We start from the raw sequence: 288358 nt of genomic DNA on the forward strand, positions 1-288358 counted from the left end.
ATCAGAGAGCACCACTCTGTTGGGCCCCTGCTCCCCTTTTCCAGCTGGGTGATCCAGGCGGGTTTCCTGCCTGCTCTGTGCCTTACCTGCTCCATCTGCAACGGGAACCTCAGGGAAGCAGACAGATGGGCTGGCCCCGTGATGAGTGCAGGGGACTGCAGGTCTCCTGTTCTCTGGTGCCACACGCCTGGTGCCTCTGTGGCCACTACCAGCCCCAGACAGGACATGACCTGGAAGGAGGCCATGACTTTGGGCATTGGAAAGCCCAGTGACCTTCACATCCTCATTGGAAGCAAGCCCCTGGCAGAGAGGAATGCTAGATCCCCTGTGAAGCTCTCGCTTGAGCTACAGGCCTCAGGGATCTGAACGGCAACTTCTCGCGGGAAACGCCCTATTGAGGCTCCGGGGGAGTCGGAAGGGGAGCCGACGGCCCGCAGCCCAGGGTCTGGCCTCGGGCAGAGTTCCCTCCCGCGACCCAGCTGGGAGGGCTCGGGGCTGCCGTCTCCACCCGAGGCCGGGACTTTGGAGGAGGCGGCTCCGGAGCTCCGCGCGGCAGAGGAGCACAAGTGCGTCTGGGCACGCGGGCCAGAGGAGGCCCTGCCCGCCGCCGGGGAGCTGCAAGCCTCGAGGCGCTGGGAGCGGCGCGGCTGTTGCCAGCCCCCGCGGCCCGCGCAAACTGCGCACAACTACTTCTCCCGCGCCGCTCGGGGGATCGGGGGCTGGGCGGCTGCCCCGCGGGGCGGCAGTGCCAGAGCCCCGCCGCCGGTTGCCCGCCCCCGGGCGCGGCCAAGTGCGCCCCGCCGGGCTCGCACGCTCCGCCGCGCGGGCCGCTAAGGCCCCCGGCAGGCACGCGCGCCCCCCGCGCGCCCCCCCGCGCCCCGCCCCCGTCCCCGCCGCCGCGCTCCCATTGGCCGGCCGGCGAGTGACTCGCGGCGCCGGCCCCGCCCCTCGTCAGTCACTCGGCGGAGGCGGCGCTGGCTGGGACTGGTCTCGTCCGGAGACTGGCGGCGGCGGCGGCGGCCGAGCTCGAACTCAGGCGGCTGAGGGCGGGCGGGCGGCCGGTCCGCGACGACTCCCGGGCGGCGTTTCTCCTGCGGGCGGCGGCGGCGGCGGCGGCGGGGCTGGGCGCAGCCCGTCCATGACCATGGGCGACAAGAAGAGCCCGACCAGGTACCTGCTCGGCGCCGCGGGCGGAAGGGAGGCCGGGGTGGCGGGGGCCGGCGGCGACTAGGCCCGAGCGGCGCGCGCGGGGAGGCGCGGCTAAGATGGAGACCGGCGGGCGGCGGCGGGCGGCGGCGGGCGGCGGCGGGCGGCGGCGGGCGGCGGCGGGCGGCGGCGGGCGGCGGCGGGCGGCGGCGGGCGGCGGCGGGCGGCGGCGGGCGGCGGCGGGCGGCGGCGGGCGGCGGCGGGCGGCGGCGGGCGGCGGCGGGCGGCGGCGGGCGGCGGCGGGCGGCGGCGGGCGGCGGCGGGCGGCGGCGGGCGGCGGCGGGCGGCGGCGGGCGGCGGCGGGCGGCGGCGGGCGGCGGCGGCGCTCCGCGCGGGCCGGGGCCGTGCGCGCCGCAGCCATGGCGGCTCCTCCTCAGCCGCCCTCCGCCGCCGCCGCTCCTCCCAGACAAAGGAGATTTGCACAGGTGGGGAGGAGGCGGCGCCCCCCGGACGCGCCACCCGCCCGCCGCGGCCTCCGGTCGGCCGCGGGTGCGCGAGGCCCCCGGCCGGGCCGGCGGCCGCGCGGGGTGGGCGTGGGGCGCCGCGAAGTTTGCCGCGCCGGATTCCTGCGGCACCGCGCCGCTCACGCGCGCCTGTGTTTTGCTGTGCCCTGTCCCCGCTCGCGCAGGCCTAAGAGGCAAGCCAAGCCCGCCGCGGACGAGGGCTTCTGGGACTGCAGCGTGTGCACCTTCAGGAATAGCGCCGAAGCCTTCAAATGCAGTATCTGCGACGTGCGGAAAGGCACCTCCACCAGGTACGCGGGGCCCGGCCCCCTTGGTCGGGCACTGGGCTTTAAAAAAATTTTTTTTGGGGGGTGGTGGGGGGAGGGCGGCGAGCTGTACTTTTCTGCCCTGGCTCCAACTTGTTGATCGCGGCTTTTCCTTCGCCCTGGGGGTGGGCGACGGGTTTGGGGTCGTGTGTCTTCGGCGTTGGGTGCAGTGCCTCATGTTCGCGGGATGATTTATGGGAAGGAATTTTCCCAGGTTTTCGTATTATTTCATACAGACGCCGGGTTTGACACTTGTATCCTTTTGGCTTATTGGTGTTGGCTCGGAAAGAGAGGAAGCAGTGCTCTTGCTATGGATTGTAGGACACGAGACCTTTTTTAAAAAATTTATTTTTATTTTTATTTTTTAAATTTCTGCCATGTGCAGAATGGTTTTAATTTGCCTGTCCTGAGTTATTTTCCTCCTCTTTGGGGAATTTAATGGTGGTAGTACAGAAAGGCTGGTTACGTTTTTCTTGTTGGAGCTGTAAATGTCTGTTATTTTCTTGCACTTGAAAATAGACGTTGGGGGGTATGATAAAGAAAGTGCATGTTTTGGAAGGCCGAGTTGTCAGGTTTTTTTTTTTTTTTTTTCTCTTTCCCCTGCATGATTAGCTTATGCAGAGTGGTGATGGGGTTTTGCAAAATGTGAAGTGAATGGGATGACTATTTTGAAGTTTGTGTTTTAAGCTTCATTGTGATGAAAATAATGTTGGTTGAAAGAATTCCTTTTCATGTAAATGAAGGTGGTATACTCTAGGTATGTAAGGGTATGTAATGGTAGGTAACGGAGTTGAACTACTTTAGATCCCCTGGGAGGAAATGTCAAGACTGATTTTCTGGTCTTCAGGTCATCCTTAAACTTTTATCTGGAATTTCAGTCCTGTTTGAAGTGAAACTGTTCTTGGTATCATTTAATGGACAGGCATTGGGGTGTGTGTCAAAGGAAGACATTGAGTTTTTGGTGTATGCTTTAGAACTTAAAGCGGTGGCCAGGAGTCTCATTGCACTAGCTACTTGTTTTTGATTGGTGGTGTTCCAATGTGTCTGTGTAGTAGTGCTCTAACTGGATGTACTTGTTTGAATGTGTCCTGTTGAGGGTTCCTTGCTGTGTTTATACCTGGGATTAAATAGGATACTGGACAACCTAAAAGCATGTAAGTGGGGTTATTTGGTCCAATCACCGGTAGAACTATTCTGTGATTTCCACTAACTCCTAAGTAATGAAACCACTCAATAAAAATAGTATAGAACTTGAGGAAGATATTTCCCCATAAGTAGCTTTCCTAAAAGTAAGTTCATGTCACCTTTTTGTATCATCATAGATTTACTTAAAATTTATCATAGGCTTACTTAAAATTAAAAAACAAAACCTTTATTCGTGGTTTCATGGATTTTGTTTTGCTATCTAAAATAGGGGATTCCATCAGATGGCATGAAACTTTAGAAACATATTTGTTACTTAAAGCAATAGTGATTGTGTATTATTTATGAGTAATGTTTTTTACATGTAGAATCCCTCAGAGGCCAAACCTCTTTATTGTGGTTTTGCTTTGAGTGTTACTGTAGATGGTGTTCAAGTAAATGACTAGGAAACTCCTAAGAACTTGAGAATCTCACTGGTGAATAGAAACTTAAGCCAAACTCAAAAGTTTACATCTGATTTATTGCTGGGAATAATTATCTCATAATGAAATGCATTTCAGTTTCTACAGAAAAGTTTTTTAAAAACCTGACTCATCAAGTTTTTGGAAGCACGTGGAAGGTTTTGACTTTAAAGAATAAAGATTTTTTAGGGCCACAGATGATAACAGTGAAATTCATTTTTTAACAAATCCTGTGAAATATTTCAGAGTAAGTTCAGGAAAAGTGGCTTGTGTAGTACCTTTATGGATCCTCAGGCAGTTTTTTTGATGTCTGTCATTGAGTAGTATTTGAACATACATTTCACAAGTCTGAGAACTTGAACTCTCACCAAGTTGTGATACTCTTATTTGACTGAGATTTCTTTGACTTTGGTTATTATCACTATTTTAGTGTTTTAGATCTTTGCAGAAGGCATTAATCAGAATTCAGTTAACACCTTGGCTTTCCTCAATTACGGATGGGCGTCATGTGGGCAGTGAGTTTTTGACAGGTTTCGTCTTGTCCTTCTGTGCATTAGCTTGGTCAATTTCTCTGTGATACTTGCCACTGCGCTGTTTTTTCTTGGGTCTTTTTTTTTGGTACCTCACAGGTTTGATATGAACTTGACATTTTCTGTCTTGTTTGGTATTAATCAGACTTGGTATTGACGGCCGTACAAAACTTTTTTTTTCTTTTCCAGTCTGGGGGGGATTGAAGCCAGGACCTTGCACATACTAGACCAGTGCCCTACCCCTAAGCTACAACCCAGCCCTGTTGTTCGGTTTTGGAACTGGGTAATAGGCAAAAATCAGGGATTTTAGAACAGTTTGTTGACTGACATAGAAATTGTTTTAGCTGTATTTTAACAGCCTAGTCAAGTAAATGACTAGGAAACTCCTAAGAACTTGAGAATCTCACTGGTGAATAGAAACTTAAGCCAAACTCAAAAGTTTACATGGTTATTTTGAAGTTTTTGGTCATTCTTTTCTTTATTGTCACTGTCATCTACCAGTCAGTCCGGGAGAACAGCTTTGAATTAGTGGCAGCCCAGCAGGGAACAGAACTCTATTTGCCCTATGAAGACAGAGTTGATGTTCCTAAATATGATTAGGAAAATACTGCCACTCTTCCTAGGCTGTGGAAGATACTCTTGAAGGCATTGGGTAGGAGAGGGACATGTGTAAAGGATGGCAAGACATGTATCCAGATGACTGTAATTCAAGTTGTAAAGACTCTGAGAGGCAATAAAAAATGGGATTGAAGCAGTCTGGCTTGGGGAATCAATCACATGGTTCCCTTCCCCCCACTTCTTTTGGACAACTAGAATTGATTTCTCTAGAATCACCTGCCAGCTTTACACTGTTATTGCCATGTGCATCAGATGTTTTTAATTCTGCAGGTATAATCATGAAGGTGATTCAGAGTGAGGGCTTCTTTTCTTTTTTCTGGGGAGCAGAATGAAAGGGAGATAAAAAGGTCGTAAGGAATGTGCTAAGGTCCTAAGGAATTTGTAATAGTCCCCTTGGAAGGCTCAGGGGCAATGGAGATACATGTTTTAGATGTATTATTAATTACGTGTTGGGTCTCTGGTTCTTTTATGCAATTCTTTCCCAAGCATGCTATCCCACTCTCTAGCCCTGGGTCATTATTTGTTTTAAAATCTTTTTTGAGGTTCTGCTTGGTGATGCACACCCGTCATCAGTAACTCTGTAGGCTGAGGCAGAAGGGACCAAGTTGGAGGCTAACTTCAGCAACTTTGCTGGATGCTGCCTCATGATAAAAGGACTGAGAATGTGGTTCAGTGGTAAAGCACCCTTGAGTTCAATCCCCAATATAGAACAACAGCAGCGAACCCATAAACTTTTGTTAAGGTGTAATTTACATATAGCATTCGTCCATTGCTAATGCTGCAATTAATTTTTTTTTTGTCATTTTAAAGAGCTGTGATGTCATCACCACAGTGTAGTTTAGAACCTTTCATCACCTAAGCTGGTTACCTTATGCCTGTTCTCTGATAGAAAGTCTCTGACCCTGGAGCATGGAGGAGTCAGGGGCTGCCAGAGAGTTGCTTCGCGGTGCTGCTGGATGGAAAATAAAGAGGGGGGTTCAGTGTTAAGAGAGGTGGCAGGTGGGTAGGAAGAGAATCCTATCCCTTCCTAAGTGATCGCTGTAGTAGTGCTCCTCTTCCTGCTTTGACAGACACACAAAAAGAAGATGCTGCCTTAAGAGAGGAAGGGAAGCAAAGCTGAATGTTGGGAACTGCCTAACTGTTCTCTTAAGTTGCACTTGCAGGTGTCTGGTAGGCACTTCCTAGACTGGTGAAGAAGCATTTTGCTTTTGTGGTCTTATGACTGTGAGTGCAACGTTGTCTTTAAAATAAAAATTACCAAAACATTGCTCCATGCTCTTATTAATGAATGTTTCTTTGCTAGTAGGGCTGTAATTTTTGTTTTCAACTGCTGTTTACGTTGCATTCACTTGAAAAATTAGAAAAGTTTTGTTTTGGCTAATTGCCACAGATTTAGAACTTTGCTCTTATAATGTTGAATTGAAATCACACTTTATTTAATTCCTGATTATTTGACTACTGCACCTCTGAAAAGTTCACTGTTTTGGGAGCCTTTATAGACAAGTAGAAGCGAGGAAATGACTTTGGCTTGTGCTGTGGTGTGGGAATAAATAATTTGCTTTAGAAAAAGCTGGTACTCAGGATATTGGAGTGCAGGGAGAGGCAGCAGCAGTGTTGTGTGTGGTTTTTCTTGTTCTAGACTCCCTGATTCTTTGCATTTGTACCTTTGGAATCTTCCCCCCTTAAATGCAGATACCTTGCCAACTCAAAACACCTTAGGTGATTATGAACTGTTGCAGACTTTTTGTGGGAAAACACAACTTAGTTATGACTTTTGCTGGAAGCTTTGTAAGGGTGTCACCTGGTGATGCTTTTTAGAAAGGAAAACCCCCGAAAGAGGAGGAGGTACCTGCACTGGGACAGAGGAAGGCCAGGCTAACAGTGCTTCCTGAGGATCCAAACCATGGCTTTACACTTTAGGTACTTGGTTTTGTTGTGTTTGTCTTTTACAGAAATACTCCATAAAATACATGGAAAAATTGCCTCTGTCTTCCAAATCATCAAACCTTATCAAACCTTTCAACCTCAGAGCTGGTACAAAAGCTGGTACAGTTTCAAAGATTACCTTACCCAGGAGTGGAGTGATAATTTATTTTGTGTTTGCTGTTGCATTGGACTTAACTGATTTATTGGTACTGACTTGATCCTGTGTGTACTTGATGACCTTAAAGTAAATTACCTGGGTAGTTGTGGTCATTTGACATGTTTTTATTGAGCATACCGCCATCTGGGCTCTGGGTATACAGTGGTATAAAGACAGACAAGGTCTCTATCCTCATGGGATTTGAAATACTGTGGAGAGGAAGAGAAGAAAAGCAAGTGGACAGAAAAATGAGATAACTTCAGCTGGCCACAAGTGCCGTGAAGAAATTGGTAGGATTAGGAACTGTGGAGTGAGGAAGATCAGGCAGAGACCTCCTTTGGACCAGTGTTGAGGTATGCATTTTCACTGTTAGGAAATGGGCTACTTTTATTTTGATGCTTGAGGATAATTAAGGTGTAGTTTTACCTGTGCAGGTTAGCTCATTTCGTAGAGCTGCAGTATTGGTGCAGAACCTACTAAAGTGAGTTGCATGCTGTAGACTAGGCTCAGACTAACCAGTTTCTATTAGTCATTGAGTTGGGAAGGTGTGAACGGATTCATTTATGTATTATTTACATGGCATACATTGGTTGTGTACTTCAGTAGGTGTGAAGAAACTCTAAGATTTAGAAAATTGTCAAGCAACCGAAGTTATTTTTTTTTAAGTTGTAGATGGACACAATATCTTTGTTTTTATTTGTTTATTTTTATGTGGTGCCAAGATCGAATCCAGGGCCTCACATGTGTGAGGCAAGTGCTCTACCATAGAGCTACAACCCCTGCCCCATAGTTTATTTTTTATTTTTTTAAAGAGTTGTTTGAATTGAACGTGCATGTATCATGAGTTTAAAGATTTGCTGCTCTTTCACAAGGTGATTGTGTGTTTATAACTGGGACCAGATTCTGCATCAGATTCTTAAAGAGAACATTCCCAGAAGCCCTTGTACTCTGCCACCTGCCCCTGCTCTCCTGACTTGTAGCACAGGAGATAAGGCTTTGCTTGTTTTTGAATTCTCTTTGAATGGAATCTTAAGAGTATACACAGTGTGGTTCTGGCTTCTTTCAGTCATAGTGGTGTTTGCAAGACTCCTATCTGTTGTGTGCAGTTCTGATTTTCCCAGTTTTATCCCTAAGAATCTCTTAAAGCTCACTCTTGGCATGCAGACCCTTGTTTACACATTGTAGAGGGAGGACCCCTCCCGCCCTCTTCTCTAACCTACCTCCTGGCAGCACAGCACCCAGTGTGAGAGGAGCGGGGCCTGGTGTGTAAGACTTTGCAGTGGTCATAAAGGGAGTCAATCATGGCCTCTCATCAGTAGTATGTTCATCAGTCACTTCAGTTTTAAGGCATTGGTTAAATAAGTAGGAAACTCCTGCTTTCAGGGAACTTAACAAACTTGTTGGAAAGTTAGTGTGTAAGAAGATGGCCAGTGGTGGATAGCACCCTGGATGAGAGTGGAGCAAGTTGAGTCCAATGTAGAGACAGAGAGTGCTTTTTTTTTTTTTTTTTTTTTTTTTTAAAGTAAGTGCTTTTTGAAAGAGGGCAGAGAGAAACTTTGGGCCTCCCTGATTCTTGCATGTCAGATTTGTTCCGTAGGCAGATACAAGTTACATAGTTCTTTTTTTAAAAAAAAAAAAATTTAATATATTTTTTTTAAGATAGAGTGAGAGAGAGAGAGAGAGAGAGAGAGAGAGAGAGAGAGAGAGAGAATTTTAATATTTATTTTTTTTTTAGTTTTTGGCGGACACAACATCTTTGTTTGTATGTGGTGCTGAAGATAGAACCCGGGCCGCACGCATGCCAGGCGAGCGTGCTACCGCTTGAGCCACATCTCCAGCCCCTAATATTTATTTTTTAGTTTTCGGCGGACACAACATCTTTGTTTGTATGTGGTGCTGAGGATCGAAGCCAGGCGAGCGTGCTACCGCTTGAGCCACATCCCCAGCCCCCTTACATAGTTCTTTGCCCACTCCTCTCCTGTACCTTCATCACTCTATTCAGATGACATCATCCACACTTTTTACTTCTCCCGTGTCTGCCCAGGTACTACTTACCATCCACCCATCACTACCTCCGCCTGTGTACATAGGGTTAGAAAAGCCACTGCGTCTTGGGTTTCTTACTTGGGCCACTTAAAGACAGTTCTTACCCCACAGGTTGAAAAGCTGAATTAATGTAAAAGTGTTTTCTCAAATGCCAACCAGAACATTCCAGTTCCTGGTTAAAATTATGACCTGGTTCTCATTGTTTTTAGGATAGAATTCAAATCCTGAGTATCACGAAGAGCCTTGGGATTGGGTTCCTTTCCTCTGTCTTTGTTTAGAATTTCTGTGAGCAGCCCACCACTACCTCATTTGCCCTCCACATACCTAGTATGGTGTGTTCTGAGTGTGGACTGTGGGGTCTCACTTGCATGCCTTCATGCTCTTCTGTGGTTTCTTTTGAAATGAATGCATGCACTCCCTCCCTTCCTTCCTTCCTGGATTGAACTCAGGGGCACTCGATCACTGAGCCACATCCCAAGCCCTATTCTGTATTTTATTTAGAGACGGGGTATCACTGAGTTGCTTAGGGCCTCGCCTCTGCCGAGGCTGGCTTTGAACTTGAGATCCTCCTGCTTCAGCCTCCCTAGCTCCTGGGATTTCAGGCATGCGCCTCCACGCCTGGCCTTTTCCTTTCTTCTTGTGTTCTGACTAGATGTCTCTCTGTCCTCTCTCAGGCCTCAGGAAGCCTTTCTTTCCCCTGCAGTCATGCATACCTCTGTCATAACACTTGAACTATATTTATGGGATCTTCAGTGTGCTTCTGTTGTGTTGTCTCATCTTGAGGGCAGGACTTTTCTTTTGTGTCTTTATTTTCCTATGTTTATTACAATGCCTGGCACTTGGTAGGGGTTCAGTAAATACATACTGTACAGAATAAATGAGGACTGGAAGAAAAGAGTTCCAGAAAGAAATCTAATGCTGTGGGGGGATGTACCGCCGATCCCAACTTTTGGGGAGGCTGGGGTAGGAGGACACATTGAGCTCACAAATTGGAGCCCTGCTTGGGCAATATAGTGAGACCCTGTGTCTCTCACCTCCCATTCCCCCAAAAGTTCTATTAAACGTTCTTATATATCATATATTAGGGCTGTCATCTTGTGTGTTTGTTTAATGTGACTGGGTTAGGCACAGGTGGTCTTTATGAAGTCTGGGTAGTATTCCTGTTTTTCTGATTTTGTTTTCTAAACAAGTTCTTGAAATTAAAACAGGATTACAGATGTGGGGGCTGTAGACAGTGCATTTAACTCACTTCCTGGAGTGGGGTTTTTGAACTTCAGATCATTGGTGTGTTTACCTAAGTAACATTAATTGTGAAAAGCCTTATTTCTGGTTGTCCAGTTCATGGTGTCAGTAGCCAGAAATCACGTTGGAAAGTCTGGTTGGTAATAATGAAGCAAGGGATTGATCCTGTGGTACAAAACCTATTTTGGCGGGTACTAAGGAACTGAAGTTGTATATTTGTTTTTTTTTTTTTTTTAAAGAACTTCTGTTTAAAATTTTTTTTTAAGAGAGAGAGAGAGAATTTTAATATTTATTCTTTTTTTAGTTTTCAACGGACACAACATCTTTGTTTGTATGTGGTGCTGAGGATCGAACCCGGGCCGCACGCATGCCAGGCGAGCGCGCTACCACTTGAGCCACATCCCCAGCCCTGAAGTTGTATGTTTGTAAACTGTCACCTTAAGGGGACTTAATAATGTTTACAAAACATACTAAGTAGTGTTGGAAATGTTATGCTCTTGTTCTGCCCTAATAACTTCACTTGATGCTGGACCCTTTGTGCTTGATAGTTGGACCTTGGACACTGTGGACATCTGTCAAGTAATTTGGATTATTTCTGTTAAGTTGAAGTCTTGACTTGTGCAATTCATTCATTTATTTAGCTGTATTTTCATTTCCGTATACTTAATTGACAAAAACAGTCAAATGTTGCCAAAATGAATTCTGAGTAAAGGTAATGCAGATGTACCACTGTACTACTCAGAAATCATGAGAATTTGATGCTACTATCTCCTCTGCTTTCCTCCCTCTGTTTAAATTATCCTTTGGTTGGGAAGAGAAACTAGCAGAAGGGATATGTTTTAAAAAAAAGTGTCTTAAAACTTTCCAAAATATTTCTCTCTACAATTTAAGAGCACTAGCAATACAGACGAAGAGTCGCTTTGGCAGATTTTAGAGGGGGCAAGAAATGAAGAGTGGCATCCTCCAGTTTCAGCAGCATATTGGGTCTTCCACCAGGCATGGTGGTTAGTCATGGGCTACAGTGAACCTGGTGACTGCTTTCTTCTAAGAACAGATGAGATGTCACATGAGGGTTTATAGCTACCCTTTTCATGCTTTTACAAAACTAAACCTGATTTAATATCATAAATGCTGCAAGAGTGGTCAAAGTCATAAGAAGTAGGAATCCAACTTCTTTCAGCCAAAAGACAAGACAGTTTATGGTGCACATGGCCAGTAATGAGGAGGTCCATATCCATTTGGACTCAGGGACTATCAAAGGAAGAACTACAAGAATCAGGTCTGCTGTCACTCGCCTAGTCCCTGGGCCACTCTTTGTTGCCTAGAGGTGGGGATTCTGTGACCAAACCACCTTACTTGTCTTCAGGGTGAGGGAGCTGGGACACTTGCTAGGTGGATGGACATTCCCACCACAGCTGAGCGCAGGTCCTCCAGGGTGGGAGCTGGATTCCATTTATCTTGTATCAGCTCGGCATCTTTGTGAACTATTTGTATATTTTTATTGTATGGGTAAAGGAAGAAGAAATATCAGTGAAGGCTGGTTAGAACCCAAAGAAGGTAATGTTCCATAGGTCATTTTATTTTGTAGTTACATTTGGTAAATGATTCCTTGTCATTTGTTTTGGTTATGAAGGTAACACATTTATTTTAGGAAGTATAGGGACAAAACAAAAAAAAATAAACATCACTCATAATCCTGCCATTGATAAATATTTTCGTTTATTGAGTAATTTATTTATTCACACGACTACAAATATCTGAGTGATGGCAGTTGAGTTTCTAAAGCAGTAGGTATTCCATGTGGGAATGGACGTGTCAGGCTATGTGTGATGTGAAACAAATTAAGTCTGATTTGAAGACTTCTGATCTGGTTCAGTCTGGATTCTTTAAGGAAGAAGAAGTTTGTGAACATTTTACAATTTTAGGATTTCTTTATTTGTAGAGAGCAAAGCAGGAATTAATTTTTTTTCAAGATTGTTTCATTTTGGGGGGAAAACTGAATAGTAAATTCTTAATTCAAAGGCATAATAATTTTGTCCAAACCCTTCACTAAAGAACAATTTTGGGTATGCGGATTTAATGTTTTCATTCTAGATGTGTTTAGAGTGCTAGTTCTGGGACCTTCATGTGCACCACAATCACCTGAAAGCTTTGGGCTTCGTTGTTATGTGTTTGTACATGTGCAGTTGGGCAGTTTCCTTCTCTACACCTCTCTGTTCTCTTCCTCCTTCTTCCCCGCTCCTTTCTTCTATTGGTCCTCCTTCTGTTTTCAGGAGGACCCCCCCACCTTTTTTTCCTCGCTCTCTTCCACATTGGAGAAAAAACATCCACAGCTTGACCTTCTGAGTTTGGCTTATTTCTCATAACATAATGCTTTTAGTTTTCCATCCATTTCCTCGTGAATGACATAATTTCATTCTGTATGGCTAAATAAAACTCCATTCTGAATACCGAATTTTCTTTACCCATTCCTCCATTGACAGACACCTAGACTGGTTCTGTATTCGGTTGTTGTTGTAAATTGTGCTGCTATAAACATGGATATTCGTGTATTGCTATAATAGTATGATGGCTTTAATTCTTTAGGATTAAATATGGAGGAGTGGTGTAGCTGGGTCATATGGTGGTTCCATTCATAGTCTTTTGAGGAACCTCTATACTGATTTTCATAGTGGTTGTACTAATTTATGGTCCCGCCAACAGTTGAGTATTCTTTTTGCCCACATCCTCTCCAGTATTATTCTCTGTGTTCTCCATTCTAACTAGACTGAGATGAAATCTCAGTGTTTTGATTTGCATTTCTCTGATTGCTTTGAACATTTTTTCATATTTTTGTTGGCAATTTGTATTTTCTTCTTATGAGAGGTCTGTTTAATTCATTTGGCCATTTATTGATTGGGTTTTTCTTCCCTTGGTGTGGTAAGTTTTAGAATTCTTTATATATTCTGAGTATTCTCTGTTGGAAGAGGAGCTGGCAAATATTTTCTCCCTTGTTTCGCTCATTTTCTTTGCTGTCAGAAGCTTTTTAATTTGATGCCATCCCATTTATCAATTATTGTATTAATTCCTGAATTTTAGGAGTTCTGTTGAGGAAATTGATACCTGTGCCTATGTCAGAGTTGACCCTCTGGTTTCTTCTAGCAGTTGCAAAGTTGCAAAGTTTCTAGTCTAATTCTTAGGTCTTTGACCATTTTGAGTTGACTTTTGTGCAGAATGTGAGGGATCTAGTTCATTCTTCTGCATATGAGCATCCAGTTTTGCCAGTATCATTTGCTGTCTTTTCAGAGTCTTGTTGAACAGACATTGCTGAATGTCACCTTGGAATTTACTGGTGTAGGGTCTGAGAATTTGCATTTCTAGTAAGTTTGCAGGTAGTGTTGATTCTGCACTTTGGGAAACTACTGGTTTACATGACCTTAGGCTCTCCTAAAGAGCAGCCGGTTTTTCCGGGCAAGTTTGTTTATTTACTTGTTTATTTTTTTGGTACTGGGGATTGAACCCAGGGGAACTTAACCACTGAGCCACATCCCCAGCCCTTTTGTCCTCAGCGGCTGAGCTGTGGGCGGCCACGGAGAGCAAGTGACTCACTGCCAGGTACTGAGGGTGACGGCCCCGTCCCAGGGTCGTCTGCCTGGTCCCTGAAGCTGCGTGGCTTCTCTGGACTCGGGTTTTCCGCCGTGACCGTCTGTGCTCTGACCACTGCGAGTCCAGACCTTGCAGGCTCCGACAGTGAGCCCCGGCTGGCGTGCCGTGCGGGGACTCGTCCCCACCCTCGTGGCCCTGAGGGCCTCTTCCTTGCCCCCCACTTTGGCCCCGTCTGGTCCTGGCTGAGCGGCTCGTTCCTGTTTCTCCCACTGAACCGGATCTCAGTCACCCCAGCCACCGTCCCCCGTGCAGTGTCCCCGATTCCTCCTGAGACCTGGCTCCACCGGCGGGGACGGGAGCAGGCCATGACTGTGACGGAGTGTCCCGGGGCTCCCTGGGCAGCTGGAGCAGAGCCCTGAGCGCTGCAGCTGGGGTCCCTGGAGCTTCAGGCCAGGGCCACACCTGCCCCTGCCGGCAGTGACCAGGTGTGGAGGGCGAGGGCCGTGGCCGCCCGAGGGCAGCGTCCCCTTGGCACCACCAGCTGAGGGGCAGGTAGAGGCTGCCCAGGGCCACCAGGGCCTGAGCTCGGTGGAGAGCTGGGGCACCTGGAGCTGCTGCCCGTGGCACGTAACACTGCCCAGCAGGGGTCTGCTCCAGCCCGGGCCTCTCCTGCCTCCTGCTCTCCCGGTGGGAGGAGGCGTCCTTAGGACTCACAGGTGGCTTCTCCTCTGTCCCCCTGGCCACCAGCCCCCAAGGCTGCAGCGTCTTGGACCCGCGGCCCGGGCCACAGGAGTCACATCAGAAACACGTGCGTGTCCCCTGCCCAGAAGCCAGTCAGCTTCGGGGCCGGCCGCTGCGGTTCTGGGTCTTCCTGGCCCCGACGGCTCTTGCTTCTTTTCCGTTTTTCATTTTTCTTAAGCGGTGTGTGGAGGGGTACCAGCGCCTCAGCATCTGTGCCCTGCTGTCCTGGGGATGGCAGGAGGGGACCCAGACTGTGAGTCCTGGAGAGTGTCAGCCTCCCTGAGCTTGGAGGGTGGACCCTGGGCAGAGCAGGGGGTGAGGGACCAGAGGCAGCCGGGCCTCCCGGAGATGGCCTTGGTGTCCCCAGGTGTTACTCCAAATGGTCCAGACCCCGGGTGACACCCCTCTCTGTGGAGGGGACAGTGTGTCTTTCCCACCCGAGTCCCCTTTTGGGCCCCCACCAGCCTCAAGTCACAGGGAATAGTGGCCATTGTCACATCTTCCAGGGACAAACCCAGCTTCGTTTTCACGGGTCTGTCCTGTGCTTCTGCTGCCAGCGGCTGAGAACTTAATTGTTTTATGACCTTGAAAAATATAGACTTTGAAAACCAAAAGTCAACTTGCTGATTCAAATAGGAGAGGAAATGCTGGGCCCAGTGGCGCAGGCCTGTGATCCCCGAGACTCGGCGGCTGAGGCAGGAGGATCCCAAGTTTGAGGCCAGTCTCAGCAGCTGAGTGAGGCCCTGTCTCAAAGCAAAGGGGACGTGGTTCAGTGATAGAGCCGCCCTGGTTCAGCACTGGGGGCGAAACGGAGGAAAAAATAAAAAAACAGAATGAAGCATACAGAGTGGCAGGGAGCGAAGACCCGGGCAGCCTGCGGCCAGCCAGCTGCTCCCGCGGCTCTTGAGGCTGCCAGGCCAGCTTTCGGCCTCCCTGGGCTGTTTCCTTGGACGGCTTTTTCAGGTGGCCTCCTGAGTCCCCAGGACAAGAGCCGGCTTCGGCCTCACCAGGACCCCGCCTGCAGGAGGCCTGGGCAGGAGCAGCAGGGACACCGCCCCCCAGCCCCTGGCTGGTCACGCTTCCTCTGAGCCCTTGGGTTCCCCTGCCCCTGGGCCTGGCTCAGCAGGTGGCCGAGCTCCCAGGGCCGGGTTGGCTGCCCGTCCGCCAGGACAGTTTGTCCTGGAGCTGGAGGCCCTGTCCTGATGGTCCTGTGGACTTGACGCGGTGGGAGACATAAGCCCACGAGTTTGAGACCAGCCTGGGCAACACAGTGAGCCGCTGTCCCCAAAATCACGTAAATAATCAATAAAAGAACTTGGAAGCTGCTGCCCTTTCGTCCCCCAGCAGGTCAGAGGCCTGTTTCCTGCCCTGTCACTGTTCTTCTCCTGGTTGTGTCTGTTCTAGTGGGTGTGAAAGGGGATCTCACGTGGCTTCATTTTGCATTTCTCCAAAGATGAGTGACCCTGGGCTCCTTTTCATCTGCTCGGTGTCCATTTGCACGTCTACTGTGGAGAAAAGCTTGTTCAAACCTGTTGCCCGTTTTTAAGTAGCATTATTTGTGTTTTTTTGTTCAGTTGCAAATGTTCTTTACATATGCTAGACACCAGTCCGTCTCAGGTTCGTAATGTGCATCATTCTCTTGCCCCCTAGAGGTTGTCTTCCCGCTTTCTTGACAATACCCTTGGAAACACTCAAGTCTATAATTTTGATGAAGTCTAGGGTGACACTTTTTTAGTTGTATTTGACGTCCTGTCTGAGGACACTTTGCCTAACCTGAGGTCACAAACATCTACTCCTGCGTTTTCCTAACAGACTCTACTTCCAGCTCCTGTGCTGAGGCTTGGGCTGCGTTTGAGTAGGCTGTTGGGTGACCTGCTGGCCCTGGTGTCTAGTGGTCCTGGCACTATTTGTTGGAAGACGGTTCTCTCTAACCGACTCCACACGTAAGGTCTTGTGAGGTCTTGTTCTGGATCCCAGTTCTCCAGGCCTGTCCATCTACGGCACCGTGTGCCTCTTACGAGCTTGAAAAGGGAGGACTGTGGGGGAGGAAGTGGCACGTGCAAAGCCGAGACACGGATATGCTCCCCTGCGAATGGAGGCCACACAGCCGGCGTCCCCCACAGCTCTGGCCAGCCTCGGGCCTGGCCACATCTTGCTTGGTTTCTCCCCCAGCCCAGTGCTGACCGGGGCAGGAGCAGAGGCGGGGGCAGCCAGACAAAAAGGGGAAGTGGCGTTTTTCTCATTTTTACTAACAGCCAGTGTTGGCCCCTGGAGGGGGCCCGTCGGCGGAGGGTCACTGCAGCGTCCCCTTCTGGGGTCTGGGATGGGTGTGGTGGCAGTGGCTGCCACCGTCCTGCAGCCCACCCCCACTCACCCGGAGCTGGCCGGCCTCTTGGGCCTCAGGTCCAGACGCTCAGAGCTGCTCATCTGCAGACGTGTGATGGGGTGGCTTTGGGGACGTGGACAGGTGACAGGTGATGACCACCAGGTCCTGGCCTTCTGGTGTGCCTGATCGTGGACATACCTGCAGCGGGCTATGGGCTCCACAGGGCCTTGGGCAGAGGGGCTCCCTCCCAGGCCACCTCTGTCTCTTGCTGGACACCTGCCGTGGCCACCAACCGTCTCCTGCCCTCTGTGCACTCTGCACCTGTGTTCTCTCAGCCACCAGAGGGTCCCTGAAGGGGACAGGTGGATGGTGTGGCCTCATTCACAGCCCTGTAGCCCTGTCACCTCCCATGCTCCTGGACGGAACTGGGTGCCCCTGGCCTCCGAGGCTCGTCCGACTTCATCGTCCACCTCCCTCCTTCCCTACCCTGCAGCCTCGTGGCCTCCGCTTCAAGTCCTCCCCTTCCGAGTGCTTTCCCGCAGAGTCCAGCTCCGCTGCCAGGCCTGTCCTCAGAGGCCCTGCGCCCCGACACGTCCCTCCTCTGCGCCCCTGCGCCCCGACACGTCCCTCCTCTGCGCCCCCCCACGTCCCTCCCCCCATGCACTCCCACACGTCCCTCCCCGTTGTACCCCCGGCACGCTCCTCCCCCCCCTCCCCTGTACCCCCGGCACATCCCTCCCCCTTCCCCTGCACCCCCGCACGTCCCTCCCCCCTTCCCTGTACCCCCGGCACATCCCTCCCCCCCTCCCCTGCACCCTGCACCCTGCACCCCTGCATGTCCCTCCCCCCCGTACCCCCCCGCACATCCCCCCCCCGCGTTCTGCAGCCCCCCCCCACTCTCACCAACCACATAAATGATTCATTACTCATGTCAATAGGTGCTAGTCGCCCTCCGTGCCGTGAGGCAGGCGTTGATTTGAGAGCAAGGCATTTCTAGGAAACGTTTAAAAGGTCATAAACAGCACAGGGACTCAAAATGCCAACTCTGGGGCCAGACTGGTTGGACTCATGATCTGCTGTGTGACCTTGGACAGCTGACCCCACCTGGAGGGGTCGATGTGAGGGTCGGCTGGGGGCAGGAGTTTGTGTGCTCCCCTGTGGGTGCCTCCGCCTCCCCTCCCGTGGACACAGCCCTGGGCCTGGGCAGGAGCTCAGTGGACCCCGGGGTCCTGGGCACAGGCGTCTGGGCCTGGGGAAGGGGCCGGTCCTCAGGGAAGCAGGGCTCATTTCTGGGCGGCCCAGGGGCGGCAAGTGGCCGGGGCTTTGCAGTGCGTGTTCCGCAGGAGCCCTGCGGGGCGACAGGGGCTCATGGTGCAGGTCTCCTCACAGACACCAGGGGTGCTGAGAGCTGCATGTGTTGAGCACTTGCTGTATGCGTACGGTGCTTTCCGTAGTGTCTGGTTCGCCTCTGCCGATGTCCCAGTCCCAGTCCACACACCCCCGTCTTTCTCCTCGGAGGCCCTGTCCACTCGCTGGGCCTGCGCTCTGCGGCTGCTGGGGGAGGTCACAGCAGAACCTGCCTCGAGCCCCGAGCGAAGCCTTCGCCACCGTCATCGCCAGCGTCCGTCCGTGTTGCTGGTGTGCGATGGGGAAGCTGAGGCTCAGGAGGGCCATGGCTAGCCCCAGCTCCCAGGGGCTCCCCCAGGAGCAGGGCAGACCCGACCCGAGAGAGCTGGTGTGCAGGGATGGCGCCTGGCCTTCCAGAGACAGAGGGGGGCAGTGGACAGGCTGGGCACGCGTCTGGGCACTTGCTGAAGGGAACTTCCTGTGCTGGTGCTGTCCAGAGGCGGGTGGGCGGGCTGGCCCGGAGGAGGGGCCTGAAGCTCTTGCCCCGTATCTGAGGCCTGGCACGTTCCTGCCCCTGAGTCCCCCACCATGCCCAGCAGTGCCCGCCTGTGATCAAGGCTGGCCTAGCATCCCGCGCGTCCCAGCCTGTGCCTGATGTGGGGGCTGAGCTGACAGAAGGGGCGGGTGGCTGGGGTGAGCCTCACATGCCCATCTTGAGTCCCCTAGGCCAGGGGTGTCTTGCGGTGCTGGGGATGGAACCCAGGGCCTCGTGCATGCTGGGCTAACCCTGCGCCACCGAGCTGCATCCCCAGCCCCAAGACATGTTTTATGCCCATTTCACTAAGAAAACTGGGGCTGGGGCAGGATCCATGGCCACCTCCGTGACCTGCCCTTCTCCTGTCTCTGCGTCTGTCTTTCCTCCTCCAGAGGCACTGGCTCCTCGCTGTGCTTGTTTTATACCACTCGTGCCCATGCCCCAGGTCCCTTGCACGTGCTGGTCCCTCTGCCCTGACACTCCTCCCTCATATTATTACAGGTCCCCCTCACTTCAGCCCGTGGCTGCTCGGATGTGAGCTCCTTGAGGGTCTCCCCGACCTCCCTGTTTGAAGTCACCTGCCCCAAACCCTGGTCTGCTTGGTCTTGTGTGTGTCCCTGCTTGGAGCTGGTTCTGTCCGTGACTCTGCTCCACTAGGACGTGCCGTCCACCAGGCGAGGAGGTTCATCTCCAGACCCTAGCTCTCTGCCTGCCATCGAGGAGGTGCTTGGGTGGCCTTTATAGGAGTGCACGAGTGACGTTCCCAGCCCAGGTCACACCGGCCCCGCTAGGCCCCCACTGACGTCTCCCTCCTGCCTCTGCCCTGCCCAGGAGCTGGCCAAGAGGACCCCAGGCAAGCACCCCGACCACCCGGCGGTGCAGAGCGCCCTGCAGGTCATGAAGACCGTTTGCTCCAACATCAACGAGACCAAGCGGCAGATGGAGAAGCTGGAAGCCCTGGAGCAGCTGCAGTCCCACATCGAGGGCTGGGAGGTGCGTGCGGTGGCGGGGTCCTGCCTGGAGGGGCCGGGTGGGCACAGCTGCAGGGTGAACTGGAGCCCGGGCAGGCTGGGCCCCGTGTTCTGCTTCTCTTTTATAATGTTTATAAGAAAACCGCTTAGCTTTTCCCCAATTAAATCCAAGTAATTCAGATCAGAAGTTTCTCTTGAAAAACTGGTGACGCTGGGTGTGAGTGTCCCATGGCAGCAGCTGCTGAGCCTCTGATCCTTCGCAGCCCCCAGCTCCCCACTTACCTGTGGGCCTGGAGCCAGGGTCCACTGCAGGACAGAGCTCTGGCTGGCCACTTCCTGCTGGTGACTCCAGAGCCTCGTCTTCAGCTGCCATGTGGCGGTGCTCGGTGGTGCTGTCCCGCGGTTCCCAGGACCTCCCCCCGGCCTTCCTCGCGTGATGGGAAGTTCCCAGAGGCTGTGGGGGACTGGACTGGTCAGCCCAGTCGAGTGGGGGTCAGGCGCGGGTCAGGCTCTGGGCGAGGCCTTCTGGCTCTGCAGGCCGTGGGGTCCCCGGCCGGTGGCTCTTGCTGTGTGAGGGCCCTAGTGTTCCTCCCTGCGCTGGGGCAGCCGGGCGCTACGGCATGGCGAGGGTCGGCCGTGTTCGGGGCAGCGGGTTCCGCCCTGGCACCTGCATGGCCCTGCCCTCCTGCGGGTCTTCTGCCGGGGAGGGTGGAGGACAGAGCCCCTTTCCCAGACTCCCTTGCAGCTTGGGTTTGGGGTGTGGTTTGGGGTTCGGCTGAGATCTGACCCAGCTGCTTGAGCTCTGGAGGGTGGAGGCCACCGCTGCTCTTTGTGTGACCACGCGGCCAAGGCTGCTGGGGCGGCGCCAGCGAGGGCCCAGGTCCCAGCTCCTGGAGTCGGGGTGGCAGTGGGCACCCCAGGCCTGGGACAGCTTTGCAGGTGGCCCTGCCGGGTGTCCAGACGCGCCTGGGCAGCGTCCCTGTGAGTGCCACACGGACAGGCGGGGCTCTGATTGCTTCACACCCTGCGGGGGGGGGGGGGGGACTACTGTCCCCCCCACCCTCCAGCCGTGCCCTTGGGACCTGGGTGCCCTGCGGGTCTCCTGCATTCGGCTCTCTGGCCCTTCAGTGACTGACCCTCCGCCCTCCCTGCCCACGATGCCTCCCTCTGCTCTGCTCCCTGCCGCTGACCTGCCGCTGCTCAGGTTAGCCATCAGCGCACCTTTCTGAGGATTCCGCCTCGGCCTCGTGGTGTCATAGCCCGAGCTCTGAGAGCGCCCTGGTCTTTCCCGTGTGGCTCCGTGAAGGTTGTGGGTTCAAAGCTGGAGGAGGTGGCCTGGCCTGGGCAGCGAGAGGCCCCCGTGGGAGAAAGTATTTTTCAAAAGACACAGAAAAAAATTTTCCTTTCATCTCATTGGCCAAGAGTGGGTCACATGGCCACTTTCAAGAACAAATAGAGTTGTTTCATGTAAGATGCTGTCTGTTTGGGCTTTGAGCTTCCTGACAGCCAAGGTGAAAAGAGCAGCACACCTCACTTACCGAACACTGATGTCAAAAAGGGGGGAAGTGACGGTCTTTCTGGAAGATCAAGAGTCTCCTGGCCACTTTCTCAGTGGGCCCCAGTGCAGGGACATTGGGCGGGCTCCTTGGAAGCCAGGGCAAGGTGATTTCCAGAAGCATCACGGGAACCTGAGGAGACAGGAGAGAAAGCCTCAAGCCCTTCCTCCCCTGAAAATCCACCCTCGGGGGCTCGGGCCCTTGTGTGGTCACTGCTTCTGGGTCCAGTTAGGAAGGCACTTGACCTCAGTGAGAACTGCTCCAGTATTGAGCACCTACTGCATGCTCCCAATGCTACAGGGACGGTACTGTTACTGTCCTGGTCTTCCGGATGTGGACAGCGAGGCCAGGGACTTGGTTCTGAGGCCCAGATCTGTGACCTACAGACCGCCCTGGGCCCCTTCCTCCTGGGTGTTCCTCTGAGTGGTGTCTCTGAGGTGACTCTCGTATCGTTCTGAGGGGGGCGAGGGGGGCGAGGGGGCCGAGTGCTCCTTGGAGACGTGGAGGGGCTTTCTGCAGGTGGGAGGGTTCCTCAGGTGAGTCGCGAAGGCTCAGGTTCGTGTGGACGGGTCCTCCTGGCTGGCGAAGCTGCGCGCAGTGGTGCCTGCCGGTACCTGGTCCTGCCTGGGGACAGCCTGGCTGGCCGTAGCTCACGTGACGCCCTGCCGCCTGCCGTCTGCCGCCTGCCCTGGTGCTGCTCTGATTAGATGGGTGGGTGCTCCTGGGATCTGGCCGGCTGGAGCCCAGGGTCCCCTCCCGGCCACCATCCTCTGGTTGGTGTGGGCTGGGTCGGTTTGCTCTCCGTCACTGATCCACTGGCCCCTTCCTGAGCCGCTGCCCCTTTTAGTCGTGAGACTGGCCTCATTGAAACCAGCTGCCTGTCCCCCGTCCCCGGTACTGACCGGTGAGGAAGTGGAAGCGGGTTGTGGTCCCTGCAGGAGCGGCAGGCCCCGCCCGGCGCTCCCCACCTGGCTTCCTCCTCTGGAGGCCCTGGGCAGCGGGGGCCTCCCTTACAGGTGGCCGGGGCTGAGCTGGGTGTGGGGAGCGCGCGCCCTGGCTCGGCTGGGTGTGGGGCTGGTGCCCCGGGCCACCCCTGCAGAAGGGCCCCCAGATGCAGGCCCCGGGGAGGGACCTTTGCAGGAGGCTCACGGTGACCAAGGGGACACATGTGTTCTCAGTGAGAGGGAAGCGTCCTTGCTGGCCCTGGACGCCCCGGGCAGGGGGCAGTCAGCTGTCCAGCTTGGGATGGGGAGGAGGGAACCAGGGTGCAGGACGAGGCTGGTGAGGGCTGGGGACAGCTGCTCATGCTCGTCTCCACTTCACCATGGGCCACGCTGGCCTCCGCCTGGGCCTCTGACGTCCGCTTGCTCATCACCGAACGTGGCGGTGCAGCTCGGTTGGGGCCGTGTGTCCGGGGGAGGCCTCTGGGATGGCTGTTGCCCTGACCGGTGGGCACCTTGGCGCTGGGCCCCACCTGCGTATTGGACCCTCAGGAGCAGCTGTGCCTGGGCTCAGCCTCCCAGGGGGACTGCAGGGCTGGCGGGGCACCCGGCCGGGAGGGCGCTGTGCTGATGCCCTTGGCCAGGCCGCAAGGCAGCTTCCTGAGCCGAGCGTTCTTCTCTCAGGCCCCGAGGTGGCCTTGGCCACAGGGGCAGGTCCAGGGCTGCGTGACCCTGGGGCTCTGTGTGGGCCAGGTACCAGGCCCTCTGGAGCCTGGAAGGGACCCAGCAGGGTGAGTGGGGCAGGGCAGGGCAAGGAGGAGGCCGCTGGCTGCCCTGTGCTGGCCGCGGCCGTTGACAGAGCCTAGTCCCTTCCTGTTGGTGAGGACGGGTCCCAGGGCCTCCGCAGCAGCTCTGAGTCTGCAGCAGGCGCCTCCCTCGCTGGGGACCATCAGAGACCTGCCTGCAGGCCCCGTGCGACGAGGCCTATGATTCCCGTGACCGGGGGGCTGAGGCAGGACAGTGGCAAGTTCAAGGCTGGCCTGGGCAGACCTTGTCTTGAAATAAAAGATTAAAAGGGCTGGGGACATAAATCAGGGGTCTGCCCCTGGGCTCAATCCCCGGTACTGCAAGTTAATTAAAAAATCAAAATAAAAACTCAGGGAAACAGACCCGGCTGCAGGGTGCCTGTGTCCAGGTCCGTGTGCCACCCCCCAAGGGTAGGAGCCCACCGGCCCTGTCCTGGACCCACAGCCTGGACCACAAGCCAGTGGTGTCCCAGGACAGTGGTCTCTGGCACCCCTGTGAGTGGGTTTGCTGCACCTGGCTGGCCCCGGGCATGGGGAGCCTGACCACCCAGTTGGGGGGAGCCTGTGGCTGGCCATGTAGAGCCCGTTCCCCGAGTGGGTCTCAGAGTCCCGGGTCAGCAGGTCTCCCTGACGCCAGCTCCCGTCGGTTCCTGGTTCAGCGCGTGCCCAGGGAGTCTGAGTGGTCCTCCCTCCCCGGCTCGTCTCCAGGCAGGGACGGTGAGGTCTCTCGTCCCTCCCTTGGTGGAGCCTGCTGGTCTGCCGCAGGACCTTTGCAGCGTATTCCCGAGCCTCGACGTCAGGGGCCCTGCTGTCCACCTGGTGACAGCTGGAGGACGGGTGCTGGCTCCAGGGAGCTGCAGAGGTTGGTGGGCGGGTCCCTCCAGCCCCACTGCCACCGCCTTCCTGCCCTGGCACCATCACGTGACCATGCCTGGTGCCAGGGAGGCTGCGGTGGGCATCCCCAGGGGGCAGGAGGAGGGCCAGGACCCGGGCCCTCAGCTGGCCTCCTGTGTCCACGGGCCTTTCCAGCTGCCCCACACAGCACGCGGCTCTCTGCTCTGGCCGCTCTTCTCGGGGCTCCACAAGCCCCGCGGTCCCGCTTAGGACTCCTCCCAGCGACGCCTCCCCCTCAGCCTGTCCAAGGCCAGCTCGCTCCCCCCGCCGTCCCCAGCCACGCCACCTGGGCCTCCCGATGTGCAGGAAGCTTCACGCTCCCGTCACTCAGCAGGGAGGGCTGGCAGGGTCCAGCGTCCATGCCCGTCCCCACGCACAGCTGTGGCTAGAGTGACTGCCCACACCACGCTGGGCCCGGTGGTGTCCGTGCCGTGTTCATCTGCTCTGCAAGCCCTTACTGAGCACCTACTGTGTACTGGGGAGTTGTGGGTGCTGGGCATACAGTGGCATATGCTTATGCAGGTGGCACTCCTGTGGGGAGACAGGACGAGCTGTCGGTGAGCAGGCGCCCAGCCCAGCGCCCCAGTGGGCCCCCTTGAGCACTGAGCTCCCTCAGTCTCCCAGCCCCTCCCGGCTGTGCTGCTCGCCCGCAGGTGGGAGCTCCCCCCACAGGGTGCTGGTGTCCGTCTGCTGTGGGATGCAGTAGGCTCTTTTGGGGTTCAGGGGAGGTGGGAAGGAAAGTCTGTGCCCGCTGCTTTCCTGGATCGGCCTGCTCATGCTCTGCCTGCCCTTCCTCTCCCAGGGCTCCAACCTCACGGACATCTGCACCCAGCTCCTCCTGCAGGGGACTTTGTTGAAAATCTCTGCGGGTAACATCCAGGAAAGGGCCTTCTTCCTGTTCGACAACCTCCTGGTCTACTGCAAGCGGAAGTCCAGGTGACTTGCTGGGGAGGCTGGTGCCTTGGCTGCCCCCGTGGGCCAGGAGGCGGGGCAGGGCCAACCTGCTGCTTCCCTGAGGTGATGTCTTGGACTTCTTCCATGACTTGAGGGGTTTGTTCTAAATCCATAGTGAGCGCCACATACACTATTATAAAATGAATTTAAATAGTGCCTTTATTTAACCTAACGTAGCCACAAATATAATGTGATATTTAGTTGTAACTATATATATATATATACGTACATATACATGTGCACATATATGCATACGTATACATAAAACAGTAAGTCGGTTTGAAAACTTGGGGTGCAGGTCACCCTCAGCACCCCTCAGTTTTTATATTTTATTTAGAGACAGCGTCTCGCTGAGTTGCTTGGGGCCTTAAGTTGCAGAGGCTGGCCTTAAACTTGTGATTCTCCTGCCTCAGCCTCCGGAGCCACTGGGATTACAGGTGTGCCCCCTGGGCCTGGTTGAGCCTCTGATTCTGAAGGAGCTCAGAGCACTGTGTCGGAGACCTCCCCCACCCACGTCCCAGACAGGCAGTGTCCCGCGAGTCCCCGCAGGGACCAAAGTCAGCAGGCACCTGGCTGCTTCTCCAGGTTGGAGGGCTGTGCACACCTGCCTGCTGAGAGCCTGGCACCAGGCAGCGAGCCGCCTCTGATTGGGAGTAGAGAGTGGAGCCCGGGGGCCTGGGGATTGGGCAGTGGTGAGGGGAGCCCCAGCCCCCCTGGTGTGGCCACAGGAAGCGCCTGAAGCAGCCGTTTCCCACCCGCTCCATCCAGCCACCCGCAGACCTCCAGCCACCCACCCTCCTCCACCGGCCTGGCACACCTCACCCTGCACCCGCTACCCTCCCTCTACCCACCGGCTCACCCCAGCCCCGAGCATGCACACCACCCCTCACAAACACTGTGCTGTGCGTCCCCTCCCTCTGGGCTCCAGGAAGAGCAGGGCGCTCCGAGGGCGGGGCAGAGGGAACGGCGGCATGTTCAGACCATCCTCAGAAACTCAGCGAGGCCCTGAGCAGCTCGGGAGGGCTGGGCTGGAGCTCAGTGGTCAGTACCCCTGGGTTCAATCCCCAGCACCCAGCACCCCAAAAAAGCAGGAGGCTTTTAAAAGCCCACCCTGCGAGTTGCCCAGGGCGAAATACGGCCCAGAGGGCTCACGGCTCCATGCCAGCTGCCTGCTTAGTGTGTCGCAGTCAGGAGCGTGGAGAGTCCGTCACTGTCCGCCGCTGGCCTCGTTTCACAGGGTTGGTGAGCAACACGTGCACAGTGCAGGTGTACACGGTGTGCATGGCCCGTGGCTGGTGCGTGGAGTGGAATGTGTGTCGTCTCTTGGGTGTGCACATCCCTGTAGGTGACACTAAGACCTATAGCAGGTTCTCTATAGAGACGTAGACCCCGAGCGCGTCCCATTTGGGTGCGTGTGCACATACCCACCTCACACACCCACCTCACACACACCTGCCACACACACCCACCTCACACACCTGCCACACACACCCACCTCACACACCCACCACACACACCCACCTCACACACCCGCCACACACACCCACCTCACACACCCACCACACACACACCTCACACACACCTGCCACACACACCTGTTTATACACACCCATCTCACACACCCACCACACACACCCACCTCACACACCCACCACACACACACACCTCACACACACCTGTCACACACACCCACCACATACACACACCTCACACACACCTGCCACACACACCTGTTTACACACACACCCATCACACACACCCACCACACACACCCATCTCACACATACCAGCCATCCTCAGGAACCCCTGAGGGCCAGGCCTGCAGCTCGTGGCCTGAGGACCTAGGGGTTTCCTGCCCTGAGAGCAGCAGGCTCAGACCCAGGAGCCGTGTGTCTGTCTGAGCCTGAGGGCGGGAAGGAAGCACCCTGGAGCCCCAGCCTGGCTCTGAGCCCCCTCCCTCCACACCTGCTCACCAGCCGTCCTTCTGGCTCCGACCTTGTCTGATCAGAGTGCTGGGTGGGGGTGTGAGTGGCCAGCGGGTGGTGAGTGCACACTGGAGGCAGAGACACAAACAGGTCAGGGCTGGGGAGGCTCGTGCAGAGCACCAGGTCTGCCCCACAGGACTTGCTGTCTGCCACCCACATGGTGCCTTCTTGTGTCCTCGGAGGGTGGACGGCCGAGACAGCTGTCCTACAAAGGAGTGAGGCCTCTTTTACAGTCACTGATCCCAGTCATGAGAGCCCGGCCTCCATCCTGAGACCACCCAACGGCCCCACCTCCTAACACCAAGCTTCAGTGGTCAGGGCTCAGCACAGGAGTTTGGAGGGACACCAACTGTCAGGTTGCATCAGGATTGAGCCCCTGAGGAGCGGAATTCACCCAAGTGAATGAATGAGTTGTGGGTGGGCAGACGGACTGCTAGGTAGATGGTGGGTGGGTAAGATGGGTGGGCCAATGGACGGATGGGTGGGTGGATGGACGGACGAACAGGTAGGTAGGTGGGTGGGTGGATGGATGGATGGATGGACTGGCGGGTAGGAAGATGGGTGGATGGATGGATAGGTAGGTGGGTGGATAGATGGGAGGGTGGGTGGATGGATGGGTGGATGGATGAACTGATAGGTGGTTAGATGAGTGGGAGGGTGGATGGGGGATGGATGGACTGGTAGATGGATGGATGGGTGGGTGGATGAACTGATAGGTGGGTGGATGGGTGGGAGAGTGGATGGGTGGATGGTGGGTGGATGGGGGATGGTTGGTGGGTGGGCGGGCGGGCGTGCGGGTAGACGATCACCTACCCCAAGCTCTCCTCCTTTCTGGCCTTTTTTCAGGAAGTGCTTGTTGGGAGCCCCGTGGGCCTCTTCCCACTTGCTGGTCAAGGAGATTGGGTTTCTGTCGCTTCTTGCTGGCCTCTCATGTCGTCTCCTATTATCTGCCTGCTTCTCTGATGAGAAAACTGTGATGGAGAGAGACGGCTGGCTTAAGCCACCGCCCACCGGCTGACCATCCTAGCCTGACCCAGCTCTGTCCTGCGTGTCCTTCTGTGTTGCTGTCTCCCTCAGGGGACGGTGATTTCCCAACTTTTTCAGGGTCACTGGGAGCAAGAAGTCCACCAAGAGGACCAAATCCATGAATGGCTCCCTGTACATCTTCAGGGGCCGAATCAACACCGAGGTCATGGAGGTGGAGAACGTGGAAGACGGGACAGGTAGGCCTGCTGCTCAGCCCGGCCCGTCCCGCCTGCCCAGACGACTCCTTTTACTGTGATGTGTAACCTGCCTACAGACAGTGCCTGGTGGGCAGGTACCCGAGTGAGCCCCCGGGGCGTGAGGCGTCCACCTGAGAGAAGGCAGCGCCCTGTCCTTCGTCCTTCCTGTGGGGCGCTGCCGGCCCAGGAGGGGCCTCAGCTGGACTCTGTGATGACCGTTTCTTTGCTGTTAAACATATTTCCCCCACTGAGTCTTCCTTACTGAGCATTTTAAGTAAAATCCCTGTGCTCTCGAGCTCACTAAGTGGATGTGCCTGTTGAAGAGGCTCTGGACACACTCAGTCACGTGCAGTGCCACAGCTGTCTAGCCACAGGTTGTGCCACTGCCTGTGGTGGGTCCCCGCTGCCCCTGCCGCGGGTCTTGGCACACGTTGCCCTCCGTGGCTGGGTGGTGTCCACTGTAGGAGTGTCCTGGCTCACCTCAAGGCCCTGCCCTTGTCCTTGGGGCTGTACTAGTGCCCGAGTGGCACAGGGAAAGGCTGGGAGGCCCCCTGGGCTCCTGACAGGTGTCCCCTGCCACTCCGTCTGCGTGCCTACACGAGGCCCCGTGTCATTGAGGACCTGAGGGGTCTTTGAGGAAGGTCTTCCTTTCCCCCAGAGAGCAGCCAGGAAGGGGTGGTTCCAACAGTGAATGTCCAGCTCTGGGTCCTGCCCCTGCTGCTGGCCCTGCCCCTCCGTGCTGGAGCGAAGGGCGGTCCCCACCTGGCCTTGGTGGGACGTCCGGAGTCACATGACCCACCCCTGCCACCTGTCCCTGCCAGCCGACTACCACAGCAACGGCTACATGGTCACCAATGGCTGGAAGATCCACAACACCGCCAAGAACAAGTGGTTCGTGTGCATGGCCAAGACGGCCGAGGAGAAGCAGAAGTGGCTGGATGCCATCATCCGCGAGCGGGAGCAGCGCGAGAGTGAGTGCGGGGCCCTCCTGGCGGCTCTGGGCTCCGGGTGCCTGGGCCGCGCAGGGCTCTGCAGGCCAGGGTGGCCGACGAGGGGCCGAGGGTTCTCTCCAGAAAGCTCCGAGCTCCGAGACGAGGAGCTGGCGGGAGCCATGGGACTGTGCAGGGACTTGGTGCCTGGGGTGGAGGTGATGGGGCTGCCCCGTCCCCCCAGGACACTCCCTCCCCTGCCGCTCACTGGGCCTGTGCTTCTTGTTGGTGTCCGCTGGCTGAGGGTCTGGGAGAGGCCCTTCGGGGCTTCCCCTTGAGCATGGTCGGGAACCCCCTGGGCACAGGGACTCCGAGGCAGGTCAGGTCACAAAAGGGACCCCAGGGCTGGCAGTGATGGGGTGTGGGGTGTGTGCTCTGAACTGGGGGGCACTGGGCTGTGGGCAGAGGCCCCCGGGCTGGGAAGGGCCCCCGTGTCCTCATCTGTGGAAGGCAGACGTTCCTGGGCAGGGTTGTGACCCTGCTGCGTGAGACCTGGCACTTGAGGACCTGGGGAGTCCGACGCGTGGCCCCAGACCTCCCACTGCCAGGTGTGCAGAGCAGGGGCCGGCCTCTGTCCCCTCCTGTTTCCTGCTGTTGCCGTGGCGTGGTGGACAGCTGTCCCTTGACTCTCTTCCTAGCTGGTCTTCCCCGGGACCCAGGAGCAGCCGGGGGCCCTCCACTTGCCCCGGCTCAGAGTCTGACTGGCCCAACCCTGACCCCTGCGTCCCACTCCCCAGTGTTAGTCGATGGGCAAGGAAGGCCATTGGGTCTGCGTTCCGCATGGCGCCAGGTTCAGGCTCCACCGCCCTCCACCTACAGCCAGGCACTGGTCACTGTCACCTCTGGGGAGGGGGCAGCACGGCCACTGCCGTGGGCGCCTCTTCTCCAGGAGACTCCTGCACCGTCGGGAGGTATTTCCAACGTTGATTTGGTTCTTTGGTATACATCTGAAGTAGGAAATTGTTTTTGATGAATAAATATGAAGGCCTAAGTTAGACCTAAAAAGTTGAGGTATTAAAAAGTGATCCAGTTCATAATGTAAAATCATTGAAAGAATTTTGAGCAGAGTTTGACATGATGAAAGTCGTTTTACAGATTGGTTAGGCAGAGTGTAAAATGACTTGTATAGACTAGTTAGCTGAAAGGTTATTGAAGGGTGGAAGTATGAAGACCTGGACAAGGGTAGTTGCAGTAGCAGAAATAAAGAGAGAAGAGGATTGAGCTGACGTAGCATAAATGGCTAAAAGAGGGAAAGGAGGAGGGAAATGAACAGTTAACAATCATGTGCGAAGCATTTATTGCATGATAGTAAAACTGGCCAGGACTATCTACTCTTAGAAAATATGTATGCTCTTCTGCTCAGGCAAGGGGCTTGTTGTTGTAGAACAACCTGGATGAAGAATCTTGGTTAGAGCAAGCTAATTGGGGGTCTTGGGTGGTGTTAGGACTTTTGAACTGACAAATGAGAAATTGGTCGTCACCAGTATGTACTGGATTTGGTGGCTGTGTCCACAGACATATATTGGACATGTGGTTCTCAAACTTCCATGTCTTGGCACACTGGTAAACTGCAAACCCTGTGAAATCTTGAGTTTGTGTAAGCTTTTGTGTTGCTGGTGGTGGGTATTTGTGTTGTATAGCAGTGCCTGAAAGACAATCTAGCAGAGCAGGTTATTCACAGTGGTACTGGAGCAGGGAATGGTGCTGTTACTGAGCAAGAGGCTTCATCTCTCAAGCCAGTGTTCAGGACTGTCTGATGCTGGCAGAGTCAGGAAGCCTTTCTATAGAACTCAGTAGCAGTGCAGGGGTGTGGGACTAATGCAGCCACAGGGGCACCCAGACAGTACAAGCACCCCATGATGTATATAGGTGAACATAAGATCATTTCTGATTTTTCTGGACTTGGTTGACTTAATTCATTCAAGTCTATCCTCACAAACAAACAAACAAACCTGTCTGGAAACATTAGTTTTCATTCAATAATCCAAACATATTTAACTTTCTGCTTCATGAATGTGATAATTTCTTATTTTTCCTGTAAATATTTCTTTAATACACCAGTATCACTGTGAATGAAGGTGAAAAAAGACTTAATAAATTACTTATGCACTAAATTTAAAAAAAAAGTCCTCTTTTTGTATATGTCCTGTAAGTAGCTGGAAAAAGCCTGGTCCAGCCAGCTCATTCATAACCGCTGAGACAAATATCAGGAGGGATGAAGTCAGGGTGAAAAGAGAATTGAGTTTGGAATAAGAAATCTTAGCTTTGATTCTTTGCTTTGCCTCTGGCAGGGAGACCTTAGGCAAGTTATTTAAACTCAGTTTTCTCAGTTTCTTTGTAAAATGAAGGTGATATTTACCTCTCAGACCTGCTCTGATGACTTGAGTTAAACTTAAGTTAATGATTAAAGTATAGGCACTGTACTTTGTGAATAAAAATAATTTATTCCTCACCTCTACTCTGAGAGGGTTTGCTCTCCCTCTGTATTAAGTAACCTCATCCTGGCTTTAGTAAAGCATGCGTTTTTTCTGAACTATGGACTCCTGGAGTTTGATCTTTAAAGATTAAACAGGCTTAGAGTAGTCAGTGCATGAAAGCAAGTATTGGTCACTTGCGAGTTATTTAAAAGGGGAAAAATTAATTTGCTGTAAGCATCATAATTTGTGTTAAAGTTTGTTTAAACTGAAATATATACTATACACATTCATAATATTGTAAAGTGTCTTAAAAAAAAAAAAAGCTCCATCTTCCCCCAAAAAACATCATCTGCAAAATTCATGACTAAAATAGCCAGAGGGGATTTTGGCAGAATTTCTTATCAACTTCCACAGAAGAGGAACAGTTTTTCTATTTAGCATGAGGAATAAGTTGGGACAACGTTTTAGTGAGACCAACATTCTTTAGACTCAGAAATATGATCATATTGTAATTTTGTGGAATGTATTCAAGTGTAGGTGTTTTTCTTTTAATGATTAAGCATAGTTTTAAACCTACTTACAAATGTAGCCATTTTAATTCACTGTGGGCTAAACTTGGCACAGATATTCTCTGCTCAAACACAAATGTAGTTGTTTTTTAACTGAAAAAAAAATTGACTTGCCTTTTTTTTTTAAATTCCTAGATTTAAAAAGTTTAGAATGAATATTTACTGTTCTGTTTTAGCTATGAGCGATTGTGTTGGCATCTTCTGCAATCCCTTTAGATTCTAGTTAGGTTTACTATGTACTTGTGTTTTTAGTAAAATAGTTGATTTACAGGTCTTAAAATGGCTTCTTTCATCACATAGTGACTGCTTTTCGTAAGTATTGTTTTTGAAACCTTAATAAAGAAGTCCATGTAACATGAATATAAAAGAAAATCCTGTTGCCCTTAAGGGGACTTTGCATTCTGACATTTTCACCTTCTCTGTTCATGTCATCATGTAAGTCATGGCTTATTGTTTACAACTGTAGCTTGTCTCTTTATGAAAACTGCATTTAGTCATACTGTCTTTGCTGGTACTACACCATCTTAATGCTTTTACTATGTTCACAATATATTTGATTGCTGCTTAACTGAGTATGAGATTTTACTTTAGAAGATTTAAGTATAAGCATTTAAAGATAAAACTTAAATGAAAATTAAAACTTAGCTTAAAATGAATTTGGCTAAAGCCCTTTACTTTGATTCCTCTGATACTGAGCAGTTTAATGCCCTGGAAAATATAGATCTAAAATAACATCAGAATGTGACTTCACACTTTTGAAAAATTTGGTACAAATTAATATATAGTATTATTTTTAGACAGTTTAGCAGAAGGAAGGACCATCCCAGTTACTTTTAGCCATGAATTTTTAGTGAATTAAAAAAATTGTAAAAACAAAATACCTTTGCATAATTTATATAAGGTGGTTTTTCAAATTAGTTAAAACTTTTAGTAGGATTTTATATTTGAGAACCTGGAATCTTGAATTAGAATAAATTCAAAGACTAATAAAAAATTGGAGTTAAAAAAACCCAAAGATTAAAATGACCTTTTGTGATTATTTATATGCTTTACTGTATTATGTTAGGCAATTTTAAGCTTTTTTTAAGCTAATGTTCTGGCATTATTTAATCAGTAAAATTAGATTCTATTTTCTGTTTTTTTTTTGTTTTTTTTTTTTGCCCAATAAGAAAGTTTGTTTATGCAGTTGTTTCTTTGTGAAGAAATGATTAAAAGGGCTGGGGACATAGCTCAGTTGGCAGAGTGATTGCCTCACAAGCACAAGGCCATGGGTTCAATCTCCAGCACGACCAAAAAAAAGAAGAAAGATATTAAAGACAATAATTTTATTTTTGACCATTAATTATAAAAGAAAATTCAGTAAATAATATGATATACATAGAACACACTTACTTAAATTGTAATATAAGTTTAGAGTTGCTTTTTAGTTAAAAACTTTGTGTTAGAACTGTTTTCTATGGTGACTATCCAACGTAAATGAGATGTGAGAGGCTTTAAAACAAATTAGTTAATTGAAAGTTTTTATTTAAGAAAAAAATCACTATATCAATTTTTTATCTATTTACTGTGTGTAACTGTCTTTTCCAGATAATTGAAGATAACTCTTGGTTGTTTAGAATTATTTTACTTAATTTCCCATTTTAATGGAAATCCTTTCTAAGTGTATTGTACACATTCATACCTTTTAAGATCATGTCAGTCTAATGTATCATTTTCTTGTGACTTGGTAGTGAAGTCAGACTTTTCCAAATTTTAATTTCTTACATTTATTTTCTTCCATGCAGTTGCTATTTACTACTAGCGTTCACAAATCTTTGACCATAGTCCTTATGTGATGAAAATAAGAAATCAGGTAAAAATAATTTGCATTTTGGTGTGTTTCACAGTCTTAATATCAACCCAGTGCTAAAGGCATTATTGCCGTTAGTAGCAGAAAAAAAGTCAGGTTTATGCGTTTCTCTGAGTAGCTTGCTGAAGATCAGGAAGCGAGTACATGGTAAGACGGGATGTGACTCAGATGAATTTTTCCATGTTTACAAATATATACATTAATTTATATGTATATATTACAATATATACATATAGATTTTATACAGGAATATATATAAGATATATATAATCTTTTTTTTAAGAGAGAGTGAGAGAGGAGAGAGAGAGAGAGAATTTTTTTTTTTTTTAATATTTATTTTTTAGTTCTCGGCGGCGGACACAACATCTTCGTTGGTATGTGGTGCTGAGGATCGAACCCGGGCCGCACGCATGCCAGGCGAGCGCGCTACCGCTTGAGCCACATCCCCAGCCCAGCCACATCCCCAGCCCAAATCTTTTAAATACTACCCAAATACATAGGGTATTTACAGTACCCCAGAAGGTTCTGTCTTGTGTCCCTATTAATATCTCCCTAAAGTTAATCTCTATTGTGCTTTGATCCCCATAAATAATTTCTATCCCCCCAGATTAGTTTTACCTGTTCTTGAACTTCATAAAATTTGAATCATACAAAATGTAATCTCTTTGTGTCAGGATTCTTTTATTGAACATTATATTTGTGAGATTCATTCATGTTGTAGCATACTATAGATCCTTTTCATTGCTGTATATGGTTCCATTTTATGAATATATTAACATTTATCCTGTTGAACATTTGATTAATACCCAGTATTGGCTCTTATGGATAAAACTGCTATGAACATTACTATACATGTTGTTAGTGAGCATTAACTCTATAAAACTGTTAGGTTTGGGAAATAATGTATATTGAGTGATAGTAGGTGCAGCCAGCATTCTTACCTATGGATTCCACCAACTCTGGGTCAGAAATATTTGAAACAAAAAAATGGCATCTGTCCTGAATGTGTACAGATTTTCTTTGTCCTTATTCTATAAATAATATAGTATAACTATTTACATAGCATTTATATTATATTAGGTTTATATGTAATCTAGAGATGATTTAAAATATATGAGAATTAAGATTATATGCAAATGCTACAACATTTTATATAAGGGACCTGAGCATCTGCAGACTTTGGTATTCACAGAAATCTTAAAAACAGCCCTTTTCAGATATTGAAGGACAATTGTATTATCAGTGTTCCAGGTAGGTGGTTACACCAGTTTACCATCAACAAAGTATTATTAGAGGCTCTAGTTGCTCCACAATACTATTATTTGTTGTTATTGCTAGTCCTAGTTTTTTTCTCTTTTAAATTCTAATTATTCTGGTGGTAGGGTGTCTAGTTTGATGTCAGGGATATGCATATTAGAAGTTACATTTTTATAATTAAAAATATTTAATTTGAAGGGTATATTCTTGTTTATGTATACAGATTGATAGATATATTCATAGTCTTGAATATTGATTTTTTTTCCATCTATTGCTGTTTTTATAGGCCAGTCTGGGTTACTTGTTTGGTCACTGATATTAGCAAAGTTCTTCCTAAAATATCCTAAAGGAATGGAATATATTCCTCAGTATTCTAGAAACCACTTGTTTAGAATTTTACTTAAGGAAATTAAGATGGTAAAGATCTTTTGTATTCAGTGCTAGGGATTGAACCTAGTTCCTTACTTAGGGAACCCATGCGTACTACTACTACTACTACTACTACTACTACTACTACTGAGCTATGTCCCCAGCTCTGAGATGGCAAGAATCTTCATTTAAGGAATCAAGTTTATCAATGCCTACAGAGGTGACTCAGAGAAATAGAAAAATTTTATACAGGAATGTCACAAAGGTACTGTATAGGAACATACAAATTGTCTTGTTAGAAGAAACCAGTAAAGACTTTTATAACTGAAAAATCAAGAGTGGGTTTTCCCCCCATTGAAATACAGCAGTTACATATAATCTATAGAGTTTTATGTAGAATTTTATTCATCAAATAGTTTACATAATCTCATAATGATTCTGCTAAAAATGGGTTGAATTGATTAGTTCTTGTTTTCCCAAGTTCAGTGCAAGTTACGCGTGTTCAACTTCCCTGTATGTGCTTCAGGTATGCCGATTAGTCAGGCGGTCTCATCTGAAACTCATGTATAATAGTGCAAAGTTGTATAACTTGCCATACCAGTTTAACAGTGTTTTTGTTTTGCTCAAAGTAGATGAGAGGTTTATTTAAGTGTGGCCACACTGGTACTGCATTCCTGGTGATCTTGGTAGGTTAATGACAATCTTTGTCATAGAAATCAGGAAATGTGGGTTGAGCCTCTGGGATGCATGAAACTGGTTCATTAAAATGCTGCTTCCCAAAGGACTGGGGATTGTTGGAAGCACTTGGTAAGTAATACAGCTTTAAGAACCTATCTGTCTGTCTTTTTGTCCATCCGTACATCCATCCATCCATCCATCCATCCATCCATCCATCCATTCTTCCTATCTGTTTAGATCTTCATTCTGTTCTTTCAACTCTATTAATGTGTCAGTATTTAGTTGTATTATCCACTTTGTGATTGCTTTTTTCTAGTAAGGATAAAAGCTGGAAATCCAGATAAATTTATTCACACAATTGAGCAGGCTATGTTTTAGTTGGAGTGTTGTATTTAGTTGTGAAGACAGTCATAGGTGATGTTGTATTGCTGCTTTGTTTAACTGGTTGGCTTTCAACTGAATTAACTTTGTCCATCAGTGTTATGATTTATTCTACCATCTTTTTTAATTGTAAAGGATGTGTTGAAGAGTTACTTAAATATCTATGAAATGCAATCAGTTAAAGTAGTTTTGGGACTTTGCAAGCTTTATGATATTCTTTGGATAGTGTTTAAGTAGATTATAGTATATTACGGATTTTACAGAAATGCCAGGGCTCACACATGTGTAAATGTTTGTAAGCATTTTTGAGGAGAGGAGACATACTGTAGTCTTGCTTTCTGTTGAATATTCTATTACAAGGTGTACTTAATTTATTTCAGGAGTATTCCTTAAATAATACCATCATTCTATGCAAATGAATATAAGGCAAGATTGTTTCTCATTTAAAGATTGTTTATTTGAAGACTGCTCATGTGTGCCTGTTTTGTAAGGAAAGAGATGACACAAGCACATTGTATTCATTTCCTTGAGCATACTTCAAGAATGTATACATACCTTGCATTAGGAATGGAGAACCTTGAAGTTAGACAAGGAAAGCTTAAGCAAAAGCAACAAGGTGGGTTAGTTGTTGGTAAAGGACTATTGGGACAGGAATGAGTGAACTACTGATTGCCCTATCTAAGAGGAATTTCTAGAGAAACCCCACCCCCCCAATACATTATTTATTAGAACCAGAGTAAAGTAACTGAGAGTTTTTCTTTCTTTAAGGTTAATTACTGCTTTTTCTAAGTTAATGTTCAGGGACCATAAACTTACTTTAAAGTCTAAAACTAGTGAAAGCTAAGTAGTCTCTCATCTTTCCTATTTCATCTTTTATGTTTCTGGATGATTATGAGAGTTAGGAAAGAGCTTAGAGCTGCCAGTGTGTTTAGGGATGAATCTGCACTATGGACAAGCACATTTCACTTTGGTGCTTACAGTCTTTGACATTGGCTCATTGAAGCTATCATCAACAATCTTCATGATTCTTCATTTATAAGAAACTAAAAATTTGCTAAACATAAGAAATTGAAAATATGCTATTATTTTTCTTCTTGTGAACGTTCCTTTTAACATATTTTATAAAAAGACACATCCTCCAAATTTAAGTGCAGCTGTGTGCAAGTGCGCCTGTGTGCATACCCGGGAAAGAGAGATATGGAAGGGTCCTTTTCTATGGCTTTATTTTTTATTAATTTTATTGATGTCACTATTTTGAACCAATAGCAATGGAAAGCTGTATTTTTTCACATGTATGTGAAAGAACTTAATAAGGATCAGAGTATGTGTACTTTATATGTGTATGTACACAGAGTCACATTATACTATATATAGTACTTATATATGTATAGTACTTATATACTTGTGATATAAGTACTAGGCTTCTTTCAAAATAGTACTGCGCTGAACTGTATTATAGGTACTAGGAGGAATTGAGAAAAGTATCATTAAGATCGTAGGAGTTTCGGTGGAAGTCTGTTAAACCTTAACCTGGTGTTAGGCTCGTCTTGCCAGTTGTGGGGAGGTGAGTAGTAATATGGACTGGTTTCCTGGTGGCTCCATTTGGACTGTCTCTGCTACTGGAATGGTAGGTGTGTCCCAGGGAGAGTAATCATTGCTTAGAATGTGGTGGTAATGGCCTCTGTTTATGAGATGATGAGGTAAAGGTGACGAAGCTTTGTCCAGAAAGACCAGAATGCCAAGCCATGTTAATAGGCCATTCATATCCCTCATTCACTCATGCTGGGGAAATGAAGATCCATTTTAGCCTCTATAAAGAATAAAGTCTTTAATAATAGAAATGAAAACTGTAGCTAAGTACCATGTTTTAAATCAAATTAATACAATGTTTAATTGAATGAGAGATTTCCTTTTTTTTGATTGGTTGCTCAAGACAATACAATGATCTTGACATATTATACATTTGATTCAAATGGGGTATGAATTCTTATTTTTCCACGTGTACGGATTTCAGGATCATATTGGTTATACAGCCACATTTATACATATAGCAATACTAGTGTCTGTTGTATTCTGCTGCCCTTCCTATCCCCCCTCCCCTCACATCCCCTCCCACACAACTCAATTAATAAAGATTTCCCTTTATTGAGTTGTGATTAAAAGCATTTTCAGAAACCACTCTCATGTAAATTGTTATTATTTTCTGAAAATAATTTGGGCTTTACATATCATAAAACTTACAGTTGATTCTATGTTAACCTAGGAAAGCCTGGAGATTAATCATATCTTCATGTGAAGATTTATATGCAAAGATTTCTATAATATAGTTTCTTTAAATAGTGAAACAATGGAAGTAGTACCGTGTAACTGAGAAGAAAGTCATGGTTAGATTATGATGCCATATTCTTATGGTAGCAACAACAGTAGTGGTAAGGTAGAATAATTGAGTAGTGAATTGTTATACTTAGTCATCTTTAACAATAAGGGAGAAAAACATGGAAGAAAGTAAACAAAAAATACAAAATACAAATACAAAATACAATACAAAAATACAAGTAACTACTTCATTAGGTAAGCATGGTGAACATTCCCATCTTTTTCTTTTTTTTTTAAGTTTTCTTTATTTTCCAAGTTTTCTACAGTGAACATTTATTTATTTTATAATCTTAAAAAGTAAACTTTGAAAATAACAGTGAATGAGATCTTCATTAAATGGAGAAAGACAGTATTGACTGTTTGAAAGAGCTGCTTCAGATATGAGGCCTAATTTGGAAGCAGAAGACTCAACATCTCTGGAGCAAATTCCAGGGACAGCAATATCTACTTGGAGTGACTAAGAAAGGGTGTTAATTTTCTTTTCAAGGTTGTTGATCTCTAGAGTACATCTTGTATATGGGTAAGGATAATATTAATACGACTATTTTATACCGTCTGGCACATGGTACTTGATGAATTTATAGAGACTGAGTGAATGAACCAAAGTTTTCAGTAGATTTTGAACAAAATCGATAAATCAAACCTTACCATATCCTTTTGGATTTAGATAGCATAAGTTGATACTATAGAGAAAATAGTTTTTGTGCTGGAATAATCACCAGCTTACTTGATATTTTGTCCTAAGAATATGTATTTAGGCATGTGCATGTCAGGCTTGACAAATAGATTCCTCTAAAACTTAAGGCAGATTTGGGGAGGGAGAGAAGAGTAGAGATAGGTGGCGTGGAATGTGGGACCAGCCAAGGTTGTGGGGAGGGGCAGGGTCTAGGAAGCAGAACTCCAAACTGTTGAGGGAAGCATATTCATCCCCACTGAAGATCAGGATTATCAGAATTATCACTGTGTTAATTTATTATATAGTATTGAATAGTAGTATGTGTACATATTAAATTTTGGACCCTTTTGGGGTCTGAATTTTGCTATTTTTGTTTCCTTAAAAACTCAGAAATTAAGCACACAGGTTCATGGCAAGTGACAGAAAGGTTAAAGATAGTTTGGTATACAGTATTTATTGAGTGAGGCAGTATTATAAACATATAATCAGCAATATAATTTACCCATTGTTTGTAGAAACAGTGATTTTCCCTGTGAATAATTAGGAAAGATCTTAATATATCAGGTAATCATTTAATTTTTTTTTTGCTGAATTTCCAGATAAGTATATCACCCTTAATATCAATAACTTTTTTGCTAATTTTGTTCTTTTCCTACCCCCAGATAATTTTGCTTTTCACAGTGAAACTGACTTATGTTTCATCCAACATACAGGCTTTCTCACTGTTCTAAATAAACTCCTTCTCATCTATTAGTCACCCATTATATTCCTTTATTTTAATTTTATTCTTTCCTGAAAAAAAAAATTTCATCCTGTTGGGAATTGAACCCAGGGCTTTGTACATGATGAACATGCATTCTACCACTGTTACACCCCTAGCCCCACTCTCCCATTTTTAAAACAGCAAAACTCAGTGACCCAAAGAAGCTTTACTAATTAACATCATTTGTTCACAATCATCCTGCATAATCATGTTTAGAAAACCACCATACTAAAATATACTACATTCTCCTTCAATTTCTCTTTTGTTTATTTGTTTCCTTTGGGGGACAAATGCTTTGGGGTTGAGGATTGTGTTTGATCATTGATATGTGTGCCAAGTTTTTCCAGTACACAGTTGGACACTCAGTGGACTCAATAAATACTGACTGACTAGCTGTTGAAAAATTTGATGCAGCCTCCCAGGGTGTTTAGCATAGCCTGAGTAGTTTATGTATTAGCTAAATCTGATTCAGTAATTGGCAGTCCTAGTGTTTTAAGTAGTGATGGAATACCTACTTGCCTCTTAAAATGTCAAGTAACTACTTGATAGGATAGAAGATAACCTAATTCATTTATGACAGAAGATGCTATCTGGACTTTTGGAACCTGGAAGGACAAAACTAAAAAACACCTTTATTTTCTTACTTTCTAATTTTAGTGCTGGGGATTGAACCCAGGGCCTTATGAATGCTAAGTACACACTCTATCACTTAAGCTATGCCCAGCTCCTAAAAACATTTTTAAAACAGATGCTGTGAAATATTTGAAAGTCCTGAGTATTTCATTTTTCTGGATAACTTAGTAAAAGTTGCTTGATCCCTGCAACTTTAACAATTATTACAGTAATTGCTATGAGCTACAGTCATTCCATAGGTATTTTATAATTTTCTTATTTATTCTCTTAAAAACTCCATAAGATATGTGTTGTTCGTATTTTATAAATGAAGCAGCTAAGGTCAAGGGAAGTTAATTAACTTGCCCAGGATCACACATGTGGTAAATAGCAGAAGTTAATATTTGAGCTGTGGTTTGTTGGGTACCAAAATTTATGGGTCTTAAAATTCCTAATATGTCTCAGGAATGGGCATACTGGAGAAAGGTCTGAACTGAAACCCAAATATTGATACTAGACATTAACATTTTGAGTAATACTACTGCACATTCATAATGCTCTTACAGTATTGCATATCATAATACAATAATTAGTGTCTTGCTTATGTAGAAATCTTCAGTTTCCTGTATTTGGATGAATACTGCTTTCTTAGTGAAAAGGAAGCTCATAACATTTATCTATGTCATGTGTGTTACAGTAATCACTACTGTTTATCTTAAACATCAGTAAATCTTTATAAAAGGAATGAACTCATATTAATAATCTTGACTAAGACCTAGAGACATATGAAGCAGATTTCAGTAAGAACAATGCCAGAAATATTGAGCTGTAGTATCAGTCTACCTAGATTTAATGGCAAACATGATGATTTTGCTGGTGCTAAATTTAGGTGATGTGGTGATGGAATAACTTCCTGGCAGTTTGTAGATAGTTTTATTTACAAAGAAAGAGAGAGAATAAGAAGCTACATATTGTATAACTTATGGAAACACCATCTAGGTTTTCACATTTATAAAATATAATCTAGCTGAAAAAGAAAGCATTCCTGGTACAAGAACAGAATCCTTCAAAGCTCATAGGAAAGGACATGGGTTTGCTTCCTGTTTGGTGAAGAGTGTCTTAGGAAGGTACTTCCTCTGCAAGGAAGGAAATGGATGTCGCCTCACCCACTCTTCAGGTATCTATTCAGATCTCCTTTGGATGAGTAGTTTTCTTTCTTCCTGACTTAATTTTATTGTAAATTGACAGTTTATAATTTTATATATTTGTAGGTGGTTGTGGTTTATGAATACAATGTAGAATGATGAGTCAACATATCCATTACCTCAGAAACATCCTTTTTTGATATGTGGTGAGAACATGTAAGATTTATTCTCAATAATTTTGAAAGGTACAATATAATATTAACTATATTTACCACACTATGCTGTAGAGCTCAAAAACAAACCCACAAAACGTTCCTTCTGTTTGAGAATGTACTTTGATGATTATCCCCTACCCCAGCCTCTATGATCCTATTTGTTGGGTTGTTTTAGATTCCATATTTAAGTGATAACTTGTGATATTTAGATCTTTTTAAAGGCTGAGTAGTATTCTATTGTGCAGATGTATCACAGTATCTCAATCCATTCATCTGTTGATGGACACTTATGTGTCCATTTGAGTAATGCTTCTGTGAATGTGGGAATGCACACATCTCTTTGACAACCTGATTTCAAATCCTTTGGGTAAACACCTAGAAGTGAGATTGCAGGGTCTGGATGAGTAATTTTTTAAGTCACCTGGAAACAAAACCAGAGTGCTGCATTAGAGTTCTGTGGGGATTGAGATACAGCATTTGGGATTTATGAGGGAAGGTGTCTGCCTTCCTGGAGATGGTCCAGGTTGTTTCATGGGAGTGGGGTGGGGTGGGACTCCCAGAACTGGGTAGAAACATGGTGCCTTTAAAGCAGCTTTAAAGCACCTTGAGACCTGGTTAGCCACATTTGATCTCCAAATCTAATAAGACTTTCTTTTCAACCATATGTTCCTTTGACTTTGAGAGGAAACTATATTCTCATGGTTCTCACACAGTCCACCAAGATCATTTCTGAAGGTAAGATGCTGCCGTGTTCTCCCTGTGTCATGTGTCATGGGGATGACTCTCCCTAGAAAGAATGTAGCATATTCAAAGCAATGCTTCTTTAGGATTTTCCTATAAAAGTTAAAGTCCTCTGTTTAACTTAGTTTCTGATCATCATGTCATACCCCAGCAGGTCAGTGTGTCGTCATAATCATGTTAGGGCTCGAATCAGTCCTGAGCCCATTTCCCTTACTGTCCAGGCTTTTGTTTGGAGAGTGTTCAAGGCTGCCGGCTGTGTGGCCCGGTGGAAACCACTAGATTTTGAATGAGGCTTGTGGCAGGCGTGTGGGTTTGCCCTACTGGTATTGCAAAATCAGTTTTTATGTCCAGAATCACACTTTCCTCCTGCCTCCTATAGTCTGGTTTTAGATTATTTTTCTTGTGGTTTTGGTTAGTGAGTATGTACTCATGCCTTTCTTTTCCTTTACTCCTTTCCCTTTCTTCCCACAGGGAGAAAGGGAATAATCACAAGATGTTTTTGTAGTTATTTACAGGATCAAGTTTTGTAGGCAACTTCCCTTTTTATTAAATATAGAACTAAGATATTTAAAATATTTGATATTCATTCTTACTTTCCCAACAATTATTTTATTCTTTTGTACATATAACTACTAATCTTGTTATAGTTCAGAAGACGTGGACATTGAAAGACTTACTCGTGATGGCACCATTCTTACACATCCATTTTTAGTGTAGTACATTTTCTTTTGTATCTCTAAGATTTCTCATTTTGTTTCTCTTCTGCTTTGACTAGTAAAGAAACTCAAAGAATGGAATGTTACATTGTTTTCACAGCACCTTCTTTCATCAAAGGTATTAAATGTCCAATGAGATAGCCCAAAGACAAAAAGGGGCTGGGGGGTGGGAATTGGAGGGAAGGACTTTTCTACAATTGACAAACTAGATTATTAGGCCTGCATAAAGCCAAATATCTCTCAAACCATAAGAGTCAAGAAGTGATTGTTAAACAATGCGTCACCCTCCTCAGCACTCCAAAGCTTCTTTACATTACAATATTTTATCAAACACACTGGAGATTTAGGACTTTGAATGGAAAAGCACAGGTATGCAGAAGTGATGGGTGTCAGTCCATGTCAGAATTTATCATTTCTTTCCTTCTGTTAGTTAAAATGAAAAGTAGAAGGAAATGCCTGCTGGAAAGCATTGCTTTCAGACCAGGATTGCATTTTTGTTGTTGGCCTTAAGAGAACATCAACAGGAAGTGATATAATTCTCAAAGTTTAATAGGCATATCCTTCCTTGTACAACTAAAAAAGGCCAGTCTTCTTCACATGTACAGTAATGCAATTTTAATATTATTTACAAAAAAGCTTAACTGTTGATGAAAAATACTTTGAGAATGTTTAAATGTCAATCTTTTCCATTAGATTTATTTTTTAAATTTTTTTTTATACATTGATGGGCCTTTATTTTGTTCATTTATTTATATGTGGTGCTGAGAATCAAACCTGGTGCCTCATACATGCTAGGCAAGCGCTCTATTACTGAGCCACAAACCTAGCTCCAGTTTTATTTTTTAAATTATATTTTACATTTAGGAAATGAATGATGTTTGTTTTCTTACTTAAAGAACAATTTCAAAATTTTCAGTTCACAGAGTTTTATTTGAAATGAACCATAGATAAAGAAATGTTTCAACTTTTTTGTTCCAGTTTTAGCAATCTGCAAGGTATAGATTTCTTTAGTTATTTCTTAGAGGCCTATTATAAAGTTTAGGTAGTTTCATCTTTCCAGTGTGAACTTCTAGAAAATGCTGTTCATTAGTATTTTCTTTAGTGGGTTTAGACTTGTATTATTCCTTAATCTAGCACTTAATCTATCCTTAGTTTAAATGAGTCTAAACTCCTTTGTAGAGAGGTCACTTTATAATTTTACTCTGTAGCCAGAAATAGAATAACTATAGGTTGGTGAAGCACACTGAACTTTGATAGCCTGCTGTGAGTCTTTTTTAGTCATTCTATACTTTAAAATATGACTTGTTTATATATTTGTGGACAGGAAGTTGATTTTGAAATTTACTTCTTATCTCAGAACTATTCATGGCCTGATTAACAGAATTACCTTCTAAATTCTAAAATGGCTATAATGGGGGAGGAGGCTGACTTATGTAAGCATTTGAGGATTAGGAAGGAACTGAAATATTTAAAATCTTTTGGCTAACTAACATTGACTGATTCTAAATAATTTCATATACCTTTGAAAACTAACATATAACGTATTCTGTTTAATCCCATCACTTTTAAACAGAAACTTGATTTGTGTATTATATAAGCCTTAAATTTCATATATGTGAGAGGAAAGGGAAAGTTTGAGACCAGAACCCAGACTCTCTTATTTTCTTAAAATAGCTCTTTTCAGCTTCCCAAGTTACCCCTATTACCAGTGACAAGTCATACCTCTTCGCCTGAAGTGGTAAGCTATATACCACTTCTAAAATACCCTTACCAAAAACAACTCAAGTTTCTAAGCTGCCTTACATTTTCAAAAGCACTTGAAAGTATTTTTGGACTTGCCAAACATTATTAGATGGAAGTAGAAAAGAAAGTGTGTTCGGTTAGTTTGTGTTAGGGAGCTAGCTCATGGTTTTCTGGAGGAGTGTTGGAAATGTCTAATTCCTTTTGGACTTGAAGAGATTAAGTAATTTGACTTACCCCATTACCTGCAAATGTTCACTCCCAGTTTTAGACTCAAATCCCTATAATAGCTTAAGATTGTTTCAAATGTTATTTCTCTGATGAACATGTCCCCCTAATTACCTGTTTTTGCCAATACATGTTCAGAGTATATACTTCATCTGAATTGAGGGCTCTCAGATTTCTCAGTGTCAGTTTGGGTTTGTGATTTAGCATGGGTGTTGTAGGAGATCTTTTACTATGCCATCATTTCTGTCACCAAGATTAAGAGAAGTTTTCTTACCATTGTGTCTGTATTCCAAGCTGCTCTTGATAGTAAAGTACAACATTAGATTAACAACTATTCAGAAGAAACAAGAAGCACTGCTGTATTAAAGTACAGATTGTAAGTATCTCAACTTTTACATAAAATCTGAAAATGTATGTTTGGGAAGTAAGGAAAAACAAATTTTTTTTTATTTTAGAAATGAATACCTTTAAAAAATCTAAAGAAGTATTTTTCAAGGTGATTTTGTTCATTGGAATAAAAAGGCTTTAGAATGATAATTAGTATTTTTTAAAAGTCTGAAATGTATATGATCAACAGATTTGTAAACTGCTACATTAAACTAAAACACTTATGTGCTTTGTTTATCTACAAATATTCCCAAACTTTCTGCACCAAAAAACCATTTTTTTCCACCCAGGAGCAGTCATCAATTTAGGAAAACTTGATAAAATTTTGATAACATATTAAGTCACTGGGATTTTCTTGTTTTAGTACTCGTGAAAATAATCTTGAAACATAAAGTCCTAAAATTGTGTTATCTTAGAAAAATTAAGACATATGGCATTGTGGTTTAAAGAAACAAATATATCCATTTAAAAATAATACCACTTTTTCCTCATTTTTTTTTCTTACTGGTATATAATTTATTTTGTAGCTCTTCTAGCTTTTTCTGGAAATTTCTTGTGAGCACTAAGCTGGGAGTCAGAAAATCTGATTTCTAGGGTTTTGTTGGCTGAGGGACTTTCATCAAATCATGTGACCTCACCAGCCTTCCTTTTGGCATTGCTGAATGCATGTCATAATTACAGGCTCCCAGAATTGTTATAAAGATAAAATAAGAGAAAGGAAGTCTGTCTGGAGTTTGAAACTTGTCAAGAGTTCAGTATAAGATTAGGGAAATAATTGTACCTGCAATTAAGCAAATAGAGCTCATGCTTTAAATCCCTGTGGCTCTTTGAGGACTCTGGAATTTTTAGACCTAATCAGGGCCTAGTCTCTCCTTTGGTCACTGAGCAAACTGAGGCCTAGAGTTGTTACATATTGTCCTTGAGTCTCAGGGAGATCCAGGAAGATGGTCAAGTTTCCTAATTCAGGCTCTGATGCTACACTGGCTTCTAGACCATGTAGAAGAAAGGAACAATGAGCTGTCTGTTAAGTCAGTTATTCTTGTATATCTTCTTCCCTGATATTGTTACTTTGTATAATGGGAGGTTAGTATTATCAGTTTGAAGTTATTATGTTCTTGTTTGGAACTCTGACTTTTACAGTATATTTTATTTAAAATATGAATAGGTTGGTATTTAGTGATGAGAATTTTTTTCTTTATTTGTGTCATGTTTTAAAAAGGAAATTTGAAAATTTGACATATAATATGTGCTAAAATTAAAATTATGAGACAAAAGAAAATTGCAATTTAATCTATAATTTAGGTTATTGTTTTATTCTCACTATTTGGCACTTATAGAATACAGAATTTAACACATCGCCATCTTTTTCCATCTTTTCAAAAGAAAATGAGAAGGATAGTTTTTGTTGTTACTGCTTTTGAAAACATTGTTCTTTTTGCTGCAGTTATAGAAAGACAGAAAGTAGCCTTGATTATTTTTATTGGCTATACTTAAAAAATGACTGTGAAATAAGTATGTTATCAGTTAGCAAACAACTTGCTGAGTACCTTGTGTACAAAGCCGGGCACAGTGGCTTGTGTCTGTGGTCTCAGCTACTCAGGAGACTGAAACAGGAGAATATATCAGGCCCAGAAGTTCAAGGTCAGCCTGGGGCAATATAGCAAGACCATGTTGCTTGAATGAATGAATGAAGACATACTGTGATCTTTTGCTCAAAAGACCATGAACTCCCCTATTTTCTGTTTTATTCTGTTACAATGTAAGATCAAACATTTCCCTGTATTTAAAAATACTTTGTAGAATATTTTTCTCTATTTGTATTCTTTTTTGGAATCATAGGAAATTTGAATAGAAAAATGCTGCAAATAGAAAAGTGTGAATAATTTTAGAACCCTGAGAATAATATTATGAAAGGTTAAATTGACTATGCTTTAATAAAAGAAGCAGTTAAAATTATTTTAGTCACTGGGATAGTGTGTTTGTTTAAACTGAAGCACACCTAGACAGAAATAAATCTTGTTAAAACAACAGCTTACTAGTGACCTTACTTGTTTTGTCAATTCTGAGACCCAGAATCTTAACTTTAGTGAAGAAAAAAAGATCTACTAAACATATTTGTAATGGTATCTTTAAAAGGTTCTTTAACCTGACCCTTTATGAAGAAAAAAACAAAGAAGACTAGTTACGCATGCCTTGAATTTATAGTCTGAAATGAGAACCCCAAAATCTTACTGTGTGCTGTAGTTAACTAAAGCATGTTTAACACTACAGATTGCACATGGCCTTTGTGGGATTTTGATTTGGTCTTTGCTTTCTTTTTATAGAAGAACACAGCCCTGGGTACTGTGAGATGGGTCTGTCTTTTGATGTGATCTGAATTGTTGGTTATGTCCATGAAAGGCTAGCTGTTTTGTGGGGAAAAAATTTAAAAGCATATAGGAAGACAATGTGATACATCTAATCTGTAAGTTCCAAGAAATTAAACTGTTGTAGAAGGTCCCTGATTTATGAAGATTGGACTTACGGTTTTTAATTTTATGACGATATGAAAGTGGAACAGGCTCAATTGAAACTGTACTTTGAAGTTTGACTTTGGGTCTTTTCCTGGGCTGGTATGATCCTTTCTTGTGATGCTGGACAAGAAAGCAAGCCCCAGCTCTCAGGTAGCTGTGTGATCACAAGCCGAAACAACTGGTTCTGTTCCTGTGCTAATGATGAGGTTTGGGAGATTAGGTATATTAAATGCATTTTCAATTCAGGATACTTTCAGCTTGGGTTGGGTTTATATGGATGTAGCCCCATTGTAAGTTGGGTAGCATCTGTATATCTCCAGAGCGTGTGTGTGTGTGTTTGTGTGTGTATCTGTTTACAGATCCTGCTGCTATAAATATTTTTAGATAAATAATTGATGGATTTATATTTATCCTTATGCATCAGAATCATTTTGTGAGTTGATGCCATTCTGGTTTCTAGGTAGTCTTCCTGAGATGTTTCTCTTTTGCTTTAAAGCTCTTATTACTATGTGAAAAGCTATTAGTTTTTATTCTGGTTATGTATTGCTTAAAATATCAATTTAGGGGGTAGTGGCAGCTGTTACTGGGGGTTGAACTCAGGGGCACTCCACTGAGCCACATCCACAGCCCTATTTTGTATTTTATTTAGAGACAGGGTCTCGCTGAGTTGCTTGGCATCTCACAGTTCCTGAGGTTGACCTTAAACTCCCTATCCTCCTGCCTCAGCCTACTAAACTGCTGTCATTACAGGTGTGTGCCCAGCAAAACATCAGTTTTATATTAGTATATTTCAAAATTCATTGCATCAGGAATTTGGACAGGGTATGGCAAGAGATGGCTCATCTCTGTCCCATATCTGTAGTCTCAAATAGAACCAACAGTTATGGCCTTAATTTGATTTGTCAGTGAAGTTTTTGAAAAACAAAAACCTGTACATGAATGATTTTTTAAGTTCACATTTTATAGCCATATTTATTATGTAAGTAATGGGGAAAATTAACTTGAGTAAATAGCCCCTATGAAAAGCAGTCAGTTTAGTATGTTACTGGATTCCTTTTCAATGCAGGAAGATTTGTTTCATTAGGACCTATAAAACTAAAAGATTTATTAACTAAATATAAACAAAATTACAAAATCAATAAGATTTAAATTAACACCACCATGTGACATTGTCTGGCTGTAAGAAAGTTGACTATCTATAGTCTGCCCAGCTCAAGTTCTCCTGAATTCACCAAGACTACTTTCAGTTATACAAAGGCATTTCAAGTGTTTCCCTGCACTTTTTCTTTAAAGTTACAGAAAACCTTGTCTCTGAAGACTTGATACCAAAGAAATTAAAATAAGTCTAGTCTCTAAGACAGTGGTAAGAACAAAAGCAAAGTACTAAAATTAAATGGCAGTGAGTTATCAGCAATATAATGGCCATCCATATGATCCAGTATATTCATATGTTGGTAATTTTAGATTTGCATCAGTACAAAAACATGGAATAAGAAAATTTTCACAAGCATTTTGTGGATCTTTATATTCATCCTTTATCCTTGGAACCCCTGGTTGGAGCCAGGAAAGGTGGTTTGGTAACTTTTTCTCAACTGAGGTTTTAGAATTGATTTGTTTCTTTTTAACAGGTAAAATTTTCATTTTGTCACAGCCCTTACATTTTTTTCCTTCACCCCAATCTTTTATCCTGTGGTGTCATGTTATTTTTTCCATTTCCTTTGCTTATGTAGGCGTAAGTCAATAATCTTGTTAGTGAAATAATTTGGGGTAATTAAATTGGTGCTTGTGACTATGTAAAGGCTTGGTTGTTGGAAAGCATCTTCTTGATATTAAGCTGCTTTTTTTTAAGAGGGGGGTGGGGATAAAGAGATAGGAAGATAAAGTGCCCAGAGGCAGAATGAAAATGAAGCAACAAGGGGAAAGTAGAGGACTTGAAGTCAGAGATACCTGGATTCAACTGATGGTTATTTATTTATTTATTTTTTTTCAATATTTATACTTTTACTTGATCTGATCACACCAATTTGTTAACTATCAGTACAAACTATCAGGTTTGTACTTTTCATTTGATTTTTTTTTAAAGAGAGAGAGAGAGAGAGAGAGAGAGAGAGAGAGAGAGAGAGAGAATTTTTAATATTTATTTTTTAGTTCTCGGCGGACACAACATCTTTGTTGGTATGTGGTGCTGAGGATCGAACCCGGGCAGCACGCATGCCAGGCGAGCGCGCTACCGCTTGAGCCACATCCCCAGCCCCTGATGGTTAGTTATTTTTGCTTTAACTTGAGTAAATTACCTAATTGCAATTAGTTTCCTCATCTGCAAAATAGATTCAATATCTCCTATGAGGAATACTAAATATAATGCATGTAAAATACAGAGTATGTGTTATCTGTTCCTTAACAAAAGTTTCTTTTGTGGCTAAATAATATTCCTCCATGTGTATATACCACATTTTCTTATCCATTTATTTGCTGTTGGACACCTCCATTGATCCCATGTCCTGGCTGTTGTGAACATGGGAGGGCAGATCTCTCTCCTAAACATACTGATTTCTTTCCTTTGGCTGTGTACCCAGGATTTGTGACAACATGAATGAGCCTGGAGGACATTATGTTATGTAAAATAAGCCAGGCACAGAAAGACAAATGCCATAGGTTCTCACTTATGTGTGGAAATTAAAAGCTTGATCTCATGGAAGTAGAGAGTAGGTTAGTGGTTACCAGAAGCTGGGGAGGGCAGAAGGGAGAGAGAGATGGAGAAAGGATGACTAGCAGGTACTGGGGTGCAGTTGTATAGGAAGAATATATTTGAATGTTCTGTGGCCCAGTTGGGTAACTGTGGTTGACAACAATTAATCATACATTTCAATATAGATAAATGTTTGAAGTAATGGATATGCCTAATTTGATCATTGTACACTGAATACATTTGTTGAAATATCATACACCATAAATATATACAAAACATACAATTATTATATCAATTAAAATTTAAAAACATATTAAGGAGAAAATAGTTCTTATGACTATACTTAGGCTTGGAGGTTGGTATTCATCTCCAGATGTTTACAGTTTTTATGTTTTGTATTGTAGATATTTTATCCGTTATTTTTAGATTAACAACAAGCCCCCCTCTCCATATATTTTTGTGCACATGGTACCTTTCCATGGTTGGAAGGTTTGAATAGTAGTTGGTTAAGATATGATGATGGTAAGGCCAAAGTTTTTAGGATTTATTTGCAACTAATTGTGCTTTCTGAAGGATTTTATTAATTTGAATTAAAATAACAAAAAGCCTTAAGATTGACTTTCAACTAATTTAAAACACCAATTTTAATAATGATTTCTCTGAATGAATTAAGTTACATGTATTAATAGGAAATAGTTCGAAAGAATATTGGAAAGTTAGTTAAAATAAGCCAGGCACAGAAAGACAAGTACCACACGTTTTACTCAGGTGGAAGCTAAAAATGTTGGTGTCACAGAAGTAGAGGTGATTAGTGATAACTATAGGTTGGGAAGGATAGGGAAGAGGGGAGATGGATAACCAGTATCGAAATACAGTTACACAGGAGGAATAAGTTGTAATGTTTTATAGCATAGTAGGCTGATTATAGCTTACAACCATTTATTATACCTTTTATAGAGGAAAAGAGTTTGGGTGTTTTAAGAGATGGAAATATTAATTACCCTGACTTAATCATTGTATGTGTCAAATTTTCATACTGTATTCCATAAATATATAGAATTATTATATGTCAAGATTATTATTAATTATTATATCAAAGTTTTCTTAACCCCATACCCTTCCCCCCATAAAAAGAAAATATAAGGCCCTAGAGTTAGGTGGACCTGGGTTCAACATCCAGGTTCATTGTAAGTTCTTTGACTTTAGAAAAAAAATTATCTCTTCTTAGTTATAAAATTGATGATATATAACATTTGCCTTTTAAATATATAATTTTTTCCCTATTAAAGGATATACCCCCTCTCCTACCTCCTTCATATTTTGGATGTGTGTGTTTTTAAAATGTTCCTTAATTATATTGAAATAATGATTATATTTTCACATGGTCATAAACTGTTGATAGATGTGACCCTCTTGTAAAAGATAGTATTGGTAGTGACAGGCACTTAGGGAAGGGGCCTTTGGTGGACAGAAAGTTTATGTTGATCCTTCTCAAGTGGGTCTTTGGAGCTGCTTATAGGTGTTGGAGTTAAAGATTGCCCCTGTTCGGTGTAGACAGATTTTATAGTTCTCATGTTACTTTTGGTCCAAAAGACAGCACTTTTGGTACCCTACAGTTTAAGACATTGTACAGTCTTGAAGTATTTACAGGCTTGCCTGCCTTGTGCTTGGGGATATAAAAGCAAGGGTTATCAGTTTGTTTTGTGTCTGAGTGGTCATTTCGACTGTTAGGGAGGAAAACCTAAGGAGAAGGTAAATTTCTGAGGGGAGTTTATAATTCAAAACTATCCACATTGTTGAGATAAAAACAGTAAAAATTCTACTAATCCTGCATTGGGTTTTTTTATTTGGGGGATGGGTTGGGTTGATTGTCAGGGGGGCTTGCTCCAGTCATGGTGAAGAGTCATCCCTGTAAGCCTTTTACTTCTGTTTCAGTGCGATTTTTACCTAATAACTCCCCCCAACCCCGCTTTGTAATTCTGTTAAAGACTGTAGGTTAATGTTTTGGCTAAGCACCCTAACTAAAGCCCCGACTTCTGCAGTAGAATTGTTAAAACCCTTAAGTCCAGCAACAGGTTTTAAACTTGAAGACAGTTAGATACTTGTCCCTGCCCTTAAGGAGCTTTTAGCCTACAGGGGAAGATAAATTTTAGCATAAGGTAATGATAGCCATCATTTTCACATGCTGTATCTAAAACCCTCGTGGATTCTATAGTACTGGCTTTTGCTGATCTTCGACCTTTTAGCTAGTTTTCTTTGCATTCTGTTTGCTAATTTCTTTTATACATAGTTTTCTGTGTTGGTGGTCCTTCAGGGCTTAGTTCCGGGCTTCCAGATCTTTTCTCTTTTATATCTTCTAAGAGATCTTAATCATTTCTATGGACTTAAGTGCTATTTCTAGATTATTTAGTATTAAAGGTATTTTAGAAGCCTTGTACATTCAACTACAGCTGTGAGATTAATTTTTTTTCTAGATACATCAGCTAAAATATCAGACTGTACAATTTGTTATATTGGCACTGACTCTGTTAGGTGAGAGATAAGATTGAAAGGAATGGTTGTAATGAGATCTGTGAATGTGATACATATATTTTTCACTATATCATACATAGAAATTCTGGATGTGTACTTAACTGTAGCCTAAGAAATTTTGAGCCCCACCCCCAAATCCGTTCACACGTGGGGGACTCATGCCAGGTTATATTAGTCCTGGCTGTCTGCCTGATATATCTTTTCAATATATCTATTTTTTAAAGATGGACACAATATCTTTATTTATTAATTTTTTATGTGGTGCTGAGGATTGAACCCAGTGCCTCACATATGTGTGGCAAGCTCTCTACCACTGAGCTATAACCCCAGCCCCCAATATATCTATCTTAATTATGGCAAATGACCTTTTTTACATATAATATAGATGAAAAGTTACTAAATTATGAACTTAAATGGTTACTTGTTTAACTTGCAACTAATTGTACTTTCTGAAGCATTTTATTAATTTGAATTAAAATAACAAAAAACCCACTTAATATTGACTTTCAATTAATCTTAATCACCAATTTTAGTAATGATTTCTCTGAGTGAATTAAGTTATATATGGGGAATAGTTAGAAGGGATAATAGCTGGAAAAAATAATTAAAAGGCTGGTAAATTAATGTATGTTTATAAGTTATAAGGCCTAAATGTTATCTTACGGCTGTTTTGGCATGATACTGATGACCCTTTTACAAAATACTTTAAAAAAGAAAATTACTTGTTAAACATTTTCATCAGTTAAGAGTCTGTTGCAGTGGTGGTATAGCCCTTTAAGCAAAGAAAACATGGGCTTGTCTGCTACAGATAGAAGGGAGTCAGTTATTTTATAAATTATTCTTCTGTGGTCTAGATGCTTAATTTGAGTATCATCAGTTTAAAAATTGGGGAATAATTTTACTTTGCACCTTTAGTCCACGTTCTTTTTAACTTTTTAATATTTTTAACTTATGTTCTAGTTTATTTTGCAGTGCTGGGGGATTGAACCCAGGGCCTCATGCATACCACCGGGCTATACCCCCAGCCCTCTTGGCATTAGGAAGTCTTTTGCAGTGCAGCCTTGTATTTTACTATTACTTTATAAAAATTTATATGAAAGCCCTATTTTAGTAGATATTTGCATTACATATATAATTATGTAATCTACATGTAAAGTAATATATCCTGTTTAGCAATCTGAAATAGTTCATAGTTAAGTCTTGAAAGTATGTCTTTCCTCTTGAGGTTATATGATTTGAAACATGCTGAATTAAAGGCATATTTTTATGATTGGGAGTTTTTGTTTTTAACAACAACAACAAAAAAAGGAAAATAAATTATCATGCGAATCATATGAGTATAGGCTGTGGGTTTATGTTTATGAGTATAGTCTGTGGGTTTATGTTTATGTGTATGGCTGGAACTGTTGAAAATTTTCAGGTAATTTGGGAAGTAATTCCTTAACTTTTTCTTGCATCCTGCATGTGTCTTCTGCCTTTCTGCCACCTATCCAGTTGTCTTGATGACTGTGATGATCCTGCCTAAAAAAGAGGCCAATCATTGGTCCTGTGATGGAATGTTAAGTGTGGTAGTCATGGGGTTCCCTTTTGGTTAACCATCTCTTTGCAGTAGTTAGTGTCATATTTTCAGTTTTCTACCAGAAATCAAGTTGATTGTTTCAGATTGATAAACATATTTTCATTCATGTGCCAACTCCTGTGTGTTAGGAGTGGTTTTCTTTGATTGGCAGCAACTTTGATCCAGAAAATTGGGAGTCTACATGGAAATAGGCTCAGGAAAAAAATCATAATGCCAAGATGCATTAACAGTGTCTTCCAGGGGTGCAGGATGTAGGAAATGTACTTATGCTATTCTTGTTAGTACTATGCCAGAAAGCATAATAAAGCCATTTTCGGGTTGATCATATTTCTACCATCTTTTTCAAATCAAGCTGGCAAAAATGATAACATTATCAAAGCAGCGACCTTTCATAACCAATTGGTGCATGAGAGCATACTGACTTCAAGAATCAGACTGTATGAGTTAGATGAAGTATCTCATTTCCCAGAGATGCAGCAACAGTGCGTGCCTCGTAGTGTTGTAGTGAAGATTGATTTTGGAACACATAAAAATACCTGATCACAGTGTTCTTTTTATTTTTTGGATGCTGTGAATTGAACCTAGGGCCTCACACATGTTAGGCAAGTGCTCTACCACTGAGTTACACCCCCAGCCCTTAGCCCAGTGTTCTCTTAGAATAAGTACTCAAAAAACGATAGATGTTGATGATGTTGTGATGTTGTGACACCAAAAAGTAAAGTATGGTGCTTTTTTAATCTAGTAGTCATAAACTAGAATGTTCTTTTGCTAGTATTACAGGTGTTACTTCATTTTCTTCCCAGCTCACTTTGCTTTCTCTCTCTCTCTCTTTTTAAATATCTTTAGTTGTAGTTGGACACAATACCTTTATTTTATTTATTTTTATGTGTTGCTGAGGATCGAACCCAGGGCCTCACACATGCTAGGTGAGTGCTCTACTACTGAGCCACAACCCCAGGCCCACTTTGCTTCCTCTTGATCTGTTTGTAACCATTCATTAAAAAATAAATAAGGGCTGGGGTTGTGGCTCCGAAGTGGAGCGCTTGCCTAGCACATGCGGGGCCCTGGGTTCGATTCTCAGCACCACATGAAAACAAATAAACAAAATAAAGGTATTGTACAACTAAAAAATAAGTATAAAAAATGCCTGATTCGCACTATAAAAATAAATAAATAAATAAATAAATGAATAAATAAATAAGATATTGAGATCAACTCCTTCTAACCCCCTTCCCATCAGCTCTAATGTTGTCATAAGTTTTAATGTGTAATGAAGGCTCATTCCTGATTTTTTTCTTTTTTTTTGCCTGAAAGCGTTGATGTAAACTCAACCTGCTAGCTAATGTTTTTATGGTATTGGTTTCATACCAACCAGGTGCTCTTAGAACTACCTTTACCCTTAGCTGTTTCCACTGACAAAATAACTTTAGCTATCACATAGGAAAAAATAACTGGGACACAGAAGTGCACTTGTAAAAAAAAAATAGAATTTTTTTTAGCATTTAAAAACTTATTAGCATTTAAAAAATTGATAATTTGCATACCAAAAAATATTTCCACTTCGAGTGTACTGCTTTGTTAAGTTTTGTGCAGTTGTACGTACATTGTATCTCATAACTGGTCTTTCTTTAGAACACCATCTATTTGGGGATTAATGCTATTCCCCTAAAAGTTCTCTTGTGCCCATTTTCAGTCCAGGAAACCATTGGTTTGTTTGTTTATTAGGGAGGGTACTGAGGTTTGAACTCAGGGACACTTACCACTGAGCCACATTACCAGCCCTATTTTGTATTTTATTTGGAGACAGGATCCCACTGAGTTACTTAGTATCTTGATGTTGCTGAGGCTGGCTTTGAACTTGTGATCCTCCTGCCTCAGCCTCCTGAGCCTCTGGAATTACAGGCATGCACCACTGCACCCAGCTGGTATATTTTTTGGTCTCTATACTTTTACATTTTCTAGAAATTTCAAATAAATGTAATTGTACAATGTTGTCTTCATATCTAACTTCATTTAATCACCTTTTCTGAGACTCACATATATTGTTATATATTTGTAATTAATTCCTTTTTATTATTGTATTCCATTATATAGAATTCATTCTTCAGTTTTCCAGTTGTTAAACATTTTTTATTGTTTCTAGTTTGGGGTTCTTGTGAACAATTATGAACATTCACATACAAGGCTTTGTGTGGACGTCTCCAAGAGAGATGAAAATGTACAAAGAGTGAAATTATTGGATTGTATAGTAACCTTCCAAGCTGTTTTCCAAAATGGCATGCCATTGTATTTTCCCACCAGCAGTGGATGTGAGAGTTCGAGTTTGTGCCAGTCCTTGTTAACAATTACTGTTAACATCCAGTAATTGTACTGGATGCGTGGGATATTTTATTGTTCTTATTTCAGTTTTCCTAATGACTACTGAAATCAATATTTTGTGTGTATTTTTCCCATTGTGTATCTCCTATAGTATGTTAGTCAGATTTCCATCTCTGTGACAGAACACCTTAGGTGTTCATATTTGAGTTCACAGTTGCATAATCCTGAATCACATACCTAACCTGATGGTAATAATAATGATATCAATAGTGACAGTCTTTATGTGATAAAGCCAGAATTTGAAACCTGGTCTATCTGAGGATGCTAAACCCTGAGTTCTTTCAACTGTTTCACCATGCATTCTAACAGTAACCTGTTGCTTTGTGGAAAGGAGGGGATCTTCTCAGCCCCCCCCCCCCCCATGGAAATGGTCATGGTAGTTAAGAGAAAAGGTCAATATATCTCCTCTACACTGCTAGGAAGGTTCCTATCTTTCCTTCCATCCTTCTACCAATCCTGGCAGTCTGTTCCTCCTCTCTTTTCCTTGAAGGAAGCACCCTAAAGGGGTGATAAGAAAACAACCAGGGCTGGTAGAAGAGTACTTGGATGTTTATTTATTATAGAGCTTTTATTACCTGTCTTGTTACTTTAAATGACTACTATTTTAAGTAACGTATAAACTTATAAAACAGTTTGTAATTCTGTTTGTTTATTAATTCTTCTTGTTTAAAACTTATGCTGAAATACAATGTGGATGTTTGGAAATATCTTTGTCTACTATACACCTTTCTTTAGCATAGGTGCATTGACACTTTTGCCATATGTTATGTTAGCATGTTAACTTTCTGAATAGAACAGAAGAAGCAGTAACAGTTTAAAAGCATTGTTCCTACTAATATCACAAGTTTAAGCTTACAGTTATTACATGTGTTATGTCCTTGGGCAAATTAATTATTGGTGTGGAATTATAATTGTCTTACATAGGCCAACATAATGAATATATTTACTCCAGTACTGCTAGAAAGAATTGATGTCTTCTATTACATAACAGTGTGTTATGTACTACTTATGGACTGCCATTCGAACAGAATCTAGTTGTTTTTACTTACTGTGGTAATTTCTTGTTTGCATCTAGATTTCTTTTATTTTTTTTAACGAATTATCTCATAGCCTAATTGCATTTTATTGAATATGATTTCAAGACTGGTCAGGTCCTGCTAAAAATTAGAATTTCTTTTTATTAATTTCTCCTCTTTATACCTCTTAGATTATGAAACCAAAAAAATTATAATTTGGATATCAAATAAACTTTTAACATATTAGGTTCTGTTTACTTTGCTAAAGAATAAAGCACTCTAAAAAGTCATTAACACTGCTTTAAGTTTGATAAAGAATCCAAAGCATAAATTATTACCTATTGATGTCCTTTAAAGGAAAAGAAACTCAGTTGCAAAAACATTCCTTGAAGCTAAATCTAGTAGTATTAATTTATTTTAAAGCCACATTTTCAGTACCACCACTAGTAGTAATCAGGTTTTTTTCTTTTTTATATCCATAAAATATACAAAAGCAGTAAACATTAATATAGATAAAATATTAGCAATATTTCTTGTCTTCATATTCTCACTGTGCATCTTAGAAATTAAATTCTTTGGTGTGGTGCAAGGATCAGAGAGAAAGCTGTAGGCTCACTCACAGGTCAGCTTTTGTTCTCAGAAGCACTCTCTGAAGAAATGTGCAGTTGCCTTCATTATTGAAGATGTTCAGTTCTTTCTTTTCTTATGTGCCCTTTTTCTTGCAAATTATTATGGTTGTCATATATAATCATTTTTACTCCCATGAAGATACTTCTTGATATACCAAATTATTCCTTTTTGTATTTCCTTTAAACAGTTACCATATAGATTTTTATTTTAGTAATTCCAGACCTTTCTGTTTCATATAGGTAAACTGTACATCTTGGCAAATTAAGATCATTATGTGAATTTTATTTATTTACCCCATAAACATTTGCTGCCTGTTTCCATGTGTTAGGTACTGGACTGGTCCTAAGCATGGCAGTGTGGAAATGGGTAGTTGAAGCTGCCTCTTGCTTTTACTTAGCTTTCACTCTGGTGATGAAGGCTAATGATTAGACAAGCAGTTTTAATAAAGTATGATGATGGCAAACAAAAACCTGTAGAAACCTCACAATTCACAATGAAATGTTACTCTATACTTTTTCTAACTATTTTGTACAAATAGAAGTAATGCACAAGACTACCTTTTGATTTACCGTCCAATTTAATGGAGAACTCTTACTAATGAATATTGCTTGAGTTACTTCTGGCAGTTAACAAATATTACTTGTGTATTTGTTATAAAATTCACATCTATTCTAAGGAGTCCAACAGGATCCTGCAGATTTTATTCATGTATTTTTTTGTTTATATTGCAGATTTCTCTTGGATTTGGCTACAGTTTTATAGATCTTCTGCACTGTGTACAGGCACAGGTGAGTTAAAGTTTGAATCCTTTATGTTGGAATATGTTTATTTTTAAGCAAAATTAAATGTTTTTAATTGACTTAAAAATTAATAGGAAAATAAAATGAATACGAATAAAAACAAAATGTACATTTTTCTACATTTTTCTTTTATGATGAACGTTCTTTATGAATGTGTTGGAAATGATATTTAAAGGTAAGCTGGCCATATCTGTTTATTAGTGGTTATTATATATTTTCTGAAAGAGTTTATACCTATTGGATGAGTCGATTATAATTTAAATTTTAATTTTCTATCCTGGAAAAATGTTTGTATGTATTTATTTTTTCACAATGCCTTTATTTATTTTTTATTTTTGTGTGATGCTGAGAATCAAACCTAGTGCCTCACACATGCTATATAAGCACTCTACCACTGAGATACAACCCTAGCCCTATATTTATTTTTATTTATAAAATATTTGAGTAGTAGTGTTTTTCACTTCTTACCAAAGTAGTATAAATGAATAGAAATGTTAATATAAATTTTGGCTATAAAACATAGAGTCAGAATTTTTTGTACAATCAATCAGAAATATCTCCTTAGTCACTCCTTATCACACAATCTAGATTTATTTTTATCATAATATTTATTCATACTTGACACATTCATCATTACTTATTTCTTTACTTATAGCTTGGACTCCTAGAATATAAGCACTACAAACATTTGGACCATTTCCTCTTGTTCAAAGCAGCTTCCCTAAGTCCTTAGGACAGTTCCTGATTTATAGTAAAGATAGAATGAATGTCTGTTAAAATAATTATGTGGTAATAAATATCAAGAATTTATTTATATTCAGAGTCTTTGAAATCTGCATCTGTAAATACAAATTAGAAATAGCTCCTTGTGTTTGTTTCTAGTTCGGAAATTAGCTTACACAGTATATTTAAGACTCTGAAATTTTATGAAAAATTAGCTGTGTTAGATATTTTATTTATTCAAATATGCTTAATCAGGGAAGAATTAAAGGCTAACTCTTCCAGTTTTACATTTATTTTGTTACTATCATGAGAAAGTTACATAGTCAAGGAAAGGAAAACCCCGAAGGTGTGACAATTTCACACCATCTTAATCGGTTGGCTATGTTTTGTGTATCTATATAGAACAAAGTAGATTTGAAAGGTATCTACTCAAGCATTCCAAGATATTAGTTGCTGTTTCTAATTTTCTTGTCTCTAGTTTTCTGATCTCTCTAATCTTGTTTAGGCATTTACCTCTCCTTCTACTTCCATGATTTTTCATTTATAAAAAGAACTAAGTATGACCTTAACAGTTTTTTTCAATGTAAAATTTTAAAAATGTATAACCATTTCATTTTTTAATTCACATCTCTTTTACAAGTACACTTGGTAGATATTCTACTGTTGATACTAATAACAACAACTATTATTTATTGCTCTCTTACTGTGTGCCAGGCATTATGTAAATGCTTTTCAGTTATCTTCAGAATAGCAGATAAGGAAATTGAAGCTATGAGAGGTTAAGTGACTTTTCCAAGGTCACATCAAGTAAGTGGCTGTTTGCGACTCCAAAGACCTTGATTTTAACTACTGAGCTTCATTTCCTGCCTAAATATAGCCCTGATTACAGGTGTATTTGTGGCAGTAAGTGTAATATATAAAAATTATATTCACATTGAAAACTTTGAAATCAATTTAGAAATCAAACATTATTTTATTTATACTCCATTAGCAGGTCTTAACTTTTAACCTTTATTTCAAACTGTGAAACATGGTAACATTTTCAATATCTACCTCAAAAATATAAAGTTCCACTCAGGAACTTTTTTAGACTCACCTTTTAGGGTCAGTAGTATGGGGTTTACATTCCTTTTTTCATTGTAATCATGCTATATTTTGAACCATCATTCTTTCTCTTTTGTAATATTAGAAATTTTAGGTTACAGGTGGTATCTGTGGTTCACTGGATGAATCATCTTCACTGCAAAGAATAGATTGTTGGAAAATAATGACTATAGAACCTGTATCTTAAAAATTATGATAATTTATACCTCTGGGGAAATATTTTTCAATTATTTAAGAAAAGAAGTGGTATAGTCTTGAGATTAGAGCAGACTTGGTTCGAATAGAACTTTAGCTTCTCTGATTTAGTTCATTTTCCAGACTGAGTAGGACACATTTTATAAAAATATTGTGGGTCTTAAATGTGTATGGTGTTTTGGATAAAATGTTCTTGAGGGCAACTTTGTTGAATACACCTTCAGAATTTTATTCAGAAGCATGATTAATTATATTTTTGCAGACTTTCCAAAGGAGTTGTATCTGTGAGCATAAATGCAAATTCCAGAGTTGAATATATGGAAAAGGGAATTCTGTAGTTTGAATTAAAAAGGCAAAATTCATTTAACAAACAAAACTATGCTTTTTAATCTATAGCTAGGTCAATATTTCCATTCCAGCTTCACATTTTAAGCATTCTTAAAGGCAGCCAATAAAATTTACTTGGCATTGATAATCAAAACAGGAATAAGAGTTAGATAAATCTGCCTGACAATATAGCCTTGAAATGTAATTTTCCCTTCACTATGGAAAGTTGAGCTCACTGTGAATTTATATGGATTTTAGATTTATTTATAAGTTTATTTTCTTTATACTGGAAGATTTGAGGTAGAAGGATAGGGTAAAGGTGGGCAGGTGAAGAATTATTCACACATACTTAGGTATAACCCAGTTCTTCAGTACTAACATGGAGAGAAGTTCTCTATGATATGGTAAAGCATAATATATTTCACAGGGTGCTAATACACTCAGTTGTTACATACTAAATGCAGAGTACTAAAACTTAAATTAAGCACATCAAAGCATAAAAGAAAATCTGTACATATTGGATATGACATTGTTGAAAGTACATTTCAAATGAGTATTTGTTGACTTTTGAATCCTTTCTTCAAAGGTATAAGAAGAGGTATACCTGCTTTTAACTGAGAGATGGACAGCTTGATTTGAACTATAGCTATCAGGCTTTGAACACTATCTACTGAAAATCAACACTAATTTAAATTAAATGTAGAATATTTAAATATGTGTTATATATGTGTGTGTATGTGTGTGTGCATATATATACATACACACGTATTTGTTTGTTTACACACACACACATTTGCTTTAGGCAAAATCTGCCCATGTTGGATTGTATCACTACTTTTGTGGTATTTCCTTCAGATGACAACATGTTAGGCATGACGATCTACAGGATAGGTTTTTTGACAACTGACAAAAAGCCCCAATCATTTCACTATTCAGAATATAATCCCAGTCCAGTCTTACAGGGTAGACATCTCTGCATTTAATATGTAGAATGGATTGCTGAACTCACTGTTAGGTGGAAATTACTTTCTGATGGATGTTATTGACACAAAGCTATCAATCGAAAACCATTTGACAGTTCAGTTTTTAAAGCAGTTTTGCCATGTTCCTCTGCTTTTCTTTCTTCTTCTTTTTCCCCCCAACACCTACAGTAGTATGAACAATTTGGCTTAGTTTCCCTGTTAAACTAAGTTCATTCAACACCATAATCCTCCTTACTGTCTTTCCATTCCTTTTCCCTTTGGCCATTCCTCGATTAGCTATCCCTCCTTCCTTCCAGTCCTCTTTTCAGAGACGCCCATTATTTTATTCTTGTAGCCTAAGTGCTGTGGGAACCATAAAGAAGAATTACCAAAAATTATTAGACAGGAATATCAGTATTAAGTTTGTATGTTTATTTCCTTATTTCCTTGTTAATGTTTCTGTGTTGAATTTGGGTTTTCTGATTGCGTGCATGTGTGAGTGTGTGTGTGTGTGTGTGTGTGTGTAAGAGAAAGAGACAGAGAAAGACATGCTGCCGATTTAGTGCTAATAAGCATGCACTCTACCGCTGCATGTTCAATTTTTTATTTGTTTTGTGGTTTCAGAACTATCCATCAAATCCTATTCATAGCCTTATTCCAGCCATATGAGTAAAGGATATAGCAATAACAACAACAGAATTCAGTCTGTAATAAGTAAGTGTGTGTTTATGTAGTACACAGTGCTTTCAGAATGTGCCCTTGGGAAGGCCCATACTTCTTAAGGTAGGTGTGTTATGCTTAGTGAGATTGAGCCATCACAAAATCTAGGCGGTCTTCATTTAGAATGACTTTGGTATTATCATATGGACAGACAAGCAAAAACGGAATTAGTATGCATATATCCATTGTTGAAAAATACACTAGAAACATGGGAAACCCTGATTTTTTCTAGTTAATTTAAATTCTGGAATAACAAATTTTATAGTCAGTAATATAAAAACTCATTTTTTAAATAAAATGCATAAGGTTGTCATTTTTGGAGTGTAAGAGAATAGTCACTTTTGATCTACTTTAAAAAGTGAGAGCAGCTTTTTTTATATTGGTATTTTGAAAGTATGACTTGTGTTGGCATAGCTGGTATTTGAAAGCAATCAACAAGGAAAGTATAAACACTTTATATCTTATGGATCTTTTGAGTTACCATGTCTCTGAGGGTACAGCCTTTGTGTCTATCTCCTCTGAGTAATTTAGGGTGGGCCCTAATTCTCAGTTGTGCTTTAATGCACTAGAGAACAAGAGCATTTATGCTTGAGAATGCAAGAATAGTTTGCAAATTGTTGATAAAAGGTGTATTCAGACTTGTGTATTCTATTTATCAAGATGGTAGAATGTGTTTGTAGCTTTGGGAGAAGGTCTGTGATGAGTAGAATTTCACATAAATGTTACCCCAGTAACTTTCAAAACACTTGGCATTTGGTTTGGGTCAGTTAGTAGGCCTTTTAGCTATGCTGTTCACTTCCCCTTGGAAGGAAAGTGACAGATATATGTTATTCTAGGCAGGTGCAGAATTTGAGTCAGCAGACCTTGGCAGAATCCCCATAAAGGTAAAATGGCAAATAAAATAAGGCTGCTACCTTATTTTTGAAGATCAAATCTGTATATGTCATTCCCAAATGTTTACAACATTTAGATATAAGGAATAAATTAAGAATTAAACATTTATTTATAAAATTAAGTCGATTTTTTTGTTTTTGCTGTGATTCTTTTGGGCATCAAGATATAGGTATTTCCATTGTGACTTTTGTTGCTAGCTTGAGATTTGGTATAACTGAAGAAGACCAGCAAAGTTAACAGTAAGTTTTACAAATTGTGATTTTAACTTAATTTCCTGTAGCAAGTTGTCTAAGCATCATCTGCTGTTTCATGAATGATTCATGGGTGTCTGCAATCAATGGAAATGGATTTTTTGGCCTCATCACAACTACATCTCTGCCCCCCCCCCCGCCAAAAAAAAAAAAAGGCAAGGAATGAATAAAAGAGGTATATAGCATTGACTAAGTGTATGCTATAACTAAGCGGGGAGTCAGTCACATACTGCAAATGTATGTAGAACAATTTTGTTTCCCATCCAAGTACTAACCAGGACCGACCCTGCTTATCTTCCGAGATCAGACGAGATAAGGCGTGTTCAGGGTCAGGGTGGTATGGCCGTATACTGTAGAAAAATTTTGGAGGACTTTTTAACTACCTGTTTCCATGTAGGTTTGCTTTTGTGGTGCCATAGTTACAGAATTGTTTGCTTTCCCTGGTTTTTTTAGAAAAGCAGAGCTAATGAATTTGAGGACTGTCTTTGCTTTAAACCAACAGTTTGGGCCTTTTTGGTGTCATTATATAAATTTCATAAGCAAAAGTTATACTTAAAGTTCGTAGTTTTTAACCTAAAGGACTGATAATTTGTTACCTATAAGCATCATACATTCCTCAGGGCCTGGGATGAGGCAGAACATCATGGCAGAAGTATGTGGTCGTGGAAAGCTGCTGAGAACATGGCATTAGAAAGCAGAAAGGAGGGGCTGGGGATGTGGCTCAAGCGGTAGCACGCTCGCCTGGCATGCGTGCGGCCCGGGTTCGATCCTCAGCACCACATACCAACAAAGATGTTGTGTCCACCGAGAACTAAAAAATAAATATTAAAAATTCTCTCTCTCTTCTCTCTCTCTCTTTAAAAAAAAGAAAACAGAAAGGAAGCTCTGCTAAATAAGGACAAAATATGTACCCCAAAGGCACAGCCCCAGGGACCCACCTTCTTCAACCACATTCTACCTGCCTATAGTTACCCCTCAGTTAATCCCTACCAGGAATTAATTCACTGATTGGGTTAAGACTCTCATAACCCAATCGTTACACCTCTAAATTTTCTTTCATTGTCTCACACATGAGTTTTTGGGGACATGTCACATCTAAACCATAACAATGTAAGTTGCAAATTCATTTTAACATATTCTAGATGCAAAGCATTATTACTAAACCATAATGTGTATGTATTATGTCAAAAATTATGTCTTAATTTTCTTCCTTGATTGATTGATACTGGTAATTGAACTGAGGGGTGCTCTACCACTGAGCTACATTTCCAGATCTTTTTATTATTTATTTGGACACAGGACCTTAGGGCCTTGAAAAGTTTCTGAGATGGGCCTTGAGCATGTGAATCTCCTGCCTCCTCCTGAATCTGTGCCTGGCTTCCTCCTTATTTTTAAAGAAAGAAAAATAAAATCCCTTACCCTCTTAGGTGACAGTGGCTTATCACCAGAGCTGTTCAATTGCCGAGCCAAACGTTGGCTACAGTGCAGACCATAGTCCTCATAGATGCTCTGCCCAGAGTGGTTGTCTGCAGGACCCTGTCAGGAATAGGACCTCCACATCAAGAGCCACCCTTACTTTTTGGTCCTTTGCATTTTAGGGGTAGCAAATACCAGTAAATCTGGTATCTTTGGTTTATTTTTGTACTTCAGTTTCCTTGAATTAAGTCTTTATTTTGGTTTAAGTCTTGTTGATTAAGGATCCTTTTTCCCACTAAAATTCAAGGACTGATTATGAAAATAACATACCTGATCATTTTTTTATATATTGCATCAAGGTTTCATGAGGTAGTTAAAATGTTCACAAATGTTTTGAAGCAGAGATAAATATAGGTTAACGAGAAAAGCAGAGAAAGAAAAAAAGACAAACATTTACTATTACTTTTGGCAAGGTGCCATCCTTTGCTTTAAACTGGATAAATTCCTAGTGTTAGAGAGTGAAGTATGTTCATATTGTGTCTAAATTTTCTTTGAAGTTGAAACTGAACCCCTTTATTTTGAAGACTTTGCCATTTATATACTGGTCTATAGTGAATATGATATAGCAACATAGAACTTTGTCTTATAACTTTTCTGCTTGTAGTTGAATCCTGATACAATTATAAAGTCATGTTGTGCGTTCTTCTATGTTAGTTAAGTGGGAAAAGGGATTCTGATTTCTGAAAAGGAAAGTTTTGATTGGATGATCCCATCAGATATTGCAAAATGATCTTTAGCAGAACAACATGCTGCCAAGAAAGAAATCAGGGATGTGAAGGAAACTAAGTGGAAACAAATTACTTGCTTAAAATGATTTTCCCTATATAGAGCAACTCATCATTTAATGATTTTTTCATTATTTACAGAACATTGTTATACATTATAGCTATCCATAATACATATAAAACTAACTCCTTGGTATTCTTTAAAATAACATTACTGTGTTACCAAAGATTAATAATGATGATGAAACCACAAATGGGTAGAAAGTAGGACACAAATACAACATTAACATGCTTAAGTCATCTTATAAAAGGTACAATGTACTTAACTTTGACTAAAATTGGTAGGCTAATCAACAATGTAGTTTTAGTTTGGAAACCTGAATAGAAAGCAAGTATTATCAGTCCTCTTATTATATTGTTAGTACAACAGTGTGATTGCATTATTTCAATCAGAACACAAATGGAATAGAAAATTCTTAGCATTGAAAGATCTCTTATAGTTGCTAGCATGCATATTGTGCTTATCTCTAACCAGGTAGTAGTCTCAGCCCTTTTCATATTAATTCAGATAATCCCCTAAAGATGCCCACTTTGAAGTTGAGGAAACGAACTGAGATGTTAAGTCACCCATCCAATGATGCACATCTAATTTAGTTAGCTAGTTAGAGAATGAATGGGGATTCAAATGTAGTCCATCATTTGTAGTTTGGCTTTTGAAACTTTCTCTTAAACAACAAACAAACAAACAACAACAAAAAACCCAGACTAACAAAGTTTACCCCAAAGGACAACTAATTTCCAAACAAAGTGTGTGTGTGTGTGTGTGTGTGTGTGTGTGTATTTTTCCGGTTGTAGTTGGACACAATACCTTTATTTTATTTATTTATTTTTATGTGGCACTGAGGATCGAACCCAGAGCTTTGCGCATGCTAGGAGAGTGCTCTACTGCTGAGCCACAACCCCAGCCCTCAAAATAAAGTTTTAAGTTGACTTTCTAAGTGTAGGTAAGAATATGACAAAATTTATCATTGTGTATGCTCTTCCTTCTCCTCTAGTTCATAAGCCCATGTCATTGTGGCTGCTAGCAAGTAAGAAAGTCTATGAACCCAATACGTTGCAGTTTAGAACAGAAATTATAATCTGCCATTAATTAATAAAGGGTAATGCAGGTCACAGAACTATTAAGTTATTCCTTGGCTTCAAATGAAGCCACCCAAATAATGCATTCAGTGGAATTTATGCTTAGCTTTTCTATTAACACAGTAATTTTGTTTTGAAAGATGGAAAAGGAAGCTATTCCACTTTCTTTTTCACATTCCTTTCTTTAAAAATAACATTAAATTTTACACAATTACAAAAAAATTCACAGATGAATGTTCTGGATTCCTATAATCAGAAACCTAAATAGGACCTTTTCACACAATGAGAAGAGAATTAATTCAAGAGCAAATTTCAGTATTTATTTAGAAAATATTACATTCTAAGAGTGACCAGAGAACCCTTTCAATTACTTCACTTTAGAAAAATTTAATGTATCTTCAACTGTTTTTATTGCATTTTGATTATATTACAGATAATCATGTCTTAACGGACATAGGTTTTACATTTTTATAAAACGTAAAAAAAAAAAATAATCAGGCTACCCTCAACTGGGTGTGGTGACACATACCTCTAATCCTAGTGATTTGGAAGGCTGAGTCAGGAGGACCTCAAGTATGAGGCCAGTCTCAGCATGTTGGTGAGACCCTCAGCAACCTATCAAGAACTTGTTTCAAAATTATAAAGTAAATAAAATTATAAAGTAAATAAAATAATACAGACTAGGGATATAGCTCAATGTTAAAGGGCTCCTGGATTCAAATCCCCAGTATAAATAAATAAATAAGGCCACCTTTCCTTTGAGGTTTCCTCAATTTTAGTTTTTATTTCTTGATATACATGAGAAATTACTGCTGTTATATGGAATAAATGCAAATTTATTCTGGTTGCTTATGACTTTTGTGTTATAATTAATAGTATTTGTCACGAATGCAAAAAGGTTTGTTTAATGTAGGTCCAACACTCTAACTTGTTGGCACAGGAAACAACTTCTTTAACAAGACTCCTAAAGTGCAAGAAATAAAAAAAAATCAATAAGTATGATGGCATCAAATTAGAAAGCTTCTCTATAGCAAAGAAAACAATTAAAAACATGAATAGAGTGCCTGTAGAATGGGAGACGATTTTTGCCACCTGCTCCTCAGGTAGGGCATTAATATCCACAATATACAAAGAACTCAAAAAACTTAACACTAAAACCCCCAAATAACCCAATTAATAAATGGGCAAAAGAACTAAACAAACACTTCTCAAAAAAGGAAACATAAATGGTCAATGAATACATGAAAAAAATGTTCAATATCTCTAGCAATTAGGGAATGTAAATCAAAACTACAATGAGATTTCATCTCACTTCAGTCAAAATGGCAATTATCAAGAACATAAATAATAAATGTGGGAAAAAAGATACATTCATATATTGTTGGTGGGACTGCAAATTAGTGCAACCATTCTGGAAGGTAGTATAGAGATTGCTCAAAAACTTAAGAATGGAACCACCATTTGACCCAGTTATTCCACTCCTCCCTCTCTCTCTCTCTCTCTCTCTCTCTCTCTCTCTCTCTCTATATATATATATATATATATATATATATACATATATATACACACATACACATACACGTACATATATACACACACACACTCTCACACACAAAGGATTTAAAATCAGCGCACTCCAGTGATGCAGCTACATCAATGTTTATAGCAACTCAATTCACAATAGCCAAGCTGTGGAACCAACCTAGGTGCTTTTCAACAGATGATAAAGAAAAGAGGTATGTGTACATGGAGTATTACTCAGTGATTAAAAAAAAAAGAAATTATGTCATTTATCAGTAAATAGAAGGAACTGGAGACAATTTTGCTAAGTGAAATAAGCTGTCCCCAGAAGCCAAGGTGGAATGTTTTCTCTCATATGTAAAAGCTAATCCAAAATAAGGGCAGGGTTTCATCAAAAGGGGGGGAAGATCAGTAGAGTGAAAAAAGAGATTGAGGGAGAGGAAGAAGAGACAGGAAAAGGGAAGTACAGTGGAATAAATCTGACCAAACTTTCATGTGTACATACATGAGTATAGCATAGTGAATTCCAATGACAAATATAGTCACAAGATACTAATTAAAAACAAAACTATAAAGAAATTGCCAAAAGATGAGTAGAGGGAGGGAGCTAGGGGTAGGAGGCAAGTGCTGAGAACTGAATTAGAGCAAATTATGTTCCATGCTTTTGTGATTATGTCGAAATGTATCCTAGATTCCTCTGAAAACTTGGAATGGAACCACTATTATGACTCATCATCCTACTCCTCAGTATATACCCAAAGGACTTAAAGTCATCATACTACAGTGATGCAGCCCCATCAATATTTATAGCAGCTCAATTTGCAATAGCTAAGCTATGGAACCAACCTAGGTGCCCTTAAATAGATGAATGGATAAGGAAAATGTGGTGTATATACACAGTGGAATATTACTTGCCCATAAAAAACAATGATTTTATGACTTTTGCTGGTAAATGAATGAATCTGAAGACTATCATGCTAAGTGAAATAAGCCAATCCCCCAAAACCAAAGACCAGATGTTCTATCTGATATGCAGATGCTAACACACAATAAAGGGGAATAGAGAGGGAAGAATAGAAGTTCATTGAATTAGACCAAGGGGAATGAGGAAAGGGAGGAGAGGTGGGAATAGGAAGACAGTGGAATGAATTGGACACAACTTTCCTATATTCATAGATGAATATACGACCAGTGAAACTCCACATCGCGTACAACCCCAAGAATGGAATCCTAATTAGAATAAGTTAAACTCCATGTATGTATAACATGTCAAAATATACTCTATTGTCCTATATATCTAAAAAGAACAAATAAAAAATGTGTCGTAATGTTCTATGTAACTAAAAAGAATCAATACAAAGAGTGTCCTTTCTCTCTTAAAGCAATTTTGAAAACATTTATGCAGTAAAGTTATAATTTAATCAATACTGTGAAGTAGGCTCCCAGTGTTTCATTAATTCATACTCTTTCTAAAATAACTGGTTAAGTCTAGCTTTAAATTTTTGATTTTTGAATCCTTATATTGTAACTCAGGGTTGCACAATCACTAGGAATGTTTATTTCGTATACATTCTGTTAAGAGCTTGACTATATTCTTCTAAACAAAGTATGAAAAAGTGTTTTATAAGTTAGAATACAGAGCTTCATAAATGCATTTCATATAGTCTCCATTTGAAGAACACCTTTAGTAAGTTGGTTAGGCACAAAGCACTAAAAATCATTACAAAGGTAAGGTTGGTATAAGAGCATGTCCTTTTTGCAAGTCGTCAGTGCAGGTGCATGAGATGGAACAGTTGAGAAGACCCAGTTGGAGCATCTGATGTGACGCCTACCTTGAGGCCCCCCTCTGATCACCAGCTTCAGTCTGGTTCACACTTTCTGCTTAGATTCCTCTTCCCTAGACATCTGTTCTCGCTTCTAGTACATGGTCTTGTTGTCTTGAGATAATTCACATAAAGCACTTAGAACAACACACAGAACTGTTTAAAAATCCGTTTTACCTTTCTCGTTCTCCTCCCTCTCCTCCTCTGTTTCCCATCTCCGATTCCTGTCCCTCCTCCAAGTCGTGTCACATCCTGAGAATCCCAGATGACCCCTCAGCAGCAGGAGCAGTTCCCAGTTGGCTCTTCAGCCCTTCAAGCACTCCGCTCTACCTGACCTCCCTGCCTCCTTTCTCTCTCGTCTGTCTCTTCTTTTCTTCTTTCTCTTTCTCTTTTCCTTCCTTCCTTCTTCCTCCTTCCTTCCCTCCATTTCTTCCTTCTTTCCTTTCTTCCTTCCTTCTTCTATGTTGTACCTTAAATGTCTTAACTTGTGCTGCCAGTGGATTGAAGCAAGGATTCTCTCCTGAGTACCAACCTGATAGTCTGTTGAAACTCTTTCAGTGAAACACGCACTCCTACCACACACCTGTAATGACTCAGAAAAGGTCACTCACAACTTAGCTACAGAGTGATCTTCAACTATCTGATTATGCAGTTTGGTAGCAGACACAGGGAGATGGGAGATAGTGACTTTAATAAGAGTCTTGAGGTTCCTCTCCCATTATATTCTTTCTTTTCCAGATCTCTAAAGCCAAATGAATGAGATCTAAATACCTTCCAAGAGTGATGTTCTACACCTAAAAAATAAATTTTCTCCATCTCTCTCTTAAAAATCGCCAATTATTTCTACTTAGTTTTCTTTTATTGTATGTTTCCTTTGTGATTACTTTCTCACCCCTTTCTGTTTACACTCGGTCAATCTTCTTTTTTACGGCATGAAAGAGATAAGAAAGAAAATTGCACCTAACTAGGGCTGTGCACAAATCCTTCTATGGGAGCACAGTCCAGAGATTCTGAGGGTAAGAGCATAAAAAGAACTTAAGAAGTGGTTACTACTATCACTTTATAGACTACCACAGATTACCCTTTGGATCGTAAGCCCCTGTCATTGACTCTCTGGTGCACCTTTCTGTTTCCCAGAGGTGTCGTCATTGTCAGCAGTCAGCTGGTTGAGAGGAGAGGGTGATTTTTTTTTTTTTAATTGAAGGGACACCAATAAAAAATACAGAAAAAAATAAAATCGAGGAGACTGTCATTCATTTATTCAAGAGGAGTGCTTTCCAACATTTCTAAATTTATCATAGTAACCTTGGAAGAAAGGGAAAGAAAAACTACTTGGGCAGTCACCAGATAAATAAAGCTAATATTATTGTTTTGACCTATTATCAGTAAATGCTATTTGAGCAGTATAGTTTTTAATTTAGAATGTTTGCCAGGTAGACAACATAAAATACCTCTTTTACTAGTTGTGTTACCAGTTACTATAGTAAATGAAAATTAAAGCCCCAGTTCCTCAGATCTTTGTGTTTTACATTAGAAAAGCACACAGGAACCAGATAGTCATAAGGCTAGTGGGAAGTTCACTGATTTGGTCCTAGACCTGGAGCTATGTGACCTTGTGTAAGTTGTCTTCTTCCTGCAATTGATATCAAAATTTGAAAGATTGCATATAGAAGTCCATTGTGTCTCTGCACTAAAAAAAAAAAAAAGTCCATTGTGACTCAGCACTCTGATCTAAAAACTCATCAGTGGCCATTTATTTTTATTTTTTTCATTTATTTTATTTTTATTTTGTAATTTTTTTTAGTTGTAGATGGACACTTTTATTTATTTTTATGGGTTGCTGAGGATCAAACCCAGTGCCTCATTCATGTGAGGCAAGTGTTCCACCCCGAGCTACAACCCCAGCCAATCAGTGACCATTTTAAATGATTCCTTTTATTAGTACAAATAAACATGTCCACTTTGAAAGCTGAGGGAAAAAAGATAGTGTGGTTTAGCTGGGCACTGTGGCGTACCCCTGTAATCCCAGTGGCTCTGGAGGCTGAGGCAGGAGGATTATGAATTCAAAGCCAGCCTCAGCAATGGCCAGGCGCTAAGCAACTCAGTGAGACCATGTGTCTAAATAAAATAAGAAATAGTGGTCGAGTGCTCCTGGGTTCAATCCCCTTAGCACACCCCCCACCACACACACACAAAAGATGATATGGTTTAACTGGTATGCTCCTAAAAACAACTAAGCTCAGACAGATGTACATGGGGGAGATTGAATTTCCTGCTAGTTTTCTGTCCTTTGCCTAGAGTGACTGGGAGGACTCTTCCTCAGTTTCATGGGTAAATTCTGTAAGATAACACTGTTGACACTGAATTACAAAATGTTCCTTAGAGAAAAAGCTGGTAGATCCTGCACTGATCAGCATGGACCAGGGTCCTTCCTTTCCCCAATTTTATGCCCAGTGCCTACCCCTTCTTGTGGAGCTGTCAATGCTCAAAAGGTTTCAGATTTCAGATTAGGGATGCTCAAACCTATAAAGTCTTAGCAAATACTCCAAAATACAAGAAACCTCTAAAACTGGAAATCTTGTCTCAACCATTTTACATAGGGAATACTCAACCTATATCTGATAGGTGCATAATAATATATTTTTATAATCTACCTGCATTCATCTAGTTGAATCAAGAACTTGGATTAACCATGAACCCTATACTTGGGCAATTAGTTAAAAATATTTTTCCTTTACATTGCTGTTCAACAGGATCTCATGAAAGGAAGTTAAAATACAATGCAGACATGTAGTCACTTAATAATTTGTTGGGGTTTGTAGATAAGCTGTATTATCTCCCACCCATTTTAGTGTTCCTTATTTTGTATCAGTAGCTCATATTTAAAATGATAGTCCCCCAGTCCTGGGAATTGGACTCAAGGGTGCTTTGACACCAAGCTACACCTCAAAGCCCTTTTACAATTTTATATTTTGAGACAGGGTCTCACTAAGTTTCTCAGAGCCTCACTAAATTGCTGAGGCTGGTCCCTAACTTGTGATCCTCATGTTTCAGCCTCCTGAGTTATTGGGATTACAGACATGAGCCACCAGGCCCAGCTGATAATCGTAAAGATTATAAGATCTAAGTCACAGAGAAAGATAAAATTATCTTTATGATACTACATTTACTAAAATAGGAGATGATGGCCATGTATATTTAGGAGTGCTTTGAAAATAAATTATGACCCAGATTTGGTGCTAATAGGTAACATGTCATTTATGAGTGTTCTAATAGTGTTTTTGTTGTAGAATCTCGATTTTGTTGGTATGACCAATTTGAAATTCTAAAGCGAAATGTTTTTTCAAAACATACAGTAAGTAGCTGTTGAACACTGGCCTTTAGCGGTGGATTGCTGCCTAGTTTTAGCACAGGACACAGGGAGAGATGAGTACATTTTTCTTGGAGGCCTCTGATTCTGTTCAGTGGTTATTTTGCTGCTGCCTTCTATGAAACTCATTGGGATGATCAATCGGTTTCCTAGGTTAAAGGCTTTTTGGGGGAACATTCCCTAACCACTCACACTTACCTTAACTTTTCCCTGAGGAGGCCAAAGCAAAATCTTTTCTCTATTGCCTGCTGTTCATGCCTCCTGAGTAGGAAAGGGATTGACTTACTACACATACAAAAGTCTTTCTTTCCGAGGATTTCTAATATACTTTTTCTCAACTTTAAAGACTGGCTTGCAATGCCTAGTGAGTCAGAAACTTCCACAGCCAGGATACTGAATACTTACGCCACATCTACCCACCCTTTTTGTCCCCCCTGCATATATGTACATCCTGTGTTCTGTTTTACACAGAGCTCTCGCTTGCCTCTTGTTGTTAATAGTCCATGTGTAATAGGGAGCCAACGGTGGTGCTAAGCAAAACCATTCTTCAGGAAAAAGAGTCTGGTCTGTGGGATAGAGTAAGTTTTTGTGACAAATAACTGGTCCCCGCCCCCCAAAACCCCAAGTCTGCACAGTATGGATGCTGCATTTCTAATCCAATTTTCTGATTATTCTTAATTGTATCATTCATTCCACTATAAGGTACCAGTTACTAAGGAAGCAGATAGAGTCTCAATTTTACTTTCTCTTTATTTCCAAGAAATGAAATCTAGCTTAGATGAACCACCTAATTTTGTGACATTAATAAACACTTTATACAGAAAAACTGATTCTATCCTGTTTTTTTCACCTGTAGGAAAGTATTTGGTATATTGTCAGTCAATACTCCTGTATCTTGCATGTGATTAGGAAGAATTCTTTACAACAAAACCTGACCCTTGAATTTCATCAGATTGTATCCCTAGAAAACGAATGACCTTTTATTGACCTGTAGTTGAGTAGGTATATTAAAAAAAAAGTATCCCAGAGAAAGCAAATTATAGAATATTAGAGTCATGGTATTTCCTCAGTTGGTCTAATTCTGATGTCAGCTTTTATTGTTTTTTTCCCTGTTAAGGACTGAAAGCTTCAGATGTCTGAGGTCTTAGGATTCTATTCTGGCTTTGTTGATTTGCTAACAAAAGGAAATAGGAGTGGGTCTCTGGTATTAGAAGTCGTGCTTTGTACTCTAAGGTATCCCTAAGAATAGGGCATGGTCTTTGCATGCTCTTTGTGCTTCTATCTGTAGAAATGATGATGCAAAATTGCAGATGCTTGAAAGACAGGCATTATTATAGATACCTAATCAAAGGCTAACACAAATGGATAAACCTTTTTTTTTTGGTACCATGCCTGGCAGGTGGATAGATCCTTGATGTGTACTCCTAAATCTTTTTGGCTGCAAATGTTAGAAATCCAACTTGAGGGGCTGGGGCTGTAGTTCAGTGGTACAGCACTTGCCTTGCAGGTGTGAGGTCCTGGGTTCCATCCTCAGCACCACATATAAATAAATAGATAGATAGATAGATAGATAGATAGATAGATAGATAGATAGTGTTTATCTACACCAAAAAAAGAGAAGAAACCCAACTTGACCAGTATAAGCAAAACTAGGATTTATGTACCTCATGTAAGTGGGAAGTCCAAGGCTACAACTAGCTCGATATATCTGGATGAAAGAAGTTACTTGGTGTCATCAGGACCTCTCGTTCTTTTATCTGTACTCTTTTCCATGCTGACTTATTTTTCCATTTAGGTCCTTAATGTGATGGTAAAGTAGGTCATTAGCAGCTCTGGCTTACATCATTTTTGTAACCAATGGTCCCCTTTAAAGGGGAACTTTCCTGATAGCTTCAACAGAAATCAGAGAATGACTCTCCCTGGCTTGGGTTGGATACCTGTTTCTATCTCTGAGCCAGCCTTTTCTGGATACTGGGAATAAATCAAGCCTTTTTGTTAGTGGATCACACCCGTGACTATGTGGAAGGTGAATGTCGTCCCGTTGTGAGTTATATGAGTTGATAGCGAAGGGTTGCTCAGCTGTTTACAAATAGGTGTAGCCAAGTTTAAGGTTTGTGTTTCCCCACCAGCTACCTTTCTAATCCCAAAGTCTAGAAAAGTCCTACTTACTCAACATGGATTATTCAGGTATATTAACATATAACATTCCCTCATCAAAGCCACAGCACGTGTTGTGAATCTACTCCATGCTGTTTGTTGTACTAGATCCTGTAGTGATGAGAAAAGAAATTTTGCTCACTTGGAACATTTATTATTGTGGGGATGATAGCATATTTTTAAAAGGTAGGGTACAAATAGTTCTGTGGCAAGGTGAAGCACCTAAGGGAGGAAGGGAGTTCTAGAAATAGAGGAAGGCAGCATGTACAAAGTCCAGTGGTGAGAGAGAGCAAGGACTTTTGGAGTAATCGATTATAAAATAGTTCCATAGATATGCAGCACAAATAGCCAGAGGTCAGGATTGTAGAGGTTAGTGGGGCCAGGTCATCCAAGAGCCTTTTTCTTGCTAAGTCATTTTACATTAATCTTGAGTGCCATGGGTTTCCATTGAAGGACTGATACAGGGAAATGAAATGAAAAACTCATATATTTTAGATCCTAGCTCTGGGGTGAGTCAACCAGGAGAGGGCAAGTCTGGAGGCTGATGTACAATTAAGCTGTTGAAGTGATCTAGGGAATGATGGGACCTGAAGGCAGAGGTAAGGGAGATGAGCAAATTCAAGTGATATTAAAGTTGGTAGGAGGTGATGATTACATGCTTAGCAAGAGGAGAAATCATTACAGGTTCTACCAAATTCCTGGCTTTGTCTCCTTTGGATATCCAGTTTCCTATGATCTACATCATCCCATTCCCCAAAACAAATAGGTAGATTTTCTGTATCAACAAAAATAGGAATATGGGAATGTTCATTGCCGCATTATTTATTGTAGCTCCAAAATGAAAACATTCCAGTTGTTCATTAGCTGATGAATATATAAATAAAATATGCTATATTACATCAATGGAATATTATTTAGCAATAAAAATAAATGAAATACTCATATATACTACAAGATAGATGAGCCTTAAAAACATCATACTGGAAGAAGCTAATCATGAAAGGTCACATATTGTATGATTTCATTTATATGAAGTGTCCAGGATAGGCAAATCTACAGAGATAGAAACTAGATTAATGGTTGCCTACGGCTAGGAGTGTGAGTAGAGGAAAATGGAACTGACTGCTAATGGAATTGGGGCTTCATTTTGTAAATGTTGAAAATGTTCTAAAATTTATTGTAGAGTTGGTTACAAAGCATTGAATTGTACTTTTTAAATGGATGGGTTGTATGGGATGTGAATTATGTCTTAAACTGTTATAAAAATATAAATATGGGACTAAAGTCACTTTAGTTTATTTAGAATACAGAAAACTGGCTGGTGGAATCAGGCATAAGGAACACATGAAAATAGCAGTGAGAAAATAGTGAAAAACTGGAAAAAATGCCTAACAACAGGAAAATGGGTAAATTATAACATTCATTTAAAAAAAAGAAATGTAAGATCCAGATATTAACAAATCCACATAAAAATATTCATGACTTAAAGATGAATATTAAAAATAGCTTTGTGAAATTGTTTATTATAGAAGTAAAATGTCTTTACTTACCTTCTATCCCGGTATGCTGCTATTAATTTTACCAAAGAGCAACATTTAAAAAGACAGGGAGGGTGGGGTTGTGGCTCAGTGGTAGCGCATTTGCCTAGCATGTGTGAGGCACTGGGTTCGATCCTCAGCACCACATATAAATAAATAAATAAAATAAAGATCCATCAAGAACTTAAAAAAGACAGGAACCAAAGGATTTTTAAGATTTCAAATTAAAATATAGGATTTTTTTGGTATTAAATAAAATTCAGGATTAGTTTCATTAAACTGAAAGATATAGTGAATTGAACATCTTTAGAGAAGAGCCTGTAAAAAATTTCTCATGAACCATGAGATTTTTTAAAGTTAGGGCAAGAAGAAGAGAGAAGAGATTATTACTTTGGAAAAACTGGAAAGGTAAGGGGTAATAATAATGTGCAACAGGGTTTCAGAAGAAAATTTAGGCAGTTGAGCATCACTCAACTCTTAGGCAGCTTCTGTCATTTATACTTTATTTCACACATGCTCTGCAAACCATTTTTTTGCCCTTTTTCTTGCTTTGTTTTTTTATTGTTACTACACCAGTGTTTGGGACAGGGAACCAGACTTTTTTGTTTTAGATGAGCAGACTGAGGAAATGAGAAGTGAGAGGTTTTGCCCATGGTTGGCATTGAGGGGAAAACGGGAAAACAGCAGGTGGAGAAATCCTCCAACTTCTGTTTAAAGAGAATCTTAGAAATTGTCTTTTAAAACAAAGTATTTTCCTTTATTTAAGTTGTATTATTTGTTATTAATTCTGAAATTATTTTACTTTTAGAATGAGAGCAGAATGTAAGGTAGTGACTAATAAAAGAATGAAAAAAAATCAAACAAAAATTTTAACTTCACATAATACATGTAGATGATGTTTTTAAAGGTCTGTATATTGGAATTTCAGAGAATCGTTTGAAGGCTAATAGGTATACTTATATTTGAAATATGGCATTCAAAAATCTTTGCTGTAGCATTTTAAAATTTGCTTCTTAAATTCCTTTAATTTGCTATTCTCTAATGTTATGATCTCCCCTCCCCCAGCCTGCCCCTTGTCTTAGAGGCTGGAGGATATATTTGTCTTTCTTGAGAATTTCTTTTCCTTGTCTTTTTAATTGCAGTGCCGTTATGGGTCCTGTCCCAAATTTCTTTCTTAATTTCTTTCTCTTTTCATTAATTTAGGCATATCCATTTCACATTAGCAGTCTACTTTGTATCTTGGTATTCTTCAAGTGCACTGTGAAATCCTCCTGTTAAAAGTTAAGGGCAAATATTGAAATATGCCTATTAGGGAGTTGTTCAGAGAGGGACAATTCTAGATCTTTTAAAGATCTCCTCAGTCAATATTTTACATTACATTTAAGTTAACAAAAAGCTCTTTGCAAAGTTCAATGTTAATTTGAGCCTAGTGACTTTATTTTTTGGCCACAATATTTCTGCTATACCACTAGCTACACAGCCTTTGTAATTTTCAAAAGTATTGTTTAGTTGTAAGAACTGCTGGCAATTATCTATACATCTATAACACAGGATTTTGATGCAGTTTTTTCATTGAAGAAAATATTCTCCTGTTGGTTGCATCTGTCCCATTCTGGTTCTCTGGAAGAACTGCCAATTAGAGTCTAGTTCTTTGTGTTGGTGTTCTAATTAATCAGGAAAGGAAAATTTTGCTTCTAAGTCTGTGAAAGCCCTTGCTAATTAGAAACATTAATTCCAAATTTCTTTCATGTTCTCTCCACCGAACTTGTTCTTCTTTTAGCTGGTTTTTGTTTCTTAAATTAGAGTAATACAATGTAGATTTAACCTATTTTAATATATTCATATGTAGAAAATAATTTAAGTAGGAGGTGATCATTTGTATTGCTTATTCAGTTTATAAAAAGGACTCAGCAGGGTTCTTTTAAATATTGCATTTCCCTCTTATAGTGAAAATAAGATTTAAATTTACATGATTTGTATAATATTTTTAGAAATACAACCTTTTTATAAATCAAATTGCAACTATATATTACTGCTTTTTCATTTCTTTTCAAGGACTAGAATGAGGGGATTTCAGAAAATGACATGTTTATATGCATTCTGAATTTTAGATTAGCTGTGAGTTTAAATTGATTAGAACTATAGGTCAGCTACTGGCTGGGTGTAAATGCCTTTTTTATTAGACTTATGAGTTTTTTAATACACAGAAATTTTAGTGCATTTAATTGTGGCATAAATCTGTTTGGTCTGGCAATGGTGTCACCTAGTGTGGCTATTCTTTACCCCAAGCCTGAATTGTGGGTGCTGATATATGCGTATGTCATTGTGAATGCTAGAGGAGGCGGATGGCAAGCATCTTGATTATGATAGAGCTCATCCAGTAATGATTGATTTGAGTCCCAAGTGCAAGACTTTTTTAGTTTACATTTTATGTGGATTGTTGAGTTGACAGCCCCCAGTGGTTTGTAAAGGAGTCTTGGAGTACTTGCTATATCCTAAAAACAGTGTTTGGGGGAGAGTTATTTCAGGGGGAACTCTCAATCCTTTTGTTAAATACAGAAACAAATATCATTTGCTTTATGATTAAAGGCTGGATCCATCCATGATACAAATGAGAAATGGATTGGGGTGTAGGGATAATTTAAGCAGTTTTATAATTGGATAGTACTCCAGTACAGAGAAATTTTCAAAGATGACATAAAGTAAAGGAATTTTGTGAACGATAATTAGGTTTTTAAAAATATAAACTTTTGGGCTGGGGTTGTAGCTCAGTGGTAGAGTGCTTATCTCAAATGTGTGAGGCACTGGGTTCGATCCTCAGCACCACATTAAATGAATAAATAAATAGACAGACAAATAAAATAAAGATATTTAAAAAATTAAAATATAAACTTTTGACCATACTTAAAACACACCCCATACACCCCCCCCCCCAACTTGGAGTTGAGTAAAGCACCTATAGATGGCAAGATTTAGCATAGAGTAGCCTTTCTGCCTTCACAACAATTATGATCAGGTTACTCTCTGTACTTTGGAAACTTTTGTATTTTAAAATAGTGTAAAGTTGGACCTGAATTCTTTTTGAGGTACTTGCATATATTAGAAAACCATCAAATACCAAATAAGTAAAGAAAAGAACAGCATTTCATAAGTTTTATTGTTGCTTTATTTCTTCCCTGTCACATCTTTTTTTTTTTTTTTTTGGCATAAAGTTGTAAGTTAAAACCATTTAGACTTAGATTCTCAGATGTCTACTGACTTCATCTAATTATTTAAAAATAGAAATATGTGGGGTTTTCCCCATTGAAACAATGTTAATTTATCAAGCTATTAAAGTCCATTCATGGATTAGTTTTTAAAATACAAACTATCAAAAGATAAAGTCATTTTCTTACCATTACTGATGGCTTTAGAGATGACTTTTTTTAGAAAAAACAAACAGGGCAATGAAGGGTTAGTTTTCTGCATTGCAAATAATAAATTATTACATTTTACATTTTAATAAATATCTATAAATTGAATAGTAAAATGGTGATTATATTGCAACTCCAAAGAGGAATTTTACTTAGGAAATCTAAGTTCTTTTTTTTTTAACCTTATCATTCAGATTCATGTTATTCTAACACAGTCTCTTTGTCCAAATTATATCATAGATTAGAAATTATGATGCTTTCTCCTAATGACCTCACCACTAGGTTTTCCTTTTCCTTGTGTTCCCTCTTCACATACATGCCCCTTGATCCCCTCATTTGGGTTGATTTGTAATCTGACTCTTGTGACAGATGTTAGGAGGTAGAGCAAAGGGATTCTCTGCTTTTAGACCAATCACTTAAGAGACTACTGTATTAAATTTGTGGTCAGAAAAAATTTGCTTTAGCGTTTTGGAATTATTCTTATCAAAGGAGAAAAAGTTGGAAGCGCATGATAATATAAACTGAAAAATGACAGAGAAGAATTAAGGGAAGAGTAGAAGTGTAGATATGCAGATCAGTTAGACACACTGCTGAGAAAGCTTTGGAGGAGGGAGTAGGGTTTTTCATGTTGAAGCATGTACTTTTCTTTGACTGAATCTGGCTTAATTTCTATAAACATCCCTCCTTCTAGGATGAATCAATGCATTTTAGCCATGTCTGTACCTGTAGCAGAATACTAGTTTTGAAAGTTTTCAGACAATTTAAAGACTGGAGAAGAAAAGGTGAGAAAGCTTGATGCTTCAGAGATATCGTAGGCTGCCAAGTTTGAACACATTTCAAAATACCAAGAGTGTGTTTATTTTTAAAACTTTAATTTTTCAAGTGTTTGTATGTAAATTTCTATAAGTTGACAATAAATAAGTATATTTTAATATTGGTTTTCTGGTTATTAGACATGTATGTAGAATCCCTACAGTTTTTCAGACTCCATTTTCAATCTACTAGGATATCTAAACATTTTTTCCTATAGAAAATATTTTTAAGTGGAGAGTGAAAGGTTTTAGCTAGTAACTTCCTCATCAGGCAGTGTGATTCAGGGACAAGAGAAAAGTCTACTAGTTAAAATATATAGAAGTTTGCATTAGCAAACCTGAGTTGTGAGCAAGAATGTGAAGCCCCTGGCATCAGAAGCAAATGACCCATCAGGCATTCTTGTTTGCCAAGGTGTTTCTGTCCATCTCAACAGTGGCAAAGACCTAGACATTTCTGTGCTGTGGTGCACTCTTTCCTGAAGCCTTGCAGAACAAAGTGCTAGCGTGATTCTTATTTGGCTTTTTGATGGTGAGAGCACTAGCATGTAACACAACTCTGGAAAGCATTTAATTGTTGTAGAGCAGTGAGAGCAGCCTTTAGTAATTTTCAACTTGAAAAAAGTGAGTGTTCTCTGAATCTTACTTCATTAAAGCTTTTGTTTGTTTGTTTTGTGGTGCTGGGTATGGAACCCATGGCCTCACACGGGTTAGGAAAGCACCCTATCACTGAGCTGTTTGTACCCCAACCCTTAAAACATTTAATTTTAAAAGGAGAAAGGATCTCAGTTTTTCCATTAGGGAACACAAAAGAAAAGAGTATTACATAGTCTTCATGTAGGCATAACATTTAAAGTTTTACAACCAGGGTACCCACCAGAGCTACATTCAGTTGAAACATAAAAAAAAAATAATGTTAATAAGCTCAGTGTCCTCTACAGTACTCTGGTGTTTACCTTGTCCCCATTTCTTTGACTTTATTATTTTCTATTAATTAAAAGAAAAACGTAGCAAGATCTGAAATGAATGTTTATTTGAAAGCTGGCAAAGAGAAGCTCCCTCTGTGCTTTAAAAAAAGATTGTTTTTAAAAAAGCATCTGCCTGTGCTGCTCTTTAAATGAGCCAAGATATACTTTTAACATATACCTTCCTTTTTATTTACTGCATATTACAAACAAAAAATTAACAAAATTAGCATTCTAAAGTATATTCGTTGAATTTCAGTTGCTAATTTAATGTACTTTGAAAACTCAGAGCAGTACTTTTTAAAAAAAAACAAATATGGGGTAGGTAATTAAGCATTGTTGTCTTTACCTTTAAACTGCTTATAGATATATGTTCAAAATAAATGAATTCAAGCATGATTTTATATGTTTTTTTTATTAACCATGCAAACGTACTTATTTGAACAGACAGTATTAATGTCTGCAGACAGTATTAATGTCTGTTGATTAGGCAGATTTCAAGATAGCTTTCTTGTATACCAGAAAATATAAGTTTCTTCATGAGAGCTACTCCACATTTCATTTCAGTTTTGTTGTTTTCATTAAAAGGAGTCAGGGGACCATGGTTGCGGAAAAGACTAAAGCTGGATTTTCCATTTTTGTTTTTCACTTTTAAATTAAACAATCCATTTATGTAGAAAAGAAGCACAGAGTAGGACAGCACTATACATAATTCTAGGTGTTAGGATATGACGTACATCAACAAAAGGCTCTCTCCTGTGGCAGCCAGTGATTTACAGGCCAGTTGACACTGTTATCACTTTATTTCTTACTGTCTTTACTTAAGAGCAAGAAGAGGGCTCAGGAATCATATAATTCAAGGACTGCACTTTAAAGTCAGGACCTAGAGTTAGTAAATGATTTTCTGGCTGTTACATCGTCTTAGGCCATACTGGGACATGAATCTAGATTCAGTGGCTCCTTTTATCAAACCATGCTGCTTCCTTAATTGTTTTTGTAAATGATGAAACATTTCCATTTGTTGCTGTATGTCAATCAAAGTGATATATGTTAAATCTGAGGGAGATAGTAATTGGATTTCAGTGAAGGGGTGTGTGTGTGTGTGTGTGTGTGTGTGCGCGCGCGTGTGTATGTGTGTATGGTCTTTCTGATAACCTAAAGCATCCTTAAGCTATTAGGTGGAAAATTAAGTCTCAATATAGGCACATTACACATCATTTTTATTGTGGGTGAATTTAGATGAACTTACCTTAAATTGAAATGTAAAATGTATATTTTGTAAGTTGATTAAAGTTGTTGGCTAATTCATCTTGGTTCTTAGTGAAAAATTAGAAATACTTTTATGAAAATTAGCATTTAAGTTGAAGCCATGACTTTATTCAGTATTTTTCCTCTCAAATTTATTATTGTGTTGCCTCGCTCAGCTTTTGGAATTGCCAGACATTAGAAAGATACCAGTGTTTGTACTGTAGGAAATAATCTTCACACCCATGTGTGCAGATCCTGACTACTGTGTGCTTATATGTTATAGTAAAAATCAGTTTCATGATTGCAGTCATTACAACAAGTTCTTCCTAGGTTTGCTTTAGATATACAAAATCAACTTGGAATATTAATGGTGTTCATAAAAATTATATTGTCAAAGGCCAAAATGGGTCTTGGGGCTGGGATTGTGGCTGAGTGGTAGAGTGCTTGCCTAGCATGCATGAAGCACTGGGTTCATTCCTCAGCATCACATAAAAATAAAATAAAGATATAATGTCCCCCTAAAACTAAAAAATAAATATTAAAAATTATGTTTTGGTCTTAAAAATCTGTGGAAGTAAATATATCACTATTAAATAGCATTTTTATATAGTGGACATATATGTGTCCCCCGCTCTTTTAATTTTCCATATTTTTTTCTGGCAAACATTTTCCATATTAAAATAATAAGCCTGGATGGGGAACTCTATAAATATTTATCCTTACATGTCAGCTAAGGAGATAACTAATATTTTTACTTTTTTGAGCTTAGAAGAACCTGCTAACCAGAAAGAGACTTGGTCATCCTTATTGTTAAACATTGAACGATACCTTCAACTTATTTCTCCAGTAATTGGTATTACCTCCTATTAAAAATACAGAACTTGTATGGACTTCATGTTAGCCACTATTCTGTTTTATTTGTACTGATTCACTCCAGATTCATAATAACCCTGTGAAATGGCAAAGTTTATCATTGCTCTTTCATAGGAAAATAAAAGGTTAACAACTCTTCTAAGATAACACAGTGACTATCCAGTGTAGCTAGAATTTGAACTACTCTGGCACAAGAGCCCATAATGTTAAGCATTGTATAGTAGTTACCTAATCTTGCCTCGTATTATAGAAAAGATGAGCCAGGAAGAAAAGGTATAGGAAAAAAATGGTCCAATGGTGCCTAATGTAAGATTTCACCTATAAAGTGAATGTTAAATGCACATATTTCTCTTTGTTGTCACATCACATCAAAATGGCCCGATTAAGTGTTGTTAGATTCAGAGGGTATATTGGGACGTCTCAAACATAGGCTAGGTGGTCTACTTGAAATTAGTGTTCTGGGGGTAGATCTCAGGGATAGACAGTGATTTCCCCATGTGGCTGAAACAGAGGGATAATTGAGAGGTTGAGGGCACAAATGATTGGGAGAGATGTGGCTTTGAATATTAAGATAGGATAAAGAGCAAAGAATGGTTTAAGCATTGAAACTATATCGTCAACTTATTTCTCCAAGTGGTTTAAAATATGAGCTCCAAAGGATTGTCACAAGAGTAGACTCCAATTGTAGAAACTGCTTTTAAATTATTACTCTAAAAACATGTATGATGACATGAATGGTGTGACTCTACGTTGTGTACAACCAGAGATATGAAAAAGTGTGCTTATATATGTGTACTATAAATTGAAATGCATTCTGCTATCATATAACAAATTAGAATAAATTTTTAAAAATAAAAATGTAGCCACTTTTTCAGATGGACAACTATGTCTAGTAGAAAGAGAGGTTAGTAGTTCTTCTGAAAAACCAGGTAGGCCAGTTAAACTAATCACTAATGAACTCCCATGTATTCTGCTTCAAACAGGAGGTCAAATGATTTTATGAAAAAGAGAATGAACATTTTATTGATTGTATATATTCTAATAAGCAGCTTCATCAATTTCTATTCTTTTCCAAACACTATTTTTTTAAAGCAGAGCTATAAATACCTACTGTTTGTACTTTAGGTGGTAAATTCAATAAAGACATTTTAAAAATAGAATGATTTTATGGCCTTAGAGATGATTATTTAACATCTAAATAAAATATTTTGACTGAATTATTTATTTTTTTCTTTTAAGTGAAAGTCAGCACTTCTGTCACCTGGCAGAAAGGGAATAAATGCATCTTTATAAACTCTTCTTTAAAGAAGTGAAGATATTGGCATCTCTTGAGAATAGACTTATAAATACCACTGAATAAATGAATGAGTGCTGGGTAGTCTTCTAGCACAGTAGCAGTTCTTTTTCCAATTTACTTATTTCTCATAACAATCATGAAAGCTTTCTCAGATAGGTATACATATTCTCATTTTGTTAGTACAGATAGAGTAATATGGCCAGAGGTAGTACATTATGGAGCCCAAGCTCCACACATTCCTTCTGACTCCAAGTCCATTGTTCTCTTGCATAAATGTATACATCACAGGAAAATGTTGTAAGCATCAAAAGCTGTAAGGATAAACATTAAATGTTTCGGGGTTAAAAAAATTAGACTATTCTACCATCACTTAACATTCATTTAGCCAGAAATATATGCTGAGCCCTGACCATTTATAAAGTGCTGTTTATAACAAGATTATGTTATATTTGAAGTGGACATATACATTACCATAAAGATTAAATCAGTATTTAATTCATAAATAGTATAGATAAGCATCCTATGAATACCCCCAGGACTATATCACAATGCTTGTCACCCAATAAATATTTATTGAGTGACTATGCACATGAGTCCAAATAAGGGTGAACTGGTTAATGGAGGGGTTTTTTAGAGGATCCAAGACTTGGAGTAAGACCTTAGAAGACAAACTAAAGTTCAGATTTTCAGAGGAAGGTTGTTCTGTAATGGGAAGTCTTCCAGGCAAGGACACAGCATGACCAGAGAAGAGGGTGGGGATGAGCAAAGCCTGTCACACAGGACTTGGAACACAGCAGCATAGGCAGAGGGAGCCATTGACCTAGAGTAGTGGAAGGTACAGTTAGAAATAAAGCTGAACCGGGACTTGAGGCCTTTAAACCCTGGGTTAAGAAGTTTTCCTTTTATAATATATAAAATGTGCATATACACACATACATTCCTTCTGACTCCAAGAGAAATACATACAGGATAATAGTTTTAAAATTGTTATCTGAGAGCCAGCATCATCTTGGTGTGTTCAGACTAAGAACTAAAGCATATTATTATCTTAATCTGAATTTAATTGTCTTTTGCTTTTTAACAATTAAAAACAATAGCACTTGCTGCTTTAATTTGGGCTGCTATAACAGAATACTATAGAAGGGGTAGCTTAAACTGTAGACATTTATTTCTCACAGTTTTGGAGGCTGGAAAGCCTTAAGTTCAGAATACTAACATGAATTCTGATGAGGACCTTCTTCTGCCTTGCAGACAGTGGTCTTCTTGCCATATTCTCATAAGGCAAGGAAAAAGAAGGGGTCCACCTGATCTCTTCTTAAAAGCACTAACCATCAAGAGGAACCCACCTTCATTCATAACCTTGTCTAAACCTAATTGCTTCCCAGAGGACTTTAATGAATGAATATTGGAGAGGCCACAAACATTCACTCCATACACTTTATTTTTTTACCTCCTTTATTATTATTATTATTATTACCATTCTTTTTTTCCTTCTTTTCTTAGAGGTAACTGACACCCGAATGTGTTCATTTTATATAGGCCTTTAAAATTTTTGTATGTATATCTAATTGCTTGTAATAATTTATATAATCTTCTAGATTTTAAAGCTTAATTAAATAATATACTATCTGTAGTATTTTGTAACTTACCTTTTCCCTATAAATTTTTTGTTTAATGTTGTATAATATTCCGTTATATGAACATACACAGTTCATCTTTTTTCCTCTAGATTAACAGTTTGTGTTTTTGTTTGTTTGTTTGTTTTGTGATAGCTATTTCTGGCAATGGACATTTTTTGTGGCCTTATCCCTATGAGAATTTCTCTTGGGTGTTAATGCTGTTAGGCTATGTTGTAGAATATATGATTTTTTCTTGTAATTTTAAACAAATTTTAGAAAGTATTTGGACAAAACAAATGTTTAATGAGTTTGCTCTTTATTTTTAATGGGCCTTTCTAAAATGTGTTACATCATAATTACATATAGTAGTGGAATTCATTATTACATCTACACACAATATAACAATATATTTGGTGAATTTCATTCTCCATATTTTGCCACTTTTCTAATGGGTCACATTTTTCATATTGACTCATGGATGTTGATATAGTTCAAATACTTCAGATTGAAAATTTTAGCTTTTGCTCTAAATCCTCTATTCTTTTGGTAACCTGATAAGACTGTATCAATACAATTGTAGGCAACACATATATTGTATATTCCATAATGTATGGTAAAAATGACCCCTGACTTATAAACTGCATCTTGATAGGAGGATAAACAGAATGTAGTACCTGATAGGGGAGCCCTAGCTCTGGGCTCTACTGACTCTTGCAAATGAGTACTTCCCTCAGGGGAACCTTGGGAGGTTTGCCTGTGAAATTGTTAAAAGAGATAGGTTATCATGGAACAGGAAACTTCAAAGGGAGCACCTACCTCTTGTGAACTGAGCTAAACTGCCACTTCCATAGCCCAGCAGTGCCTGTGCTGGCTAGCACTGTTCCTACCCTGGATCCTTCCAGGAGATTGTCATGTGTTGCCTGTGATAGTGTTGTGAGTGTGAATGTTTAGTTGGACCTAGGAAAATCCCTTGCAGCTAGGTTGGCACTTAAAATTATTTGAAAGATAATTAGCTTCTGGATGTATCTCAGTGGAAGAGCACTTGCCTTACATGCACTGAGTAGACATCTACCTACCTGTATGTTTGGTCCTTGGAGGACTCATGTAGTCAACAGCCTTAATTCAACAAGAATTTGGCCCTTAATTTTTAGAACAAAAGGAAAACTAAAACTAGTAGTACAGATTATAGGCTCACCTTATTAGTTCTATAATAGGCATTAACAATGGCTCTTTCTTTTTGTGAAAAAGATGCATACCATATACCCGAGAATGAGTATTCTGATGATGTACTACTTCATTTCCCTGAGGATAAAAGTAATGTAGTCCCTGCTGCATACAGGCTGCAGTTGCAACAGACTTCTTAGTCCTTTCCCCCTCTTGCTACATTCGCCACCATCTGATTTTTGGCTAGATAGCATTTGTATCTACTGGCCCCTTATCCCTGATCCCTCCCCAAACTTGAATGTGCTTTTAAACCTGTTTAAAAAGTTGCATATTTTTATCAAGAGGCCTTAGAAGTATGAACCTGGTGGTATGAGGGCTTCTGCCTTTGTACACCTCTTGCAGCAGTCCCAGACATGCCCCAATGTGGACTATGATTCAAGCAACTGCAATGAGGGTATCCTTGGTTTCCTTTTCCCACATCAGGAACCAATTATAACCGCTCTGCGTGTTCTCTCTCCTTCATGTGAAACTGTTTTTAACGTGTAGGTTTTAAAAATCCATATGGTTACTCCTATAGGACCAGGGCATCAGGCATATTAATTATCCAGGCATGTGCTTGATCATTAAAGGTACATGAAAGGTAATATAGTATATATCATAGAGTTTAAAGTTCCAAGTCAGCCTCTGGATTTGAAACCACACTCTGACACCTACCACAAAGCAGGGGATGTTGTAAATATCTACTTCATAGGGTTGTTACTAACAAGGTATGTGTAAAGTGCTTTGTACTGGGCTTGGCACTTCCTAAGTATGCAATACATATTGGCTATTCTTAAAATTATCTTAATTTCAGGCTTTGATAAAATGTAAGGTGCTTGCTAATTTCTTTTACTATAAGTATCTTATGCTATATGAAGTTTTAAATTTAACTTGAATTTACACATTTTACTAAATGAAGACTAGGTTTCCTCTGTTGTGTTTTGCCATCACATTCACTGTTTGCAACATCCTAACCTTTTCCATCTCCTATGGAACAGGCACGTGCTTTTTTTGTGTGTGTAAAAACATATTGTTGTGTAAGCAAGGGATGGGATTTGATTTGAAGATCCATCTTTTATGTAACATTACTGTTTTATCTTGATCATCACCTATCATAGGAAATTAGGTAGTGTGGCATTTCCCAGTAAAAGGTTTGCTTTGTTCACTCTCCAGTTTGTATTCCAGTAATTTCAATGATTCTTTCCTTTTTTATATTTTTTGTGAATTTTTTTTGTTAATCATTTAGTGAGACACTTCATTTAAAGGCCTGTTTATTAAGGGTGAGACTTCCTATCAAAGTAAGTGGTATTGGTTATGCTTTCAAGGAAAACAAATTGACAGCTTTTAGTATCTTAAAATCAGTGTGTACTATCTGTCAATTTTTAGTTGTGCTTGTGCTACTTAATACAAGAAATTGAAGAGTTAAATTACTGATTTTTTCATCATAACTTTTGAAGTCCCAATGTAGATAGGCTCTTCATCCTTATTTAATTGTGCCTTGTTGATTTCAGAATTGAAATTCATTTGGAAGTACCAGATTCAAGAAATGATAACTTTAGAGATGTTACAACTTATTTCCACTCTCTGAGCATGTATTTGTATATTATGGATAATTCACTTTTTTTTTTAAGAGAGAGAGAGAGAATTTTAATATTTATTCTTTAGTTTTCGGTAGACACAACATCTTTGTACGTGGTGCTGAGGATCGAACCCGGGCCGCACGCATGCCAGGCAAGCGCGCTACCGCTTGAGCCACATCCCCAGCCCCGATAATTCACTTTTAATTGGTACTGTTTTTGATAATTTTGTTAAGGAGGGTTGTGATTCTAACTTATTTCCTGGTAGAGCTGTTGAGTACAGAGGAGTTTCTGTCAGATTGTCTTCACATTTTACCTTTGACTCATCCCTCTGATTAATAAGCTTTGTTTTTTAACACTATCAGGGACCTTGTTCTGTGAATTTGTTCTTTATTCATTTTAATTTGTTTGCATATAGCATAGTGATTTCCAGTTACAAGACTTTTAGAAATGTATAATAAAGGTGAGTAGCATAAGGTTTTGAGGGTTTCTTTGAGTGCTTATTCTTATTTAGTCATTGTTTTGATGTATTCTTTAGACTTTGAGGTTTTGGGAATTGGTGTCTAAAGACTCTAAATTTTATTCCTAGTTTTGTATATTTGAATCACATTAAAGTTTCATATATAAAATTGCTGTATAATTTTTGTCTAAATATTTACAAATGATACTTATTTCTCTGATACTTTAAGTAATAGTTAATTTTGTTCTATGAAACCCTTTAAGATTCTCTGGAATATAATGTTATTGAAATATACCAAATTATTATGACTGCCACCAAATTTAAATTTATATCATGTACCAAAGTATAATAATAGTTCCTGTAGTGCTCCTGTAAGGTAAGGGATGAGTAATTTACAGACTGTGACATCAAAGAGTTTACAATCAGTGCTGGTTCACTTTCATGTTTATAATATACTTAGAATAAAATGAGTACCAGATAATAACAACGATGACATTACAAGAATAGTTCTTCACTTTTGTGTCCCTACTTTCTGATACATTGCCAGGCACTCCATCTTTAGAACTTGAGGGAAAGATGCTGTCACAGTAGGCTGATGGTTTCTGGGTACTGAAAGAGGGGGACAATGTCACATGTGTGAGGGCTTAGGGAAGACTTTCCGTGGACAGGTGGCTATGGAGATTATAAACTTTTGAGGATCAGTAAGGTATAGGCAGGCCTAGGATGGTAGGGAAGTGTTCATCAGAATGGAAGGGATAGAAAGGGTGCAAAGAGCCAGGCCAAATCAAAGAATGCTGCATGCTCCAGTTTGGCCATACTCAGACTGTACAGCTACAGAAATATCTTGTGGGCATAGCTGGAAAACTAAGCAGAGTGCACGAGTTCCTACATGCCAGGTTCCTATTTGATTCCACAGAAAATGAGAATAAGACAAAAAGGAAGTAGAAATGACATTTATTTAATCCGTCTTATGTGTTACGAATTATGATTGATGTTTAACATAATATCACACTTAATTCTTATTCTTAAATCAGTATTCTATGGTAATTTCCATCCCCATGGTAAATACCTGGAATGGTGGCATTAATAATTTGCTACTGATTGTAGCTATAAGAGTTAATGGAGAGACTTGTCATGGGGAAAAGTGATGGGCGAAGCCACTGAAGAAGTAAATCCATAGAAATTGGAAAGAAGGTGATGTGATCAAAAGCATCTCCAAAAGTGGATTCCGAAGAGCTCAGAAATTGATTGATTTTTGAAGATTAAGAGAAAGGGCTTTTGTTTTTGTTTTTGTTTCCCCCCCTTTCTGGGCTACTAATGAAATGAGAAGTAGTAGAAACAGTAAGAAGGAGTCCCTCAGAAAAGTACAGAGTTGTATTTTGGACACATCTAGGGAGAGATCCATGAGAGGTTGAAAGTTGGGTACTGAAGCTAAGGTGATATCTTGAAGCTGAATGTGTAAATTGGGTCTCATTTACATAGATAGGATCATTGGCACTGCATCAACAGATAAGATTTCAAGGAGTAGCATTATAATGAGAAGAAAAGCAAGGATTCCTTCAAGAAATTGTCCCCAAGCTTGAATGTGCTTTTAAACCTGTTTAAAAAGTTGCATATTTTTATCAAGAGGCCTTGGAAGTATGAACCTGGTGGTATGAGGGCTTCTGCCTTTGTACACCTCTTACAGCAATCCCAGACATGCCCCAATGTGGACTATGATTCAAGCAACTGCAATGAGGGTATCCTTGGTTTCCTTTTCCCACATCAGGAACCAATTATAACCAAGGTTGCCAGGAGCAGTGGACCCAAACCAAAGTCAGGAGGTAGGAGGGGAGTCAAGATATTGTGCTGTCACTGAAGCCAAAGGACAACATTAAATTGTTCTAATAGAAGCCAGATTGTTTACTGCCTGAGAGAATGGTAAGAAACTGTGGTCTCCCTCTGGTTCTCAGTGGGGGTCTAATACATATTTAGAAAGGCAAGGGGGCAGTTTGTGTTCGCAGGTGACTGGAAGCATGCTGCTTGGCTCATGGTCTGGCAAAGAGCAGGAAATGACCACAATCTGTCTTGATTTCTAATCCTCCTATAGGCTGCTTTTTCTTCCTAGTGCTGCTATATACTTTCTCTTGTTTATCTTATATATTATCTCTCTCAAGATTGTTAGGATGGGAAGGCAGAGTTTTGGAGTTTTTTGTTGTTGTTGTTGTTTTGTTTTTGTTAATCTTTTTCATTGGTTCCACGCTACATCCTTGCTTAGAATAGTTCAGTGTCCCACACATACTAAGGACCTCACGGAATAGTTGATGATTAAATACGTGGACATGATAGTGATTCTAATAGTTATTCTCTCTCAGTATAATATAAGCTTGTTAAATGGAAATGAATCCTCTTTGTAATCCCCAAACAATGCCTTGGCAAATTGTAGTTGAGATACCAATTTTACTCACAGAAATATCAGAAGGGGAAAACCAGAGATTTGGGATTCAATTGTTTTGAGTTTGAATTTCTGTTCTTACTAATTTGACCTTAATTAAAATACCAAACCTCTCTGTAAGCCTCATTTTACTTAGCTGTAAAATGAAATAAATCAGTACCTGGGTCATGGGGCTGTTGGGAGCACTAAAGGGATAATGTTTATAAGAGTGACTGGCACTGTGTTCACACCCAAGAAATACCTGGTGTTTGCAATCCTTTTGTTGTGTAACCTTCAGTAAGTTACTTAAAACTTTGCTGAGCCTCAGTGTTTTCATCTCTAAAAGGGGAAGATTGATCTCACTTGTTATTTGGAAGAAACCAATGAGAAACTACACACACAGCACATAGCTGGCCTATCCCGTACATTTGAAATTAATAAAACCACCACCTTGTTTTTTTTTCTTTTTTTAATGATACTAGGGATTGAACCCAGAGGTGCTAAACTGCTGAGCCACATCCCCAGCACCCCCCTTTTTTTTGAGACAGGATCTCACTAAGTTAGTTACCTAGGGCCTTACTGAGTTCCTGAAGGCTGGCTTTGAACTTGCAATCCTCCTGCCTTAGCCTCCCAAACAGCTGGGATTACAGGCATGCTCTGCTGTGCTCTGTGCTTTTTGTGCAGTGGCCAAGAGCAGAGACTCTGGACCAGAATACATGAATTCAGATCCTTATGTCTTTACCAGCTCGACATGACCTTATTGTGCCTCAGTTTCCTTATTTGTAAATTGAGAGAAATAATAGTACCGATTTCATACCATTGGTAAGAAAAATAAATGTATCAGTCAACAGAACAGAATACCAAATGTGAGCAATTTAAAAGAATGATAAGGGGTTGGGGTTGTGGCTCAGCAGTAGAGCACATGCGAGACCCTGGGTTCGATCCTCAACACCACATAAAAATAAATAAGTAAAATAAAGGTTTAAAAAATTATAAAATAACATCTTTATTGCTTTTTTTTTTCCTCTTTAGTCTTAAATGGTTTTAACCTGATGTAATCTGAGAAGGATGGCATAAAGAATAGTGCTTCTTTCTATTGAAATTGGCCATCTTTAAGGGTAAAAAATAAAACAACAAAAAGATGACACAACCCTTTAAAGTTTGATGTGACTGGATAAAGTAGTTGTGGTCTTGAGTTTTCTTTGTACAGGAAAAAAAAAGCTACCCTTCACCCTGCATTCAGTATCCTTTTACTAGCAGTGGCAGGCTGGTTTAGATCTTGTCTGAAAAAAATCTTCTGTCATTTGTAAGCCTACCCCCATTTCCCTGTTCCGCTATTCTGCCTGCTAGACTCTGGGAATGGTTGGGAATATAGCATGAGTAGAAATCTGAAGGGAAGCAGCAAAATTGGAGGGACGGAGGGTGGGTAGTTAGCCAATCTGGACACCTTCCTTTCTGGCTGCAGACGGTTTTCTTTACTAGCAAACTATTTTTCTAACAAAACTCTTAAGAATATCTCCCTAATTGTGCCCCTCAAATCTTTAGTCCTATCAAGCACAAAAACTCTATATGTAATATAAAGAACCGTGGAGCTGATTACATCACCAAGGACTTGACTGAATATTCATGTCTAAAACAAGCTTAGAGAAGTAGCTGCTTCACATCAGCAGATTTCGTAACAGTAAATCTGCGCGTACTTGTGTGTGTGTGGTGACATCCTCTTTTCAGTACCAGAGGTCTTAGTGGATATTTTCTGTGTGATTCATGGCCACCCCAAATTTCTCTCCCACTCACTCTGTGCTGGCATGGCAAGCAGGCTTCGGCTCTGCGCCAGCTCCTATTGCTTATAGTGATTGCCTGGAGTGCTGTGTTGAGGAGCACTGAAGAGGCCACATACAGGCTCCGAAGTGATTAATTAGCAAAGTCAGCTGTGTGAGGGGAGAGGCGGTAACTACAGCATATGCGATGTGCATTTGCCCAGCTTGATGGCTTCCACAATGGGGCTCAGCCTTGAGAGACCAAGAGTCTTATTTTGTGTCTGCTTACTTTTGTCTCTGAATTAGTGTATGTGTGTTACTTTATTCCAAAGTAAAATCTAGATTCAGAATCATGTATTAGCTTGAGTTCTGTAAAAAATTGCTCGTTTGCTTTTCAGTACTTGCTTTAAAAAATATTTAAATTATTCTTCCTTCTCTTCTGAAATGAATACATTCTTCTCTTATCTTTTTATGGATTTTTCTGGCTTATTTGATACATGATTCTGTTCTTCAGTTTTAAAGTCCAGCAGCAAGTCTCCTAATCTCTGGGATGTTTCCATTTCTTAAACTGCTGATAGATTAACATGAGTCACTTGAAACTTGGGCACACAGCAGGTGACTGTTATGGACTAGGAGGCTATAATCATTGTGGAACAGTCTTATGTATCATCCTTTTGTTTCTCTTCCTAAAGGCTACGAGTAAATCCAGAGTCTAACTGCTGAAGTCCAAAGATATTTCTTTTCTTCTGTTTTGTTCTTATAAATCAAAGATTAAAGTTTCCCTATTTTGGCAGCTAAAAAGGAACACTTTCATTGAGGCAGTAGTAAGAATGTTGAAAATGTAAGCCAAGCTTGGAAAAAGAGGACATTTTTGACATTTTCTAACTAAGGAATGTTTATATTAGACTTCTTAAACATGATAAAACGTACAAAATAGAATATTACCACTTCAGCCATTTTTTAATGTATAGCTCTGCTGCCTTAAGCACATTCACATCATCACATAGCCACACCGACATCCATCCCCAGCACATTTTCATCTTCCCCAAAACTCTGTCCTTTAACCCTGACTCTGCATTCCTCTTCCCCACAGTGGTAGGCAACCACCATTCTAATTTCCACCTCTATGAATTTGACTAGTCAGGGTATCTTATATAAGAGGAAGCATACAACATTTGTCTTTTTGTTACTGGTTTGTTATACGTAGCATAAAGTCAGATAGCATAATGTCCTAATGGTTCATCGATGTTGTAACATTTGCCCAAATTTCCTTTTTTTTTTTTTTAACAGCTGAATAATATCCCATTGCATGTACATTTGACATTTTTTTAATCCACTCATCAGACATTTGGGTGCTTCTACATTTTGGCTATTATGAATAAACAATGCAGCTGTGAACATATTCATCTTCCTGCTTTGAATTATTTTGGGGACATACCCAGAGTGGTGCCATAAGTTTTGAAAAATAATCATGCCATTTTCTTTAGTGGCTTCACCAACTATTTTACACGCTACCAGCAATACACAAATACACAGGGTTCCAATTTCTCTACATCTTCACCTTACTTGTCATTTTCTAGTTTTTTGATAGTAGTCATTCTTAGGGGTATGAGATGATATCTTATTGTGGTTTTGATTTGCATTTCCCTAATGATTAGTGATACTGACATTTCTTGGGAGAAATGTTTGTTCAAAATCCCATGCCTTTCTCTCGCCATGCACAAAAGTTAACTCAAAATGGATTAAGGAGCTCGATATTAAATCAGAGACACGGCGTCTGATAGAAGAGAAAGTCGGCTATGATCTACATACTGTGGGGTCAGGCTCCAAATTCCTCAATAGGACACCCATAGCGCAAGAGTTAACAACCAGAATCAACAAATGGGACTTACTCAAACTAAAAAGTTTTCTCTCAACAAAAGAAACAATAAGAGAGATAAACAGGGAGCCTACATCCTGGGAACAAATCTTTACCCCACACACTTCAGATAGAGCCCTAATATCCAGAGTATACAAAGAACTCAAAAAATTAGATAATAAGATAACAAATAACCCAATCAACAAATGGGCCAAGGACCTGAACAGACACTTCTCAGAGGAGGACATACAATCAATCAACAAGTACATGAAAAAATGCTCAACATCGCTAGCAGTCAGAGAAATGCAAATCAAAACCACCCTAAGATACCATCTCACTCCAGTAAGATTGGCAGCCATTAAGAAGTCCAACAACAACAAGTGCTGGCGAGGATGCGGGGAAATGGGTACACTTGTTCATTGTTGGTGGGACTGCAAAATGGTGCAGCCAATTTGGAAAGCAGTGTGGAGATTTCTTGGAAAGCTGGGAATGGAACCACCATTTGACCCAGCTATTCCCCTTCTCGGTCTATTCCCTAAAGACCTAACAAGAGCATGCTACAGGGACACTGCTACATCGATGTTCATAGCAGCACAATTCACGATAGCAAGATTGTGGAACCAACCTAGAAGCCCTTCAATAGATGAATGGATTAAAAAAATGTGGCATCTATACACAATGGAGTATTACTCTGCATTAAGAAATGACAAAATCATAGAATTTGGAGGGAAATGGATGGCATTAGAGCAGATTATGCTAAGTGAAGCTAGCCAATCCTTAAAAAACAAATGCCAAATGTCTTCTTTGATATAAGGGGAGTAACCAAGGACAGGGTAGAGACGAAGAGCTGGAGAAGAAGATTAACATTAAACAGGGATGATAGGCGGGAGGGAAAGGGAGAGTTAAGGGAAATTGCATGGAATTGGAAGGTGAGCCTCAGGGTTATACACAATTACATATAAGAGGAAAGGAGGAGTAGGATAAAAATTATATAAGTGGAAGAAACGATTTATAGTAGAGGGGGTGGAGAGAGAGAAGGGGAGGGGAGGGGAGGGGAAGGGAGGGGAGGGGGGATAGTGGAGAATGGGATAGACAGCAGAATACATCAGTCACTAGAAAGGCAATTTATAAATCAATGGAAATGTAACTGATGTGACACAGCAATCTGTATACGGGGTAAAAATGGGAGTTCATAACCCACTTGAATCAATCTGTGAAATATGGTATATTAAGAACTATGTAATGTTTTGAACAACCAACAATAAAATATTATAAAAAAAAATCCCATGCCAATTTTTTCTCTCTCAGGTTCTTTTTTTTTTTTTTTTTTACGTTAGTTACCATTATGGTTTTTTTTTTTTATTAGTTATTCATGATATTACAATGATATTGGCAATTCATACATTTGAATCATTGGGGTATAATTTCTCATTTTTCTAATTGCACAGATTGCAGAATCACACTGGTCATAGAGTCACCTATATACATACAGCAATCATAATGTCTATTCTATTCTGCTGCCCTTCCTATCCCCCGGATTCTTTGTTTTTATTGTCAAATTGTAGAAGTTTTTTTTTTATACATATTATGGATACCAATCAATTATAAAACATAATTTGCAAATATTTTCTCCCATTCTGTGGGTTTCCTTTTCACTGTGTTGATAGTATCCTTTGATGCCAGAGATTTTTAATTTTGGTGAAGGCCAACTTACTTTTCCTTTTGTTGCCTGTGCTTTTGGTCATGTCCAAGAAATCGTTACTAAATTCAGTATCATGAAGCTTCCCCCCTGTGCTTTTTTGCAAGAGTTTTAGACCTTATGTTTAGGACTTTGAATCATTTTGAGTTAGTTTTTGTTTATGTAAGTGAAGGATCCAATATCACTATTTGTATGTATAAGGATATTGTTATCCTTCAAAGAACTGCCCTTTCCCCACTGATTAGACATGGCACTCTTGTTAAAAGTCACTTGGCTATATGTGTGAGGGTTTATTTCCAGGCTGTCATTAGCTTTTTAAGTTTAGATGTATAATCTCATCCGTTCTCATTATTGCAATAGCTTCTGAATTTTTCTAACTAACTCTAATATCAGTTTTGATACATTTCTACTGTGGCATTTCTGATCATATTTTATAAGTTTTGCTTGCTTTTCTTTTTGCCCTCTTTGGTTATAGGTCCCTGGAGATTAGAGATTTTGTCCTGAAGACTTAGTGCCTTACATGTTATTGATACTGAATATGTCTTCAATGAAATTAGTTAACTTAGAGCTTAAAAAAATTAAAAAATAAAGAAAAAGAACCAAAATACATCAGGTTAGTTATCAAAAATACTTTTCCATTATTATAAATTATGACTTTTTTTTCTTTTTTTTTTTATAAATTATGACTTATGGGATTTTAAAGATTTATTTTTTCCTGCTAATGCCATTTGCCCCTTTTCTCTTACTTGCTGCTATAATTCTAATTATTACTTCCATAACAAGGATAAATAATCTTACCTATATTTTTAGATGAAGAAGAGAATAAGGAGAAAGCAAAAGAAGGTGAGGGGAAGGTGAAAGAAATTCAACCTCATTCAAAAGCATTTAACAAGTGACACTTGAAGTTGAGTCAGAATTGGCTCGGGGTACTGAGAAGTAGTGATGTGCTGTAGGATGCAGTGTTGTAGACAAACGTAAAACACATGTTCCTTAGCACCTTTTGTCATAAGTGCCTCTCGTGCCTGTGGAAATTGGAATAGATGAATATTTATTTGCCTCTGAATATAGCATCTCTACAAAGAATAGCTTTTGGTCTAACTTGACAATTCTGTTTGGCCAAATTTATGAATAAACGAAAACTTGTAGTCCTTTCTTTGTTAAAGAGATTGGCAAGAAGAGACATAAGAGCCTTAATACTAACCATGACCTGTCTTGTGCTCCTTTGTGTTACATAGAAGAAAGTGAGCCAGGCTCTTTCTATAGTCTTCAGTGGGTGTCTATTGCTTTCTCTTGGCTGTATTTAGAGAAGTTAATGCACAGGGGAAATGAAGAGCAGCAGAGTCAGAAGAGGTAACTAAGCCTGTTAACCACACAGGTTTAGGACAGCCAGGTTACTGAGGCATCAGCTAGACACTCGGAAGGATCTATGGCATTTCTTCCATACTGTCTGTGACACATTGATACTCATGGTTCAAAGATGCAGTGTGATCTGTTCTCACCTTTGGTACTTTTTGATTTCCCCATGACATTTGGGAGGTCTTTGCCTTAATTAATGTGTAAATCATTCCAAAGCTAGGCATTTGAAAAGTTTTACTTGGGACCTTGGAGTTAGCCAGGTCTGGGAATATGAAATGGATGACTTTGAGAGTCCCATGACTAGATGGCTCTCATCTTCTTTTTAACCACAAGATTCTTTTTGGCCATAGAAGCTGACATGGACTTTCTAGGGAATAATGCCAATCTCAGAGGACTGGATTAACAATGAATCATATTTTTGTGGTTTACATTCATCTCTGGGCTTTTGTCATTTTCAGAAGCCCAAAGTATACAAAGTTTAAGGTCTATTAGGCCACTAAGATACTTATTAATTCTGGCTAACAGATCACTTAATTTCAGTTTTTAACCTAGTAATATTCCAGTGACTTCAAAGACTGAACATACCTTTTAAAGGTGACTTACTTTAGAGTGTTTACATATGCACTAATTGGGAAGAATCTGATGGTGTAGTTTGAAGTCTCTGAAGTCGATGGATAAAGTACAAATTCTGAGATGGAAGGTAGTATGCTATTTGTGCTTTACTTCATTTGATGAAGTAGTAACTTGGCAGAGTTGTATTTAGAAGTGATTGCACTCTGTAGTCCTCCTCAGCCCTCTTTTGTGTAGGTATAATCGACTCCTGTAGTATCATAGACATTTACGTACTGCTGTTTGCATAGCCTTTTACTAGAAATAACCCAACAAAATAGCAAAATTTGCTAGCTTAGTACAGTTGGTCCCTTTCTAAGGCTCATTGAAAGCCTGAATTCTCTAGTTAATATAGGAATGATCTACAGGCAGACTATTCAAAGATAGGTCTTTCTTGGCTCTCCTATGGAGGAAGAAGGTTAAGTCCTGAGTACCAATTCTGTGCAGATTTAGGCCTGTTGGAAGCAGCAAATGCAAATGGGCATTATTATTTTTTACCTTGTTATCTTACTTTTTCAAAACTTATCCTTTATTGCATTTGGAAATATACTTAACATACATTAATTATTCCATGTTTTTATAATAGGTTTTTAAAATTTAATATTGAGCTAAAACATAGAATTTCAAGTCCTTTTTTTTTCTTTTGGCACTGGGGATTGAACTTAGGGGGTACTTGGCCACTGAGCCACATCTTCACCCCTATTTTTTTTTAAAGAGAGAGAGAGAGAGAGAGAGAGAATTTTTTTAATATTTATTTTTTAGTTCTCAGCGGACACAACATCTTTGTTTGTATGTGGTGCTGAGGATCGAACCCGGGCCACACGAATGCCAGGCGAGCACGCTACCGCTTGAGCCACATCCCCAGCCCCTCACCCCTATTTTTTATTTTATTTAGAGACAAGGTCTCACTGAGTTGCTTAGTGCCTCACCATTGCGAGGCTGGCTTTGAACTTGTGATTCTCCTGCCTCACCCTCCTGAGCTGCTGGGATTACAGGTATGCACCACTGTGCCTGGCAGAATTTCAGTTCTTAATAGGGTTATAAATTGATACTACAAATTACTTAAAAGTTTGTCCACACTCTGCAACATGTCACCTTCAGAATTTTTCTGATGTTTAATCATATGAATAAATACGTGGTCACAGTATATAAAAAACTTTGTAGATTAAAGAATTCCATATTTTGGTATAGTAGACTCAATTTAATTTTTGATATTTGTATTATAAAAATTGAGACTAGTAAAAATCCCCCATATACCCTCCACCGAGCTTAAGAAGTTGTTAACATTCTGCTGTATTTTTAAATTATGAAAACAACATTACTAAAAGCTTGGAAATGCAAATAAAAGTGATCTATAGGCCTAGCCAACTTAACCCAAGTATAATTATCTTACATATTGTCTTTCATTTCCTCCTTGCATTTGTGGAGTACAGATATTGTTTCTCTTGTTTTTGCCTAATGTCACATCAGACTGAGAACTGATAATGGCTATCATCAATTGATGACCTCATATGCCATGCACTGGGCTAGTTGCTTTACATATAACTGAGAGTCTTCACAGTAACACTGTAGTATAGGCATCCTCCCCACCAACTTTACAGATAAGGAACCCAAGATTCAGAGAGGTTGAATGACTTAATTAAGCTTCATAGGTTCAGTACATGGATTTAAACTAAAGTCTAATTCTATGGCCATGTTTTTTCCTCTCTGTAAAGTAGCCTCTTCAAAAGCATTTTTTTCACATTTCTATGTAATCACTTTTTTAAGGAAAAAAATATTTTGACCACATGATATAAAGACACTAGGATATATACTGTAAGAATATTGAGGGTGGGGAGGGAAATGGAGGTGGTGATGATCCCTGCCTTTAGGTGTTTATGCTCTACTGTTGAGGAACCTAACTATTCTAAGACACCATCAGAGGAAGCCCTTGTAGTTAGTTCATAGCCACCCCTGTAGTACCCTGATCTTAAAGTCAGTTGTGCCATGTAGAATGAATCAGCCTTTGGTATAAAACTGTATAGTCTTGGGAATTATGCAGAATTTGTACATCAGAGAATGGAGAATGTTGAAGGACCATTTTATATTTCTGTTTATCACCAGTCTCAACTGGAAACAGCACAAAATGTTCGTCATCAGGACAATGGATTTAAAAAAAATGTGGCATATTCATACAATGGAATGCCCTTAGCAATAAAAAGGAACAAATTAGTAATGTATAATAATAATGTGGATGAATCTGAGAAACTATATGCTGAAAGAAGTCAGGTCAAAAGAGTATTTACTGTGTGATTCTATTTATTTGAAGTTCTAGAAAATGTAAAACATATCTGTGGTAATAGAAAATCGGAATATAGTGTTTGTTGGCAGGATGAGGAAGTGGAGATTACCCAAGAATGGGCACCGAGAGAACCGCATGCAGTGGTGAAAGTTTTACATCTTGATAGGAATGTGGATTCCATAGCTACGTTGATTTGCCTCAACTCTTGAACTTTTTTTTTCTTTTTTTTATGATTTTTTTTAATTGGTTGTTCACAACATTACAAAGCTCTTGACATATCATATTTCATACATTAGATTGAAGTGGGTTATGAACCCCCAATTTTACCCCAAATGCAGATTGCAGAATCACGTCGGTTACACATCCACAATTTTACATAATGCCCTATCAACTCTTGAACTTTACTCCTAAGATCTGTATATTGCACTATGAATTGTACCTCACCTTAGAAACTAAAACATTATTCTATTAAATCCTTGTTTTACCTCTCACCAGACTTTTGGATTAAGAAATGAACCTTGATTATATATAACAACCATCATAAAATGTTAAAGCTAGAGCCAACTTTACAAATTAATTCCCTCATAAACACTACCGCCTTGGTGAGGAAAAAAGTCTAAAAATTGCTAACGATAAAATCTGCTGTAGCTACTCTGTACTCAGGAGGAAAGTTAGGCTATTTTACCAATTTGGGCATGCCAGCAGAAAACATGACAGAGGGACAGATTTGCTAACATCAATACATCTTGAAGTGTAAGCACAGAATGTGGATCAAGAGATTTTCTTAGATGTGTTTGGCAGGAGACATTTTCTTACCTCTATTGATCAGGGAAATTTATAGCATTTTGTTATTGTCTGCAGTCTGACTTAGAAATAGTTTGTAAAAGCTCCATTGTGGTTAATAAAGGACATGTGGGTTTCAAGTGTTTGTGAATTCACACTCCCTCTATGGAAATAATCTATAAGATCACCAAAGATTTCATGACCCTGTGAACAGAAAAAGGACACATTTGGATAGATTTGGACATATTTTCACTGTCTGTGCACTTTTTATGCCAGTCTTTTAAAAAGTTTTCTCTCATACCAACTGTCCACTGCGTTAATTTTATGGTATGCTAGCTGATCATTGATTTTAGGTTTTAGGTGTATAATTAAAATATTTAGGTGGCTGTTAAAATAATTATGATATTTAAAGGTTCTTTAATAATTATCTTCTAAAACTCTGAATTTTGCTTTGCCTTGTATTATGAGTTGTTGCCATGGGCTGGCATTTCACATTATTTATTTATTTTGGTCCCTAAAATATTTTATTTCCTAATTCAATTTTTTAGCTTAGGTATTTCCTTATGAAAAATCTATATTCCCTGACACACAGTGCTAATAATTTCAGGCTCTCAGTTGGTAGAGTGGTCTTCCAGAGCAGCCAAGGTTGCTTTCAGTGACTTAAAGAGAATTAGTAAACACCTACTCCATCCTACCTCAGTTTTTTATATGTTAAGAGCTTAATAGATTTAAACTAAAAGTTTCCAAATTAGAATTGTCAAATTCTTTGGGTTCTAAAAAATTTCAGATTTTTAGGTAGGTAAGTTTTATGTGATAATGTTAATAATCCCTTCTGTTTAGTTGTTTTGTAACAATTCCTGTTTTTGTTTTAGAGAATATTGTGTTGGCTTAGTTTACTTAGGAATAATGCAGTTTATGTAAAATGATTTTGTGAGATGAAAGCTTTCTTGATCTCCTGGTATTAAAATAATAATAATTTGTTAAAATATCTACACAAAAAGACAAATGCTCTCTGATTTCACATATAGGAGTATCTACATAGTCAAATTCATAGAAACAGAAAGCAGAATGGTGGTTGCCAGGGGTTGAGGGGAGGGAAAATACAAAGTTAGTTGTTTAAGAGGTAAAGAGTTTCAGTTTTTTGGGATGAAAAGTTCAGGAGATTGGCTGTACAACTTAACATTACTGAACTAGAAACATAAAAATGGTTTAAGATGGTAAATTTTATGTGTTACACCATGGTTAAAACTAAAAAATATGTGTTAAAAACATGTCTTCCGTTTTTTGAGTTGAAAAACTAGTCATTACTGAGAAATGTGAAATGTAGTTTACATTAATGTGTTGACTTCAGATTAAAATCTTATCTTTGAGTCTCACTATGTACAGCATTCTTCCTGTTGTGTGTGTGTCAGTGTGGTTTTCTTTAGGGGGTAGCTCCTTACCCTGTCATTTTCTCCACCTTCAACAGCCTAGAACTCTTATATTTAATATAACTCCATCCCCAAATTGCTTGCCTAGTGGCATTAAAAAGTTTTTTATATGAAGCAAGGATATGCTAATTACCCTAATTTGGTTATTACACAATGTATACATGAACCAAAATCTCACATTGTGCTCCATAAATATATATAAATATGGGTCAATCAAGAAAGTAATGAATAAATGAAACAAACTATAACCAAAGGTGAAATAGACATGTAACGTAGTCTGCTGTTGTCTCATTGTCTAGTCCATCCACCTGTTACTTAGGGATGTTTAGACAAAATTAGGTAGCAACCACTATGTTGGGCTCTGTGCTGGTGTTTCCAAATATGTTTTGAAAGTTGATTTTCAGAAATAGATCAAATTGACCAGACTCCAAGGATGTTCTAAATTTTCTTTTAAAGATTCTTTTGGCAATGGGAGTACTTTTCTTCTTAGAACAATTTATATATTACTTAATCAGAATATATTCCTAGTAAGAGTGCATTTTAGTGTTAAAAAGTATGTTTTCATGTGTTTTATTTATATAATTAATTCCCAATATGTGAGTATAGCTATAATGTCTACAAAGTGTTCATTATGCCAGATTTGTCAGATTTATATCATTGGGGGCAAAGCTCAAAAGAGAACAAGGGAGTACATGTTTCCTTCTGACTGTCCCATTTTGTACTGCTATTCATAGGAAGTGTCTACGGCCAGTGTGCTGCATGTAGTAAAAGGAAGACTGTGTGTCAGAATGTTTGTTTTGAGCAGTTATTTTTAGCAGCTCTAGAAATTGTATTTTCATTTTAGGCTGTTCCTTTTATGTATTATAAGCATGCCACAAAGAGTAAATGATTTGGGATATGTGTATGAGTGCATGTGTACATTGCATGCACGTGCATGTATGAGAGAGAGACTGAGTCTGAGACTGTGTGTGTGTGTGTGTGTGTGTGTGTGTGTGAAAGAGAGAGAGAGAGAGAGAGAAGACATCCCCTTAATAGCAGAAGGGAGTAGAGGCTTACTCAGTCTATTATCATAAAGCTCTGCTAATGTAGCCTCTGAGTCATGTGACTGCAGAAAAGGCTATTATCTCAATGAAAATGAAACCGGTTTTTAGAGCAAGCAACAGAATAGAAGCAGGAAGAATTTTCGAGTGTTCCACCATGCTGGATTGTCAAAGGGGGATCTGTCTGATCAGCAGCTAAAAAAGGATTTGTGTGGCTAGTTTGTCAGCTATCGTAAAACAGAACGATAGAGGAGATGAGCAGCGGGGTGCTCAGCATGTGCTTAGGTTTACATCAAGATGTAATGTGGGTTTGGGTTAATAGAGGAGATTTATCTCTGAGGCAATACATTTACTGCTAATTGTGGGTTTTTTTGTTTTGTTTTGTTTTGAAGAGTGATGTATGGTATTTGTATTTACATCACTGGTGAAGATAAAGAGACCTGCTGAGCTCTGATTTGAACTGCAGAGGCTGTGGACAATTACAAGGTGTGTTTCAGAAGTGCTCTGACTTAATATTTGGTAATGTTCTTGGAATTCTGTTTGCTTGTGGATTGGATGTGTTTGTAAGGTTGTGGAAGGGGAGGATTGAGCATGACAACCAGATAGTGATAATGTTCTGAGGAACAAATAGATACAATGTAACCCAAATTGATTCTGTGGTCCTTATTTCTTTTGTGTTTGTTTTGTGTTTAAAGATTACTTGCAGTTTCTACATGTGGCCAAATATAGTTTCATGCCTGTTTTTAATATATATTTTGGCAAGCATTTTCTTAAATTTGGAAGAATCTTTTAAGTCTTTAGGATGCAAATCTTAAATATTAAGGGATAAATATAATAAGTTTGCATTTGTGTCTCTCTGTTTATACTTTTCACTATCCTTTTGTAATTCCAAGCTTATAAAAGACCTTTGCAGTGAATTTGAAATTATTTAATATTTGATTAGGTGATAGAGGATTGTTTTGGGTTTTTTTTTTTGTTTTGTTTTTTGTTTTTTTTTGGCTGAGGCCTTTATTGAATGCATTTTTATTCTTTTTTCTTTCTTTCTCTTTCTTTCTTTCTTTCTTTCTTTCTTTCTTTCTTTCTTTCTTTCTTTCTTTCTTTCTTTCTTTCTTTCTTTTTTGCTGCTGGTGGTTTTTTACTACCTAACTTTCTTTGATTGATCTTTATGCTGCTATATGCAGGAAAGTAAATAACATTCAGTTAATCTTCAGACTGTACTTCCCCACTTTTGCTCATGCTAATGCTATTAATTCTCTTAGCAGTCTGTACCTTTCTCTTAACCTTGGAAGGTGCAGTATTTAAAAATCTGAGATTGGTGAAAGATAATAAGCTTCATCTGAAAAGGTTTATTATACAATGTTTACCTAAGTAATTAATTTACTAATGTTTTTCATTTGACATCTAGAGCAAATACGCTCAACTTGGGAGGAGGAGAGGGTGTTTCCAAATCACATATGATTTTTGAAACTACACTATATTGTATGCAGCTCCCTTTTGAAATTGACATAGGAAGAGGTAAGAAATCTATCAGGCTATTCATGCAATGTATAGACAGTTAAACAAAGAATTAATTTTTGCTGTCTTTTCCAACAGAAGATCATGAGAGCAATTCAAACATAATTTTTAATTATACTAAGTGCAGGAGAGTCTCCTTCTCTGCAAGCCATATCTTAGTACAATATAGTTTAATAAATCATTAATCTTATTAAGTGGGATTTTCTTTAAAAAAGAAAAAGAAAAATCCCACTGGCACCTTAGTCTACCCATGTAAAAAAGACAACTTGGCTCAAATAAACAATTAACTGTAGCTGTTGTCACTCTGAATTTTTAATTTTATTTTTAACTATTTTAGCTCAAGAGGTGCTAGTTAGCATGGTGTATTGAATAATTTGAATAGCAAAACTTTCAAAGTCAGATTGTTTGGGCTTTCTTATTTTCCTTTGTTTTTGCTCTTTTATTGTGTTACTTGATATAAAATGACCCATGAATTTTGGAATAATTCAAGGTGTTTTATTGAGCATCTATCATCATCATCATCATCATCATTGTTAGACACTCTGTAAAACATTAATGGGAAAATACAGGCAAATTTGAGAGTTAATTCAATGAGATAACTTAATATCTGGCATTGGAATCCAGCTTCAAAGGTCATTATCCTGAATTCTGTGTGAATTTCGAGTGGTTGAAGGAATTTTATGTAAAGCTTTTCTGGCCATTCAGAGAGTGCCTATGACTTTGTACATGGCTTTTCACTCGAGCAGGTTTAGATGATAGGTAAAACGGGGCTACATCTGTGCCAGTTCATATTTTCTTTGTATTGTAACAAATGTTTATTTTATTTACAGTTTCCTAAAACTAGAATAGTTTGTTCTTGGTAGCATTGTTATTCTTCTAGAACATAAGTGTCAGTCCTTATAATTTGAAAGTATTTTCATAAATTGATTAATATACTGTGTTATCCAAAAAATGCCCTTTATTTTTGGAGGTTGGGGAGTGAGAAAGCACCCAATTGCATTATTAGAGTTAAAAAACACAAGTGTTGACGTCAGGGTAGTGTCTAAACAAGCCAGATGACTAGCTTGCAGATCCTGCTACACTTCAGAATTCCTACCACATCACTTAACCACAAATATGATAATCGGGTCTGATCTTGTCAGGCTGGGAGGGTTTGTTTTTTTGGAGCAATTTTTAATTTGTAGGGGAGATAGGATAAGAAAAGGTGGAATTAAAGGTGATCTTAGCATTCAGTGCTGTCAAACTCAGGAAAATATGTTCAGATGACCTTTTTTTAAAAAAAAAAAATGTACAGGTCTGGGGAAGGTTTAGGCAGGATTAAAGGACTATATGATTCTTTGGAAGCCCAGGGAATATCAAGTTCATCCACTGGAAAAGTCTGTGATGGCCAGCAAAATGATCCAGTGTGCCACTTACAGGGTTTACTCTAAATTTTTAATCATCAGAAATGTTGAAAGAGGTTTGGGATAAGCTGGCTTGCCTGTTTCTCTCACAGATGCTGTAGTCTTGACAAGGAGAGGTAGTACTTGGCATTTCTGGTGTGCATTTTAGTTGCAGAAATGACTTTTCACCAAGTTCATAGTTAACAGGCAGGGTTATAGCTCCTAATGTAATGATCATTAATGCAGCAAAGTCAGTTCTTGACTTTGAATTGTTTTTTCTTAGAACACTAGTCAAATGAAGAAAGATGTTGAGATACAAATTAGATCTTTGACTTCATCATTTTAGATATCAACTCAAATTAACAAAAGGTCATAAAAGCATAAAATGAGGCTTATATTTACGAATATGTTTTTATAAATCCTTTTACTTCAACCAAAATGAATGATAAATCTTAATTTTGTCAAATAAGAACTTTTTAAAAATTATTAATTGGACTTTTCAAACTTTACTTCCTTGTTATAAATAGTAAGTGTTCATTCTTGTATTTCATTTTTATATTTGCTTATTAACAATTTTATGGACTCCCCCGCCCCCCCATCTTTTGTTGAGGAAAGTTACATTAGCAATAAAATGCTAGGAGTTTTTTGTTTTTGTTTTTTGTTTTAACCATAAAGCTGAACTTTATGTAGTAAAACTTGTGTACCAAACACTATTGTGTGGACCTCTCATATATTAATTCATTTAGTCCTCACAACAATACTGGTTGTGGTATCCTATGCTTATTTGACAGTTTGAGGAGGTGAATACACAGAAAGGTAAAGTAAATTGTTTAAGCTCACACAGCTACCAGGTAAGCAGAGCAGAATTCAAACCCAGCTTATTTGCCTTCTGAGTCTAGGCTCCAAATTACTATGTGTTCTGAATTCAGTTCCAGTTGCTCATTTATTGTAGAAAGAAGTAAGGATGAAGATAGGGACAAGGAAAGAACTGTGTAAAAGTTGAAGTGATTTTGTTCTTAAATGTTTGTACTTTTAATGAATTTCATTTGTTTTATTTCATATATATTAAGAGTAAAGTATTGTTTAAAGTGTGTTTGATCTGCATTAAAAAGAAACATTTGTTCATGGAAATTAACTCACAGTTAATTTATAAATCTGCTTCAGAGGAAGGATATATGATAAGGGAGAGCATTAACCTGAAGTAGCAGAGATTATTAGGAGAAAGACTGAGTTGCTACGAGATTAATGGGATGGGAGAAGACCAGTCAGTCTGTAGTTTGGGATCTGAGAGATGCATGTTGCATATTTTCTTACTTAGCTACTTCTCCTTTTTTTTCTTGGCATAAGGAGACCTTGCTGCTTCCAAGGTCCTTTACTCACTGCATTGCTATGATGGAGCATTCAGGTGTAAAAACCACAGAGAATCCAAACTAAGATCCTTGTTTTCAGACATTGGAGAGTAAACCACTGACTTAGCTTTGTTGTAAATCATTTTACATCCATGCAGATTCCCTAGAGATGAGTTCTTGTCTGTATATTCTTTCTTTCAGATGGGGATTCCTTGTACTTTGTCAAACTTTAATGATTTACAGTTGTATTAGTAGTCAATTTTTGTTATTGTAATGAAATACCTAAGGCAAGCTAAGAGATTAATAAATATGTAACTTAGGGTTCAGAAGGAATTCGCAGCCCAAAGCTGGGCCACTCTGTTGTTTGGTCTCTGGTGAAGACTTTCTTGCTGGCAGAGTCCCACAGTGGCACAGAGCATCACATGGCAAGTAACAGAGGGCACGTGTTTGTGTGTCTGTATGTCTGGTCTCTGTCCTTCTTCTTCTAAAGTCACTGGTATTCTGTCTTCGGGCCGCTACCCTAATGACCTTACATAAACCCAATCACTTTCCAAAGGGTCCACCTCCAGTTATCATTTCTGGTTTCTACCTTCTAACATCATTAATATATGAGTTAGGGGGGACAAGCCATTTTCAAACAGTGTCCTTGCTCCTAAGTGGTGTTATTCTTTCTGGAAAACAAGTTTTTACTCTACTAAATTCTTGTTATTGAATCCTTGAGAGTGAGTGGAGAAGTGAAGTGTAGATTTAGCTTTATCACTTGTCCCTTTGTAGCCTCCTATGTGTTGGCTTATTTCTAAAATATAAAAATAATAGTTTTGGTTTCATTCTTACACTTAAATCCTCTTGCTCATTTAACAGCTCTTCGTTGTAAGATTTTGCATTGTGCTTCACTAGAATAGGAAAAGAATGACTGACTCTCACTGGGGGTGGGAGAAGATTGACCAGGGAACCCTTAGCAGAGACAATGAGGATGGGGCTGATTCTGGAGATTAGGCTAGCAAGGTGATTCCCCAAGTACCTCACAAGATTCTCCAGGTCTTTACTGCCCAATGATGGTGGCCAGTAGCCGCAGGTGGCTTTGGAGTATTTGAAATTGGCTAGTTTGAACTAAGTGTAAAATGCACTAGATTTTAAGAGTACCCAAAAAAAGGTGAAATATTTCATTGATAATTTTTAAAATATTGATTTATTGAAAGGATAGTATTTTGACGTACAGTATTATGTTCGGTAATATATAATATGTTACTGAATTTAGTTTTTTCTTTTTCTTTATTTCCTTTCTTCCTTCCTTCTTTCATTGATCCCACTTAATTGCCGAGTTGCTGAGATTGGCTTAGAAATTGAGGTCCTCCTGCCTCAGCCTCCCAAGTCACTGGGATTACAGATGTGTACCACCATACTCAGCTAAATTCACCTGTTTCTTTGGACTGTGTTGTGACTTACAATATACTTTTGTCATCAGCACTGCTCACAGCAGAAAGGACGGTGTGTATAGAGGGAAAGAGCGTTGAATAGTAGTTTTTCTTGTAGATGATATGTCTGTGCCGACACCAGTGCTAGAGTAAGGAACAGGAAGTGGAGTACAGTTTTGGATCCAAGAGGAGTCCATATTACTTGGTAGGGCATAAAAACCTCTTTCATAATTTGGGTCTGCCCTTCCACCTTCGTGTTCCAAACATTGTTCCCCATTTTCATGTTCTACCTATAATACATTGCAGTCTTTTCTCGTTAGTCTCAATAGTTACATTCTACAAAGTCATGGTAAACTCTGAGTTAGCAAACACTGAGCCGTTGTCCCAAGGGGAAAATCAGGCTAGGTTCCTGTGAGCCTCTGGTTACCACATTTTAGCTAGTCAATCAATACACAACTTTATTTGTATTTCTGATTGCAGATTTTTATTTATGTCATTGTTTCATTAACATTGAACTCATGGCCATTAGCACTGTAACTCCCTCCTGAACAAAGCTTACCTAACATATTTTCTTTGTAAGGCATGACAGCTTTCTTGCACTTAAGAACACTACACATGCTGGCACAGCAGCACACACCTATAATCCCAGTGACTCAGGAGGCTGAGGCAGGATGATTCCAAGTTTGAGGCCAGCCTCAGCAATTTAGAAAGGCCCTAAGTAACTTAGTTGAGATCCTGTCTCAAACTAAAAAATAAAAGAAGACTAGGGATACAGCTTGGTGGTTAAGCACCTCTGGGTTAAATCCTCAGTGCCCCACCCCCCAAAAAAATAACACTACATAACACTTCAGTACTACATTTGAGAACCATTTTTAACAGAAAAAGCACAAAAATACAAAAATGTGGCCCTAGATAGACTGCCCAAAAGGATACTTGTTTACAGTTCAAGAGCCAGAAGGAGGAGACAGTGTCTCCTTGCTGAAACAGGAAGTGTTACTTATGTAGCACTTACAATGAAGAAGTATTTTAGATAATAATAACAATAATAAAGGCAGTTTAGTTTTATGAGACAGTTTCTATATACCAGCCTTACTTTATCTCATTTATCTCATTTAATTTGCATAAAATGTGAAGTAAATATTATTTCTGAATATTGCAGACATGGAAATTGAGGCTCAGAAAGGCGAAGTCTCTTTCCAAAGGTTTCACAGATAGTACATGGTGAAAGCAAAAGTTGACTTCAAAGCCCATTATTGTACACAGGTTCAGTGGCCCTGGGAGCAAGTTAGGAGAGACAGTGAACAAGGGCTACTGTTCTTAGTAGGGCATCTGTCTTTAGTGGAAAAGGTATAGTTGTAGGTCTTGGGCTATAAATTTCTCCAGATCAAAAGCCTCCATATCTATGTGGTAGCCTAACTATTGAAATCTGGAAAAACTGTGCGTGAGAGATGATTTTCTGCTGGGAAAGGTGGAGAACCACAATATATTTGCCTACTATGGTGGCAAAGGCACTTTCCTTATCTGCTTTTACACTTCTCTTCTGCTATCTAACCAACTCTTTTCCATTCTTGCTGCATATCTTTTCTCTGACTCATAACTTGGGCTTATTGGTGGTTCCTTGAACCTTTATTATCTTGTTTTTTTCTCTGTATCTGGAAGCTGCTTTCCCACTGAACAAGTCTCTGTTATATATTTCAAAGACTGAAAATGTGTTTCACCCATGCAATTACCATTGTCTTCAGTTAAAACTTTTGTACCAAGTGATCCCCTCAGGTCACAGGGCAGCCTGTACATGGAATGCCTGACCTGACTGGCACCAGGGAAATAGTAGCTCATAGTACCATGATGGTGTTTCCTAGGTAAGGAACTGGATAAGGCTGACTTGGTGGGACAGTGGCTCACACATCCTTAGGAAGGTCTATGGACACGGATTGTTCAGTTAAGAACAGAGCATGGTAGCATCTGGCATTATATAACATTTACCAAGAAGATTCTTCTGAGATTCTGGATCTCAGTTTCTTCACATCTAAAATGAGAAGACTGACCTAGTTCCCCTGATTCTTTTTTTTAATTAATGCATGGTTCTTTTTTTTTTTAATTATTTTATTGTTGGTTGTTCAAAACATTACATAGTTCTTATTATACCAGAATCAATCAATGCATGGTTCTTGATAGAGTTTAGTTTTTCATTTAGATAATAAGCCAGGATATATGTTTATCAGAATCAATCAGTGTTGAATTATGTGCTTTTACCTGCAGAGTTGAAGTAGAATTTCTGTAATGACCCTTTAAAAGTTCCTTTTAACCTCCCTGGTTTGATCTATCACCTCCAGATTATTTTAATTGCCCAGGAAACCCAAACACCATTGGTGTTAGATTCTGGGATGTAATTTTCTTGTGTACTTGGTTGGAAATGTTGTCAAGGCACCTAGGATTAGCTAGGGAATGGCAAGGTGATGATGTAAGTACCAAATTGTTTCTTATACAGGATTATTGTGAGAAGAAGACACCAAGTAAAGAGAAATCAACCCAGTTATTGTGAGATGTGAAGAACAATGTTTCACTGGACTTATGTAAAGATAAATGGGAATGCAGTTGAGATCATGAGATTACAGTTGGCCTGTTCAGAATGTTCAAACCACCTAGGTTCTGTAAAATTTTGCGGTTCAGTGAAGTACTGTACTATATATTTATTCACTGTTGGTTACTGTTAGTACGTAGAGATACTGAGATAAGTCTCAGGCTTAGAAATGAATAAAAGCACAAAACTGACTCAAAAAGAGATTCAGAGAAAAAGAAAATTCATACTTCCTTGGCGATGCTGAGAAGAAAGAACAAAAACTCTGATTCCTTCATTTCGTAGCATTGGAGAGTCATCAGCTTTTGGTTCCTCTTGTGGAGTTTCAGTTAATATTGGAGGGCCAGAAATTAGCTATATGTTCTGATGCTGACCTTATATCTGGCAATCCTGGTGACAGCTATCCATTCCTCTCATGATGTTACAGCCAGAGATCTCTAGGGATGGACATTCTACAAACTTGGAGGATGATGACATATGGTTTTCAAATGTTTTGCCTAGGTCATTTCCTTTTTGTGCCATTGTGCCATTTTGAGATATTTATTTAATGGCTTTTATTGGGAAGCATAAAGAATTGTGGACAAAGCATGACATTTGCAGTCAGAGCTTAGTTTAAAGCCTCATACCACAGCTTAGGAGCTTGAGACTTTGGACAGGTCAGTAAATGTCTCTGAATCTGTTTTCTCCCCTGAAAATGGGGAACAGATAAGCTTTATAGGACCCCAAAAATTAAATAAAATAGTATAGTGCCTCATACAGTGTCTAACGCTTAATAACTACCAAATACCTGCTGTATTACAGGTTGAGCATCTATCTCTAGACCGAAAATCCAAAATGCCCTAATACTTTAGAGCATTGGGGGCTTTTGGATTGGGTATACTCAACTGGAAAAGTCTATGCAGATATTCCAAATCCAAAAAAGCTCCAAAATCTGAAATTCTACTTCTCCCAATCATTTCAAATAAAAGATACTCAGCATGTTTTGTTCTCTGTTTTTTCAAATTGCACATTTTGCCAGTGTGGCATCCCTTTTCTGTGACAGGTTCTTTCAGCGTAGCTGGTATTTTCTGACCTGTTTATGTTCCCTCTCCTCCAAATAGTTTAAAACACAAACACACACTTATTCATTGATTAAATTCCCTATAAACCTATTAGAATCTTCTGGAGCAACATGGAATCTGATAATTTCTATCTGAATCACAGTATTTTAATTTTGCTTTTGTTCTTGCTGTCTACGGGTAAATTTATTTTATTTTATTTTTAGAATCAAGTCATTTCATTAAATCATATTAAACTTGCAGTGAACTAAAATCCCTTGGATATTTTCAACCAAATGAATGTCATCTTGTTTTTTTCTTTATCAGAACTTCATACAGTTAAATTGTTTCTATTTCATTGCAAGCTTCTAAGTTTGGCCTTGTGACACTTACGCTAGCTATGAAAACTATAAAGTAACACACTAATGCTTTCCTAAATTTTAAAAGATACCAGAGTATCATAGGGGAAAATGCTGAAAGGAAATATTTACAAGGGAGTGAGACACATGCATTAAGAAGACAGCGAGAAGCAGCACATCAGGGAACAAGGCCATATGCTGATGAAGGAAGAGGGCGCACCTCAAGGCAGACAGCATCCAGCTTCCACCTATGGACCGTGTTGACCATACACATGTTTCTTGGGTTTCCTGTTTTAGGGAATGACGGTGATGATTATTTCATAGAGTTAATTGTGAGGGTGAAATTTTTAAATACAGGTTTACTACTAGAGCATCAACGATAAAACCTTTTTTTGATGTAAACTCAATAGCTGTTTGTAAAAGCAATTTATAAATTTATACCATGAACATTAAGTACTTATGTGTCAGGCTTCCTGATAAGGGTCTAGGATTAAAAAAAAAAAAGCAGAAAGAGGTTATAATTTCTTCTCTTAAAGGAATTTAAAATTTGATAGGGATAAAGAAATACAGAATTATGATAAATGTGGTTATCGATAGACTTTGAAGACAAAGGATGGCAACTTAATCTTTGGCATTAGGATCTTATGAGCAAGGTTCTTAAAAAATGAGCAAGAATAGAAGGGGCATTTGGCTTATTCTATACAGGACCAGCAAAAGAACTGAGGTAAAGAGAGCATGTAGTAGGGGAGGAGCACCCGTGCAGTCTGTGGTACTGGGCCAACAAGAAAGGACAGGGGACAAGCCTGGACATAGAAGAAGGACCATATCGCACGGCATCTTCTATGACATTTGAGGAAGCATAGGCTTCCCTATGAGGGAGTGGAGTCCACTGAGGGATTTCAGCAGGGAAAATGTCTGGATTTAAGAAAACATGTTGGATAATCTAGGTGAGAGATGATGAAGACCTGAAGTAGAAGCAGCAATGATTAGGAGGGTCTCAAGGGCCGGGACCTGAGAGTATTTGAGAGACAAAGTTACCTTATTATTGATTTAATGAGAAGAATACAGAAGTCTGAGGAGGGTGTTCAGTAGAATGTGTTCCAGGTAGGAAATGTGTTGGGGGTGGGAAAAAGAAATGGATGAGCTCAGTTTGCAAGCAGACGGCTGGCTAAAAGAACTTTTTAGATAGAACCTTAGAGAGGTAAGGCTGGAAAGAAGGACTTTGGGAAGCAATGGGACAGGTGGCACCACCAGAGAGGCTACAGAGTGGCAGTTCTTGGTCATGTTGAAACATCAGAATTACCTGGAAAGCTTTTAAGAGAAATAGTGATGATTAAACCACACATCTAAAATCTCTTGAATTAATGTATCTAGATAGTGCCTTGGTTATGTTTATTTAAATTTTTGTTGGTTTTTCGATTTTTTTATTATGGTAAAATTTATATATCATAATTTTACGATGTTAATGCTTTTTCCGTGTGTAATTCAGTAACATATATAATTCACTAAATTGTGCAATAGTTGTTGCTATCTATTTCTACAGTTTCATCATCCCAAACAGAAACTCATCCATCAAACAATTAACTCCCCATTCCCTCCCTCCCTGCCCTGATAATCTCTGTTCTACTTTCTGTCTCTGTGAATCTGTCTATTCTAAATACCTAACATAAGTTGGAAACATAATAAGTAGCCATTTGTGTCTAGTTTATTTCACTTAGGATTTCATGGTTTGTCCATGTTGTTGCATGAATCAGTGCTTCATTCCTTTTTAAGGCTGAATAGCATTCTGTTGTGGGTGTCTTCACATTCTATTTATTCATTCATGTGTTGACGGGTATTTGGGTTGTTTTCATCTTTTGGCTATTGTAAATAATGCTGCTTGAATTATAGATGTACACATTGTCTGTTTGTGACCCTGTTTTAATTCTTTTGAGTGCATACCTAGAAGTAGAATTGATGGATCATATAGTAGTGTTGTACTTTTAAAAAGCTCCCCAGATGATTTTTAAATATGCAGCCATGATCAAGAAGCTGTGATGTAAAACAAGGGTGCTTCATATGCAGGGTCTACAAATGGTGTAAATGAGTTAGGGATTTGTTAGGATATTTATATGCCTTATTTTATACCTGTGTGTTTTGTTTTTTAACTTGGTCATATTCTCAAAGGGGTTTATAAACCCAAAAGCAGTGTTAAGAATCATTGGGGAACCTCATTGTAAAATAGGCAAAGGATTTCAGTAGATACTTCTCCACAGAAGATAATAGACAAATTAGTTCATGAAAAGATGTTTGTTATCATTATTATTAGGGAAATACAAATAAAACTCTTGATAAGGTACCACTTCAAGACCACTGGGAAGGCAATGATAAGAAAAGGAAAATAATTAATGTGGGCAAAGATGTAGAGAAATTGGAACCCTTATTAATGGCTGGTGGAAATATAAAATGGTGTAGCTGCTTTGAGAGTCAGTTTGGCAGATCTTCAGGAAGTTCCATAGAGTTCCAATATGATTCCAGTTCCATTCCTTAGTATGTATCCAGTAGAACTGCAAGCATTTATCTGTGTAAAAATTCTACACAAATTCCATAATAGTGAAAAAGTTCATAATAGTGAAAAAGTAAAAATAACCCAAATGTCTTTATCAGCTGAGTAATGGATAAACAGAAGGTGGTATATCCATACAGTAGAGTATTTGACCAGAGAAGGGAAGAAGTACTGATCCATGCATGCTATCGTACTCTTGATTGGTAATCTTATGCTAATTAAAACAAATTAGGTACAAAAGGTCTCATATTATATGATTATACTTATATAAAATGTCAAGATTAGGCAATCCATGGAGATGGAAAGTAGATTGGTGGCTCCCAGGGATTGGGGAGAGGAGGGAATGGGAAGCGATTGCATAATGAGTATGGGGGTTTCCTTTGGGAATGATGAAAATGTCTGGAATTAGGGAGATGATTGCACATCTCTGAGAAGAAATTAAAACACTTTTAAAATACACTAAAAGGGTGAATTTTCTAGCATTAAATTATACTTCAGGGACTGGGGTTGTAGCTCAGTGGTGGAGCTCTTGCCTTGCATGTGTAAAGCACTGGGTTTGATCCTCAGCACCATATACAAATAAATGAATAAAGGCATTGTGTCCATCTACAACTAAAAGATATTTTTAAATACTTAAATTGACCTATTAAAAATAATTTTAAAAACAAAGTTGACTGACGAGTATTGGGTCAAGGTGAAGCCTGGGTTACTCCACAGAGGAAGAAGATCCCATAAAAGAGACGGGAAAGAGGTTAAATGGTTTAAGAGGAAGACCAGTGGAGTACTGTGTCATGGGATAGATTCTGGGAGGAATCATGGGGGGCTTTGCCAGGATGTGATGGTGAATGTTTTAGCACAGTGGAGGGGTTTAGTATCACATACCGTGTGCTTTATTTTCTGAAGGTTTGGGCATTGGTGTGTCATGACGACTAGAGAGGCAGATTTAATGGAGAAAGGTACTTGTTTTGGATTGTAGAGTAAGGGGAAAGGGACGAGTTTGACTTACGGTATTGCCGACCTATACTCTCTGGGTAGGTGTGGAAGTGAAGGTAAGATCATATGGTAGCTGGAAGATTCAGACTCCAGGGACCTGTGTACAGGTGGAAATAGGAAGAAATTGAAAACATGGGACTTAGAAGCCACAACTTTTACAGCAGGGTCTCAGAGAAAGTGGAGAGGGGAACAGAAATGGCTTGAAGTGGTTAATGTTTATAGGAAGAAGGGTTACACATCCTCAGAGACACCAGAGCCATGTGGAAGACAGGCAGATTTCTTTCTAGGTAAGAGGAACACAAGTTGAGGGAAATCAGATGGAATAGGCATTTGCTGAAGTTGTATAAACTGGAAATACTTGGTGAGGTATATAGAAGGAATTGACCTGAGAACAAAGCACAGGGTTTGCCAGAAGACTATGAGCCCGTGCGGTTTCAAAAGTCTTGGAATGAGGCTGGGGATATGGCTCAAGCAGTAATGCACTCACCTGGTATGCGGGGGCGCTGGATTGGATCCTCAGCACCACATAAAATAAAAATAAAAGATATTATGCCCACCGAAAACTGAAAAATAAGTATTAAAAAATTCTCTCCTCTCCTCTCCTCTCCTCTCCTCTCCTCTCCTCTCCTCTCCTCTCCTCTCCTCTCCTCTCCTCTCCTCTCCTCTCCTCTCTTCTCTTCTCTTCTCTTCTCTTCTCTTCTCTTCTCTTCTCTTCTCTTCTCTTCTCTCTAAAAAAAAAAAAAGTCTTGGAATGTTTGTGGGACCCTTTGCCCTAGAGCTGTGTGATATTCTCCATCAGTGCCCAGCTGCCCTCTTTTAGGAGTAGAGACAGCTTAGGATGAAGTTTTGGAGAATGTATTCCTTGAGAGGTATGAAAGGGAATCGAGAGTCCTGAGGCAAGAAGTGATTCACTAGGAGTGAAGAAAAGGAGATGTGAAAAGGGCAAGATACTAGATTCTTTGTGCACTGAAGGCCAGTTATGTGGAGAAAGACAGTAGGAAAGCCACTCTGCTTAGGAGGTGGGGGGCAAAAAGTGGCATTCAAGTGGGAAAAACCTGGGCAATAATAGGATTCAAGGTGTGATAATAGGCAGCCTGAGTGAAGTGAAGTGGAGGGAAAGTTAATTGGAATAGAGAGATATGGATAATATTTAGCTCGTCTGCGTGGTCTCCAAAATCACTCACGATGAAGACAAAATTTGGACCAGAGAGGAAGAACTCATCAGATGCTAAAAGCTTTAGTTAAATATAGAGGGTAAATGTTGGTGAATTTCAGAGGCAGACAGGGAGATATCGGTGTCCTATTGCATGAGTAGAGAAAGGTATTTTCAGAGGAGAGAGATGTTTATATAGGGGCTCTTCTAAATAGAGTGATGCTCTGAGGAAGGAGAGAGTGGCCCAGCGCCTCTCCCTGCTGTCTGTATAGTGAGAGAAATAGCAGCTTCTGTGGATTTGGACTGTAGAAGAAGTAGTGACCTGTCAGAAGAGCCAAAAAAGATAAATAATCTGTTGACAGCAAGAATGTTATTCCACTAACATACTCCACTCTTCGTTTTCTCTTGCCATACAGCCCTGTAGTTCCAATGTTGCTCTCCCAATCATTGCACTGCAGGCTTCAGCTGGTGCCCTGGGGTCCTTCCTGAGGGGATTTTGCGTTACTGGGGTGGAGCCAGGAAGTGTGAAGTGTATGTGTGTGGGGGGGGGTTGTTTTTTGTGATGGAGTCTCAGTGTGTCATCCAGGGTAGCCTTGAGCTCCTGGGTTCAGGTCAACCCCCCAGAGTGCTGGGTCAGCAGGCATAAACCACCAGACTGGCCAGAAATCTGCATTTTTTTTAAAAAATATTTTTTTTAGTTATACACAGGCACAATATATTTTGTTTATTTATTTTTATGTGGGGCTGAGGATTGAATCCAGTGCGAGGCAAGCGCGCTCTCACTGAGCCACAACTCCAGCCCAGAAATCTGCATTTTTTAAAAGCTCTGGTGTTTCATTAGTGGCCAAATTTGGGAACCACCAGTAGACCTCACATTCTGCTTTTAAGTCCTTACCAGCATTATATCAAATGCCTAACGGACTTAACTCTATTTATAGTATACCTAGACTCAATATTCTTCAGTCAGTAAAAAATGCAGTGCTACAAACATTTTCAAGATGTTCAATTACCAGATCAGTTTAAATATTAAAACAATGTCATGCCATAATCTTCAAATTAATGAAGCATTTTTATAAAATTAGAGAACCTATTACTATTAATTGTGAGGGAGAACTCCTGCCAAGGGGGTTGTAAATTAATACAACCTTCTTGGAAAATAATTTGACAGTGTATATGGATAGACTTAAATATGGTTACACTCTTTGACCTGGAAGTTACATTTCTAAGACTATTGTAGATAAATAGTCAGAAATGTGGATTGAGTTTTAATAAACAATATTTATTGCAGTATTATTTATAGTAGCAAAAAAGTGGAACAATCTGTTACGTATTGAAAATTCTTTAAATATTTTGTGCTATATTCATATGTTGGGATATTATCAAACTATTAAAAATTGTGTTTATAAAGACTTTTTTAACACTGTTAACTATAAGTTTAATATTAGCATGTTGTCATAAAAACATCAGTGACTTTATTTTTTTTTTATTTATTTTTATGTGGTGCTGAGGATCAAGCCCAGTGCCTCACACATGCTAGGCAAGTGTTCTACCACTGAGCCACAACCCCAAACCTATAGACATTTAATGCCATGAAAAAAATGTAGTAGTTGGGCTGGGGATGTGGCTCAAGCGGTAGCGCGCTCGCCTGGTGTGCGTGCGGCCCGGGTTCGATCCTCAGCACCACATACCAACAAAGATGTTGTGTCCGCCGAGAACTAAAAAATAAATATTAAAAAAATTCTCTCTCTCTCTCTCTCTCTCCTCTCTCACTCTCTCTTTAAAAAAAAATGTAGTAGCTAACATTAAGAAAACACAAAAGAACCAGCTATAAAATTATATGTACAATTTGTACTTAAATTATACATGCACATATGTTTAAAAATATTAAGTGGAAAAAATTTTAAAAATCATTACCTAATGATTCTCTCTGTAGTAAAAATATGTGCTGTTTTAGTCTTTATAAAGTTTTGTATTTTCTAAACTGTCTACTAGAGGCATGTGTTACTTTTATTAGACAAAAACCTCTAAAAAAAAAATTTGAATTCTTGGCTAGGCCTCGTGGCACATGCCCGCAATCCCAGCAACTCAAAAAACCAAGGCAGGAGGATAACAAGTTCAAGACCAGCTGCAGCAACTTACAGAGACTCTGTTTCAGAAAAAAAAAAAAAAAAAAAAAGACTGAGATATACTGGGTTAAATCCCCATTACCACAAAAAGGAAAAAGAAAAAAGAAATTAAATTCATATTCTAATCTCTTTCACAAAAATAAGAAGGAAGATTCATTTGGGATGAATGTTATTAGAGAGGTGCTTCTTGATTGGAATTGTGTTCTAGATACTTGCAGACTGTCCATTTCTCTGTTGCACAGTTTAGCAAGGTTATCAGCGTCAAGCTTTATTGCTTATGGTTTTTGTTGTTGTTTTCTGGAGGTTTTGGGTTGTTTATCTTTAATAATAGCTTTTTTGACTTTAAATCCACATAACATAAAATTTAGACTTACAAAGTATACATTCAGTGGTACTTAGTTTATTCACATTGTACAACCATCATCATTATCTAATTTCAGAACGTTTTCATCAACCCCAAAAGAAACCCTGTACTCATTAGCAGTCACTCTCCATTCCCCCCCCACCCCCCCCCACCCCGCTCCGCCCCAGCCCCTGGTAACCACTAATCTACTTTCCGTTTCTATGGATTTGCTTATTCTAGACATTTCATATAAATGCAATCATACCATATGTGGCTTTTTGCAACCTCCTATCAGCTGTCCTTTAGCCTCTCCTCCCCACACTGCCAGAAATGTCTTTATGCCACTGCCATGCTATTCTCTCTAACATAACTGTGATTTTACCATCTCTAGCTGAAAACTTTTCATTGTGCTTACAGCTTATTAAACTAACAGAAACTACTACTACTTGTTCTAGCTTTTAAGGTTTTTAAGCTTTGCAAAGTAAATTCTTAACCAGATAACCTGGTAACTAAATTGAATTGAATGAATAAAAATGCCCACTGCTTTTTCTTTCCTTTTATTCTCCCTCACAGATAAAAATGATAACTACAAGTTAATCCGATATCAGGTCACTGGGGTGGGACAGGAAAATCACTCTCTGAAGTTTGGGGCAGTCGCTCTTCAGCTTCGTGGAGTCAGCATTGCAGGGCCAGCTTGACAGGCAGAGGGCCAGGCCCAGCCTAGATCTCTCTCTCTCATTCAGGGAGCTGGTCTAGAGCCAGAAGGCATCAATCACTGACAGCCCCTAGGTGACACTTTGAGAAGCACAATTCTTGGGCTGCTCTGGTTTGGGTAGGGTACTACAGCACCAACCAAGGCCTAGTGGCAATGTGGGCCAAAGAATTTAGACTCTCCCATCTGCAGGTCCCATGACCATGCTAACCACACACTTATTATAGCACTTCTTGCCCAGCCTTTCTTTTCTCAAATGCCCACCCCCTTGAGGTCCTGAAGTCATCTTGTACATGCTCACCACCACCCCATCTTCACTTCGGAGAATTCTATCTGTTCTCTAGAACCCAGCCCAGGCATTCACAAAACCTTTGCCAAGTCCCCCTGCAACAAGAAGTAATTCTCCCCATTAGCATTTTGTACTTGTCGTGTATACTATCTTCCACGTTGGTTAGTTCTCTGCTTGTATTCTCTTCCTATATTTTCCATTTCTTGATATTGAGTTCTGTTTCTTACTCAGTGATTGTAGTGCAGTGTCCACGGAGCACAGTAATTTGCCCTTAGCAGTTACTCTATAATTATCAGGACAGTTGAATTGAACATCAGAAGGAAATAAATGAAAATAGATTTTAAGTTAAAAGCCTGCAATTTAAGTTATATTTTAATATCAAAAGGAGACCTGTATGAATTATAAACTTAACCTTCTTAAACTTAATCATCCAAATGTTTTTTTGCCCTAAGTAATAGTCACTGCTCTTGGTTCTGAAATATTAACTTAAAAAGAAAACACCAAACTAAAGAAAATATACATGTGTGCTTATGAATACATATATAATGAGTCATTAGGCCTCTGAGACCTGGATTAGTTTTCTCTACATCATTTTAACCCAATTGAAACCAAGGTTTCAGTCACAGCTTAATGAATTCTGATCCCTTTGATTTTGGTACCAGACATAAGGAATATAATACTGTCAATTATCTCTGTGGTGTCAAGCAATTATCTTAATTTATTTGAATTTTCATTGTGTGTTTAATACTTGCAAGATATGGCCAAACAAGATGTAGGCTTTACAAAACAAGTATTCTTTGTTCTTTTCGTGCAAAAACATTTTAAGATTAATAAATTTTTAAAAACAAAGGTGGAAAGCAACACATTATAAAAGCAGAGAAGTTTGTTTAATCTTTTTAATGCCTATTCTAGACTGCTCTTATTAGCCCATCAATTTATTATTGTAGTATACTTCAAACTCATTTGGGTTTAAATTTGTATTAACTACTCAAAGGGTAATTAGAAACTATCAATCTTGAGTCTAGTTATAATTTTATTCCACAAAGGGAAAAAAAAAACCCTTGCATTTCTAGCTTTTCTTGGCTACTGTGTATATTTCACAAAGTTCCCTCAAACTGGAGGGCTCTCTGGCCTCTTACTTTGAAGTTAGAACTGAGCTCTGTTGGAAGTCCTAATGATAGCAATATGATTATGCTTCTGCAGACAACTATTTGTGTTCCAGGTTTGAAACTTAAGCTGAAATAGAAATCTCTCATAAACTTCACATTACGGTTAGTTTTGATGATTACTAAAATCTTACATTTCAGAAAGAAAAATAAATGTTTAATTTATCGATTCAGCTCACATTTTCAGATATGAAAGTAATTTAAAATTTCTTTTCAAATAATTCTTTTTTAAATTTTTTTTTTAGTTGTTGATAGACCTTTATTTTATTTATTTGTATGTGGTGCTGAGAGTTGAACCCAGTGCATCATGCATAGTAGGCAAGCACTCTACCACTGAGCCACAACCCCAGCCCCTCAAATAATTAATTCTTATAGATAACTTTTTAAATTCAAGTAATTCTCAAATTTTTCTGTAGGGTTGTGTTAGTTACAAATAAAAGTGATTAGTTGATTTGGGATTGGAGACGAACAGGACTCTATTGATCCAGAGCTGCCGTTTAAAATAATAATAATGATGATGATGATGATGATGATGATGATGATGATTATTGGTGGTGGTATTAACGGTGATTGAACCCAGAGGCACTCTATCACTGAGCTAGAGCACAGCCCCAATCCTTTTTAAAATTTTTAGACAGGGCTTCACTAAGGTTGCTGAGGCTGACCCCAAACTTGACAATCCTCCTGCCTCAGCTTCCTTCCAAGTCACTGAGATTACAGGCATGCACCTTGCACCCCACTCTTTTTCTTTTTAATAACAGCCATTACCTCAGAGCAAATACTGCTTAGATTTATCATAAGACTTGACAAAAAGTACATGTAAGAATTTGTGTGGTGAGAAGATGAACCAGAGGTCTTCCCAAACCAGTTTTTCCCTCCATCTTCATTTTCCACTTGTATAGAAGAATGGTAGAGAACAGAGAACATTGAAAGCATATTTAAAAAATAATAGTTCTTGCATGTGTTTTACCCTAGTAAGGAAATGTAATTTATACTACCAAGAGGGCTATAACTATATATTTTATTTTTTCCTCTAACTTTAAGGCCCTTAATTTAGGTCCTATACTTTTCCCCTGCAACATGCTTAAAAGTTTTGGCTCTAATTTCTTCTCCTGTTAATTAGAGATAAAGAACTCTAAAGAAAATGTGAGAGTTGAGTGAGTGCAATGGAGTAAAGGAAGAAGAACTGAGTCCCATCAATGACTGGGTGGGAGGCAGCAGTGTAGGCCAGCAGCCCCTGGCACTGCACTGGGCCCCCTGATGAGGAAGGTGGGTGCTAGGAGGTTGCCCTAATTCAGAAGAAGTGTCATTTTAATTGTAATATTCCATGGTGGGTTCAGAACAAGAGCCTGGGAACCATCAGTTATTCATGACAATAAGTAAGGTATTTTTGTAACTTTTGCTGAAAAGCTCTTGCTCTAAAAGAGTCACATATGGGAGGAAACATGAAAAAGTTCATAAAGTTAAAGAGCATAGGATATAGTAAAGAGTCTCAACTATCAGTTTCTGACTTTCTGTTAAGGAAGAATTTAGGATAAATTTGGAGAAATGTAGATTAAGATATAGTTATAAGTATACAGTTATTATATACTTATGGGGGTTTGAAAATTACTATAGAAATAGCCCTTGATTGACCAAAGGAAATAATTTATACCTCAAATTTTGTTGCTAAATCTCATCAGTAAAATTATCTCTTTTTTTCACTCACTTTGGGCAGTCTTTATGCAACTTAGAGTACAATAGGTTCACCTTTTCAGGGTTCTTCTAGAAAATCTGTATGAAAGCAATATACACACTTATAATTTGCATCTTAAAGAGCTGGTTTTATAAGAATCTCTCTTTGATTTGAGAGGACTTTGTTTTTACCAACAGCACAGCCAGTTTTCTCTCTTTCCTTCCTTCCCTCCTTCTCCCACTCCTTTCTTTCTTTCTTCTTACTGTACACTCATAAAACTCTGATGTATTAATGAAAAGAAATTTGGGAAATAATAAATTTTTAATTACACTCATAGTCCTCATCAAAAAAATTTAACTGCTAATACTTTGGTAACTTTTCTTTTTTTTTTTTTTTGGTATAATTTTCCTCTCCAACTGTTTTCACCAACAGCTTAGATTATTTCATAAATATCCACATACTATTAAATTCAAATAATATATATTTAATTAAATAAGCCCTTAGGATGTGCCAGACTCCTTTATATTTCCTACTCTCAACAGCCTCTATATCTTATTATTTTTCCAGTTTTACAAATGAAGAAATTGAGATCCGATGAGGTTAATTAAATAATTTCTTCAGGTCATATAATGAATTTTTGGTATTCCAGGGATTCCAAACCAAAGTTGACACCAGAGGATGTACTCTTAGCTGTGCCGTTGTACAACTTTTCTTATGTTTTACTTTTTCCCCTCATTTTTTTTTGGTACATATAGTCATACATACTGATGGGATTATTGTTACACATTTGTACATGCCCATAATATAACAATATTATTTGGTCAATATCACTCTCCCGCATTCCCCTTCCTCCCTCCCTGTCTCCTACCCCTTCGTCCCTTTCCTCTACTAGTCTTCCTTTGATTTTATATTTTCCTTTTTCTTCTTCTTCTACATGAGAGAAGTCATATGTTTTGCTTTATTGGTTACATAATAAATTGTGACTCTTCGTTTTCTTAGAAAGATTGCTCAGTTGTCACCCATCAGAGAGGACTATATGAAAATTCCCCTTAACTCCTTTTTTTGGATGATGGGGAGGGGGCTTAACAGGGATTGAACCCAGGGGTGCTTAACCACTGAGCCAGCGGCTTGCTAGGTTGCTTGAGGCTGGCTTTGAATTTGCAGTCCTCCTGTCTCAGTGTTCTGAGCTGCTGGGATTACAGATGTGTGCTACCATGCCCAAGTTCACCCCTTTCTATTTTAAACTTGTCCTAATCCTACCTTATTTATCAATAAAGAAGCTATATCTATAGCTTTAATCACTATCTGATATAGTAAATATTGTATTTGTTTTATGATCCCTCGACTACCAGCTTTTCACTTGGAACCTAAGAGTCATGGACTTGGTCTGTTTTGTTCATTGCTATATTTCTTAAATCATAGAACTGTGCTTGGCACATAATAGATTCCAGTAATATTTGTTGAAGGGCTGATGACCTCTGCCCTCAGTTGAACTCTGTGTGAATTCTGATTTTCTTGATCAGTCTCTGTTGGACTCATAGCATGGAATATCCCCATGATTTGCATTCTCTTCTATAAACCAAGACCTGATGCAGCCACCTCTGAGTACCATAGGCTGGTGGGCAACTTCAGTATACCCCATATTTCTGCAGCCAGGTGTGCCCACCAAGAGCTAGATTGTATCCAAATAAGTTTGTGCCAGTTATACCTGTTATTCTAATTGCACAATTTAATTAAATATTATGTAACCTATTACACGCATTTGAAAATATACATTCATTTCTATGAAATTGGGTTCAATATGAAATGGACAAAACTTGCTACTAAGTGGATATATGCAGCACATTCATAATAAGCTGAGGAAACAAGAATGGAAACCCAGACTTAAAAGAACTTTTAAGAACACTTAAGTGTCTATAAGTCCTAGGTTTATTTTAATAAAAATTGGAAATAATATTGTATTAATTATGGGTCAATATTATGCAAGATAAGCACTGAAATTCCAATGAAGGCTAATACCTAAACTTTCATGTTGAGTGTTAAAATGAAATTGTTAATTAAAATAGTATGTATCGTTTTCTATAATTATTCTTCATAACTAAATTCTTAAATCAACCAATTACTCTTTCTGGTTATGTCAAATAAGGAGTTTTTTTTTTTTTAACTGCTTAGAATGAAACTGAGCATTCTTGGTGTGCCAGAGAAAATTCTTAGCTGGTTTTATTTCATTAACTTCATACTGAATTCAGTAATAACAATATTTCCTTTGTCTTCAGGGAATAATTGCTCATTAGTTGAGGCATGGTTTCCTTTCTGCACTGGAATGTGAGCTTCAGGAGGATAGGGACTTTTGTATGCTATGTCACGGCTCTGTCCCCAATGTCTACAACAGTACCTGAAGCATTAATTATTTATTGGAGGAATGGACGGGTGATTCTAAAATGTGTATGTCTTTTATAGAAAGAATCATTTTGCATTTTACAATGATATTGGAACATTTTTAGAAAAACAAAAAAATATTTCAAATTATGTAGCCACTATTTACTAAGTTAAAGTAGAATATACTGATTTCTGAGGCAGGGGATGTAACTCAGTGGTAAAGTGCTTCCTTAGCCTGCACAAGGCTCTGGGTTCAATCCCCAGGACCATAGGGAAAAAAATATAAATATACTGATTTATGTAATTAAACTCAAGTTTATAAATTTCTCTCTCAGTGAAAGTATTAAGAGTACTGAATAGGAACCTTCAGTACCCACATTACAGTGGTTAAGAATTGAGGAACTGTTTGGATTTGCTTATAAAAGCAAACAAAAACTTCCATGTGGCCTTGGTCAAATTAAATTCTCTCTTCTGTACCTCAATTTCTTCATCTGTAAAATAGTTCGAATCATGTTATTATAAATTTATATATGCAAAATATGTAGGGTATGCCTGACAACATACTAAGCACTCAGCAAGTGATAGTTTTTTTTTAATTAAACCTGAATTTGAATCCTGACCCATTATTTATTTTCTGTGACTTAGGTAAATTCTATGGAAACAGGTCAGAGAGGTTAAATGATGTGTAAGATAGATAGATAGACATAGATACATGTCTCTTTGTATACACACACGTACCTTAATATATCTTCAAGATGGGGTTTTATGCAGGAGATATGTACAGAGTGCCTAACTCATAAGTTTTCAATACATGTTAGCCAGAAAAACAACAAAAGAAAACATATCAGAGAGGACTCATTTATCTGTTCAGGAATTTTTCATCTCAAAGAAATTTAAGATGTGTTTCAGAATAAAGAAAGATAATTACAGGCTGAGGGTATATCTCTGTGGTAGAATGCTTGTTCAGCATAGGAAGGTCCTAGAATTCCAGCACCACCACCACCAAAAAAGAAAAGAAAGGAAAAAAAAGACCAGAAAAAAATAATTTTAATCTGAATAAGTTATGAAAATCAAACACAAATACTACATTATTTTCTTGTTTGCCTGCTTTCCAGAATGCTTAAGCCTTCAGTGAAAACTGGTTTTCAGAATACTAAATAGAGACTAAGTATACCCTGCTGGAGAGGGAAGGAAAATGTTACATTATGGGAGGAATGCAACTTCTTCCTGTGATGTTTTCTCATCTGAGGCCTTATTAAAACCTAGTCTTGCTATTCCTGGCCATATTAGCACCAGCTGACATCCTTGGATATATAAGCAGCCCAGAGGCTGGCTATGTTAAGGAACTTAGTCTATGAGAATTCAGAAAGTAGAAACCATCTCAGGCCACTGATGTCAGACTAGACATTTTCCCCGTTGGTAAAGAGTATAGAACAGCTCTCTGCTACTCTGCACTGAATTTTTCCGACAAGTCTTTAAGAGAGTTTTTCCTCCTCCTTTAAGAGAAATGTAGATGATGAAAATGTTACAGCAAAATATTTGTGTCACCAGTGAACATGAAGTTAGCCATTTATTTGATTATTGCAGCATGTGTTAAAGAGCTGCTGCTGCCCATTTGCAGCCTAATGTGTTTATTACAGTCTTCCCAATGGCATCTTGAAGTGTCTTTCAGCTAAAAAATTCATGAGTATTATTGGCTTTCAGTCAGAAAATGGAATTTGTCTTCTAGTTACTGTCTAATATACCACTTTGAGGCCATTATACAAAAGTAAATCTAAGAGCAGAGCATATTGAGAAGGAAGGAATTTTTAGCTTAAACATTTGTTTATACACTGTTATTACTGTTCCGTGGACTAGGATACAGCATGCAGAAGGTAGGTGCTAAAGCCATTTTACTTGGAGAGTAGCTGTAGTTGTGGGATATGTTGTTTTCTTTAATCCTGTACCCTACTGTAAACTGCTAGTATTTTACTATTGAAAATCATGTCCTAATGAGAGGAGTTTGTGTCTGGCATTTATTGCAGTTATTTCAAAAGTCAAACGTACAGTGTATTGCAGTAAACTAGAAAGTTGTATTGAACTTTTGTTTCCAAATAAGATGTCTTTTATTCTGGATTTATTTGCAGTGAGTCTTCTTTAGCTTTGCATGCTGACTGTTGTCACTGTATGAATTAATGTGCAGTTTTATGAGTGAAACTGTAGGTACAGACTGTAGTTTGTCTATAATACAGACTGTATGATGTGAGATAAATTAAAATTCTATTATGTGAAAACCAAGGAGTGCCATAGTGTTATATAAAGATAAAATTAAAAGTGTTCTTATGATCTAGTAAAAAGAGTAATAATGCTTTGGGGAAAATATTATACCATTTTGCCAACTAAAATATCTTGAAATGTTATGTAGTACCCTCTGTCACTGTGTTCAATGCATTACTTGTTTGCCAGCAGGAAGAAAAGGTTGGATTTTTTTTTTCCATGTGCTCTCATTCCTCTGTTTAGTAAATCTACATAGTTCTACTTATTTTATTTGCATATATGATGCTTCTTTCTTTGTATGCCTCAAAAATATATCCTTGCATAGTCTGCATAGAGTATTTATTTAACTGTTGCCAAAACTTGGGTCTTGCCAAAATAATGTTTGCTTTGGGTAATTTTAGCCAATTAACACTATTTGGAAGGAGGTGTTTCCTCTCCTCCATCAATTGGGTGTCTTTATCTGTGTCATCTGACCAGCTCCCAAGGTTTGACCCACTGTTTTCTACTTTTCTCAGGAATCCACAGCTGAAAAGCACATTCTGTTTATTGAAGCATTAGATTCAATGTTTCTTTAGACTTATCAGAGACTGGCCCAGAAATTTGTTTTTGTATAATTAAGGGATCCCCCCAGAACACAGTATACTTTGAGGGAAAAACTGGAGTTTAGAATGAGCTAATGTTTTCATTTTTTGGTAAATCAGTACAGAATGTACCTTTAGCTTTAAGGAGGGCATCTGAGCAATTACAGCTCTCTGGAAGATTATCCTTTTATAGTTTAGTAGAACAGAAATGGAGAAGAATTTAAGTGGTGATTTATGTATATTTTTATATTGCTTGAGCATTTCTTGGTCTTAAAAATTTGTGTAGAATCAGTTGACACATTACATGACGATTTCATATATCTTTCGGAAAGAGAATTCAGAAAAAAGGAGGAGGAGGACTAGGAATGTAGTTCAGTGGGCGAGCGCTTGTCTAGGCTGTGGGAGGCCTTTGGTTCCATTCCCAGCGTGCGCACACGCACACACCCACAACCTGGAAGGCCTTGGAAGCTGTAGGGGCTTTCTGCTCTCCTCAAGAGCTAGACTAGATGATTTAACAGGTAGGTACTCCTCATGGAGGTGTTAATAAGAGAAGTTGTTTAAGCAGCTCTTTGTGTTTTGTTTCCATATAAATTTCATTGTACTATCATCTCAAAGTAAGGACTCTGAGAGAGTACCTGACTTTTTGCAGATACTTCTTAGAGCTAGCAACAGATCTGATGTTCAATCACTTTATTATGTGTGAATTTCAGCAACTGTATTATCCTTTAAGTGAATTTGTGCAGCATATAATAAATCTGACAGTTTTACAGATGTTGTTTGGAAGATGGCCTACACTGATAAAAGATAAAATACACATTATCATTTACATGAATTCTGGATGATTAACTAGCTTTAATGGTTGTGAAGCTGTTTAGCAAGCAATAGCTGTGTTACCTTATAAGTTATATGGATGAGTTCTATGAAAGAAGAATGTACTTTCAAACCACATTAGGATTTGACTTTTTTTTTTTTCTCTCTCTGTCCTTAGCTAAGGATTTGACTGGCGTTGTTCACCCCTTCCAGAATATTGTTACTTTTTAAAAAATAAAACTTGGTGAATCTTGTGGCTGTAGCACTTTCCTCTATTATCTAGTTCCTACAAGTTGATATCAAAGGATAAGAAGGAGGATGTACTGTCACAGTAAAGTTTCAGCAGGGATATTGTGTGGTTTTAGATAACAAGCATGGACAAAGAGAAACTTCTTTTCCAGTTTTGTCCTTCACAACTCCCAACATCTGGTAGAAACTGGTTTGCTTTCAATGACTGTAATTATCATCAGCCCAAGAGTTAACTGGTATCATTTTCAGTTTTTGATTTACATTGAACAGTTTGAGAACTGAGAGTGACATGTTCAAGAATTTTAATTTCATGTGAATATTGAAAACATACAGAACCCTTAAGGAACTGTTCATTTAGGGCTGGCTACAAAATAAAATTTTAAACCTTAAGTGCTGCACTGCAGTATTTTCCGTCTTCTACTTTTTCATTGAAAATTAATTTTTAACTTTGATTTACAAAACATGCATTAATACTCTTTTCTCCATTTAGATTATTTAACTTTTGATATTTTTTTGTGAGTAAGTCTAAAAGGAAATCACTTTTCTATCTGACCTCTGTCTGTCTACCTGTGTTGCTGCTGCCTTACCCAGTATTTTGAGTTGTGGGGAAAAAAATGAACTCACCAGCCCTCGCCACATACTACGAGTGAAATGCTGACACTCACTGCCAGCCAAGCCTCACACAGGGTGTTAAAAATATCAGACAGTCATTTGAATGAGAGTGCCACAGTTCTCCTCCTAGAGCACCTCATTAATGAGGCTCACTGTTATTTATTTGGTTCACTCACTGAAGAGCAAGACATAAATCCACGTGTCTGCTCCAGGACAGCAGCTACCACTGGCTGCCTGTCACCCTCTTACCACCCTCCTCCCTTCCATGCCCCTACCTTAATTCTCTCCCTTCCTCCTTCCCCCACCCCCTTCTTTCTTTCCTCTTCTTTTTCTTTTTTTTTTCCTCCTCTTCTCTCAGCTCTGTCTTCTTTTTGTTTTCCCTAGGTGACTGGCAGGGATTCAGATGGGCCACCCCTGTGATGTTGGCAAGTCCTCAACCTGATGGGGCCCTGCAGGGGACTCTCCTTTCCTTGACTCGGCCAAGTCCTCTGGGCCTTGCCCTCTCCCATCCACCTTTTTTCCCTTTAGTGGTATTAGGGTTGGTTGGAAATATCTACTGAGGACATACAGCCCAGAGAAAATGTGCAGAAAAGAGGACATATGGGGCAGGCACAGAAAAATTAAAAAGCCATCATGTTCATAAAGCAGAAGCCTTGAAGATTTTGAGGAAATGTGTTTACGGTACCATCACATAATGAAAAGAGAAACTTGGCTTAAGTAACTTACTTCAAGAGTAAATTAGTGATGTTTTAAAACTCTAGAGTGAGTGGTTATAAACTAACTTTGGGAAGGAACAAGCCAAACAAAGACAGTGTGCTGAAATGGCTCTACTAAGACTGGAGAACCCTCACTTCTGCTGCTCTCCTCATCTCTAGACCCTGTGCTGAATGTGTCAGTGCTGTCTCCTCATGCATTGTCACCATTATTAACATATTGTGGGGAAATTTTAAGTACATGATGCTGATCCTAATGTTCAACCCCCAAACTGAGTACAAATAACTAAGTAAAATAGTCACTTATTTTAATTGTCCATTGAAAAGCTTTCTGATCTTTCTGGTAGTACTGTACTTTTCTAATATACCTGATGATACTCTGGGGGGAAAAATAGCTATTTTCATCAGTAAAAATTTTTACTTATACCTACTATATGGGACATTATGCTAAATATTAAAGATTATATTTTAATGTCATATAGAAAGCTGCTTCCAGGGTGAAATTTACCTAGGTTATTTGTTGAAAGCTTACTTAGGTTGGATATGTAATGTTTTTTCCCATATGCTCATGAGTGAAACTATGGGAACTGTGTTTCAGAAAGTAGTACTGAAAAATGGAATGTTTATAGGGTATCATCTGAGAAGGGCTCTGATATTCATTCAGGTTTTTTCTTTTCTGTACCTGCAAACCTCCTGCAGTGGCCTGGCTCCCAACCCACCTATTTAGAATCATATGCTGTCCTCAGGCTAGGCTCCTTACTTCCTCTTTAACAGCCAGTTCAGCTCTCTTTTCTCGGATCTCACAGTACAGAGTAGTGCAAGTCAAATGTATAATATATATTTGTCCTTATTGGAGTGTTTCCTATATACAAATTTATCTCTCCTGTCAGCCTGTCTTCTTGAGAGCAACATTACTGTTTATGTTTCTTATGGCACTGAATCTCATTTACAGTGGCAAAGTAGTCTTTGTTGAATGAATGAATGAATGAATGAATGATGTTTAGATAAAAGGAACAGAGTCAAGTGCAGAAGCCCATACAAGGCAGAATTTGTTTCTTCCCTGACCTGGCCTGCACCTCTGTGATAGATGAAGAATAGCTGATTCGATAAGGGGGCTCTTTGCTGTAACATTAGTTAAGAGTAGGAGCTCTATAAGCCTGTATATAACTCCCAGTTTTGACATTTACTAATCCACCTGGTAGCCTGTGCTGTAGATGCTAATGACTATCTCCATTTCACAGACGAGGTCATTACAGCATGAAGGGTGAAGTAACTTGTCAAGGTCATACAGCTGACCAAGTGGTGAAGCTCAGACATGGATACTGGCCCTTGGCCTCTCTGCAATACTACCTCTCATAATCTGTCTTTGAATCTGTAATTTGCTGGGTTACATAGTAAATACTAAATTAATAGTAACTAAATACAGATTATACTTATTATCAGGCCAAAAATGTGAGCACAAAACAGGACCTTGGGACTTGGTTACATTACTCCCTCCAGCAGGAAGCTCAGGCTTAGCTTTCAAATTGTATCCTCCATGTGACCTCCTGAATTGTGTGATTGGCTCAACCTTCCTCAGCTGATAGGCTATTTCTTCATTCTACTTACACATGACTCTTTTAAATAAAACTATTGGCTCTACTGCCCTTTTGGAACAGAACAGTGGCCAGAAGAAACAGTTGCAGTGAGACTGGACAACTCAGACTCCACAGAAGGAAGCAGTTGGGCAATTTAATTGGTACGTGGTGGTGATACCATGATGGGTGTCAGATACTGCTTTCCTTAGCCTGCCTTGCTCTTTGTCCTTGCTCTTGATGGGCCCATTGCTCTCTGGTGTCTCCCTTAAGTTCTTGGTTTTCCACTGACTTGGCCTTCTCTGCGACTTTTTCTGACCTAGAAAGGAAGAAAAGCTACTATAAAAACTAAAGGAGAACAAAGATTATTTAGAAGCCTGGGGACAGAGGAAGGAGAAATAGTATCAAATGGGATTTCTAGGAAAGATTTTTAAATGGTGACTTGTATTTTGGGGCTGCATTTGTTTTGTTTTTTTTTTCCTTTCCAAACAATTATTAAGCACCTTGAGGTCTTTTCTGCTGTATTCATACTTTATTAGTCTCTCTGGCTTTTTTGGTTCTTCATCTTCATGTCACTCCCTCGTTCTTATGCGCTCCCAGTAGTATTTTGGTTCTGTTAGCGATGACCATTGTGAGCACAATTATTCTCTTATTATGAAAAACGTTCCACATGCTCCCTCAGAGGCAGTAGTTCCCCTGATTTTGGAGTGCCTGAAGACCTTAGGTGATAGCAGCTAGAACCAGCTGAGGGGAGGAAAGTCTGCAGCAGCAGGATGTGAGAGAGGAAGCCACCCAGCAGTGTGCAGGGAGGGAGGCCAGCTGCCCTGGAGAGAGGACACCAACAGAGGAGCAGTGATGCTGTGGCAGCAGGAGAAACCTGCACATCAGCTTCTTAGGGAGGCAGGAAGAGCCTCCATTTGAGGGGTAGGAACTCAGGGCCACCACAAGGGTGTCAGATCTACCTGGCTAAATTTGGAATCCTTTAATCAAGTGTTGTAGCACTGCTGCGTCCTCGGGCTGTCTGTCACGGGTGAGCTATTGCAGCATAGACTTCCCATTGGCTAACCCAAAACAGAGACTGGGAGGAGCCCCTTACTTACAACACCTGTCATTTCCACATGGTGCAAGAGAGCCCCTGAAACTCTCTCAGTGGCCCGGTCCCAGAGCTAGCAGGTTGTAGCTCATGGTGCTGTTGAAATCCAACTCCTGTTTGAAGAGTTTGGGCCCAAGGAGGTAGGCTGGTTTGTTTCTTAAATGTTTAAATGTTAATCCTTCCATTTGCTTTAAGCAAGGTTAAAAAAATATATCAGACATTTCATTAGAAAAACATGCACGTATATCAAAACAATGTGTTGATCAGTGTTGTCAAATTTCTTATTAAAGTCAGAGTTCTTTAACTGTTGGCAAAATCATCAGATACTTTATCATCAGCTCTTTATCTGTCTTTTTAATTTTAGTTGCTGATATGTGTTCAAGATGAGTGGGATGGGAGAAAATACCTCTGACCCATCCAGGGCAGAGACAAGAAAGCGCAAGGAATGTCCTGACCAGCTTGGACCCAGGTTAGATTCTTGCTGGGGGGGTTTGGGGCGGGGGGTGGGATGGTGAGGGATTGGTATTTTATGTTAAAGCTTTGCATTTTTCTTTGTTATTTTAGTATCGATTTTAGTCCAAATTCAAATATAGTATTTAATTTTCTTCCTTAACAGTTAAACTTTTAAATGTTTTAGCTTTTATTTTGAATATGCTAATCAGTTAAAGATTTTATTCTTTATAAGAAAAAGGAAAGCTATATACTTCTGATGTCCCCTGTATATTTGACTCTAAATAACCAGTTCATTCTATAATCTTGAGTTTTTCATATTTTCTTTTCTGCTAGATCACAGAATATTGTAACCAGTAGATCCTGTAATAAAAAGATTTGTTCTTTGTGTTATACTGGGTTCTTATTTGTTTGCTGAAATCCATTTTCTTTTGAGTTAAAAATAAAGATGGTGGACCTTCAATGAAAAACAAAACAACTAAATAACTTAAAGCAAGTTTTATTTTATATATTTTGGTTGGAAGTGTATATTGTTAGAACCTCCATGTAGGGTAATTTGGCAGTATTGAAATTATAAATGCATATCCTCTTTGAACTAGCAGTTCCACTTCTAGGAATTGTTCTAGGATGTGCTTTCACATATCCAAGTGTACATTTGTGGTTACTCATAACAACATTGTTTATAATTATAAAAGATTAGGCAAAAACTGAATGGAGAGAACTTTAAACAGCTGTGGTACATCTGCAACCTAGAACACAATACAGTGATGATGAAGAATGAGAACATTCTATGGGTTAATACAAAAACGATCTCTTAAGAATATTGTGACATAGAAATAACAGGTTTAGAAAGTGTTGATGGAGCATACCACCATATGTACAAAAAAGGAATAAAAAGCATCTATTATTTATCTTGTTGTAGGATAACCGGGCAATATAGTTATTATCCATTTTGGTGGAAGAGAACTTGAAAAAGAGGGAAGAAAGGTAGAAGAGAGACTTTTTAGTCCAATAAAATATTTTAAAAGTTAAATGAAAACAGCCTTTTCAGGGCTGGGGATGTGGCTCAAGCGGTAGCGTGCTCGCCTGGCATGCGTGCAGCCCAGGTTTGATCCTCAGCACCACATACAAACAAAGATGTTATGTCTGCCGAAAACTAAAAAAATAAATATTAAAAAAAAAATTCTCTCTTAGAAAAGGCCGTTTTCTTTCTTTCTTTTTTTTATCTAAGAGCCAGTTTAATATATATATATATATATATATATATATATATATATATATATATATAGAGAGAGAGAGAGAGAGAGAGAGAGAGAGAGAGAGAGAGAGGTAATCAGATAGAGAGACAGTAGGGAAGAGGGCTAGGAAAAGTCATCAAGAAGGAAACGAGAGGAGTGTTTTATATTCCCTTCTCTCCCACTCTCGTTGCCAAACAAAACAATCCTATCTCCACATCCCAGCCCAGGCTGCTGGGTGCTGCCTGTAGATTTTCTAGTGCTTCCTGGTAAACCACAACTTTCTGGCTGTCAGACTGCATTTAATATGCAGGAATCCTACCTAGGGAGGCAGTTTGATAAATGGAAATTGTTCCTGGTAACAGGCTGTTGCCTACCGATGCCATGCTGAGCTGGTGCCATGTTTGGGTATACTTGTCTCTGAGCCTCTGCCCGGTGCGCTCTCAGGGCTCTTTGTAATCCAGTTTCCCTTTCTCACCTATTCGTCATTTATTTATTATCCTGTGCAATGTGGGGGTAGTATGGGTGAATTGGAGGGTAGCAGAGGAAGGCAGAGGGGCCAAAATGGGAACTAGGCTCTTCTAAGCCTTCAGCCACCCCATCTTTCACTGCACTTAATAAAATGGTGTAAAAATGAGACTTGGGGGGAAAAATCATCTTTTCCCTGCTCTTCTAGTAACTTAACTTGGTGATCCAGATAAATCATATAGCTGCTACAAAATGAAGAAATTATGTTAAATCTTAGGTGTATTGTTTAATAAAAATAAAACTGATGGAGACAAATACATGGACATATTTTACAAATATTTAAAGTTAGTGTAATGTAAAAATACAGAAATCTGCTATATATTAAACACCTGGCTTCTCTTCCTTATTGTATTGTTTTGAATTCATTTATTGCACCTCCCATGACACTTGAGAAAATAATTATACATTGTTATTATCAAAAGAAACATTTGAGTTGGCAGTTTTGTCAGATTCAAATAGAAGATTTTGTCCCTTCCTAACTTTTTAAAACTTTAGCTGAACTCAGACGGGTTGTTTGTATTTTGCATGTCATTCAGCTTGGACAGTTAACAAATATCCTAGGTCAGTTTCGCTTTTGTTTCGAGCTGTATTGTGACTTTTTGAATTATCTTTAAAGGGCTACTGGATTTGATTGCTATCGTCCTAAAAAAGTTCGAAACCAAGAAGATTTGTTTTCATTATTCATGTTTTACCAACAATCATTGAAATGTATTTATAGTTTTAACTAGTTTAACTTGCCTTTCTTCTTTTACTAATCTTAACTTCAAATATTTATAAATCTAACCTCTTTTACCTTTTTTAAAAACATTCCTTGGGCTGGCGATGTGGCTCAAGCGGTAGCGCGCTCGCCTAGCGTGCGTGCGGCCCGGGTTCGATCCTCAGCACCACATACAAACGAAGATGTTGTGTCTGCCGAGAACTAAGAATAAATAAATGTTAAAATTCTCTCTCTCTCTGTCCCCCTCTCTCTCACTCTCTCTTTAAAAAAAAAAAAAAAAAAAAAAATTCCTTTATTTATTTGCCAATAAATTGGAGTCCAACTGGTATGAAACACTGTGTTAAGCACTATAGTAAACAAAATCATGGAGAATCTTGTCATGTTGAAGCCGATAGTACAGTGGGAGAGGTTAAACACATTGAACAAATAATCACATAAGTAATAAATGTATAATTACAAACTGGTATAAGTTTGAATTTTTTAAAACATGCAAGATTTTAGGACAAATTGGTTTTTACCCTCCTAAAGTGCTTCTGTGTTTATATAGGTAACTCTTGTTTGCTATGTTTTATTAAAACTAGCTTATTGTGTTTATCTTTTCATATTCTTAAACTAAAATATGTTCCTCCTTTTTAGCCCCAAAAGGAACACTGAGAAACGTAATCGTGAACAGGAAAATAAATACATAGAAGAACTTGCAGATCTGATTTTTGCAAATTTTAATGATATAGACAACTTTAACTTCAAACCTGACAAATGTGCAATCTTAAAAGAAACTGTGAAGCAAATTCGTCAGATCAAAGAGCAAGGTAAGAGGACTGAATTAATATCTTAGAGAGTAGAGTTGGTTTCTGTTTTTCTATGTGTGAGAAGTCCGTTCAGAGTCCCTTTCATCCATTTCTTATGCTTAAATTATTGATGAGGAAATGATGTCACAGTATAAGATGAATGCAAGTATCACTTGCCGTGGTTTATAAATAGGCTTTGTATAAAATTCAACCATTCATTCCCTAAAGACAGGGGAGACTGAGGTGAGTCAGGGTGATCTAACGCTTCATATAGTAAACTCAATTAGGGGGGCCCACTGGTTCTCCTGTCCCACTTGAAGTTTTCATAGCTTGCACAGTAAGTGACTGTCATAATTTGCAAGTAAGAAGCCAGTTTGAGATGGAAACCAGAAGTAAGGAAGTGAACCACCTCCTGTTTCAGCTAGTCAGCATATTTGATTAAGTCTGAGTCTCAACTGGCCATGCCACTGGATTAGAATTTCATATCCTGAATGACAAGAGATTCGAAAGGCTCTAATCTCCAGTAAAAATTCTTTTGTGAAGTGGAAACCCAGAACGTGACAGCTTTCTTCCTGTGGTTTTCTTTTTTTCTGAGATAATTTTATGCTTCTCTTCTTTGATATTTTTGCCTACAGAAAAAAAATTAAGAAAATAATATTTTGAAAACACTTTTGACTTTGTGGTGCCAAAAATAAATCTCAGGCATGTATGAGCAGTGTCTCGGTGCTCAGAACTAATATGTGCTCTGAAGTATCCATATGCTCCTTTCCTTCAGGGCCAGGGAGATTATCATCTCTTGTATTGTTTTTGAATGCATCCTCTTCGAGGTCATATTTTTTAATCTACCTTTTATATAATATTTGAAAAGGCATATTTTAGAAAAATAGTTTGTCTTTACATATAGATATAGGAGCTTCAAACTACATTTGCTCCTGATCGATCATAAAATCTTGCTACCTGTTAGTGTATTATCATCACAGCATTTTTTTTTTTTTGCAGTGCTGGGTATGAGGTAAGTTTTAAATAGAACTATATTTGTTTTATCTTCTAAGAACTTTAACGTATACATATAGCATATACAACTCATACCAGTCCACTCTGAAAATCAGCCTTTATTTTCTGGTTCCTCCATCAAAATTATACATAGTGCTCAACATCCAAGAGGATTCTTGTTTCAATGCCCGTCTTTTCATCTCCTCTTTCTTTTCCCTTTTAGGGTTCACTGGTTACCAAACCTTACTTTTAATCTCAGTTTTATACCATCTTCATTTTTTGTGTCAGCATGTAGATAGAGTAACATTCCTAGAACTCCTGGGAGAGATGGTTGGTTGATGTTTCCTGTTTCTAGTTGCTAATGTCATTGCAGTAGAGAAATCCTTAAGCTGCTTGTTTCAGGTTTCTAAGAATTTTGAATGATTCAATTTTGTGAAAACTGCATGTTAGGTAGCACTTTCATGTTTTAAAACAATCATATATGTTTTTTTAACCACTACAAAAGTCTTATGCAAGTTTTTTAAGTTTTGCAAAAGCTTGGTAATTCCCCCTTCAAACCATAAAACATGTTGAGATGTGTCATGCTAGTCCTGTGCCATGCCTTAACTGCAGTGTTAATAATAAGGCTGCATGCCATAACCACCCAAGAAGCAGCAATAATAAACACCCTGTCACGGCGTATTCTTCCAATAATGCTTCTGCTAATTTGAAAAGCAGCATGTTTTGAAAGGGGAAGCAAAAGTTAAATACCAAACAAAAAAAATTGAAATGCACAAATAGACTTTTGAATTCTCAAGTAATCGAATAGTTTAAGAATATTCCTGGTATAATAAATTGTTTTAAAAAAAGGCAGAATCATATTAAACAGAAGGTAAGTATGGGTTCTGGTACCACTTAGGAGCTTTTTGAATCTGGGCAAATTATTTTCTTTCTCTGAAACAATCTACTCATAGAGAATTGAGCACACCTAGGTCACATGGCTGCTGAAGAAATTATGAGTTGTATACCCGTCGTAGTAAATGTTCAGTTCCATATTAAGGAAGAAAAACTATCCTTTATTTCTTCACCTTTATTAAAATCTTCAGACAGTTAACCCTTCCTTCAGGTAGAAAGCAAAAGGGAAAAGGTTTAAGGATGGTTATTAAAATTCTTTCTCCAGAGCCATTTGAAGAAAGTAAAATTTTTCTTCAGCCAGAGAACTCTGCCCAGCCCATGCATACCTCTGACATTCAACCAAAGTCCAAGGACAACTACTGAATCATGCCTAAGCCCTTCCTTCTCACTCTGGGTCTCCCCTGTCCCTACCTGCAACTGCTTTCTCTAACAATTAGTATAAGTAAAATGCAACTATCATCTTTTCATCATTATCCAAACTTAACTGATTTCAGTTGCACTTATCAGCCTGAATAAAATTAACTTGGGAGTTCAGGAGAACATGCCCATTCCATACTAAGTCTGCATCCTAAAAAGTTAAGCTGGTGTGCATGAGGTGCCATACTAAAAAAGTACTGAAAAACAAACAAGGCAGGACTCATCATCATGGAACCCCTATAGTATCAGAAGCTATACACATCAGCCAACCATCTTTCCCTCATCAGCTGCCCCTCAACTCTCCATATGCTTTATGGAAGAGGAGAGAGGAAAAGGGTATTTTTAGAATGGCCTAAAGGACAAGAATTGGGAGGTGAAAATACCAGCTGTTTAAATTAATGATCATAGTAGATACCAGCCCACATGAGCATGCATGTTTCAGTGGACCTTGTGGAAACAGAGCAAGTACACACAAGAGTTTGATGCGACTAGTGTGATCACTTAAATACGGAATTCCATTCATGTTGGTGGTTTTCCATTGGCCAGCGTTCATAGGTCCTTAGTTATTAACTAAGTTAGGAACTTAGTAATTAAGCTAGACCTTCTGTTATGACTAGCTAAAATCTCTTTGGGAATTTTTTAATGCCACAGAAGACTTAAATAGTTCTTACTGTGTGCCAGGCACTTTTGAAAGTACTTGGATTTGGTAACCTATTTTTCATTCAAAACATGCCACAGAAGGGTATGTTGTTTTCCCCCTTTCCAGGTGAGGAAACTGAGACAAGGGTAGTTAACTAGTGTCTTGGCAGAGTCACATTCCCTAAGCAGGACAAGGATGAAATCCAGGAAGTCTGGCTCCAGAGTCTGCATTTCAGCCATTGCAGCAGCCTCCTACCCCCACCCCAGAGGCACTTTACCACCGAGCTATACCCACAATGCTTTTTTATTTTTTATTTTAAGACAGGGTCTCACTAAGTTGCTGAGGCTGGCCTCAAACTTGTGATTCTTCTGCCTCAACCTCCCAAGTCACTGAGGTTATAGGCATGTGTGCCTTCACACCCAGCTTCACAGCAGCCTTTTGATGTTAAAATGTGATGCTTATTTTTATTACTATGATAATTATAAACATTTAAAACTTTCATCTTCTATAACTTAGAAACAGCAGTCTTAGACAGCAAATATTCTTTTTACCCTAATTGGAAAGACTGATACTGCTTCCATTCCACAGAAGAATTATTAAAAGTATGAAAAATATAAGTGATTTAATTTTGGATTACTGTGCTCAATTTCATTCTCTTTAGTTGGAAACTTTACCATTTGTGTAGAAAACAGATGGTGATTCCTGTTCTCCTAGAAAAATAAAATTGAAATGTAAAATGACTTTAAAAATTGGGGAAGTTTTAAAATGAATACATTGTTACTGTTGTGTTTAAAGTAATACCTCCTCTGTTAGCCCAAAGTAGCCACAACTTTCTCTTTTTCCTAAAATAATTTGAATGAGTTTTTGATTCTGCTCTTGGTGTTAATATTCTTTATAACTGACCGAAAAAGAAAATTTTATGTACATATTTGCTTTGAAAATTGAATAATTTGTAAGTGAAGTCAGTTTTGTGTTCTCCCACACACAGCTGGAAAAGGTCCTGTGAACTTCAGTGTTCTCATTTTTGCTGAGGTCCTGTAGCTATACTGTTGAGCTGTCTGAACCAAGTTTACATCCAGGTCAAAGATGTTGATTCCCTGGATTCTTTGCTGGACATTTTCCATTTGTGTCTTTCCACCTTTATCCTCTTGCCTTTGGCTTTGGGAGGCTGACTTTCAGGAATTATGTCAATGGATCTTCATCACCTTTTCTCTTGTTGGATATGGTCAATGGGGAGCTCCAGGAAGAGGTAGAGAAGGAAAAGAAAGTCTCTGGGAGCCTTCCTGGAAGGGTAACCTCAAGCTGACTGTGATTCTTCCACAAGCTTAGTGTTTCACTCAGGATGAGCCTGTGTAAGTCTCACCTTGAAGGATCTACCCACATCCCTCCCTCACATCCCCACAGACCTTGGGGTTATGACGGCTCCTAGGCTCTTTCTGGCCCCGGGATTCTGAACTCTGGTATCGAAGTGCTCTGCCTCCATATGTGTTTCATTAAACCCACCTTGATCTATTAAGATGAGTTTTATTATTTGAAAATCTTTTGCTTCTCCATTTAAGTCCACTTTTGATGCAGTGTATTTGAATAGGGAATTTATCAGTTAATGGAAAATCAGAGCTGGGCATGGTGGCACATGCCTGTAATTTTAGCTACTCAGCAGGCTGAGACAAGAGGAACGTAAGTTCAAGGCTAGCCTTGACAACTTAGTGAGACTGTCTCAAAAAATTTTGAAAAGGGCCTAAGGAAGTAGCTTGGTTGTAGAATGCCTTTGGGTTCAATCTGCCCCAAAAGAGAGAGAGAATTGGTTTCAAACTTTTTGTTGTTGTTGTTGTTAAGGCAGCTTTATTAGTGAACAACAGAAATGAAAATGTATTACAAAACCTGGGTTGGTATAAGCTAGATTGAGGGAGAAGTTACTGACTGGAGCTGGCAACCTGCAAGATCATTTAAGTGATATAGTTATGATTATTCAAATTATGTAATTTTGGTTTATAGTGCTGATATGAGAATAGTAGGATTCTCTATTGCTTCATATGCATGTGAATTTGCCCTAATATTGAGGATAGCATCAAAAAATAAAGAAGCATTTTAAGGGGGGAGGGAGGCTATTGATATGGTGGAGTCAACAAGGAGAGCCAGTTATTGAATTCTCAAAAATGTTCAAGCCAATTGTTAAGCACAGCCATTATTAGTAATCATATAGACTTATAATTGGATTATATAAAACAAAGCTAAGGAAAACTAAAACTGTATTTTACCTTTATGTTCTAGAAACTATTTGTGTTTTGCATTTATATGGTTGGAATACTATATGATCTTGCCTGTTATGTGTATATTCCTAAGTCTCATAAAAATATTCCCACCATAGGAACTGGTACACAAGCAACTCAGAGCTTGATTTATTCTTTTGTTAGCCGTCAGTCTAGACTTAATAAAGGCAAAAATGTTAATAATTATTAACTTCTAACATTTTAACATTAAATAGCCATGCATGGAGGTGGGGCTGGGGTTGTGGCTCAGCAGTAGAGTACCTGCCTAGCAAGTGAGAGGCCCTGGGTTCAATCTTTAGCACCACATGAAAATAAATAAAATAAAGGTATTGTGTCCAACTACAACTAAAAAATAAATATTTTAAAAAGTAGCCATGCATGCATACTCACAAAATGTTACTCAGTTCAACAAAGGTGTCACTCATGAATTGACAGTTTAATTCATACATCTTCATTATTTTCTTTTTGTCTTAATCATTAACTTAAATGGAAATTTCAACAAACATTCATTTGGAACTCTGCTCTTTTGTCATTTGTAATCATGGGTAATACAAGAATGTGGCAAAAACCAACCGGAGAATTCTATTCAAGAATCAATTGGCCATATTGAGTTTATCATAAAGAGAATTGTATATTTTATTATCATTTATAAATTACTATATATCCTTTATGCTAGAAAAATTCATAATAAATTTATTGTGATGCATCACCCCTCCAAAGTCAGTTTTTAAGCATTTGCTAATATACTGTTGGATGAACAGGTCATATTGGTAAATGTAGAAATTCATAAACTAACAGAATTATTTTAAAATTCAAGGAAACAGTAATAAAAACAACTGCAGCACTTATAAGCAAAGTGTAAGAACCTATTAAAAATGTATTCTTTTCCTTCCCGTTCTTTCTTCCCCCATGTTAAATGCATGAAATTCTTATGATGGAAATTCAGTTATTCAATACTAAAGCATAGTCATGAACTCGTAGCTGTCACCAAAGTAAGCAAAAGTGTTCTGGTATAAGGTCCCTTCCAGCAATAGGATGTCTTTAAATCTGGCTTTTAGAGGTGAGGCTTCCAGACATTGCTTATGTTCCATGTGATAAAAATCTTACAGTGAAGGACGAGTCATCAACTAGAAGGTATAAGATAAGTGATGAACCTGCTCTCTCTCTTCCCCAAGCCGTGTGCAAGTTTGTTAACTTCTCTGAGCCTTTATTTCCAAATCTATTAAAGGGGGATGCCCACTTCATGAAGTTGTCTTGTGACGATGATGTTTGATAATATTTATAAAGAGCTATACCTAGTGCTTGGCACATTGAAAGATTTAATTAACAGCATTTTTATTACTCTTATCATTGTTTCTGACATCATCACTTGAAGGTATCATTTAATCTAGATTTTCTTTCTGAGGACATCATAACAATTTTGGGATATTTTCTGTTATAACTTTAAGCTTCATATTCTTAAAATCTTTTTATTTTAATACAGATATTAGTAGAAGCTGTCAAAACTGTTTAGTCAGAAAAATCAGAAGTGTGTCACTTCTTGTAACCACTTCTGAACCCTTCCCACCAGATCTGTTACCACTGGACTCTTGTGTCTGCCTCCTGCTAGACCACATCACCTGGGGACATTTATAAGAATTTTACTTTAAGGGGAACTAAAAAGGGCAAGAGTCTTGATAGTTTTGACTTCATCTTCAAGCAGGAAAGAATCTGGCCCTAGCTTACTTGAAGATCTAAAGCTGTTCTATGTTTATGTTTATGTTTATGTTTCATGCATCTGGAAAGAAACTAAATTTTATTTTTTTGATAATAAACTTAGGTTCAGCAGTCTATACTTGATACTGTAATTTTTAATGAGATAAAATATTTTTCCACTGAGCGGGACTTAGTTCATTTTTGGTTCACATTATTAATAGAATCATTAAAATCAGTGAGCAGGGATAGAATTCCTATTGTCTTTTCTCCTTGGAGTCCCTTCATTATTTTATTTCATTAAATTACATGGAAGGTGTTTGGGGGGTTTTGTTGTTGTCATTATTGTTGAACAGCTTTCAGGTGAAAAGGATATAAATCATTTAATATATCCTTTTTATTGGTTATTCAAAACATTACAAAGCTCTTGACATATCATATTTCATACATTAGATTCAAGTGGGTTATGAACTCCCATTTTTACCCCAAATACAGATTGCAGAATCACAGCGGAGACCGCTGCCAAAGCCTCTGCGGAAGCCACCCCTTCCGGGCCCCCGGGACCTCTGGGACCTCCCACTGCACTGGCGTCATCCGCCATTTGGTGTTTTTCCAGAGAAGAAGCTAGGGTATATTTTGAAATCTTAGAAAGATAAAATATTTTTTAACTTTTTATAATCATTTTTACAACCTTTTAATTAATATGGACTACTTTCCTTAATGGTTTAAATCAGACATTTTGTTATTCACTGGTTGGTTTAGGTTTAAAGAAAATTTTTTCATAGGTATTTTGGTTTTTATTTGCTTTTTTTAAACAAATTAGTAACAACAATTCTGTTTTCCAATCTGTTGTACTGGTAGAACAAAAGAGAGGGAAAGATGACTATTTTTGTGGACCTTAAGACTTAAGATAATTTTCAAGCTGAGATGGCTTTTACTTTATTGTATGTGCAACTGCTTTAATTGGTCCTCCCAAGAAGGCTTTATTTTTCCAGTTGTGTGAATTGGGTGATGTGTGTATAAGAACCCACAAAACATAAATTTACTCTCTTTACAGTCTTTAGGTATACCTGATTCTACTATTAACTGTGCATGTTGCTGTACACAGATCTCTAGAACTTTTTCACCTTTCATATCTGAAACTCTAGACATGTTGAACAGCAAGTCTGTTCACCCCCTACCACCTTCAGATCCTGGTAGCCATCATTCTACTCTATGTCCTACTCAGAGGCGTCTGACTACTTTAGATATCTTACCTACGTGGAATCACACATTGTTTGTCTTTTAGTGATCAGCTTATTTCACTTAGATAAAGTCCTCAAGGTTCATCTATGTTTTTAGCATATGACAGAATTTCCTTCTTTTCTAAGGCTGGATAATATTCTATTATAAGCATATACCACATTTTCTTTATCCATTTATTTTTGTTGGACATTTGTGTTGTTTTCATATCTATTGTAATAATGTTTCAGTACCCATGGGGGTGCAAATGTCTCTCCAAGATCCTGTTTTCAATTATTTTGGATATATACTCAGAAGTGGGATTATTTGGTTATATGGTAATTCCATTTTTAATTCTTTAAGGAATGTCCATTAAATTACTGCTCATAGTGGTTGCATCATTTTACATGTTCACCAGCAGTGTGCAAGAATTCCTGCTTCTTCATATTTATATATTTGCCAGCACTTGTCATTTCCTTGTTTTTTTTTTTTTTTTTTGGATGATGGCCATACTGATGGGTTGGAGGTGATAATCTCATTGTGGTTTTCATTTGCAATTCCCTAATGGTTAGTGATGTTGAAATATTTTCCAAGAAGACATTTTGAAAACAGTAAGGATCTGCTACCAGTTTGAATCACAGAATGCCTTCTATATATGCTGAATAGTTTAGGGCACTAAACATGATCATCAGTCAAGACTGTGGGGAAGAGATTCTGAGGTTCAGGAAGGTGGTAAATCTGATGTCAGTAGGAAAATGAGAGAAAACCACAATGGCATTGAGGTCTCCTTTCTAGACATTTTGCCTCGTTTCAGCTGTTTCTTATGTTCCCCTAAAAATATTTCTTTCCCTGAGCTTTTTACATTATACTTTCCTTATGCAGGTTTCAAGGAGGAGATAAATGTTACGGATGGCCTTCCCAGACCATTGGTTGTCTGTCTCTCTCCAGTTTTGGAATGGGTGAACTAGGGCTATGTCACTCCACAGTTCTTTCTTCTTCTTACGACTGTTCTTCACTCTGAAATATGTTAGTTTATTTCTGTCATCACTGGTAATAAATATAGGAGTCCATTTTTTATGCTCTCTTTTCCCCAAGGCGTTATTCTTAAGGTATTAACTCTAGGAAAACAATAGTAGTGTTCTTCACCTCAGCTTTGTTGGTAGAAATAGGAGATTCTTAACAGCCTGTGCTTTGTGGGGAGTGCACAAACTACTAAAAATTGACCTTCTGCAGTTTTAGACTTTGAGAATATAATTGTTGCTCTAGATTGTACTTCAGGATTGCTCTTGTCAGTATATCAGATCTTGAATTGTATTTTGTTACAGGTTTTTTAAGGATGTTATGGGTTTCTAAGACGGCAGGAGGTAGTTCACTGAATTACAAGAATTGTAGTCTTCATTATAATAATTATTGATTAAAGACTCTGGATACTAATTAACTTTAACCTGAGAATTGATTTTAATTTGACCCTTTTATTGTGGTAAATATACATAACATACAGTTTTTAAGTACATAGTTCAGTGGCATTAAGTACATTCACATTGTGCAGCCATCACCACTGTTCATCTTCTATGAAATTACTATTCTGAGTACCTCATAAGTGTAATAATACCTTCTTACTCAGTCCATTGATTACCTCTGATTGCAAGACTCCTTCAGGATTGGTGTTATTCCCTATGTTTTGTTGATAAGGAAACTGATCCATTGAAACAATAGTGCTGTGGCTCAATGGTAGTGCACTTGCCTGGCATGTGTGAGACACTGGGTTCAATTCTCAGCACTGCATATAAATAAATAAAATAAAGGTCTATCAACAAGAAAAGAAAAGAAATAATACTAAGGTTGAGGCCTTCAAACTGTTAGGTGACGAAGTAGAATTCAAGCTTAACCAATGGGTCATGCCAAAGCTGTGGTCTTCTGTGTCCCATCATCTGCCTCTGAGAATGATGGTCACACCTTTAACTTTGCCTGTGTTTATTATGACAGAATATTTCTGTGTGTTCCACAGAGAAATTACAAGAGCAGCACACTCAAAATCAAAGTCAAGGTTTATAGTAGTTACTGCTATGTCATTAGGGATAGTTTTAACACATTAAAAGAAGAAATGTTGATGGTGATTTTGGGTTACATGTGGTTTTATTAAGAATCTTCATGGGACTGGGGTTGTGACTCAATAGTAAAGCACTCACCTAGCATGTGCGAGGCACTGAGTTCGATCATCAGCATCACATAAAAATAAGTAAAATAAAGGTATTGTGTCCAACTACAACTAAAAAAAAAAATAATAAAAAGAATCTTCAATCTTACTGTGACTTCAGGCAAAGGCTGACTTCCACTGTATAATTGCCTCTCATCCAGGTTCCTGTGCAGTCTACACACCTAAGCAGTTCTAACCAGGCACCTGAGGAGTATCTACGAAGGGAAGAGTAAAAAGGAAAGGTTATCCTCTCCCCTCCAGATGCTATGGTGCTTGTTGATTAGTGAGAAGAGTTTCTCACTTATTTTAAATACCATGTTCTTGTATTCAGGGTATTCACGTTTTTCTGGGGTCTTAAAAGGAACATAAAATCAGAGGTACCATGGTGTCCTCTATAATGCTGGTCCTGCTTGGCAACTCATTTCATAGGTGGCTGTAGTGTGGTGTGTGAATCACAGCAGGATATGACCACAGCGTATTTGCAATTGTGGTAAAGAGAACTCTTAAAAAGCTACACATGCTATGTCGCAGGATGAGATGGAAAGTGGATGTCTAGAGCCAAGAGGGTAGTTCAGTTAAAACAGTGATTTTATATGACCATTTATAGTTACAGCACATGGGAATATCAGGACCTTTGATCTAACAATGTGGTAGCAAAGATATATAGAATATATAAGTGAGCTTATAAAATAAAGGAAGGAAGTATAGAATTTACATTGTACACTTTCAGAAGCAGAATCACCTTGGCTAACAAGGAAGCTTTAATTTCAGGACTGATTACTTGAGTGGGCCTCTAATGCTGAGGATTGTACAGTGTTCTAGATAGGGAAGCCACATTTCAATCAGGAAGCACTTCTTTTTTTTTTTAATACCTTTATTTTATTTATTTATTTTTATTTGTTTCTGAGGATCGAACCTAGTGCCTCACGTGTGATAGGCAGACACTCTACCACTGAGCCACAACCCCAGTCCCAAGAAGCACTTCTTTACAAGCATTTCAGATAACTATTTAAGGAAAGTCCAGAAGAAATTTGAATCTTCCTTAATGCTTCCTTAATGTTTCACTGTTGTTTCTTTTCTCATTCTATAAATATTCACTTTTATATTTATTTTTGTTTTATTAAAGAGAGACCCCTCCCTCTAGTTGTATAAGCTCTGGACCCTACCAAACATGTAGATCCCTCTTGATACTCTATCAAAAGTTTGCATACCAGCCAATCTGTAATCCACACTCCATTAAGAGCCACAGTGACAAGAAGAGCCATGTACAGAGTGCTTGCTTTGTACCTGGCACTGCTGTTTCATTCATGCAACACACCTGAGGGTAAGTTGAGTTATCTCCATATTACCAGAGAGGTACCTATAGTTTAGGTCTAGATGATAAACTTATCTAGACCACCAAGGAATAGAACTAGAATTCAGGTTCCAATCTTTGCCCAGCTTCACTGCCTCCCAGTGGAGAGGAATGATAAAATAAACATGCCACTCAGCTATTCACCCATGGTTTTGCTGGCCATTTGAAAGAAGTTGTTATGAGGGAATTGGGGAATATTTCTTGCAGATTCCAATTTTAGGAGGTGAGGTACACTTTCAAGGGAGCTTTTCCTGTCACTAAAAAAAATAAAAATCCAAAAAAGACTTCTTGATATTTAGCCAGAAAATTGGATACCAAGTTTATTTTAGAACATTCATTTTGTATCCTGTTGTGTACAGATGAAGAATTTTTCTGTCACAGTGAATGTTCTATTGTCTCATCATTTTATCTATCCATCTTATTTGTGCAGTGTAACTTCTATATACACAACAGCTCTGTCCTTGACAAGAAGGTATGTTCTCCCATTTCAGAAAATATATTGGAGATAGAATAGACTTTGCTGACAATCACTGTGACCACTGCAGTATTCATTGCATTTTGACCAAAAGTAAAGGAATGGATCTGAGAGCCAAGAGTACCTAGCTGTACACAAGATCATATAGAGTCTGTTACAGCTTGCATTCTGAAAGGAAAAAGTAAAATCTAAAATTCCACCTAAAAAATGAATTTGTGAGATTTCAAATATTTAAACTTAAACTTATGGATATCTATGCCTGTTTGAAAGGTACTTTTGCCTATGTATCTCCTTTTTGTCATTTTGTACAAAAGAAAGCCCAAATTCAGTATGCTCATGCAGAAAAGTTACTTGTTTGACCAGGAAAGAGAGGCTTCAGTTCGAGTGGACTTGGATTCTATTCTTCCAATATTAGAACTTTGATCATCTATACTACAGTTAGAGTCCTGCTGGGCCTGTCCATTTGGAAATAAGATGTTCCATCTTGTGGAATAAAAATGAAATAAATAATGCCAGTACTGGTGTATTGCCCCTTTCTGTACATTCATCACCATGATGGCTTTTTCCTCCCAGTTAATGTGTGATGGCAGACAACAGAATTCCTGGATCATTTTGGGGAGTCTGTTTCCTCTCCTTCCTTAGGCCTGGAATGCTGCTTGATACAGTGGTGATTTCTTAAGTCTTTCTCCATTAGGAGTCATGTGCATATATCACCATTTTATAAGATTCCAAGTGTTATGTTTATTTTATTATATCTGATGGGGTTGGAAAAGGAAAGGGGGGAGAAAAGCAAAATCTTTCATAATTTACATGATTATTCTTCTGTCCCTAAATTAAGTTCACCTTCTTAAAGTGTTTTTTCTTTTAACATAAGGGCATTTTGATTTATAGATCCTTCATGTCAGATTTGGAGGAAAAACAGTACATTTTATTTGCAATATTGTTTGAGTGCTGAAATTGTCAATAAAAAATTACTATTTTTGTCTCACTCTGGTATGATTGAATTTGAGAGTCAATTTCCTTCCCACATTGTCATTCTTTCTTAAGAAACAAATATGGAGAGTCTTCAACCTGTTAATTGGGTATGGTATTTTCCATTTAAAAAAAAATGCAGTTTTTTGTGATTGGATTCCTGAAGCAGTTCTACAAGCCTATCATTAACAATGCTTCTAACTAGAGTGGTTCTTAAAATATGGGGTGTATACAGCTATCTTTCAAATATAGAGAGATGATATTAAAAATAAGATATACTTTCTTTTAGAAGCATTACTAAATTTATTCTATGTCATTTCAAGTAATAGATACTATCCTCTGGGGCTCTATTTTTATTGATATTCAAAATAGCCTTCTTGCCCTAAAAGGCAGGACCCAGCCACCTGATGTTTATTACAGAGTAGAAGGTTACTGAGGCCAGTCCATCTGCACATCCATATAATTCCTGGAGAGCTGTGTCCTGGCTTAGATATGTCTAGAGGGACATATCTCATGGTTTCTCTAGTAGACCATCCTGACCTGTTCCCTATTCAAGCCTCTGCTTGCCATGCAGCACCAGTCAAGACTCTTAGGACAGGAACAATGTTTCAGAAGGGCTGGTGTGGGGGTTGGGGATATCCAAACATGGGGGTGTGGGCAGTCTGGAAGCCAGGGGCTCCTGTGGGCTCGTGCTGACAGAGCAAATCTTCAGAGACTCTGGACAAAGGTCACCTGTCTTCATAATAGGTCACCTGCTTCCACTAACCATGCCTTTATTTCTGATGGGATTTTTCTTCTCTGGTCCACTGCAGCACAAAATTCAGGTTTTTTTTTTATGGCACCTCCCAAAGCAAGCCATCCTCCCAACAACTTTTTCAAGATTGTTGAAGAATTGTTACTGCTAATAACAAGTAAAGCAAAATATAACAAGTACAATAATAAAGGAAAAGTCATTGATGTTCAGGAAGTCTTAATAAATTGTTTTTCAGATGTTCTTTGAAATATAAGGGAAGCTTGATTTCAGTCTCTGTCTACTCTCCACATCATCTTTGGTCTTTAGAAACCCTTCAGTTTATCTCTCTTAATCTCACAGAAAATGTTTGTGGTTTCCTTTCACTTCTGTAAAGATTTATCCCACTTGAGTTTATCTCTCCGGTCCCCTTTGTCTCTCTACTTTTCTCTCTTTCCTTAGGTTCTGTTGAAAGACAGGAAGAACACCTGGTACATTGTGGGTCTTAGATTACTTGAAGACTTAAAGTAAGGCTTATGTCTTGTTAGAGGAAACCTTCGGCTGATCTCTGAGGAGCTCCTTTGCCACAGGATGTTCTAAAAGGAATGCTAGGAAATGTGGGTGAGGCGTCCATGCAGTTTGAGGAGTGGGCAGGAACCTGCTCTGTCTCTTGAACTGGCACGTGTTGTCTCAAAGTGAATATGCATTACCTGACTGACCACTTGGACCTTTGAGTTTCAAATCTCTACCTAGTGGTTTCAAAGTCAGAGCAATTTTATCTCTGGTAATCTACTCAGTATAGTAGTTAATCAGAATTGCAAGAATATATTCTCTGTCCATTCACTCTTTGCCTAAAAGATACAGTAAAATTATTTTTGTTTAAAAAATTTCCATTAAAAATTTTCTGTTTTCCGGAAATGACCCATGGGGTTGTAAGGACTTGAACTTGAACATCATGAACTTGAAAGTAGAATGAGTTCAATGTCAGCATTCGTAAAGACCCATGATATCAGATATTCTTGTGCCACAGTCATTTATCTACTAGTTTCTCTTTTAGAGGCAAACTCAGTAGACTTACCTCTTTTAGTTCTCATATCAAAGTATCTTTCCCAAAAATAATTCTAACATTTAGATTTCCTAACCCATTTTTCTCTTTCATAACATTGTCACTTTGATTGTTCATCTTCTCCCAACTGTCTTTTGACTTTCCTTCTTATAAGGAGGTGGCTATTTCCCTATGTTGCTTCTCTTCCATATTCCTCTGAGGAACTTCTTAGGTACTTTGCACGTATCCCGTAAAAATCTTATTTTGAGGAGGTCAAGATCTTAAATTAAATTCCCAATTTCCATATTAGGATAAATAAGAGAAAAGATCTGTCACCAATGGGTTTTTAAATGTTCCGTTCCTGAGTTAGTGACTCAATATTTTCTTAGAAAGGATGGATCCTGTAACTAAACTAGTGTAGACACCTTTGTAGTTCAATGATGGCATGTTTTTCTCTTTTAAGTCCGCCACTTAACTGGGTTTAACTTTGAAAAATTAGCAAATTATTTTTATTTCTGTAGAGGTTGTTCTTAGCCTAAGTTTTTGAGACTTGTAAGTCTAATTTCCTTGCAACTTGGTTTATCCTGAGAGGGCAATATAAAAGATCATTAGCTTTCACATTTTTATTTTCCAAAATTCTTTTGAGTTGCTACACTTCAGAGAACTAATTAGGCCCCGTTAGCATCCTGAGGTGTATGCATTGTTCCTGGTGTGTTGATGGAAGTTTATTTTGAGTTAAGTAATCAGCCCTTGCCATGTTCATTCTCTGATGAAAGCATTCTTAGTGAAACTCTTAGATAGAGTCTCTATTCATTCAGCAACCAGATCAACGCTGTTTCCTAAACTTAACCCTCTACACAAGCTGGGTGTTTCAGCTAAATAAATAAAATACTTAAATTCGTGCTAAAACTAATGACAATAAATTTCAGATTTTCAATTCTTAAGTAAGTCTCTCACACTTCAAAAAGACATTCCACTAACCCCATCTTAGCTCTTGGCTTGACCTTAAACAGTGTACCTGCGTTAAACCCTAAAGAGGGCAAAGCTTGTCCTTTTTGTCTTTGTTTCCAACTACCCAATATCATGATTTCTTTAAAAAAAAAAAACTACTATTTTGAAAAGAAAATTCTGAATGAAAATTCTTATAAGGAGGTGGCTATTTCCCTATGTTGCTTCTCTTCCATATTCCTCTGAGGAACTTCTTAGGTACTTTGCAGTATCCTGTAAAATCTTATTTTGAGGAGATCAAGATCTCTGATGCAGTTAGAAATTAGAAAGTAAAATTCCTTGCCCCATTGCCCCATCTGTGTGTTTGGTCTGGTGAGCCCTTAAGGGAGTCTTAGTTGTTTTCTCCACTGACCCATCTCACAAGAAGATCCAATTCAAGTCAGATGGTACATTTTAGGGATATCTGTGTAGATGGTAAATGATTTGGGTGGACCTTCTGGAATTTTGAGATTCTCCAACAGAAATGACATCTGCTGAGCCAGAAGACACGAGTCAGTAAAGATGGTAGCACCTGAGAAGCCAGTGTTGTTACCTCAGCCTGGCCTGCTCAATTGGACACACTCCAGTTGAAGTGCACTCTAATGCATCATGTTCCCCTGGCTGGGCTTGTCTGGAGGGAGAAGGGTCAGGGCATTTCCATCCATGAGACAAATACTGTTGGCCAAAAAGCAGCATTATTATAATGTTTTTTTAAAAAAATTATATTTGAAAAAATATACATGTTTTATCTCAGTGTTAGTTTAAATTTATGTTTTCTGTGTTATCCTTGATAACTAAAGCAAAGAAATCCATTATTGTTTGACTGACTTTGGCTTAAATTTTAAATTTATTGGTAGGAAAACCATAGAAATGTTACTAAATTTAATGCATTAATAGCAATGTTTCAAAAATAATTGTAATGAACTATATTTTCTTACAAGGTTCTGATTCAATTTGTTTTATCACAAAGGCATATAATATTCTTTTCTGTTGTGGAAATTTGTCTATTTCTTTTCATTTTGACTTAGCCTTATGAAGTCTGTCCTCTCCATTTTTAAACCTGAAGAATTTCAGATTTTTCTCTATCATACAGTTATTTGTATTGTTATCTGAAGTACTTTATTTGTAGTTTATTTGTAATTTGTGAGCCGGTCACTTTAGATTCTTGTCTTTGTAAGACTGCTTGTAATTATGAATGCAGAACAGTGTTATTACTCAGCGCCTGTCTTCTATAGAGCTCAAAGTGTTCCACATGCATTATTTTATTAAGCCTCATAACATCCCTGTGAGGCAGGGGCATTTTGCAAGCGATTATGGATTGCTTTGCTGAATCAGCACAGCCTTACGGCATTATGATAAGCTTGGGAAAGATTGAGGTCATGTACTAACTTGCTCTCAGGAAACCCTATATGCAGCCAAATATTTTCCTTGGCAACTGCCACCATTCTAGTCTCTGGGAAACCCACTGTGCACTGATGCAGTAAACCACAACAAACAGTACATTTTGAAAGAGCAAATCTAAGAGAGCATTTAGCCCCTTTGAGGGGCAGGTGAATTACAAGAAATACCAGGAGAGCATCCCCATCTAGTAAGAGTAAAGAAAGGCTGCCTACTGCTCTTGTAGTCTTCTGAAAACTGGGCCTGTCCAGCTGTCCTATCAGTCATCTGTAGCCACTTTATCTGCCTTACCTGTAAGCCATCATCACCTGGCAGGCAGGATTTCCAAAAACAGGTTTCTTAGACTCCAAATGTCCATCTGCATTAAAGCTAAACTTGTTTCAGAATGCCGTTGGATAGAGCTTTTCTGAAGTCTTGATGATAGTATTATACTAAAGCACCTAGCATTTGGAAACTTAAATAGATGACTAAGATTGTAAGTTAGAAAAACACATTTTGTGATGATTTTATTTTAGTATTTGAATGCTTACAGAGTGTTGTAAACATCTCTTATGGCTAGTATATGTAAAAACAATACTAATTTTAAGCTTATGTAAACCAGTTAATTTGATAAGGGATAACTTAATTACTATGAAATAGGGGGTTTTGTATATATTATTAGCTACTGAGCTGTGGTATGTTCCATGATCTATATGGATAGTCATAATTCACCTTCTGAGAATTTTTCTTTTTGTTTTATCCATTGGATAGCCAGAGTGTTCATTATTTGTAGTCTATCTCTCATGACTATAAATATTATTATAGAACAAATTTTCAGGCTTTAAATAAGATAATTCTGATTTCTTGCAAATGTATTTGATTACTTGTATAGTCCTTGTATTTGAGAACACATAACCAATATAAAATTCCCAGGAATTACTAAGTTACTGAGAGTATCACAATATTTTTCCCCTTTATTTGCAAAACTTGCTGGAGAACTACATGTATAAGGAAAGAAGAGGATATGATCACGGAAAAGATAGGTTACCATGTTCAGGAAACTTGGAAAATCTTGGCTTTTGTTAATTTCACTTTGATTTCTGTGTGCACATCATGTCCATCTCTCCTCTTCATTCTTGCTGGGTTTTGAAACATGCAGGTGCCAGCAGTTTCCAAGGCCCTCACCGCCTTTCCTGCTGCCTGGTCGAGGCATGTCAGTTCTGAGTAAAGCTGACCCTTGCTTTATTTTTAATTGCATACTGCTTCAAATAGTTGTGGAAGTTTAGTTGATGATTTACAGCCATTACTATTTACATTGGAGGAATTTAAAAGGTGACTATAAAGATTTATTTAAATCTACTCCTATTGTCATTTTGAAATGAAGTAACTATTGAATGGAGATTTGACAGAAACTCTTTTTCTAGAATGTCCACTGAATTTAGGGTACACTGGTAACCATAAAGAAACATCATATTTTAGCAAATTGGGAAGATCTATCTGGGGATTATTTTTGTAATACTTCCCAGTCTTTCTTTTTTTCTCGCCATTTGACCTAATCTCCTACTCTAAATTCAACAATCCTTTTGTACAATTGGACTAAGTTTGGGTATGTGTATTGAAAAATCTATAAATACAAATCAGATGTCTCTCGGTTGTGTAAGCAAATTTTGTTTTTGAAAACTCTTTCATGGCATATATTTGGCCTTCAAAACAAAGCAGGTCCTTTATTGCAACAGGTTTACTCAAATTTGGTGTAGGACATCTAAGATGCTACCTGATGGTGTCAGCTCTTTCCTGGAAAAGGATCTCAGATATTTGAGACAAGATCTAATTTGTATGACCACTTCTTTTCCTCCCTAAATATTTGCCTAAAAATTATCTAGTTTTGCCTTGGTTGTAAACTTGCAGATTTGATCTAGACCGAACCAAATTCTTAGGTACTAGACATTGTTGACTATAAGAGACTTGGGTGGTGTGGGATTGTAAAATTTTTTGAGAAATGGGCCCCCTACCCACCATGCGCCTCATCACCCAGAGAGTAGATACCCTGGACCCTGGTCTTCTCTAGTCCTGTCTGCAGAGAGCTTTTGTCTTGGTAGATGCTCTTCACTCACCTTCTAGTCACTGCCTTTGTTCAGGTGAATTCTGGTTGCTTGATCCCTAAAGAGTGTGCCCACTTCTGAGCCCCAGTGTTCCCCCACCTTCCTTGGCTGGCCAGAACCACTATATTACACATACTTATATAGAGGTCTTATTGTATCAATGCTTGGCTTTCTCTACTCAGATATGATTTAGCATAATTTGTTTTAGGTCTCTAAATTGGATGTTTCTGTATTCTATTGTCAGATTTTTGCATTAGGTACTTTAAATTGGGAACACCTGCTTTTTAAAAAAAGATCCTCCAATGATTGCTCAAGCAGAGGCCTGAATGAGAGGACTGGGAATAGATGGTAGTAAGCAAAATGAAGCCGAGAGTTTTAACCTCCCTGTGGTATTGTTAGAAGCACAGTGGGGCAGGGAGAGGGATACACAACTCCTTGTAGTGATCCCCTTAGAATAGCATCAGGTCCTATGTCTGTAGAGAAACAGAAAGGAAGACATAACCCAGATGGGAGAAAAACATGTGTAGAGAATAAGCAGGTCTGAGAAGTAGAACATAAAAATGAATCAGAGAGCAAGGTGCACATCAGTGAAAAAGACGGGGGAGCACAGAGACTCCTGGGCATAGAAGGATGACCCCAGGGGAGAGATGAAGGTCAGGTACTAGGATGATTTTGATGCCTGGGACGCCCCATGCCCCCCCTCCTTCCATAGCCACATTAACCATGAACAGTGAAGCTGAGGCCTGAGAGTGAAGCCCTGTGATGAAAGTGAAGGTTGGTGGCAGGGTTGGAGAGAAAGGATCATACAAGTATAGTCACCAGCCCATCCTTCCCCCCTCCCTCTGCCCTTCTTCCCTGCACTGTTATTCAATATCTTTATGGCATTCAGCTTATTTCCATAATTGGGTATCCAAAGTTGAATTTGCCAGCATCTCCAAGGGATTTCAGCCCTTCCTCTAGCTAATCACACTTTCTAGATGGCTCTCCTGTCTCAGGGGTAACCTTATCCTTAGAGGCCAAGGCTTCTCCCAGCACACTGTGTGGGAGGGACACGAAACCTGATGAAGCTCTTCTTTGTACAAGATCCCCAGGCAAATGTGACAATTTATAGAACTCCCCCCCCAGTAGGTTTATTTATTTTCTAAAGAGCTGTGAGTAACTGGGAAAATCCCCGGTCTGATAAAAACTCCCTTGATGCCCAAACTACTTTTTCATCTGAAGCAGGTTATAACTTCCTAAATGAGAATCTGGATTAATAAATTGGTTTGTTTTTAAGTGTGTGTGGTTTTTTCCCCTTTTCCTTCATCTCTCAGGTATAGAAAGAACATTAAATGACTTTCCTAAAGGCTCTTCCCAGTGGCCTAACCACCATGGGAATGATCCTGATGCCCTTATCCCATGTATCCTGACCATTTTCCTCATCCTATCTTTACCTAATATTTGATTCCAAAAAGCTTTAAGTCTCTACTCCCCTTTGTTACCTGTGCAGTAAAGCTCTTCAAACAGTTAACTTCTCTAAAGACATTGGTGATCTTTGGATCTTGGCTACGTTGAATGTATTTCAACTCTGACTATAAAAAAAAAAATTAGCACCTACTGTGTGCCAGGCACATAGCCTAGGAGCCAACATTGCAGTGAAAGGGAACCCTGATTAAGTAGAGTGTTAGAATGGGGATAGGCAGAGGGCATCAGGAAAACAGAGTAAGGGGTATTCCTTAATTGAAATGAACCTTCTGGAGCAGAACCAGTCTTCAAAGAGAGGGACAGAGGGCAGCCAGGCATTAATATTGCCAGGCGTACTGTACGAATATTGGGACATGAGGCTGGTTATGCCAATAAACAGGATTTGGGAGATGAAATATTCATACTTCTCAAACCAAAGTCTCTTTGAGGATTTTAAAAACAACTTTTTTATATATAACTCTCATATTTAATCTGTTTATCAGAGACGTTCGTTAGTTCTCTTCCAGTGTAATTTTGTTGACCTTGCTTTTTATTTACCATGTATATTTGAAAGAAATGAAACATTTATATAATTTTGTCTTTTGTGAGGCTGCCCCAAATCTTCTGAATTAGCGTGGAGTCATAACTTAATCTCATTTTTAATTTCTTTACACCCGCTGGTTTTTGTTTTTATTTTTTCCTTCTATCTAGTTTTATTCTCATTGTTCAGTCTTAAAAAAAAATATGATTCCTTCATTTCCTAATCTAGATAGCTTCTAAAACCTTATCTAAGCCCAAGGAGTTAGAATTTATGCTAAATAAGTAGTTCTCATCGTATTTGGACCTCACCTCTCGGTAGTCCATGGAGGTAGAAGATACAGAAATGTACCATGGTCACATCAAATGAGTGAGTGCAGCCGAAACAAACTTAAATGATATGCACTTGTTGCCTTTCAGTTCATTAACTTACAGCACTTCTGTTTTTGTGTTTTGGGGGTTTGTTTGTTTTGGGTGCCAGGGATTGAATCCAAGGGTGCTTAACCACTGAGTCACATCCCCAGCCCCTTTTAAATACTTGATTTAGAGACAGGGTCTTGCTGAGTTGCATAGAACCTCACTAAGTTACTGAGGTTGGCTTTCAACCATGATCCTCCTGCCTCAGCCTCCTGTGCTGCTGGGATTACAGGCGTGTGCCACCATACCCAGATAACTTATAGTACTTCTGAAGCAGTGTTTCCAAAGGTTCTCTTCCTATCTGAGTGGTTTACTGTATGCCTGCTTTTTAAATATTTCTTGTTTTCTTTTTTGTGGCCTGTCTTTGAGTCTCTACAGGACTTTAACTGTGAAGTGTAAAAACTTAAATTATCTAAAAGGGAGACTTTGGACAAATTGTTCTATACTCACATGGTTTACAATGAAAGATTATCCACTGTTCATTTTACCTATCAATAAATTCAGTACTGATAGGTAAAATGTGGAGTGTTAAACAAAATAAACGTGGGTGACAGCAGAATGAATTAGCGCTACAAAGAACAAAGGCATTTTCCAGCCGTTTACACCCAGAGTCTTTCCTAGTGGCCATCCTCTCTTGATAAGGTAGTAAGTTAATTTTAAATGCAGACCTACATATTTCAAACTTGTGACATGAGTGTTGCTTCTCTTTAAGTAGTCATGTCTTGCCATTGGTGAAAATGAAACTACATCCGTTGCTTTCTCTGAAGCAGAGCTTGAGATTGTTCTGCTGGGAGATGGCCTTGAGATTGGTTGATTTTGCTGTTTCTTGTTGCTGAAGGGAAATCATGGTTGTTAACAAGGAACTCAATGTCAGAAAGAGAGGGAGGCAACTTGGGGCTTAGGTTCCTCCCACTACTAAAGAAAGTGCAGCTGCGCATTTTTAATATGCACGGCAGGAGATTTCAGCAGCTCGATGATATATAGTGCATTAATGTTGAAAAGATAAACACATTTGGAGAGCACAGGAAGGGCCTTGTGTTTTTATGTTAGCAGAATGCTTCCTAATGAATAAGAATGTGCTGCTGGCTTCACAGAGCCATATGGCAGCTTTTCTAATTTTAGTTGGGTGCAGATGCATAATTCTCTCATTTTACCTTCTAGAACCTTTGAGATGCTACATAACTTTTCCTGTAATATTTAATCTATAGTGCTTGGCCAGAAACCGCCTGTCATTGTTTCAGTGACTTCTTTGCTCTGCATGGGTCTCACTGCTGCTGGGGTTTGACAGTCATTTCACCTGAAGCCATCCAGTTTCTAAATGCAAAAAAAGATGGCAATTGTTGATGTATTCCCAGTAGAGTCTTAAAATTTGTTGTGGAGATGATTAGACTTGTGTTTGACATCAGTCCACTGAAAAATTGATAGATTTCTGGGTGAGTGATTTTACCCAATTTTGAAGCAGTGGAATTAATTATAAAACCTTGACAAAGTATCAGGTTCATTTTAGTCAGAGATTCTAATGTTTTAAGTGACACAGCCTCAGCAAAAGCAACTATCTTCATGCTTGACCAAACATAAAAATAACTTAAACTTTTAATTGGCTTTCATGTCAGAGATATCTAAACATGGGCAGTGCAAAGAGGTTTTAATGTATGTGTAAATCGCTTGTGGATTCTCTTTCAGTTGATGCATTTTTACAGAGTGAGTGCTATTTGTTTGAATTCTGACTTTTTTAAAAAGATAGGCCAATGTCCACAACTTTCCTGCAGCCTTTTCAGATGATCCAAAAAGAGGAAGGAAAGAAAGAAAGAATATTAGCTTCTGCCATAATGGCAGTATCACCCTTCCCCTGTAATGGGCAGGCATGAAACCACATGTAGGTTTCCGAGTAATCGGTGGTGGTTGGCACTGCTCTGCTAGAGTTAGAAAAATCATGTGGCTGTCCCTTGAGCCATGACTGCCACCCCTGTGAAGGGATGGGACTCCGTTTTCCTAGTGTTTTGAGGAAAGACTCTGAGATTGTGTTTTCAGTGCAGTTGCCTAATAAACTCTGTGATAAATGAAAGTCAGTTTAGAAGAATATATAAAGGTCTTTAAAAAAACAAAACACTACTTTATGATTTACAAATATCTAATGTACTTTTTTACAGATAAAGTAATTTTTCATTAGGATCAATTTTTGATTTATTGCTGTTCTCACCAAAAAACTGGAATTTTACTTTGAAATTTATACGTATGTATGCCAGTGATAAAAAGCATTTTAATCAAGCTTCTTCAAGAGTATTTCCTTGTATTTTTAAATCACTTATATTTATAGAGATCAAATGCTTCCCTATTTACCTCTCCTTTTTTTCTGAGAGAAAACATGAATAATAATTACTTATAAAAATATGGAATATTATATTAATGATTTTCCCCCAGTTTGTGGTATGATTCATCTTAACACAGTCCCTAAAGAGATGGGGTTTTGTTCTTTGCTTTGAAACTGGAAATTTTTAATTAATTGGTATTGGATTTCTGGAGTGCAGGCAAATGGAGAAGGGGACCAGGAGTGATTGCTCTCGAAGCAGCCACTCAGGAGGAAAGGCTAGTTAGAGAAAGATTAGACAGGCATCCTTGGACAGTCTCTCCACTCGGGGTTTTGCATTTGTAAAGTGTGCTGCTCTCAAAAAAAAAAAAAAAAAAAAAAAAAGAGCTGTGTTCTGATTTTTAGAAATTAATAGGAATGAAGAAAAGGATAGAATCATTTTCATTATTATTTTCTTAGGTCATATTCTTTATCTAAAAAGAATAATGGAAGACATGATGAAGTCAAAACATAGAGGAGAAATCTTTTCTTAGGCTCTGAAAAATTGAATTTTAGCATCTCTTTCTCCAATTCAAGAGTTCCATCTGTAATAATGAGAATTTCATAAGGTTGTGATCATATGAAACTCTGGGACTAGCTTTCTACTGTTGAGTTTACTGAAGGATATTTTTGTAACAGAATATATTTTTATGGTTAATGGATGCAAAATATAGAAAACTATATTTAGTTTGTGACCACTGAGAAAACTGCCTAATTTTAAAATATTAAATACTGTGTTTCAGTATAGTAATGCTGTACTTACAGAAGTATAAATATATCTAAGGATTTAAGCATATTTTTATCTGGAACATAAAAATAGCATACTCGTTACTGAAATGCTCTGTCAAGATACCAGTATATGTCCCGTTAACATAATAGTGTATTCTCAAAGGAGTCCTTCTCTTCTTCCTTCTCCTAACCTTCCCCTTCCTCCTATTTAATTTCAGGGTTTAACCGAACATTGAAGAGAAGTGGCAATTATTTCATGAAAAGTACCCAAATAGCATCAATTCAGTGCCAGTTTAATTTAGATTCCAGTTAATTTGGTAAAGCCATATTTCTGGGTGTTTTCTCTCTTCGTACTATTGATTTATGTTTAATATTGAGAAATGATCAAAGCACAAATTCAGTACAGAATTGAAAAATAGATAACAAATTGGTTAGAAAACATTCATATTCTGAACATTCTTCTGAGAACAGGAGTAAAATGCCCCAAGTTCTTACCCCTTGACTCATATTTATTTTGTTCACATAGTAATGAAAATTCCTCATTCTTTTAATGTACATAAATTTCATATATGTAAAAATTGCAATATTTTTTAAGAATCCTCTTGCAATTAATCTATAGACTCAGTTGGAGTTTGCTTTCAAGTCACATGTTCCATGTTCCACTAATATAATTTCAAATTGATCTTGTGAAAATATTTGTAGTTTCTTTTGTGTGTGTGTGTGTAATTGTAGATGGACAGAATGCTTTGATTTGTTTATTTATATGTGGTGCTAAGGATCCAACCCAGTGCCTCACGCATGCTAGGCAAGTGCTCTGACACTGAGCTACAGCCTCAGCCCTATAGTTTCATTTTTAGTCAGGTTACTAGAGCTCCAGATTAGATGAAATTTTTGTCAGTATTCCTAAATATTGATTTCCAGGGCTAGGCTGAGATCTCCTAGTGACCCAGTGGCACACATCCGTTTCCACCCATTTCCTTGTTGCCATCTATTTGCATATCCCGTGGACTCCAGCTCAGTTTTAACGCACATGAAATATTTTCAGCTATGTCCAGCCATTTTTCTGTGCTTTGTGAAATTAAAATTGTTTGTTGCAGCTTAGCCCATTACTGTTGTCATCTGGTTTGCTCATAATTGTTTTGGCTTCCTGACTGAAGTGTGTGAGCTTTCAGCCAGCAAGGGCTGTATACTCCACTTCTACGGGCTGCGTACTCAGCACCCACCCAAAGCACTCTTGGACCTCCTCATTTACTCAGATAGGTTGCTCATTCTGTTAAATGTTTTATATGCTGTTTGTTGTTGTTGTTGTTTTTCTTTTAAAGATTTAAAGATACATTCTTTGAAAAAGAGAAAAAGCATATTTGTAATTTATTATAAATAATTTTCAGGGAATTATTTTTATCCAGATTTTCCAGTAGTACCCCTAAACACATGTTTTATCAGATATAGATCATCTCCTAATTTAACTTTTAGGTCCTTATCCCAAATTATACCTGATCTGTATATTCCTAATAATGAAATACAATGCAAATTGGTCCTGATTCAATATATCTTCTGATAAAAGTATGAAATTATTTGCTTGAGCATGTTGCTAGAATATTTAGAATGCTTAGACATAAGGACTTATCATTGTTTAGGAATCTGTCTGATGGAATTATTTTACTGTTAAGTTTTACAAATTCCACATAAAATATTAATAGATGAATTTAGGTCCTAAGAATCATAATCAGATCCTTAAAATATAAATACTTCACCAAGTCTAGTGATTTATCTTCTAAAGATTCAATAATAGGGGATTATCACAAACACTATTTTATCCTAAAAGGTAGCATTAGTATAGACACTATAGAAAGCAATAAATCACAACTATTGTGATATCAGAATATCATAGGACAACCCTGAGGTTTTCTAGGGGCCAATGGCAGTAGTGTTGCCTTTTGATAAGCAGCTGATGCTTTATCTCTCACTCTCCCCCAGCAATTACCTAATTTAAGGCCATTCTTTAGCCTCCTTCCTTTTTTTCTTTGTTGTTGGCAGAACTGGGGATTGAACCTAGCTAGTGCCTTGCATTCTACCCCAAGCTTTACTCCTAGTCCAAATTCATTTTTTGAAAGGAATGAAATGACAAGTTGTAATAGTGGAAGAATGGAAGTTGGCGCCCTTAGAGATGAGATAACTTGAAACTTAATATGTCAAAACAAAATGATTTGTTATTTAAGACCAGTTCTCCCCCAAGAATCCTTAGCCTTCAGGTTCCTTGACTCTGCTCACCTCTTCCCTGTTCCAGTCTTCTCCCTGTACTCTGAAGGGCCAGCAAAGCAAATAGTGGGAAAATGGTTCCTCTTTCCACCCACCTTCAACTTCACTTATTTCTGGGATTAGTGATGGTGAAGAGTCTGTCAGTCGCATGCCAAATGTTTAGTTAGAACCTACTCTAAAATAAGGACAGTATTAGCCGTTGAGAGGATTCAGATAGTCCCCCCACTTAATGAAATTTGGCTTATAGTGTGTTGTTTTAGAACTGCAGAAGGTAGGAGAATGGGGATACCCCTTAGGAATGTATCAGATTCTCATGCAAGGAAAACCTTTGATCTGTGTGTATGCTCCCACTGCAAATTCTGGCAGATACCCTGGGGAGGGGTCTTTTCACATACAGCATTCCAATTTAAGAATCACTGCTGCTGCTGAAGGATGTTTCTGGTAGGAAAATGGTACATCTGTAGATGGTGAGAATGCAAAGCAAAGGCTACAGACTTGCTCCTCCACACTGACTGCCACCGTACTAAAGACAAAAAAAAAAAAAGAAAATGTGCAGGACCACATATGTTCATAATATCAGTACCATGAATTTTGAGATTTGGTACTGATGAAGTTCATGCAGCCTTTAATCTGAGGCATGCAAGGACCTTCATAATGCAGGCCATTTAAGAGGTACAAGCCCTGTTCACCTCCAGGGGGACTCCATGAATATCAGTGTGATATATGAGAAAAGTCCAGGCCAGCCTGTCAGCAAAAATGTCCACCAGAATTAGGTGAGGGAGGTGATGGCTTAAGTCCTGACTCTGTATTGGCAGATGTGAAAGTGAGCAGAACCTGAGGAAAAATTTCTGGCTCAGAGGTGAACTGGCCAAAAGACAGAAGATATGTCCCATTGTACATTTATTATTCTGGATCTTCGGGCTATGAAAAAATGGAGGGAAGAGGAGACATGCTATAATCAGCTGAGCCAGTCCTGTGTCCTCTCACTGGAGAACCTTGATATCTCCTTCTCTGGAAGGACTGGCTCAGGAATCGGGGCGAGTCCACACCCACAGAGGGCCAGGACCTAGTAGTGAAGGACCAGGGAATGGCCAAAAGAAAGTTAAGGATTGACACGTCTGCATGGTATTGAGCTATGAATGCTACTGGACAAGTCATATCTATTTATAGACAGTCACAATTTTTTTAGATCTAAGGAAGTAAATATGGAAGGTAGCAGAGTAGTTGAAAAATTTGGTACAATCTGCTTATGATAGTTCTACAAAGAAATTACACATGGAGTTCAGTAAAGAAGCAGTAAATACAAATACTGTAGCCTAATAGATTTATAAACAGCTTCATAGTTTTTTGTTTTAAATTTTCTTAGTTTTTCAGGAAAGACAATTATGAGGATATACAGAGGCAAACAGCTCAGTTTCTCCTACTAAGCTCTCACAATACAAAACAGTTCTGTGACCAAATGTATGAAGTTTTTGTAGTTTTTAAAGTGTATTTTATCTATCATTCCCTTTGTTCTTGATCCAATTTGACATCCAAAAGGAGACAGGGAAACCAAAGCCTTAAAAGTGTTTTGCTGTGAGTTGTACTTCTACTAAGTGGCTGAGTTTGCACTTGAATTACACAAGTCATCTTCCCTTTTCACTGATAAATATACGTCATGGAAGCTTGGGAGCAACAAGATTTGGAGAATCTGAATGATTCCTAATTATTTCTAGATTCCACAAACTAAACTTTACAGATTTTAAAAATATTGTATAAAATCCCCCATCGCCCATTACCAAGCTCAGGAAAGCAGATTGATTATGAGTGCTAAATTGAGTTACAAGTTTTTTTGTGTTTTTTTTTTTTTTTTTTTTTGCATTTTCATTACAATGATAACATGCAGTGTAAATAAGGATATAATTTATTCAGGTACAAATGATTGGTGCATTGTTTTTCTAGCAAGTTGTTGATATATATCTATTGCACTTTAAACTCTTTTGGTGCTCTAGAAATAACTAGTTTACACATATCTTGATAAATATGCATCTCTCTCCTGTGAGCTTTTTTATAAAATAGTGTTATCCATAGTAGAATGGCTCCTGGCCATGTAGGTCTGAAAGCTTCCTTAGAGTTTCAGTCCAGGAGCATGGGCCAGGCACCTCTGTTAGATCAAAGGGCGGCTGTTGACATTCCCTGAAAGCTGGACAGGGTTCCTCTTCCCTCTGCTTTAAATCATGAAATCCCTTGGATAAGGTAGGGACTAGATCTTCCCAGTCACTTTAAAGGTGAATGTGGCAAAAGTAGAACAGTAAGACTCAAGGAAGGCCTTGTGGAGTCAAGTGGGGGCAGCCATAGCAGGTCTTTGTTATTTCTTCTTCAAATGTGTGCAAATATATCTCAGATTATGCCATTGAATTTTGAATAACAGACCCTCCTTTATCCTAGTTTGGGGAATCTCTTGAGTAGAAACCAGTTGTGCCATAGAATATAGCAGTTTCATAATCTAGAAAAAGTGTCTGTCAGGGACTGGCACGAAACCTCTAAACTCATTTTCTTAGCAGTCTGAAAGAGCCACAGGTTCTGGAGGTGAAAAGTTAACGTCTACTTAACTTTTTAAGTAACGTCTACTTAAGTTTCTACTTCAAGATGCTTCTCTTGTCCAGGGGCAGTGTGGATGTGCTCTCTTTTATAGGTATATCTGATCCCATTTGAGTTTTTTTAAATCACTATAATAAAAATATTTCTGTGTCACTCTGCCCTTGAAATAGCACCACCATTTAATTCATACTTATGTTTGTTGCAGAGAAAGCAGCAGCTGCCAACATAGACGAAGTGCAGAAATCAGATGTGTCATCTACAGGGCAAGGCGTCATCGACAAGGATGCATTGGGGCCTATGATGCTGGAGGTATCTTACCCTCATTTTGGTTCTTTATTTTAAAATGTTGACCATCATGTGATTTTTTTTTTTTTTTGGATTACGGGTGAATATCACTTAAGAAAAATCTGCACTAATACTACAACATCATGTCCTTAGTAGTATGTGTGTATGTACCTGTGTTCTGGCTCTTTGTGTGAGCATATGTATTTTTGAAATAAACAATATAGAATTAAATTAACTAGATTATAATATAAATTGACAGGTTTTAGAAAACTATATTCACAGGTCCTATTATATTTTAGGGTGAAATATTTCCCAAACTCCTATTACATTTTATATAAGCCGTGTTCCTAGGTCTATATGTACAAGTAAAAATTTTAGAACCAATAGGTGTAAGTGCACTTGAAGTAGTTAGAACAGAATTGCATGTTAAATGATTTCTCTTATAATTCATTTTTTAAATTTAGAACCAAAGAGTTTATGTTTTTATGTATGCTACTTCAAACTAGCTCATTTATCTCATAAACATGAAAATTGAAATACTAAGCTGAAGGAACTTCTAGGATAAACAAAAGTGTGGATCTCTTCTTTGTTAACTTTGGAAAGCTTTGTGACCAGCTACTGTTCAGAATTTGTAGCATCCAATTTTCCTATTTTATTAACTAGTACTAAACATCAAATGTTTTGCTGTACCTGTTCCAAAATTAAAGTTCAAGATGTAGGCTATGGTAAGATGAGAGGAAAAATGCCAGCGAATATCTAACAAGAAACAGGAACCTGGAAACATAAATTATGTTGTTTCTTAGGATAATTTGCTCATCTGGTAATATGGTGAGGCTGAAAAGCACTTCGAGGCCAGAAGCTTTGCAGCATCATCATTCTAGATCTGCTGGCTGCAGCAGCCTCCCATATATAAGAAATTAGTGTTTTTAAGACAAAGATAACTAATGCTCTCTCAACCTTATCACCCCACCCCCTTTTCTTAGTTGGTGCATAAGATGATTTTTATTTTTAGAAAATCTAATTCTGTGAAAATCTGCCATATAATTGGGGGTGGGAGGTGAGGGAGAGACAGAAGATTAAAGATCTGACCAGGTCTTTGTATTTAGAAATGATGGACTTACATAATTTTAAAATATTTGTTTTATGCCACATATAGAGATTAGTTTCATTTAACCTACCTATATTTTCCCTTTCATTTCTTAGTATGAAAGTAGAAATTTTTGTTTTGAAAATGTCCTATATTCTGAATTTTTTATCTTACATTTTCACTGCAATTCCAGTCTCAATTAATTAGTTTTCTGAGCATTGTGTAGCTTGAAAACTTAGCCATTCAACCTAGATTCTTGATTATATTCAGGTTTGATTTTTTCATAAGAAATATCTTTTTAATAACATAATATTATAATGTTGATTTATAATTTATCTAATGCTGCCCAGAGTAATTTTGAATTGAACTAAAATTAAATTACTTTTATTTAGCAAGATGTTTTTTTTATATTTTTTAGCTTTCTGTTTGGAGTAATTCAGGATTCTGCATTTGGGGTTGTTTTCATCAGTATGATATTTAATTAAAGAAATTTTCATATTCTATGTCACCTGTGTCTCCCTCATGATCCACTTGTGAATTTTTCTGTGTATATCACATACATATTCCAGCAAGAACAGTATTAATCTCTCTTCTTTTACAAAGTACCATTGTTCTTTACTAAATTCACTACTCACTGCTTTCTGTAGTCCCAAGCTCTGTTTATTTGAAGACAAGTAAATACTAAATGGTTAACTATGAAAGAAGGAGATTAACACTCTTAAGGAATTTGGAGTATGGAAGGAATATATTTGGGTGCTTATTTTTACCTCTCTACACACTAGACTGGCAAACATATTAAAACTGGAAGAAAACCATATCTAGTTCCTTTTCCTATATTTTCCCTTTTCACTGAAGCTGGCAACAGTACTGGCATGCTCTCAAGTCCTGCTTCATGTACGAGAAGGCATATTTTCATGGTTTCTCTGAGAAAGGGAGAAACATGCACACTGCTCTCTTTCTAACACCCAAATCGCACACATGGAGTCACCTTATCTCAGGGAACTTTCCACCATGACAGAACAAAGGGGACTAAAAATTTAACAGAAAACTAGGGGCTAAAATGTCCAGCAATTTAGAGCCTGACCTCAATGCCTTGAATTACAATTCAAAGTAAACAGAAAGCAGTTCAGAATGCAGGATGTGTGCTTAATGTATTCCATTCAGTTCACTGCCAGAAATGAATTGTTGCATTGTGTGTTCGTCAAAGCATCCAGGAGTGACTCAAGGATGCGCTTAAGCAGAGGGCATCACAGTAGTTCATTTAGGCATCAGAAAAACAACCCCAGCCATATCTTCAAGGCCAGGTAGCTGAATCACATTTTGTGAAACTCCAATGAAAACCTAAACTTTACTGTTGAGTATTTAGGATTATTTTAGAACTAGGACTATTCTAACAATGAAGTTTTAAGTGATATAACAAATGCCTTGTTCCGAATGGGAATACATGTAGCAGAGGTGAATGAAAACATCCAGATGCTTTTCCCTTTGGTGGAGGCACAAATTAACCAGAGGTGTGGTTATTAAATCAGAATCTACTCATACTAAACATAAACACATAAACAATTAGAAAACATTTTCTATTCTATATTGTAAATATAGAAAATAAACAGTATTATTACTATAGTAATACAAACATAGGCAACATTGATGTTCTTATGCTAAATATCTGAAAACGTTTACATACACTACAAAATATTTCTAAAAACATCATTAATAAATGTAAAGCCATCCATCGGAGTGATATTTATACAGGATGGTCACCACTGACTATGGTAGGTAATTCTTTTACCACTTTTGGTCATCACACTCAGATCCTTAATAATAATTGAATCTACAGTGATTTTCTGTTAATGAAATATGAGACCTTAGAAAAATTATAATTTCCTTCCAAATATATGGAAACTTGGAATATTATTTCAATGATTAATTTTATACATTTGCCAATTTTACATTTAGGCTGAGGTCTATAACATTCAATGTTTCTAAATTCTATACTTTTTTTTAGAGATTGGAAGGTTAAAACTTAATTAGAAAACATGTTTTAGGTGCAAGATAATTGCTCATGACCTGACTCTTCTCCTATAAGATTATGCTAGAAAAGCCCTAGGCAAATTTTCATTATATATCAACTTAATAATAAAATTTCCAGTAATCAATTTTATTTGTTCATTAATTGTTACATTCCTTCCTTTTATATGTGGAATAATGGATTAAAATTCTATTATTGCTACTGATATTTTGCTTAATGCAATGTAAAGTCCCCTCAATCTCATAAAGGCTATATATGATAAAAACAAAAATTATCATCATAATGAATGGAGAAAAACAAAGCATTTTATCTACAATAAAGAACAAAACAAGTATGTCCATGCTCACCATTCTTATTCAATATTGTTCTTGGAACTAGCAGAGAAATCAGGCAAGAGAAAGAAAGAAATTAAAGGAACACCAATAGGAAAAGCAGTCATCAAGTTATTTCTGTTTGTTAATGACATGATACTATAAAAGACCCAACAAACACCACCAGAAGACTGTATCTAGGTGGATTTATCTGTCTTCTGATAAATAAACTCAGGCAAGTATCAGGATATAAGACCAACATACAAAAATCAATAGCTTTTCTATACTCCAATAATGATTCTGCTGAGAAAAAAAATCAGGAAAACAATTCCATTCACAATAGACTCAAAAAAATAAAATACTGGGAATAAATCTAACTAAGGAGGGAAAAGACCTGTGCAGTAAATATTATCACTGAAGAAAACAAATTGACGGAGAACTTAGAAGATGGTAATACCTCTCGTGTTCTTGGATTGGCAGAATTAATATTGTCAAAATGGCTATATTACCAAAAACAATATACAGATTTACCATAATCCCTATCAAAATTCCATTTATTCTTCACAGAAGTAGAAAAACCAGTCCTAAAAATAATATGAAGAATTAAATGAACCACTATAGCCAAAGCAATTCTGAGCAGTAAGAGTGATGCTGGGAACTTCACAATAACTGATGTGAAATTATACTATAGAGCTATAGTAACAAAGACAACATGGTATTGGCATGAAAACCAATGGAATAGAAGACACAGAGATAAATCCACATAGATACAGTGATCTGATTCTTGACAAAGATGCCAAAAATGTAAGTGGAGAAAAGAGACTTTTTAACAAATGGTTCTGGAAAAACCTGGCTATCCACACATAGAAGAAGGAAACTAGATCGCTATCTTTCACCTTACATAAAAAATCAACTCGAAGTAGATCAAAGATCTAGGAGTTAACACCCTAATTGCTAGAACCAAAAAGAAAGAAACTTAAATTCAATTCTCCAGTATATTAGGGCAGTAACTGATTTCCTTAACAAGACTTCTAAAGTTCAAGAAATAAAACCAAGAATCAATAAGTGGGATGGCATCTAATTAAAAAGCTTCTTCACAACAAAAGAAACAAGAGTGTTCAGAGAATATACAAAATTGGAGAAAATCTTGGGCATCTCCTCCTCTGATGGGTTATTTATATCCAGAATATGTAAAAGACTCAAAAACTTAACACCAAAAAAACAAATAACCTAATAAATAAACTGGTAAATGAACTATATGAACATTTTTCAAAGACAAAAAAAAGAAAAGAAACACAAGTGACTAGAAAATATATGAAAAAAGTGTTCAACATCCCTAGCAAACTGGGAAATGCAAATCAAAACTATACTGAGAGTTCACCTCACTCCAATTATAATGCCAGTCAAGAATAGAAATAAACCTAAATGCTGTCTAGGATATGTGGTAAAGGTACACTCTTGGTAATGTTAAGTTAGTAGGACTAATTTGGAAAGGAGTATCAAGATTCCTCAAAAGACTAGATATGAAACCAATGTATAACCCAGATATCCCACTCCTTATGTATTTATAAAAAAAGAACTAAAAGCAACATACTACAGTGATACATACATACCAATTTTTATAGCAAGACAATTCACAAATACTGAGTTATGAAAGCAGTTCAGGTGCCCATCAACAGACATATGGACAAAGAAAATATCATTTTCTGATAAATGGATGAAACTGGAGAATATCATTCATGACTCAGGAAATCAAGCTTCAAATGTTTTCTCTCATATTTGAAAGCTAAAAAGAAAGAGAAGGAAAAAAGGGGGATCTCATAAAAGTAGTAAGGAGATCAACTGAATGAAGAATAGAGTGGAAAAACTTCTTGAGAACATAATTGTACAAAACACCAAAACAGGGATAAAAATTAACATTTATAAATATTTGTTGATGAATCATCAGAAGTAATATTTCTAAAATGGGAATTAAATGAGTTTAAATTTATTAACACAACTCAGTGTTGAAGGTCAAATCTGTCTTGTTCTGCATAAAGTATATTACAGAAAAATTAGTGAAAATTACTGTAATTAGCCAACTGTCATTCACAGTGTTTCTACAATTTTTGAAGTTATCCCTCTAGTTACTTGAGGTTTATTTTATTGCAAGAAATTTTCTTTTAGAGATAAAAATTAAATTGACTTTTTAAAAGAAGTGTTACTGTTGTATTTTGTCAAAACTGAAAATTTACAAATAAACTTACACAGGAAAGGACATATTCAAAAAAAAAAACAAAAGAAAGCATTTTAAGTATTAAAATATCTCTCTCACTCAGAGGAAAATAATAGATTCCCTCTACATATTTCAATTTGTGCATGATGCATTTTATGAAATCATTTTTTCAACTTTTCTACTAATAATTGGTACTCACCAGCTAAACTGATAATCTTTACAATATTGTACTCATTGTATTAAGCAAATACTGAGAATGTTGTTAAATTTTTTATTTAGACTCTGCACAGGAATCCCACTGGTAACTTTTCTTATTAATACACTTTCATCTTCCACTTACGTACCCAGGCATCCCTCTACAAAATATAATAATATATTCCAAGAATCTTTGGGGAAAATATTCTTTGATCATGGGTATCTTTACTGGAAGAAATTTACCTACATTATTAATTATCACAATGTAATTAAATCAAAACCATTTACACTTTTAATTTGAAATTGTATTGCTTCATAATTAACCCAAATGGAGGATAAGGTAATTAATTTTTCAGGAAACAATTTCAGTGCATAAAGTTAAATATCAATTAATATGTGTATTAAATTGCCAGTAGTGTTTTGAAAAATTAATTTGTTCTCAAACTTTCAGAGCAGCAGAAATTTCATCAGTGTTGTCTCAATGTCAAGTAATTCACAAGTAAAACACAGAATGAATTTAATTACAATAATCACTAAGAATATAATTATGTTTCTATTTAACATTTCTTATTTGAGTCTTCCATCCTAATTTTTAAGTTATAACCACAAACATCCTGGAATATACTAATTTTTCTAAATATAAAATAGTGCTTTAAAATCTATTATTAGGGGGATATGTAGGATGTACATCTCATTCTCCAGAAAAATACAGAGTCTATGGTATGAATAGCGTAACCAGTTTATCTAGTGATACTAATATAAACTCAGGATACTCTGTGTCCTAAAGGATAGAGTGCTAACAAATTTACCTATATTCCCCCTGATATAAAATATACTTTCTAAAGTCAATATCAATTTAGACAAAACAAACAATTGCAATATCTCCTCCTTATAGTTCCTATGGAAACATATTTGCATTAGCTATCTTGACAAACATGCTTTTCCCTATATTATAGAGTCCATTACTGACTTAAATATGGATTAAGAGTAGTGCTTTCTTTCCTTTTAGTCTAAGATAGAACTGATTGCATTTCAAATCACCTTTAGTTTCTAGGTAGTTGATAAAGTTATTTTTATATGTTTTAAATGTTGCCTGACAAATGCAAAACAAAACAAAAAGTGGTTATTCTAATAGTTGGACATTAGAATTGCTGAGAAATATTTTTTATGATTTTTAATGTGTTTTAATAGAAATCGTTCACTGCAAAAATAACATTTCCTGGATTGGGAAAGAGAGATATAACTTTTATTTTTAAAAAATATATAGAATCATGTCATCCGCAAATAGTGATAATTTAAGTTCTTCTTTTCCTATTTTTATGCCTTTAATTTCTTTCGTCTGTCTAATTGCTCTGGCCAGTGTTTCGAGAACTATATTGAATAGAAGTGGTGATAGGGGGCATCCCTGTCTTGTTCCAGATTTTAGAGGGAATGCCTTCAATTTTTCTCCATTCAGAATGATGCTAGCCTGAGGCTTAGCATAGATAGCTTTTACAATGTCGAGGTAAGTTCCTGTTATCCCTAGTTTTTCTAATGTTTTGAACATAAAGGGATGCTGTACTTTGTCGAATGCTTTTTCTGCGTCTATCGAGATGATCATATGGTTTTTATCTTTAAGTCTATTGATGTGGTGAATAACATTTATTGATTTCCGTATATTGAACCATCCTTGCATCCCAGGGATGAATCCTACTTGATCATGGTGCACAATTTTTTTGATGTGCCTTTGTATCCTATTCACCAGAATTTTATTGAGGATTTTTGCATCTAGGTTCATCAGAGATATTGGTCTGTAGTTTTCTTTCTTTTTGGTGTCTTTGTCTGGTTTCGGAATCAGGGTGATGTTGGCCTCATAGAATGAATTTGGCAGAGCTCCCTCTTTTTCTATTTCCTGAAATAACTTGAAAAGTATTGGTATTAATTCTTCTTTAAAGGTTTTGTAAAACTCTGCTGTATACTTATCCGGTCCTGGGCTTTTCTTGGTTGGAAGTCTTTTGATTGCTTCTTCTATTTCATCTATTGATATTGGTCTGTTTAAGTTGTGAGTATCCTCCTGACTCAGTCTGGGCAAATCATATGACTTAAAGAATTTATCGATGTCTTCACTATCTTCTATTTTATTGGAATATAGGTTTTCAAAATAATTTCTAATTGTCTTCTGTATTTCTGAAGCATCTGTTGTGATATTGCCTTTTTCATCTCCTATGTTACTAATTTGAATTCTCTCTCTTCTTCTCTTCGTTAGCATGGCTAGGGGTCTGTCAATCTTATTTATTTTTTCAAAGAACCAACTTTTTGTTTTGTTAATTTTTTCAATAGTTTCTTTTGTTTCAATTTCATTGATTTCTGCTCTGATTTTAATTAATTCTTGCCTTCTGGTACATTTGCTGTTGTTTTGCTCTTTCTTTTCTAGGGCTTTGAGATGAAGTGTGAGCTCATTTATTTGTTGGTTTTTCCTTTTTTTGAGGAATGACCTCCAGGCGATGAATTTCCCTCTTAAAACTACTTTCATTGTGTCCCATAGATTCCGATATGTTGTGTCTGTATTTTCATTTATCTCTAAGAATTTTTTGATTTCTTCCTTTATGTCTTCTGTAACCCATTGATCATTCAGTAACGTATTGTTCATTGTCCATGTGATGTAGGATTTTTCCTTCCTTCTTTTATCATTGATTTCCAGTTTCATTCCATTATGATCTGATAAAGTGCATGGTATTATCTCTACCCCTTTATATTTACTGAGGGTTGCCCTATGGCATAATATATGATCTATTTTTGAGAAGGTTCCATGTGCTGCTGAGAAAAAAGTATATCCACTTGATGATGGTTGATATATTCTATATATGTCAGTTAAGTCTAGGTTATTGATTGTGATATTGAGGTCAATAGTTTCTTTATTCAACTTCTGTTTGGAGGATCTGTCCAATGGTGAGAGAGGTGTGTTGAAGTCACCCATGATTATTTTGTTGTGGTCTATTTGATTCTTGAACTTGAGGAGAGTTTGTTTTATGAACGTCGCAGCACCATTATTTGGTGCATAAATATTGATAATTGTTATGTCTTGTTGGTGAATGGTTCCTTTTAACAGTATATAATGTCCTTCCTTATCCCTTTTGATTAACTTAGTCTTGAAGTCGATTTTATTCGATATGAGAATGGCCACCCCTGCTTGCCGATGACATGATTCTATACCTAGAAGACCCAAAAGGGTCTACAAAAAAACTACTAGAACTAATAAATGAATTCAGCAAAGTGGCAGGATATAAAATCAACACACATAAATCAAAGGCATTTCTGTATATCAGCGACAAAACTTCTGAAACGGAAATGAGGAAAAACACTCCATTCACAATATCCTCAAAAAAAAAAATAAAATACTTGGGAATCAACCTAACAAAAGAGGTGAAAGACCTACACAATGAAAACTACAGAACCCTAAAGAGAGAAATAGAAGAGGATCTTAGAAGATGGAAAAATATACCTTGTTCATGGATAGGCAGAACTAACATCATCAAAATGGCGATATTACCAAAAGTTCTCTATAGGTTTAATGCAATGCCAATCAAAATCCCAATGGCATTTCTTGTAGAAATAGATAAAGCAATCGTGAAATTCATATGGAAAAATAAAAGACCCAGAATAGCAAAAACAATTCTAAGCAGGAAGTGTGAATCAGGTGGTATAGCGATACCAGATTTCAAACTATATTACAGAGCAATAGTAATAAAAACAGCATGGTACTGGTACCAGAACAGGCGGGTGGACCAATGGTACAGAATAAAGGACACAGAGAATAATCCACAAAGCTACAACTATCTTATATTTGATAAAGGAGCTAAAAACATGCAATGGAGAAAGGATAGCATCTTCATCAAATGGTGTTGGGAAAACTGGAAATCCATATGCAACAAAATGAAACTGAATCCCCTCCTCTCGCCATGCACAAAAGTCAACTCAAAGTGGATCAAGGAGCTAGATATCAAATCAGATACTCTCCGTCTGATAGAAGAAAAAGTAGGCTCCGATCTACAGACTGTGGGGTCGGGCTCCAAATTCCTTAATAGGACACCCATAGCACAAGAGTTAATAACAAGAATCAACAAATGGGACTTTCTTAAACTGAAAAGTTTTTTCTCAGCAAGAGAAACAATAAGAGAGGTAAATAGGGAGCCTACATCATGGGAACAAATTTTTACTCCTCACACTTCAGATAGAGCCATAATATCCAGAGTATACAAAGAACTCAAAAAATTAGACAATAAGAAAACAAATAACCCAATCAACAAATGGGCCAAGTACATGAACAAACACTTCACAGAGGAGGACATACAATCAATCAACAAGTATATGAAAAAATGCTCACCATATCTAGCAGTCAAGGAAATGCAAATCAAAACCACCCTAAGATACCACCTCACCCCAGTAAGATTGGCAGCCATGATGAAGTCAAACAACAATGAGTGCTGGCGAGGATGTGGGGAAAAGGGTACTCTTGTACATTGCTGGTGGGACTGCAAACGGGTGCGGCCAATTTGGAAAGCAGTATGGAGATTCCTGGGAAAGCTGGGAATGGAACCACCATTTGACCCAGCTATTGCCCTTCTCGGACTATTTCCTGAAGACCTTAAAAGAGCACACTACAGGGATACTGCCACATTGATGTTCATAGCAGCACAATTCACAATTGCTAGACTGTGGAATCAACCCAGATGCCCTTCAGTAGATGAATGGATAAAAAAAATGTGGCATTTATACACCATGGAGTATTATGCAGCACTAAAAAATGACAAAACCACAGAATTTGCAGGGAAATGGATGGCACTAGAGCAGATTATGCTTAGTGAAGCTAGCCAATCCCTAAAAAACAAATACCAAATGTCTTCTTTGATATAATGAGAGCAACTAAGAGCAGAACAGGGAGGAAGAGCAGGAAGAAAAGATTAACATTAAACAGAGTCATGAGGTGGGAGGGAAAGGGAGAAAAAAAGGGAAATCACATGGAAATGGAGGGAGCCCCTTATTGTTATACAAAATTACATATTAGAGGTTATGGGGGGAATGGGATAACAAACATGGAGGGAAATGAATTACAGTAGATGGGGTAGAGAGAGAAGATGGGAGGGGAGGGCAATGGGGATAGTAGAGGTTAGGAAAGGTAGCAGAATACAACAGTCACTAATATGGCAGTATGTAAAAATGTGATGTAACTGATGTGATTCTGCAATCTGCATTTGGGGTAAAAATGGGAGTTCATAACCCACTTGATTCTAATGTATGAAATATGATATGTCAAGAGCTTTGTAATGTTGTGAACAACCAATAAAAAAAAGAAAAAAAAATATAGAGAGGAAAAAAATCCTTTTTGGAATAGTAACAGAAAAAAATTCAATCCTCATTTACTGCTGAATATTTGAAGTTGCTATTTGGTCCTATACTAAAAGAATTAATCAAATTTGGGGATAGAGTGGTATATAAAGTCTAGAAAAAAACTAGTAATTTTTCAATGTAAAGTTTCTAAAGCAATTTTGCTATTACACAGACTCTTAAGAACAAAATGCTCTTTTGTGGTCAGATTGTGGAGTTACATCAATTACTTGAAGCACAGAATTTGTTTTCTTAATATTAGTTAGGGAACCAAAACTTTTCAGAGCAAAGAATATCAGAAAAATTTAAGGGATTCCCAGAAAAAAAAGGGTTTGTGGCCTGGTTTGGGGTAGTAACTGGAAAAATAAAAAAAAATAAAATAAAAAGTGGTAGGGAATACATATTAGAAACCATGTTTGAGTGGTACTTAGTAATAATTGAAGAAATTATAGAATAGGATGACCCCTACTTTGCCCTTAGCAGTGTGCTGTGCCCCCACCAACATGTAAGAAAGAAGTCCTGGGTTTCCTGTGCCCCCAGGGAGTAGGAAGATAGGTAAGCAAAGTGCACCAAGTGGAAGGCCTCTGGGAGCTTCTGTCTACCCAGGAAGCAGGAATCCTAAGGTAACCTCAAATTGACTAAGAAAGGCTCTGAAATAATTATGTATCAATCCCCAAATGACTAAGTTATTACCTGACTATCAAGGCTGGATTTTCTGTTAAGATTAGCAATGTGTATTCCTTAGCAGAAACAGAGAAAGAAAATAAGAGAAATAGTTTCCCTTTTTTCCTACTCTGTTTCTCATAAGCAAAGCATCCATGCTTATGGTGAAAATAATCAATTATTTGGTATTCTGGATAAACGATTACAGAGAAGAGGTGAGGAAGCTGAGTAGCACAGGATGTGAGCTACCATGGTTCAGCAACAGTGCCTTCTCTATACAGGAAGGGCTGCTGCAAAGCCCTGGGAAACAGAGATGACTAAAGCACTATTATAAGGCAACTACCTATTTCTTAAACTCTTTCTTTCTCATTTGCTGATGACCAAAGTCCTCTATTCTTAGTTCCATCCTCAGATTTCAGTCTCACAGCCTTGCCTTTTGGTAATTTAAAAAATTGGAAAGAATCAAAGCGGTGGCAGTTAGCACAACACATTGCAAAAATAAAACACCATGCTTAGAGTGAGAAATCAGAATATCAATTGAAATTCTAGGGGAGTTTAGGGCAAGAGATATCCTAAAGTTAACCTAACTTAAAAACTGTCCACTGAGACACAGGGATAGCTAGGGGCATGACAATAATTTGAGTAAAAATCTAAAGTGGGTAACACAGTATGTTATGGAGATCGTTTATGGACATATGAATTTTGGAGTCCATCCAAGTAGGAAACTATCTATATTGTCATATAACAATGAGAACCATGCAGGGGAGCTCGGCTAGCCCTCAGAGGAAATTTCAGTGAAGAGAGAAGAACAATGTCTTCAGCTGATGCTGACCTAGACAATCCCTTAGCTTTTTTTCAATTCACGTTCTTTACATGTAAAATAAAATGATTATACTATAAGCAAACTAATTATATTATATATCTAATAGTTTATTTTAAATATTAAATGATAAGATAGGTACAACTGATTTATGGGTGTCAATATTGTACCTTGCTATTTTGCTGAATTGATTTGTGAGTTCTAGAAGCTTTCTGATGGAATTTTTGGTGTCTTATAAATGTCACCAGCAAATAGAGATAGTTTGAGCTCTTCTTTTTCTATTCTTTTCAACCTTTAATTTCCTTCTTTTACCTTATTGCTCTGGCTAGAGTTTCAAAGACTGTGTTAAGTAGAAATGTTGAAAGAGGCCATTCTTGTCTTTTTTCAGATTTTAGAGGGAATTCTTTCAGTTTTTTTTCTCCTTTTAGAATGATGTTCACCTATGTTTGTCATATATAGCTTTTACAATGTTGAGGTGTGTTCCTACAATCGCTGGTTTCTATACTGTTTTGAACCTGAATGCATGCTATATTTTGTCAAATGCTTTTTTCTACATCTATTGAGACAATCATGTGATTCTTTTAAGTCTATTTATGTGGTGGATTACAATTATTGATTTCCATATGTTGAACCAACCTTTCATCCGTAGGATGAAAGCCACTTGATCATGGTGCACTATCTTTTTAATGTGTTTTGTATGCAATTTGCCAATATTTCATTAAGAGTTTTTACATCTATATTCAGGGATAGTGGTCTGAAATTTTCTTTCCTTGATGTGTCTTGGTCTGGTTTTTATATCAGGGTAAAACGAGCTTCACAGAATGAGTTTGAAAGGGTTCCATTCTTTTCTATTTTGTGGAATAATTTAAGGAGGATTGGAGTTAATTCTTTTACATCAGTAGTCATTTCTGAGAAGCACTAATCTATGCAATACATCAATCTTTTGATTAGGACAAAATCCACTTAGAAATATTTCAAAAGTATAATTCCTTAAACATGCAGTTAGACAACTGGCTCATGTTAAGTTGAATGAAGTGATAATTCTTTTAATTGCCTAATGATGGTTCTAACTGTTATTACAAGAAGTTAGATGGAGAAAATTAGAATGGATTCTACCTTTACAACCAAGAAGCTGTGCATTCATCTGGAATTTCTCAAAGTTATGTTTATAGAAGGTACAACAGAGAAAACTCCAGAGACCTCTGGATCTCCTCTCCATGTCCTGCTCATTCAAGGCCCCATGAGGACACCTGAGCCAAAAAATATTCTGTGGTAAGCAATGGTTTGCTTAGGTACCATTACTTGTACATGGCAGTTTTTTTAAAACCCAGACCCATAGCAAACTGAGAGGCACTAAACTTCTTTCCTGGCTTCTAGAATTTTGTTCTTTCCAGTGTACCCTCAGTTATACAGGGGTCAATAGACAAGTCTTATTATTGCTCTAAGTGGTAAGGAGAATGCTATCTTGTGTTCAGTTGATATGGAGAGGAATGTGTTAGAATTTTTCTTATTTGAAACCTCTTGTATTTTGTGTGTATGTGTGTGTGTGTGTGTGTGTTTTAATTGAATCTCTCCTTAAATTTCAGATTTAAAATGAAGCATTTATTTCATGATCAAATATTTAAGATCTTTTCCTTTTCCTTCACATAGCCATCTTTTTTCTCTCTCAATGTGATAATTACATATTTAATAGTATGATAATATGCAGTTCCAGGTTCCTTTGTAATTATTAGGATTTTATCATTGATAAATGTAATTTTTCTATTACAAAACCTATATATTCCTTTGTAGATTCTTCTGGCAAGTGACTGAAAGTATTATATGATGGTACAGCAAAGCACATATAATCTTATTTGAAAAGAAAATCTTATTGACACATTCAGAAGATCTTTGTAAGGGAGCAGCGTATTTCTGTAAGTGAATGAATTACTAATAAAGATTAAAGCAAAAATACATTAGCATGCAGTTTCCTTTTATCGTGGTAAAATTTATGCAAAGATCATATAATCCAGCTGCAATGCTTCAAATGAAAGTTAATTAGCTGTTATTAATATGTGATGATATTAATCAGAGGCTTCAGCTTGCCATTATTTTCTGTACCACTAATATATAAGGTGGCATTGTATTTAAGATTTGTGCTGTTAGAAATAGTCCTCGTCATGTCACTGTATTCAACATATTCAGTAAAGAAAGGTAAATTTCCAATTGTGATCCTCTTTTTGTCAGGAACATTAAGAAGATTCAGCAAAGGAATCAAACACCCACTAAACTACTGCACCCTTTTCAAACATATAAAAGAGAAATCGTGTAGGTAGTGCAAAATTGTCAACACTGAAGACCTAGAAGCACTAACCTACAAGACAAGAAGAAGTGAATATCTGTAGATAAACACCTTCTCCAAGCTCCTCAGTGAAGATAATATAAAAACTGTTTAGAATAGAACAGGCCTCTTTAATTTAGACTAAGTCATTTTTCTCATGAAAAATACAAATGTTCCTTGAAGAAAATTACTTCCGAATACACTGCTAGATTTGTACTTATAGATTTGCAGTGAGGAGATAAGATCTAGTTCATATGTGCAACCAATACCTAAGTGGCATGCTTTTAATAGAAAAAGGACAATAGCCTAGCATCACTAATGACCTGTATTTACCACATTGAGATATGCATTTTAAAAGTTAATTTTCTCATTAAGTTTCAATCTCATTTACTAAGTAAAGTGAACATGTCATCTTAGAATCTTTATCAAGTATAAATCTCTATTTGAAGTCAATTAATATCAGGGTCTTGTTCATATTTGAATTCTTACATAAAACAGAGATCTAGTTGCAGCAGCATGTTGAGTATGGATTTACACTCAAACTCAATTAAAATCTGTATGTAATTTGATTTTTTTTATTTGAGTTTATAATGCCTAGACTGCTCAGGAACTTATAGGCAATGTGCCCCCATGTCCAGCCTTGATTTTTAAAGATTATGCAAAATGCTATTCTAAATGTCTTCATATCATCTTAATCAATGATGCTAATTATTTTGTCAGAAATGTTCATTACAGAACCAAAATTATTTATCAAATCTAAGACTGTGTTCTAGGATGATAGCAAGAATTTGGTTGCTTCTAGAATTGGGGCAGATTTGGATTTAATATAAAGTGAATGGACTTATGATACTTAAGTTTTTTTATCCTGAGTGATATTGACAGAAGTATAAAAAAAACTGGAACTTCTAGATTACCTCTTACAAACCTGGTTGATACTTTCTTTGTTATAAAAAATAATGTGTGAATGTTACCACGTAGTCATGTGTGTATGAACCACTGTGAATAACTTGAAAGAAAGCCATTTTCCAAATACATAGGCTTTCTGTTAGATACAAATAATTTTTCTTGAATTAAACAATGCCAAGCCATCTTTGGAAATATAAAGAAGTAAGCTAGCCATTGTAGTGTATCTTAATAGTTGCTGAGATAGATTCTAGTTTTTACATATAGATGCAATTGTAAGAATAAAGGAGACCAAAAAAGCTGCTTGGAAAAGGCAAAATGTGAGTTGAAATTTGAAAGTGACAGCCAGGCAAGGGAAGAGGAAGGAGAGGAGGGTCCAAGACTATCTTCTAAAACAAGGAAATAATATTTGATAAAGAAAAACAATGGCACAAATAGAAGATGCCTGGGTACTTACTAGAGTGTCACTGGAGTCAGAGAAGGTAAAGACAGGGGGAGGAACATCTGGGGAATTTGTAGAAACAAAGTGAGGGTTAGTAAATTCATTATGCACAATGTGGGGCATATCTGCCTCCTGCTGCTATGGCAGACTATCAATAGATTGCAGAACCCTTTCTCACTAAGCCTCCTTACAGTCTAATAACTCTCAGAGGAATGTTACAGACATTCTCAATCAATTTATCAAGATAACCTATAAGGGCCAGTTCACATATGCTATACAAAGTTATATGGAAGTATCCTAAAGACAATAGAAAAACAGTCAAAGTTTAAAAATAGATGATTTGCAAGATCAGCCTATTGTTTTAGAAAGATCATTGAGATTAAAGTGTGAAGAATACATTTGAAGGATATTTAGGGGCTGAGTATCCTGTATCCTCCACATGCTCCCAATATGTACTTATTGAAGCTATAACCCCAGTACTTAAAAATACAACTGTATTTGTGTATAGTCTTTCTGTTAGATGCAAATCATTTTACAAGAGGTCATTAAAATTAAATTAGGTGATGGGGTGGGCTTTAATCCAATCAGACTGGTGGCTTAGAAGAAGAAATTTGCTCATACAAAGAAGCACCGAAGGTACATCTGATGGAGGACAGACTCTGTAAATAGGCAGGATGAGGATAGCCATCTGCTAGTCAATAGAACCCTGAACACACCTTGAACTTGGGCTTCTAGTCTCTGGAACTGTGAGAAAAGATTTCTCTCATTTAAGACACCTACGATATCGTCATTTGTTATGGCAGCTCTAGAAAACTAAGGAAATAGGGGTAATGCCATTAAAAATAACCATTTTGGAGGTTGTTCCAGTAACACAGGGGAGAAAAGATGAAAACCAAAATTTGAGGCTGTGACAAGAGGAAGGGCAAGTGCTGGCTGATGCTGCAGGTGTAGCTCAGTGCCAGAAAAAACAACTGTTTCTTAGAATTCCAAAGAAAGGGAAGATGAAATTATCTATGAGTTGCAAGATAGAATCAAGCCAAGAATAACTCAACCCAATTTTGACAAGACAGAGAGAAAGTTGCTAATGTAAGTATGAACTGCATCATCACATCCTTTGAAGTAAGATTTCAGGGATTTGGAAACACTGAACTGCAGCTTTTGGACTCACCTTGAAACCTCAGCTTGATGCATAAAGTGCTGCATTTGGAGGTCTCTGCATTGCAGAAGTGTCACACAGATTTACCAGGATATTTATGATGAGGTATCTGAAGAAGTCATGTATATTTTAGTGTACAAATTAAACTAGTTGAGGGTAGGAATAATAATTAGTACCTCTCAAGCACTTCCATGATATACATATTTTATCTTCATTTGTAAACATACAAATTAAAGCACATAGAAGCTAAAACCTTGTTCCTGGCTGCACAGTTAGCAAGCCACCAGGCTGCTTCCAAGCCAGTTTATTTCCTCTGTCTGTCACTTTTCTAAAGTTCAATAGAGTCGAGAGAATTTGTGAATACTGGTGTTTGAAGGAAATACCTTGCAAAGAGAAAAGAACACCAAAAATAAATAAATTTTATCCTTCTCAAAAATGTTGCATGGAGTTGCTCTTACATAAATGTGCTAAGAAATGAATAGCTAGACACATAGATGCAATTCACAGAATAACAAAATAACCACAAACAGTGACAATGTTTTATGAGTGACTTTATAATACAGTTAGCTTATAAAAATGTCATTATTATTATTATAATTATTATTTTTGGTACTGGGGGTTAAACACAGGGTCTTGTGCATACGATTGAATTACATCCCCAGCCCAAAAGTCCCTATTATGAAGTCAATGAAAAAAAAAATAGTGCATAGTTATTTGACTTAAAAGAAGGAAACTAAATGATAATTAACTTAAGCTTTTAAATTGATGCTTTAAAAAGACTATTTTAAATTTATTCAATATGACTACAGGGCTGCTACCTCCAGAGCAGATAAGATGCAATAAGAATTTAGTCACATGGTACATTTTACTTTACACATAAGGATCCTGGAGCCTCCTAATCATATATATATATAAAAAAAAAAACATCAGAATCACTACCAAGAATCCGTTTGGCTGTGTCATTACCTTAGAAATAGGAACTCTGCAGCCCATGGATGAAAGTGACAGCTATTGTATGTGGCATGAAACAGTAAAAAATGGAAGAAAGAAGCCAGACTGACAGCAGCAGCAAAGAAAAACCCTCATGAGGACATGTGTACACCTTGCCCCACCCACTGAGCTCCCTTCAGGAAAACTCTTTGCTTTCCATTTTACCCATCTTAAATCAACCTACATTTTATTTTTATTTTTTAAAGAGAGAGTGAGAAAGGAGAGAGAGAGAGGGGAGAGAGAGAGAGAAAGAGAGAGAGAATTTTTTTAATATTTATTTTTTTTTAGTTCTCGGCGGACACAACATCTTTGTTGGTATGTGGTGCTGAGGATCGAACCCGGGCCGCACGCATCCCAGGCGAGTGCGGTACCACTTGAGCCACATCCCCAGCCCTCAACCTACATTTTAAAGAGCAACCAAAAGTTGATTGCTCCAGTGTCAATATATTCTTTAGTATTTTAGAATAATTACCTTGCAATCTGCATCTGGGTTTACCTTGCAAACTGCATCTGGGTGCCAGCCCTTCCATTGATGACACTGATAACCTTTAACTGAAACAACTGGTGGTTAGATAGGGAACTTTCCAAGTACACTGTAAGCTGAATTGATACAAAATTGCTATTGTGTTGTATAACAAATCATTTGTTTGAAGCACTGCAAAATAAGTTAGTAAAACCAAACAATAAAAATGGAAAATGGAATGGTTTGCCTTGAACAAACAGAGTAAGCTGCACAAACAGAATAACAAGTAGAACTCATTGATAAAATAATATATTTTTGCGTATCACTTCTCAGATTTTGGAACACTTGAGAATATATATATTTCTACTAAACCAAAGTTTTATATATATATATATATATATATATATATATATATATATATATATATATATATATATAAAACTTTGGTTTAGTAGAAATTAGAAATCAGACTTTATTACTCAATCTCCAACATCCAGAGGGGTTCCAGAGGATTCAGTTTTTAAGTCTGATGAGTATTATCTGTAGTTCATACTCCAAAACCATAGTTGATGATAATAATCGTAATAGTACTTGTTATTGATTCAAAAATACTAATGGAGTCAAGTATTGTGCAAAGCAATTAACATCTACTGTAGCTCATACTGCAAACAACTTCTCAAATTATGCATTGTAAAGGAAGAACTGAACTGCTGAGGAGCAGTTTAAGTAGTAAACTAGATCCCCAAACAGGATATTTAAGTTGACATTAGGTCACAGCAATTCACAAATAACTATCATAATGAACTGAAGAATTTTTAAATGCATTTTTGCATTTAGCTCAAATGGTGATTCTCAGCATCCCATCTCCACCCTAATTCTTATTATCATATCCGAGGTGGCATCTGAAAATACATGCCTTTAAATATTCCTCCAAGTTGATCCTGTTGTGTGTAGTCAGGTTCAGACTTGGTGTTACAAGTTGCTCTTGATTTTAGATTGCCCTAGATGGTATGGCAGAGGAAATAGGCTTCCAGGGGAAAGAGATGAGACCCATTAGGAAATTACCTATGAGGAACACTCATGTGATATTTTTGTTGAAAATCTCTGATTATGATAGGTGTAGTACTTCTCCAAATGACAATTTCATCATTGTAATGAATTTTTAAAACTTCAGATTACTTCTTATGTTTACAAATAATTGTGCCTACGCATTTGTTTTTCAAAATAAAAGAGTCCCTGTTCTAATTTTATAGCCTCCTTAATTCACTCTAAATCCACACAAACACACTGCATAAGAACCTACACAATAGAATATTACTCAGCAATAAAAGAGAATAAAATCATGGCATTTTCAGGTAAATGGATGGAGTTAGAGAAGATAATGCTAAGATAGCCAATTCCAAAAAAATAAATGCCAAATGTTTTCTTTGATATAAGGAGACTTATTAATAGTGGCATAAGGAGAGGGAGCATGGGTGGAATAGATGAACTCTAGATAGGGCAGAGGGGTTGGAAGAGAAGAGAGGGGGAATGGGGTTAGAAATGATGGTGGAATGTGATGATCATTATTATCTAAAGTACATGTATGAAGACATGAATTGGTGTGAATATACTTTGTATACAACCAGAGATATGAAAAATTGTGCTCTATATGTGTAATAGGAAGTATAATACATTCCACTATCATATACAAATTTTAAAATAGAAAAAAAAGAACCTGTGAATGTGTGATATTTTCTAAAATCCTGGGGAGAAGAAGGTCATGCAGAATATAGAGCTGGCAGGAACAATTTACAGCTAAGGAAGGAGAGAAACTTGAGCAAGACCAAGAGTTCTAAAGAAAGATATAATGTTTCCTATGATATTCTACAATTTTGTGGTATGATAGCAAGATCAGGAAGGAAAGAGTTCCACTCCAGTAAGGACACAGTTCTTAAGGCAGCAAATGAATAACTGGAGAAAATAGGAATATTGCTATTTTGTTCTTGGGACTGAAGTATATTTATCACTGATGCACCAGTATTATGTTTAGAGTACCCTGACATATTGTATAGTAGGTGGGCCAAGTGTGTGTGAGGAGCGTCGGCAAAGCAGAAAGCATTTCTGAAAGAACCCCTGATTTAGGGTTTCCCTAAATAGCACTGAAGTAACCAACCACCAAGGGGACACAGCACCCTGGAGGCTTGCTCTATTTTGTCCCCAATCAGACATTAGTATAATTGCTGTATAAAGTAAACGTGAGCTTAGAGCTTCCCACACCTGGAGCCCTTTCCTTGCTCTCCTGGACTGGCCTCTTGGACCTTCCTTCCAGAATCATTTTCCTGTAGAAATGGCCCCAGTGAGGGTCTCCACTCCCTGAGCTCTGTCTGAAGATGTCTTCATCTTCTTGAAAGGTAGAGACCCTGGGTGAACAGTTATTGACTGTGTATTTTCATATCCGATGCTGTTTCACTTCTAAGCTTCTGGCCTCTGTTCTCACTGCTGAGACATTTGCCTTCAGTCTAATATGCATGCATTTGTAGAAGATTTGTCTCTTCTCTCTTGCTTCTTTTAAAACCTTCCTTTTGCTATCCTACATCACCATGATGGGTCCAATTATGGCTTTTTTTAAAAAAAACAAAAATAAAGTTTCTTGTTTGTGCTGTCTAAACTGAAATTCTGGCAATTCTGGAAATTTCTCAGCCATCATTGTCTTCTAGCAATTCTGGAAATTTCTCAGCCATCATCTCTTTGAATAACAACTCTCACCCCATGCTCTCTTCCAGCTTCAGGAACTCCAAGTGGATTTGTGTTCTTTCTTCTCACGCCAACCTCCTCCTCTCTCTCACCTCCACTCCATATTTTTCCATGTTTTTCTTCTGTCCTGTGTTATACATCCCAGGAATAGCTTCAGCTTCATTGCTCAGTCTGCCAATTGCCCTCCAAACTGAATCTCTGGCTATCTAACACGTCCATTGAATTTCCCATTTCAGTTCGTATATTTTTCATTTCTAGGAGTTGTACTGGACTTTTTTTCCTATCTCTCTGACCACTTTCAGAATATATTTTTCTGTGTCTACATTCTCATTTTTAAAATTTAACAATTGTTTAACTTCTTTTTATTTCTGATCATTCAGACATCTGAAATCATTTGATGTTATCTTCATTTCACACTTGGCTCAGAGAGGTGAGGTCGCTTGCCCGAGGGCACACAGCATGTAAGTTGCAGTCAGCCAGCAGAGGCTGTGGGTAACCTCAGAGGAGGGGTGGGAGGCATGGCTGAGCTGCAGTGGGAGAAGGAGGTCTGGATGGTGGCCACGGGGACAGGCATGGGCTGCCTGGTGCTGTGTGAGAGGCTGGTCATCTGAGCTGGGGTCTGGACACAGGCGCAGCTGCCCCAGCTTTCCTGGGCTGAGGCAGTGGTGCTGGCAGAGAGCTCTGAGGGGATGCCTCAGGTGAGAGTCGGGCTCCAGGGAGGGCAGGGACCCGCCAGGCGGGCCATGTGTCCAGTTCTAGTGAGCCCTCCCCACCTGCACTCAGGCCCAGGGACTCTGCTTTCTGGGCGGATCCATGGTGGCCGTGACTCTCAGAACCTCTGCTGACAGGTTTTCAAGAGTGACTAATGCTCAAAAGGAGAACCCAGGCTGGAATAAAATATTTGCAGTACATGTGTCCACCAGGGGCTCAACTCTGCAGAATCTGTGGAGTCACGACAGGTGCCAATGATCAGATCTAAAAATGGCCCCCGAGAGCTCAGCAGAAACTTCACAAGGGGCAGGCACGCGGCCGATGGATGTGGAAGGGCGTTCACTGCTGTCCTTCAGGGACAACGCATACTCAAACCACAGATCCCGTGACACCCCGCTAGACGGCTAAGCTCAGGGCTGACGGTGCCCAGTGCCACCGGCCGTCGGCACCCTGGACGCCCACACTCTGCTGGTGGAGACTCTGTGCAGCTCTGCGGAAGGGCAGAGCCCGGTGCAGCCTCAGCCGGCAACTCTGCCCCTGAGCATTTGCTCAAAAGAAAGGGCGGCTTAGATCCACCAAGGACGTGGGCAGGAATATTTATAAGGCACAAGAGCCACAAACCCAGGAGCGACCCAAATGCATAGCTGCATAAATTAGTAGCCGCACAGTCACTCAGTGGATTCACTCCCAGAAACAAGGACGAAGGCACTGCTTTCCCACTCTCTGGCCCTGTCTCTCGATGGGCAGCGTCTCTTTGTTCAAGAGTGACATCCAGTTCACCGGCATTCTTTAGCCTTGCCCTGTGTCCTAGCCCAAGGTCCCGAAGCCCATTCTCCCTGGCTGCTTTTAGAAGCTACCCCTTAAATCTTCCGTCTCCAGTGGCTTTGTGTCCGCTGGGTGGCTGGGGGGACATCAAGATGTGCTGATGCACTTAATGGGCCTTCAGTTGTCCTAGGACCGATCACTGAAAAGTCCAGCTGTCCCCAGCGATGCCTTATTAGAGTCGGTGACAGGATGCAGTGGGTGGGGTGTCATCTGTTGACTGTTGCCAAATGGCCCCGCCAGGGTTGTGTGGTCTACACACCATTCACAGTGCACACACATGTGTGCTCACACTTGCAGCATCCTCGGTCCTGACCGGAGCCGGGCGGTGGGTGCAGGTGATTTGGAGGTAGTTTTTCTTGGCTCTGCGGCCTCTGGTCCCGACAGGACTCACAGTGTGCAGGTGGAGTTCATTGCCGTCTTAGGACGGTTTCCCTCCATCGTCCTGCCAACCCCGCCTTGGTATGCTCCCACTGGGTGACCCCGGGCTGCTGGCAGGTCCACGGAGAAGAGCAGGCCAGGACCCCATGGGCTTGGGGGGGCTAGTCCTTAGCCCCATGGGCTCTGTGTCATCTCTGGTCCCCGAATCCAGAGCAGAGGAGGGGCTGGTGCAGGGGCACAGGGGTGAACTACCCTTGTCTGCTGGGCTGGTGAATTCAGCGTGCGCTTATTGAGCACCTACTATGTGCCGACCCAACAGCCTAGGGGCCCAGGGCCCGGAGGCCTCCCTGGGGAGCTGGGCTTAGCTGCTCCAGCAGCCCTAATGGAGGTCTATGCTAGGCACGGTGAGGTCGCAGGGAGTCGGGGACAGTTCCCCAGGGGAGGGGACGCTCTCAGGGGATTACAGTGGGACTGAGGGCCAGCCTGCCCCGGCGTGGCCTTCCCTTTCCTGTCCTCCTGGCAGTGACCCCTCCCCTCCCTCCTTTGACCTGCCCTCACTGTGGACAGACAAGGGGACGTGGCCCTGCCCCCCTACTACCAGCCAGAGGAAGACGACGAGATGCCCTTCATCTGCTCCCTGTCGGGGGACAATGGCATCATGGGCTGCCACGAGATCCCCCCGCTCAAGGAGCAGGGCCGCGAGTGCTGCCTGTCCAAGGACGACGTCTCCGACTTCGGGGCGGGGCGCCCGGACCTCAACGCCAGCGGGCTGTGCGTCAACTGGAACCGCTACTACAACGTGTGCTGCACGGGCAGCGCCAACCCCCACAAGGGCGCCATCAACTTTGACAACATCGGTTACGCCTGGATCGTCATCTTCCAGGTGAGGTCTTCAGGCCCGCGGCCACCGGAGCCGCTCCACCCAGCAGGTGTTTGCCACCCGGTCTCCCTGGAACCTGCCCGGCCTGCGGGCACCACAGGTGCCATTGTGCCCGTCTCACAGGCAGACAGACTGACAAATGGCCAGATGGGGACTGACCCGGCCGCCTGCAGAGTCTGTGCCGTGTGCAGTCCCAGGTTCCGGAGGCAGAGGTGCCGGCTGGGAGGTCCCCACAGAGGGCAGGCAGGACACACGTGCGGTCCTTGGAGGACTGGCCAAGGCTCGCAGTGTCCCCTGGGGTGCGTGGGAGGAAGGACATTCCTGGTGGGGTGACAGCAGAGATCAGCTTGTCCCGTGTCAGTGGAAGCCATATCCCATCATGTGACCCAGTGCACACACCTGCCCTCCCAAAGCCACGGTAGCCTGCTTGGGTGGCACGGTTGGCCCTGGCTGACCCCGTACCTGTCCTCTGCAGAGGGTGTTGCGGGGTTTGTTTGTGGAATGGGGCTGAAGGACCTTAGATAGCTGCTCAACCTCTCTGTTTCTCGGTTCCTTGTCTTTATAATGGGTATGACCCCAGGCCCCTCATGCTGGGTACTGGGAATAGGCCAGGTGACGGGCAGGAGGCAGCCCATGCTCGGTGGGTGCTCAGTCAAGACTCAGCTCCTGCTGTCCTCAGGAGAGATGTGGCCGGCGCGGGCAGAGCAGGGAAGCCTGTAGCCATGAGGAGCAGGAGCATGGGGCTGGGAATTCAGAGCTGCGGGCCGTGTTTTGGGGCCGTGTCTGGGCTTTGCCAGGGACAGTCACACCCGAGAGCTGGTCTTTCTTGAGGCTGCCCCTCTCCCTCTCTGGGAAGACGTCGGGTGGGGCAGGGGAGACAGTCCCACCAGCCTCGTCCAGTGCACACACTTGGGCTCCAGTGAGCCTCACCCGAGCCGTTCCCCGGGGCCTCTGCCGTCCCCATGTACGAAGAAGCAGCTGAGGCCCCGGGTGGGCCAGTAGCCCAGTGATGAGGTAGAGCTGGGACCCCTGGGCTCCTGCTTCCCAGCCCGCCTGCCCTGGCACGGTAGCCAGAAAACGGGGTGAGGTCTAGAGTGAGCGGGACCAGGATTGAAGTCCCGGCTCTAGTACTGCCTGGCTGTTTGACGTTGGGCAAGTGTCCTCACCTCTCTGAACCACCGTTTCCTGGTCTGTATCGCGTGGATGGAGAGGCTGCCCTACGAGGGCGGTGTGTCCGCGTCCTGGTGCACATGAGGCTCTCCCCTCTCGCCCTCGGTGCCGGCTGCAGGTGATCACCCTGGAAGGCTGGGTGGAGATCATGTACTACGTGATGGACGCCCACTCCTTCTACAACTTCATCTACTTAATTCTGCTGATCATAGTAAGTGTCGGGAGCCAGGGCTGCTGAGCTGGCTCAGGACACACGGACCAGGGGAAGGGGATGGGAGGAGGGGAGGCAGCAGGAGGGGATATTTTTAAACTCGGCTGACTGGGGTGATTGACAGGCGCGTCAGGGGCGGTGCTGGAAGCATCTGTCACTTCTGAGGGCCTTTGTTTCTCACTCCTGGGCGTTGGACCCACCGTGGCTCCTGCTTGGCTTCTCTGCCATGTGTCTCTGGGAACACATCCTTCTCATGACCTTAGCTGTAGGTGTGGCCCCAGGATGGTGCTTTTCAAGGGCCCCGGCTTGTCCCTGTTTTCCTGGGACAGGAAGACAGAATCTCCGAAACCAAAGTGTGGGGCCACTAGCAGAGCAAGGTTTGGAAAGAGGCACATGATCCTGGTGACCGTGGGGAGGGCCCTCCGCCTCTCAGGCAGCTCTGCCCCCTGGGATGACCAGGAGACGAGGCTCTGTCGGCCCTCGTAGGCTGGCCCTTCTGCCTGTCCCCACAGTGTCCCCAGAGCAGGTTCGTCCACCTGTCATGCAGCTTCAACCACGGCACAGTCCCCAAAATGTCAAGGTGATTTCACTCCTGGGAGGTGCTGCTCACTCCCCGCCACTGTGGGGCCGGTCCTCTGGCCTCTTGGTGGTGGGAGGGGGCATGCTTGGCCCGCTGGGGCACCCCCATCCTGAGCTGGGGGTCAGGGCGCTGGCAAGTGACCCAAGATGCACCTGCTCCTGGCTTAGCTGCAGTGCTATCCTGGGGAGGCCAGGGCCTTGGACCCAGGAGACCAGCCACACAAGAGAAAGGGGCCCAGCCTGGTCAGCTCTGCTGTCCACTCACCAGAACAATCAGGAAGGCCCACCCACACCAGGCCGGAGCCCAGTGCTGGGAAGGGAGGGGCGGTTCAGCCAGGCTGGGGGGAGCCTCCTGGCCTATCTCTTAGGTGCCGTGGTGGAGGGAAGCCCCGGAGCCCTCCCCCACCCAGGGGAGGCTGGGGACATGGGAGGGTCCCTGAAGGAGATGCCAGAATTGAGCCTTAAAGGCCTTGGGTGTCGAGCAGGGGAGAGCCTCTGGATGGGAGCCCTGCAGGAGGAGCGCCATGGAGCTCGGGGCGGTAGAGGAGCCGGAGTTCCTGAGGGGCTGGAGAGGCTGCCCTCTGCTCCTCCGGGGGAGCCAGGGTGGCCCTCGAGCCACTTTATGAAGTCGGCATGTGACAGCACTTAGCTCTTGGGTCTGGGAAGGCAGAGCCCCAAACCTGCAAACCCCGCACACAGCAGGTGCTCAATAAGTGTGCCCTGCTGCTCTTGCTGCTGCTGTGGAGGGGCCCCAGGTGGTCCCGTCCCAGGGTAGAGCAAGTTGGCTGGGGCCGAGTGTTTTGAGGCACGTGGAGGGTGCAGAGGGCAGAGCTGGACAGACACACCGACGTTCACCCTCGTGCCTGGCCACGCAGGGGCATGAGCTTCGATTCTGAATCCCTGGCCTGGGCCGCACACCTGGAGAGGGCTCCTCAGCCCCAGACAGTCCCCGTCATGCTGAAGGTGGAGGAGAGCACAGGCCAGGGACTGGCCCTTCTGGCCAGTGGCAGCTGGGCTCATTCAGAAGTTCGCAATGTTGGGGGGCTGCACCCCAAAAGCAGAGGACACCTCTTGTGCCCAGGATGGCCCCTGAGGGGGCAGGGCCTTAGTGCTAGCCGGCAGCCTCTCCCCAACTGTCCCTTCAGGCACAAAGAAAGCCAAAGTCCAGGCTGGAGGGTAGGATTCAGGGCCCAAGTGGTCCAAGATGGGCCGCAGCCTCCCTCCCTGGCCTCAATGCCAGCATGGGGTGTGGCCGGGCCCTGGGGTGTGGCCGGGCCCTCTGGCCTCAGCATGAGCTGGCTTGGAGTGGGCCCTGTGGGGCCTGGAGAGCAGCCTGGGCCACGCCTTCGCCTGGAGCAAGGCCTCAGCCGTCTTTTCCTGTCCCCATCTGTGTCTGTGCCTCTGTCTCTCTGGGACCCTCCACCCTCCCCTGCTCCTCTCTGTCCCTGTCTCTTCCCCCAACTCGGTGTCACCCATGCCCCAATCCTCCTGAGCCTGTGTCACTCTCTCCTGTGTCCCCCTTGTCCTTGCTCTCTGCTGGCCCCCTGCTGTCCTCCTCCCTCTGTGGGTGTCTCCTGTCTGTCCCCGTCCTCCTCCTCTCTCCACTCTGGCTCCTGTCTCCCCATCTCCATCTCTGTCTCGGGGTCTCCTTGACTCTCTTTCTCCCTCTCTCTGTCTCTTTCCCTGTGTCTTCCTGCTGGCCCCTTCTCCACCTCCACCTCCCCTCCCCTACCGTCCCCTCTGTCCCCGTCCCTGTCCTCTCCTCCCGTTGGTCACAGGTGGGCTCCTTCTTCATGATCAACCTGTGCCTCGTTGTCATAGCGACCCAGTTCTCAGAGACCAAGCAGCGGGAGCACCGCCTGATGCTGGAGCAGCGGCAGCGCTACCTGTCCTCCAGCACGGTGGCCAGCTACGCCGAGCCCGGCGACTGCTATGAGGAGATCTTCCAGTACGTCTGCCACATCCTGCGCAAGGCCAAGCGTCGCACCCTGGGCCTCTACCAGGCCCTGCAGAGCCGGCGCCAGACCCTGGGCCCAGGGGCACCTGCCCCTGCCAGGCCCGGGCCCCACGCCAAGGACCCCAGGCACTGCAGTAAGTGGCCCTGACACGGTGGGTGGTGGGTGTGCCGCCACCTGGGGACTCACTGCTGCTGCTGGGTCCCACCTCCCCAGCCCGAGAGAGGTGTTCCAAGGCTCGGGCCGGGTCTTCATTTCAGGGTCAAGCATTTCCCCTGCGGCCAGGAGCTCCAGGCGCACCTGCCCGGGCCTCCGTTGCTCACCCCAGGGCTCAGCCCCAGCCCTGGGGGACTCCCCTGCGCACAGACCTGGGCCCTGCCCCGGGAGCCGAGCTGGGCAGAGGGGAACGTGATCTGGCCTCAGTCTTGTAGGTCCCCACCCACCAGCCTCCTGTAGCTGTCCCCAGCTACCATTGTGGCTGAGCTGTGAGTTCTGGCACCTGGCACCAAGGTCTGGCAAGGCAGGGACATGTGCCACCCTGTTCTGCCCCTGCTGGGGCCATGTCTCATGCCAAGTGCTGCCGGGTAGTTTGTGGGAAAGGGGCCCCTCACCTGAATCCTGAGAGCGGACACGGTCCCCAGAAGGCGGCAGGCTGGGAAATAGTACCCTGGTTTTCAGATGGGAAAAATAAAGTCCAAGGAGATGAGGGAGTCACTTCAGTGGCCCTGGGTGTCACCCAGTCACATGGAATGTTAGTTACCCGGGGCTTTGCTAAGTGTCCACCTCCAGCTGCGAACACCCCAGTCCCAGGAGGAGGCCAGCAGGGAGGGGAGGGCCCAGCTCTGTCCCCTTTCCTCCCAGCTGGGTGCTGAGCAGTTGGCAGGCCCTGGAACTGTCACCGGAGCAGCGGGGGAGGAGCGTGCCATGTGCTGTTCCCTGTGTGACCCTGACCATGGGGTGGGGTGGGGTGGGGTTAGCCGGCCTCGGCTCCTGGTGGCCATGAGGTCAGCACCCAGGCCCGGCCCTGGGAGGCCGGAGGCAGGCAGGAAAATGCTCCCTCGGAGCTGTGGCCCACCCCCCTGGGATGCCAGCCGCCCGGGTGTGGCCTTGGAGGAGGCTCCAGGTGGCCCGTGGGCTGGCCCAGCCTGCAGACAGGGGAGCTGGGGTCTGGGCAAGGCTGGCACCCGCCTGCTGGAGGACACGGGGAGGGCGTTTACCCCGAGGCCTTCCTGCCGCTGCCGCCCTCTCCCTGAGCTTTCGGGCAGGGGTTCCTTCTAGAGGGGCTGCGGCCGTGCCTGGGCCTGCAGACCTCCTCCCAGGGTGTCCAGGGCTAGGAAGGGCTTTGGCCTGCCCTCTGGAGCTGGGGTGGGTGGTGCTGGGCCCCTGGCTCCAGAGCCACGAAGCTGACCCAGGGCTCTGTCCAGGGTTGGGAAGCACTTGGAGGCAAGTGCGGAGACAAAGGGCAGCTGTCACGTGTCACAGGCTTCACTTTCCCTTCATTGTTGCCTTTTTTTCTTACAAGAGCAAAGCATGATTATTCTAGAAAAATAGAGAAAAACTTAATGAAGCGCCCAACCAGCCAGAGGGAGGCCTCTCTGCCACCTCTCCTCAGACCTGGGCACGGCCACAGGCCTCCAGTCCAGGCCCCAGGCTGCTCAGGTTCTCCTGGGGCATGAAGGGCCTGTGAGCTGTGGCCCCTGCAGCCCTTCCTGCCTGTCCCCACCCAGCCCTGACTCTCCTGGGTCCGGGTTTCCGGGGGCTTGCAGAGTGAGCCTGCCCCGCCCCAGGCTCCGTCTCCTCCCTCTCCGGGAGACACAGGTGGAGAGCTGAGGAACACCTCAGCCACCTTGGTTGTCCCCTCTCCACACAGACTCTTTCATAGTCACACCCAGTCCCCCAGGCTCTGTGACCAGGACCTGGGAGGGTCTGTTAAGTGACTGGCCCAGCCCCAAGGGCAGAAGTGACCAACAGCAGGGACACCTGCCCCAGGCCCATCGTGTGTCCGTGCAGGGACGCCCATGGCCTGCTGGTCTCTGCTTCCACCTGGCTCCAGACAGAGCCCAGAGAAGGGAACCGTCACCCCCAGGTGGGACAGGCTTGCTCCAGGCGGACCCTGTGCCCTGGTGGCCAGGCCTGGGGTGGGCACCGACACTGCCTCGTTTGCTTTGCAGAGCTGTGCCCGAGACACAGCGCCCTGGACCCCACGCCCCACACGCTGGTGCAGCCCATCTCTGCCATGCTGGCCTCCGACCCCACCAGCTGCCCGCACTGCCAGCATGGGGCGGGCCGGTGGTCCTCGGGTCCAGGCAGCACCAACTCGGGCCAGGAGGGCTCGGGCTCCGGTGGCTCCAGTGGCAGCGAGGCTGAAGCCGATGGGGACGGTCCCCGGAGCAGCGAGGATGGAGGCTCCTCGGGCCTAGGCAAAGAGGACGAGGAGGAGCAGGTGGGGGCAGTCCGGCTGTGTGGGGACGTGTGGCGGGAGACACGGGCCAAGCTGCGGGGCATCGTGGACAGCAAGTACTTCAATCGGGGCATCATGATGGCCATCCTGGTCAACACCGTCAGCATGGGCATCGAGCACCATGAGCAGGCCAGTGTGGGTGCCAGGTGTGGGTGGCAGGTGGGGAGGGCAGAAGGTGCCCAGCAGGGGCCCAGGTGGGCCGCCCCGTCTGTGCCTGTCTCCTGCTCCTAGCTGGAGGTGGCTTTGGTTCACCCCCAAGGGAGGGGGACGCTGGTGTCTGCTGCCCCAGTGACACTTCAAAGGACAGGGCTGTGCTCTGCACCCATGCCCCTGTCCACAGGCCACCTCTGGGGTGACAGCCTGGACAAGTCCTGGCTCCATTTGGAAAAAGACCAATTTTTGGCTCTTGCTGTCTGGCTGACCTCTGGGGGACAGGTCCCTTAGCCCGCACCCCAAACAAGAGGGCACCCCCCTTGGCAGCTGAGAATGCTGAGGCCCAGGAAGGGGAGTCACTGACCTGAGGTCCCCCAGCCAGCCAGAGGCACAGTCTGAGGCCACCTCCTCATGGAGCCCCCTTGGCCTCCTCATGGCCTTCCTTCTGTAAGACCTGCCCCCCCCCCCCCCCCCCCCCCCCCCCCCCCCCCGCTCAGTGGCTGCACCCCGTCACCAGCTCCCTGAGCACAGGCTCCATTCAATTTACTTAAATGCGGCCCCTGGGGCTGTCGCCGAGCTGCCTTGAGCTGCTGGTTGCCAGTCTTTCCAGCTTAATTAAGAAGGTCTCCAGGGAGGGCCGCGCAGCTGGAGTGACAGGCAGCGCCTCCCCTGTCCAGCCCAGCCTCCCTGGCCCAGAGGTCGGGTGGGGGGCAGTGCTCCTGGGAAAGGCCCCACCGGGGCAGCTGCCCGCCAGGGTGGGGCCGAGTGTCTGCACCCCTCTGCACCGTCCCTGGGCCACATCCCTGCCAGTGGGAGAGGCCCACGAGTTCATCCTCGGAATTTGGAGAACAGTTCATCCTTGGAACCGGCCAGGGAGGAAGTGCTGACACCCGGGAACAGGCAGATCACACAAGGCAGGGCTGTGGTTGGAGGTGGGCTTGGTGTGCCTGTGCCCTCCTAGGTGACACCACGGCTCCCTCTGCCCCCGAGCCTCAGCCTTGGGCTCAGTCAGGGTCCCTGACCAGTCTCCTCAGGGTCTTCTTGTCTGACCTCCCCCACCCCACCCCTGCTCCTTCTGCCACATCCTGCTGAGCAAAGTTCTTAGCCCGACTCGGGCGCTGCCTTGTTCCTCAGGACAACAGGTGTCTGAAGCCATCACCCGTCTGCCCAGGTCAGCAGGTGGGGGAGGCTGTGCTCAGGTGTAGGGTCCATGTGGGAAACAGGCGCCCTGGCTGCATATCCTCTCCGTCAAAGGGAGGCCAGCTACTCAGCCTCTGCTAAGTGCCAACCTCTGAGCCAGCCTGGTGTCCCTGAGTCCTCACAGCTGCCCTCCAAGTTGGGGTCCTGCCCCTCCCCCACACTTGGAAGGCGGTGCTCAGAAAGGCTAAATTCCTTAGGCAGGGCTTGGGTTCCAACCCTGGCTCTGCAGGGTGACCCTGGGTGAGCCACAGCACCCCACAGACCCCACAGCTGGAGCCTCCATCTTGGTGGCGCATGGGCCCCGTTACGTGGGTAACTACATTACGAAGCCTGGTGCACAGAGGTGCTTGAATCCCACAGGCCGGGAGTCTTGCAGGGAGCCCTGCACCGCAGCCCTGGGTGAGCACACCACCCACTATCTGGAGCCTCAGAAAGTTAATTAGCTAAGGAAAAAGCGAGGAGGAGGAAGCATTTTTAAAACGTTGTTTTTAAAGCCGCTCGGAGTGGCAGCCATTGTTCGGCTGCTCCATGCAGGGCCTGACCTGGCCGCTGGTATTTTTGCTCCTCTCCCTTGGCTCCCAGACAGTGCTTGGCGGGAAATAATCTGCCCCCAAGTTTATTTTGAGCAGTCCCCGCTGAGGTGGCGCCTGTAGAAAGAGCTGGCCTAGAGCTGAGGAGGGGGGGGGGAGGGCGGCTTCCGTGCATCCCCTGGCTGCCTCCTGCTCGCTGGTTCAGGTTCTCCTGGCCGTGGAGGCTGCTCCTTGCAGGGACTGGGCTGGAGGGGACAGGGGTCAGCATGTGTCTCAGGAAGTGGGAGGCGGTGCAGCCCCTGGAGAACCCTGGGAGGCAGGCGGACCCGGCGCATTCTGTGGCTGTGGCTGTGGCTGACCGTGGGTAGGAGGGTCAGGCAGTTGGATTCCTTCCCCATCATCTGATGTGACAGTGTCACAACTCTTCCTTGTGTGACGAGCCAGTCCTGTGGGGCAGGAAGGGTGCCTCAGACCCACTGGGCAGATGGGAGGGAAGGAAGTGGCTGGCTCCTGTGGCCTGGCGGCCGTGGGCAGAGCTGGGCCTGAGGTGCTGAGGACAGTGGTGGACAGTCACATTGGAGACGGGTCATGGGTCAGGAGCTGCTGCTCCCAGGACAGTGTGTCTCAGCTTCCCTCTCTTCTGGAACACCAGGGCCATAATTCTTCCCAAGCTGGGCAAGGCTGCCCCCCTGCAGCCTCGGCTGGCCCTAGGGTCTGAAGATGGTTAAGGTGGAGAAGAAAAAACAGAAGATTGTGCTGAAAGGGCAGGGAGCAGGGAGCCTCCCTGGGCTTCGGCTGACCCTGGCCAGGGCGCTGCACTCACGGCTCTGAGTCAGCAGTGGCTCAAGTCCTGCTCTGGCCTCCTGCTGCACCTCCTGTGAAGTCACTGCCAACCCAGGTCGAGGGCGACTCTGGGAGGAGGAGGATAGGGTGGCTCAGTGACTGGCAGTCTGGCCCTGTGGGGGCCTGAGAGAGAGGTACCAGCGTGGGCTGCAGACAGGAAAGGGTCCCGGGTGGGGGGATTGGAGGTGGATTCTGAGGGATGACTGTGAGTCCAGCCAGGGAGACACAGGCACAGGGACCAGGAGCACAGGCATCCCCCAAAGGGCCCTGAGTCCTTGAGGAGATGAGCCCAAGGTACAGGGCAGACGGCCCAGGGGCCAGGGTGGCGCTCACCCACAAAGGGCCTCGAAGCCAGCTTTATCTTTGGAGCAGTGGGGAGCCATGGAAGGCTCGTTGGCCTGGGAGTGACATGTCCGGGCTGAGCTGGAGCCTGTCAGAGAAGTGGGCAGGTGAAGGCCCCTGGGCTGTGGGGTGGGGCGGGGCTAAGGGAGAGGAAGCTTCAAGATCTGACTCCACCACTGCCTGGCCGTGACCCTGGCAGTCACTTCTCCTCCTTGAGCCTCAGGTTTCCTTCCTGTAAAATGGGGGCAGTATAAGGTGGTTCAGTTTAGACAAGAGGATGCAACCTGGCTTGCGGGAAGCTGCACGGATCGCAGTGGCCATTATCATCAAGGGGCTGCGCTGGGCTGCAGGGGCTCCTGGCCAGCTGAGAGGCCTCTGCCCACGCTCATATCTACCCTGCAGAAGTGACCAGGGGTGGGGCAGCCTGGGGCCACCAAGCTTGGCATCTAAGCAGGAGGTGCTGGCCCCTGCCCCCACCTGGAACCTCTGTCAGCTCTTCCACTGGGTGGGCGGAGCCATCTCCAGTGGCCCCTCCACTGTCTGCCTCTCTCCCGAGTCTCTCTCTGTCCATCTCTGCCTCCCTTCCTGCACCACCCCCTTGACATCTCCCCGCTGGGTGTCTAGTCATCAGTCTATCTCCTCCAGCCTGCCTCTCCGGGATGAGTGTGCTCCACAGTGATGGATGGTCCATTAGACAGATTCACAGGTGTGCGCCGCCGAGAAACAGCTGCTGCAGGGGCGGAGGGAGGGGAGCCGGTGACCTTTCCGGGAGCCGCGCTCCTGGCAGGGTTTGCAGAAGCTCTTGTGGCGTGTGTGGCCGGAACCTTGACGGTGGCCCTGGGCTGTCCGCGTCCTGACTTTCCGTCTCCAGGTCGTGGTCTGGGCGGGCTGGGAAACGGGCGGCTCACACCGGCATCCGAGCCCTCCCAGAGGCCGGTCTCTGGGCCTCTCTCACCTGTGGGACCGTTTTTTGTGAGTCAGATGTGATCACAGATGCACAGGGCCTCTCCTTTTGCCTGGGCTGAGAGGAGCCGGCAGTTCTACTAGATCCCAGGCCTGTGCGGGGGCTGCCAGGCTGCTTTTCTTTCTTTCTTTTTCTTTTTTTTTTTTTTTTTTGTTTCCTTCTCTTTTTAACCCACATGGAACAAAGCCGGGCCTCTGAGGGTCCCTGTTGCTCCATGGAGGAGCTGGACTGGTGGACGGAGATGGCCTGCCGTGGTCCTCGGCTCCTCCTCCCTGCTGCCCTTGCTCTGGGCACCTTCGTTTCCCCCTGTCACGGGCTCTCTTCTCAGCTTTTAGGTCTCTGCCGAGATGTCACTTGCTCCAGAAACCCTCCCGGCCCCACTGACTCTCGTTCCCCCAAACTGCACTCAGCTCCCTGGTTTTTGCGGGAGCTGTGGCTTGTGGCGTGTAGGGATTTGCACTTGCGTGTGAGCGTGTCCGCTGCCGTAGCACAAGCCCAGCACGTTAGGGGCCCTCAGTACAGAATGCTCTAGGAAGGAACAAGGGGATCGGGTGGTGTGCTGTGATGTGACAGTAGCTTCAAGTCTGACTTGGACCAGTGCCCGGCCTTGCCATGTTCTCGCTGGGTGGCTCTGAGCAAGTCAGTCCACACTGCCCAACCTCAGTTTCTCATTATAAAACAGAAGTGTCAGCTGTCCAGGGAGTCAGTAGTTGAGCTGGGGTTGAGCTCGGCGAGGGGCCCATGATCAGGGCCAAACAAATGGTCCCTCCCTTCTCCAGAATCCAGGCAGGAACCGTCTGGTGCCATGGTGAGCACAAACCAGACCTTTCGCCGGGTCCCAGGGGGACCATGGAGGGGAGAGAGGGACCTGGGCCTTGCATGGCCTTTATCAAGGGGCTTGAAATGAATGAGGTCATGCATTGGGGACTGAACTCAGGGGCCCTCAACCACTGAGCCACATCCCCAGCCCTGTTATATATTTTATTTAGAGACTCACTGAGTTGCTTAGGGCCTCACTGCGTTGCTGCGGCTGGCTTTGAACTCGCCATCCTCCTGCCCCAGCCTCCCGAGCTGCTGGGATGACAGATGTGCACCACCGCTGCCGGCTTAACCCCTGGTTTACAGACAGGGAAACGAAGGCTCAGAAGTGGGCTGCACAGCCACTTAGCGTCCAACCAAGGGAACCCGTCCCTTGCCCCAAGTCATGGCCGACAGCAGGGTCTCTTTCAATGGTGCCGTTTTCTAGTTATCACCTGCTGCTAACAAGCATGAGGCCAAAGATCCAGGGGCAGGAGAAGGTCTGCATCTGGAGGGGGTCATGGGAAGCTGGTGTCCGTTTGGCCAGTTCCTTGACCTCCTTGGGTCTTAGTGTCCTCCTCTGAGAGTGGGTGCATGGGCTGGAAGCCTCCATGATGGTGGTTCTGCGAAGGGCTGTGTCTGGCCTGCTGGGGTCACGCATCCCCCACCGCTGTGCCCCCACAGCCCGAGGAGCTGACCAACATCTTGGAGATCTGCAACGTGGTCTTCACCAGCATGTTCGCCCTGGAGATGATCCTGAAGCTGGCCGCCTTCGGGCTCTTTGATTACCTGCGGAACCCCTACAACATCTTCGACAGCATCATCGTCATCATCAGGTACCCCTCCCCCACCTCCTGCTCTGCAGCAGGGCAGGGGACAGTGTGCAGATCCAGCCAGTGCACAGGTGATGAAGGAAGCCAACCACTTGGAGGCCGTCATCCAAATATTTTTTTTTAAATTCTTGATTTAGCAATATATATGCTTCTGGATTAATGCATTAAATAACAAGATGTAGCGGCAGGCCCGTGACTACCGTCACTCTAAAGGAGGGATGCACGTAACAAACAGAAATTTTCCACCCACTGTCATGTAACATAAAGATATCTGTTATTTTGATTGCCCCAAAAGTCCTCGGGACTGCTAATCCTCTGTGATTTGCCGTTTACATTTGTAATCAGAGGAAGTTATGGAGTTTTTAGATTTTAGCCATGACTTCCTGGTGGGGGGTCCCTGGAGCCGCAGCCAGCACGTTACCTTTGGGTGGATGAATTAGTGGATGAGTGAAAGCTCTCTGTCTCTCTGTCCTCCCGACCTGGCCTCTCCTTCCTCCTCTCTCGGCCTCCCTCTGGCCCTGCGCCCCTGCTGGCTGGCCACAGCATCTGGGAGATCGTGGGGCAGGCGGACGGCGGGCTGTCAGTGCTGCGCACCTTCCGGCTGCTGCGGGTGCTGAAGCTGGTGCGCTTCATGCCCACGCTGCGGCGCCAGCTCGTGGTGCTCATGAAGACCATGGACAACGTGGCCACCTTCTGCATGCTGCTCATGCTCTTCATCTTCATCTTCAGGTGAGCCCTGCCCACCCGGGACCCCACCTACAGGGCCAGCCAGGGCTGTGGGCAGGAGCATGGGGGAGTACATTCCTGTGGCTCTGGGCAGGTTCTTCCCAGGGAGCCTCAGTATTCTCCTCTGGAAAATGGGACCAACATTGTCACCCGTCCCCACCTCCCCACCTTACTGTGTTGCCTGAGACCAAACCAGATGGGAAGGCAGAGCGTGGTGGATGGGAACCCTTGAGCTGCCCTCTTCCTCCCTTCCTCCCCCAGCATCCTCGGGATGCACATCTTTGGCTGCAAATTCAGCCTCCGCACGGATACGGGAGACACGGTTCCTGACAGGAAGAACTTTGACTCCCTGCTCTGGGCCATTGTCACAGTGTTCCAGGTGGGTGCACTTCAGGGGAGGGGATCCTGGGCAGCAGACCACCTGGGATGGGGTGGGGCTGAGGTTGCCAGTGCCCATCCCTCCTGGTAGACAGAGGTGGCCCTGAGGGACCTCAGGACTGACTCGTCTCTCCCTCAACAGATCCTCACCCAGGAGGACTGGAACGTCGTCCTCTACAATGGCATGGCCTCCACCTCCCCCTGGGCCTCCCTTTACTTTGTCGCTCTCATGACCTTCGGCAACTATGTCCTCTTCAACTTGCTGGTGGCCATCCTGGTGGAGGGTTTCCAGGCCGAGGTGACCACAGCCCTGGGGGAGGAAGCGCCCCCAGCAGGGCCCGCGAGACTCTAGGCAGGGGAGAGGGAGCCTGGGTGGTGGGGGGCTGTGTCATATCCTCAGAGGAGGGCTGCCCACGAGGCAGGGAGCCTCCGTCCCAGGAGGGACGCAGCTGGGGCCTGCGTCTGGGATTCCTGTTTCTCCCCCGAGGGTGAAGGACTAGGTCTTCCCATCTCTGAGGTTCTAAAGCCCTGAGACCTGGAATTCTGGATCCTGCTCCCTCCATTTTCCAATTCTTTGGAATACGTGCAGTCGGGCAGGCGGGGGATTGTGGCCTAGATCCCCATTAGCTTCTACTTCCCCTTTCTGAGCCTCACTTTTCCCATCTGTAAAAGGAGAGTGGAAACACCCATTGGCAAACCCAAGAGGGAAGGAGGGCGGGAAGGAGGGGAGTTGCCCTGCATGCTGACCGGCGCCCGCCTCCCAGGGGGATGCCAACCGCTCCTACTCAGATGAGGACCAGAGCTCATCCAACATGGAAGAGTATGACAAGTTCCAGGAGGCCCTGGACAGCAGCGGAGGTAAACAGGCCTCCACTCGTCACCTGGGGGCCAGGAGCCTTCACTGGAGACCCAGGTGGGCCCAGGGCACAGCATCTGCTCCCCTGGACCCCAGGCTCAGAGAGTGCTAATTCTCTGTGTTTGTTTTTTGTGTTACTAACTGAAAGAAATGCTGACTCTCCAAAAGAGGACATTTGTGGACCTCTGGGGTCCCGCCACAGGGCTAACTGCAGCCCACCCCCTTCCCTTCCCACAGTCTCTTGGGTAGAGCTGTGGGGCCTTCCGATGTGGCTGGGCTGTGGTCCTGGCTGGTAACATGAGGCAGCTTGAGCCAAGCCACTTCAACCCAAGCCCTGGCTTCTGGGTAGCCCCGGCAGACTGCCTGCTTCCTGCAGTGGGCCAGGGAGCCAGGCTCCCTTCCCTTCGTACTGGGTGAAGGTCCAGGCTGGTCTGATCCCAGAGCCCTGGAGGCAGGGTGCAGGGGAGGCACACTGGATGAGGTGCAACCTGGAAGGCTTCCTGGTAGAGGAGTCTCCTCATAAAGTACTCCACTTCTGTTATGTCCACACCCTTTCCTTTCCTTTGTCTTGTTTCCTTTGCTCTTGTTCTGTTCTGTCTTCCATCTGTCCCTCTCTCTGTCTCCCTCTTGCTTCTCCAGATCCCAAGCTCTGCCCAATCCCCTTGACCCCCAATGGGCACCTGGACCCTAGTCTCCCATTGGGCGGATACCTAGGTCCTGCTGGGGCTGTGGGCCCTGCATCCCACCTCTCGCTGCAGCCAGACCCCATGCTGGTGGCCCTGGACTCCCGCAAGAGCAGCATCATGTCCCTGGGGCGGATGAGCTATGATCAGCGCTCCCTGGTGAGTCCTGTGGGTGGGGGCTCCGTCCAGAAGGGCCTCCCCCACTGGGATGTGGGTTGAAGGACCCCAGAGCCAGGTGCCTGCAACCTCAGCCTCACACTTGGGTGCACAGGCTTAGGACAGGGATTGCCCCAAGCCAGGCAGGACCATGTCTGTCACATTCCTGGGTGCCCAGTGCCTGAGCAGGACCTGGCAACAGGAATGACTGGGGTCAGGCACACAGAACTGGGTTTCATCTTGGTAGCAAATGTGTAGGGTCAAGAATTTGGGGTCAGGCAGACTAGAGCTGGAATCTGGCCTCTGTCACCTCTGAGCTGTGTGTCCTTGAGCAAATTACCACTCTTCTCAGCCCTGGTTTCCTTTCCTGTAAAATAGGAAGGTGGCCATAACTTGCTCTAGTTTCTCAAGGGAACAGGTAGCAGGGAGGGATTAGACCTCCAGGGGGACTTGTCCACGTGGGTGGGATGAGAGGCAGAGCAGGCAGAAGAGCCCCTAACCCATTCGGTCACCTGCTAGCCAGGCCGGGACCCTCTTAGAGCCACAGTGGGGCTTGCAGGAGGCCTCACATCACGGGTGTGCGCGACGACGCTGACCCGAGCCCTGGCTCCCCCACAGTCCAGCGCCCGGAGCTCCTACTATGGACCTTGGGGCCGCAGCGGGGCCTGGGCCAGCCGTCGCTCCAGCTGGAACAGCCTCAAGCACAAGCCGCCCTCGGCTGAGCACGAGTCCCTGCTCTTGGCGGAGCACAGTGGCCCTCGGGCCTGCGAGGGCGCCCGGGAGGAGGGGCCTCCGCGCGCTGCGCAGCTGCATGCCCCGCACGCCCACCACGTGCACCATGGGCCCCATCTGGCTCACCGTCATCGCCACCACCGCCGGACGCTGTCCCTCGACACCCGGGACTCGGTGGACCTGACCGAGCTCGTGCCCGCCATGGGCCTCCACCCCAGGGCCACCTGGAGGGCGGCGGGCATGGCCCCCGGGCACGAGGACTGCAACGGCAGGATGCCCAATATCGCCAAGGACGTCTTCACCAAGATGGACAACCGCCGGGATCGCGGGGAGGACGAGGAGGAGATCGACTACGTAAGTGGGGATCCCTCCGGGAACCAGGAAGAGCGCGGTGCGAGCAGAGGTGGGCTCGAGGGGGCGGGCCCGGGGGCGTGGCCAGAGCGGTGGGGCTTAAAACTGTGGCCCGAGGGGCGGGGCCAGAAATGAGGGGGTCTCCCCCGGGGAAGTGCTCCCCGCCGCCTGGGGTGGGGGGGTTCCGAGATCGCCCAGTGCCCAGTTGGCCCGATGACCGGGTGGGCAGAGATAGGTCGCTCTGCGCGGTGCTGACCCTCCCGCGCCTGGTCCTCCTCTCGCCAGACTCTGTGTTTCCGCGTCCGCAAGATGATCGATGTCTACAAGCCTGACTGGTGCGAGGTCCGCGAGGACTGGTCGGTCTACCTCTTCTCCCCGGAGAACAGGTGGGCGGGCCCGGCCTGGGGTGGGAGTTAGAGTAGGGGTAAGGTGTGGAGGGAAAGCTCTCTGCCAAGCTGGGCAAGGCCATACCCCAGAGGCGGGGGCGGCAGGACAGGGGGTTTCCTGAGCATTTCCTGTAGCCCAGGCCAGTTCTGTGCTGGCATCCTGTTGGGCAGATTCTCTAAAGGTCCGGGGTACACGCATGAAGGGAGCATCAGAAGGCTTCCTGGAGGAGGAGGCTGGGCTTTGTAGGCAGATAACAGTCCAGTGGGTGCAGGAGGGAGGGGGAGAGGGGAGGAGGATTTCGGAAAGAGGAAGCTGGTCCAGGAGGAGGGAGCAGCCTGAGAGACTACCTGGGTGTTAGGAAATGTGGTGTCCTTGTCTCCGGAGGACTGGAATCTGGGATTTGGGCTGGTGTTCAGAGACCCTTAAGTGCCAGGCAAGGTGGGTACCCTTTGCTGTGTGGGTGTATGGTCTGCACCCTGAACAATGCAAAATCGACACCTGTTGTGTGTCCAGAGGAGGACAGGGATCACTTCCTCTAGGCCATCCTGCCCCTTGTGTGTGTGTGTCTGTCTTCATCCTCTGCCTCCCCTCTGGTCAGGATGGGAAGCAAACTGACACTCATGGTGCCCTGCCTCTGCCTAGGTTCCGGGTCCTGTGTCAGACCATCATCGCCCACAAGCTCTTTGACTATGTGGTCCTGGCCTTCATCTTCCTTAACTGCATCACCATCGCCCTGGAGAGGCCCCAGATAGAGGCCGGCAGCACTGTGAGTAGCCACAGCCCTCAGAGAGGCCAGGCAGAGAGATGCAGCACCAGGCCTGCCCTGGGACTGTGAGCCAGACCAAGGGAGAGCTCAGCAGGGCCAGACTCCTGGCACGTGGAGGGAGGGAGATGTGGCAGGGAGCTTGCCTCTGGGAGGGACAGACCACCTTGAACTGAGAAGTGTTGGCCTCTCCTGGCTGTTTCTTGACTGATCAAGAGCGTGAGCCGGTGGCTGGGAGGTTTGAGCCCCTGAGCCCACCGCATCTCCCGGCTCTTTCAGGAACGCATCTTCCTCACGGTGTCCAACTACATCTTCACGGCCATCTTCGTGGGCGAAATGACACTGAAGGTTGCTCTGGGCTTCACCTTCACTCCCAGCTCGGGCCCCGCCCCTCCCGCAGATGGTCACTGGCCTGTCAGCGCCCGCCCCTGGGTTGGGCTCCTGGGACCCGGAGGGGTCAGCGGCATGCCCCCTCTCCAGGAGTCACAACCTCGCCAGAAAGGCGAATGCAGGGAGAAACATGACCATGTAACGGGGGAGCTGCTGGAGGTGCGGGGAGCAGGGAAAAGGTTCCCTCTGGGACGCTTCCCAGCACGGTGGCTTCGCCTCGGGTTTGCCAGAAGTCCTGGGAGAACCTTAGCGGGAGGCGCCCTGGGTCCTGACTCCGCCCCGTCCCCGCCTACTGCCCGCCCATCCCAGGGTCTGCGTGGAGCTGCCCCCTGCCCGCTCGTCCTCGCCACCTATCTGGCCCAGCCCATCTGTCCCCGCGCCCCCTTTCCCAGAGACCCCCCCCACCTCGTCCTCCCCTCGCCCTCGCCCTCCCCTCGTGCGGCGCCTTGGGCCTGACCCCGCCCCGCCCCGCCCCCAGGTGGTCTCGCTGGGCCTGTACTTCGGGGACCAGGCGTATCTGCGCAGCAGCTGGAACGTGCTGGACGGCTTCCTCGTCTTCGTGTCCATCATCGACATCGTGGTGTCCTTAGCCTCGGCTGGGGGAGCCAAGATCTTGGGGGTCCTCCGGGTCCTGCGGCTCCTGCGCACCCTACGCCCTCTGCAGGGAGGACCCTTCCCCGGTGACAGCTCTTCAATGTCTAAGGCCCTTGTGACATGTGACTCATTTTGTCCTCCGATAGCACACGTCTTTCTTTCGTTTCTTGGTACTAGGGATTGAACCCAGGGGCATTGAAACATCGAGCCACATCCCCAGCCCCCGCTCTATACACACACACATATGTATGCATTTATGTGAATATATAATACACATTTAATATATACATAAAATGTATATGTATTTATTTAGAGACAGGCCTGGCTTAGTTGATGTGAGGCTGGCTTGGAACTCCTATCATCCTTCCTCAGTACCACCCCCCACCCCCACCGCCTGGTTACCTGTTTTTGTCTCTGGGTGGCTCTCTGCTATCTCTGGGACTAGGCACAGTGACAGGAGGGCAGGTGCCCTTCTCCCTGTAGATCTGGGCCGCGGCCTGGCTCACCCCCTGGTCTGCTGACATCCGGGCACCTGCTTTCTCTTGGTTCCATGCTGTCTTCCTCATGCCCTAGTGGGCTCAGTCCTGGAACTCACTAGGGGACTCAGCACTGGCTGCCTCCCCAGAGCCATGGGCTCACAGCTCCCCGCCCTCCTTGCCTGCAGGGTCATCAGCCGGGCCCCTGGCCTGAAGCTGGTGGTGGAGACGCTCATCTCCTCCCTCAAGCCCATTGGGAACATCGTCCTGATCTGCTGTGCCTTCTTCATCATCTTTGGCATCTTGGGGGTGCAGGTGAGGAGGGTGGGAGGGTTCTGATGCTGTGTAAGGGCACAGCCAGGGCAGAGGCCCCACCTGTGCTGGCTGACCTTGGGGCTCAGGGGAACCCAATGTCTGAGGCCTGGGTTCCTCTTGTGATTTGCAATGCCCCCTCCTCTTGGGAGCACTGATCTTGCCCTCCTTATCCCCAGCTCTTCAAGGGCAAGTTCTACCATTGCCTGGGCGTGGACACCCGCAACATCACCAACCGCTCTGACTGCGTGGCTGCCAACTACCGCTGGGTCCATCACAAATACAACTTCGATAACCTGGGCCAGGTGCGTGCTGGCCACCCCCCCCCTTATCTGTCCTGCCCCCTGGGGGTGACAGCTCTTCAATGCCTATGGCCCTGAGATGTCAGAGCTGGCTCCAGTCCTGCCCTGCCAGGACTGTGACTTCTCTCCAAGCCCAGGTTTCCTACTCTGCAAAACGGGTAGAGGAACTGGCCCTCACAGGTAGTCTGAGGCTGAGATTCCGAATGCAGGGCCTCCGCCCCCCCAGTGCCTGGCCCGCAATAAGTTCTTCACTGAACTTTGGTCCTGGCCTCTGCCCCCACCCAGGGGGTCCTGACCCGAGTTGTAGAGTCAGCCACACCTGGTTGTGCGTTCCAGCTCTGCTGTGGAGTGGGGTGTGACCTCTTTGAAACTTGGTTTCTCATCTGTAGAAAGGGGCAGCAGCTGTGGGAGCCATCAGGGTGGCAGGCTCCTCGATCCAGGGTGGGTGCCCTCACCATCACCCACCCTGTCTGTTCCCCATCCAGGCTGGCAGGCCTCACCCAGAGCCCCTGTGCCCCTGGTCTCTTCTCCTGGAGGCCTGCCAGGCCTGACCCAGGGGCAGTGGCCCAGAGGAGAGTCCTCAGCTAGCTGCCTCCAAAGGGCCCCCTCCCCACAACCGGTCCCTCTGAGGGTCCTTCAGGAGCTAGGTCCAGGTGGCCCAGGCAGAGAGTGCCTGGCCCTGGGGCTCCCAAGGATGGAGCAAGATCTGGGCCGCCCGCTCCCACACCCTCTCTGGGCAGCCCCTGGCTGGGTCGCCCGAAGCTCTCATTCACAGGACGGGGCACCCCCACACCAGCTATGGGTGGAGCCAATGGACCTTGAGGGGCTGTGGTGGCCAGGAGACCATGTCAGAAACTGACTGCTGTCAGCTCGCCCCACCCCTTCTCCAGGAGCAGCCATGGAGTGTTTAATAACTCAGTGTTTGGTGAACAGGGAAGGGCGCTGAAGGAAGTGGGGGGCCTTTTGTGAGCTTGCTCCTGATCCCAGGTCCCCACCTAGCGCCAGCTCCTGCCTCCTTTGGAAGGACCTGGTCTTTCCAATCTGGTTGCACTTGACCCCAGTCTGACTCCCTGGAGCCCTGAGTGGGTGTGCTCAGTGCTGAGTCTGGGTTGACTCCCTGGGGGGCCACTTCCTGTGTGCCCTCAGGCAAGTTCCAGATCCTCAACTCTCAGTGGGCACAGCAGTGGGGGCCTTGGCATCTAGGGGCCTCCTGTACTTCCTTGCTGTCCCCTGCCCTGCCTGCCACTGGGCCTGAGCACTTTGGGGGCACCCTCAGCACCATTCCCCACCTGGCAGGGGAAGAGGATGGGAGCTGTGCCCTAGAGGGTGGGAAGGGTGGGCCGGGCAGGGCCTGGCTTCGTAGCCCAGGGTGGCTGGAGCACAAGGGAAGGTGTGACTCTCTGCCCTGGGGAGGGGGGCTTCCTGGGCAGACCGTGACTTCTGGGCAGCCCTGGTTATGTGGGGCCCTTGTGGCCCCTAACCCCCCTTGTGCTCTGCTCTCCAAAGACAGCACAGGAGCCCTCACTCAAGTTCAGTGCAGAAAACCTTGGTTAAGCACCTGCTGTGTGCAAGGTTGTGTGCTGGGTGCTTTGGGACCAGCCTGTGACCCAGTTGAAGGACACGAGGAGTCTGGCCTGACATCCATGTAGGAGCCCTGGCTGGCTGTCTCCCGTGGACCATCCCCTTTTCATATTTTACAGACCCAGAGACCTCAAGGAATTTGCCCCAGGTCTCCCAGCCAGTGAGTGGCAAAGGCTGGGCGGTAAGCCAGGGATCCTGGCTTCTCTCAGGAGATCCTGACTTCAAGCTGCCGAGGGCGGCCTAGGGAGCACCCCCGGAGTTGTCAGGAAGCTTCTCATTTAAAATCTCAGTGGCTCCTCCCAGCGGCATTTACTGGTTCCCATTGGTGGGTGAGGAACAGGAGCACACAAGTTTTCGTGTTTGTGATCACACGAATGGTTAATCTCAGGACTGCAGCTGGAACTCAGACCCTGGGCTCTTCTTCCTGCAACAGTAGCTATAGGGCACATGGCGAGCACACAGTAGGTCCTCAGGAAGGTTTGTGGATTGAGAGCATAGCTCTGCCACACAGGGAAGCCCTCTTTGTCCCTCTGCCTCCCAAAGGCATAACAATGGAGAGCTGGAGATGCAGGTGTGGCCTGAGCCCCCTTGTCCCTCACCTCGTGCCCTCCCTCCCCTGTCTTCCAGGCTTTGATGTCCCTCTTTGTCCTGGCCTCCAAGGACGGCTGGGTGAACATCATGTACAACGGTCTAGATGCCGTGGCTGTGGACCAGCAGGTGGGCATCGTCGGGCAGGGTGGGGCTGAACAGCAGGGAGGGGCAGGTCGCCGTTGGGGTCCGGTGGTCTGCAGCCTGTGCCAGTGGCTCTGGTGTCTCCCCATGGTCAGCCCCAGCACACCCTCAGGTCCTGGCTGATCCTCACCCAGTGTTAGTGTATGCCATGATTCCCTTCCCTTCTAGAACCCCTTGCTCTGCACAGAGGAATCCCAGCTGGCTCCTGCCCAGAGGGGCACAGACTCTGGGGGAGGAGGCCAAGTGTAGAAGGGAGGGCTGACCAGCCGGCCGAGGGAGAGCAGGTCCCAAGCAAGAGTCACGGGAGGCAGGAGGCCAGGAGAGCTGAGTGTCCATGAGACCCCCCCTGGCCATGGCAAGGGGCAGGAGTTCATCCTGAGGGCACAGGGAGCCATGGAGAGTGGCGTGTCCTGCTGCTCAGGATGCCGGGGGCCCCTCCTGGGCTGTGGGGTGAGGGTGGGCCTGGGGATAGGGACAGGGTGGAAAGGGTCGGGGACAAGTCTGGGCCTGAGAGAAAGCCTGGGCCTTGGCTCCAGAGGTCCCCTCTGCGCCTAGGCAGTGACTTCAGGCAAGACACACGCTGACCAGGGTTGGCTGTGTCCAGACCTAGGGAGCTTGAGGGGCTGGCTGGGAGGAGCGGGGCCAGCGTCTAGATCAGGTCAGGCCCACTCTGGAGGAGTCGGGCTGCAGAGATTCCAGGCCTGTGAGTGGTCTCTGGCTCTTGTTCTTATGGTCCTACCTGGTTAGACTCCAGAGCTAGAGGTGGTTGGGGGCAGGACATTTGGAGGCACCTTCCTGCACCTGCTGTGTGCTCTGTCCCCCACCCCAGCAGTACATGGGCACGTGCAGACTGCCAGGCAGTGCCCGCCCCTCTGCTGGCTGCCTTGTTTCTGGTTGGATGGATAAGTGTGTGTATAGGTGTGTTTACATGTGTACGTATGTGTGAGTGGAGTGGGGGTGGGGAGGGGTGGATAACTGGATAGTTGGATAAGTGAAGGGTGGGTGGGTGGATGGACAAGTGCATGGATGGATGTACAGATAAGTGGATGGACAGATGGATGAGTGGATGGATGGATGGGTGGATGAATAGATAGTTGGATAGTTGGATAACTGAAGGGTGGGTGGATGGATGATGGATCAGTTGATGGGTATATGGATGGATAAGTGGGTGGGTGTATGGACAGATGGATAGATGGACGGACAGATAAGTGGATGGACAGGTGGATGGACAGATGGATGAACGGATGGGTGGATGGATGATGGATAAGTGAAGGGGTGGGTGATAGATAAGTGGATGAATGAATGGGTGAATGGATAGATGGATAAGTGGGTGGGTAGAGGCTGGAGGCTGGATGCTTGCCGAGGTGAGAGGATGGCTTGGTGAGTGAGAGGGCAGGTGGATGTGCCCAGGAGCCAGCATTTAGATTCGGGAAGGAGAAGGGTTCTCTGTGCTGAGTCCCTTCCTGGGCCAGGGGTGCGCACGCTCTGCCACGGCCTCGCTCAAACCTCACAGCTGCCCTGGAGGCCGCTGCTTCAGTCCCCCTTTATGCCCAGGCTGGGCCAGTCGGGTGCCCGCGTGGCCCCGCGGTGCGCGTTCAGCTCTCAGCCCTGGCTCTACTCCCCGCAGCCTGTGACCAACCACAACCCCTGGATGCTGCTGTACTTCATCTCCTTCCTGCTCATCGTCAGCTTCTTCGTGCTCAACATGTTCGTGGGCGTGGTGGTGGAGAACTTCCACAAGTGCCGGCAGCACCAGGAGGCGGAGGAGGCGCAGCGGCGCGAGGAGAAGCGGCTGCGGCGCCTGGAGAAGAAGCGGCGCAGTGAGTGGGCAGTGCGGGGGCCGGGGTGTGTGCTGTCGCCCAGCCAGGCCCCGTGACCCCAGCTGATGCTCCTCTGGAACCAAGGCTTGGGCCTGACTCCAGCCTCCAGGGAGCTGGAAGGAACAAAGAATGTGATCCTGGTGGTGGGACGCGGCCCTTTGTCCCTGCTTCCGCCTGACCAGGTGGCACGAGTCCACTAGGGTTGGATGGGTGATCCCACCATCAACAAGGACAGGGCTGGAGGTGGTTCAGTCCAGGCAGAGGGCAAAACCAAAAACATCTGGCCAGTCCTGGTGGTGCACGCCTGTAATCCCAGTGGCTCCGGAGGCTGAGGCAGGAGGATCCAGAGTTCAAAGCCAGCCTCAGCAAAAGGGAGGAGCTAAGCAACTCAGCGAGACCTGTCTCTAAATAAAATATAAACTAGGGCTGGGAATGTGGCTCAGTGGTCCAGTGCCCCTGAGTTCAATCCCCAGTGACGACGACAACAACAACAACAACAACAACAAAAAACTAAAACAAAAACAAAAAACCCAACACCTGGATGCCTGGCCCTGGGCCCTGGGCCCCCTGTCCACCCCCATCTGGCAGCAGAGCCAGAGTCCCTGCTGAGGCCATGTTTGGGGTATTTGGTGAGAATCTGTGTCCTGCCCCCTTGGCCTCCCTCCACCACCTCTCACTCTTCCCCTCCTGGCACCCTGGCTGGGGGGCCTCACTCTGCTCCAGGGCCTGGGTGACCAGGGGGATTCCCACCCCCAGCACCCGCCCCTCTGTGCTCTGTCCCCTTCCCCTTGGTTCCAACTGTGGTCTGGGCCACTCTCCCCACTGCAGAGGCCCAGAGGTTGCCCTACTACGCCACCTACTGTCACACGCGGCTGCTCATCCACTCCATGTGCACCAGCCACTACCTGGACATCTTCATCACCTTCATCATCTGCCTCAATGTGGTCACCATGTCCCTGGAACACTACAACCAGCTCACGGTGAGCCCAGAGTTGCTCCCAGTTCACGGTCACAGGGTGAGAACGGGGCCTTAGCAGGACCCCACCACAGGGTCAACAGCATGGGCAGAGAGTCAGCTGACAGCAGGATCTGAGTCACCCCTCCATGTGGGGCCCTGTGCTGGGCACTGCAGGGAGAGGAGGCTCCAGACAGCCTCGCCCCGAGGGAGCTCAGGACAGCCTTGCCCCAGGGAGCTCACAGCTTGGTAGGGCAGATGCTCGCAATGGAATGGTCAGAGGGAAAGGCCACTCATGTCTGGTGGGTGGGGGAGGTGACATTTGGGACAGCGTGACCAGTTCCTAGAATTGCAGACAGGGTGCATGAGGAGAATGTGAGGAGCAAGTGCATTCTAAAAACCTCAACTTAATGAGTTGGGAGGAAAAGGGGGAAGGGCCTCCAGGGGAGGAATTCCGAGTGGTAGCACTGTTAGGGATGAAGGGAAAGGAAGGAGACCCTGGTAGGACAACAGACACGGAGAACTTCCAAACTGACATGAAGAAACGGAATAACCACAGCTCACATTCACCAGGGATTCATGCTGGGCCCAGCACTAAACATTAGCTCATTTAATTTTCACAGTAATTTCCCAAGACAGGTGCTGTTATTTTCCACAGTCAGGTTAAGAAATTGTCATAGGGACCAAGAACTTACCTAAGGTCACACAGTGAATAAGGAGTAAATGTTAAGCCAGGTTTCGTATCTATGCAGTCCAGTTAGGAAGTCCTTAACTGCTAACCCAGACTGCCTCCAAAGAGGACCAGCTGCACCAAGCCAACACAGTAGGGAATAGGGAACAACAATGAAAAAAATGAATAATCTACATTAAAGAAGATGGAAGGAATAAAGCAAATATATGTATTCATACATATAAACATATATATATACACACACACACACACACACACATACAGATAGTGTGTGTGTGTGTGTGTGTGCGCGCGCGCGCGCGCCCATTGGGAAGGTGCCCATGTATATATGCATATATTTGTACTAAACATGAATGGACTAAATTCTCTCCTAAAAGGCAGAGATTTTCTGACTGGCAGAAGGTTGTTGGGGCAAGGTTTGGGCTCTGGATCATGCTTCTCTTTGTCCCCTGGTAGTCCCTGGAGACAGCTCTCAAGTACTGCAACTACATGTTTACCACGGTCTTTGTACTGGAGGCTGTGCTGAAGCTGGTGGCATTTGGCCTGAGACGTTTCTTTAAGGACCGGTGAGTGACTGGGCTGGGTGGGTGCAGCAGGGTGGGGAAGCAGTCCTGGCCTCTTGAGAGACCTGGAGATGCCAGAGGGGAACCAATAAGCACCTAGTCATTGATGGCCAGGGGCTCCCAGCGGCTGCCTGTATCCCTGAGTAGGAAGTGCTTAGGTCTCACCTTAGGGTGCAGGGCATTCCACCAGGCTCCCCTCAGCCTCCAAGCCTGCATGCTAATCTTCCTTTACAGAGGGAACAAGTGAGGCTCAGAGAGATGATCAGTGGGTCCAAGGGAAAAGGTGGGCTCAAGATTGAGATTTAGGCTGGGCGTAGTGACACATACCTATAATCCCAGCGGCTCGGAAGGCAGAGACAGGGGAATCCCGAGTTCAAAGCCAGCATCAGCAATGGTGAGGCACTAAGCAGCTCAGTGAGGCCTCTGTCTCTAAATAAAATACAAAGTAGGCCTGGGGATGGGGCTCAGTGGTCGAGTGCCCCTGAGTTCAATCCCCAGGACCAGAAAAATAAAATAAGATTGAGATTTAGAAGTTGGAGCTCTATGCCTCTTACCCTGAAGGAGGCCAGAGATGTTTATTTAGCTTGGTTGACCCCTTGATTGGGGAGCAGAGGTCATGGGGGCATAGAGAGGGGACTGGACTCAGTGCATTTGGAGGCTGTTTGGGAAGGTGGCCACAGATCCCAGAGGGCCACAATAGGAGGGTGGAACCCTGAAGGCTTCCCAGCTACGGTGTGTCTGGACCAGAGCGCTCCTCCCCCGACCCCCACTCCTGCCCCCTGCCTGTTGAGCAGGTGGAACCAGCTGGACCTGGCCATCGTGCTGCTGTCCGTCATGGGCATCACGCTGGAGGAGATTGAGATCAACGCCGCCCTGCCCATCAACCCCACCATCATCCGCATCATGCGGGTTCTGCGCATTGCCCGGGGTGAGGGGCAGAGGCTGCCAGGGCAGGGAACGGGGGCAAGTCGGGGCAGGATGAGATGCCTCATTCCCAGGGGGAGTCTACAGCGGCTGGGTGACGTGAGGGATCCCTTTCAAGCAGAGCAGGAGTCGGGAAGCGCCCACCCCCTCGCACCTGTGCCCACCCTCTGCCACCTCGTCACACCATGACCCCTGTGTCTAGTCTCACACTGACAGAGCTCTAGTGGCTGCCTGGCATTTCTGCCAAGCTGGGCTGGGGACACTCAGTCCTCAGCACTTCCTCTGATCCCCTGGCCTCTCCCCAGAGGTGGGGAGGGTGTGCAGAGACTCAGGAGGGACGCGAGTCCTCCTTTGCCCGAGGGGATGAGGGGACCTGGGTGCTCACGTTGGCTGCCTTTGCCTCCTCGGGGTTAATGACACGCTCCTTCCCACCTGCTTGGACCCACTCCCTATGGCTTCTGCACACCCACGCCCCACCTCAGGCTGTGCACACCCCAGACATGGCATCCAGGGGCAGCCACGGGCAGGGCAGGCTCAGCTTGCACGCTCCCCCACGTCCCACCCGTCCCTGGCGCACACACCTGCACGTGCTGTGCACACTCGGTCCCTTGGGGCTGGGCTGAGCCGCGGGCTGCGTGTCACCCACAGTGCTGAAGCTGTTGAAGATGGCCACGGGGATGCGGGCCCTGCTGGACACCGTGGTGCAGGCTCTGCCCCAGGTGAGAGTTGCTCCAGGAGGAACCTGTGGGAGGCCACACAGGGGAGGGGACTCTGAGGCTCACCTGGAAGGCATGGCCCGTGTTATGGAGGGAGGGGTCAGAATGAGACCCTGGCCTAGGAGGGGGACCTTGAGCAGTCAGAAAAGTCCCTTGATCTGTGCCAGGCCCCACTGCCACCCCCCTCCCCAGTGCCTGGGGCTCTGCTCAGGAGGCCTGGTCGCTGAGCCCCCTGGGGCATTCACTGATTCATTAGGACTTACCCAGTCTTAAGGCCTTTGGGGTCTTAAGACCAGCAGTGTAGACACAGCACACTCAAAATAAGAATGAAGACGGCCCAGGGAAGGTGGGGGCCTTGCTGGGGACGCCAGTGGGTTCTCTTAAGTTTAGTGTGAGCTTCCTTGCGGCCTGGTTACAGAGGGAGGGTGACAGGCTCTCCTCCTGTCTGGTGGGAGAGGAAGGCATTCGCTCAGAGACGGGCTTCCCCCTCACACATGGGAGATGGCAGGGGTGGGGTGCAGAGCTTGGGGGTGTGCAACAGGAAGTGAGCTGGAGCCACCAGGCCTGGGATCAAAGTGTGGGCGCCAGGCATGCGTCTGACCTTCTCCTGCCTCCGTCTCCGTGCCTGTGGAGTGGGGTGCTGGCAGTGCTGAGGCTGGGGGGCCGGGGCAGGTTTGCACACGGTGGCAGCTCGCGGAGCCCGAGCAGAGCCTGCTCCACGCGGTGCGGGCTGAGCAGCCGGAGGTGGGAGCGGGTGTGGTGGTGGTGGGTGCCCAGCCTCCTAGCTCCCTGCTGCGCCCCTCTCCTGAGCTCTGACCCTGAGCACCGTGTCCTGGCCCCCAGTGCTGCGCTGGCGCGGGGCACGTGGAGGTCCGGAAGGGTCCAGCTTTCCGTAGGAGGCAGACGGTGGTCATTACAGCACTTTAGGAGAGCACATGACAAGTATAGTGTGTCCATGGGTCGGGGGAGAGCTTGCCCACGACATCTGCTATGTGGACAGTGGACATTTCCTCAGTGGTACATGAAGCCTGGTGGAAAGGAGACCTTGACCCTTTCCGTGCAGAGGGAGGAGGCCTCAGGGAAGGCTCAGAGGAGGTGACCCAGGAGTTGGGCTTTGAGGTGTGAGGACGAGTCATTGAGCAAAGACAGAGGGAACAGGGTGTGCAAAGGTACCACGGGGTCCTTTCCCACAGGACTGAAGTCCCAGGTTCAAGATCAGGCTGGGAGGGGAACCCCAGGCCAGGACAGCAGACCTTGGTTCTGAGGCAGTAAACTTGGAAGTTATCCTGCAGGGTCGGGGTGCCACAGGAGGGTCTGGGCATGGGAGGCCTTTTAGAAAGTTGCCCTGATGACTATGAGGAGATTGGAGGGGAGCTTGGAGGCAGGGAGGCTAGGGAGGAGGCTGCCCAGGCCATCCAGGCTTGGGGTGCTGTGGTGGAGGGAGAAGACTGATGGGAAGGTGAAGGGACCCTGGTTAAGGAGCCCCCAACCCTGGGCCTGAGCAGGGCCAGAAGCTGAGCTCCGAGGGCGTCTGCCACGCCGGATCCTTCTCAGCTGCCAGGGCCTCCAGCTTGGCCTCGGAGGTGCACACTAAGTGCTTGTTTCATTAGTGAATGGAATGTGATTTAATGAGCCAGACACCGGCTTGGAGAGCGGCTGGGAAGGAAACTGCTCTGGAGCCTTAGTGATCAGGGGCTCACTTTCAGCAATTAGCAGGAACGCCTGATCCCACTCACCGGGCCTTCGGAGGGCCCGGGAGGGATGGCATTTCCAGGCAGGGACAGATGGGCCTTACCTTATCGGTGGCTCCAGGTGAAGGCCGTCTCAGGCGGGCGGATGGAACTGGGTTTGGAATCTGGGGCGTGTCCTCCTGCGAGAGCCATGGGACGCCACGCTGGCTGCGTCTCTAGTGTTCTGTGCCCACGGGCTGTGGGCCGTGAGGGTTGTCTGTTCCTCTCCGAGGCCCCGCGCTGGTCTGAGGAGCCACAGCGGACTTCACCCAGTCCTTAGGAGCAGGGTCTTCCCAGACCTGCAGAGGACAGTGCCAGGGCTCCCAGACCTGCAGAGGACAGTGCCAGGGCTCCCAGACCTGCAGAGGACAGTGCCAGGGCACACCTGTTACAGTGGGGCTGTCAGGATGTGTTCATTCCACCAGGGGAATCCCGGCGGGCTTCGCAAAAAGGTGGCATTGCCGCAGACTGCCGCGTGGCTGAGGGGCGTGGCTGGGCGTGGCCTGCGAGTGGGCGTGGCTTGGGAGGACGGTTCAGGGATGCTAATGAGCCAGCCGAGCCAGCCCGGTGTGGAAACAGGTGAAGACTTGGCTAGCGTTTCATTTTTCTGTGCCCATGCTGTCCCGCCTACCCTCCAGGAGGTCGCGGGGGCAGCCATGGGCACACAGCTGGGCCTTTGCTGAACCCTCCCTGGCCGGGGCCGCCGCCCCTGCCCTCCCCTGCCCTCTGCCCACCCAGCCCCTCTGCCGCTGACCACTGGCCCCGCCTGCCTCTCCCTGCAGGTGGGCAACCTGGGCCTCCTCTTTATGCTGCTCTTCTTCATCTACGCCGCCCTGGGGGTGGAGCTCTTTGGGAAGCTGGGTGAGTGACCCCTGAGGCCGGCCGGGGAGGGGCTGGAGGAGGCCCTGGCAGCCTGGGGGAGCCTGAGCCACCCCCCCACTCTGTCACTGTACTGGGAGATGCCCCGGTGGGCGGAGCCTGAGCTTCTATGGGTGGCCCCTGGCCCACCTGTGCTCCTGGCTTGTGGTGGTCCCCTAGGCCCCAGCTGTCTGGTCCCCAGGGACCCTGTCATCCCCTGCCCCTGGGCCAGTGTCCATCTTCAGCCAGGACCTCCCCAGCAAGCAGAGGGGCCCAGGCAGGGCAGAGGGCAGCGTGGCACTGAGCTCAGCCCTTGGATCAGCTCGAGGTTAGCTCCAGAAAGTGGGTTCCCTGAGGGGCTGGCCCCTACCCCACCCATTCTCTTTCAGCCCCTGGGTTGGAGGAGAAGCTGGATGCTCCTGAACCTGAGCCCCAGCCTGTGTAGCACCTCCCTAGCCCGGTGTCTCTAGCTGTAGACAGTCTGCACGCACCGGGGGTCACGGTGGGGAATCTGGGAGGAAGCTGGGGGCCCCCTCAGGTTGGGCCTTGCAGGGGGCTCTGCCTGCGGGACGGGCTGAGCCCCTCTCTGCTTTCAGTCTGCAATGACGAGAACCCTTGCGAGGGCATGAGCCGACACGCCACCTTTGAGAACTTCGGCATGGCCTTCCTCAAGCTCTTCCAGGTCTCCACGGGCGACAACTGGAACGGGATCATAAAGGTGCTTGTGGGCGGGCTGGGGAGGGAGGCTGGGGGGGGGGCGTTCTGAACTGAGTGCAGGTGCCACTCCTGCTGGTCACTGCGCCCTCTTGCACATCCGGCGTCCTCTTGCACACAGGAGAGGAGCAGAGGGACCTGCCTGGGGCCCTGCGGCCCAGCAAGGTGGCTGAGGCCAGGATAGGTAGTGCCGTCCTCTAGGGGACGGGCCTCTGCAAGAGCCGGGCAGGAGGGTGGAACATGGGGAGGCACCATTTGTCACCCGCTGACAGAGGTGAGGCCTTGGCCTCCTTGGGTGGAGACTGGCAGCCGAGTGTCCCTTTCTTCATTCCACATGGGCCTCTCTAGAATGACCCCAGCAAGTGAGAGGGACATCAGGGCGGCTGGGAGGAGGAGCAGCCCCTCACAGGGGCTCCGGCAGGTGGTGAGACCTCCCCTGCTTTGTTGGTTGGGGGTTGAGGTGACCTAAGAGCCAGACGGCAGGGACAGACCCCCTAGAAGACCGATCCCTGGATGTCCTGGTTGGGCCTGATGGTGGCCCTGGGAAGCAGGGGGTGAAGTGGGTGGAGTGAGCAGGGAGGTGGCAGGGCCACTAGGGACCCAGCTGAAGCCGAGGCAGGCAGATGCCACCACAAGCCAGGTGGGGTGGGGGCCGCAAGGACCTGCGGGGGGGGGGGGGTCGGGTCGGACTCCTGGCTGTCACCTCACGGCTCCCGCCCGCAGGACACGCTGTGGGACTGCACCCAGGAGGAGCACAGCTGCCTGAGCAGCCTGCAGTTCGTGTCGCCGCTGTACTTCGTCAGCTTCGTGCTCACCGCGCAGTTCGTGCTCATCAACGTGGTGGTGGCCGTGCTCATGAAACACCTGGACGACAGCAACAAGGAGGCGCAGGAGGACGCCGAGATGGACGCCGAGATCGAGCTGGAGATGGCACATGGCCTGGGCCCCAGCCCGCGGCCGCCCCCAGCTCTCCGGGGCCCCCGGGCCGAGGGCCAGGGGGGGCGGGCGGCGGGGGTGACGCCGAGGGCCGCCTGTGCCGGCGCTGCTACTCCCCAGCCCAGGTGGGTGTCTGCCTCTGAGGGCGCCAGGGTCCCCAGGAGGCGGGCACTGTGGGCTGGGGGACAGTGGGGCTGGGGAGGCCTCCTACAGAGACCTCTGTCTTTTGGGGCCCCACCATGCTCAGCTCCAAAAAGGGTGACTCTGTGACGAGGGGACAGGGTCCAGGCCACGGGCGCAGAGACCGGGAGGGCAGCTCTGCCCCACCCACCCGCAGTCCCGGGACCCAGTCTATAATCCCACCTGTCCCCACCCCGTCCCCGTCTGCCTAGGAGAACCTGTGGCTGGACAGCGTCTCTTTAATCATCAAGGACTCCTTGGAGGGGGAGCTGACCATCATCGACAATCTGTCTGGCTCCATCTTCCACCACTACGCCTCGCCTGCCGGCTGCGAGAAGTGTCACCATGACCAACAGGAGGTAGCAGCAGCCAGGGAGGAGGCTGGTCCTCGGGTGGGTGCCGTGAGGCCTGTGGGGGTCCTGCTCTGGGCCCCAGAGCCACGTGGTCCTGGAGGCTGGGCAGGTGGCCTCTGCCCCCGTCCCCGCAGCTCCCTGTCTCTCTGGGGCGGGGGGCACAGGGCTCTTGCTGGGGAGCCTCAGAGATCAGATCAGGTGAGATCAGTGGCCCCAAGTTCTCAGGGTCTCTGGGCCCTGCCTGGGACACACTGAGCAGGAAGTCCATCCAGGCGACAGGAGCCGACCTGGTCCAGCCTCCACGGGCACTTGGAGGTGGGCTGCCAGGCCTGGCTCCCTTCAGAGGTGACCCCGTGTCACATCGTGTGTCACTGTGCCCAACAGGCCCCTAGACCTCTCTGAACACTGCCCTCCATCCTCCCTGAGTCCCGTCACCAGGTGCTCTGCTTCCCAGGCCTGCTGCCCCCGCCACAAGTGACTAGGCGCCGTCTCTCCTGCAGGTGCAGCTGGCCGAGACGGAGGCCTTCTCCCTGAACTCGGACAAGTCCTCATCCATCCTGCTAGGTGACGACCTGAGCCTCGAGGAGCCCGCGGCCTGCCCTCCTGGCCCCAAAGACAGCAAGGTGAGTAGCCCCCAGGGCCCCCTACACCCTGTGCTGCCCTCCGGCAGGATTTGGGTGCGCAGTGGCTGGGCTCAGGCAGGGTGCAGCCTAGTTAGTCGTCCTTGACTCCGAGAACAAGTTGTGGAAATCTGGGGGTCCGAGTCCATCTGTCTTGAGGGGCATCCAGGTAGCTCTGGAGGAACTTCTAGGCAGGGCCACCTTGGGCTGCGGGGCTGAGGAATGCCGGAGCTCAGTGCTGTGGCCAGAAAGGAGGGCCATGCCCCCAATTACAGATGTACAGACAGAGGCTCAGCAGAGGGAAGGGCCATCCACGGCCATGCGACAGGGAGGCTGCTGTGGCCTCTCCTCCTGTGCCCTTGCCTCCACTGCCCTTGGCTTGGCTTCTGCCCTGGGCCAGGGTCTGCACAGGCTCTTGGTTCCAGAGGATGAGGGGGACTCTGATGCCCTCAAGGATCTAAGAGTCACGAGGAGAGAAAATGGGGAACCACTGGTTGGGGTGTTGGAGGGGGCTGCCTGGAGGAGGGGCCCTTCCGCTGAGAGATGGGAAGGTGGCGCGTATTGAGGGTGGGGGAGGGGAGGTGGGGCCTTCCAGGCATCGAGGGCAGATGGAACCAGGGACAGAGCAGCAGGGCCATGAGGTGGCTGGATGCCAGCCCCAGCCTCTGTCCCCCCCTCCACTTTCCTGACCTGTCCACCTCCCTTTCCTGCAGGGTGAGCTGGACCCACTTGAGCCCACACGGGTCGGGGACCTGGGCGAGTGCTTCTTCCCCTTGTCCAACATGGCCATGTCCACGGGTGCAGAGAACTTCCTGTGTGAGATGGAGGCGATCCCCTTCAACCCTGTCCGGTCCTGGCTGAAACATGAGAGCAGCCAAGGTGAGGGACGGGGCCCCCAGCCCCCCGAGCCTGATCTTGGGTGCCGCAGTCTTGGCTGGGCACAGAATCACGAGCCACTGAAGCAGGAACAAAACTTTATTTTGAAAAAGCCGCTAACACTCTCCGCGCCAGCGAGTCAAAAACCGGTCCTCCCACGAGGGTGTCTGACCGGAACCCGCGTCCCGGAACCCCCCGTCTCCTCCGACCTCCTCCGGAATTCCCTCCTACTATCCTTCCCCAACCAATGGGAACTCTCCAGCAGTCCCGTAAAGTCCCGTAACTTGAGTCCGGTAGCAGGCCAAGGTGAACAGCGGGAGTCCAGTTTGCATATGAATGTAAATTTTAACATAATCATCTCAGTGGCTAGCTGGCGTCACTTTACAACCAAAGGTGCCATACATCGTATATATGCTTGTGGCTCCTAGCATCTGCCCCCTTCTGTTTAATTAAGCAACAAGCAATGTGGCTAGGGACCGTGCCTGGTAGGTTGTCCAATTTAACATATGGTTCTTACCCGTCATGGGAGAACTGACCTTTAGGCGTCAGCTTCCTGTCTTAGGTTGAATCCACTGTAATCAGAGCAACCCGTCGCTGACTACCGGTCCAGCATTCAGCCATGCTTGTGGATAGGCCTATGCACCAGTGGGGGGGTGAGGTTCTTGCCTCACCTCTGTTGGCCCCCAAATTTAGCCTTGGTGCCAGTGGGGGGGTGAGGTTCTTTGCCTCACCTCTGTTGGCCCCCAAATTTAGACCATCACTAGTAGAAGGGAGGAGGATACAGAAATGCCACGACACCAAGCCAATTGACGGCTCCTTTGGAAAAATTGCGTCACTGGTGACACCATCAGCAAAGATATGCCAGTATTACCACAATAAACATGGGGTGAGCTGGCAAGGAAATTGCATCACTGGTGACACCATCAGCAAAAATATGCCAGCAGTACCACAATTCGGTGCACCAGATGATATTTCACAATGTATGCAACTGATATATAGTCCAGGCAAGTTCTGCAAGCAGTTCAAATTGGAGGAGTCTATCAATATGTCCATTTCCTCCCAAAGTAAATCAAGTCCTTGATTGAGCATTACTTGTTGAGTTATATTCATTGATGCATCAGTTTATACAGTTTACTGTGATAGCTATCATAGAAGCTGTAGTTTGGTTTTATCTCAGTCTTCACTGGAATTGGGATGGAGATGGAAATTCTGGCAATGATGGTAAAGAGACATTATCCTGAACAGAATTATTAAATATAATAAAAAGAAAAGGTGAAAGTAAACAAACAGATCTGTTAAACTCCTTTAAAAACAATCCTTAACAGCCGTTTACCAAATTTAAATTAGTAAACAAACAGATCTGTTAACCATCTTTAACAACAATCATAAACAGCTGTTCACCTAATTTAAATTAAACCATATAAATCACGTGAATAAAGAAAAAATTCGGATCCATTTTTTCATGAGCGCTCCTCATATAAGAAATATGGACATACACACATACAGACATACAACACAAAACAGAAGTGTGCACACAACATACAACACATAAGACAATAGTAAATAAAGGCCTTGTAACTATACTTAGGTGAAATCTCCATTGCAATGTTTAAAAACTCCACAGTCAAAAAAAATAAATAAATAAATAAATAAATAAATAAATAAAAAATAAAACACAGTCAAAAAATAAAACTGATCAGAAAAACATTAACCTAGGTTTGTATGAGCTCAAAAATAAAATAGAACTTTATGATGTGGAAAAATGCAATAATAAAATAGATACTGAAAAAAAAAACCTTGGTTAATCACTGTCGCAGATGTAAGAATAGCCAAGCTGGAGCTCTGGATGTCAGCTGTTATGGATTTGAGTCAAATCATCTTCTTTTTCTGTAGAAATTGTTTTAGTTAATCTCTCTGGAATCCAAATCGGTTGCTGTTCATCCTGTGGGAAAACACAGACAGCGCCCCGATTCCAGACTATCACTGGATCCGGGCCTTTCCATTGTCCTGTTAGAATATCTTTCCAAAGTACCTTAGGTTTATGTACATTTTTGGGGTACAAATGTCTTTCCGCAGCACTAAGTCCCGATGAATCTAAATTTAAAAAGTTTAGAGTAAAAAGGGTTATTTTAAGTTTATCTTTGGGGGATATATACCCCTTTCCAATTCCCTCCTTTTGTTTTAATAAGTACATTTTAATAGTTTGATGAGCTCTTTCAACTATGCCTTGTCCTTGTGGATTGTATGGAATTCCTGTTATGTGAGTAATACCAAATGATGAGCAAAATTGTTTAAAAGAGGAGGAAGTATAACCAGGACCGTTGTCCGTTTTTAACTGTTTTGGAACGCCCACAGTGGCAAAATTTTGTAAGCAATGAGCTATAACATCTTTAGTTTTTTCTCCGGCATGAAGGGAGCCCATCAAAAATCCGGAAGAGGTATCAACTGTAACATGTAAATATTTTAATTTTCCAAATTCTGGCAAGTGTGTGACGTCCATCTGCCAAATATGGTTAGGTATTAGTCCTCTAGGATTGACTCCAAGATTAACTTGTGGTAAAAATGTCACACAATTTTGACATTGTTTTATTATATGTCTGGCCTGTTCTTTAGTTATTTTAAAACGCTTTTGTAAAGTATTAGCATTGACATGGAACCTTTTATGAAAATTTATAGCTTCTTCTATTGTGGAGAAAATATGTATGTCATGTGTAGATTTATCTGCTAGTTCATTGCCCATACTAAGGGCTCCAGGCAATCCTGTATGTGCCCTGATATGACCTGTGAAGAATGGATCTTTTCGGTCCCAGATTAGACTTTGTATATCGGAAAACAAAGAGAAAACAGTAGAGGAAGGGGAAATCCTACCAGCATCTTCAAGGGAATTAATAGCATTAACTACATACTGACTATCAGAAAATAAATTAAATACAGAATCTTTAAACATCATAAAAGCTTGTAATACTGCATTAAGCTCTACCTTTTGAGCTGATTGTTTGGGTACTAAAAATGTAAAAGTTTGATCAGGAGTAACTACTGCTGCTGTACCATTGTTTGACCCATCAGTGAATATATTTGGAGCATTTATGATAGGGGTTTTTCTTGTCATTTTTGGAAAAACTACAGGATGCTTAGACCAAAAAGACAACAAAGGATTAGATGGTAAGTGATTATCAAATGAAACACTAGTTTTACACAGGATTATTGCCCAAGTATTTAACTCATTAGCTAACTCATCAATTTGATCCATAGTATATGGAGTAATAATTTTATTGGGAGAAATCCCAAACACTCCCTTAGCTGCTTTTATTCCTTTGAGTATTAATTGTCCTACAGCCTCAGGATATCTAGTAAGAATAGTGTTAGGGGAATAAGATAAATGTATCCACAATAATGGACCTTCTTGCCAAAATACTCCTGTAGGAATATTTTTTGTTGGTAGTACAATAAATAATAAAGGCAAACTTATATCAATTCTATCCAAATGCATATTTTCCATATATGTTTCAATGATTTTTAATACTTTTCTTGCTTCAGGCGTTAACATGCGGGGTGAATTTGGATCTGATGGACCTTTTAGAATATCAAATAAAGGTCCTAACTCTCCTGTTGGTATGCCTAGATAAGGCCTTATCCAATTTATGTCTCCCAATAACTTTTGAAAGTCATTAAGTGATTTGAGTTGATCTACTCGTATTTGAATTTTTGGTGGACGGACCATGGTTGAGGATAATAGAACTCCTAAATAATTAATTGGAAGATTTAATTGTACTTTATCTATTGCTATCTCTAGATTATAGTTTTTCAATAAGTTTGTAAGTGTGGCATAACATTCTAGTAATGTGTTTTTATCTTTATGTGCCAATAACACATCATCCATATAGTGAAATATTTGTAGTTCAGGATTTTGGTTTCTAAGTGGCTGGATTGCTTTATTAACATAAATTTGACACATAGTTGGGCTGTTAGCCATCCCTTGAGGGAGTACTTTCCATTCATATCTCTGATCAGGACCTTCATGATTCAGTGCAGGGATAGTAAATGCAAAATGTGGACTATCCTCGGGATGAATTGGAATTGAAAAGAAACAATCTTTAATATCTATAACTAAAACATGCCAGGTTTTTGGTAAAGCAGACAATTGAGGAATCCCTGATTGAGCAGGTCCCATAATAACCATCTCATTATTAATGGCTCTTAAATCTTGTAATAATCTCCATTTACCAGATTTCTTTTTAATGACAAAAATGGGAGTATTATAGGGGGATACGGAAGGTTGTATATGTCCTTCCGCTAACTGTTGTCTGACCAAGTCATGGGCTACTTGTATCTTTTCTTTAGTCAAGGGCCACTGAGGAACCCACACTGGTCTTTCTGATTTCCAAGTAATTTTGATTGTCTCAGTGGCCCTTTCTGAAAACCCAATTCATGTCTATTTATTTCTTGATCTATTTGAATAGGTGCTGTCATACCTTGTTCTTGTTCTCTTAATCTTTTTTCTTTCCTAAAGCCTTGTTTAGCCCTAGTAGTGGGCGCGTTAGGATTGATGTTATTTGTTAATGTCAATCCTAATTGATCTAGGACATCTCGTCCCCATAAATTTACAGGAAGATGATCCAATACATAGGGCTGTATAGTTCCTTCACATCCTTCAGGATCCCTCCAATCTAATACCATAGCACTTCTATGGGGATTTGTTGCCACTCCTAGGCCTCGAAGCGTTTGAGTGGCTTGTTGTAATGGCCAATATTTTGGCCATTCTTGACGAGAGATGACACTAAGGTCAGCTCCTGTGTCCAGCAGCCCATTAAAGTCATGTCCTTGAATATTTAATTTTAGCATTGGGCGAGAATCTAAATTCAAAGACAGCATAGCCCAATCTACACCTGTGGAGCCTAATCCCTTGGAACCTCTTTCTACATTACAACTGGAAAATTTATCATGCAGGCTGGGTATTATTAATAACTGTGCTATTCTATCTCCTGGTGAAATTACTGATATACCTCTTGGAGAACTAGCTATAATTTTTATTTCACCTTCATAATCGGGATCAATTACCCCAGGACTTATCATAAGTCCTTTTAGTGTAGAAGAACTGCGTCCCAATAATAAGCCTACTGTTCCCTGGGGAAGAGGTCCTTTTACTCCTGTGGGAATGATTTGAATTCCCATCTCTGGGGTTAGTACTGCTCTGGCAGAGGCGCAGATGTCCAGCCCTGCGCTCCCTCTAGTTTGTCTGATGAGGGATTTAATGGATAATGCGTCCTGGGCACTACCTTGATGGGGCTGTTGGGTTCCTCCATTGCCCCATATATTTGTGGTTTGGGGCCCCGGGGCATTGGGCCCTCTAGTCCGTTTTTTGGCAATGGAGCTTGATACCTTTCTCCACGATATCGTGGGTAAACACTTGGTCCTTGTTCGTTTTTTGATAACGGAATACCCTCTATGGTGGTTTGAGAACGGCATTCATTAGCCCAATGTCTCCCTCTACGGCATCGTGGGCAAATACCTGGTATTCTATTCCTTTGATATCCAGCTTTGTTAAACCCTCCTCTTATGGGGCAACTCCTTTTAAAATGTCCTGTTTGATTACAATTATAGCATGTTCTTGGCCTGGCATCTAAAGCCTGTTGTACTGCTGCTAAGACTTGCCCCTGTTCATTAATGTCTCTACATAATTTAATATATGTGTTTAAATCCTCATGTCTCCATGGTCTAATGACCTCTCTGCAGCAACGATTTGCTTGGTCATAAGCCAGTTGTTTTATAAATGGCATTACCTGTTCTGTATTTCCAAATATCCTAGAGGCTGACTGAATAAGTCTATCTACAAATTCAGCATAAGGTTCATTAGTTCCTTGTATTACCTTAGATAATTGACCTTGTAAGTCTCCATGCCCCTGTAAAGTTTTCCATGCCCTAACTGCATCTACAGCAATTTGTGCGTACACACCAGGGTCATATTCAATTTGTTGTCTTTGACCTTCATATGGTCCCTTTCCCAATAGCATGTCCATATTTCTTTGAGGGTACCCAGCTTCTGCATTTCGCCTAGCTGTCTCCATGCAAAATTCCTCATTGGCAACCTTCCATAACAAATATTGTCCTCCGTTTAGCACAGATCGACACATGTTAGCCCAATCTGCTGGTGTCATGTCCAAGTTGGTAACAGATTCAACCATGCTTATTGTGAAGGGAGCTTGCGGCCCATAGGTCGTTACAGCCTCCTTTAATTGCTTTATTGTTTTGAAATCTAAAGCACGGTGAATTCGTTGCCCTCCTGCCTGCTCAAGTACAGGGCATGCTAATCTTTGGGGTCCTGCCTCAGAATTCCGTCCATCAACTACGGTAGTTGAGGGCCGCTCAGCGGTAGATGGAGCTGTTGGCTGAGTTACGCCCTCTGGTGATAGAACGGAGTTGGTAGCAACCTCCTGTTGTAATTCTCCACCTGATGGCTGCTTGTCCTCTAAGCTTGCTTTCTTTAAATTCTCCTCTGTCTGACTAGCTTGAGAGACCTTCTCTTTTGCTTGACCTAGCGTTTTTTCTACCATAGTCTGGACCTCTAACAATTTACTTAACAGTTTTTCGGTTTGTTTTTTATTGGATTCTAATCTACTATAACCTAACCCAATAAGGTAGGATAAAACAAAGCCGAAGCAGAATGAAACAAAGACGGAGCAGACAATGGTTGTATCAATTTTCTCTTTCTCAGGGCTGAATAACTTCAAACCTTGAGCCAACCATTTTTTCCAGTTCGCCTGAGAAAATTCTAGGGCTAGGGAGCTCGAAATAAAAACAAAATAAATCAAAACAAGAACACATTGTTTTCTGAGAAGGTCATCCATCCTGTCGCCTTCCCTCAGGGGCGAGCAATTTACTCACCTCTAAGCTTCAGGCGTTCCCCGCACGGGCCGCCAAATGCCGCAGTCTTGGCTGGGCACAGAATCACGAGCCACTGAAGCAGGAACAAAACTTTATTTTGAAAAAGCCGCTAACACTCTCCGCGCCAGCGAGTCAAAAACCGGTCCTCCCACGAGGGTGTCTGACCGGAACCCGCGTCCCGGAACCCCCCGTCTCCTCCGACCTCCTCCGGAATTCCCTCCTACTATCCTTCCCCAACCAATGGGAACTCTCCAGCAGTCCCGTAAAGTCCCGTAACTTGAGTCCGGTAGCAGGCCAAGGTGAACAGCGGGAGTCCAGTTTGCATATGAATGTAAATTTTAACATAATCATCTCAGTGGCTAGCTGGCGTCACTTTACAACCAAAGGTGCCATACATCGTATATATGCTTGTGGCTCCTAGCACTTGGGCATCTGCTTCAGACCGAGGTGGTTGAGTTTTTCCTTGGTATTTTTGCCCAGACTGTTATATTTATTCCAGAAAGAACCAGATGGATATCTGACAATGAGATAGGCTCTGAGGTTTGATATAATTATGATAAAACATCAAGAGCCAAATGCTCCAGAGATGAGATGATAATTATAATCGGAGCTGGGCTAAGCTAATGCTGAGGTTCCTAGGAGCTGTGGTGAAAAGGGAAGCAGGTTGTGCACACAGCTCTCTTTGTTAAGCAGAAGGAAAGCCGCCTGATTATTGAGTTGTTTTGTAGAGGTAGGGGACTGAGCTTGCCTGTCCCTTGGGCTCACCTTTGCCTGTAGTCGTCTTGGAGGGTGACAGGTTCACTACACTTTCTGGGGAAGAGGGCAGAGAAAAGAAATCCAGCAGAAGAGAGACCCCAGACTCTGAGCCCACCCCCAAGGCCTCTTTTGAAATGTCTGCCCTGGGTGCCTCTGAGGTACTGGGGTAGGTGCTTCTCCAAGGACCCTCACTAAAGCTATTAGCTTCTCTGCTGGACATGGTGGCTGAGGTGCCGAGACCACCAGACTTCTCTTTTTTAATACTTACTTTTTAGTTGTAGGTGGACACCATATCTATTTTATTTTTGCGTGGTGCTGAGGATCGAACCCAGTGCCTTGTGCTTGCTAGGCGAGCGCTCTACCCCTGAGCCCCAGCCCCCACCAGACTTCTTGAAGTAAAAATCTGGGCATAGGGTTGGACCCAAGAGCCTTTTTGATTGAATGGAATCTCATCCCTTAGTGAACCATTTCTGTTGCCTTTTTCCTTAAACAATAAAGCCGTGTAGACTAGGAATCCCACCTGGGGACATTCAGGCTATATGGCCATCTGGGTTGCCTACTTATATATTTCCAAATCCTGTGCCCACCCCATCCTGAAAGGTGTGGAGGGGACTGTGGGGAGGCTGCTGCTGCTCGTCCTCCCCAGCACACCCAAGCCCTGCCCTGGCCTCAGGCTCCCCAACCTGTGCCTCTCTGTCCATCCCCAGCACAGCTGACTGCCGGACCCTGCAACTTCTGTCTGCTGGGCTCAGCCAGTGCAGGCCCCTGCCCAGAGCTGGGAAGGTCAGCCCTGACTGTTGTCCTAGAGGGCCAGGCCCCTGGGGTGTCAGGCCTGAGGGTAGCTATTGCTAGGGAGTCAGCACTTATGAATACTTGGTTCTGGGTGGAGACTCTGCTGCTGCTGCTTATTCAGGGCCTGCTGGATGCCTCCAGGTAGCACCTGGTGTGGTTTTCACAGGAAGAGACATGGTCAGGCCTTGAGCCTGGTCTGCTTGGCTCCTAAAGCTGTGGCTCTCTCAGTGCCTGTCCTCCAGGAGTCACTCTGGCTGGCTCAGTGCTTCCTGCCGTCACAGTTGGCTGACTGAGGCTCAGAGAGCAGGACTCGCTGTGGCCCTTCCCTGGCAACCCCGTCAGAGCCTGCTCAGCACCCAGCCTTCAGGGCCACCTGCAGCCTGAGCCTACCCCAGCTCTGTCTCTTTTCTCCTCGGCAGTGCCCCCCACCCCCTATTCCCCAGATGCCTCCAGCCCACTGCTGACCATGCCTGCCGAGTTCTTCCACCCGGCTGTATCTGCCAGCCAGAAAGCGCAGGATAAGGGCGCTGGCGCTGGGACCCTCCCCAAGATCGCCCTGCAGGGCTCCTGGGCATCCCTGCGGTCACCGAGTGTCAACTGCACGCTCCTCCGGCAGGTCTGGGCACCCCCTGAGTTCATCAGAAGGGGGTTTTGTGGGGGGTGGGGCTCTGGGTGGGTGTGGCAGGGGCTTGATGGGAGCAGAGGTGGAAGGTGGGGCTGCTGGGTATTGGACTGCCTGGAGCTAGAGCCCCCATGTCACCATGCACACAGAAGGACCACAGCACATAGTACAGAAGGACCACAGCACATAGTACAGAAGGACCACCACACATAGTGCAGAGGCCAGCAGACCATTTGTGGTGGTGGAGGCGGGGCTGGCAGGCACTCCTGCCTCATTTATCCATTCAGGGATGGCTGACCCTGGCTGTGTCCTGGGGTGCCTGGGGTGCCAGGCGGTGTGCCCCAGCAGGCAGCAGGCACAGTTTCCCTGCCCCAGGGCTGATAGCTCCTGTTTGGAGTGTGTGCAGCCTGGTGGGCGCAGAGAAGATAACTGTCTACATAGTGCAGTGTATTGGGAAGTGATGCATGCTGGGAGAGTGGGCACCGGGAGGGGCTGGGCGTGGGGGGCTGGAGGCCTTCCTGGGGAGGTGCTGGTGGAAGGGTGGGCCTGGAGGACAGGGGCCCTGCAGGTGTGAGCCCCTGCGGTGGGCCTCCTCCCCCTCCTCCTCCCCCTCCCCCCTCCCCCCTCCTCCCTCCCTCCCTCCTCCCCTCCTCCTCCCTCCCTCCCTCCTCCCCTCCTCCTCCTCCTCCTCCTCCTCCTCCTCCTCCTCCTCCTCCTCCTCCGCCCAACATCAGATATCTGGACTGAGCTGGCCCCCTGTGAAGGGCAGGGCTGGGTTCTGACTTGGGTCTGAGAAGATAACTCTGGCTGCCCACTGAGTGAGGGGCAGAGGGACAGGGTGCCTCATGCAGTGTCTGCCACGAGCCCCCATAAGCTCAGGTGTGGCAGAGGGCAAAGCTGTAAGACCTGGGGGTTCCTGAGAGGTTGGAGGTGCTGCGCCCACCCCAGAAGGATGGGCCCCTTCCAGCTGTAGGGACTCCGAAGGCCCCAGCCCTTCCTCCCTCCTGCAGGCCACCGTGAGTGACACGTCGCTGGATGCCAGCCCCAGCAGCTCGGCGGGCAGCCTGCAGACCACGCTGGAGGACAGCCTGACCCTGAGCGACAGTCCCCGGCGCGCCCTGGGGCCGCCCGTTCCGGCCGCTGGGCCTCGGGCTGGCCTGTCGCCGGCCACGCGCCGCCGGCTGAGCCTGCGGGGCCGCGGCCTGTTCAGCCTGCGCGGGCTGCGCGCGTACCAGCGCAGCCACAGCAGCGGCGGCTCCACCAGCCCGGGCTGCACCCTGCACGACTCCATGGACCCGTCGGACGAGGAGGGCCGCGGCGGCGCGGGCAGCGAGCACTCAGAGACGCTCAGCAGCCTGTCGCTCACGTCGCTCTTCTGCCCGCCGCCCGCGCCGCCGCCGCCCGGCCTCACGCCCGCGTGCAAGTTCAGCAGCACCAGCAGCCTGGCCGCGCGCCCCGCCCCCCGCGCCGTGCTCGCCCGCGGCCTGGCGCGCAGCCCCTCGTGGGCCGCGGACCGCAGCAAGGACCCGCCGCGCCGGGCGCAGCCCGCCCCGGGCCTCGGCCCCGTGGCGCCCGAACCGCAGCCGCCGCCCGGGGATCTGGAGGCGGCGGACGCCGCGAGCAAGAGGAAGAGATGAGGGCCGCAGGGGCCGCGCCGGACGCCACTGTCGCCCGCCAGCCCCGTCTCACCTTCTTTTACCTCAGGAGCCAGGGAGCAGACAGCAATACTCGGTCCCCACCCCGGAGCGGGGCCGCCGGGGCCCTGGCGCCCGGGACTGAGGAGGGTCGGCCAGCGGGGCTCGCGCGGCCCGGCCCCTCCGGCGCATAGACGCATCTGTACGCAGCATAGACCCACGTAGACAGACGCATATATTTATTTTTTCTACTGAGAGCTTATGACTTCTAGAAAGTGCTAGAGTTGGGGGCAAGGCCGGGCCCTGGACAGGGGCTCGCTCTGCTGCTTAGGGCCAGGCCGCCCAGGGTGGATGGCCCTGCCCGGGCGGGGCAGCCGCAGTTTGGGTGGCTCCCGGGTTGGGAGCAGCTGGAGGGATTCTCAGGGCTCAGAGGCCCGCAGCCCCGAGACAGGCCCGGAAGAGGTGCAATTCAGGGTGCACTTTTTTTTCCTTTAAAGAAGAGACGCTGCTAAGATCCCCCTCCACCCAAGTGTCGGGGTGTCAGTCTTGTCCTCTGACTGTCTTGTTGTTGTGAAGTCTTTTGTAGACACCTCAGAGCACACAAACTCCCTTAGTCAACCGGTTAGATGTTTTCTTTAGAAAATCAGGGGCGAGTAGTCCTATTTTCTAAGGGCAGGGGTCAGGGAGAGGGCAGCTCCAAGACTGGCAGGGGGCCCTAGTGCCAAATGAAGTCCTGACCTCAGTGAGCACTCTGGGGGGTGGGTTTCTGCCCCCTGGAAGGCCATGAGCTGGGATAGCTGCTTATATAGGATAGAGGACACATGAAGGGGGATTGAGCAGATTTCAAGGGTCAAGGGTACCCCCCTGGTCCACACAGGTGCCCCTGGACTCGGCCGTCAGTTGTGTGGGACTTACTGCTTTAGCTGCGGCATAGGCCCAGGCTGCAGCTGTTTTTGGGGTTGTGCTCACCCTGCACAGCAGCTCTTCTCCTTCCCTAGTGGAGTTCAGGATACAGCAGGTCCCACGGGGTTCTAAGCAGGGGGCCACCTGCCCAGGCCTAGGGACCAGCCCCCTCCCTCCCCTCAGCTCCTTCACCCTCTAGGGGGTCACCTGGAGACCCAGGTCCTCGACCCCCTGATGGCCCATCCCTGGGTCTCTGTCTTACTGTCCCTAAGGTCAGGTCTCTCTGTAGGAGTGCTTTTCAAACGGGTTCTGGACGGGTGTTTTTATTTAGATAGTCATGCATTTTTCCATTATTTATTAGAAAAAACACAACGTGTTGAACCTGTGATTTCACAGGCGTAGTGCTTAGGTCAAGGCTGAGTTCTAAAAAGCAAGTCGATCTAAAGTCAGTTTAAGGAAGGAGCTTGGAATGCGTTGGCAGCGGTGTCTGCAGATTCAGCAGAAGTGCAGCAGGGTTGGCAAATGCCTTGCTTTGGCCGTTGGGGGCCTTGGCCTCTGCTGACGCCTGCCCAGCTGTGGGGGACGTCGTTGCTCCCAAACCCTGACTTCAAAGACCTTGGCTTCCAGAGGGCTGTGTGGACAGGCTCTAGGGGAATTCTAGGCTGCCCCGGGGACCCTCGGGGCCTGGGTGCTATAGCAGAGTGGAGAGGAGGGGGGTGATGAGCTTCACTGCCTGGAGGCCCTTCTCAGAGCTGAGGGGTGGGGGGGAAGTGTCCTCAGGCCCACTGTGCACCTGTGGAGACCCAGGCCCAGAGGGGAAGTGGCCCTGGGTCCTGCAGGGCCTGGCAGCAAAGAAGCTGGGGCACCTGTGAACAGCCGTGGAGGGCCGGGACCTCATACCTGGACAGTGTAAGAGCATCCCGAATGTTAAAGGTGGGCGATTTGGGGCGTCCAGCCTGTCGTAGGGCTGGTGTGCCCGTCACCTTCACAGGGACAAGTCCTGACACTGTCCGACAGCCTCTGTTTTTTCTGGGCCAGTCTCTGCCATCTTGTTTAATCTGCAGGGCGGCCCTGTGGGGGGTGGGGGTGCTGCTCCAAGCGGACTTTCCAGTGTCACTTGGTTCTCAGTGGCCGGCAGGGATTACGTCCCTTCACTCTGAACTGTGTGACCCTGCAATAAGCAGGCACATGAGGAGGACATTCTAGGCAAAGGGACCAGCCGAGCAGGGCACGCGGGAAGGTGGGAACAGCTGGACCTGGAGGCAGAGAAGCTGGGCCCCGCGGCCGGCTCCGGCAAAGTGCCGAATGCTGATTCCAGGCATTTGCCCCTATTCCCATCGGTGTCAGGGACCAGGAAGCCGAGAGGCACTGGCCTGAACACTGAGATGAATGTGGGTTGGGCAAACAGTCCCTCCTCCCCCTCCAACTCTGTGACCTGGACTGTGTCCATCACAAAAGCACAAACTTACCCTGATCCACTTGGGCCTGGCTGTGGGGAGGATGGGGATCCCGTGCCAACTCCCCTAAAGCTGTTTGTTTGCTAGGCTCTGTGGAGTGGAGACTAGTGGGCACCTTGGCATCTGCAGAGAGGGCCTCGGGACAAGACGGGCCGCGGCCTGCCCCTGGCCACGCTCCCTCCTTTCCCTGCAATGTCCTCTGCCCCAGGCAGCCCGTTGAAGGAGGACAAAGCGCACAGTATCAGCCTGTCCCTGTCCCTCCCTGGGAGCCTGCCGCTCCAGCCCCCTTTGCTGCGCTGTGTAAGGGCTTGGGGTCTTAGAAGCCACTGTTTAGCCCATACACACATAAATATTTCTGTCTTTGTGCAATAATCAATGTTTCTGGCAGAGCCAGAGCCAAGCTGGGGCCTGCGAAGGAGGCAGAGGTCACCTCCTCCAGGAAGCCCTCGGTTGGCTCGGCCGCTGTGGCTGCAGCACACCCCCACCCCATCACTGTACAGTTTCTATGGTGTGAATGAACTTCCCTCCTAGTTGCTGACGGCGCTGGTCCCTGCGGGCCCAGATGGCCCAGGCGTAGAGAGACCAAGCGGCCACCCCACCAGTGTTGTTTTGAATAAAACCCAGATACCTATTTAGGACTTTCTCCAGGGTCTTGGCTCTTCTTTCCTCAGACGGGTGTGTGTCAGGCTGGGTGTTTCCCAGGGAAAGGTGTGTGGCCTGGGGGGTCGGGGACCTAGAGACGCCCTAAGGCCGGTTCCTCTCCTGGCTGGGGTGTGAGTGGGGACCACGGGGCAGGGGAGGAGTCGGAGTGGCTTTCACTCTCTGGTGGTGTGGCTGAGATCTAAGGCGAGGGGGTCACATGGGAAGACAATCTTGTCACCTTTGGCTCTGTTTTCTGAATTCATATTAGCATTAGACTTTCTTGGCTGCAAAAGATGAAAACCCAACTCATACAGGCTTAAGAATGAAAAGGGACGCACAAAAGGAGGAAGAGAAGGGGGAAAGGAAGGGAGGAAAGAAAAAGGAAAAAAATAGTGGCTCGAGTTATGAAAAAGCACAGAGATAGGACTGGCTTCAGGTTCGGCTGGATCAAGGATTCTAATGTGTCACTAGGATGCAGTCCCTCTCTGTTTCTACATTTGTTTCCCTCGTCTCCATGAGGCCACCAGCGGCCTGGGCCTGTCCACCCACGCCAGGTGAATATGAGTCTGTCCAGACAGCCTGGCATGTCCTTGGGGAAGCCTCTCACTCAGCTTCACTGGGCTCCAGGCCATGGGGATATTGCTCAGATTGGCCAGTCCCAAGTCACCAGGCCACTCTGGGATCCAGGAATGGGTGACCTCTGTGCCACAGCCTGAGAGCAGGAAAGGGAGAAAAGGCCAAGGAAATGGGGGTGTGCTGCTGGCAGAGGGGGGTGCTCTGGGCAGCAAGACCCAGAATTCCTTTCCTCCGGTCACGTCCCCTGGGTAGCGTAGGTCTCTTCCCTGCCCTTCAGCAAGAGGCCAAGAGACCCGGCAACTTCGATGCCGGGTGCAAGATGCCTGTGCTCCTGGGCTGGCCTTGTCCACCTCGGGCACCTGCCTCACTGTGGGCGCAGGCCCAGGGGCCCGAACACGGATGTGCTTCCTGTGTGAGGGTCTGGATGCTCGTGTGGTTGCACGTGTGTGCGCTCGTGTGTGTGCAGACACCAACGCCAGCTCCTCTGTGGGTCTGTGAACAGGCCTGGCCCAGCCCTGGCGGCCTGGCCAGGTCCAGAGGGGCATCTTACCCTCAGATGGCCAAGCCCCTCTGCAGAGCAGGCCGCGGCCCTGGGTGTGAGAGCAGGCTCCTGGCGTGGCATTCGGGCCAGCAGCTCTGCGTCCTGAGCCCGCTGCCTGCGAAGCTGAGTGCCCAGGCTGACAGGTGCCTGGCAAGCCCCACACCTCCAGTGGCCTCTCTCTGGTCCCCTCGAGGCAGGCCTGCTGGACTCCTCCTCTGAGTGTTCTACAGGCGAGGGGTCTCGGGCTCAGTGTCCAATCCAGTTATCACTTCTGCCAGTCCCCTGTCCCTCGTGGGCCCTGGGCTTCAGAAGGCACGTCCCTGGAGACCTGATATGGCCTTGACTACCCTGGCCTCCTTGGACATGGGCCCCTCCCTGCTCTCTTCTTGCTACTGTCCCCTCAGGCCCTATCACCCTGTGTGGCCCTGGGTTGTCATGCCACCTCCCATGTGTCCTGCCAGGGCCAGGCCCTGTTCCTGGCGCTCTCCGAGCACGGACTTCCTGGCCCTCTGTGGGCTGGGCTGGGCACAGCCCACAACCCTGGATGGAGGAGGCCCGGACGCAGGACCGTCGAGGACCTCGGGGCCGGGCCTGCTGCTTTCTGGGCTGAGGAGGCTGCAGGCTCTTCTGGAAAATGGCCCCAGCTCTGCCCACCATGACCACCCAGCTCAGGTCGGGTGCTCCAGGCCAAGGTGACTGCGTGGCTGGACCAGAGCCATGTGACTGGCCAGCCTGAGAGGTCCAGGGGCATGATGGGGGGGAGCAGAGGAGAGAGTGCCCAGTGGAGGGTGGCACAGCCGAGGCCCCAGAGCTGGGCCTTCTGCTGAGCACAGCCCCAGCCCGCTCTGCCCACCTCTGACTGGCCGACTGCAGGCTCCCCCTGGGCAGGGGACACTGTGACTGGTGGCTTCCCCAGGCCTAGGCAGGCAGCCACCCTTCCGCCCGTCACTCCCTGGGCTCCTCCCCACCTCCTGCTGATCCCCGCTGCACCCCAGCTGTCCCACCCCCCAGCCCACGGAGATGACCGTCAGGGGGACGGCGCCTTCCTTCCGGCCTCTCCTCCCTCCCCCCTTGCTCTGCAGACCTGAGGCCAGGCCCCTCCCGGGCAGCCCTTCTTGGGTGGCTCCCTTGGGCTAGAGGGCCTCGTGGGTGCTGCTGCCCACCCACCTCTACCCCAGCCCGCCTTCCCCCGGGCTCAGCCCGGTGCCCCCACTGTGCTTGGGTGGGTGCTGTCCCTCTGCCCCTGGCTCCCCTTTCTCCCCCACCCACTCTCCTCCCCAGGGATGCGTCTGTGTCCCCACTGGCCGGCTGGCCAAGGACCAAAGCCTCAGGAAGTGTCAGCCGGTGGCTGCTTTAAAACCCCGTCACTGCTCCCCCTGAGGAAACAGGCCCAGGAGGCACATGGCTTGGATTTGGAAGGTTCTCCGAAGCCTGATGTGTCGAGGACTTGGTCCCTGGTGCCGCCAGGTACCGAGGTGGGGACTTGGGGAAGTGATTGGATCCCGAGGGTCTGTCCCCAGCAGCGGACTCACCCCGAGGACGTGTGATCTGAGTGGACTGTGGTGGGTGGCGTGACGTGGGGAGGCCTGGCCGGGCCCTGGCCTCTTCCTCCCGGCCCCTCTGCCAGGTGCTGAGCCTCACCTCAGGCCTGAGTTGTGCAGTTGACCGAGCGAGCACCGAAGTCTCTGGACCCAGAGCCAGCACCGAGCACTTCCTCCCTTCAGTTGTCGGGTGTTTGGGTCACAGCAGTGGACACCCGGTTGCTCTGGGTCACAGCGTGAGGCGGAGGCCAGGGGAGACCTCTAGGTGGGGAGCCTGTGTCCAGCCCTCCCATGGCCGCCAGGGCCCCGGGGGCAGAGCCTGTGGTGTTTTCCTCTCTGTCACCCATTAATAATGGGATTAAAGCAAGTTCCTGCCAAGGAGAGAGACTGGCTCTTAAAAACAGCTCAAGCACACTGTGAGAGTGAAAACCCTCGGCCATCAGCACTTTTTACCTAGACCCGAATTCCTGAATGTTAACCAAACAATCACAGGCACCGAGCTCTAATGCCCGCGACTATGCACGACCACTATTATGGCTGTAATGACAATTAGATTCCGGCTCGGCCGTGGCTTCCAGGAGGGAGGAGTCCTCTGGTTTCCAGCGCTGTGACCTCGGATTGCCGTTGCCATGGCAGCGGGGCTGCGTGGGAATCTGTGGACAGGAGGCTGGTCTTGTGGGGAGGTGCAGGACAGAGGTCCCTCCTCAGCCCCGAGCCTTAGTCAGAGCAAGAGGCTGGGGTGGCAGAAATGGCCAGTGCCCAGGGGCCCCTGCTGACCTCATCCCTTACCAGGCAATGGGCCGGCCCTGTGGGACACAGTGCTGTCATCTTTCGGTAAATATTAGTTGAGCACCTGCTAGGTCTGGGGGACAGAGCAGTGGCAGGTCCCTGGGCGTGCTGAGCCCACAGCTCAGGGGGGGACAGAAGAGAAAGCAGACAGACAAAGGAGCCGGGTCCTCTCTGCCTGCGAAGGGCCCAGAAGGCACAGAAGCTGAAGCGACGGGGAGTGCCTGCAAGGGGTCCTTCTGCCCGCGAGGCCAGGGGAGGCCTAGCTGGGGAGACCCGCGGGACAGCAGGAAGAGAATCCTGCAAAGGCAGTGTGATCCTTTCAGAGAAGAGAGCGGGGTAGGCAGAGGAGACACGGGACACAGCTAAAATAGAATTTCTGATAAATCACCAATAATCCCTAGTGCGAGCCTGCGTCACGCATCACCGAGACAGGCTAACCCGAACAGGTCGTTTGTTGCCATCTGAAATTCACAGGTACCTGGCCTCCTGTATTCGTCTTTGCTACATTCAGCCAGCCTGACAGACAGCAGAGCTGCCGCCCACTCACCCCAAGCCCTGCGCTGTCCCCCTGGAGGGTGGCTCACAGGTCCCCAGCCCGTTTCCCCTGCAAGCCCTGGGACTGCGTGAGGTCTGCAGGGCCCTGGGGCACTGGTCCTCACCCACTGTCCAGTGACTTCACCGCTCCTGCCTGCTTCTTCATCCCCACCCTCCTGCACCACCCTTCAAGGCCTCGACTCAGCTTACTGTCCAGAGAAACTTCTGTGCACCTTCCACTTGGTCCCAGCCTGTGCAGATGCTCGGCACTTCACTGTCTGAAAATTAGCCATGCATATTTAAATTTTTAATTAATTGATTTATGGTACTTGGGATTTAACCCAGGGGGACTTTAGCCACTGAACTATGTTTCCATTTCTTTTGCTTTTATTTTTTATTTTGAGACAGGGTCTTGCTAGGTTGCTGAGAACCTCCTAAGTTGCTGAGACTGATCTTGAACTTGCAACCCTCCTGCCTCAGCTTCCTGAATTGCTGGGGTTACAGATGAGCACCATCACACTGGCTATAAATTTTATTATATAAAATATACATAACAGAGTTTCTCCTCTTAACCATTTTTAAGTTCTGCTGCATTGAGTATATTCACAGTGTAATGATACCATCACCACTACCCGTGTGCACTACCTCTTCCTCTCCCTGGACTGAAATTGCAGCCTCTAAACACCAGCACCCTCATCCCCCATCTGCCTTCCAGCTCCTGGCAGTTGCCATTCTTCTTTCTCTGTCAATTCCAAGTTCTTCATAGAGTGGAATCTAAGTATTTGTCCTTTTGTGATGGGAGAGTTTCACTCTGCACAGTGTCCTTGAGGTTCGTTTTTCCTTTTTAAGGCTGAGTAATGTTCCATGGTGTGTGCCCGCCATATTGTTTTTCTGTTTGTTGATGGGCACCTGGCTTGCTTCCACCTTTTGGCTGTTGTGAGCAGTGCTGCTGTGCACTTGGGTGTGCAAATCTGCTCAAGTCCCTCTTTCTCTTCCTTAGTGTGCATTCCCCAAGTGGCATTGCTGGGCTAAGGGTAGGTGCTAGGTTCATTTCTTGAGGGACACCATGCCACTTTCCACCTCGACTGACTGTCCCACGCTCCCACCTCAGGTGCTGGGATGGATTAGGCGTAAGTTCCTGGCCTCCTGTACTTTGTGTTTCTCTCTTTTCTTCCCCTCCTCTCTTTAGCTTGCTCTTGTCTGCTTTCCTGGGGGTGGGGGGGGTGAGACTTCCACTGTGTCTGGACTCCCTGACTTACTTCCAGAAGCCCAAAGGAGGACTCGGAGGGCTTGCAGAGGAGGGAGGGGAGAAGCAGGGAGGGGGAGGGCCTGCCAAAGTCCCCAGGGCCACACAAGGCCTGGAAGAAGCTGGAGCCACAGACCCCAGGGCATGGGTTGGGCAGGTCACAGCATGAGGCAAACCCTCCGGTGGGACAGCACTGGGGAACCACCCAGTGGACTGACGGGGCAGAGAAGTGGGGCACTGGCCTCCCTGTGCTCCCAGGAGGGTCAGAGCCTCCTCCACACGTGTGGTGTGGCCGGGCAGCTGGCTCCAGCTCCGGGCTGTGCCCTCTTCCGGGCAGGCTGGGTCTGGCTGGCTGCAGTCAGCTCCTGGGCCTGCTCCCTGAGCAGGTCTCCTTACCTTGGGCCCAGACCTGAGCGCCCTGAGGCAGGGCTGAGGCCCTTGTGCTCCCCGGCAGGTGCTTCTCCTGCAGCCGCAGAGTCCTGGGGCCGGGGGTTCAGTGCACTTCGTGGGAGCCTCTTGGCCCCCCACAGCCTTGCGCATCTATTCTCATCCTTCTGCATCTAGGCCCGGGGTCTGTCTGTCTCTTTCTGTCTGTCCAGGCTCCTTGGCCTCCTTCTCACGGTGCCGGTGCCGGGCAGCTAGCACCTCAGGCAGGGTGCCCTCACCTGGCTGGAAGGGGCTCCCCATCTCTCACGCGCTCCTTGGATTCCAGTCCTGCCATCTGGCCCTTGGGTATTCACAGCGCAGGGTGGCCCTCGCTGGGACAGTCGGGAACCATGTGCTGTGCTGGTGCTGAGAACAGGGGCGCCCTCCCAGATCTAGAGAGCGCCAGGCTGGGGCTTCTTGTCCCCCCATGCACCACCCTCCATGTGCTGCTGAGGGGCACAGGACTACCTGGGGTGGGAGGGGCTACATTGGCCCTCGGGGTCTCAGTCAGCTTTGGGTCAGGGTCCAGGCTGCATCTTTCCACCAGGCCACATGGAGGGACATGGCCCAACACCTGTCACAGTGGTCCCTTCCATCTGTCCAGATGGGTGCAGAAAGGGGGCACTAGGGTGGTGTTCCCAGCTGGTGATGGGTAGGCCTGGGGGTCCGAGATGCCCCACCCAAGGGTCCTTGGTGGCTTCTCAGTTGGCTCACCATGACACCACCTCCGGGAACCTGTGTCCTGCCTGTGTCCCACCCCTCAGCCTGCCAGCTGGATCTGCTGACTTCCTTCCAAAGCATAGAGTACATCAAAATGATGGGTGTCATGGTGGGTGACAGAGACGGCTTCCTTCTTGTTCGCCCACTCCTGCTCTGTGGAAGCAGCAGCTGCGCAGTCAGCTGCCCTGGAGAAGCCCACTCAGGGGGACTTGAGAGGTGCCTCCCTCCAGCCAACCTCCAGGGGCCCTGAGGCCCCCAGTCCAGTGTCCCCGAGATGCTGAATCCTGCCCTTGCTCCCTGAGCGGCTGTGAAGTGGATCCCCCAGTCGAGCCTCAGATGAAACTGCAGCCGGAGGGTCTGCTCACCCTCCCCTGGTTTCTGGCCCACAGAACTGTGCAGTTACAAATGTGGTCATTTTTAGCTGCTGAACTTGGGGCAATTTTGTACACAGCCGGGAACTAATACAAGGACATTTTGTTCTGTGCTCTGAAATCATGTCCTATGTATCACGTGACAATCTAGAAAGGGCAAAATTAATCTGTAATACAAAAGTCCCTTTGGAACAGTGGTTGGCTCCTGGTGTCCGGGCAGAGTTGTCTGGGAAGAGGTTTGGTAAGAAATGCCCACCCTCCTCTTCCTCCTCTTCTTCGGGTACTGGGGGTTGGACCCACGGGGCACTTAACCACCGACCCACATCCCCAGCCCCTTTTAAAAACTTTTTATTTTGAGTCAGGGTCTCGCTGAGTTGCTTAGGGCCTCACTAAGTTGCTGAGGCTGGCTTTGAACTCGCCTCAGTCTCCCAAGCTGCTGGGATCATAGGCGTGCGCCCCTGGCTAGTAATGCCTTTTATCCTGATAGTGCTTTGATTCGGGTAGCACTTTTATTCTGATAGTTCTCAGGTGTAAGCTTTTGTCAAAACGCAGCCAGAGCTTTTCAAGGCGGGTGCCTTTCACTGTCCGTAACTTTTACGTCAGAAACAGCGAGTGCCGAAGCATTCGGAGGAGGTGCGCGATGCCTTCAATTTGCTGTGAAATACACTGAGAAATAGGCTGTAGCGCCTGGGGACAGAGGGTTGGAGGGCCAGCAGGTCTGCACTGAGACACTGGAGCTCCCCTCCAGTGGCCGCCAGCTGGGGCGGGCTGGAGATTTCATAATAAGATCTTGTAGAAATTCTACCTCCCAAACACTCACAGTAGTTAAGGGGGGAAAAGTCGGAACCCTGCTGGATGGTAACTGGTCAAGGCCGCGTGTGACTTCATTTCCTTTCTCCCTGGAGGGAAGCAGCAATGGTTTCCATTTGCATTTGGGGAAACTGAGGCTGGAGGAATCAGTCAATCAAGGGCAGAGCTGGGGTTTCTGCCTCCCTGGGGCCCAGGGTGGAGTGGCGTCGGCCTAGGGGGCCGTCTCTGCCTGGGCCTTACTTCCTCATCTCTGGAGCAGGATGGAGACGGCCAGGTGGGTGGAATGGACGCCATTGTCCTGTTTCTCGGGGCTCAAAGCCCGGCTCTGGACGGCCTGGGACTGTTTATCAGCTGTCTTCACTGCTGTGACTAAAGGACCAGCCTAAGACAACTGCAGAGGAGGGAAAGTTTATTTGAGGGCTCATGGCTTCAGAGATCTTGGTCCATAGAAGGCTGGCTCCATTCCTCATGGCAGGAGAGTGTGGTGGAGGGAAGCAGCTCACAGGATGATCAGAAAGCAGAGAGACTCCGCTCACCAGAAAGGATATGTCCCCCAAAGCCACGCCCCCAATGCCCCTCCTCCAGCCACACCCCACCTGCCCCAGTTACCATTCAGTTACTGCCATCAGGGATGCCTTCACTGACTAGGTTAAGGCTGTAACCCATCATTTCTCCTCTAAACCTTCTTGCTCACATGTGAGCTTTTGGGGGACACCACACCCAAACCATAACAGAGCCCTCCTGGGTGGGGGGCAGCCTCAGGACCCACCAGGCCTTCTCTTTGCCCTGGGATGTGTATCCTGAGGAGTGTGGGGCGGGAAGGAGCAGGAGATGATGGGCTCCTACGTGGACATTGTTCCCGAGGCCTGGCCTCCCGGCAGCTGTGGCCTGAAGGTGGAGCAGGCAGAACACAGCGACTCTCCCTCTCCACTGGCGGCTTTGGGCAGTGCCACTGAGGTGCAGTTTCCGGGCTCTTCTCTCACTGAGTGCTTCCTGGAGAGAGGCTCAGGTTGGGCCAGGTGGCCACTGCGTCCCCCCCGCTCCTACTCCTGCAGCTCCTGCTGCTTGGGCATTTCATTTGGGGGGGGGGTGACAGGCTTGGGGTGGGGTGGGGGAGGCACCATTCCAGAAGAAAGCACAGATGTCGTAGCCTGTCATTCAAGGATAGTCCTAAGCTGGCTGAACCTCTCTCAGTGACATGGCCCCTGCTCCTCTCTGTTGCAGGAGGCTGTGCCCTGGACTGTCACACCTCCAGGCCATGCTCCCAGCCTGCATGTCCCCAGCTCCCCGAGCCTTCCCTGAGCCCCAGGTGGAGTTGGCTGTCCCTCCACCCTCCTCTGGGACCCCCGAGTGGGCCTGAGTTGGAAGCCCCCGCTATGCCCATCAGCTCCAGCTGCCAAGACAGAATGCCATGGCTACCCAGGGTCCCTGAGGAGGGACGTCCAACAGCTTTGGCTCTTTTTTTTTTTTTTTTTTTTTTTTTTTTTTTAAAGAGAGAGTGAGAGAGGAGAGAGAGAGAAAGAGAGAGAGAGAGAGAGAGAGAGAGAGAGAGAGAGAGAATTTTTAATATTTATTTTTTAGTTCTCGGCAGACACAACATCTTTGTTGGTATGTGGTGCTGAGGATCGAACCCGGGAGGTTCTTGGTAAGTTCTCTTCCTGCTCGCAGGTGGTGCCTTCTCTCTGTGTCCTCACAGGCCTTCTTTTTCGAGCCCAAGAAGAGAGAGAATGAGCTCTGGTCTCTTCCTATTCTTGGCACAGGATGGGGGGCTGGGGACACACCCAGTCTAAAGCAGAGACCCACAGGGGCTCCTGAAGACGGGCCCAGGGTCTGCTCAGGGGCCTCTCTGAAGCCTGGTTTGGCTGATGCATCACTGAGGGGGTCACCACAGAGACAGGACACATAGGGCCACGAGCCACATAGCAACAAGTATGTCAGTGACTGGACGACACAGCCTGAATGTTTAGGTTTGCATCAGGTCACGCCAGGATGTTTGCACCATGACAAAATTGCCTAAATGAAGCCTTATCAGAATGTATCCTTATCATTGAGCAACAATGATTTTATAGAAACATTAGAGAGAGAGGGAGGGAGCGAGGGTATTAGGTGGGCGGGGAGGGTGGGGCAGGCAAGTCCCAGGCTTGAGGCAGAATCCCGATTCCCGGGAAAGCTCCAGTCTTCGCAGACGGGGCCTTCAAGCCATGGATGGACCCCCATGTTATCCAGCTCAGTCCCTTTGCCGACCATCAACTCGCTGAGGGTTAAGAACATCTAGACCAGTGTTTGAACACGTGCCGCAGCCCAGCCAGGCGGACACAGGACACAGCGTCGCGTCCCAGCACAGCCTGTTCCTGCGCTTGGTCTCATCAGCAGGGGCCTGTGACTTCCCCTGAGGCTGCTGAGAAGGTTAGAGGAGCGTGTGAGCGTCAGGGTCTTAGCTGGGTCCTCCAGCCTGCCGTGTCTCTGCAGACCTGTCTTGGGAATGTCACCACTGTAAGAAAGAGGTCCTCCAGCCTAGAGGGGACCTCTGTAGCCAGGACAGGATTGTGGCCTCTTGACCTGTCTGCACAGAGGGTGCCAAGCATGCCAGGCAGGGTGTCACTAAGAGCTCTAAGGTGAGGCTTGCTAGCAGGGACAAGCCCTGATGTCCACCAGCTCCTCCAGAGCACTCCCTGGGCTGTCCTTGGTACCCGGGCTGCTCCAACCTGGGGCAAGTCCTGCCTGATTCTTTGGTCTCCAATGCTCTGGACCACAGGATCCCCCTCCCAGGCAGAGACCCACCCGGCCCTGGAACCTCAGCCTGTAGCATCACCTCCTGAGTGACAGCCCCCACCCTCAGATGCACAGTGGCCATGATTCTTTTGTCTCAGGGTTACCTGTGTGCATCCGAGTCCCCAATTACCTGCGAACTCCTCCAGAGCTGTCAGCGTTGTCTGGAATCTCAGTGGCCAGAATAGGACCTGGTCTAGAGCTAAGAGACACATGGCAGGGAGGGGACCTTTTACAGTGGGTCCCTCGGGCTCTGTGACCCAGGTAAACACCCTTGACTTAGCTAAGCCTGGCAAAGGTTTGCGAAGACCTAATTCATAGTATCACTGTAATGAGAGGTTAATTTGACAACACAGTGGACTGAGAAGTAGCTAAGGCGTGCTGGCTGCTGTGGCAGGTACAGCCTTGAGTTCCTGCAGTTTTTCCTGCTTGAGTGGCAACAGATGTGGTGGCAATTCTCTGTTAAGTAGTGACCCAGGTGCATCTTTCTTATGGCTCTGCCATCTCCATTTTGAAGCTTTCAAGGTCACTGAGGAAGGGGAAGAGCATGGAGTGTTGTATGGTTCAGATCTGGAAATGGTACCTACCAGTTCCACTGGGTCCTATTGGATTGGATGCAGGCACATGGCCACATTCATCTGGATGGGAAACTGGGAATGTGATTCAACCGTGAGCCTCATGAGGGAAGAACTGGGTTGGGAGGAAGAGAGACCTGCTGTGCTGGACTGTGGTCAGATCTTCTGGGGGGGGGGTATGGGAGGAAGTCAGTCATCCATGGTGAGTCAGCATCTGCAGAAACCTCACACACAAAACTGGATCAAATGACAGGCAAGCTGAAGGTGAAGAGGATGGATGTGTAAACAGTGCAACACAGCCGAGCTCTCACCCCTGCCATCATGCATGTACAAGACTCTGAGAATGCGAGGTCACACTGCCAACAGCCATGATGGCAGTGTGGGCTGTGGTGGCCTTAATTGGGTGCACATGCTCTGGCATCGCTGTGCCCTGATTAGTACTGTGTGGGACAATCAGCTCTAGGCTGGAGCCCAGCACTTTCTGAGGAAGAGCATATGGGAAGTGCAGATGTTCAAAGGGTGGCTTCACCCCATGTGCAGCCAGCAATTCTCCTTGAAGAATTATTATTCCTAACTTGAGCAATTATATGCAGGAAGGATCCAAATAAAAGTGATCTCAGAGAGTTTGATGATTTTTTTTTTTTTAGATTTCCCACTTGATCTTCCTATTAGGCACTATGACCCTAAAATTATGTTGTCCTTGAAGCATACATAACATACATAACACAATCACTCTGAGTGAAAGAGAACATGTTGATATTATTTATACCAGACATAATAAAAGATTCACCCGTGGAAGGTAGAGTTAAAGCAATCTAAATTCACACAGTGTACCAATATACATTATTTGGTACCTATTATTAATCCTATAAGTTTACGAAGCATCTACAAGACAGGAGAAATATTAAAAAGATAATGGACCTAGGCATGCAGAAAAATGAAAATCAGAAAAAGGAACTCATTTATTTATAAAGGACACAAAGTGGCACACTAAGATGTAAATGAGATGTCATCTAAGTAATTAGTCCCAATTCTTCCAATAATTAGCTGTGTTTCTTGGACCTCCATTTACTTACTCAGAGCTAGTCATGTTCAAATACATGATTACAGATGTCCTTTTGAGCTCTAAAAAATAAATTTATAGCCTTTATTTTTCTTGTCATATAGTTAATTTAGTCATTCATTTGATCCCTTGAAGAATCTCAGAGTCTAATTTGTATCAAACATAGTTCTACATGGAGAAACTATGGCCATAAGACACCCATGCTTTTACATCTTGGTGTGACAAAATAAATTTTAACATGTAAGAAGTCGAATGAACAATAGAGTGTCAAGAAGTCATCAAAGTTATGAACAAAAGGAAAATAATCCAGGAACTCAGTGAATTAATTTAGCTAGGACAGTCAAAGTAGGAGATACCATTACATTTTAGTGGGAATATGCCAATAAAAACCTGTATAATAATAAATTAAAATGTAATCATAGATAGTAGTAATGTTCCCCCAAAAAGAAAAATGAAATATATTTGTTTAAAACAGATTGTTCAATTATATTTCTTCTTCTGTGAAGTGTCTGTTCAGTTCCTTAGCCCATTTATTGATTGAGTTATCTGTTCTTTTTTTTGGGGGGGGGTGGTATTAAGGTTTTTGAGTGCTTTATTTATCCTAGAGATTACTGCTCTATCTGGTGTGCTTGTGGTAAACATTTGCTCCCATTCTGCAGGCTCTCTATTCACCTCACTGTTTCTTTTGCTGAGAAGAAGATTTTAGTTTGAATCCATCCCACTTATTGGTCTTGATTTTATTTCTTGTGCTTTAGGACACTTGTTAAGGAAGTCAGATCCTAGGCCAATGTGAAGATTTGGGCATATTTCTTTTTCTATTAGGTACAGGGTCTTTGTTATAGTGCCTAAGTATTTGATCCAGTTTGGTTTGATTTTTGTGCAGGGTGAGAGATAGAGGTTTAATTTCATTTTGCTACATATGGATTTCCAGTTTTGCCAGCACCATTTGTTTAATAGGCTATCTTTTCTCCAGTGAAAGTTTTGGCACCCTTGTCTAGTATGAGATAGCCGTATTTATGTGGGTTTTTCTCTGTGTCCTCTATTCTGTACCATTAGTCTACTAGTCTATTTTGGTGCCAATACCATGCCTTTTTTGTTACTGTAGCTCTGTAGTATAGTTTTAAGGTCCTGCTTCACTTTTCTTGCTAAAGATTGCTTTAGCTACTCCAGGTCTCTTATTTTTCCAAATAAGTTTCATGATTGCCTTTTCTATTTCTATGAAGAATGTCATAGATTTTAATAGGATTTGTATTACATCTGTATAATGCTTTTGGTAGTATGTTCATCTTGAGAATATTAATTCTGCCTATCTAGGAGCATGGGCAATCTTTCCATCTTCTGAGGTTTTCTTCAATTTCTTTCTTTAGTGTTCTGTAGTTTCATTGTACAAGTCTTTCACCTCTTTTATTAGATTAATTCCCAGGTATTTGTTTATTTATTTATTTTGAGACTATTGTGAATACAGTAGTTTTCCTAATTTCTCTTTCAGTGGATTCATCACTGATGTATAGGAATGCATTTGATTTATGGGTGTTGATTTTATGTCCTGCTACTTTGATTAATTCATTTATTAGTTCTAGAAGCGTTCTGGTGGAATTTTTTGGATCCTCTAGATATAGAATAATGTCATCAGCAAATAGTGATAGTTTGAGTTATTCTTTATCTATTTGTATCCCTTTTATTTCTTTCTTTTTTCTAATTGCTCTGGCTAGAGTTTTAAGGTTGATATTGAATAGAAGTGGTAAAAGAGGACATCCTTGTCTTGTTCCACTTTTTAGCAGGAATGCTTTCAATTTTTCTCTATTTAGTATGATGCTTGGGTTTAGCATATATTGCTTTTACAATGTTAAGAAATGTTCCTACCATCCCTAGTTTTTCTAGTGTTTTGAACATGAAGGTGTGCTGTATTTTGTCAAATGCTTTTTCTGCATCTAGTGAGATGATCATATGATTCTTGTTTTCAAGTCTGTTAATATGATGTATTATGTTTATTGATTTCCATACATTTAACCAAAGTGTTCAACATCTCTAGCCATTAGAGAAATGCAAATCAAAACTACTCTAAGATTTTATCTCACTCCTGTAAGAATGGCAATCATCAAGAATACAGACAACATAAATGTTGATGAGGATGTGGTGAAAAAGGTACACTCATACATTGCTGATGGGATGGCAAATTGGTGCAACCACTATGGAAAGCAGTATGGAGATTCCTCAGAAAATTGGGAATGGAACCACCATTTGAGCCAGCTATCCCACTCTTTGGTTTATACTCAAAGGACTTAAAATCAGCATACTATAGTGACTCAGCCACTTCAATGTTTATAGAAACTCAATTCACAATACCTGAACTATGCAACTGACCTAGGTGTTCCTTAATAGATGAATGGATAAAGAAAATGTGATGTATATACTCAATGGAATATTATTCAGCTTGAAAAAAGAGTAAAATTATGGCATTTGCAAGTCAATAGTTGGAGTTGGAGACTAGGATGCTAAGCAAAAAAAGCCAATAACATAAAACCAAAGGCTGAATTTTTTCTCTAATAAGTGGATGCTAATTCACAATAAGGTGGTGGTGGGGGTCACTAGGGAAGAATATCCTTACCTTAGATTAGATAGAGGGAAGTGATGAGGAGAAGGAGGAGGGGATGTGGGGATAGTTAAGACAGAAGAATGAAACAGACATTATTACTGTCTGTATGTATGTGACTACATGACTAATATGATTTTGCAACATGTACACTCAGAAAAATGAGAAATTATATCTCATCTATGTATATCAAAGTGCATAAATGCATTCTACTGTCATGTGTAACTAATTAAAACAAATTAATTTTTTTTTAAAAAGCAGATATTTGGTATATTTAAAAACAAATATTTGTTGAGAACCGGTATTACTGTTTTTCTGCTTTATAAAGGGGTGGGATGTTGACCATGGGCTGGCTTCAAGTCACCCCATGCACCTTTTTCATACTGTACTCTAATAAAAGAGGCGTTAGGGGAAACGTGCCTCCCAGAAGGTAAAATCAGCAGAAACTGAGCCAAATGTACCACATCCTTAAAAAGTTTCTGTTTCAGTGTGTGTGTCACCACATTCTGTTGGTCAATGCAAACCAAAGATAATAGGTCTCCCTTTAGAGAAAGAATGTGACATAAATTTTTGTGTATAATAATAAGTTGTACTGAAAATATGATTTTTTTTCTGAACTAATACAATAATTACCTAGATTGCATCAGGTCCTAGGTTTGATCCCCATCACCTCAAAAAAATTGTTTTTAATAATTCATGATTTCTCTAATGGTACTTTCACTAACATTTCAACACACTTGCTAAATACCCTTAAAGACTAAATAATCAAATTCACCAGATAATCTGTTAATCCAGTGAATGTTCCTTTGGAGATCTTCCTTTGAGATATTTCCATCTTCTTACTTCTGTCCAAATTCTTGATGATGCTAGGACATTCTGTCATCATTTTTATGTAAGACTATGTTGTTTCAATCCCGTGCCTTCTTTTAAAAAAATCTTATGTCAAAAAATCCATCACACCAACAACTCCATGAGCCCTGGCCTCTAAATAAAATACAAAAAATAGGGCTGGGGTTGTGGTTCAGTGGTTGAGTGCCCCTGAGTTCAATCCCTGGTACCCCCATCAAAAAAAAAAATTCACCACAGATTACAGACTGTATTAAATTTTATTCTCAGGATTGCCACTCAAGTTGGCTGACATTCTCTTTGGGTCATGTTTTTAATTGTTTTATGTAAGAAATTATTTCATTAAAATGATAGCTTCTTTGTATTATGGAAGAATATTAGCTAGATCAACATGCCTATGCTACTTTATATTTCCTGTTTAAAACATGATAATAAAGCATCCATGAAAATTATGTATTTTTGTACTTGTTCAGTATAAAATTTTGATTAAAATAAAAAAATTGTATATTTTTGTGATTACAATTATTTTCTTAAATAATGTGCATAAGTGATAGCCAAAGTTGACATAGTGCATTGTACCTTCAATGGAGCAAATAAAGCCAAATTGACAGTGGCCAAAGGAGCTGATCTGACTTCTAAATAAATTTAATATTCAGTGAATAAATTTTCAAAAGACAGATTATTTATACCAATGCCAGATTATTTATACCAATCATTAAGCAATAGTTTCTTTCAGATCATTCATATAAAGATATATTCACACGTGAGAATTTATTGTAAATTACCTGAAAAGTTAGGTAAACTAAATTGAGAAAATAATCACCAATTAGTTCCATATTTTCAGGTCATGAAAAAGTAAGAAATTGTCCCAACTTAATGGTAGGTTTAAATTTTTGTTTACATTGATTCTCTGAACATAGTGTCATTTACCAAAAAATGAGTTTGGGCAAATATGACTTGGTAAACCAATTAGTGTATTATGAATAGTTAAGATGATTTCTCATATAGTACAAGAACTTCTGTCTACTGTCCTCAGTTCTTTCCAGTGTCTTTTCATTCTTTTGTAAATAAAGAACAGTTTCTTCCTTATTTCAGAAATGAAAGTAAAATAAAACAATAGGTGTTGAGAGAAAACGATTTTCATGGCTAGGAGAGTCCCTAAACAGAGTTTTTGCAAGGCCTGCCAACAATTCAAACCCCTGTCTGCTCTTTACCAGGGCCATTCTCAGGGATACATCTGCAGCAAGCAATCTTGAGGGATGAGATAATGTCTTCTTTGGGGACAAAGAGCAGGCTTGTATCCTCTTTGTGACCCATATGTTGTAGAAATTCTGAGTTTTTATATTCCTCTGAAGACAGTTGTATTACTTTTTCTGTTGTTTTAGCAGGCACCTTAACATAGCTAAATTCAAACTGAAAAAAAAATCTGTCTTTTCAGCAACAGCATGAGTTAAAATCTGTTAAGCTTTTCTCTATCTAGATTGCTTATATATCCACCACAAATGTGAGGTTCAGAGACTAGCCAGGAACTTTTGTAGAATTTATATACAGAATATGGGCTTCCTTCTCACTTTCTGGATCTTTCTTTTCTGATGTTTTCACACCCATTTCTAGTGACTGTGCCTGTCCCATGCTTGGTCTTCTAGTTTTCTTCAAGCCCTCAAAGGAGAAATATTTTTCCTAAAGTTGCTCAGGCTAAAAGCCATAACAATGGAAATTTTGTTCAATGCCATTCTTGTCTTAGAAGTGTTGACTGTTGCCCAGTATTTGCCTACTTCTTTTTTTTTTTTTTAAAGAGAGAGGAGAGAGAGTGAGAGAGAGAATTTTTAATATTTATTTTTTAGTTCTCGGCGGACACAACATCTTTGTTTGTATGTGGTGCTGAGGATCGAACCCGGGCCGCACGCATGCCAGGCGAGCGCGCTACCGCTTGAGCCACATCCCCAGCCCCATTTGCCTACTTCTTTAGCTCTCCAATGCTTTAGATAGTAAACTTTGGGGGAAAAAATAGAAAACAACTATCTGTGAAAGCTTCAGATCAATAGCAGATATTCTGCTATACCAGATTCAGTATCTGCTCTCCAACCTTAATTGAGAAAGTGAGATTTATAGAACTTCCTGTCACCATCTATCCATTTACACACTGTAGCTTGACTTTCCATATGCCACTTTATAAGAACCACTACCATATTTTAAAATTATAGGGCTTTATGATACTTGATGGAAAATTTTGCTTATTACAGCAACAGTAAAAAATAAAATGATTATCTTATCCAACAAATAATTGAGACTTAAGTGTGAAAATAAAATCTTAAAATAAATTCACTTCTGTAAAAATAAACACACATATTTTTAAATTGATACTGAAAGCCTCTAATCAAACTATTGACTCAACCAAGTTCTCAGATTCCTAAATGTTTCTACACAAAAGAGGCCCATTACTCCCATTTTAAAATTTCTATGCAAAATAGTTAGGTTTAAGACTTAAAAAATACACTTGATTTTATCCAAAAGGCTGAGAAGACAAACAACAATAAGTGTTGGCCAGAATGTGGGGAAAAAGGTACACTCATACATTGCTGGTGGGACTGCAAATTGTTGCAGCCAATATGGAAAGCAGTATGGAGATTCCTTGGAAATCTGGGAATGGAACCACCATTTGACCCAGCTATCCCTCTCTTTGGACTATACCCAAAGGACTTAAAAACAGCATACTATAGGGACACAGCCACATCACAATTCACAATAGCTATACTGTGGAGCCAACTTAGATGCCCTTCAGTGAATGAATGGATCAAGAAACTGTGGTGTATATATACACAATGGAATTTTACTCAGCAATAAAAGAGAATTAAAATCATGGAATTTGCAAGTAAAGGGATGGCCTTGGAGAAGATAATGCTAAGTGAAGTTAGCCAATCCCCCAAAAAACAAATGCTGAATGTTGTCTCTGATATAAGGAGGCTGACTCATAGTGGGGTAGGGAGGGGGAGCATGAGAGGAATAGATAAATTCTAAATAGGGAAGAGAGGTGGGAGGGAAAGGGAGGAGGCAGGGGATTAGCAAGGATGAAGGAATGTGATGGACATCATTATCCAAAGTACATGTATGAAGACACAAATTGGGTGTCAATCTACTTTATATACAAACAGAGATATGAAAAACTGTGCTATATATGTGTAATAAGAATTGTAATGCAAAAAAAGTACACATAGAAAGACATGAATTGGCATGAACATACTTTATATACAAAGATATGAAAAACTGTGTTCTATATGTGTAATAAGAATTGTAATGCATTCCACTGTCATGTATTTTAAAAAATCAATTAAATAAAATTTAAAAAGAATTAAAAATACTACAAATTGAGATATTCTATTACACATTTGAATAGAAATGTATTCATAAAGAGGACTGCATCTGGTAAGAATAAGCTGAAAAAAATAACATAATTTGTTCTGTAAAGGAATACTACATATTGAATCACCTAAAAAAACTTTTCAAATAATTTTTAAAAATGATCATCTCATATTAAAATATTGCTACATACAGTGAATTGGTTTGGCCAGTTTGAGTTAGTAAAGAGAGAACTGTGAAATAAGTTCAGACATTCAGTTTTTCTCATTTTTAGAGCACTAAATAAGTACAGCTAAACTAAAAAAAAATACTGTCTAGTTGAAGTCCTCAAGAAACATGCTAACAAGAATATCAATTGTGTATAAAAATGCTAGTTTTAATGTACTTGAGGATGATTTATAGGCATTCAATTGCTTTCCCATATCTCAATACATCTTGAGTTTGCCTAGAAAATCCTTTAGAGAATAAATAAAAAATAAACTTTTCTGTAGTCTAACATTAACAGATTTTCATTGTATGATACATGAGTCCCCAATATTTAATAGTTTTTTAAAAATTTTCTAGGAGAAAAATAAATCCAGTGAAAATTACAATAATATATTTTTCATAGTTTTTAAAAGGGTGGATCTACATCATAATTTATTATATGGAAAAATGTTATAATAGAAAAAATGCAACAATATTGAAGCTTGATAAAATAATTCAGAAACTCTACTGAAAAATCATGTGGTAATAATTTAAGTTACAATGAAAAAGTAGCCCAATTTATTCCTTCATAACCATCAATGATCTCTCAAAAATCTCTTTTAAAGTATAGATCCCTTTAATGCACTTCAACATTTCCCATAGTTGTACCATCTTCATTATTCTCAAATGACTTTGGATATTGCTTTCCCAAAGATTTAAATTATTTTTACACACAGAGTGCCTCACAGAAGATCAGTGAACCGGGATGCATGACTGGTTATTGCTGTCATAATTTGAAAGACATCCGGAACAAGACTTAAGTGAGGTCATGGGATATTTCTACTTGAAATTGAGTCATTAGTATTTTTAAAATGTAACTTACTACATCCTAAGAAGAATTTTCACCACTTCATCTTTTGCATTTCATTGCATGCCTAAGGCATTGAGTTGAGTGCTGCCTTGATTCAAGGTTTGTATTCTCTATATATCACATGCACAAAAATTTATTTCTTGAAGTTATTTTCCACTATGCTAGTATTTTATTCTGGACTTCATATTATAAGCTAGGTCTTCAACTAAGACTTAAAGTTGCCTTCATCCATCTTTTATCTACTTACTTTTCAAACTCCAGTGTTCTCCAATGTTTCCCACTCTAGAAATTCTTTTTATTTTATTCCTGTGATATTTCATTTGTGGCTATGAAATTACCCATACTATACTTCTGAGCTTCAAACTCATGTATTTACATGCTTACAGTACAAAACTATTATGTATTTTAAAAGCACAAACCCACAAATATCTGAAGCAGAATTCATCACTTACTACCTCACATCTCTAGCATTCCAAATCACCATAAATGACACTATCATTTTCACAATGATTCAGTCTGAAAACTTAGTTTAATGTTTACTTCTGCTGTCCTGCACACATATTGCATAATCATGCCCCATTGGTTCTTTGATGCTTATTTTCATCACTGTATCCACTTGACTTGGGCTGCTGCTTACAATGTCCTCATTTTTTTTTATCCTTTGTTATTTTCAATTGCCTTTACCCTCCCCATGTCTCTAGGCTTCATTTTTGTGAATTAATTTCACACAACAACAGTAAAGGCTAAGGCTCAAAAATGTAATCATGTCAGTCTTCTAAATGTGAACTCTGATTGTCTTCTCTTGGTCTCCCTTCTTGCCCTCTACATCCACATACACTCCAACCAGATGGAACCTGCTTCAGTTGTTGCCCATTCCTCTGTACCTTTTTACTTGCTCTGGCTTTTGTTTCATTCCATATTTTTCTACACCCAGGAAACTTACACCAATCACTTTGATATTCCTTCCTCATTTTCAAGGCTGGCTTTAAACATTCATTCCATGTTAAAACTTTCTTCCCCTGACTCAAGATTCCTGGTTAGGAACCTATACATACTGCTATAATTTTTATGGCTTTGCCTATTACTTGGTATAGTAATTGTGGAGTTACTTCTTTAATATTCTGAATAAGCAGTTGTCTCCTTGACAGTCACCATATCTATTTCTATAAACTCAGCACTTTATTGTACTTAGCACATGGTAGGATCAGAAAGAGCAATAATGTATTTTAGAATGATAGGATCTTTATTTCACACATTTCTTTTTTTATTTATGTCTTAATTCTGTTAGTAACTATACTATTTGTATTAATGTCCTTAGGAGGCTACCTCATTTTTCCCTATCTTTTTTCCAGGTTATTTTTAGGATCTCATTTATCCTCTGTGGTGTATTATGGTAACTGTTCTAATAAACTAATCCAAATGTTTTAACTTTTATTTGCGTAGATAATATACTCATGACTAAACTTTATACTTACATTTTTATTTTCAGATTTACATTTAACTTGCCATTTTTAAGATTTTCATAATGAACTTTTATGATTTTTTGTAGCTCTATCTTATATTCTCTGAAATAGTTTCTTCAACTTTAAGTGTCCTATAAGTATATTCAATTATTTCTACTTTTTCCATTTAAAATGATTTTTATGCATTGAATACATTTCTGACTTTCTTTTGAGAATGTGTATCATTGGGCTTTTAGAACAGCTTATATCCATTCCCATAATTTTCAAATTCTGCCACCTAGTTTCAGATTTTTATTCACAGAAAATTTTTGACACTAAGCCTGATACATTATCATGGAAGAGTATTATAGTTGGGAGGCAGGAGGATTTTTTTTATATATATGAAAAATGTCTTGAACTGACAAGCAAATGCAATCTCTCTCAAAGTACTATCTTTATACATATCATCTGAATTCATTGTGGCTTTTATAATATAAGAATAATCAATACCTAGAGAAGTAAAACCTCCTTAGAATATTGAAATAACTATGTCTGATATGTGGTCATATCCATAATCATTTGAGATTTTAAAATACATAAGGATTATGTATAAATGCCTATAATTTCTAAAACTTTTTTGTGTCTGCTTAAAATTCCTAATTTTGTATAATCTTCACTTATTTATGTATCTATTTCTTTGCACAAAGCATATGTTCCTTCTCGTATGAACACTCCACTTTCCCCCTTACGGTTCTCCTAAGATTCCTTTTTAAATACACGCATAAAATTTTTGTACACAAATTCTAGTTGTCTTTAACTTAGCAACCGGTCTAAAAAGTCATCTGTCTTAGATCTAGAACAGACTTAAGGAATTATTTTCATAACCTCTTGTTTTCAGGTATATAAATTGTCTCCTCACTGTAGAGAGATAAAACTACTATAGCTAAAGAAGTTCAGTAACTTTATAAAGTCTTCCAGTGAGTATGAGGGTCAGGTGTCTGAGGACTAAGGGCTCTTGATCCTATTCCCAGTGCTTTTGGCAATGCTTAAATAAGTGCACATCATTGCTGTGCACTGACTTTGTGAGGCCTCCTATTAAAATTTTTTATACTTAATTTATACTACTTCTTAGTATTCTGAATAATTTCATATTAATGTCTTTGATCACAATTATATTTACTCCTACCCATTTCATAACTCATTTATTCATTCTTTCATCTATAAATATTTATTGGCTACCTATTCTATGCCATGCACTGTGCAAGGTAAAGAACTCAGACATGAGCCATCACCAAGAGCTCACAGGCCAGTGGCAGATGTGAAGGATTAAGCAATGTGGTTTGAAAAGCATTCCTATGTTCCCTGTGCCATCATACAGAATGTGTTAGAGAGATATCCAATTGAAGCAGGGATGAAGACAAGAACAGTGATCAAAAGAGGACAAAACCTAAAGGATAAGATGAAATAACCAATTGATTGAAAATCATGTTCTAGCCAGGAAGACTACCATGCAGGCAGCCATGGTGCATCATGGTAACTTAAAATGTTTAAAATGGCTGCATCATAGAATATAAGAACATGCCCTAAAAACCTGTTCACAACTGGAGATGTGAACAAAAATAACATCAACATAAACTCCAAAATCCTTGTAGGGGAAGTTAGATTTCATCCCAAAGACAGTAAGGAGTAGAGTGGATGTTTCAAACATCCCATCACAAGATGAATAAAGAACACAAGGTCACTGGGATGCTTGACCTTGGCTTCTGATTCCCATTTTAAAAGATTTATCTATAGTAATCACCCCTCTTAGCCATATCCCAATTCAATATCTATTTGTAGGTCTGTCCATGCTTTATCACAATGGTAAGAATTTAGGATTTAGAATTAGTACATGTAATAATTTCCATAAATTATTGACATCTTTACAGTATCAGAGATTATGCTATTTACATTTGTTATCTTTATTTAATACCACAAAACAATGAAATAGTCCATTTTGTCTCCAAATTACAGATTAGAACTTTGATGTTCAGAGAATTTAAATAATTTAACCAAAAGGAGGAAGAGGGGAAGAGGAGGAGGAGGAGGAGGAGGAGGGGAAGGTAAGAGGGAGGAGAATGTCTCATAGCTAAGAAGGTCACATAGCTAGAACAGGAAACTTAGTGTCAGTTTTTAACCCATGCTTTCTCCATGCTTTCTTTTATCACTCATACTTCCCTTGCATGAAATGTATTCTTTAGAAGAATACCAGAGGGTCAATATCAAAACTTGAAAACAGAAAGTGCATTTTATAAAAAAGTACCTATTTGCTAAAATCTTCAGAGAGATTAATACCATTTAAGATAACTTTCCTAAGTTAGTAAATCTTCTCATGTTAAAATTTTTTGTCATCATTATATAGTCAACTCAGTTAAACCCACAAAGCACAGACTGAGTCAAAATAGTTGCTGATATCTATGGGTCCAATATTTCTCTGTAGTATTGTTTATAAACTTTATATTTCTGTCACTGGTATTCCACTTTCATTTTTCTGTTTTATGCTTATTTTAAAAAAATAATAGCAAAATACAATGAAAACTAATGTTAAAAAAGTTAAACACTACAGGAAAAAAATGGACTGTGGCTGAAGTTCAAGTATTGACCAACAAGCAGCACCATTACCAGTATTCCAGAATATTCTGTCTTCATTTCTTGATCAAAGTCTGTACTCTGAATAAGAAAGCAACATATCATAGATTTCATTCTATAATTTATGACAGTGCAGTTTTGAAAGTATATTGTTTAGAGTTTAATACTGCCGTTTATTTACAAGATTACTGCAAAGAAATATACATGACAGTATTTCCCACATGCACATATCTTAAGGCTCTATCAGGAAAGAATTTGCCTTCACATTTCTTTCTAATGCTCTTTCTTGCTAAAGTCACTTGGCAGTTTACTGGTCCTATATGTTTTGGAACAGTAACCAACAGATTATTCTCTTGTGTCCCTTGTTAATATCACTGACATCCTATTGTTACAGTTCTTCCTTACTTCTATTCTTCCTTTTTTGTGATGCTAGAAATTAAATCCAGAGCCTCAGCATGCTAGGCAACTACTCTGCCACAGAGCTACATCCTCAGTCGCATACAATTCTGACCACTTTCTTCCAACTATATTACCTCACTTTTGTTCACTATGGAATTAAACTATTATTTTATTTCAAAACCTTGGTCTTCACTAACATCTGCCATTTATTATAGTCATGTTGGCCTTTTAGTAACATGACAAATTTATTATCACCTGTAAACCCAGAAAACATATTTCCCATATTATTTACTATATTACTTACTATAATAACAAACAATGCTCATATATCTTCAACTTTCTATATTTCTTACCTATTATCTACTTAAAAATCCTGTGCTCTATTCTTCCTAAGCCATAAGTGTGTGTGCATATGTTTCAATGAATGTTTGTTAGATATGGCACACAGGCCTGTGTGCATACATATACAAATGTGTGTGTGGGCACACACACACACACACACACACACACACACACACACGCGCACATACACTCCTGTGAAATGAGACCAAAAGATGAAGTAATTGTGACAAAAAAATATGTGAATTTAATGTTAAGACTCTCTGCTTCTCAGCTCTGAGCAAAATTATCAGCAACCAATAAACCTTCTTCCAGTGTGAAATATGCAATATTTTCCTTCCTCTGCTTCATGTCATTTCTACACTACCCAGCCAAAAGAAAGACACCTCAAATTTTGATGATCCTACTAGCTACTCTCAGCAAGATTCAAAGTACTCCTCTGATCACCATAATTACAATTTTGGGAACACTGCAATACATAAATAATAGCATTCAGAAAATTATAAACATTAGACTCATTTGCATTTTATCCTGAAAGCTCAATTTTAAGGTTCATCTTCCCCAAAGGCTTCTCTGTATAGAAGAGCAACTGCAAAATTTCTCCATATCTACATTTTAATTTCACTGTTCTGTACTGAAAATATGCAGCTGACACTTGGGTACACATAGCAATGTTTTTAGTACAGAAAAAAACATTTACACACACAAATAAAAATAAAAATGCAATAATTGACTAGGACTTTAGTTTAAGGTAATATACTGAGTCCCTCTAACAATGAATATCTAAGCACTCAGAGAAAAGAATGTAAGGAGTACAAATTGCATAGGGCCCATGGGCTTTCCAGAAAGACTTTGAAATCCTTTAGCTTGCATATGAAAATTTATTGCAAATGGATTTTTACAGCACAAGGATGTTACTTAAAGAGCAATTCAAGGCTCAGTGTGATACTTAGATTTAATATTTTACAAGCTTTACCGTTAACTTCTTTTAACTCCTTGGAAATTCAAACATGATATAGTTTTCTAGCTGAGTGAGTATATTAGACTTCTCATTATTTATGGTTTTGAAGACCAATCCAGTAGTGTAGTAGAAAAAGCATAGGATTTACTATCTAACCATCATGTTTTCCATCTTAGATCTGCTACTTAGGCTAAAGTCAGCAGATAAGCTGCTAAGTGCTCAATAAAATGGAGAAATATTAATGTATTTCTCTTTCCAGGAATTAGAGAATATGAAGATAGTATGTCAATACTCAGTAAATGTTAGTCAACTTTCCTACTCAGAAAATATCTAAGAAGAAATCTGATTTCCTGTGAATGGTACTTCATTTTACAAGGAAAAGGGGAAAAAAAAAGCTTTTAAAAAATATGGGATTAGTTAAATAGTATTTTACTTAAAGTTCCCAATTCTATAATTTTCAGTAATGCATTTTAGATTTCATAATTTTTCAGAAGCAACTTGAAAAAATGAGCTATTATAAAATAGGAAAGGAGCATATTCTTCCTGTTAGGCTTCTTAGAAAGAATTCTGTTTGTTCAATTTGAACAATAAGCATATAAGTCCATGAATTACTCTGAAGAAAAGCTAAGTTTGAAAAATGTACTTAATACTGAATAAGATATTATAAAATTTACAATACTAGATTTTGGAAAACCTAAGTTCTCCTCACTACTCTTCTATTTACCATCCCTTTAAGTTTAGGCAAGATGATGTAAGGTTTCTATATAATTAGATCAAAACAACGGCCACGTCTACAGAGAATGCCAATGAGGACCAAGTAAATAATATAAACATACTGTAGAGAAGTCTGAAAGGAAGATGCAACTATTCTCATTTTATCCATTCAAAATATTTCTTTGATTCTAAAAAATAAAAATTCTAATATTCATAATATACATGACTTTTTAAATAGTGCAATTTATGTTTGGGCTTAAACCTAAAAGTTAAATAAAGCTCATTTGAAGGCACTGACTGAGAGAGAACCGCAGGCAGGAAGGGCATGGCTGAAAGAGGTGGGTCACTGGGGATGTGGCCAGAAGGGTGCATCTGCCCTGAAGTCCCTTTCCCCAACTCTGCTTCCTGATCACCCCACCAGTGGACCAGCTTTCTTCCATTGAGCCCTTCCCCCACCTTGGCCCCAGAGCAATGTTGTCTGCTGTCTCTGAACTAAAATCTCAGAATCCATGAACTTTTTCTCCCTCTAAGTTGTTCGTGTCCAGTACTTTTGTCACAGCCACAAATAGCTAACTGAACGGATGGGACACTCTCCATCTGCATGGATTTTATTTTCTGGGCACATTCTCAATGCTGTACACATCTCACCTCCAGCATATTTAGAATAAGCCTACAAAGTGGCAATCCAGGAAACGTGCCTTTATAGATGGATCCCATTCATGTAAAAATACATCTCCTCAATGTGGGGCCAAACCTTAAAGAAATTAAAATTTTGTAATGGAAATTATTTACATATCCACAGTGTGATTAAAAGAATACCCCAAATAGCAAAACCAACAAGAAACTCCCCAGTGTCGCTGCCCCCTATCTTATTTCTTTGGAATTGTAAATTTATTTCCTTAATTTCATTTTAGTGTCCTTGCTACAAAAATAACAAGTTCAACTGGGTTTGGTTGCACATGCCTGCAATCCCAGCAACTCAGGAGACTGAGGCAGGAGGATTACAAGTTCAAAGCCAGCCTCAGCAACTTAGCAAGGCACTTAGCAACTCAGTAAGACCCTGTCTCTAAATAAAATATTAAAAAAAAAAGACTGGGGATGTGGCTCATTGGTTGAGAACCCCTGGGTTCAATCCTCGGAACAAAACAACAATAAAAAAAAGGTCCAAAAACTTTCATACACTCTTAAATATGCAGTCCATCAATTCATCTTCACCCTGCCCTACAACCTATTGCTACATTTTAATTTTGTTGCTCTTTTAGTCAAGTTGTTCAAAATTGGATATAGAAAATTAAATTTGGGATAGAGGCTAGGAGTTTAAGACACCTTTGTAACCAGGAAGCTCAAGATTGCATAAGAAGTCACAGCATGAAACTTTGAAGGAAGAAAATGCCTCCAAAAGATTCCTTAAGATAAAAGTCTTACAATTAATTAATTTCCTAAAATAATTTGATATTTTTAATGGAGATGATTCATTTTCCATGCCTGAAATGATGATCTTTAAGTCCAAGTCAACATTCATTCTGTCCTCAAAGCAAAACTAATATATTGAGAGAAATGTATGACTTTTTGAATGATATTCTTTTCCAGGTCGAGAAAAAGCTTCACACCTACAGTTGGAAAGATTGTCCACAAAGATATGGCTTCAATGATGTTGCTGGGAGTGATTTTCTGAACCATTAAAAAATTAGTCTGCATTAAGTTAGAATTGCTGCATAGAAAACTCATTTTGAAGGCAGCAAAACTATAAATTTGTCATAGCCCATCCCCAGCATGAGTTTCATGTTGGAATCATAGAAAGTAAAGGTCAGTACTGCTGAGCCCACAAGACAACAGAGGAAGGAGGTGGTAATCATGTTGTGTCATGGTGGGATATTTTTGGTGTGGTGATATTTTTTTTTTATTCAGATAACTGCCCTTTTTCACTGTTTAAATAATTAAACTATCTTCACATGTGCAGATGACAAACTAGGAAAATACAGCTTGGCTAAAATTTAATTTGCTACTGCTAACTTAATTTTCTTAATTAGTATGAGGGAGGAGTAAAAGGGGAAATCCCCAAATCTGTACATCCTGGGTAACAATTCAAAATGAAGTTAACACATGAAATGAGTAAGACTGATAAGTTGTGACAGTTCATTTCATCTTGACTAGTCTATGGTGCTCAGTTTCTTGGTCATACAGCAGTGCATGATATTATGAAGGGTTTTTGTTGTTGTTGTTTTTTGTTTGCTTTGCTTTGTTTTTTAATGTACTTAACATTTAAATCAGTTGATATGGAGGAAAGCTGATTGCCTTAAGAATTTGACCTCAAGACTGCAAGAAGTGCAAACAGCCAAGAATTTTATGAAAAGATGTTCTACATCTTTACCCATCAGATGAATGCAAATCAAGACTACACACTGAAATTCCATCTCACTCCGGTGACACAATTAAGGCTGACAAGGGTGCAGGAAAAAAGAACTCTTATACGTTATTGGTTGGAATGTAAGTTCCAACCACTATAAAAGTTTTCCAAAAAATTTAAAAATATGACTAATATATGATCCAGCTGTACCATTTCTTAGTATTAATCCAAAATAATTAATGTTAGCACACTTTAAAGATACAGGCATGCCCATGTTATCACAACACAATCAATAAAAGCCAAGTTTTCAGTCTGAGTGTCCATCAACCAATTAATGGACAAAGAAAAGGTGGAATACACACACACACACACACACACACACACACGCAATGGAGTTGTATTTATTCATCAAAAACACAATTTTGTCACTTGCAAGAAAATAAATGGAACTGAAGATTATTGTTTTGAGTAAAATGAAGCAAACATAGAAAAGTATCATATGATTTCTTTTGTGAGTAGATAATAGAAGGGGAAAAACAGAAGATAGTTTCCATGAAAGTAGAAGAAAGACATTAGCCTAGGGGAAGTGGATCAGAAAGAGGGAAGGGGAGGTATTGGAGAATGAAATTAAACAAACTACACATAGCTCTATCTATCTATCTATCTATCTATCTATCTATCTATCTATCTATCTATCTATCTATCTGAATATGCCACAGGGAACCATTCTGTATAAATACTATGCAACAACCAATTTTTTTTTTTTTAAATTTAGATTACAAGGAAACTCAGCATTTCCAGACGGCTGGCCTTCCCTATCCTTTGACTTCATGAGTTTTGCACTTGCTAGCCCCCACAACTGTGTGAGCCAATTCTTTAAAATAAAACTAATCCCCCCTCACACACACACCTTAATTTTTTTACTACAATAGTCTCAAAAGCACTCCATGAATAAATTTCTCTTCATTCTTTGATGCAGACAAACTATATTCTAAATTCCAAGTTCCTTAATACAGTGATATAAGGCATTAGTCATTTGATACCTTCCTCTCCTGCCATGACATGTCTTCTGCCATATATAACTGCTTATGCTTCTCCAAACTGTGATGCTATATTCACATCTGGGTCTTTGATGAGCCTTGTGTCATTTTTCCACAGTGAACTTTCCTCTGGCTTTGCTCCTCTTACACCTGCCTGAAATATAGTTTTTCAGTTTCACTAATTGAATTATGCAGTATCTCATCACTTGTCTGTGGTACAGCAATTCCACCATCTTGCTACCTCGGAAACTATGTATCTGATTGTCCATCACTTATCACTACACCTCAGTCTTCTTGGTTAGACTATGAACTGCTGAGAATAAACTCAGATCCTAACCCATCAGCTGTCACCAAGCATACCCTAAAAAAAAATACTGTTAAACAGTCACTAGCTTTACTTTTTGGTTCAGCTTCTTTGAAAATAAGTTTCATAATATCTCGTATGAACTTATGTAAATTAACTTATATCTTTATATATCTCTTTGTCTTCAGAGTTAAAACCAGACAAATGTATCTTTTATATTTTTTTTAAACTTGGTTGAGGTAACATATAGTTGTGATATATAATATTCAGACAAAATATGTGTTTTCATTCCTACTTTGTGATGGATACTTCTAGACAAAGAAATGGACTTCCCAGATTTAGAGTAAATCTAAATAGTTTGACACAGCACATATTTAAATTCCAAAATGACATTCATTTTTAAAATGCACTGACATTTTATAGGGTCATGTTCTTTTAAAAAGCATACTGAACTTTAAGAAGGAAATGAATATAAAAACTTTTATAAACACCTTTATAAAGAAACATGGTAGCTAGATAGCTAGCGGAGATATTATAATTCCAGCACAGAACCCTCAGTTTTTTTTGCAAATGATGAAGCTAAAGCCTAGAGATTCTCAATGAAACCAAAGGAACAAAACAAGTTAGTGGCAGAGTCTGCACTGGAACCCTGCCCTGGAGAGGTCTATCAGTTACCTCTCTATTACTCTCACATCAGTGACATCTCCATTACTCTGGGCACTAAAATAAGCTATTTATATTCAAAGGAGTAATTATACAAAATGCCTTTAGGATCACATGCAAAAGAGAAGTATGCTTCTATTTTTTTAACATACTGGTAATTTGAGACATGTTCCTGCTATGAAGTGTAATTCACTAAAATAATTTTGTGGTTCCCTATTAATTTTTGGTAAAGCAATCTAAGCAGCAATGAATCATTGATAAGCACTTAGCAGAAATACAAATCATTTGACATGTCCCAGACCAAAAGGGAAAAAAATCAACATCTTACAGACTTACCAAGTATTAACTTTTTCCTGAAACTTGTGTTATACATATATAAACCTTAAATACATGGTCCTTTTCGCATTGTAGTATTTTGACTTCTAATAGATACTTAATATATGTAGCCAGCACATAAAATGAGTACATTTTTATCTCCCAAAATACAGAAAAATAAAAAATTATATAAACAAAACCAAAAATATTTGGCAATTTTTTAATGTTTGCTTTTGGCCATTTTCAGAAAAATTCCAAAACTTTGGGGAACCAGAGAATTATTATAACAAGGGGTGAACAAAGAGTAAAGTCTCTGTGATAGAGATGATAAGGGTACATATGGAGGCCAGAGGATAATAGGAAACAAAGGAAGGAGAAAGGAGAAGAGAAAGAAAGGGGTACATTGAAAGAAAGAAAAGGGTGTGATTATAGGAAGAGTCAGAAGTTGGTAGGAAGGGCACCAAGGAAAAGAGGAGGATGAGGAAATGAGCCTCTTCAACATTCCTACAGAACTGACCTTTCTTGAATAAATCCACTTTTTCCCTAAGCACACCATCACCTCCTGTTTGTCAATGAGACAAACTATTAGCTTTAGTTTCCTACCCCTTACCATAAGCTCCACTGTAACTATTTTCCAGAATTTGGGCTACTCTTTGTCTCCTGCCACTCCCATCACTTCTAAAACCACAACCCACACCTTTTCTCCAAGGCTGTGCCTTCAAGCCTTTCATAACCAGGAGAGTTCTCAGGTAAACATCAACTCATCTGCCTCTCTTTACACAAGCCCAGCCACCTTACACATCCCCAGCCCCAGCATCCTCCTTTACCATTCTCTTCCTTGGTCTCATAGAACAAAATATGAGATATTTCCTTACAGTGCCAACTGTCTATAGGGAACATTCATTTGGCAAAGCCTTTCATAAAATATGCTTCATTTCAATTGATTGGGAGTTTAAGAGCTATAAGATTTGACAAGTCGTGCATTCCTACATAATTATAGTGTGCCTTGAGTAGGGTAAGTTATGAAGCCAAACGCAAAACGATTTTAAACAACTTGAAATGTTAAATTACTTGTTTGGAATGTTCCTTATGGAGATTCCATGCTGTAATGAAATGGATTTTTTTTCTTAAATAATAGGAGAAGTCAGAAGTTCATTCAGAGTATTTTGAGGATACATTTGACCTACCTCTACTATATCATTAATAGGCATTACAATGGCTTAGTGTTAAATACATTTACAAAATCATTTCAAAACATGAATTTGATGAGAAATAAATTAGAAAATTAGAACTATTAACATTAAATAAATTCAGGATCTAGAATTTAAATGCATTCCATGTATTTACAACAGTTATGGTACTAATTAGGAGTGTTGTGCTTTGCAGATTTTCTACTATAAAATAATAAAAATAAGAAAGAGCTTACTGCAAGAATTAGATTGTCATAGCATTAGAAAACCTTTAACTTACTAAGATATTAAAAATTAGTGTGTGTCCCAACATATGGCAGCCAATCAAAGAAACTCAATTCTTTCCTATAAGGAAGACAAATGGAATTTTTTTCCCTTCTCATTTACCGTCATCATTATAACATCTTCCTTCTACACTGAACTCCAGGAACAGGCTCCATTTTCGTTTTTGTCTTAGGTTTGTACTTAACAGACTGGACATGAATTTTATCTTGCTCTCTCTGGTTGAAAGTTTTCAAATCACTATCTTTCCCCTATATCTGTATACCGAGTTTTAGATTAAGGTAGATACAACCTATCAAACATATCTATTTAGGATGCCCCATTATTATCATTCAGATATGAAGTGTCCCCCCCAAAAGTTCTTGCATTATAAGAGGTGAAATGATTAGACTATGAAAGCTTTAGCATAATAAGTAGATTAATTCATTTGATGGATTAATGATTTGAATAGATTACTGGATGGTAACTGTAGGCAGATAGTTGGTGTGTGGCTAGAGGAAGTGGGTCACTGGGGATGTGCTCGTGGTGATTATATATTTTGTCCCTGGCTTCTTACACTCTCTGTTTCCTAGGCTGTCATAAACTGAGCAGCTTTCCTTGGTCATGCTCTACTGCCAAAATGTTCCATCGTCAGCTCAGGCTCAGAGCCATAGAGTTGATCAAACATGGATGAACCTCTGAAACCATGAGCCCCAAGTTAGACTTTCCCTCCTCTAAATTTTACTTCTCAGGTATTTTGGTCACAGTGATACAAAACTGTCTAGCACTTCCAAAGATCAATTCAAGAGGTACAACAAAGTTATTTTCTCTTCAGAATCCTTATCCTACCTTATCCTACCTTGTCTCTCTTTCAGGTGATAATTCTCCCATGAGAAACATAGGAGTCAACATTTGAACTCTGTCCATACCATTTCCAGTTTATAAATTATTCTGCTTATGGATCTTGTCAATTCTTTAAACCCACTCTCTGTTTCAGATCAAGGCTCCATAATCTCTCCTGTGAAAAACTGGTAGCTTTTTGACTGGTTGCCCATTTGCATAGTTGGCTCTTTCAAATCCACCCTCCACAAAGCCATCAGAAGGATGTGATACTTGTAATATACACCATGTTAGATTTTGCCTTTGGATCCCAGTGGTAATCATTTTGTTTAGTAGCATGTTTGTTCCATCAGTCTCCACTTATTAACATGTCACAATATGTTGTTTGATCTTAGTTCTATATTCATTGATTATATGACCTCTGATATTAGCTTTAAAAATCCACTCGTGTGTGTGTGTGTGTGTGTGTATGTGTGTGTGTATGTGTATATTGCATACTCTTTGCTTTCTTTACATTTCCTCTTAAAAGTTTATTTTGGTCCTTATAGCTGCATTTATAACTATGAATTTTATGTAATATTTTAATCCTCTTTTCTCTGGTTTTTCCAATATATCAATTTAAATAATATAGTTTTCATCCCCTCTTGACTTTACAGATTATTCTATTTTCTTAATGTTTATCTTTATGGTATTTGAGTACTATATACTGGCATATTATTTTAATATATAAATTATATATCTTAAATTATATCTTTGAAATTGGCTTTATAAATCCATAACTTTCCTGTCTCCTGATGTTTTTGTCTCTTTCCTCCTTCCAAGTCCAGCCTTTAAAAGATACGTAATTTGTACATTGTCAAGATTTATAACTTTCACACTTTTTTGTAAACATAGTTCTCACACTTATTTTAGTCTTTTATTCTACATTTAATTAGATTTAATACTCAGCGCTATTTTTATTAAACTTTTTACTGGCTAGAATTTATCATCATGATTGCATCAAAGGATATGAAATCTATATTCTCTGATTCCATACATCTTCAAAAAATGTTTATTTCTACCTTTATGTTTGATAAGCATTGAGTTTATTTTGGTCTAAACTCCTGGGCTCATATCTTTTCTGGAAGACTATAAGAACTTCTCCATTTTTCTCTTAGGTTTTGACTATTATAAATCACTATAAGACTAAATTAACTTTTGACTTATAGATTATAGATAATTTATATTTCATGTGTCTGATCAGGCAAATATATTTTCCTTGAAAATTTAGTAGATTTACTAAACTGGTCTCTGTTGGAATTATTGTCTGTTAATTTCTCTCAGAGTACATATGGTGCATTCTTTAAAGGAATTTAAAGATTCCTTTAAAATTATCTCTCATTGTTGATTCCTTACCAGACATTTACTGTGGAGGCAGAGAAGGTGTGAATCCTGGCCAAGTTTCAGGTAAATTTTGATTGAAATTCTTTATGGTGCATAACTTCCAATATGGATGTGGGGTTTTTGTTTTGTTTTGTTTTGGTGGGTTGGTTTGTTTGTTGCTTTTGTTTTTTCAGTTTTTACTTTTCTTGCACTATTTGCAGATGACATGATTCTATACCTAGAAGACCCAAAAGGGTCTACAAAGAAACTACTAGAACTAATAAATGAATTCAGCAAAGTGGCAGGATATAAAATCAACACGCATAAATCAAAGGCATTTCTGTATATCAGCAACAAAACTTCTGAAATGGAAATGAGGAAAAACACTCCATTCACAATATCCTCAAAAAAAATAAGATACTTGGGAATCAACCTAACAAAAGAGGTGAAAGATTTATACAATGAAAACTACAGAACCCTAAAGAGAGAAGTAGAAGAAGATCTTAGAAGATGGAAAAATATACCCTGTTCATGGATAGGCAGAACAAACATCATCAAAATGGCGATATTACCAAAAGTTCTTTATAGATTTAATGCAATGCCAATCAAAATCCCAACGGCATTTCTTGTAGAAATAGATAAAGCAATCATGAAATTCATATGGAAAAATAAAAGACCCAGAATAGCAAAAGCAATTCTAAGCAGAAAGAGTGAATCAGGCGGTATAGCGATACCAGATTTCAAACTATATTACAGAGCAATAGTGACAAAAACAGCATGGTACTGGTACCAAAACAGGTGGGTGGACCAATGGTATAAAATAGAGGACACAGAGACTAACCCACAAAGTTACAACTATCTTATATTTGATAAAGGGGCTATAAGCATGCAATGGAGGAAGGATAGCATCTTCAACAAATGGTGTTGGGAAAACTGGAAATCCATATGCAACAAAATGAAACTGAATCCCTTTCTCTCGCCATGCACAAAAGTTAACTCAAAATGGATCAAGGAGCTTGATATCAAATCAGAAACTCTGCGTCTGATAGAAGATAAAGTTGGCTCAGATCTACAGATTGTGGGGTCGGGCTCCAAATTCCTTAATAGGACACCCATAGCACAAGAGTTAACAACTAGAATCAACAAATGGGACTTAATTAAAAGTTTTTTTTCAGCAAAAGAAACAATAAGAGAGGTAAATAGGGAGCCTACATCCTGGGAACGAATTTTTACTCCTCACACTTCAGATAGAGCCCTAATATCCAGAGTATACAAAGAACTCAAAAAACTAGACAATAAGATAACAAATAACCCAATCAACAAATGGGCCAAGGACCTGAACAGACACTTCTCAGAGGAGGATATACAATCAATCAACAAGTACATGGAAAAATGCTCTCCATCTCTAGCAGTCAGAGAAATGCAAATCAAAACCACCCTAAGATACCATCTCACTCCAGTAAGATTGGCAGCCACTATGAATTCAAACAACAACAAGTGCTGGCGAGGATGTGGAGAAAAGGGTACACTTGTACATTGCTGGTGGGACTGCAAATTGGTGCGGCCAATTTGGAAAGCAGTTTGGAGATTCCTGGGAAAGCTGGGAATGGAACCACCATTTGACCCTGCTATTGCCCTTCTCGGACTATTCCCTGAAGACCTTAAAAGAGCATGCTACAGGGACACTGCCACATCGATGTTCATAGCAGCACAATTCACAATAGCTAGACTGTGGAACCAACCCAGATGCCCTTCAATAGACGAATGGATAAAAAAAATGTGGCATCTATACACAATGGAGTACTATGCAGCAATAAAAAATGACAAAATCATAGAATTTTCAGGGAAATGGATGGCATTAGAGCAGATTATGCTTAGTGAAGCTAGCCAAACCCTAAAAAACAGATACCAAATGTCTTCTTTGATATAATGAGAGCAAGTATGAACAGAGCAGGGAGGAAGAGTAGGAAGAAAAGAGTAACATTAAACAGAGACTTGAGATGGGAGGGAAAGGGAGAGAAAAGGGAAATTGCATGGAAATGAAGGGAGACACTCATTGCTAAACAAAATTACATATAAGAGGTTGTGAGGGGAATGGGAAAATAAACAAAGAGAGAAATGAATTACAGTAGATGGGGTAGAGAGAGAAGATGGGAGGGGAGGGGAGGGGGGATAGTAGGGGATAGGAAAGGTAGCAGAATACAACAGTCACTAATATGGCATTATGTAAAATTGTGGATGTGTAACTGACGTGATTCTGCAATCTGCATTTGGGGTAAAATTGGGAGTTCATAACCCATGTCAATCTAATGTATGAAATATAATATGTCAAGAGCTTTGTAATGTTGTGAACAACCAATAAAAAAATGTAAAAAAAAAATAAAAAAATAAAAAAAAAATAAAAAAACAAAAAAAAAAAAAGAAAAAAAAAAGTTTCAATATGTATTTGTCTAAAATTTACATCTATTATTCCTGAGAATACCTTTGTTTCCTCAGGATTGTTTCCTTTCCTACCTGCTTATCAAGTCAATTTGACCTAAAGAACCATTAATGGGGCTCTAATTGAATAAAGCAACAATTTTTTTTATTATTGCTCAGTCGAGTTTCTGAAAATGACCTTACTTTGAAAGGCTGACTTTGAAGAACATTTTATGCACAATAGGTTTATTCACACTGTATTTAATATTCCAGCATTTTTCCCTCTAAATTGTAGATCAAAGCACTGGATTTCACAGTCTGATTTTACTCTATTTATTCATTTGATTTACTTTTATGGACCAATTACTATTTGAGTGTTCTCATACATACAGCCTCTAAACTAATAATTATATCCAGATTAACTATCTACCAATAAAAGTAGATAGATCTTAGCACAAACAAAATAGATATCAAGAGAAAATTTGAAGTATACCCCTGAAAGCAACGAAACTACAGATTACAAAATCCCCATCAATTTTCTACATTTTCTGGTCATTTACAAATCTATTAATTTCTCTTGTGATCAAAGCTAAATCAAAGCTAAATGATAAATCTTGTAATCATTGGAAAATCAGTTAACATGTAATTAATTGATCATTTCTCTTCAGAAATAATAAGTACTAATTTTCACACATATGATTCATCCAACTAAAATTTCATAATTTAAAAATGTCATAGGCAAATTATCTGCCACATTAAAAGTTTCCTTTACTTCCTATTCTCCTAAAATGGCCTTTAAAAACAGAATTCTTGAGCTGGGTGTAGTGATGCATACCTATAATCCCAGTGGCTAGAGTGGCTGAGGCAGCAGGATCACACATTTAAGATCAGCCTGGGTAACTTAGTGAGGCCTTAAGCAACTTAGGGAGACTCTATATCAAAATTTTAAAAAGGGCTGGGATGTGGCTCAGTGGGTAAGTGCCTCTGGGTTATATTCCCAATACCAAAACCAAAACACAACAAGGAATTAGGATTCTGGTTAACAAATAGGTTGGAAACTTCTTTAAAGCCACCACTATTTTCTATCATTTCAGTAAATGAAAATTAGGTTTTTAAGTTAAACTCTTACTTATGTGTCATGGTCCTTGACTTTTAAGATTGCTGTGTTCCAGCCCTTTATATTCAGTGATTATCTTGCAAAAAAAAGTAAGATCATAAAATATGTCATGGTTATGTGAATTTTTAAATGAACAACTTTTTTCAAGAATGTAGAATTCTGGTTGGCACATGGGTATTAAAGCAAGTCACCAATTTGATAGAAACATATTAAACTAATTTGATGCTCAAAATAACCATAGGTGAGCTATACAATCAATAAACTTGGTTTTGTTGAAGACAATGAAATTTCAGAAGGTTAAATATCAGACAAATGCAGACTACTTATGTGGGGGACAATGTGGAGTCATGCATATTTAATTTCTAAATCCAAAATATTTAAATTTTCATACCCTTAAATCCTATAATGTCATTTTTTTACATTATGTTTTGACTTTCTTCTATTACTCATAATCTCTAACACTTTAAATATAAACTACATTTGATTTACAAAACTGGGTAAAAGTGAGTAAAGAGCTATGCAGACATTTAGAAATACCTGGTGAAACCTAAGACTACAGATCCATTATCAGAAAAACAAAAACACCTTATTTTCTGTTTCCATTGAAAGAAAAATTAATTCCCTACACATGGTACTATTACCTTTGCTAAAATGGGAGGATATAGATTATGTCATGTGTCAACATCTGCTCAGAGTCTTTATGTATCCTGACACCTTTGCAAGCAGCTAGTCCCTCTGTAAAAATTAGTTCTAGAATTGTCTAAATCATACTATACATTAAAATTTGCTGCATGCATCTGTCCCAGCCACCAACTGTGTTACTCCATTCCCCCCCGTCTCTGCCCTGCCTATACATCTGCCCTGGTTGTGAATTAAGCATTCTTCTAATGAGGAGGTCCTCTCTATATTTTCCAAAAAGGTCAACATATTTCCTTGTCTTATTCCCAATAAGAGCCAGTCTCTAGTGTTCTTGTCTGTGTGCTCCTGTGGATATCTTTCCCACCCAGGCTCATCATCCCTCCCACTGGGTATAGCATTCATAAATAATCCAAAATGTAAGGATGCAATGTTCCATTTACCTGCTATCCTGAAAATAAATTACATTCTTTCATAATAAAGAACATCCATTGTAAACATTTTTTTCAAGCCTACTTCTAGAACCTGGTGATTTGGTGAAATGCAATCAAATTCCATGGTTGTTAAATAATAAAACTGAAACTCGGGCATTCTTGAAAAAAAAAAAAAGAAGAGACTTACAATAGTGGTAATTTGAAATTGACACATTCTAACAAGTAAAATATTAATATCCTAGGGGAAATTGAAAGATGCTTATTGCAACAATGTTTGAACACTATTAACAATTTCTCCTGGAATAATTATGTACAGAAATCTTGAAAACATTTTCCATACTCCTAAAAATATACTGTAGATGCTAAAGACACATACAAGTTTAGGTTGGAAAAAGTCTGTAAGTAACTTTTGTCCAATTATCTCTCCTTAGACAGATGTTTGTGCAGCTCAGTCACTAAGTAAATTCAACACCTTTTGAAGAATAGTTATTTGAATATAAGTAATGTAGACTTTAATCATATTAATCATCACTACTCCATCTTCTCTTATAATCTAAATAAAATGACATCCACTACCCCAAATCTTGATTGATTTCTTTATCTCTCTGTAAAATGTGTTAATCTTGAATACTTTCAATACAATGATACTTTACAACTTACTAAAACAAATTACTCCATTTTTTCTTACATTTTTTCTTGCTGGATTAATTTTAGCCCAATTTTACAGCCAGATAAAAAGTTAAATCAAAAGTGATTTTAACTATGTCTATGAATTTCTGAACTTCTTACCTTGTATATTTCCTTATAAGGAATGCACCATTTTTATTGTCTGAAATCAAGTTTTGGGTGAAAAGGAAATGAGCAATCCACTTATCTTATTTGAAGACAACATGACACAGCAGGACATGGGATTTTTACTGACACATGAGATTCTTTTGATTTTTATACTAAGCTTTTTGCTATGGGTGTGAAATTGAGTCAGGTTAGTCTCTTTGCCTTAATATAACAAAACACTTGAGCTGAGAAACTTTAGAAACTAAAGATTTTATTTATCTTACAGCTATAAAAGTTTAAGAGCATCAGCTTAAGTCTGCTGAGGATCTCATGGCAGTTGGCATCACAATAGTTGGAGCACATGCAAGAGGGAAGGGATCATATAACAAGAAGCAAAGAAGCTGGAACATAGGCTTGTTCTTGTATAAAAACCCTCTTATAATAACTACTTCTGGGTCGCAGAAGGAATACCTTAATTCCTTCCAACAACAGTACCCCCATAACCTAGGGATCTCCTACTGGGCTACACAACTTAAAAATTTCAACACCTGCTAACACTGTCATACTTAAAATCAAATTTCCAACATATGAACCCTTGGGGGACACACTCAAAACATATTCAAATTACCACATGGGTAGATGACTTAACCTCTCTGTATTTGTTCCCCCGCCCTTTGTAAAATAAGATTATAACTCACTTTAAAGAACTATTTCGGGGATTAAAAGTACTCAACACAGGGCTGGGGCTGTAGCTCAGTGGTATAGTGCTCGCCTCACATGTGGAAGGCACTGGGTTCAATTCTTAGCACCACACAAAAATAAAATGAAGGTGGGCTAGGGATGTGGCTCAAGCAGTAGCGCGCTCGCCTGGCATGCGTGCGGCCCGGGTTTGATCCTCAGCTCCACATACAAACAAAGAGGTTGTGTCCGCCAATAACTTAAAAAAAATATATATTAAAAATTCCCCCTCTCTCTCTCTCAAAAAAAAAAAAATGAAGGTATTGTGTCCATCTATGACTGAAAAAATATTTTTAAAAAAGTACTCAACACATGGGCAGTTCTCCACAACTGTTAACTCATGATCCTTTTTCAATGTAGTCAATTTTGAACAGAATCCACAAATATATAGATCAAGGCTCAGGGTTATTTCAATCTGATGTACGAGAGAGGACATGCAATTTTTCCAGTCTTGCTTGTATGTTTCTCATCATAGTCTGCTGGATATGTTGGAATATTTATACATGTAATGTCATTGTTAACATCCCTGTTAAAAGAACATAAATGGGATAGATTCTAAACAACCTAAAGACTGGTCAACTTCCTATATTGTTTTCAGCACACTCTTGAAAATTTGAGCAGCTTAAAGAATTTCTGCCAATAGACAAAAAAGTTCATTCAATTTCAAAGTATTTTCAAATACTTTCAGTTCCAACAGCGTTTAGGAGGAGTGATCTCTTCTCACAGTTTGTATCTGCCAAGTCAGCCACCTCACAAGAATGGACGTGGGATAGGAGGTAGGATTCTATATGGGCATGTAAAAATGCATGATGCTGAATAGGCTACAGAGAAAGGGAGACAGGAATTCACATATTTGTTAACATTCAAAACACATGGAGAACTATTTCTATTAAATTGGACTAGATTTATAACACCTACCCTTTATAATGCCAAAGGCCAGTCCAACTATACACCAGGCCTGCTCTGAACTGCCTGTATTTCTATTCTGTTTGAGTTATTTTTCTCCATCATATTAGTATTCGTAGTCACAATCTAGTAGGGTATGGGTTAGTGTCAGGGATTCAGTATTTCGAACGGAAAATAGGAAAATGAATCCAATGTGTAGGCCAATATGTGCTACAAAAAAATCTTCCCACTCTCATCCAGAACATTGCCTTGACATTACCTTCGCAATAAGTAAGACACAATTTGAGGAGAAGAGTTAGAAATGCTGTGAATACATATGTGGAATGGAAAATGCTCAGGAGTTCACAACCTTGGAGGTGGTAGACTAGTTTCCATGAGTAAGGGACAGGGTAAACACTCCACAAACGTGGAGCTCTGCTGGCCTAAAGACTTCGTGAGAAACTGCTTCTGAGGTTGGGCACTTGAAATATATGTTGTTGTCAGGAGCTTTAGCTTCCTTTGTAGTGAGACCATCAAACCAGGCCTACATCTATGTGACCTGGAGGACACGGTTTCTGATTTTCCAATGAACATGAGGCAGAAGTGCTGAATTCTCTCTTTGCAGGTAAACTGTGGCCACTGGGGTCTAAGTGTCTCCCTGTGTGGACTGTGAAGCCATTTGGTCATCCTCCACTTTTCGTGGTGTTTCTTGCTGCTGCACTGGGAGTTTGGAATTTGCTTCAGGAAATACAAGGAGTTCAACTGGGACAGAGTGCTGGAGGGAGTTCTGTCACGTGTGGTGGGTCAAGGTCCTAGGAGAATGCACCAGCCAGGCTTCTATCCCACAGAGCTTGCCCCCTTGACCATAGTAACCTGATTCTGAACATGGCCCTGAAACCTCTCCATATAACAAGATGCCTTTACATAGAAGGGTCTGCTCACTGCACCATGTCAGTCACAAGCCATTTGGAAGCCAATGGCAGATCCACATGGCCCCACCACAGATGTTTTATCACACACCTGCACACCACTGCTCTAGGCCCACTACTCAGCAGGCCCCAACTTACTGGCATCTCTGTTTTACACCATTTTCATGAAACCCAGTCAATCGAGGCACTGTCTGGTACACTCATGATCAGCAACAGGACATCCAAAGGTTCTCCAGTGCCACCTGGTCATGGGAATTTCAAAAATGTCATGGTATTTATCTAGCTAGCCATTTTTAAAGGATGAATTTGGAGGCACTGTGGGTTTCCATTCCTTCAGGAACCATTAAATGTTGAGGAAGCTCATTTCAACGAAAGCTCTGGAGAACTCTCACAAACAAGGCTTCCCAAAGAGTGGCCAAAAGGTCACAGGAAGCCAGGCCCATTGAGGTCTACAATGTGAGGTCCACGTGTGTTTGGACTCTCCACGATGGCTGCCAGGTCTTTAAGAATAAAATCATGTGATATCCGGACTGAGATTCCCAGTGCTCTGTGGAAAGCCAGCCTGGGCCTAGATCTCAGTTTCCAAGGGCGACTCTCATGCGTGGCCTCCTAACATCCCGACACAATTCACGGCAATACTTCTCTGAGGTCAGTTCCAGAACTCAGTCTCCAAGGGGAATCACACCAGAGTTCAAGCCCAGGTGGACCCAGTCATCTCTTCCCACTGCCACACCACAATTCAAACCAAAACACTGCCACATGGCCCTCATCTTCTTCCATATAGACACTCATCATAACCTCTGGCTGGAGGTTTCCATGAGGGGCACAGCCCAAGACAGTGTCCACAATAAGCTCCCTTGCCTCTCATTTGCCTAATGTCAGGGTGGACTGGACACCCTTCCTGTGGACCTGGAGTGATCAAATAGGCCTGCCTTTAATACTGCTCTACTTCTCCAATTGGAGGCCTACTGACTGCCGGGTATAGATTCTTTGTGTGAACTGGAGTCATGAGAAAACCCAAGCACCTATGGGCTAGCCTCTGCATGGCTTTGAAGGACTCATTTGACACAAAGGATCCCTATTCTCACTTGATGGAGGTCAGGAACCTTACAGAGGAAGGCGAGAGACCTCATCCAGGATGACTGCTTTTGTGCCAATTTGGCTTTGGATGCACGCATGGGATCTTTCTTTGGATCCACCAGGTGCTGACAATCTAAGCCACAGCCTCACACAGGGCCAAGAGGCTGATTCAGACACCTCCCTTTGCAAAGCAATTAAGCAAAGAGCCACAGGTGATGCCCATTCATTTCCATTTGAAAACTGTTTTCTTCAGGCTTCACAAAGGGGTGCCCTGAGGCAAAGGCCTTCCTGACATTCAGGGCCAAAGAAGGATAGGTAAGCCAAAGCCCAAAGCAGGGTTTCTCCAGGGAGACTTTACTGGTCACACTGATATCTGAGTTTTCTGAGATGCTCACCATTCCTTTCAACTATCCAGTACATGGCCATGTCACCGAGCTTGGAGGTGGTACATATCTTGGACACAAAACCATGAGCCTATTCTGGAGAGTGGCCAGAATTCAGGAAGAAAACAGGAACTTAGGAAGATAGTAGGTGTTGCCCATCCATAAGGCAAGCCGCAGTCCATTCATGAATTGGGCAGGATGAATGCTGGTTAGCTTTCTACTAGACAGGACACATCCATTGATGCATTCTCTTTTCTAATGTCTACAACCAGGGACACAGTGGGATACACAAACATAGAAACACTCGCCTTGTCAAAAGCCTTACTAGAAACAGTCCACTCCAAACCAAACAAACCGCCTTTCCT

The 288358-nt window shown here is 42.3% G+C and overlaps 2 protein-coding genes across 2 annotated transcripts; both read left to right on the forward strand.

Moving 5' to 3' along the window:
* Window positions 1-18495: 18495 nt before the first annotated feature.
* On the forward strand, window positions 18496-29229 carry LOC308631404 (phosphatidylinositol 3,4,5-trisphosphate-dependent Rac exchanger 1 protein-like; the record flags this gene model as incomplete). Its single annotated transcript, XM_081262608.1, has 5 exons — window positions 18496-18600; window positions 19464-19625; window positions 24603-24736; window positions 27844-27962; window positions 28784-29229. The coding sequence occupies 5 exons, from the start codon at window positions 18496-18498 to the stop codon at window positions 29227-29229; spliced, it is 966 nt and encodes a 321-aa protein (XP_081118734.1).
* A 30906-nt stretch (window positions 29230-60135) lies between these two features.
* LOC308631405 (voltage-dependent T-type calcium channel subunit alpha-1I-like) lies at window positions 60136-240981 on the forward strand (the record flags this gene model as incomplete). The annotated part of the gene is given in 38 exon segments (XM_081262609.1): window positions 60136-60196; window positions 135733-136029; window positions 139093-139197; window positions 142296-142468; window positions 172331-172434; window positions 173394-173467; window positions 196586-196901; window positions 198187-198279; window positions 200637-200949; window positions 202985-203403; window positions 208789-208940; window positions 209481-209666; window positions 209925-210042; window positions 210184-210339; window positions 210806-210899; window positions 211537-211739; window positions 212355-212822; window positions 213105-213205; window positions 213849-213972; window positions 214249-214317; window positions 214838-215055; window positions 215618-215744; window positions 215921-216046; window positions 218252-218341; window positions 219984-220176; window positions 221005-221156; window positions 222279-222388; window positions 223180-223313; window positions 223958-224028; window positions 226538-226616; window positions 227210-227331; window positions 228051-228288; window positions 228291-228388; window positions 228656-228802; window positions 229297-229419; window positions 230130-230295; window positions 239142-239338; window positions 240355-240981. Coding segments are annotated over 36 exon segments (6267 nt in total). The 5' UTR covers window positions 60136-60196; window positions 135733-136029; window positions 139093-139111.
* Between the last annotated feature and the right edge of the window lie 47377 nt (window positions 240982-288358).

This window comes from Spermophilus citellus (assembly GCF_964194105.1).
Source record: "Spermophilus citellus genome assembly, chromosome: 12".
Lineage (NCBI taxonomy): Eukaryota > Metazoa > Chordata > Mammalia > Rodentia > Sciuridae > Spermophilus > Spermophilus citellus.